Here is a 288,358-nt window from a genome sequence, read left to right on the forward strand (position 1 = left end):
TTAAATTAAATAAAAATGTTATTACAGCATGTTAATTTGCATGCCCCACACTCAAACCCTACCTGAGGATGCATGTCAAACATTATTCTTATTCATTGTGTGCCGAGAAAGGCTGATGTTTATATGGGTTTTATTTAATTAATATTTCAACTTAGTTTTGAGAGTTTCTGCATTGGAGCAAGAATGAAAGTTTGTATCCAGCTTTACCTAATTTAGCAACAGCGCTAATGCCGAAGTCAAAATTGCTTAGCTGAGCTTCTTAACCCAGAGGCAGTCGTTAACAGTTAATGGTGCATCTTATCTGTGATTAAAAATGCTTACATGCCACCTTGTTAGAACATATTTAAATTGTTCAATACTATCTCAGTTACATTTCGTGCCGTAGTCACAACTGAAATGTTTTTAATTTGCTTCTGTATTCTTAACATAGATGTCAAACCGGATGATTTTATGTAAAAAAACTAAACTAAGGTGCTCATCTGCCAGGACCCAGCTGAGGTGTCTGTAGTAACGGACGGCATCCTCTCCATTTATAAAACTTGTTTGTGCACTGATGATTGTAGCCGTGAAACTATAATCCATCCGCCCACTCACACTACAATGCCAAAAGTATTGGTCGTCTGCTTTTACACATACTTATGAACCTGAGGGGCATCCTGTTCTTGATTCATAGGGTAACTCCACAAGGTGGAGTTACCCTATGGAGTGTGTTATAACTTAACCTTTTGGCCATTCTTCCAGATGAATGACCAATTATGGAGACTGCAATTTTACCTTTAAGAGGTATTCTCACTGAAACTAACACAGCCCAACTGAAAGAGTTCAACACCATAACCCTCAACCAAACTTGACAATGCAGTCAAGTTCTGTTCTCTGCCCAAGCTAAACTCATCCCCTGGATTGGCTTATATAGTCATACTGACCACTCAGAGCACTTTACACTGAAGGGTTAAGTGCCTTGTCCAGGGGCACATTGCTACGTGGCAAGATGAAGCTGAAATCTAACTCACAACTTTCAAATTGCAAGACAAAGCTTTGTTCCACTGAGCCACAGTCTCCCATTCCATGAATCTTTTTATGCACTGTCAGGTCTGTAACTATGGCCTCTGCAGAAAGTTGCACACTGTGCAAGGTTATGACTGAGAACATGCCCCTGGAGGTGACTGTGAAATGATGATTATCGCAAAAGCTACGTAATTAACAGAAAACAAAAAACAACAAAATACAGCATCCATCTAGAAAATATCCTTTTTAATTACATGCTCTATATAGAAATTCAGTTTTAGTCAGATTAACCTCAGTCTAATTTAAACTGCAGTTGGTACTGACACTTGTCATATTTTTAAGATTAGTTCACTGATACCAGTGTAGTTTTTTCAGACACTGGATTTCATGGGAATACCACATACAAGGCATGTGAGGGCTCATTCAACCTCACCCCAGAGAACCAATGAGAGACCAGAATGCGTGAGCCTCCTCTTGCCACTAAACACTAACATATGGGCCTCGCATTTTGTCAGAAAATCAAGCTGTAACTCTGAACCTTTGTCCAATGATGGTTATTCTGTATCTCTCTGCAGACTAAATTAGATGATCATTTCTTAATGTATCATGTAAAAGACAGCATTTTGAAGCAAGACGAGCTTTTAGTACATGCTAAAAAAAACATAGATGGTCTTTAGATTGATATTATGGTTGATGTAACATTTCCTGTAAGCATCACAGTAAGAAGTGTTGCTCTTGGAGTGAAGAAGGAGACGGTAAAGTTCAATTAGACCTCTAATGTGCTGGCATGTTCCCCATGTAGTCATTGTATAACAGCAAACGTAGTTGTCTCTCCTCCACCAATACCAGCTCCTCATGGGTGGGAGTGGGTTAAAAAACCTCCTGCTCAGCTTTTAAATTCAGGCGTTTGCTGCAGGTCTCATTCTGGTAGCCGAGTCAGGTCAACGCAGACAAGATGGTGAGTTAGAATTCACTCAAAAACTTTACGGGTCTCATTTACTGTTTGTGATGGTTCACACTGAGACTTATGAGAAATATTTCTCTGTTTATTCTTGTGTTAGCTGTATTTCTTAAAAATGAACTATGTTTCTGTTTTTTACAACAGACGACGTACACAGACAGAGGCGAAAAGGTAAATAACTAGTTGATTTGTGTTGTATTGAACATATGTTTTTGATTTATACATCATTGCAAGGCTAAAACCAGGTTTTAATGTGTTTTCAATTTTATGATGTGCTTTTACTGGATTTATACATTAATAGATGTGTGTAATTTAGGGTGACAAAGACGTACCCCATGAGTAAAGCACCTTTTTCCGTGTCTTTCAGCATGAGCAGGGCAGGTTCATCTGCTTCGATCATCTAACCTTTTGGGTTGGAAATGCAAAGCAGGTAATTTAACACAAAAAGTTCAGATTTTTCTTACATACTAACCACAGTAAGTATACTTAGTAGTGGTATCAGTTCTTTTCAGTGGGGGAAAAACAGCTGGTTTATCACAAGACCAACATATACTAATTTTCCCCACTTGCAGGAGCTCTGTGGAAAAACTGCAAGAAATGCAGTCACCAGAAGATGGAGCAATAACACACAAATTAAAACTGCTTGTTTGCAATCAAGCCAGATTTTAGGCATTATGACAAGAAAGCGTTCAATAATTATTGTCTCCAACAGGCTGCATCGTATTACTGCAACAAGCTTGGATTTGAGCCGCTGGCTTACCGAGGCCTAGAAACAGGCAGTCGGGATGTAGTGTCCCATGCAGTAAAACAAGGGAAGGTAAGGACCATGCAGAACCTGGAGGAGCATCACACCTCCTCACTGAGAACAAAATCAGGATAGATACATCAAGCATGCAGCAAAGTAACCCAAGAGGTGAAGGAAATGAGAGGTTAAGAAATTCCTTTCAACATGTTCCTGTTTTCTATGTGTTTCACAGATCATTTATGTCTTCTCCTCTGCCCTCAGTCCCGGTAACAAAGGTAAATCCCTGATCACGAACAAGAATCATAATACCCTATAAGACGAATACTGTCCTTTTTCTCCTAGAAACCAAAAACTGTATCCAGTTCTCGTGATGGCGACGATTACGTTTCCATTAGATCAGATTTTAAAATCTTCACTATTTTAAGAAATGTTTCTGTTATCTTTTAGCAAATCTGTTATTCTATTAATCTTCAAACTGATCTCTGATTTCCGGTTTGGGCCATTTGGCAGCTTTTTCACATCTGGATTTACTTCAGACAGATCTGCTTTATTTTGTAATATACGGGGCCTGGACTTGTCAGATAAGGGATGGAGTTTGCTTGATTAAATGCAGATTTGTTAAAGCATAGTTTGTAAAGCATGACAATTTGTAAAATATTCCAAAGAAAATAGCAGTTTTAGAGCTCTGTTTAGCACCCACTTTAAGAACCATGGATCCTGTTCAACCTGCATTTAAAGTTGTATATGCTCTACAAAAATAGTGACATAACCTTTTTAATTTTTTTTAATGAGTGTGCATTTAATTACTGGGTCACAACCTATACCATAAGGATGGGTAAAATGTTAAAATAAGGTTATGATGTGACAAGCTGTAAAAACGACATCTTAAGACCTACTAGATGACGAAACAAATCTGACAAATTAAGCATTTTTAAAATCAGTTTTTTTCCCTATTTATTCATACCTGCAAAATCCTAAACAAATTATATGCATTTAAGAACTTTTCAAGACTGTGTACGAACCCTGAATATAAAGGCTGACCCTACATGGCTAATAAAAGTGTCTTTCCTCAGAGATGGGGGATCATCTGGTGAAACATGGGGATGGAGTGAAAGACATTGCATTTACAGTGGAGAATTGTGACTTCCTTGTTCAGGTAATGCAGCAGGTTTTATTAAACAGGGTTTTTCTTTAACCAAGTCTCCCTTTTAAGGTAAAGCTCGTTGCTTGTAATGAAATCGAACACCTCATACATACTGTTTTTACAGAAAGCCTGCGAGCGAGGGGCAATTATTATCAAAGAGGCCCACACTCTGGAGGACAAGAATGGGAAAGTCCGACTGGCTGTGCTTCAGACAGTACATTGAGCCTTATTTCAAACACAATATTTCAGTCATTACAATGGTTCCTGTAAGAAATAAATTATCTTTTCATTTTTGTACTGCAGTATGGTGACACCACCCATACATTTGTGGAGAGGACAGGGTACAAGGGCTTGTTTCTGCCTGGTTTCCATCCCCCTCAGTTCAAAGACCCTTTATTAGCCAAACTGTGAGTAAGAACCTTGAAATATAACACACACATCCCTGAATTGGAGCTAAGGATTGTGTTTCTGTTTTCTTGTTTTGCAGACCACCTGGACAACTGGACTTCATCGATCATGTTGTGGGAAACCAACCAGATGATGAGATGGTCCCAATTGTAGAATGGTAATGGTTCTATCATCATTTATCATAACTAATATTAAAACCATTCTCCTTGGTGGTGGTCTGCAGATCCACGTTGGGGGAGGGGACTATATGGAGAGGTTACAGGAAGTAGGACTCATATAACCCTCGTTTTCTGGCACAGCTCAGGGTGACTTTGCATTTTGAGGAGGGGCTTCAGTGATTCTTTACATATGGAACTTGTTTTCAGCCCCATTATTCTGAAAACGACATAAAAAGGCTGAAATGAGGTCGTTCTTGAAATGCGTGAGCTCATTGGCTAATCCAAGTTTTGCGAGCCTTCATTTTTTTGTATATCCCAGACACAAGTGGAAAACAGAAATTATGTATTTGAAATCATTTAACAAAATGCAAAAACACAGGAGGTAGAAGGGAAAGGCATCTGACTTTCTGTTGGGTTGGAGAGCTGGATTTGGGTATGAAGTTTGGATTTGCTCTTCTTTGGATCTCAGTCTCTGGTTGGTTCATGGTTTAACAGGTATCAGAGGAACCTTCTCTTTCACCGCTTTTGGTCGGTGGACGACAAACAGCTACAGACAGAATTTAGTGCCCTGCGCTCCATCGTAGTGGCGAACTATGAGGAGACTGTGAAGATGCCGATCAATGAGCCTGCCAAGGGGAAGAGAAAGTCTCAGATCCAGGCATGTGTACTGAAGTCTGGTATGATTAAAAACAAACCAACATGAATACACAGAGTTCTAACGATAAAGAATTGTTTCCTTACAGGAATATGTGGAGTACTATGGAGGTCCAGGTGTGCAGCATATCGCCATGAACACACCAGACATCATCACATCAGTACGACTCTGCAACTCTGAGTTTTGTGAAATCTATATTAGCCAGGAAACCTAATGAATAAATCCAATGCATCCCCTTGTGGCAGATTAGTAACCTGAAGGAGCGAGGCGTGGAATTCATGACAGTGCCAGACACTTACTACAACCAGCTGAGGGAGAAGCTGAAACAATCAACGGTCAAAATTGCTGAGAACCTGGATGTCCTGCAGGTCAGACCTACACCAGAACACAACTGGACGATTCGTGTCTGTGTCCATTTAATTTAACAGATAGATTTAACTTTTTGATCCTATTATTGACAGGAACTGAAGGTCTTGGTGGACTATGATGACAAAGGCTATTTGCTTCAGATCTTTACCAAGCCAATTCAGGACCGTCCCACGGTTTTCTTGGAGGTCATTCAGAGACACAATCACCAGGTGAGGATAGCCCTAGATCACGTATTAGTTAAACCTCATTACATGGTGTATTCAACTTAGGAAATGATATTTTGTCCATGTTACATTGTATTTACAGGGCTTTGGTGCAGGAAATTTCAAGTCTCTTTTTGAAGCTATTGAAGCAGATCAGCATGCTCGAGGAAATCTGACCGTCCTCACACCAAAGGGAGACACAAAGAACATTTGAATCCACCCATTTATTCTCTTTACAACTTTAAAAACTCAAGATTTATTCATTACAAATAGTACAATCTGCTCAGGTGATTTACTGCTTTCATTCTCTGATAATAGATTTACTTAGGAGCACTTAGGTACTTCTTTTTTTCCTTCTTACAATTAATGAGTGTCTTTTGGTTTTATTATACATTTTTGGTATAATTCAAATTCCCACTTGGCAAACCTCCCAAATTTGTATTAACTTTAAAAAGAAGAAGTTCAAGGTCCTAATGTGAATTTCTCTGCTATAAATTGTTTACAGGCTTGACTCAAGCCAAACACCATTAAAGCTCTCATAAATGAAAACATTGAACTATCATCTGGACTCTTAGGTTAAAAGACATTTTAATGTTATTAGTCTAAAATGTATTTCCAGGTCCATCCTGTTATAAATAAATACATTTAAAAAGATATTTGGTTCTTGATCCTAGTTTTTAAGGGATTATATGATGTATTGTACCAGATTTTACACGATACATTTTCTTTAGATGACCGTTTCCAAGCCTGCAGACAAATTCATGGTCCAAATATCCTTTCCCTTCTGAACCAATGAGAGAGCATTACAAGCCACTGAGGATTTTTGCATAGTAAGGAAAGTTAATTAAAGATCAGTTCAGGGATCCTCTGCAGCTGTCGGCTCCACACAGACAAGGAATCTTTGTTTCTTCAATGGGAAACTTGTAGTCATACGTAATTTCTTCATTGACGCTTATCGGCTGCCGTGAGTAAATCACGATCTTCTTCTGAGACTCCACTGTGATGATCTTTGCGTAACAGTTAGGCTGTAAGATAAAATGAAAATCAGTCAAAACAATTTTTTTTTGTAAAGGTATTTATTGCCCATTGTGTTCAGTATGAAACAGTTCCACAGTACTGCCAGTCTGTACTCACATTGCAGCTGTGGTTGATGAACCTAGCTAAGTTTCCACATTTAGTGGCATCAATGATGGTATCCTGATCAACACGAAATAAATAGCTGCTTCCGATGCCCTCCTCCTCATATCTCTGCTCCCTCATGTCTGCAATGACCTACAGACACAGAAAGTGTGTAATGAAAGAGTTGTTTGTCACTACTGCAGTACCCACGCTTCTGGAAAGCTACCTAAAACAACCAGAGGGTCCCTGAGGAACTACTTGGACAAACATTCAGTGGAACTGATTTATCCAAAGCACATTTGTGCCATTTGTTAGGAGTTGAATAGATCTCTGATTGTTTTTATGTTAACTTTACCTGTCTGATGAGCTGTCCAACATATTCAATCACCATCTCATCTGCTGCTATAGGCTCCAAGGCAAACAGGCCCCACTCATGGATCAGACTCCTACCGAAACGAATCCTCTTCTTACGAAACTAACAGGAGGAGATATGAAAAGATTTAGGCCACAGTAGTGCATACCACTTGCGTTTTGATCCGATTGCACTGCCATGTGCTTGCAAATATCTACATACGTTTCGGATGTAGTTACAAAGTAACAAAGACTCAGAATTTAGACAACAGTTAAATAAATAAGACAAAATTGCTCCTTAATATGATATGGAGTAATACTGTTTAATCTGAGAAAACTATTACCTACAAACATAAGAAACAGTCAGCAGTGTACCCTCCAACCCACTGTCTTGTTTATTTAATTGACCAAAATCTTTAGCAATAAAAATACTCTGTGCACATTTTATGCATGGCTAACTAACACACTAAAATACTTATTAACCACAAATCTAGAATGAAAGACATTTTCTACAGCTCAGAGCGGAGCTCTGTAGAACTTAGTTATTATAATGGAACCTAAATATGTTCAAATCTCTTTTTGCCCAAAAGATTTGATGCAAGTTCATTAAGTGCTTTCGTACTAGGGAACCGCTGTGGATACGTGTCTCAGTATGATGTAGACTAAAACACATTCACTAAAAGGGAGGTTGTGCGTCTGATTCACTGCACGCTTGTTACAGGACGCTGCAGCTGATTCTGTTCACATCAACAAGTTTTGGCCTCCAGAGCAAAATCACTAATAGAATAATAAGCCACTATCCACTAGAAAAATAGGGCTTAAACTTAAATTCTTGTTGTTCAACAAATTTATTTTTAACAAATCTTTGTGTACAAATTTTACATTTCTAATTCTGTCTCCTAATGATTTCATTGCCATAAATACACATTTCCATCATTCAAAGTTCATTACCTTAAGCTGGTTGAATTTAACTAGGTCACTATCACAGCTGAAAGTGGACAGCAGGCGGCGCTGTTCAGACCTGAAGTCGGATCCAGATCGCAGTGATGTGGGCTGCTGGACAGGGAGACATATGCCCTGTGAAGAAACACCTTGACATTTAAGGAAACCAATTCTACATTAAGATAAATGCATTTTACTGTCCTCCCCTCAGTACCTGAGGTGTCGTAGAGTGAAGATCAGCAGGCGGCTTTGTGTTGATGAGGTACTTTATCTTCTCCTTCTTGCTAATTTTGTAGAAACCTTCACTGCGAGCAGAGCCTGTCCAGTGGACTGGCTGCCACTGGGTTTCTTCACTGCTCTCTGTTGGGATCTTAGTCAGTAAACAGGAGTTAAGAAAGTGGAGCAAAGTTTGTGACACATTTATAAAGAACACAAAGAAACACTAACAGTATCAGACAATAACAGTATATACTACTATAAAGAGGTATTTATACTCCTTGGACAATTTTTTTACCTTCCATTCAAAAAACGTTATTGTATTATATTTGACTGGGATGTGAGATTAATGCAAATTAGTGAACAATTGTAAAGTGTAAAAACAAAACAATGATGGTTATCCACATAAAAAAAAAAACAATATAAAAATGCACCGTGAATTTATATTCGGCCGCCTGCGTCAATCTTTAAACCACCTTTTGCTGCAGTTACAGCTGCAGATTCTTAACGGTGCGTCTCCAGGTTTGCACATAAGGAGATCATTTTTTTAGCCCATTTTTCTTTGCAAACGTGCTGAAGCTCAGTCAGACTGAATGCACGGCATCTGTGAGCTTCAATTTCTAATTCTTATTACATATTCTCTGGACTTTGACTAGGCCATTCTAACACATGAATATACCTCAAGGTTCAAGGTTACTTTGTTTGTACCAGTAGGTATATTTGTTTTGCAAGGTGCAAAATACAAGGGCTGTGACTGTGAATGTTGTTGTCCTGTTAGATTGCCTTCCAGCCAAGTCTCAAGTCTTTTGCAGTCTCTAAAGTGTTTTTATCCCCGGTCTGTTCTGTATTTAATTTTCGTTAACCCATGTGTTTGCTGTGGGCCCTACATGACCTGTAGAAAACTTTAAGCAGCACTTCTTAAAGCTTTGGCTTTCTTCTTGTCACTCTTCAATAAAGACCAGATCTGTGGAGTGTACAACTAATGGGTGTCCTGTCAACAGCTTCTCCCATCTGAGCTGAAGATTCATGCAGCTCCTCCAGAGTTAACATGTGCTTCTTGGCTGCTTCTCTAATTAATGCTCTCCTTGCCTGGTCTGTCAATTTAGGTCACATCTATTCTCTCCATTTTCAAATGAGGGATTGATCAGTGGTCCGTAAGCCATTGGTTTGTGGTTGCAGCATAAGACAATTCGAAAAAATTCAAAAGTGTAAATACGTTTTACTAAATTACTTTGGTTAACTTAATAAATAAAATTTGTATAATTTAATAATTTAATTGATGTAAATAATTCAAACACATTTGAAAATACATGAATTAACTCAATGAATCTCTATAACGCATGCATGATCCAGCAGAGAATAAAAAGGATATGAGGATGAGGTATCCAGAAAGTGTCACTGGGCCACCAGGCAACGTTGTTCTGCTCTAGCAGCCTTTCATAAGTACTCTGCAGATGTCTGGCATCTTCTTCATCCAAACCTTCCTTCCAGATGTTATGAAGGATATTATACTCCTCACATGATGAACGCCTCCTGAGAAGATGATGCTGAAAGGAGCACGACCAATTTATTCCTTTAATCAATCTTTGACGAAGGGATGCCCTCTTTCTCCGCTTCAGCCTCCTCCACAGTTTTTGCCTCGATAAGGGTTTCTCCTCATTATAAAGTCTGGGCATATTCTCCAGTCCCTGCAAGGGTTTCATTCTCACACCTGAACTTAAGCTTATGATGTTTCCATCAGCGGAGTCAAATGAAGATTCAAAAAGACTGCAAGGAAAGAATATTGGGAGGGGAGAAACACTAAGAGGGCTGTCATGTAAGAGAGGGAGTGAGGTGGGAATTTTTTTTGTTTTCCTCTTGTGGACTATGTCTCTTCGAGGTAAGAAAATGTCTCTTCCTGGAGTTTTTGGAGGTGAAATATATGGATTGCTCGACAGTGGTAGAACATCTGGGGGGCTGTGGAGAGGCGAAAACACTGTGCTGCCCTGGAAAGTTGCTGTCCTTTGGCCATTTGTTGCTATAATAGAGCTGTGAAGAGTCCATACACCAGTTTCGTCCCTTCCAGGAGTTTTAGGTTTCTCCTCGTACAATGGGTAGGAGGCAGGTGGGAAATCAGAGGTAGGTAGAAGAACATCACTGCTTGCTGGGGAGAGGGAAATTATTTCATTGGCTTCATCTGAATCTATATTAAACAGTTCAGCAATGATCCCCTTCCCTGGTGTGGCTGGTCTCTCCGCTTCATCCAGAGTTGGAGATGCTGGTTTGCTCTTTATGAGATTGTCCGTGTCACTGTCCACCAAGCTGCCAGTGGGCGTGAGGGGTCTCAGGTTGTCTATGTTCTCCACACACTCTGGGGTCCATTCGGGGCATCCCATACTGACACCAAGGCCTGACACCACTGATCAACAAGATAAAAAAACAGATTTACTTTTATATAAAGTTCTCTCGGAACACACACCTAAGAAACTCTAGTTACATGCATTAAGCTTTGAGAAAACAAAAACAGAAAATTTGAAAAATCCCTAAAAATGTACAAGAACATGGGTTAGGCATGATTAACTTGTCCTGATGAGAAAGAAATAAACAAGTCTACTACCATGGAAACACAACGAAAGAAATTACCCTCTAATTCTATCGGTGAAATGAGCTCTAAGTCTGGAGAGTCACAGTGTTGGAGCTCCACCATGGAGTCCACATCACTGTTCCCATGGAGGCAGGCTGGATAGTTCTCCCCTGTTTGAGCCCCATGACATGACTCTAACCCGTCAAGATCCAGCTGAGCTCCAGGTGTTAGAGGAGCTGTGGGGGTCACACTGAGCTCGAGTTCCATTAAGTCTTCATCAGAAGATATCACAACGCACTCTTCACTCCTGTCATCCGCATCCTCCTCCTCCATGTCCTCGTGTCGAGAACTGAGATCAGAAGATGAGTCATCAAAGCTCTCTGAGGGAAACGAGTCCCATGAGTAATTACTTTCTTCTGAGGCGATGCTCTCTGATAATCTCTCTGCAGCTAATAAAGATGAAAAAATATTTATTGACTAGTATGTGATATAGCAGACATTTTTTGTGATGGAACTGAATGACCTTTAAACATACCACTTTCAACCCACTGTTCCTCAGCACTAGTTTGACAGGCAATAGCATCTTCACCTTCAAATATTTCTTGTGCTGATGTCTTTTCTTCACATCGCTGATCAGCATCATCTCCATCATCTCTGTCAGACTAATTAGAGCATCCATTTTATGCCTCAGTTACATAAAACTCTAACTTGACAGTTTATGACAATATTATTAATATAAAACCAATGACATCATGCTGACATCCTTACTGGAGATGCACTGATCAAAGTTTTGAGGCTGATTTCTGATCTTCAGTATTTGTAAATCAGCTGATTTAATCTGATTTCCCTTTAAGAACTCTAACATGAGAAGAACTAATATTTTGAATATTCCTGCAGTGAGTGTTCATTCATTTATATTGGTAGATGAGACAATACCACGCTGTGTAACTGAGAAAGGAGATGAACTGCTAACTCGTAGCAATAATGTATGGTGCGTTTACCGATCAGAGGAAAATTTGTATTTTTGAGTTTCCGAGCAGCCAGGCACCAGTCACTGCTGATCAGGATGAAAATCAGCTGATACCCATCATTATTTCTCGGTGCATCTCCAATTATAATAAGAGCTCATGTTACTGCACTACAAAAATTACTTTACAAACATTTACCAAAATGTGAGAATCACCAAGAAGAGGCACAATAGCTTCTACTTGGTCTGACATGTGGTGCTTATTATTATGTGTGTGGTCTTCTTCCTCTTCATCATCACTGTCAAGCTGTGAGGGTCTAGCGTGTCTGCGTTTGGCTCTCTCTGCAGCAGATTTCTCCATATCATCCTCTTGCTGCAACTTTAAAGCTGAAAGGAAGATTTGAGGACATTTCTGTAAAAAGAAGAAATCTGGTTCCAACATGCCACAAATCTTAAAATAGAAAACCAAAACTTACCACAGCTTTCATGGGCAGAACTTGACTCGATTTCTATTTCCTCTGATCGTTTCCTTTTTACCTATATAAAAAGTGTGTTTTAATATCAATTCACTGTGCAGTGGGATACCTACAGGGGTTGGACAATGAAACTGAAACACCTGTCAATTTATTGTGGGAGGTTTCATGGCTAAATTGGACCAGCCTGGTAGCCAGTCTTCATTGATTGCACATTGCACCAGTAAGAGCAGAGTGTGAAGGTTCAATTAGCAGGGTAAGAGCACAGTTTTGCTCAAAATATTGAAATGCACACAACATTATGGGTGACATACCAGAGTTCAAAAGAGGACAAATTGTTGGTGCACGTCTTGCTGGCGCATCTGTGACCAAGACAGCAAGTCTTTGTGATGTATCAAGAGCCACGGTATGCAGGGTAATGTCAGCATACCACCAAGAAGGACGAAACACATCCAACAGGATTAATTGTGGACGCAAGATGAAGCTGTCTGAAAGTGATTTTCGGGTGCTAACCCGGATTGTATCCAAAAAACATAAAACCACGGCTGCCCAAGTCACGGCAGAATTAAATGTGCACCTCAACTCTCCTGTTTCCACCAGAACTGTCCATCAGGAGCTCCACAGGGTCAATATACACGGCCGGGCTGCTATAGCCAAACCTTTGGTCACTCATGCCAATGCCAAACGTCGGTTTCAATGGTGCGAGGAGCGCAAATCTTGGGCTGTGGACAATGTGAAACATGTATTGTTCTCTGATGAGTCCACCTTTACTGTTTTCCCCACATCTGGGAGAGTTACGGTGTGGAGAAGCCCTAAAGAAGCGTACCACCCAGACTGTTGCATGCCCAGAGTGAAGGATGGGGGTAGATCAGTGATGGTTTGGGCTGCCATATCATGGCATTCCCTTGGCCCAATACTTGTGCTAGATGGGCGCGTCACTGCCAAGGACTACCGAACCATTCTTGAGGACCATGTGCATCCAATGGTTCAAACTTTGTATCTTGAAGGCGGTGCCGTGTATCAGGATGACAACGCACCAATACACACAGCAAGACTGGTGAAAGATTGGTTTAATGAACATGAAAGTGAAGTTGAACATCTCCCATGGTCTGCACAGTCACCAGATCTAAATATTATTGAGCCACTTTGGTGTGTTTTGGAGGAGCGAGTCAGGAAACGTTTTCCTCCACCAGTATCACGTAGTGACCTGGCCACTATCCTGCAAGAAGAATGGCTTAAAATCCCTCTGACCACTGTGCGGGACTTGTATATGTCATTCCCAAGACGAATTCACACTGTATTAGCCGCAAAAGGAGGCCCTACACCATACTAATAAATTATTGTGGTCTAAAACCAGATGTTTCAGTTTCATTGTCCAACCCCTGTATGTGTCTATTTTAGAGGAATATTTTACCCTGAATGACGGCAGAGGAGGTTTTTTGGCCTTCTCACTAATATGGCTGAGGAGATTCATAAGTGTTCTTCTGTCCTCAGCAGCTGGTGCTCCACTTTTCACAGGAGACATTTGGACCTTGAACAAGTAAAGAACAACATGTACTGTAACACCATGTTGCAAAAATGTATTAGCTTGAAACACACAAAAAAAAAAACATGTATCCAAAACATTTCATCAGAGCATTAAACTAAAAATACGACAAACTAACCTTTTTCTTCTCTTGACTGTCCCACCAGTCCTCAAATGCCTTAAAAGCCACCCCTTCAATCGTTCTTCGCGTGATGTCTTTCCTAATGATGGATTTCAGCTCATCCATGAGAATTTCTAAAACCTTTTCCACAGTTACCTTGTAGCGGTTTTCCTGTGCAGGAGTGTAGTTTGGTGGTGGCACAAAGGGGTTAAAAGAGGGAAAAGGCAGGGCGAGCCAGGGTGGTCGAGGGAATGGGAAAGGTACACTCCCATGCCTTGGAGGGTCCCCTCTAAGTAAGGTTGCCGTGGACTGTAAAGGTACAGGGTATATGGGCAAAGGAGGTGGAACAGGTGGTGGCCGAGGTAGAGGTGGAGGAGGTACCAGAAAGGTTGGTGGGGGAGGAATGGAAAGAGGAGGTGGAATAGGGGGAGGTGGGATGGGGATACCCCGAGGTGGCATCCAGCCCGGAGGTGGGATGGGGATTGTGCCATTCGGTAAGCGAGGAGGGACAGGAGGAATAGGTGGAGGAAAGGGGGGAATAGGGAATGAGGCTTGTGAAGGATGTGAATATCTGACTGTAACTGGAAGAGGAGCTACGGGGACACTGGGTACAGTGGGATTAGCGGTAGAAGAGGCAGATGGAGATTTAGGGAGTGATGATGTGTCATTTACTGGTGGTAGAGATCCAGGGTGGCTTGTATGTGAGTGCTCTATATCCGTATCTACAGAACAATGTCCCTGAATAACACAAACAAAAAGAACACGTAACATAAATAATCTACATGCAAACGAAATAGACAGTTATTTTAGTATCTACATGATACGGTGCCTTGCAAAAGCTTTCATCAGCGTTGAACTTTGTTTTATCACAGTACAATTATAAGGTTCAAAGTATTTTGTTAAGACCAAGATGAAGTAGCACAACAGTAAAACACAGGAAAAAGAATACGTCGTTAATAAATAAAACCTAAGAGGTGTACATTTGTGTTCAGCCCCTGTTGTTCAGATACTCCTAAAATCAAATGCAATAAGTTGCATTTAGGAGCAATCGTGTCTAGCTGTGTGTAATTAAATCTCAGTATAAGCACAGCTGCTCTGTGAAGGCCTCAGAGGTTTGTTAGAGAACATCAGTGAACAAACAGCATCATGTTGACCAAGGAACACAGCAGACAGGTCAGGGTGAGAGTTGTGGTGAAGTTTCAAGCAGGGTTAGGTTATAAAACAACATCCCTAGCCTTGGAGATCTCACCAAGCACTGGCCTTTATGAAAGAAGGTCAAGAAGAAACCCATTGCTGATAGAAAGCCATGAGAAGTCCTTTTTGAACTTTGCCAAAAGGCAAATAACATTTGCCTTATTTGCTAAGCAGTCAGCTGCAGGCTCTACATGAGCAGAGAGCCTCATTAACCCTCTATCCAATCAAACTTTCATAAAGACACAGCAAACATCTGGAAGAAGGTGCATTGGTCAGATGACACCAATTGAACTGTTTGGTTTACATTGCAAAATGATATGTGTATCCGAAAAATAACAATAAACATCGCAGACACACCATGCATATAATAAAACATGGTACTGACAGCATCATGCTGTGGGGATGCTTTTATTTTGCACCGGTCAGATCTCGGAAAAAAAAAGTTAGAGGCCGCTCACCTACGAGCAGAACAAAAACCATAAACATACAGCCAGAGCTCCAACAGTATGACCTAGAATCTGTTCAACCCTATTACTGTCACCAGACCTAAATTCAATAGAGAATACGTGGCAAAGCTTAATGTGACAGATCTTAAGTTTTCTAGTAAAGCAGAATGGGCATGACTTTGAGTTTCTGGGTGTTTAAAGCTGGTAGAGACATACCCTAAAAGACTTGCAGACATAACTGCAGTAGAAGGGGGTTCTATATAGGACTCTCTCAGGAGCCTGAATCCAGTTGCATGCCACACTTTCCAGATTTTTCTTTGTAAAAACAAAAAAAGATGCAAAACATCTATACTTTTTCTTTCAGCTCACAATTATCCACTACTTTGTGTTGGTCTATCACATAAATAAATAAAAATACGTTGACTTGTGCGATTCGAACTAGAGACGAACCAATCAGGCCTTTTTTAGCCGATCACGATTTCCAGTTTATGTTGAGGTCTTCCCTGACATTTGTGATTTTGACAGATTAAACATTTTTATTCTGAATTTTATTCTCAATGTATTATGAATTATAACATAAAGTATAATAAAAGAGTTCTGCACTTTTGTTTTGATAGAGGATATAGATTTAGATCCAGCAGAAAGATGAATTACAAGATTAGCCCCATTAAGGCAGCAAAGCATATTAAACTCATAAAATCACAATAAATATGTATTTAAGTTTAGGGTTGTAAAAATCCAAAATGTGAACCAGTTTAAAGAGTATAACAACTGTTGCAAGGCATTGTATTTGGAACGCGCATGCAGAAAAATTGATAAATTACCTTTGAGGATGAAATCCATGGAACTATGTCAGTATGTTCCTCGTGTGTAACATGAACTCTGCTTTCAGAATGGTCAAACTCAGAAGGTGTGGGAGACTGGGAGTTTGCTTCGAGAAATAAAGCAGCTCGGTAAGTTTCATCCTCTTCATTTTCAGCGAGCATTGATGGACTGAACTTCCTTGCCCCGTGGCAGGGGCGGTGGTGGCTGCTGGTCAAGGATTTACTAAGTGATGGGGAGCCGAAAGGTGAATCATCTAAGAAAGGACACTTGGGAGTGCAACAAGGTGAAGAAGGGCTGTCTGGAAAGTGTCCGTCAGCCGTTGGAGTTTTTCCATCAAAATATAAACTGTCAGAAATGTGACTGTTTATCAGCAAACTTTCGATGCGGGAGTCTAAACTCTCCACCTCTGGCGGCTGCTCATTGTGAGGGAAGTTTACCATAGTTTGACAGTCAGCTGTGAAATTAATGCTCTGGGTGCTGGCAGGTTTAGAGTTGTGAGGTGAGGTCACAGAAGAAGAGTTACCTATGTGTTCAGACTCCTGCAAGGGGGAGGCAGGACTACAGAGGGGCTCCTTGTAGGCAAAGCACCTCTCATTGTGACTCCACACCGCGAGCTGCTGGTTATCAGACTGCTTCTGATTCGAAGGGGATTTTAGAGGGAGCAGCTGGCAATTCTTCAAAATTAGACTGACATTTGAAGCCGGGTGAGATCCCCTGTGATGCCTCGCAGGTTCGTAACGACAAAGCGCTCGTCTTAAATGTTTGTGAAGACTAGAGCTGGAAGGCTCCCCCTGGAGGACAGGAGTCGCCTGAAGGCTGGAGTAGCAGGAGTCCTGGGAGAGAGGAGTCGCAGACAAGCAGGGAGTTCGGGGGGTTCCCTGAGATTGTGGTGTTAGGCCAAAGCTGGAAGGAGTGTCCTGCCATATGCTGGAGTAGGCCGTGTCCAGGGAGAGGGGTGTAGCAATGCTGGCAGGGCTGGAGGCAGTTCCTGACTGCTGAGTGGCTCTGCTGGTCTATAACAGATGGAGAGATGAGGAAAACAACGTGAAACCAAAACATTATTTTACATCTGGTTTCTACATTTTTGGTATCCGTGTTCAAAGCATCACCAGCAGCTTACCACCAGGGTGTCCACTAAGCTCGGAAGAGTGCGCTCACTGCTACCCACAGGTAACGTCCAGGGAGTATACAGGCCGTTAAACAGCAGCTGGAGATATCTGGTCCTTTTCTCACCTGAGGAGATTATCTTACGATTAGTCGGTTAATCAGTCAAAGACAAATACATCTACCTAAACGTATGAGAAACAAAATCCACTTTTACCTTTAGGATCAATTTCCACATGTATAATATTTCCCATCACAGATGTCTCATGAAGGTGCTGCACAGCGTTCTTTGCAGCTCTCACCGTGTCAAAGATGACCTTTGCAACTCCCAGATGCTTCTTGTTCTTCAGATTGTAAAATATTTCCACTTCTTCAACTTTACCATATTTTTGGCACATATTTGAGAGAAATGTTTCCCTCACGTTATCATTTAACCTGCAAAATGTCACTTCTTTGGGAGGAACTGGCCCAACGTACCACTCATCAATCTGGAGGGACACACATAACCCTTTATTTATCTATTTATTTAAACCACTGTACCACTCATCTAAGCACTTGAATGGACCAATTTTCATAATCATCTTAAGGCAACAGTTATCTATATCTGCTGTACACCTCTTTCCACTGCACTTTTTCCTTCCACTCGACATTTCCCAAAAACGTTTGCATGCAGCACTCTCCGAACAACCAGCTTCTTTACTAATGACCTTTGGTTGCTTACACTCCTTGTGGAGAGTGTCAGTGACTGCCAGCTGGACAACTGCCAAGTCAGGAGTGCAACATAACATTTCTATGATAAAAAAACTTTTTTTTTTTTTTTTTTTTTTATTGATCTCACAATTTTCTGGGAAACTGAATTTGAGCATTTCTTTAGCTGTAAGCTATAACCATCAAAATGAACAGAAATAAATGCTTGAAATATATCCCTCTGTTAAATAACTCAATATAAGTTTCACTGTTTTAAACAAAATTACTGAAATAAATAAGCTTTTGATGATGTTTTAAGTCATTGATATCCGTCTGTATGTATGGCTACATATTTGTTAGTTACAATATGCAAAGTACCTTAAATTTAGGAGCCAACAGATCAGTTTTGTTGTATTTACTCCACAGGCGGCAGACTCTGGGATCTCTGACTGTGTCCACAGGAAAAAGACCTAAATCCTCAACCTGCCGGAACAAAGCCCCTTTTTATTATAGTGGAATATAAACCTACGGGTTATTATAGAAACGCCACTGTTTCGGGCATGACATGGAAGCAAGAACATAATATTAATACTCACTGGTATGTTAAAATATTGTCCATCAAAGCGGCACACTTTGTATAGTCCTTTAGTTAATGCAGGGTCAATGATCAACTTGCAACTCTTCCAGTGCTGAGGGGGTGTCTTTGTATCTTGGTTTTCGCTTTCCATTACATTAGTCAAACCCTGCAAGAACGTCAACATAAAGGCCATATGGCGTCATTTGGCACACGGTGTAAGCTAGCAGAAACGAGTCCTCCAGCAGAGGTTAACACACCCCAACAGGTGATGGAGAGCATCACCTGTGTTCTTATCTGAAAGATAACAGGCTGTAAAGCGAAACATACCCAAATGTATGTCTAACAAAACACTTCTTATCTCGCTTACCTGTACCGAAGTTTTGTCTTTTGAAGAGGCAACATTGTTGCAAAGCTGTTGAGATTGTTCAGTGTTTTCACAGGTCGTCGCTGTGGTAGGATAATGGATTCATCCGCCAGGAGGCAGAGACGAATGAAACGTAGATCCTTGGGCGGAGCGGAAGAACACCGAAGAGTCACCTGGAAAGTGCAACTGGGGAAATATCTTTCCACAATTAAACACGTTTTTTCAGCTTCTTACTAGACTGAATAAGATGCACTTAAACATTATAATACGGAATTTATTGTTAGGTGTATAAAATGTCATTATAGTATAGAATACATATATGACAAATATTGTAGACATAAAAAAAAATATATGTAAAGACTGTAATAAGCTTCATAAACGACTTGCAGTCGTAGCCTGTAGTAAGTTTTTTTTCACAGCAGAATTTACATGTTTTTTACTTGTATTGTTTTTTTTAATATTATCTGTTTTATTTATTCTTCCTTTACATCATTATCTTTTGAGATCTTTGTCTCGTGTCCTGCAAAATCTGACAGTCAGCAGAAGCTACTGCGTTCAATATTCACTCTGACCAAAGAAATGGTCATATAGTCAACACCGAAAATAAGACATAAACAAGTTTTACATTGAGTATGGGCATTGTGTTGTCCAGATTCCCAAGTAAAGTCCCAACACACATCATGAGACTTTTATCTATCTTAAATCATTTCTTTTAACCTAGATGTTACTTCTTTAGTAATTCAAGTTAAGGGTTATTTTCTAGACTGACTTAGTAGTCACTGTATCCTATTTTTTAGTAGGAAAACCTAACCCATTGCGCTGGGTCAGATTTATTATCTGACTCTGCTGTGTTAAATTAACCCAGACCTAGATCAGTCCATATCTGACCCAGAAATGGGTCATCAAAATAACCTTAATTGGGGTTTTTTTAACCCAGAGGTTAAAAAGAGAGCTGCGTCTCTGCATTTATGCTCTTTAAATATTGCAGCATTTCCTCATACACATTAGAACTATTTCTGTTTGTGCCTCTGAAAATGTTGATACATTCAGTTGTGGTGGGTGTGCTAAAAGAGCATCTGTGGCCATCATTGTTGATAAAACCAGGAAAAGCATCATGATAAAGAAACTGTTCACTGAAACACAACAAATGCATTTTTGGTTACTGAAATTTTTTTTTTTAAATATTCAATCAAAGAAAGTATTTGCCAAAAAAACAGGTAGAAAGATTAACGCAGAGATAGTTTGTGGGCCTTTGTTGTGATGCATGTTCAAGGTTTAGCAAAAACTTGATTTAAACCCCACCCCCATGTCCACACATTTCCTGTGGTTTATCCGATCATGACCAAACTTCAGCTTCAGCTACCCTCATGCAATGCAGAGGAAAACAATGTAACACTATAGTGTTACATTGTTTTCCTCTGCATTTTTAGACCTGCAGTTGAAAATCTCATGAATGCATAAATAAATATCTTTTATTCACAAACTGGAAACATGAAAAGGTTGCTAGAAACATGTGGAGGCAGAACTGGAAATGCTGCATTTATTGAACTGTATCCTTAAGCTGTACTTTCAAACATACAGTGGTAGTAACTCAATTTAATAAATAAGCACAAAACTTTATCAAAGTAACAGATCCTAAAGCTTGCATTGTTGTTTTTCTAAAAAAAATGTATAATGGAACAATGCCTTCTGATTTGATCACTTTTTATGAGCTCAGAAGTAATTACCTTGCAACCAGACAATTGGTAAGACTGGTCTTTTCCAGGCAGTTGCTGCTGTTTGACTAAATGACAAAGTGATAATTAAATCTGATCAGGAATATTTGACACCATAATGACCAGCAAGACAATCGCCTAGCTCTGTACAAACTATAGGCAGGCTGTCAGCAATGCATACATAACTGATACTATAATATTCAAATTACAGCATAACTTTGAAATCAACAGAAAAGTGTGACAACATTCCAAGAAACTATTAAAAGTGCAACAGTAACTCTTTGTAATGATAATATCTCATGCAGCTTTGTTACAGAGAGACAACAATGGTCTCAGCCAAGTTGAAGGACTCGTCGATGTGCCGTGGGACATGAATAGCACAAACTACATTCTAAACAAAAAAGCTATCTGCAACATAATGTGAAACAATACTTCAGCTTGTAATCTACTACATTAAATGTGCAAAACAGTCAAACTTGCACAGAACACTTTTAAAAATGTAATGCTATGCAAACGTAGTTCAAAAATGCTTTTTCCAAAGCCAGTCACCAGCTCTGGATTTACAGTATTTGATTAAAAAAACAGTATGGAACTGAGAAAATGAAGAAAAATGAGGTTTGATACGTTTATACCTAATTCTTAATTAAATACTCCTGAGAAAAAAACACTTTTTTCCACAATAACGTATTTATTTCCCTCTATGTTTAACAGTTAGTGATATTAAACTTATTTAAAGTTTAGTATTAGAGATGCATCAATCAATAGGTCAGAATTAGCTGATTTGACCTTGATCGAATGATTGTTGATTGGCAGGTCAAGGGTTTCTTACTTTGATGCACTCTTTTTGAACATTATCGGAAATCAGTATGGTCCAGAGAAGGCATCTCTATTTAACGCTGCCTTGAACTAGAAATACTGAAGAACCTTTCTATGTACTTTTTTAGTATACTGTTGAATGTCTTTCCTCAAATAGGATCTTTGGTAATTTCAGGATACTATACTATGAAAAAAGCTAAATGTAAATTCCAGAGAATAATCCTGATAACTTTTTGTCTTGCTGAAACAAATCTGATAATAAAGCATTCAGAAACTAAGTCATGTTGAAATATGCTTGGGGGAAAAGATACATGCTACAAGTGAATGCTGCAATATCGGCATATCTAAGAAGAAAACAGCACTTGGTGCTTTAACAGAGGTATAAATTGGGTACTGAAGTCTGCAACCAGCCTGACGTACTGAATTTGAGTGAAATATTGATGCGCCTTATCCTAGTTTTCATCTCAGAACTGGCATTTTTTGAATCTTTTCAAAAAAGGTCACGCTCTACGCCATAATCCTCATGCCCACCCTCTTACTCACAGATTACGCAGTTTTATCTTGTAAGGGTGTTGGCAACTAAAAACAAATTAATTCCCTGCAATATAAAAGTAAAGCAAATTCTTTAAGCATGCAATATAAAGCAAAGGGCTGTGACATGCATTGCTCAGCACATGGTACTCATACTTTTAAACTCATTAGAACACAGTCTACAAACATAAAAATAAAGCTTTTATAAGGGAATTCCACATGAAACCGATGCTAAATGGGTTAAGGTTAGGGGAAATGTCCAGCTGCCTTCAGCTCGTCATTCTCAGGCCTGTGATTCAGCAGTTTCTGGAGCTGAATAACCTGGTCCAGCTCTCGGATCTGCCGGTCCGTTTTGTGGCTGACAAGTGTGCGGTAGAAGTGGACGGCAAAGATGATGAAAACCAGTCCGAACGGCACCATTATGCAGGTGGACGCGATGGCCGCTGCCTCGCCGGAGCTGATGGTGCCGTTGTTTTTCGCTGTGGTACTTTTGAGTGGCAGGAACTTCACCCAGCACAGGAGCATGACCTCAGTGAGAAAGAGGAGGGTGCCGATGACCGTGGAAAAGGCCCAGGCCAGCTCTATGTGGCGATGCATGCGCTCATGGGGAGACTCGTTCACTGAGTTGAGGTTGTGAACGTTGCTGACAGCCTCCAGATTCGGGAGGATGCAGGTGCTGATCATGAGGGCAAACAAATGCACGGCAACTAGAACCGTGGTGCAGGCGCTGAAGGCAATGAGCAGTCCAGGAGGATAGTCATAATCCCGCTCCAGCTGTACCTCCACCATGGCAACCTGGGAGAGAACATCAGAAGAACTTAACATTTTGAGCAACAAGAATAAAGAAAGTTTTTTCTTTTTTTTTTATGCTGCCATCTTGAAATTGTGAGATGATTATTTTGATTACATGAGAGAAAAGATTTTTCTTGGAACAATGTTAAAGTATTTCAGTATTATCTTACTAATTCTCCCTTTTTGTTTCCTAAGATGTGGTATCACAAGAAAAACATCATAAACGAAATAAAAGACAGTTCTTTAATCAGGAGATGATTTTCAATTTCAAGATTGACTATTAGACAGGATTTACTTAGGTTTGTTTCCTATAGTTAAAACTGAAAGGAAATTTTCATTTTTTTCCTGTGGATATGCTATGTTAAACTTGAATTTACATAAATGGAATCAGATTAATAATCTATATAATAATCTATCAACTTGTTTCTAAAGAACACGTTTGTTTCTGTCCCAGTGAGTGTTCTTTGTTGCAAATTTTAAGAAACTAGGATATTCTGAATGTAGATTCCCTCTAATAATCGAATTAATTACACTTAATCAAGTAATCTATTAATTATTAACCACAATAAAATGTTATGAAGTAAAACAAACAAGATAAAACAAGGATTACACAAACTCTACCATACTTCTTCAGGCAAGAAGGGAACATTTTTAAAATAAGAAATTCTCACAATACTTTTTAAACTGATTCAAAGTCTAACATTTACAAAAATTATTTCCTGGTCTCTCTTTTGAGTTTAAAGACGAGGTTTTTGGGGTCTGAAGTTCTGAGTTCAAATACCTACCATTAATTTGAGTGAATAACATTTGGGAAGAGAAAGAAAAAGAAAGGAGCTCAAAGTTTTGGAAGAAATTCCCTTAAGGACACTGAACATGTCCTAGTCGTGGAGGACAAACAAAAACTTTGCAGTAAAACCAAAAAAAAGAGTACAACGCAACAAAACTTTAACTCAATTGGGTTATTAAATAGTATCCAAAGCTTTAAGTACCATCATCTAAGAATGGGATGAATATGGCTCAACTTACCAAGCCATAACCTCCGATCAAACCCGACTGGCCAGGCAAGGAGAACATTAATCAGAGAAGGAACCAAGAGGCCCAGCTCAGGAGGAGCTGCAGAGATCCATAGCTCAGCTGGGAAAATCTGACAACAGTACAGCTATTAGTTTTGGACCCCACAAATCTGGCCTCTATCAAGAGTGGCAGCAAGAAAACCATTGTTAAAAGAAAGCCATAAAAAGCTTGGTAGGGGTTTACCTCCAGCTATGTAGGGAACTCCGTGAACATGGAAGAAGGAGCTCTGGTCCAATGAGACCTACATTAAACCATCTGGACTGCCAGGAAAAACTGTGACAAAGTACAATCTGCATATCACCATAAAATATGCCCATCATGAAATGCATAATGCTGTGAGATGCTTTTACTCAGCATGAAGGTTCACCTTTTAGCACGATAACAACCCTAAACATACAGCTAAAGCTACAAGTGTTGGAATGGCCTGGTCAACATCAAAACCTAAAGGTAGCAGAGAACACTGTATGTGGCCAGACTGGAAAACTAATATAAACAGACTCTCTTTGTCCAATCTGACTGATGAGTCTCTAGCTGTGCATGGCTGGTAAAGACATAGAGCAAAGCCTACAGCTTCGAATGCAGCAAAAAGTATTCACACCAAGACGGCTAAATCACACTTTGACATTTTTATTCGTAAAAAATAAAAAGAGAAAGAAAATCACTTATTTTTTCTTCACAATTACATGTTACTTTGTGTTAATCTATCAAATAAAATACTTTAACATTTGTGGCTGCACTGTCACCAAACGTGATTGAATACTTTTGCAAGGCACTGATAATGTTTGTTCTCATATTTGAGCTGATAATATTGGTATGTATCCATAAAATGTTTTTGTTCCTCAGTTTTTGTAGCAAGGTCTGAACAAATACACCTGAAGAGTTACTTTCTCTTCATCACACTTTCGTTAGATGACATCAATTTTCTACACATTTTCATTCCACCTCAGCTGTAGTTGGTATGCCGGAAACAAAGTAAGCAAATATTTATGGCACCTTCCAAAGTATTAATACCCAATTTGGGTTTTAGTCTCGACTTTGACTGGGTCAATCTGACACATTAACAAGCTCTGATCTGAACCATATGTATCTCCATTCATCTTCTCACCGACCCTGTCCAGCTCCCTTGCCCCTGCTGAGGAAAAACTGTGGCACAGCATTATGCTGCCACCATCGTGTTTCTCCATGGGGATACTGTTTGGGGTGATGTGCAATGTTATTTTTCCCATAGTATTTTGTACATAGACCAGAAAGCCAAATCTTTGTATCGTCCTAACAGAGCACCTTCTTCCACGTTTTCTACATCCCCTAAAAGGCTTGTGTCAAACAGATGAACGCTCACCTGGGGAGAGATTCTGCTGCAGGTTTCTTCCTGTTAAAAGGAAGTTTTCCTTTGCACTGTCGCCATATGCATGCACAGTATGACTGATTGCTGCGAAGACAATGAATCGATGCAGTCTGTTGGGCTTCTGTCGACAAATCATTTTATCAATTGGCATAATACACTGAATTTTACTGCATTTTATTACAACTGCAATGGCTTTCTGATAGAATTAGGTAGAAACTATTTGACTGGATTGATTTGTGTATTTCTGCACAAATATTGGTTCCGTTTGTCTTGTAAAGGACCTTGAGATTACCTCCGTAGTAAAATGGCACTATATAAACTGAACTGAACTGTCAACAAATTCTTCCACATGAGCTGTGGGTCTCTGCAGCTCCTCCAGAGTTACCATGAGACTTGGCTGCTTCTCCGATAATTGCCCGGCCTGTCAATTCAGATGGACGTCCCTTTCTTGTTATTTTTGCAGCTTTGATATACCCTTTCCATTTTCAAATAATAGACTGAACATTGCTCTGCAGCAAAGGCTGGCACAGTATTTTATAACCAAACCCTGCTTTAAACTTCTCTAGAACTTTATCTGTGCTGTGTTCCTTTGTCTTCTGATACGATTTGTTCACTATTGTTCTCTAACAAATATCTGAGGCCTTCACAGAGCAGCTGGATTTATACTGATATTAAATTACACACAAATAGATTTACTGATTAAGTAAAGTTGGCATCATCGTTTATTTAGGGGTATCAGATTAAATTAAGCTGAACACATATGCAAGCCATAGTTTTTGTTTCTGCAAAACAAACCGCACTATTGCTTATGCACAACTTTATGTCTGTGTTGCGCATTAAATCCCAATAAACACAATAAATGTTGAGGCTGTAACAAGATAAAATGTTGAAAAGTTGAGGGGGCGTGAATACTTTTGCATCAGGCAGCCTGTCGGCCAAAGGAGCGATCGACCGTCACAGCCGCTGCAAACAAAAATCTGCGTCACACACACACACACACACACACACACACACACCCACAATCCGCGCGTTCGTGTCTACGACCTGTGAAGTTAAATCTTGGAGAAAAAAAAAAAAAAACATTTACTCACCATTGCGAAACCCGACAGGAGAGCCGAAGTGCGGCTGGTGGCTTTGAGCTTTGCTCGGCTCAAGTACAACTTTCTCCAGGACAGCGCCTGCATGGAGTGCTCGTTCAGGCTCATTCTTACAGGATAGACCGAAAAGTTTTCCTTAACAGGCGGAAATTTTCGGCAACACGCTTATTGTCGACGCAGGAACCCTGGCTCCAGTCGGATACTAAAAATAAGACTTCTCTTAAGCACTTCTGAAAATCTGTCAAAAACTTCTCCGCAACAGCTGACTGTTAACACAGAAGGGAACTCAAGATACCCACAATCCAACGCTCCTGGCATCCGCTGCAACTGTCAGGTCTGCTCCCTCCCCTCCGCTTCCCCTTCTCTCAGTGCGCTACCAGTGGGTCATCACTTATAAACAAGACTAGATCTTCATGGCAACTGTTTAACATTTGGAGGATGCCCCCTACCAGCGACATTTATTCTTGTGTCATACCTAATGGAAAATGTTAGGGGGAAAAATCATAAGCAATCACACAACTCTGCATTCACACTATAAATAGAACTTTATCAAGTGAGCAATCTGTGGTAACTCCTGGTTTTCTCTCTGTCATTGAGAGAGAGGTTCATTCAGTAAGCCACAACTGTTTTAACTCTAAGAAGAAATGTATGCCTGAGGAAATATACAGGTACAAATATCCTGAAAAAGTTTAATATTTTTTGTCACTCGTTTCAGAAAATGAAATTCATATATTATATAGATTCAGTGTGAAATATTTCAAGCCTTTATTTTTTGTAGTTTTTGATGATTATGTTTTACAGATATTGAAAACCCAAAATTAAGTGTTTAAAAATTAGGTATTTGATAAGATCAATAAAAAACTTTATTTTAAACAGAAGTTCTAGGCTTCTGAAAAGTATGTTCATTTTTATGCACTCAATGTTTTGTTGGTGGTGGCGGCAGGTGCCAAGCCCTGCTGGAAAGTCAGCATCTCATAGAGCCTGTTAGCAGAAAGAAGAATCAAGAGCTCTAAAGTTTTCTGGTAGACAACTGCATTGACAGTATACTTCAGAAAACACAGTGGTCCAACACCAGCAGATGACATGGCACCCAAATCATCACAGACTGTGGAAACTTCAATCTGAACTTCAAGCAACGTGGATTCTGGGCATCTCCACTCTTCCTCCAGACCCTGGGACCTTCATTTCCAAATGAATTTCAAACTTTAATTTGTAAAAATGACTTTGGACCACTGAGCTACAGTCCTGGTTTATTTTCTTAATGCAGTGACTCCAGCCTCAGTCCACTCCTTGTGAAGCTCCCCAAATTTTTGAATGGATTTTGTCTAACAATATGCTGCTGTCATCCCTGGTGAACCCTTTCCTAACACACTTTTTCCTTCCACTCAACTTTCTGTGAATATGCTTAGATTTAGCACGCTGTGAACAACCCACTTCTTCAGCAAGGACCTTTTGTGGCTTACTTTCCTTGTGGAGGGTCTCAATTACTGTCTTCTGGACAGTAATATCTTCTTTTTCATAATATTTTAATTTTCTGAGGCACTGAATTTTGGGGTTTCATTATCTGTGAGTCATACTCATCAAAATTACAAGAAACAAAATCCTGAAGTATTTCACTCTATGTGTAATGAATATATATGTATATATATATATATATATGTTTTTTTTTTTTTTTCATTGTATTCTAATTTTTTTAGATGTACCTTAACCAGTCAACCGATGACATGGCAGCAGCTCAATGCAATTAGTATCCAGATATGGAACGACAACTTGCTGCCTTCAAACGATGCATTATAATAGGAAAGAAAGGTGACTTAGGTAAGCTTGAATGTTGCATGATTGTTTGTGCCAGACAGGCTCATCTGAGTATTTCAGAAACTGCTGATCTGCTGGGATTCTCACACACAATTATCTCCGTGGTTTAGGAATAATGGTCCGAAAAAGAGGAAATATCCTGTGAGCAGCAGTTGTGTTGGAGAAAATGCCTTGTTGATTTCAGAGGTCAGATGGACGTACTGGATGGAGATTATGCGAGGGCAACAGCAGCTCAAATAACTGCTTGTTATTACCAATGTATGTCTGTCTTGTATCACTGGTTTAGGCTGGTGGTGGCAAAGTAATGCTGTGGGAGATATATTTTCCGCACACTCTGGGCCCCTTACTACCAGCTGAGCATTGTTTAACCACTACAGCCTGAGTATTTCCACTGGCCATGTCCTTTCCTGTATGACCTCAGTGTACCGATCTTCTGATGGCTGGTTCCATCACGTTAATGCACCATGTCACTAAGCTCAAAACATCTCAAATTGATTTGTTGACAGAAACAATGAGTAAACTGTATTGCGATGGACTCAACAGTCACCACATCTAGAGCACCTTGGGATGGGTGGAGCAGAAGATTCTCATCATAGTTGTATAGTTGACAAATCTGCATTAACTGTGATGATATCATGCCAATATGGACCTAAATGTCTGTGGGGTTGTGTAAGAACCTTAGTTCAATCTTTGGCACAAAGAATTAAAGTACCAACTTGGTACTAGTAGGTATACTTGCATTATAAGTGGCTGGTGAGTATACGGTTCTGTGTTAAATATACAGGTGTTTGAATGTATAACATATGTTTCAGGATACTGCGTCCCACTACTGTGCACAAATGACTTGTAGTGTATGTTCATAAAAATCTTTAAGAACAAAAGTATTCATTTTGAATGCACAACTAATTCTGTGCAGCACCCCCACTGATTGGTACCGCAGGGGATTAGTTGTGCATCGAAGTGCATGAGAAGCTGAGAAGTTGTGCTCATTAAAGGTTATTTATGAACATGTAGAAGCAAAAACAAAATCAGAGGCACCTCCTAATATTGAGGAAGAGTGTATAATGCAATCTTAAACACTGGGTGGTGCCAGAGAAAAGCTTTCTGAAGCCCAACATTTCACTTCCCTGCACAATAGTCAATTGTCATTATATTTATATAATATAGATAAATACTGAGTGAGCCACTGGTACCAACCTGGTTGTACTGTTGCTGTACTCACAGGAAGCTTCATTGTACTTGAATACCTGATTATAAATGTATTTGTAAGTGATTGCACACATCAAAGCTAACCAAATCTATTTATTTTCATTTCATTCTATATAGCATAAACAAAAAACTTAATGTATCTGTGATCTAATACATATTACTGTTAAATAAAAAGATAATAAAACACAACTAGACAAAAACACACACCAGATAAAACAAATGCAATAATGTTATTACAGAATTCAGAATGTTAACAGCTTGAGAAAGCTGTGTAGCAGTTCTGCTTCTGATGTGGTGGTACTTTTTACCTGATGGCAGAAATTCATAAAGTTCATGGAGACGTTGTGAGAAGAAGAAAAATACATTTATTTATAGGTATCAACCAAATAGGAGCACAGCATTGTTCAATGAGACAAACAGTTATTGTCAGTCTAAGATTTATTCATCATTATCAAATGTGTTAATGCTTTTTAAAAATTCAAGTGAGGAGGAAAAGGTTTTAGGGGACTTCATCCCAGCTGTTACTATGGTCTCTCTTCTGGCAGGGCTGCCAGTGAGGAACATTACAGAGGAATAATATAATTATAACAGTTTTTTTCTCCTCTGGGTTAACTTTATGCTTCAATGTTCACAGAAAGTGCAAAACAAAAATAGTTATTTTTTATGTATAAAAAGATTGATTCTCCTTCTAGTTGAACAATCTCTTGCATTTCTCATCAGCCCTATCAGCAACTTTGGTTAAACTAAAAGATTTAAAAAAATTATCGCTCAGTTTAAGAAAATAATATAACTAAACAAAGATGGGGGATATGCTTCCAAACGATCTTTAAATGTTACGTTTCAAAAAGGCCAAGAGTCTTTTAGTAAAATTGTGAAGGTTAAAATATTTGGTCAGATAAACAAAGGCGGAAATTTGTTACAGAGCGTTCTCTTGTGTCTGACTCTCTTTACTTCCTGGAACAACCATGCTGCATTCACGTTACGTGCCGTTTCTAAGCGTTCTGTATTAAAGTTGATGCGCTGATTATATTATAAATTCCTTTACTAAATTTACACACATTTATGGTTAGTGCTGTACTTGCTCATTGTGGTCTCCTTTCACCCATAAATGTTTTATCCTGGACTCTGTGTTTAAAGGCACAGTGCAAAATTTTTACATGCTTTTTTTAAAAGGTTGAAAGTATATGATAAATGTTTCAAAACTGATTCTTGCATCCGATGTTGACCTTCTTAAAATTAACTTTTATCTCGATTTATATTAAAAGAAAGACCCCACGGTTGCTTCATGGGTCATCTTCAGCAAATGTGTTCAGGTTTTGTATTTCTAGTCGCAACTTTTATGGAACGTGTTTGTTTTTCTTGTGTTATTTGAACTGAAGCTTCAAGGTGAAGTGGGCTATTCAAAAATGTCAGTCACCTTTTCTTTTTTCCCCCACATTTGTTTCCATTAACCCTTATGCCGCTAGGGCCACATGATGATAGGTAAACACGAAATTGAAATACTGTATTTCAATATTGCAATTGGGATTTAAAAGAACCCACATTTTTATTAAACTTTCTCTTTCTTTTATGTCATCAAGATAACCTAACCTCTCTTATGAAGCTTTGGCATTCTGGTCATAGTCACTTGATCTATATCAGTAACCTACATATAACGTTCAACATACAAGGTAGTAAATGAACATGAACCACTGCATTTGTCAGCAGAAGCATATTAAACCGTCATGGTGGCCCCCATGTTCACTTGATCAGTATATCTCATGGCTGTTTCTCCTTTTATTTGTACATCTTATTATTATTATTAATATTAATATTATCATTCGAGCATTTTCTACTGCAGGTCAGATATGAACTTCTTATACACTTTTACGTTAACCTCACTTAGAAAATTCAGAGCTATCCCTTTAAGCGACCAGGAAGCTGGTATTTCCTGTGGCGTCTGAAGGCAACGCGGTGAGCATAGTTTGGCAGCTGCTGGACCGTGTTGCTGTGTGGGAGGGGGATGAGCTGAGCTGAGTTGGAGGCTCGTTCAGCCATGTTAGTTTCCTTCTGCGGTTCACATACGATGAGAGGAGCGTCATGGCCTTGTCAATGAGCGGAGACGATGAAGAATATGAGTCAGAGTCCGAGCAGGTACTAGCCGCTACTCTTCGTCATATTGAACGTGTTAGTGTCCTTGTAAAATGTAACGAAACGGCGGGAGAAAGAATGGCGGTTAGGGTTTTGTGTTGCTTAAGGTTAACGATAACCTCGCTCCTCTGTGTTTTTGAGTCAGGTTCAGTCAAACATTAAAAAGGTGTGCTGTAAAAAAAAAATACTCACCTGTAATACTGGACATAAAGCTAAATGTTCTATAAACATATAAACATGTTTATTAGGTGTTATACACTAACTGTCCAAGACACACCGTGTTCTCCCGTTTTTTTTTTGTGTGTTTTTTTTTTATGTTAGCTACAACTGACCCATTTTGAGCTGCCCATTAATACGGCGCAGCTTCGGTCCAATCATGATTTATATCATTTCCTGTGAGCAGGAACCTCCACCGGCCGCTAGTTCTGCTTTAAGGTCGTTCATCTTAAGCCTTTTCTAAGCTCTTATTTCCTCCTGAACAGCAACCTGCCACGTTGAAGATGCTTTCTTTCTTTTGATTCATTTCCTCACTCTTCCAAAAACTTGTCCCACCACTCTGCGCCTTTAAGAAGGCTTTAGGCGAAATGTTGTTGAAGCAGGGACCGGGGAGGGGGATGGGGCGAGGGAACAATGAAGTGGCTTTACTTCTGGTGCTTAGTGGACCACTACTCCCCAAACTGGGGGTCCGGTTGTGCTGATCTTAACAGTTGACTCGTTTTGAGGCAAAGGGAAACAGAGTGCAGGAACATGCTTGGTGCAGTTCATGAGGAACATTAAAAGTGCTGATGTAAGATCCACATCACAGTGCTTGCACAATATTTGCACCCGCAACAAAGTTCCATTATCAGTTAATCAAAGATGATATTTTCAAGTCTTTCCACTCTTGACACGTGGTCGTCGACAACAGCACTCACTTGTTGTTATGAGGCCTTACTTCAGCAGATGATGAGCTTTGTGACCTTCTCCTACTAAAGTCCAGACCGAAGCTGAGTCAGACGACTGTGCTCCGCATAGTAAGCTGTGTTTTTATCCAAATTCCTGTCATATTACTGCAGAGTTACAGTCAGCACAGATCAGCTGATGCAGAGGTTGCTTTAGGGGTCATCTTCAGCAAATGTGTTCACTCTTCTTTTTTTTTTTTTTTCTAGTCACAACTTTGTTTTTGTTCTATTGAAAGCGAAGGTGGACTGTTCAAGAATATCGGTGATCTTGTCTCACATTTGTTTCCATTTACCGTTAAAACTAGGGACACGTGATGCTAGGAAACAGCAAAATTGTTATGTCATTCGATATTGCAATTATGATATTAGGATGTGAGCGATTAACCCCCATTTTCCTTTACTCTTCCCTTTCAATTTCGTATTAAGTTTACCCCGCCTCTCATGAAACACCAGCGTCTTAGTCACTTAGATCTGTATCAGGTGTAGACATAAAACAGATGAGAACGAGTCAGATACATTATGATGTTAAGTATTGCGTCCTGGCTCTCTTTCTATGGCAGTATTGCAGGTTTGTCCACATAGACATGGGATCTTACTGCGGTTTCACATGCTCTTAATCGGTACACATTTCATTCTAAACATGCTTGTGCCCACTTCTTCTCCCACAGACGATCTAAAACCAACTACATTCTTATGTTTTAAAGAGTTAACTTGCACAAATGAGGATCACAACCAAAACTAAATGGATGTTCAAATCCTTCAGGGAATAATATATAATAAATATACATGAAATGTGAGCATTTTCAAGATTTGTTTTTCGTGTAAACAATGAAATGGGTGGTTGCATATTGATTATAAACACTGGAATGAAATGGTTTCTTCCACTGTATGGGATGGAAGTTAGCAGGGAGGAAATGGCACTGCATGGCTATGTTGAAAAAACACCAATAATCCTTGTATAAAAGCGGTAAACAGTTGTGATCACAGATATCAGGCAGAGGAGGTGGTGGCTCAGCTGAAACAGTTTGAAGGGATGTTGACAGTCACAACCATCCCTGGAGCAGCTCCTCATCCTCCAGTGTTTCCCTCCCACTTTTTCACAGGAGCTGGATTCATCAGCTCGAGTGTGTTTTGTCGAAATAATTTGCTAGCAAGAGTTGAGGCGAAGCTATCAGAGCGAAAGGAAGAACTTTCTAACCAAAGCACACGGTTCCTGTGCTTTATTAAATCATTCCTTCTGTTAGTCAGTCATCTGTCCTTCCCTCTTTCCTTCCTTTTGTCTCCTTGTATTTTTCCACATCCATATTTAAAGCCCAGCCACTGATGAAATATCTACCATAAACTCACAGTGGACGTTTGCGTTTAATACCTTTATGTGTTCTCTTTGAAATTACAGAGCGCTCTGGAAAAGTCTGGAATTTAGTCTGAAAGAATTTGAAGAAACTCTGGAATCTAAAGGATTATGGGGAGGAGATTAGTCATGTTACTATTAATGATTTACTTTAAATGTTTTCAGTTGGAGTCATCCAGGACAGGTTTCACCTTTCATTCTAGGTAAAGCTTTAGTCATAATTGTTGTTAACCCAGATTGCCCTGTTGTCTTCCTGTTGCACATTACCTGTTATACCTGTCTGCTGTGCACAAGCATTTTATTTTAGCAGTAACAAAATCTACCTGTTTGTTTGCTGAAGTATAACAAAGAAGTTGGCTGATGAGTGTTTGAAGAGCAACCAGCAGTAGTAAGTCAGCAGTGTGGGGGCTGTGCACCTGTTAAAAGTAACACTATAAGAATAAATCAGAAAGACATTCACAGCCTCAAAGGAAATCATAACCACCTCCAGTGAGCTTATTTTTATCCATCTGTCACACTCCCATATTTAAACATTTTCCACCAGCAAGGCGAACTGTTGCCAAGGTAACATCTCCTGCGAAGATGAAAGGGACTGAGATGCCTTCTTATTTTTGTTGAGTTTCATAGTTATACCATGGAAACGAGGAACAACTGATTCACTTCATTCAGTTAACTGGGAGCATGATGCAGATTCCAGCTGTAAATATGTTGGCATTCGGTTTCCTGTATGATTCTCTGTGTTAGCATGCTTTCCTCCTTCTTTAACAATGAAAACACATCTAAAGCTTGCTTTGTTTAAATTCAGTTTAAAAAATGTTCATACTTTCTTTCTGTTGTAAATGTAAGTCTTACATTTACATCACAATGTCTTAAAATGTTTTTAAAAAGTCAGAAATTGACCTCACTGAGATTATAGCATCTCGGTGTATCCATCAAAACACGTGTTTCCATCTAAACCCCATTTAAAGAAGTTGATGATAGAGCACACTGTCTAGCTTTGATGCATTTAATGAATAGGGAAAAAGTCCAATTCCTTTGACGTGCAGATACAGGTCATACCTTTGGTTTATATTTGTTCAGAAGCAGAAGACAAAACATCCTGTCGAGCTAAAAGAAACAAGAGAGGAATCAATAAATCACGTGCCTGTCCAACATCAGCAGGTCCCAATAATATATGCACACTCAGCATTTTACTTCTGAGCATTTCTCAAAGGACAACGTTGTTGTTTGAACATAGGAAATCTTTTATCAACTCTTGACCTGTGTTTTAATAGTTTAATTACCCACTGTAACTGTTTGTCTTCCAGCAGCGAGCAGTTAACCGGCCAAAGCCAAAGATGGGGACAACGTCGGCCGTCAAGCTGCCGTCCAACCGCAGCGCGTCGGGAGCCAGACGCAGGAGGACGCGCTGTCGGAAGTGTGAAGCGTGTCTCCGCACAGAATGTGGAGAGTGTCACTTTTGTAAGGACATGAAGAAGTTTGGAGGGCCAGGGCGCATGAAGCAGTCCTGCATCATGAGGCAGTGCATTGCGGTGAGTCAGTATTGACAGGATTGGAGAACGTGTTAGCCATTCACAAGCTAGCAAAATACAGCATGACTTGTTTGTTTCTGGAGTAATTGGACTGAGGTATGATTTAGCCTGTTCTCTGTCATCTGTTTCTCTCCTGAGGGAGTAAACGCATCTTGATTTTCGAGCACGGTTAAATCCTGCTTCTCTTGTTTGTCTTGATCCCTGCAGCCTGTCCTGCCCCACACAGCTGTGTGTGTCGTGTGTAAAGAAGCGGGGAAGGAGGACACGCTTGAGGATGAAGAAGAGAAGTTTAACTTCATGCTAATGGAGTGCTCCATCTGCAATGAGATTGTCCACCCGAACTGCCTGAAGGTATGCAGAGCAGGAGCGGAAACAACGCCGCCTTAGCCGCACCGTTCAGTGGTGACCCATTTCATTAGAGCAATATCCCAGGAATGCCACGCCATTATGACATTAAAGGCTTGACTCAGCCCCTTAATCTGGAATCTGGAGTAAATTTGATGAGGAAATTGTTGTTGTTTTTTTTTTTTTATGTAACCCGCCACTCTTACTTCTATGGTTCTGAGGTTAGCTTTAGCCTGACAGTTATGTTTTTAGGGGTTGACTTGCAGTGTTTAAGCTGTGTAAAAAAGACTCAAAGTGAAATTGTTTGGAAGTAGACTTCCAAGGAACAAGAACCCTGTTTGTCAAGTCAGAACCATGTATGATCAGACCCATTTTTAAGGCTGTGCTGCTTCTTTAGCTGACAACAACAAAGAACCAGAATGGCAGCTGTTCTGTTTTGTGTATTAAATGACCACAGTTAACTAAACGCTTTAATAAAAACGCCTGTGTGCTTGCACTCTATACTTGAAGAGTAAGTTCCTCTTGGCATTCAAAAGCCACTTCCTCTTCATACAACTAGATGTTGTGGAGATCTGGATGGACAACCTGTCCTGTTGCCAGACTATTTCTTGGAAACAGAAACAAAAATTCCTGTTTACAGTTTGCCAGTAGCGGCGGGAGGTGTGTGCTAGAAAGATGAGGCCTAGAAAGTTTGTGTGGTTAAAAACATACACTGCATATCAGTTTGAACATGTCTTCACCTCCTGGATACAGGGTGGTGGCAGCATCATGCTGAGGCAGTAACAGGGAAGCTGGTCAGCATTGATGGGAAGATGAATGGAGCACATTTGTGGACAATTGTGGATGAAAACCTGTTTAAGTTGCACAAATCTGGAGACTGGGACTCGCCTTCCAGCAGGACGTCGCAACACTTACAGCTAGAGCTACAGTGGTGTGGTTTGGGTTAAAGCATCGTGTGTTTAGAACAGGCTGTTTAATATCCAGGCCTCACTCCTTGATTCAGTAAAAAGTAAACTAGATGGTGTTGTGATTAAGTTAAATACCCATTTCTGCTATTCGACTTGTTTTGGGTTCAGTTTGTTTTGACTCGTTTGCTTTTATGCTGTAAAAAGACACTACCACATTAATTATTATTTTACACAAAGTAATTCAATGCATTCTTTCTTGCAAAAAAAGAAAACAACTTGACTGAGGGTTGTGGATTACAGCCAAGCAGAGAAATTAAACGGTCATTACTTCCCTGTTTTTATTTTTTATAATTCAGGTTGAACTGCAATGACCGGCTTGACAAGCAACAGTCACTTTCACTTAAATTGTCCACATTCAACTCGCTACATGGAGGACTCTGTTAAGGCTTGTCTTGGTTGAAATCCTACTCCTTTTTCCCCGTTCTTCTGGCAGGTGAGCGACGCCTCCGGAGTGGTGAACGATGAACTGCCTAACTGTTGGGAATGTCCCAAATGCAACCACGCTGGCAAAAGTGGAAAAGTGAGTATAGTCATGCACAAGTCAAAGGCTTCACACTGAGTCTTTATCTTGCAAAGTTTTGATAATGTTTTGTGAAGTTACCTCACTGATATAGAGAAGAGCTGTTGCTGTTTTAATTGCTTCCTCTTTCACAGATACTTTCAGTATATGCGTTTTCTTATTAAGTGATGGTGATGATCTGCTGGCCACTTCCTGTTTATGCTGCTGTTTATGAAAGTCCTTCACATGACTGTGTCGGGCAGAAGCAGGAAACCCCTGACAATCTAAAGTTTTACCAAACCTTAAACCCACTTAGATCTCTAAATCAGATCTTCTAGTCACAATAGGCTAAAGGTATAAAGTCGTCTCCCCTGTTTTTGTCCCCTTTGGTATTGAAGCAAAAAAGGGGCCCCGGGTTCAAGTACGCCTCCAACCTCCCCGGCTCTTTGCTGAGGGAACAGAAGCCTGCGAAGGAAGAGGGGGACCTTTCTTCTGCGACGAAGAGGAAGCCAGAGCGAGATGAGACACCCAGGTACAGAACCGAGGAGGCTCTCCATCGACAGCCGCCACTGCTTTCCCCCAGCAGCCTGCCAAGGCCCAGACCCGAGGACAAGCTGAGGAAGAAGAGGAAGCTTTTCGATGATGATGAGGAAGAGGAACTCTGTGTGAGGAAGAAGGTTGGTATAACTGCCAGTGACTTGCAGTGCCTTTAGCTTTTCCACTACAGCTGCACAACACAGCGAATTACACAATATCACATCTGTAATGACTCCTCGAATGCGGCATTTTCTTGGGCATTTTTATTTCAAGTGCCATGGATCCATACTCTGCATGCCAATAATATATTTTCCTATTCAATTGGACTTTCACCATCCTGTATGCCCACACTTGACATATATTTCACTGAGTGTGACTCTTAAAGCTAAAAACCTATAAAGATAAGTGAGGGACAAATTGCTGGATTCAACAATAATGTCCCTATTGGAAGTTTCCTTCATATTTTCTGCACTTGTCACATTAAAAGCACAGACCTCAACATGTTTGGTTTGGAAATGATGTGACTGACCAAAAAAGGGGAAGAAAAACGATGTATGATTTAAAAAAAATAAAAATAGAATTTGAAAGTATTTGGGTTTTTTTTTTGCTTAAGAAAATTCAGGGCATCCAACTACTTTCAGAAGTCCTCTAATGGGTAAAGAGTCCAGATGTGTGTATTTTAATCTCCATATAAATCCAGCTGTTCTGTGAAGGTCTCGGAGGTTTGGTGGAGAACATTAGGTTTTAGAACAACAATGGGAAAGAGTACCCGAAAACCTACCAAGACATCGTCATCCACCTGAACTGACTAGTCGGATAAAGTAAGGGTTTATCAGAGAAGCATCCAAAAGGTATCTCTGGAGCAGGTGCAGCGACCCAGAACTCAGGTGGGAAAATCTGTCATAATGGCAACTGTTAGGTTCAAGACATTCTGCCTGCAGTTTGCCGCAAGCCATGTAGGGGACATAGCAAACATGTGGAAGAGAGTGCTCTGTTAAAAGGTTAAAAAGTGAACTTTGTGGTCCTCTTGGGGAAAAACAAACAGTGCACATCACCTTGTATCCACCACCATGGTACGGGATGCTTCTGTTCATTAGGGATAGGGAGCTGGGAACAGTTGATGGGAGGATAAATTTAGGTAAATGCAGAACAATACCTGTTAGAAGCTGCAAAAGACTCGAGACTGGAGTGGAGATTCACCTCCCAGCAGAACAACAAGCTTACACATGCGGTCAGATCCACAACTGAAGGACTTGCATTAAAGAATATTCATATTAGAATGGCCCAGTCAAAGTCCAGATCTCAGTTCAGTTGATAAACTGTAGCAAGACAAAGTTATCTGACTGAGGTTGAACAATTCTTCAAAGGAGCATGGGTAAAAATGTCAGTGTTTAGATGTGCCACGCTGGTAGAGAGATCCAAAGACTAGCAGCTGTGACAGCAGCAAAAGGTACTCTTATAAAGTATTTGTTCAGGAGAGCCAAATACAAATGCATACCACACATTGCAGATTTGTTTTTAATCTTTTGAACATATTTGAAAAGCGTATAGCATTTTCCTTCCCCCTTCATAACTGTGCACTACTTTATGTTGGTCTTTCACATAAAATCCCAGGAAAAGATGAGAAAATTTGAGGTAATGGAGCAAAATGTTCAAGTCCAGCGGGTATGATTTCTCATGCATGACAGTATTATTGTGTAAACAAAGAGTTTGGCATAACCAAGTGACTAAGTCATTCTTGCTAAATCTCTCTTCTGCAGGAGAAGTCGGATGACCCATATTTTTCTAAACTTCTTTCCCAAGTCAAGACAGAAAAGGAGGAGGAAGATGATGAAGATGAGGAAGGAGGAAGAGAGTCTCATTTCCGGAGTGGCGTGGACAGGAAAGGTCGCTTTGGAGAGCCTGAAGAGGAAGGGGATTATAGGGACTCAAGGAACGACTCTTTGAATTCTTCCATTAAAACACCACTTGGAGACAGCGACCACTCTCTCTGCAGCTCTCCGCAGGCCGGCCCCAGCAGCGAGGGCGGAAGTGAGACGCAGGAAAAAGGGCCCCGTCCAAAGGCTCGCCGTAAGAGGCGTTTGCCCAACAGAGAGCTGAGCCGAGAACTCAGCAAAGCACTGAACCAGGAAATCCAGAAGACTGAGGACTGCCTGGCCAATGAGAACAGGCAACCACTAAAGGTGGAACCAGAGACGGAGAACGAGGAACCAAAGAAGCTGTTCCGCAATGGTAATGAACTTGGCGACCAGAGGTCTCACCTTAGGACCAAAGAGATGAACGGGAACACCTGGGACCTGCGCCACTTTTACCCAAGTCAGATCACTCCTCTGGGCTTCAACCGGAGCACCCCGACTACACGGCCAGTTCCCCCGCGCTCCCCGCCCAAGTGTGTCCAAATGGAACGGCACGTAATTCGACCGCCTCCGATCAGCCCGCCCCCTGACAGACTGCCCCTGAAAGACGGGAAAGCACACATCCTGCAGCGCGAGGTCTGGATGAAGATATTTGGCTATCTCTCTCACCAGGAGCTGTGTGTCTGCATGAGAATCTGCAAGACGTGGAACCGATGGTAAATGCACACTATGCAAACAAAACGCTGACACACAGATCAAGCTTCAACTAGCTCAAGCTGATTTCAGGTTTTTAGGTTTAATCTGCTGATTCTGGGTTTTATTCAAAAGGCTAAAACCCAAACAAAACTCATTGGTTTCGATTCAGGTTTGAAAAGTAACGGAACTGAACACGAAAAGGAAAAAATGCTGTTTACTTGATAGGAGTGCAAGATTATCCTCATCTATGCATCAAAGCATCTTTTTAAACTTTTAACTGTTTTTAAATATAACTTTTATTATTAATTTTTCATCACTGGCCAATTATTGACTCCAGGTCACTTATACCATAATTTGTCCCTTCCTAGCACCACTACCTGAAAACAGTTTTGTCCTCAGATCCTTCCCATTTGCCATATTTATCAGGCATTGCACTTGTACTTGCTTATGTATAGAACAACAGTGGTGCACTATGGGTGATGTAGAGGTATAGTAAAATAATGTTAAAACATTTTCCATTTATTTGAAAGTTGAAATTTAGTGGTTTTTATTGTAAATGTGAAGATTTGGACAAGTCGAAGAAAACCATGATGTATTGCATGCTGGGTATAAATGTCCATTATGCGCTTATGAAATGTCTCTGAGGTGGGTACAAAATATTCTGCAGCAGATGGCACCATCCAGATGGCAAAACAGCAAAAGTACGTAAAGGTTAATTCAATTCACTTCAATTCAATTCAAAAATACTTTATTAATCCCAAAGAGAAATTAAATGTTGTTATAGCTCATATTATGAAGGTTTCCCCAAAGAGCCGTTGTAGATGCTGATGTCTATGGGCAAGAAGGATCTCCTGTAGCGCTCTGTCTTACAGCAGATCTGAAGAAGCCTCTGACTGAAGACACTCAGTTGTTGTAGGACAGTCTGATGAAGAGGATGCTCAGGGTTCTCCATAATGTTCTTCATTTTATGAAGAATCCTTCTTTCCACAATGATCTCCAGAGGTTCCAGAGGAGTCCCCAGAACAGAGCCAGCCTTCTTTATCAGCTTGTTGAGCTTTTTTAAGTCCCTGGCTCTGATGCTGCTTCCCCAGTAGATGATGGCAGAGGAGATCACACTTTCCACAACAGACTTATAGAAGATATGCAGCATCTTGCTGCAAACACCGAAGGATCTAAGCTTCCTCAAGAAGTACAGTCTGCTCTGTCCCTTCTTGTAGATGGCTTCACAGTTGCATCTCCACTCTAGTCTGTTGTCCAGGTGAACACCGAGGTATTTATACTCCTCCACCACCTCCACTTCTTCTCCCATGATGGAAATAGTTTTTGACTTATTCCTGTTTCTCTTAAAATCTACAATCATCTCCTTTGTTTTAGTCACGTTCAAAATGAGATGATTGTTTCCACACCATGCCACAAAGCGGTCCACCACCTTCCTGTACTCAGCTTCTTGACCATCTCTGATCCACCCCACGACTGCAGAATCATCCGAGTATTTCTGCAGATGACAGGAGTCTGTCTTGTACTGGAAGTCTGAGGTGTACAGAGTGAAGAGGAATGGTGAGAGTACAGTCCCCTGTGGTGCTCCTGTGCTGCTGACTACCTGGTTAGACTCACAACCCTTCAGTCTCACAAACTGTGGTCTGTTTGTCAGGTAGTCTTTGATCCAGGAGATTGTTGAGGCCTCCACCTGAGTCTTCTGGAGTTTCTGACAAAGCAAATCAGGTTGGATTGTATTAAATGCACTGGAGAAATCAAAGAACATGATCCTCACAGTGCTGCTGGCTTTGTCCAGATGACAGTGGGTTTGTTGAAGCAGGTGTATGATGGCATCTTCAACTCCAACTCCATAGCGATAAGCAAACTGAAGGGGGTCCTGATAGTTTATTGTTTGCTTACTCAGGTGGGCCAACAGGAGTCTCTCTAGGACCTTCATGATGTGAGATGTCAGGGCAACAGGTCTATAGTCATTGAGGACTAATGGGTGAGTTTTCTTTGGTACCGGAATAAGACAGGAGGTCTTCCACAACACCGGAACCTTCTTCTGGGCCAGGCTAAGGTTGAAGAGGTGCTGCAGAATCCCACAGAGCTGCTCTGCACAGGCCTTCAGGACTCTAGGGCTGACATGATCTGGACCTGCAGCCTTATTCCTATTCAGTCTCTCCAGTTGTCTCTTCACCTGACTTCTTGAGGCACACTGGTGGAAGGGGGAAGCAAAGGAAGCATCAGCATCTTCTGATATGGTTGATGGCAAACATGTAGAAGCAGAAGGGTCCATGGCTGAGGTTGAAGATAAAAAATGTGAGGTGTTACTGGACAGCTGTGGGTCAAAGGAAGATGGAATGTCTGTTTGGCTGTGAGCAGGAGAGGAGGATGCGAAGCTTGTTTCTGAACTGAACCTATTGAAGAATGTGTTCAGTTCATTGGCTCTGTCCAGACGTCCATCGGTCTGATCTTCCTTCTGCTTGAAGCCGGTGATCTTCTTCATCCCTGTCCACACATCTCTGATATTGTTTTGCTGGCGCTTGCTCTCCAGCTTCTTCTTGTACACCTCCTTGCTGTCTCTTATCTTGACTTTAAGTTGCTTCTGTATAATCCTCAATAATTCTCTGTCTCCCTCTCTGAAGGCTCTTTTTTTCTTGTTAAGCAGGTCCTTCAGGTCACTGGTGATCCAAGGTTTGTTACTGGGGAAGCATCTCACGGTTCTGGTGGGGATGATGTTATCCACACAGACGTTTATATAGTCGGTTACACACTCATTCATGGCATTGATGTCCTCTCCATGTGGCTGGCACAGTGCGTCCCAGTCTGTAGCCTCAAAGCAACCTTGCAGAGCTTCTTCAGCTTCCTGTGACCATTTTCTCACAGTCCTCTTTATTACAGGTTGCCTCTGAACAAGGGGCTTATATTTCGCGCAGAGAAAAACAAGATTGTGATCTGATTTGCCTAGAGGAGGTTGTGCTGTAGAGATGTATGAGTCCTTGACATTTGCATAAAATAAATCCAATGTTTTGTTTTATCTGGTAGAGCAGCTGACAAATTGTTGAAACGTTGGAAGTGTAGCAGAGACTGAAGCATGGTTAAAATCACCAGAAATTGCCACAAAAGCATTGGGGTTTTGTGTCTGTAGCTTAGCAACAACTGAGCTGATGGGATCACATGCAGCGTCGGCAACAGCGGAAGGTGGAATGTAAACTGTTGCCAAAATAACACTGGTGAACTCTCTGGGTAAATAATATGGACGAAAACTTACTGCCAACAGTTCAATATCTGGACTGCAGAGATGACACTTCACAGTAACATGTCCTGGATTACACCATCTGTTGTTCACAAATACTGCCAGTCCACCTCCTTTACATTTGCCGCTCCTCTTTAAATCTCTGTCTGCTCGTATGGTTAAAAAGCCCGGCAAAGACGCTGGAGTCGGGGATATGATCCTGCAGCCATGTCTCAGTAAAACACATGATACTGCATGCCCGGTACTCTGGCTGGGTCCTTTGTAGGGCTTGAAGTTCATCCAACTTGTTTCCCAACGATTTCACATTGCCCATCATAATCGATGGAAGAGATGGTTTGAACTTCCTCCTTCTCTCTCTTCTCTTAGTTCCTGCTCTGCATCCACGGCGTCTCCTTTTCAACTCATCAGGGATTTGGGGTTGTAGTTGAAGTATTATTTGAGCTTTTGAGATTAAGAGGTAAATTGACCTCCTGGGCGTAACCTGTGGGTTGCCGGTTCGACCCCCCGCCATGTCTGTCTCAGTCATTGTGTCCTTGGCCACGACACTTCACCCGCCTTGCCTGCTGATGGTGGTCAGAGGGCTCGGTGGCGGCTGTGTATGGCAGTCTCACCTCTGTCAGTCTTCCCCAGGGCAGCTGTGGCTACAATATAGCTCACACCTGTCAGTGTGTGACTGTGTATGAATGGATGTATGACTGAATGTATTGTGAAGCGCTTTGGGGTCTCTGGGGACTTGATAAAACGCTATACAAGTACAGGCCATTTACCAACATGTTACATGTATTTATGCTCAGTAAGCACTGTACAGGTTGTAATCTTTGATTTCTGAATGTCTGAGGCTGATTTTTATTTCTTTACTTTTCCTGTAATCAGGTGTTGCGACAAGAGACTTTGGACAAACATAGATCTGAATCGCTGCACCTCCATCACCCCGCTTATGCTGAGTGGGATCATCCGCAGGCAGCCAGTCTCCTTGGACCTCAGCTGGACCAACATCTCCAAAAAACAGTTGAGCTGGCTCATTAATAGATTACCAGGTACTTGGATATGACTTATTCTCATGATGTAGAGAAGTAAAGGTGTTTTTATTTTATTTCTTGGTTGACTTGATTGTTGTGCATCAGTGATGGACAATGCGGCTATAACTTTCAGGTCTGCGAGTGTTAAAGCTGTCGGGTTGTTCCTGGGCTGCTGTCTCTGCACTGTGCACCTCCAGCTGCCCCCTGCTGCGCACTCTGGATGTCCAGTGGGTGGAGGGACTCAAAGATGCACAGATGAGGGACCTCCTCTCACCGCCCACTGACAATAGACCAGGCAAGACTTTAGAACAACGCGGCGACTCTGGTTAAAATTCAGAAAAGTGTCAATTAAAATTGTCCCAACTCAATAGGCAGGGTTGGCAATAGTGATTATAGAAAGTTCTGGGTGTACTTACTTTGAATGAGGAGAAGGTTAAAAGTAATTGCACACTAAGTTAACTGAATCTAAGGTGCTACATTTGTTTGAAATGTGATTAATGGAGGTTTTAGTTTTAAGCAGAAGTAAGCTTTCTTTTAAACTAGGCTTAAATGTATCTTGATTACATTTCTCACTGCTGTTCTCCTCTTAGCATCCAACGTAAAGTAATAAATGCTGCGCCAACAGGTCAGCTGGATAATCGCTGCAAGCTGCGGAACGTTGAGGACCTGCGGCTGGCAGGGCTGGACATCACCGACGCGTCCTTGCGTCTCATCAGTCGACAGATGCCTCTGCTGTCCAAGCTAGACCTGAGTTACTGCAACCATATCAACGACCAGTCTGTGAACCTGCTCACTGCAGCAGGAACTACGACCAGAGACTCCCTCACAGATATCAACCTATCAGGTGAGACCTGCAGCTTTGATACAGATGACTGCATGGTTTCATTTTTTTTTTTTTTATACACCATCAGCTGTTATTTAACCTCCATTTTAATGTTACCAGAATAATGTTTCATCTGAGTAAAAAAAAAAGTCTAAATATCTGATTGAAAGGAAACTTTGAATTGTTTTTTTTGTTTTTTTTACTTAATAAAGATTAAATCCAACATGCTGAACATCTGAACACTTTAATCTTTGCAGCATTTAGCAAACATAGAAAACTGGTGCAGCTGTAATCAGACTCTTCAGGTTCAGGGCAGCTCTGCTCTGCTATAGTAGCATAGAATCTGTCAAATAAATTCCTACAGTCGCCCTGATTAAAAGTAGCCACCAGTGGAAAGACGGCCGTATTTTAGCTCTTTTATTTGCAGGAAGTTGCAAAATTAAAATCATTTTCTTCAGTTTCATGTGATCCGAAAAGAGGGAACCCAAACCCGGGTGCCTGCACTGTGGCTTTTCTGCAAACAGGTTTTTCAGCAGTATTTGTTTTTTTAAGCTGAAAACGTACAAAAGTATGCTTCTCTGGGGGGTTATTAGATAAAAAGTAGGATTACTGGGCTGTGGTAGAGCTTGCGACCAATATACGAAGGCTTTTAGTCCTAGATGCAGATGTCCCTGGTTCAGGTCCCGACCACACTGACCTGTGCTGTATCACCCCACTTCCTGTCTGCCTACTTTCAAATGACAAAAATAATAAAGTCCACTAGTGCTACCAATGAGAATCTTTAAAAAATAGAAAAATTGCATTACTGTATGAGCTACCTATTCTGAGGTGGCCAAAAGGTAGAAACTTTGTAATGAACACAAAATTAAAACAAAAATAGACATTTTAGTAAACTTCAAATTCCAGGCAGACATTGAAAGCAGGACATCAAAATCTGCTGAAAAGAGCTTCAATTAGGCCTAACAATTCAATTAAGCGGTGGGATGTACTCCCTTCATCTGAATAGTTGCTACATTTGTGAAACTGCTCTGTACCCCGGATGTTTTTTCGGAGAACAAATAATCAGATTCTCTTCATGTTCAAACGCAGTTGAAACCAGGCTGCCTGCATGGTAACAGTTCAAATGAATGGAGTGATTTACTTGCCTTTAGAGGCAACAACATTATAAATGAATAGTGGATGTTTTTTTGTTTTTTTTTAGGACTCTGATAAACTGCTGCATTGCTAAATGCTTTGCTCATTTTAGCATTTGCAGGATTTTCATTTAAACTTAAAATAGGAAAAACAATGTCATTTGAAAGGCTTAAAATCCTCCATGATCCAGGATGTCTGAAAAAGTCTGGAGATTAGTTAAATTAAAAGAAGGAAAACCTCCATCTCCTGTCTCACTTTCTAAAAGTTGTATCTTTTTGTCCATCCATGTTTTAGCTGTTTGTTTCTTTGCAGGCCTTTGTATTTAAACCCCGACCGCTAGACATCTATCAGGAACTCCTGGATTTATGCCCTTGATCAATGCAAAACTGAAAGCTGTTCTCTCCCCCTCTCTTCTAGTTTGTAACAGAGTCACAGATCATTCACTGAACTATTTCAAGCGCTGTGGCAGCATCTGTCAGATCGACCTTCGCTTCTGCAAGCAGGTGACCAAGACGGCCTGCGAGCACTTCATTGCAGAGATGTCTGTGAGCGTCCCATTCAAACTGAAAGAGGACAAGCTGCTGCAGAAGATAAGCTAGTTTTTAACGGGACAAAACCAACCTTTTCAGACTGTTTTTGCACTTAAACTTCACGTCCGGTGATAAGTCTCTGAATCACTGTTGTCGTGGAATAAAACGAAAGGGGAAATTTCTGGAGGGAATTCTGCGCGAGGTGAAATTCACTGGACGGAAAAAGATTGCATGTATTTCTTTTTATATTTTTACTTTCATAAACGTGGTTGTATTAGTTATTTTATTGGTTTTGTTTCATTTAGAACATATTTTTGTACAAGAAAATTTGAAAGTTTTTTTGTTTTTTTGTTTCTGGAGCTGAATATCATAGGCTCTTTTGTCATGTTAAACAAAACAACTTACCTTCCTTTTTACCTGTGTGCCAAAATCTCTGTTTGACATTGACGCTTCAGTATACAGATAAGAAAAAGAAAACATGTATGTGCTGTGATTTAATTACCATTAGCTACTTGAAATTGGTGAATTTCAGTGAAAGCGATAAATTTATAAATTTGTTACACCCTCATGTTTTACGCAAACATTAACTGTAGAGGGGTTGGTTTGGACGTTTTCAATAATATTTCAATATTAACTTATTGATTTATATTTTTATTACAGTTTGTATTTATTTGTTTTGGTTTCTTTTTCCAGTGACTTGACATAGGTGTCTTAAATGGTTGGTTCAAATGATGCGCGTGAATAATTTATCAGGGTGGCTGGAGCTTGCCTCAGCCGCCCAGTTTGTGTGTTTTGGTGTCCAAAAGTCAGTTACAGCAAATCTAACAATGACTTGAAAGCAGGCAACCTCACACAAATAGATAGGCAACTAATTATGACCTCTGCAAGTATTTGCATACATTTGAAAATATACTTCATACAGTAGGTGTTGTATTTTTGGGTGTCGTGCTGTAAATTTATCGCCTCAGGTGAATGTGATTATGTTTATACATGTAAATCAACAAAGAAGTGCTCATTTGCATTAAAATAACTAAATTTGTACTGTCAGTGAGACTTTTGTTTTTGCTATTTTTTTTTTTGACTGCTTGATGAATGGCTTAAACACCGGTCTCGAGCTTTTCTGTCCTGTATAGACACTACTCACAAACGTTATAGGGGTATTTTGGGTGAAATTTCAGGATGAACTGAAAATGACGTTTAACCTTTACAGGTGAACTTAATGTGACCTCTAAACTTTTGAATGCACATGTCCAACTGTTCAATCTTTCAGTTTTTGACCTATACGTTTCCTGGTTCAATCCCTTCTCTCATCATGCTCTTCACATTTTGACATCATGAGACCAAGACAACAGCGTCATCAGCAGGTCGCAACAGAGATGGAGGCTGGAAGAGTCACAAAGGCATACAGGTGCTGGTCATAAAATTAGAATATCATGAAAAAATTGATTTATTTCAGTAACTCCAATCAAAAAGTGAAACTTGAATATTCATTACACACAGACTGAAATGTTTATTTCTTTTAATTTTTATGATTATAACTGACAACTATTGAAAACCCCAAATTCAGTATCTCAGAAAATTAGATACAATATTGAAGACACCTGGTGCCACTAATCAGCTAATTAACTCAAAACACCTGCAAAGGTCTTTAAATGGTCTCTCAGTCCAGTTCTGTAGGCGACACAATCATGGGGAAGACTGCTGACTTGACAGTTGTTCAAAAGACGACCATTGACACCTTGCAGAAGGAGGGCAAGACACAAAAGGTGATTGCTAAAGAGGCTGGATGCTCACAGAGCTCTGTGTCCAAGCACATTAATAGAGAGGCGAAGGGAAGGAAAATATGTGGTAGAAAAAAAGCATACAATAGAGATAACCACACCCTGGAGAGGATTGTGAAACAAAACCCAGTCAAAAATGTGGGGGAGATCTACAAAGAGTGGACAGCAGCTGGAGTCAGGGCTTCCAGAACCACCACACACAGACGTATGGAAGACATGGGTTTCAGCTGTCGCATTCCTTGTGTCAAGCCGCTCTACAGCAAGAGACGGCGTCTTGCCTGGGCTAAAGACAAAAAGGACTGGGATGCTGAGTGGTCCAAAGTTATGTTCTCTGATGAAAGTAAATGTTGCTTTTCCTTTGGAAATCAAGGCCTCAGAGTCTGGAGGAAGAGAGGAGAGGCACAGAATCCATGTTGCTTGAGGTCCAGTGTAAAGTTTCCACCGTCAGTGATGGTGCCATGTTTCATTACTTTTAGATTAAGAGACATTTTTCTCTGTGCCATGTCATCTGCTGGTGTTGGTCCACTGTGTTTTCTGAGGTCCAAGGTCAAAGCAGCCGTCTACCAGGAAGCTTTAGAGCGCTTCCTGCTGCTGACCAACTTTATGGAGATGCAGATTTCATTTTCCAACAGGACGTGGCACCTGTACACAGTGCCAAAGCTACCAGTACCTGGTTTACGGACCATGGTGTCCCTGTTCTTAATTGGCCAGAAAACTTACCTCAACTTGACCCCATAGAAAATCTAAGGAGTATTGTGAAGAGGAAGATGCAATACGCCAGACCCAACATTTCAGAAGAGCTGAAGGCCACTATCAGAGCAACCTGGGCTCTCATAACACCTGAGCAGTGCCACAGACTGAGCGACTCCATGCCACGCCGTATTGCTGCAGTAATCCAGGCAAGGAGCCCCAACCAAGCACTGAGTGCTGTACATGCTCATACTTTTCATGTTCATACTCTTCAGTTGGCCAACATTTCTAAAAATCCTGTTTTTGTATTAGTCTTAAGTAATATTCTAATTTTCTGAGATACTGAATTAGGTTTTTTTTTATTAGTTGTATATAATAGTTGTCAGTCATAATCATCAAAATTAAAAGAAATACACATTTGAAATATATTGGTCCATGTGTAATGAATGAATATAATATACAAGTTTCACTTTTTGAATGGAATTACAGAAGTACATTTTTTCGTGATATTCTAATTTTATGACCAGCATCTGTAAAAGTGAACGTCCTCTGGCCACATCCCACACTGATGACTGCTTCATTGTGCCCTGTGGAATCGATGAGGAATCCCACTCAACTCCAGGAACATTTTAGGGAGGTGAGAGGCACCCAAGTGTCACCTCTGATGGGACCACAGCTGCCTCATACCAGCAACCTTAAGGATTAATATTATCATTTTTCTTCTAGCTCAGGATGAATTCCTTACCACAGAGGACTTAATGAGCTAATTACCTCTATTAGAAAGATTGGATTAGAACCAGCTCTTACCAGTAAACTCCCAAGGATTATTAATATCATTTGATTTGATTTTCTGTATCATTGTAATGTTTTTCCTCATATACAGGTCCTTCTCAAAATATTAGCATATTGTGATAAAGTTCATTATTTTCCATAATGTCATGATGAAAATTTAACATTCATATATTTTAGATTCATTGCACACTAACTAAAATATTTCAGGTCTTTCATTGTCTTAATACAGATGATTTTGGCATACAGCTCATGAAAACCCAAAATTCCTATCTCACAAAATTAGCATATCATTAAAAGGGTCTCTAAACGAGCTATGAACCTAATCATCTGAATCAATGAGTTAACTCTAAACACCTGCAAAAGATTCCTGAGGCCTTTAAAACTCCCAGCCTGGTTCATCACTCAAAACCCCAATCATGGGTAAGACTGCCGACCTGACTGCTGTCCAGAAGGCCACTATTGACACCCTCAAGCAAGAGGGTAAGACACAGAAAGAAATTTCTGAACGAATAGGCTGTTCCCAGAGTGCTTTATCAAGGCACCTCAGTGGGAAGTCTGTGGGAAGGAAAAAGAGTGGCAGAAAACGCTGCACAACGAGAAGAGGTGACCGGACCCTGAGGAAGATTGTGGAGAAGGGCCGATTCCAGACCTTGGGGGACCTGCGGAAGCAGTGGACTGAGTCTGGAGTAGAAACATCCAGAGCCACCGTGCACAGGTGTGTGCAGGAAATGGGCTACAGGTGCCGCATTCCCCAGGTCAAACCACTTTTGAACCAGAAACAGCGGCAGAAGCGCCTGACCTGGGCTACAGAGAAGCAGCACTGGACTGTTGCTCAGTGGTCCAAAGGACTTTTTTCGGATGAAAGCAAATTCTGCATGTCATTCGGAAATCAAGGTGCCAGAGTCTGGAGGTAGACTGGGGAGAAGGAAATGCCAGAAGTCCAGTGTCAAGTACCCACAGTCAGTGATGGTCTGGGGTGCCGTGTCAGCTGCTGGTGTTGGTCCACTGTGTTTTATCAAGGGCAGGGTCAATGCAGCTAGCTATCAGGAGAATTTGGAGCACTTCATGCTTCCATCTGCTGAAAAGCTTTATGGAGATGAAGATTTCATTTTTCAGCACGACCTGGCACCTGCTCACAGTGCCAAAACCACTGGTAAATGGTTTACTGACCATGGTATCACTGTGCTCAATTGGCCTGTCAACTCTCCTGACCTGAACCCCATAGAGAATCTGTGGGATATTGTGAAGAGAACGTTGAGAGACTCAAGACCCAACACTCTGGATGAGCTAAAGGCCGCTATCGAAGCATCCTGGGCCTCCATAAGACCTCAGCAGTGCCACAGGCTGATTGCCTCCATGCCACGCCGCATTGAAGCAGTCATTTCTGCCAAAGGATTCCCGACCAAGTACTGAGTGCATAACTGTACATAATTATTTGAAGGTTGACGTTTTTTGTATTAAAAACACTTTTCTTTTATTGGTCGGATGAAATATGCTAATTTTGTGAGATAGGAATTTTGGGTTTTCATGAGCTGTATGTCAAAATCATCCATATTAAGACAATAAAAGACCTGAAATATTTCAGTTAGTGTGCAATGAATCTAAAATATATGAATGTTAAATTTTCATCATTACATTATGGAAAATAATGAACTTTATCACAATATGCTAATATTTTGAGAAGGACCTGTACAGCTTTGATTGCCTTGTTGCTGAAAAGCCCTATATAAATAAACGTGACTTGATTTAACTCAGATAATTCAAAACTGTTCACATCAGCAAGGTCTGTGCTAGACGGGCCTCCAAAGGCACCTCACCGCACCATCCTGCTTGGGCCGGGGGAGCATTTAGCTGGATGAGGGAACAGTGGGCCTCAGTGCTGTTCTCTGATGAAAGTCGATTTACTTTGAGCAGAAATGATGGCCGCCAACGACGCTGAAAATGTGAAGGAGAGCGCTGTGCATCAGCCACTGCTGTCATCAGATGAGCCTTTGGTGGTGTGTCTAATAAACACAGAACTGCTATAAATTGTTTTAAGGAATTTACCATTAAATGCTTCCACCTATATGCCCTACTTTTATTATATGCCACTGTAGCTTTTTACATTTTCCATAAACGTCACCTGAAAGCCAAAAACCCCTAACCTTTTAGGACCATTATAATTTGGAGCTGCATGTTTACTGCAGGCATACATGTACTGCAGCTATGAACCATGGTCACCAAAAGCAGAAGTTGTATGTCTACAGCAGCTATTTCTCAACCTCTGCTATAAATATTTGTTACTTCAAAAGCTTCATTATAATTATCTAGGAGTTATCATCCTGTGTTGCCAAATGTTACCATTTTATATACTTTCAGTGAACCTAGTTTGATAATCGGCCTTCTGTTACCACTTACTCTGGTTTATAAGGTTATTTATGTCAAACAACTGGAAGATGAACAAGATACAATACTGATCACTAACATGACTGCTATATTAAGTGTGGGCTTTTATTTATTTCAGGACTTTTTTTCTGCTGTGGAATAATTTGACATTTATTGTGAATATTCTCTTATCCCCACAGGCTCAGATATATTTAAAAAAATCAAACTAATATTTGGTAAAAATGTCCCTTGGTGCAGTTTTGGATCAGTCAGGTGAGTGAAGCAAACCAAGCAGGAAAGATATCGGAGAGGGCCTTAGGCGACAAGGTCTCGTCTTGTGAGATTATTTAAAACCTGAACTCCAATAATTCTCAATAAGTCTCACCATTGAGAAAAGAAAACAAGCTAGCAGACAGTAATTAATCGTTCAGCAAAATGACTGAATAATTAACTGCAAGTTAATTAGTTGCTGTGACCTAAAGTTCAAACCTTAAACCTAACTATAGCAATGGGATGTGAAACCTTGACAGCTGCACAGAACAAAACGTCTCTTAATGAAACAACACTATAGTAAGCTATTAAGACACTACTTCTCCATTTTAGACAATTTCTTGCTCTGTAAATGCTTACAGTGCTAAGATTTTTGTTTCAGAAAAAAAAAACAAGTTTATTGCAGATAGTACAGGTGTTCTGTGGGTCACGCAGGACAATAAAAAAATAGACATTAAATAAAATCTTTAATTTTGCATAATATAAATTTCAACATCTGCAAATACAAAGACAATTGTACACGATTATATGTTCCGTAAAAGAAAAGTGCAATTTGCTCTGCTGCTTTTTGTGATGGCAGAGGCATCTGTACTGCGACAGCAGCCGGTGTGCTTTTATAAACGGGGGGAGAAACAGAGAGAACGATGCTGTCAAGCTTCTTGGTCTGCTGTGGTGCAAGGGGACTAGCGAGCTCAAGCAAGTGAACACATTTCAACACGTTTCAAGGAACTTGACAGAAAATAATCCTTGAAAAAAACATAAAACTTTTTTGCAGTTTGGTACCACACAATTTAAATCAAATGGAAAAATAGAGCTACACACTTCTTATATGTGCTGATATATGTACAGTAAGTTATATCAATACTTTCACGTCACTTAGCTTTTAATAACCTCATACTAACATCGATGAATAACAGGTTTGAACAACGAAACAAACAACCAAAAAACGTAAGACATTTCATTCCAACAACCTAATGGAAATGTAAGTTTCACATCCAAAGCTTTGCTAGAGAACCAGGAACATGACTTGGATGAGTTAGCACCAGTTTAGTTTGAGTCTCCTGTTCAGTGCCGAGACATGACAGAAGTTAGCTATTGCTGTGATTCGACTTTGCATTAAAAACAACATGTATTTTGACAAAGTAAATCAATAAAATTATTTATGCATCAACCTTACAGTATCTGAAATTCAGTCCCCCACCCCCTGCAAATATTTGATTAAATGTTTTCATGAGACAACACTGAAGGTATGATACCTTGTCACAATGTAAAGTAGTCAGCGTACAGCATGTATAACAGTGTAAATTTGCTCTCCCCTCAAAACAACAAACAGCAATTAATGTTAAAACCACTGGCAGCAAAGGTAAGTACCACCCCCCCTGCATCTCAGACTGCACAAGATTACTCTGATGTGGTTGTCAATGCTGCTCATGATAACTTGAATGTTGTTATTCAAAGACAAAATGACATAACAGAATTTATTGGCTCCTAGGAAACGTTGTCTTTGTTACCTGCTACAGACATTTCTGTATTTGATGGCAACCCATTGGAATATCAGTCTTTAATCCATTTGATAAATAAGACAAAACATGATCGGGACAGACTCTACTATCTTGCGCAGTTCACATCTGGTTTGCCAAGAGATTTGCTTCGCAGCTCTTTACATATGGAAGGGAGTAAAGGCGCACTTTGGGAATGAAAATTCAAGTTTCTGGAGCTTACCTAGAAAAAGCCTTGAACTGGACAGCAATTAAAGCTGAAGATGGGAAAATGCTGTATGCATATGCAATTTATTTGAAAGGATGTTGTAATGCAATGCAAGATTTACAGTATTTAGAGGAACTTGAGATCCCATCAAACCTTACAAACCCTGGGAAAGATGGGGGACCACATCTTATGAGGTGCAACAGAAAACGGGTAGGAGGATCAGATTTAAGCACCTTGTCGATTTTGTGGAAAACCATGTTAAACAGACAAGGTCTTGCCTAATAACGGTGAAAGAACGCACACTGCACCTTAAAAAAAAGTTTAGGAAGGATTGGATGTATGCAGAGGAATACACCTCCTTCATGGAGGGCATTTTCAGAAAGGGCCATGCAGAAAAGGTTCCATCTCAGCAGCCTTGCAGAGAGGATGAACGGGTCTGGTACAGTCCGCATCATGGTGTCTACCATAAGCAGAAACTCAAACAGAGTGGTGTTTGACTGTTCATCCTCAATTCAAGGAACATCTCTGAACAAGGACCCTCTCCAAGGTCCAGACTTAAACACCATTATAGGTGTACAGCAAAGGTTTTGCCAAGAACTGATTGCCTTTATGGCAGACATTGTTTTATCAAGTACATGATTACGCTGATGAAGTTATTAAAAGCATCAAAAGTAACTTTTGTGTGGAGGAGTGCCTCCGTTCGGCAGCAACAGTGAACCAAGCCATGAAGCTCGTCAGAGATCTCACTGAAACTTGCATTCAGGGAGGTTTCACATTCACAAAATGGGTCAGCAATAGCCGTGACGTCCTGGCAAGCACTACTGAGCACCACAGAACAGGAGCATTTATGGTCTGGATCAAGAAAATTGAAAGAGCAAATAGCAATTGAACCTGCACTTGGAATACCTCGGTGTTCACCTGGACAACAGACTGGAGATGCAACTGTGAAGCCATCTACAAGAAGGGACAGAGCAGACTGTACTTCTTGAGGAAGCTTAGGTCCTTTGGTGTTTGCAGCAAGATGCTGCATATCTTCTATAAGTCTGTTGTGGAAAGTGTGATCTCTTCTACCATCATCTGCTGGGGAAGCAGCATCAGAGCCAAGGACTTAAAAAAGCTCAACAAGCTGATAAAGAAGGCTGGCTCTGTTCTGGGGACTCCTCTGGAGATCATTGTGGAAAGACAGATTCTTCATAAAATGAAGAACATTATGGAGAACCCTGAGCATCCTCTTCATGAGACTGTCCTACAACAACAGAGTGTCTTCAGTCAGAGGCTTCTTCAGATCTGCTGTAAGACGGAGCGCTACAGGAGATCCTTCCTGCCCACAGCCATCAGCATCTACAACGGCTCTTTGAGGAAACCTTCATAATATGAGCTATAACATTTAATTTCCCTTTGGGATTAATAAAGTATTTTTGAATTAAATTTTGAATTGAATCCACTGGGATACCCACAGTGATACCTTCATCTTTAAAGCAACCATCAGGAGCCTGCCTGCTACCAGAAGAGGTATACCCCTCAGTGAGTTCAGTTCCTGATCCATTAGGTTTTCTCTCTCCTTTCATCCTAAAGGCCAAACAGTTAGTCCAAAAGCTCTGAAAATCCAGGTATGGTTGAGATCAAGTTATTCTACAGTCATTTGCAAGGCCTTGGCCTTAGATCAGGACATTAAATCAGTTAATTGAGGTTCAGGTGGCAAGATGTAAAAGCCTGAAAAACTTGATCCACTTGATACTAATGAGATGCATCACTTTTGTAATGCAAGTGAGTCAGGCTATGGTACAGAAAGCTACCTCAAATTATCAGATCATCAAGGCAAAATCCATATCTGCTTCATATTTAGGAAAGCCAGAGTATCACCACTAAAGCAGATCACCATACCCAGTCTTGAACTCACTGCAGCACCATTGGCTGCTAAGGAAGGAGCTGCATCTGCCTCTCACAGATTCTACTTTCTGGACATATTGTACCTGTGTTGAAATACATTCACAATCAAACAAACAAAAAAATTCACACATTTGTATCCAACAGTTGCAGTTATCCATGACCTCTCTCTCACAAGCCAGTGAAGACGCATAAATTCATCACGAGGGCTGTATGTGGAATCTCTCTTAAGATCAAGATGGTTGAGAGGTCCTGAATATCTGGGCAGAGAAAAGGACCAGTTTGAAGCTCACAAAGTCTAGAAGAAATATCAGCAAATGACCCTGATGTGAGAAAGGAGATGACAGTTAACAGTGTGAAGATTAAGGAGCAACATCCAACATGCATGGTAATTAAATATCACCCATCATCAACCAGACACCTCCTCCTCAGAAAGTACTCTTGACATTCTTTTTTTTGGATCTAACTATATGATGCAAGAGTAGCCATGACACCAAGGTTATTTGGTTCAGATGGTGTCAAGCATGTGTGGCAGCAACCAGGTGAGGAGTAAGACAAGTGAGTCTTAGCCTCCAGTCAAGCTTGGTGGTGAGAGTGTCATGGTTTCAGGCTGCATGAGAGCTGCTGGCCGTGGGGAGCTACAGTTCACCGAGGGAACCCTGAATGCAAACATGTACTGTGACATACTGAAGCAGAGCATGATCCCCTCAGCGAAAGCTGAGCCACAGGGCAGTATTCCAACATGATAACGACCCCAAACACACCTCCAAGACGACCACTGCCTGGTTAAAGAAACTGAGGGTAAAGATGCTGGACTGGCCAAGCATGTCTTCAGACCTAAATTATATTGAGCATCTGTGGGACATCCTCAAATGGAAGGTGGAGGAGCACAAGGTCGATAACATCCACAAGCTCCGTAATGTTGACATAGAGGAGTGAAAAAGGATTTCAGTGGCAACCTGTGAAGCTCGAGTGATCTCCAAGTAAGTTAAGGCAGTGCTGGAAAATAATATTGACACTTTGGGCACAATTTGGGCATTTTCACTTAGAGGTGTACTCACTTTTGTTGCCAGCTGTTTAGACTTCAATGTCTGTGTCGAGTTATTGTGAGGAGACAGCAAATTTACGTCAATAAACAAGCTGTACACTGACTGTGTTGTAAAGAGTCATATCTTCACGTTTTGTCCCATGACAAAAATACAATAAAATATTTACAAAAATGCGAGCGGCATAACTGACTTCTGTGAGAGACTGTAAAATACATAATCACAACCAGTTGCAAGTGAGATAACTGCCGGGAATCTGCTCTTCTGAGGACTGTGCAGCACTACATTTAAACAGCTCAACGTTTTCTAATTGGCGTCTCATCAAGCATTCAGGAAGAGGCGTCCATTACCTAAGCCACTAACCGCCTTGAGGTGCAGTAGGTTGTGAGTGGTGCTGCATTAACAGAGTATGAACAAAGTGCTTTCTGATCCAAAATGCTAACACGTCAACACAGTGTCATCCCACAGCGAAGGGAAGAAAATGAGAAAGTAGCAAGAGAGTGACTGCCTTGTTTGGCACCTACTTTTTACATATCTACTGAGATTCAGCGCAAGTCTTTACTAAGATATGTATTTATTTGTAGCAGTAGGTAAAAAAGAAGTAGATCCACCGACATAAGGATGGTGTGTACGCATCTGGGTGTGCCCGACATTCTTTGCTCTAAAATAATGTAGAAAACCGAAACAAGCGTTTAAGAAAAGAAATCCGCGCACTTAAAGAAATGTCTCAAAGAAAAGTACAGTCCTCATCTGTCCCACCTGTTTTGAAATTCTTAAAAAGAAACCATCATATTTCTGTGTGCAAATGGTATGAAGATTCAGGAAATACAAACATCTGAAAACGAGGTTTGTAGGATTTAAACTTTATGAGCTGCATCTCTGAGTTCAGGGTAGAATTCCCTGATTCAGGACAGGTGGTGCTGCAGCCGTGCGTCAGCATTTAAAAACGTGCACAGCCCTCACCACGTACTGCCTGCATATTGGACACTGGTTCATTCTCTTGCCGCAGTTGGTGCAGGTGACCAGGTGACCGCACTCCAACAGAACGCAGTCGATCACTGCGTCCATGCAGATCCTGCAGAGATTGTCGTCCTGAAGCGTTAGGGGACACCTCGCGCCATCTGCAAGGTGAAGAAGAAGAAGGGGAAATGTGAGGAAGATGCCAGGAGAAAAAAAAAAAACATGCTGCCAACAAATAAAACACATTAGGCAATGAAGTACCCCAAAACCTAAAGATAACATCTCATCCTGAGAACTGCACTTCAGTGCCCTACAAAAGTACTTATTCCCCTTGGAGTTTTACACATTTTGCTACAATGCAACCAGAAACCCATGACGGTCTGCGTCGAGGACTAAGGCCCCCGCATCACGGGTCGCCCACTTTACCCCCGCCGCGCCCACTGAACTTCATTTTAACTGCATTAAAAAAGATTTTTTTTTAAATTGTGTTTGTTCGATAGTTTTTTTTATGTTGTAACAATGGTTCTTAGTACTACCTCTCAGACTGTTGGAATGCCTGTTTATTTCCTCTTAAACTGAGCCACATATGAAAGAAAAATACATCTGTGGGTTCAGCAGTAGAGTCTAATACTTTTGTGGGGCCCACAAAGAACTTTCCAGATCCTCTCTGCCAAACAGCTTATTCTGCTATTGACTCTTGGTTGGTGTAATTTATTCGATTGGGTCATTGAAGTTTGAAGAAACAAGACAGATTAAATTAAATTAAACAATTTATTCATTTAACAAACAGGGGCATCAGTGGTATGTGAGAGAACCGTACGCAGCAACAACAGCCTGGCACCTCTTCCTCATATTGGTCATCTGCTTGTTCACACACTGTTGTGGGATCCTATTCTTCAACCAGCATTTACTGCAAGTCAGCCAATGTGGTTCGTGCCCAGGCTGATTCAACAAGTGCTCAGTGAGGTTGAGATCAGGACTGCGGGCAAGCCATACTTCCAAATTCCAGATTTTGGAGGTAGATCAGGCCCAGGCTGCAGATGGCGAACATTGACATCTTCGGAGGTCGCAGTTTGGTCCCAAAGAGTGGTGGTATGAGATTGCAACTGGCTGCAGGATCTCTTGACATTTTCTCCAATGGTAATGGAGATGTCACCCCACACCATCACACTGCCTCCACCAAAAGCTGTTCGGCACAGAGGATTTGGAAGGTTAATCCAGACGCAAATGCATTCTCCTTACAAATCAACAGGCTTCTCAACTAGCCAAGAATTACTGTTACAACAAAGAAATGATCAAATACAGATTTCTTTATATTTTTGCTAAATATGTATAACCGCATATGGACAGGACCCATTTAAAAAGTACCTTCAGGTTGCATTTGTTTAAGCTGTGTTAAAATATAAAACTGTTTTCAATAGTTTTTAAACAAAGAGCCGTGATCAGCCCCCTTTACTCCAAACCTTTTAAATCAAATCCAATGCAACGATGGTTCTGTGAAGGTCTCAGGTTTGTTAGAAAGAAGGAGTGAACAAACAGGATCATGAAGACAAACATTTAGACAATGGTATTGTAATGTACTGTTTTATTTCCACTTCACAATTATGCACTATTTTGTGTTGGTTTAATAAAATCTTAAAATACACATCTACGTTTGGCCTTGTAACGCGGAGAAACACTGAAAAGTCTAGCACTATGACCACTTTTTCAAGCCACTGCACTTGTTTATAAATCTGTGTAAGGTTATGCTGAAATCTGCTAAATAATTGCAGTTATGGCTGCACATCAAGTCAACATTTTGTTTTTTTATTGAAAATTGGGATGGACCGATTGCAGTTTTCTGGCCGATCACCAATCTTTAAAAAGCCTGACCTGCCGATTCAGATTTTGGCCAATACCAATTTTTTTTTTTATAACCGACGCTGTCAGGTGTTATTAAGGTCACAATACACCTTCAAAGTTCCAATCTTATTTTATTCAAAAACATTCAACAATACCCATGAAACAATATAAAGTTGTTTTAACAGCATTTGAGGCAGTGCTCTCAAATATAAATGTTTAAAGCATTGCACTTCCTTTAGTCTTTTATTTTTCACATTTTAAAAAGAAACTAAACTGGCACAATAGATTAAACAAGTAGATAAGATCGGTTTCACGTGTAAGTATCTGCCGATCACCAATCTCCCAAAATCAAGGCAATCAGGGCCGATCGATCGGTGCACCCCTAATTGAAAACATGCTGCTTAGAGAGAGTAAACATCTCATAATTATGATGTTTTAAACAAATCAACACAAACCATGACTGAGGAAACCTGATTGCAAAGTTTAACACAAAATCAAAATACCTGAATATGTGTTGAATGAATATTTACTTTCACCCGTAGTAAAACCGTAAACTGAGTAAATGCCATTTGACAGGACCACGGCACAAGGATTTCATAGAAGCATGGATGGATGGCAGATGAAAAACAGCTTCACAATGAATACATATTTGGCGAGTATGTGGTTTTGCTCATACGATGGGAGAGGAGAGGCATGGGTAGAACATCTGACCACGGTAATAATCTATAACCTTACCTCTGATGGCACCATTGCAGATAGGAGAGGGGAAGGTCATCACTTTATAGTGGGAGGAGTACAGTAAGCATGAGATAGTTTATCATGATTTCAAACAAAGTTATACGTATAATCATTTATGTTATCTGAGTAACATCTAACAAATTAATATAACGACCTACAAGACATACAGGTCCTTCTCAAAATATTAGCATATTGTGATAAAGTTCATTATTTTCCATAATGTCATGATGAAAATTTAACATTCATATATTTTAGATTCATTGCACACTAACTGAAATATTTCAGGTCTTTTATTGTCTTAATATGGATGATTTTGGCATACAGCTCATGAAAACCCAAAATTACTATCTCACAGAATTAGCATATTTCATCCGACCAATAAAAGAAAAGTGTTTTTAATACAAAAAACGTCAACCTTCAAATAATCATGTACAGTTATGCATTCAATACTTGGTCGGAAATCCTTTTGCAGAAATGACTGCTTCAATGCGGCGTGGCATGGAGGCAATCAGCCTGTGGCACTGCTGAGGTCTTATGGAGGCCCAGGATGCTTCGATAGCAGCCTTTAGCTCATCCAGAGTGTTGGGTCTTGAGTCTCTCAACGTTCTCTTCACAATATCCCACAGATTCTCTATGGGGTTCAGGTCAGGAGAGTTGGCAGGCCAATTGAGCACAGTGATACCATGGTCAGTAAACCATTTACAAGTGGTTTTGGCACTGTGAGCAGGTGCCAGGTCGTGCTGAAAAATGAAATCTTCATCTCCATAAAGCTTTTCAGCAGATGGAAGCATGAAGTGCTCCAAAATCTCCTGATAGCTAGCTGCATTGACCCTGCCCTTGATAAAACACAGTGGACCAACACCAGCTGCTGACACGGCACCCCAGACCATCACTGACTGTGGGTACTTGACACTGGACTTCTGGCATTTTGGCATTTCCTTCTCCCCAGTCTTCCTCCAGACTCTGGCACCTTGATTTCTGAATGACATGCAGAATTTGCTTTGATCCGAAAAAAGTACTTTGGGCCACTGAGCAACAGTCCAGTGCTGCTTCTCTGTAGCCCAGGTCAGGCGCTTCTGCCGCTGTTTCTGGTTCAAAAGTGGCTTGACCTGGGGAATGCGGCACCTGTAGCCCATTTCCTGCACACGCCTGTGCACGGTGGCTCTGGATGTTTCTACTCCAGACTCAGTCCACTGCTTCCGCAGGTCCCCCAAGGTCTGGAATCGGCCCTTCTCCACAATCTTCCTCAGGGTCCGGTCACCTCTTCTCGTTGTGCAGCGTTTTCTGCCACACTTTTTCCTTCCCACAGACTTCCCACTGAGGTGTCTTGATACAGCACTCTGGGAACAGCCTATTCGTTCAGAAATGTCTTTCTGTGTCTTACCCTCTTGCTTGAGGGTGTCAATAGTGGCCTTCTGGACAGCAGTCAGGTCGGCAGTCTTACCCATGATTGGGGTTTTGAGTGATGAACCAGGCTGGGAGTTTTAAAGGCCTCAGGAATCTTTTGCAGGTGTTTAGAGTTAACTCGTTGATTCAGATGATTAGGTTCATAGCTCGTTTAGAGACCCTTTTAATGATATGCTAATTTTGTGAGATAGGAATTTTGGGTTTTCATGAGCTGTATGCCAAAATCATCCGTATTAAGACAATAAAAGACCTGAAATATTTCAGTTATTGTGCAATGAATCTAAAATATATGAATGTTAAATTTTCATCATGACATTATGGAAAATAATGAACTTTATCACAATATGCTAATTTTTTGAGAAGGACCTGTAATGTCAGAAGAAGAAGAGATTTCAAGTTTCTGTGGTGAAAAACAGGGTCGTCCCGGGCAGTTCTGATATCTGGACACGAATGAAGGGCAGCTTATAAACTTGCATTTTACACTCCGAAAAATAATCCCCCAGCAATAGCAACCAACTGCTGACGGGAATATTAACCACAGTTTATACTGAGGTGCCATGGTGGCACATAAAATAAATACGTTACTCAATATTTACTGCAATAAACATTTTATAATTGTCAAATCTCTCAATTTTAGTTATTTACATGTATAAACAAAAAAAAACTATCAGCTTGAAATTTTTGAATTATTTACATTTTAAAATCAAATATGATGTAATATCTTAAGCTGTTCCTGTGGGGCATCAAATAAAGCCTGACATCTGATTGGTTAACTTGCACAGCAAGTCGACTTCACACCAATCTGCTTCACTAGAGCAGAACAGTCTAGAAAATTAATTCATGACCTGCTGTAAATTATGTTTTTAAATAGTGACATTATTGTGTATAAATTATTGGATGTTCTATTAATTAATTTCCAACCTCGTTATTTTCATGATCAGTTTTTGTAATCATCTAATTTAGGGATATGATCTAACACTCCTCTGGTCTGAAGTGAACTTGCTGTGTCGCTCGACCAATCAGACCTTAGGGTCCATTACTGTAATAACTATGAAATATCTGAAGAAATACTGAATATTTTATGCTGGTTTTGTCTTCATTTCATCACTGATAAACTGGTCTTTAAATAACAGCTAATCTACTTTAGTACCAAGCTTATTTAAAACATAAAAACTAAAAATGCTTTTTTAATGAATTGAATGTCACTTTCTGGCCTTAATATGTTGAATATGTTATTTTTATGTGAAAGTAAATATGGACAGCTTTGTTGCCAATAACAAAAGAGTAAATGACCTACATGATTTTGTGTTCTTCTCCTTCTCTCTGTACAGTCTGCTGACACGCTCCACAAGCTCCCACTTTTCACAGCAGCCGGAATAGTTGACAAAATTCCTCGCCAGGATCTCCTTCAGCTGCCTGACGGACAGGCCCTTAATGTCCCTCACACTAGAGATGTCAGAGAGGGATGCTCTGGCTCCATGCTGTGTCTGTGGACTCATCTGAAAGAAGACAGAAGCCAGAGCTAAATTCTGCGTTTTGTACACAAAAATGTCCTCTTTTTTCTTTTAATTCAGCAATGTTTCAATTTATAATAAAAATCTATGAAGGTCTAAAATCGTCTTTCATACTATAACAAGCATTATGCAGAAAAACTTAAACATGAATGAAAGATCGGAGGATATGGATCACCTGAGGAGTTTGTTCACTGGAGTCCAAGTTAAGGAGAGACACTGGTGTGATGTCATCTGAATCCTGCAGGAAAACAATGGTTTGTAAGGAATGTGCCAGATTATAGTAGATTAGGATTAGACTCTCTTTAGCCAGGGAACTACAGTGCATTGTACTTTCCGTTCACAGACAAGATTACTACTCCATAAGCAGGCCATGTACAAGTATTTATAGTGGATCCTGACAGCTCAGAAGTAAGCTTTGTTTCGCCTTGCCTGTAAAGCCGTGTCAAATCAATCTGTAAAACTCACTGACAGCACAACTGTACATGACAGGACCTGCCGTGTAAGAGCCAGCCACTGCTAGTTCTGTGCCCCATTACCTATTAACTACAACTACCTGATGCAATGTTGCTCCTTACCTGGCTGACGTCAGGGCTTTCGCTCCAGCTGTGGGATTCCTCCTGAGAGGCAGCAGACAGCTCAGAGGCAGGATCTGTGCTGGAAGGGGTTGGTGTGCGATGGGTATGTGAGAGGAGGCTGGCTGTGTTAGGGTCCTCCACCTCTTCCTCGTCATCCTCCTCCTCTTCATCCTGCTCCTCTTCATCCTCCTCCTCCTCCTCCATGCCCCGATGACAAAGGACCAAATCAACCAGGTCCCCCTTTTCCCTGCAGGTGTCAGTGGAGATGTTGCGCAGCATCAAATATTGACGCAGCTCCCTCACCCGTAGACGCATGAGCCGTGGTCGATGGAAGGCTGTGGCCTTCAGCAAGTGGCAGGTGGCACAAATGCGTAGGTTCTCTTGAACCACGGAGCACAGAGAGCAGAAGCTCTTCTTGCAGTCACAGCAAATGTACTACAATGAAAGAAAACACCAATCTAAGCTGATAGAGAAGACATTTGCACAAAGCCTCTGCCCGTTAATGCTGCATGCATCTGTAACATTCATTGTCCAATGGGAGAGACTGTACATTAATACAAAGCAAAACATCAAACTGGAAAAAAAGGACATCTGAACCAATGGATCATTTCTGACCCGCTTAATCTGTTCATCATCCAGCATATAGTCAGTACCTGCAAAAGCATTCACACCCTTCGAAGCTTCATCACATTTATTGCCACCTTTATCGGGGGTTTATGTGATAACCACATAGCATATGGAGTTAAATTTGTCTCAATATTATTCAATCAAACAAAAAACTAATCTCAATCAAAAAAACAATATTCAATAAAAAAAAACTAATCTCGATCAAAAAATATTAAGTTGTGATCAAAACTTTCAGAGTTTTTTCTCACAAAGAGAAAAAAGTTATTTGCAAAACATAAACTTTTATTTGCGCATGTCAAAAATCTTTGGTTACGAGTCTCGCTTTTTTGGTTTTGACGCTTTCTGTTTTTGGTTGAACTCAACGAATTTTGAGTTGTGGAAACATGAACATCCTGGGCGGGGCCTAAAGACGAACGATGTAAGACGTTTCCCTATTGGTTATCGCTGACTAAAGTAGCAGAATCTGATCCCCCGCATCTCTGAACTTCTGCTCGAACTGCAGGGCTTGCAGCTAATCTTGACGCTAATCTTTAAGAGAGAGCTGGTGTCGGCTGGCGTGACCACGTATTTCTGACTTTCGGCTCACTTAACCGCAGTTTTCTTCTGTACAGTTGATGTCTCCTCACTGAAGCGACGCTGCAAGCCCTGCAGTTCGAGCAGAAGTTCAGAGATGCGGGGGATCAGATTCTGCTACTTTAGTCAGCGATAACCAATAGGGAAACGTCTTACATCGTTCGTCTTTAGGCCCCGCCCAGGATGTTCATGTTCCCAGAACTCAAAATTCGTTGAGTTCAACCAAAAACAGAAAGCGTCAAAACCAAAAAAGCGAGACTTGTAACCAAAGATTTTTGACACGCGCAAATAAAAGTTTATGTTTTGCAAATAACTTTTTTCTCTTTGTGAGAAAAAACTCTGAAAGTTTTGATCACAACTTAATATTTTTTGATTGAGATTAGTTTTTTTTGATTGAATATTATTTTTTTGATTGAGATTAGTTTTTTGTTTGATTGAATAATATTGAGACAAATTTAACTCCATAATAGCAGTGCCTAATTGCTAAAGAAGAATTTTGAAGACAATCATCCCCACAACATAATACTGCCACCACCATGTTTAACAGTGGGGAGGGTGAGTTCAAGGCAATGCCTCAGGGTGATGTGAACACATGATGCTTAAATATTAAACACGCCATGTCCCCTTGAAATTTTGACGTGACAAACTGTGGTAAAGTTTAAGGGGTATGAATATTTTATCATGGGACTGTAAAAAGTACTTACTTTGAAGTGACAAGTCTTAAATAGTAATAAATGCAGAAGAAAATCTGAGCTAGATGGTGGGTGAGCAAAGGGGAGGCATGAATCAGAATGACAGCCACACAATAACATAAGCATTACATCAAATTGTTGTATTTGCTCAAAATGGACAAAAAAAAAAAATCGTTTTTTTCTAGAAACGTCCCCACAACTGCGTTCCAGAGTGGGCCATTAGAAAGGCAAAGGAACACATCACTCTGCAGGACACGTATGCAAACGTCTGCAACTGTCGTTTTTCATGACAGGTTTTAAGCAAACGTTTGAGATAAACTAACAGATTGAAATATCCCGGTTACTGTGTAAAAATCTCTTAATAAATAAAATACATGCATTTTATGGGTGAGTGACATGGATGGCGAAATGAGGAACACACAGGAGAATCATGGAGGGACAATCACAGCATTAAAGAAATTGTGACCACAGCCAAGACAGAAAATGAGTGTTAGATGAATATAGCAGGGTCAGTGTGAGACTGCCAGAGTATTAAGTCTAATTCTTCCCATCTCAAAATCTCTTACATAACCCATTACAGTTTTAACCTCTTTTACTTTTAGTCCAACACAACTCGTGCATGGTAAACAATTAGGAAATCAAAGTGTTCAATTTTCAATGCGGATGCCACCCAAAATAATGACCTGCTGTGCATGTTTAGGATTTTCCCAACACACTTGACTGGTGAAACATTTAACACAAGGCTGCAAGACATAGATAAAAAAAAAATTGTTTTGTTTAACAATGCAATGATATTGAGTGCGATTAATTCAAATTTTCCTTATTCTCCTTTTTTCCACCCTTCATCCCATTGATCCCACCACGCTGAGCTTCATTATCTCAGTCACTTGTAACTATATCAGATGTAAGCAGAGTTTGAATGCATTGCATCTAAAATACTGACCATCAAATACTGCATCGAAGTAGTCCTGTGCGACTGCAGTTTTGACTAGTGATGTGACGTTCACGAACAAATCGATTCTTTGAACAGCTCCTTATCTTGAACGACAGGATTTGAGTCTTAGTTAGTGAGAGCCGTTCATTGTTTACTACTACTTTGCTTGCTTAGAATGCAACGTTTCCAATTTAATTCAATTTTAAATTACGTTATATTACTTAGGTAATTAAATACAAAAACCGAAACGGTGGTATGAGCATCCTACTCATTAAAAAGAGCTCTTTATTTGTTGTTGCAGGCTCCAGTTTTGAGATTCACGCTGATAATTTAAAGTGAACAACCAAGAATATTACTTTTTCTTTCTTGGAGCTTTTTGCTGAAGTTTGTGTGGTTTTTTTCCCCTCTGAAGACAAGCAGATTAACAATAATAAGAAGAAACCATATAGTATGTTGGTTAATATTTTTTAAGAACCTATATTTGAAAAACTTCTACTGATATGATAAAAGGCCACCAGTTTAATTAGCCCACGCCAGGTTCTGATTCCATCCGAAATGGGAAATAATTTACATATTAAATTTGAGATTTAACTATAATGTTTATTTTGTATAAGAATGTAAGATGGTTGTATTTTTGTTTAAAGGCAGAATATTATCTTCAGCTGTTTTAAAGTGGTAATAATATTTTCTAGAGTAAAGAGCTTGACCCGAGTACTTTAACTGGCATTCATTCTAACCACTAAAAGGATCAAATATGATTTTTTAATGTTTAATAGCAATATCTAAAAAGACAGTTTTGTCTGTAATTCTGTATCACAACATTTTAAAGATTTCAATGTAGATTGAGGAAAACAGACTAGCCCAGAGTTTTGAAATCTTGTAGCTGTCTTAATTTATATCTACACCTATGATCTCAGTATTGTTTGAAGGTTCGTTTATTGCCATCGTATGCTTGACAAACAACTAATAAGATCATTTTGTGAACGTACTCAGAAAACATAACTGAAAAACCCGCTCTTCAGTGACCAGCTTTCTTTTGTATGATTTCCATAAATTTAGTTTCATATAATGCAACTTCGATGTGGAAAAAATCTCTACACTCTTTCCTTAACACCAACTCAGGAGACCTACCTTCCTCCTGAAGACTGAGAAGACCTGTCCACAACATTTGCAAACAAGGCTGGGGGTTCTTGAGTTGTTGGGCGGGTACGTGGAATATCCTGCACTAGGGGCGAACCTGAAGGGCCCGGCACCGGCACCAAACCCTGGCTGCTGGCCTCGGACGGCCCCGGTACCCATGACTTCATTCAGCAGACCACAGCATGAAGCCCACACTGACGAAGCTCCAGCCTTAAACACGACAACATACTTTTACTTCCACGGTGTCACTTTATGTCAACTTTCAAGGTGTTCTTCGTAAATGTGAGCAACGCTGTTAGCAAGGAGCGGCTGCTGCACTAACATGTTTTCTAAGCAATGCAAGCATAAAACAAGTCTTTATATTGCTTAGGAGAAAAAAAAAAAAAAAAAAACATTCTTACATAGATACACAAATAGTGACAAGCTGACATATTAAAACTCTAACGCCACAAAGCTAGCTTACATAAAAGCTTACTACAATATTACAACGGAATAACAAAACAATTTAACTGAGGGGGAAAAAAATCACCAGCAACAAGTCCCAACAAAAGCGATTCATTTTAAAGGCTAACGCTGGCCGAAGATTTCCGCCGGAGCAACCGTTAGTCAGCGTTAGCTAGCTGCTGCTATGGACATCAAAAACATTTATAAAATGCACCTTCATTGTAGCTCCGGCGCGGCTACCGAGACAGACTCAATCCCAGGTGTATTCATTGCGAATTTAGCCAAATAACCCAGGATCTAATGATAAGGAGAGAATCCACTATGTATACTAACTTACTAATGCTATGCTGCTGCTGCTTTATTGGCGACTATTAAATCAACTCAGAGGTCCATTAGCGCCACAACTTGGACTAGAGGAAAACTACATTCTCTCAACTAAATGATTAGTTTCTCAAAAACAGCTAATAATCTCAGATTTTCAAGCCCAAATGCAATCTCAGTTAAATATTAAGATGATCAAGAACCACCATTTTACAGACTTACGTAGTAGAGGACCCTCAAATACTTCTGGCAATCTTCTGACATTGTATGAATGATAGAGTAGGGCTTGATTAGGCATCACATTATTGCTCCGAACGGGAAATGAACATATTTTAAGTTTAATTCGCAGCAAGATCTCTAAAGGTAGAAATTTCAAGTTGGAAAGACCAAAAAAAAAAAAAACAAAAAAAAATTGTCACATTGATATAAAAAATGACATTTGAAAGAAAATGGTTTCTTTGCACTTCTGTTTGCATCTCATTAACCGTTTTTTATGCACACAACAAAATCACTTCTCCAGGAGATTTGTATGAACAGATTTGTTGGAGAGGTGGCCCAGAGCGTTTGCGTTCATATTCTCTGGTTCAAAACAGAGACTACCACTCTGGGTCTCTCCGAGCACGACCCTTGGCCCCAGAATGCTCCCTGGGTGCGAGACAGTAGCAGCCCACTGCTCCCTTAGGGATGGGTTAAATGCAGAGGACCTAATTGTGTTGGAATGTACAGTTGCAATGACAAATAAAAGTAATTATTATAATTTACACTAGGTAAAGACATGGCATCATGTAGAGCTTCCAAAAAAAAAAAAAAAAAAAAAAAAAAAAAAAAAAAAAAAAGAAAATTCAAAAACAGTGGCTGGACAAATTCATTCCGTTCCCAAATAAAGTAAAATGATATTTGGGTTTGTCACCCTAGTAAATAGACTTCAACAATGTACAATGGCTTTCATTTTACTTAAAAAAACATTTATTTTTATTTACATTTGAACAAAAAAAAATGTAATGTCCCAAATTATTAATGCCCTTCTCAATAATCTGTGAAAAAGCCTTTATTGGCAGTACAGCAACCAAACAATTCTTATAATTGCTGACCAGGAACATTTCTTTGCCATCACCTTTTTAGCTTCTTCCACAGATTCTCTAAGAATTGATCACTATAGCTGTGTATTTAGGTCACGGTCATGCTGATACACCTCATGTTGCCCAAGATCAGGTATGGAATGTATTTTTTTAATACCACTGAACTGTGCCCATTGTAACTTGTTGACCTTTGGAAATGACCTCGTAGCCCTTTGGCGAGCTGTGAGCAGCCACACTACGTAGCCGTAGGTCCTGACTGAGCTCTTTTGGTTTCGCCCAACCAAAACCACAGCAGAGACCTGCTGTTTTTAACATAATGTATTGAGTAGATGAAAACAGCTGTTGCAAATGAATCTGGGTAATTAGGCTACTTTAGAAAAACTCGGGCTATGCGAAATGGTGTAGATCTTTAAATCTCTCCACACACTCACTCATTCCAATGTGTTATTCGTGGCTTCATGCAACATCTGGCTTTTAAAAGGTGGGCCCCCGTTTTTGTTCAGGGTGTTCTTTAACCCAAAGACTTATTTGTCACAGTTTCAATTGATTAACATAACTCAGAAAAATAATTAAAAACAGAATTTCACTAACAACTGAAGCCAAATCACGTGTCATTTTAACAATAAACTCAATATGGCCCGACCGAAAACTAATAACATATCAAACCTTATGTGCACACGGAACGTGACCTATAAAGCAAGTATTTTAACATGTGCAATAGTGCAAAAAATTCACTACTGTACTGATTTTTCAAAATGGCAACAAGAGATAAACAAACATGTTTAACAAAACTGTCCCTTGGCCTTAAAGTCACAAAAATAAATAACTGGCAAAGTTTACAGTACATTGACTGAAACTGGGACCACTTTTCTCATTTCATAACTGTGAACAGGCTTTAAACCTGTCAATGTGTTTCACTGCCCTCCTTCATGCCCCACGTCTTTCTTTCAGGGGTGTGAGATCAATGTTGGCCACATTCAGCTCTTTTTGATCTTATGTCTATGAAAAAATTGAAAATATTGTCTCTCGTGGCACAGCAACGCCCCTGTAATCTTTCTCATAGCAGTCCAGCCTGTGAATCCTTCTGTTGAAGCTTGAGAATCAGTTCAAGCAGGTTCATCTGCATCGTCAGCTCCTGTAGTTACATGTAATTGGTTGAAAAAACGGTTAAAGAGGAAAGAAATCTGCATCTGATGGATGTTTGACTCCATCAAAAAGTTATCTGTTTCCCACTGTAGCCTAAACTAGAAAAAACTAAATATATTGAATGGACATGCAAGAAAATTAACCTGAGGATTAGTGGTGATGTAAAACCCAGGAACTCCTGCCTTCTCCAAGGTGTTCTGCTGGTCAGTCACTTTTTGATCCATTTCTGCTACAATCTTCTTATCCATCATCTTTTGCTCCTCACGAACTCGAACTTCCAAAGCCTGAAACACATGAACAATGCATATTGCCCCTTTTCCACTGGCTCGTTCTAGCCAGCACGATTATAGAACGCATATAGCCTCCACTCGGCTTCGCTCTACTCAGTATGGTAACTGTTGTGTTTCCACTAACCCATAAACGGCTGGAGCTACCGCTGCTGATGGCTGAAGCACCGCCTCCAGCCGTCAGTGCAGTGCGCTGTGCTGCTATTACCGTTACTGTGTTACATTGTCACATTAAAACTAATCTGCGTGAAATGCTAAAAAATAAAAAGGAAATAAAAACATAAACTTAATACTAATGATGTTTGTATTATTGTATATGCGAGAATGTCTTATATATGTTTGTTCATGCATAAAATGATCCACTGGAATAATTATCTGGACCACAGTCCAGCCAGAACTTAGAAAAGAGAGTAGAGATGCTGCTGTCTGGACTATGCTTCAAAGTTTGCCTGAAGAAGCTACAATTTTGGGTTTTATGAGTGTTGTGATTATGAATCTGAAAATATTATTTAATATTTTAATATTTATGAAATAATATTTTGGTCTGTTAAGGGTTGTCTTGTTAATACCAGCCCAGTAAGGCGATGGTATTAGGACAAAATAGAAAGGTGTGAGACGAGCTCTGACATTATTGAACAGCAAAACTCTGCACACATGGAATAAATTCACACAATTTCTTAAAATACAAGAATTTATTAACAAAAATAAGTCAACTCAAAGTCAAACATATTTCAATCAACAAACCCTTTACTTTGCTAAAACAATCCAACTAAACTACCAAGCAGAATTAAAGAATAATGAAGACTAACTGGTTATGTACAATATAAACAAGTTGGTTAAAGATTATTGGAAATCATGACCAAAAAGAGTGATGCAACATTACCATTTAATATTTATGTTTGAGAACCAAGGATTATCTTGAAGAATCTGGAAATGAAGTTAAGTTAGTCTTGGAACCAACTTAAGCAATAATCAGCAAACGTTTAGACAACCATTCACAATGCAAGATCAGATAAAATATTATTTTAATAAAATGTTTTAAATAATGATCTGCTGAATGAAACCAACCTTCTGGATGACTAATTCTCAATGGTGTCTCATTAAGCTGACTTTATTTATTAAAATAATATTTAAAGAAATATTATTAAGGGAATATTTTGGAAAAGAGCCTTGTAGACCGCGTCTCTGCAGGGAACTCTCTGGAACAGTTTGCTTCTGCAGGCCTCAGAGAGGAGGTAAAGCAATGCTTTTACCTTAATTTCCCCTTTTTATGAATGAATACTGGATTCTTTCAACAGTAATTCATCAGTACTTAACTTGTGCATATGATCAATGATCTTATGACACCCTTGGATCCAGTTTGAAGAGTTTATGTCTGTTTGCCAGCAAAGAGGCATTAGCGCTGTGCCTCCCCTGTCCCGGTCGTCACCGTCATGGAAGAGATCGGACCATTGGAAAGGTGGGGGTTTTATGCGGGCAGTGGCATCATGGGAAGTCCGCTGTTACCCCCTTTCCCCTTCTGAAGTTGTGCTGGAAGTCGGTTAAATGCAATTTATTTTGAAAGTTCCAGAAAAGTCAGTACCGGAGTTTTAATGTTGAAATCCATGGCTGTGGTCCCAACATGAGGAAGTTTTTGTCTCAGCCATGACAATAACGAGGACAAGGACTTTAAAGCGTAAAACCGCAGACTTCAGCTCGGGGTGAAGTTAGTTTTAGGTTGTGCTCCACAGATTCAGTGGACTTGTCCTCCCGTTAGATCCAATGTAGACAGTTTGATTACAGGCAGCTGCTCTCTGCCTGCTCCCTCCTCCGGCAGACAGTGGTTCGCCTAAGGACCGTCAATAAATTTCCCAACCAAACACGACGTTTCATGGTGGTATTGTTTAGTGTGTTTTGGGGGACATGTTTTTGCGACTGAAGAGCCGATTTTATGTGTGATCAGCTGATTTAGGAGGTTATTAAATACAGCGCCCTGCTTGCGTGTAAGTCAGAAAGCAATGTGTCCTTTTTCTTTTCCCTTAGGCTGGAGGCATGGTTTAGGATTTGCAAATAGTAAAATTCTAATTTGGTATGACCCACTCTGGCGATTGGGATCCTTAATATTATTGTAGTTGATCTTTTATTAACTTTTCCATGCACTAACTCGGCAGAAACCTTCTTATTTCTCCTCCTCCCATGGCCAATCAGTGAACAGCAGTCTGTTCACACATGTAGTCCCTACTCAGCCCCGGTCGTACCTGCTCAGGAACAGGGACCAAAAAAAGTAGGTACCGTACGGAAAAAACTGTAATGGAAACGCTCGCAAAGCGGGCCCAGTGGAGTCAATTAAGGCCAAATCGAGCCAGTGGAAAAGGGTTCTATGGCAGTCTATCCCTCTGAGTAAACATACTAATTAGGATTTTTTATTTTTAGATATTTTTTCGGCACTAGTGGCCTTTATTTATTTATTTTTTGACAGTAGGCAGACAGGAAAGAGGGGTAGAGAGAGGGGGAGACATTCGGCAAATGTCATCCGCTCCGGCACTTGAACCCGGGACGGCTGCTTTGAGGACTGTAGCCTCTGCACAGGGTCGCGCGCTTAACCCCTACACCATCAGCGCCACGCCCACTAATCGGGATTTTACTTCTTACCTCAACCTCAGTTTGCTGGGTTGACTTGAGAAGTGCAAGGTTGTGCGACTTGCATGACTGTAATGCCTCCTTGTGTTTTCGGATCAGATCTTGTTTGAGTGCTAAAAAAAATTAAAACGAGAGAACAACAGTTAATTTGTAAGTTGCAGTCTGATTTCTATGCAAGCAAAAAACTTTTATGAAAATCTGTCTGTTTTTGGATACGATTGGCACACACCTTGATGTTCACAGTGCAGCTTCAGCCTTTGGTTGTACAGATTTTTTTCTGTCAGATGCTGAATATCAAGGAGGCCCTGCACAATCTCATATACTGTCCCATCAATGAGGGTTAAAGCTAGATCGCTGAGCGTGTTGTAGGTCAAGCGCTGCTGGAAGGAGCTGATCATGGAAAAATAAAAGAGCAAAACTCATAATTAGTGTCCAGTTATAAATCATGTTTAGAGCTTCAAGAAATTAACCTGTCGTATTTATTTCTATTAACAAGCAGGATTTCACAAACTACAACATTTTGTGAAAAGCGTTCTGGAAAAACCAGACAGATAGTTTTGCTTTGATGACATCACAAGAGGCACAAGACTGTGGAACACCTTACCTCTATATGTCTGCACTGCTCAGAGCGTAGAATAATTTAAATTTCTGTTAAAAAGTACTAGTAAACATCATGGCAGACAGGTTTTGACAGATTTTATTCTAGATTTTTTAAGCTTTCAGGTTGTACAGGTTCAACTATGACTTTGAATCAGACATCGCCCAAGCCAGTATGGACACTGCCGTAGAGGGTGAACCTGAAGGAAATAGTGGCGAGCACAACTTTAACTGGAACAAATCTCTTTATATAATAACCATTTGAATTTTTCCATCAGTGCCACCAGTATTTTTCAAAATAGCAAATAAAACAGCAATAAGTTGATGGAAAAGCAATACATGATCACATGTAAATGCGTTATTTAAGACTTACTAAGGAACATCTGAATGTACTTATGGTTTGGGGTCCAAAATTAAGAGAAAGAATTTTAAAGCTTTTAAGACTCCAACTCTGGTGATGCAATTGTTCTGCAAGAAAAAAAAAGGTGTTTCCAAACAAATCTTGGTTCTTTTGAGGAATCTCTTCAACATGATTTATGGTTAACAAAATACACAACCAGGAGGTTGTTCCTTTGTTACGAGTTTTTAAAATTTGTTGGAGGTGCAAACAGCAACCTAATAGTAACTCAGCTGCAGCTAACTAATTTGCACAGCTTTCTTTCACACAAATTCTTCATGTTGTGATATCATTCCTTGTACTGCTGCATGTAGAATGTGATGTTAATGTATTTTGATTCATTATCAGTTTTTCTGACCCAGAATGAAAAGTGTTGCTGCAGCTGTACAGAATACAAGCAAACACCTTTAAAGGGGAAATTTTATGAAAACATCCAAATGGCGTAAAAATAAAGAAAAATATATATGGTAATAACCAGAAGACCTCTGATCATCTGCCTTACGTGATGTCACCAGAGGCATGTGCACGTGGGTGATTGTTTTTGGTAGATTTGATCTAGCTCAACAAAGTAGTACAACAAATAGAAAATGTATCATGGCATGTTCATGTGAAAAGCTATACAAGTACCTTTAAACAGTACCATAACTGGGACTGAAAGTACGCCGCAGTGGAGATCAGATGTCCTGAGAGTAACCATACCTTGGTAAGTCTTTGACTAATGTTTGCAGTTCAGATAGCAGGTAGTAATGTCGTTCCTGTAGTTTTGTTGGATCACTGTCGGTGACTCCGGGATAAACATCCATGTCTTTAATTGAAAATTTGATAACTGTTAGATACGTTGGTCAAAACAGATAGCGAAGGCTACCAAGTTCCGCTAGCCTCATTTTACTGCGTTGATGTCTAAAACTTTAAGATAAAACATCGCCAAGGTAATTTACAACAACATAGACATAAACTATGCGCCTTTTGCGTCACGAAAACAAAACTAATGCTATAAATTAGTTAGAAATACCGCGACAGACAGGTTGTTTTAACTGTACTCGTTTGTATTCGCTCTGTTTAACGTAAAAGGACCCAAAACATAGCGGGCTGTAAACCTGCCCGTCTGTTTTTCTGAGATTTTTCTTCTTCTATGTTTTTTTTTTTTTTTCGGTGCTTCGCAATCAGCGAATACGTGTATTACCGCCTCCTACTGGAATGGGTGTGGCTGTAGATAAAAATAAATTCTGATCTATAAACCTAACAAAACGTCTTTAAAAATATTTAATAAATGAACAATGCATTGTTATGAGGCATTTCCAATCATATCTTTTGAGGTAATATCGATTTTTTTTCCAACTGTCGCTATGCTATTTGTTACATTCCAGTCATATGGCTTGAATTGCTTCTGGTCATTTGCAATATGAGCAACGATGTTTGCTTTTTTTGCATATAAAGGGTATTCTTCATCGTATGCCCTAGTCTTACTCAGGTTATGACAGTGTCCTCTGCATGACACTTCTCATCCCGTTTTGGACTTTTACCAACATAATTGTATTATTATAAATGTGATATATTCAGCCTCAGGATCTCGTCACTCACTTCAGCCTCTTCGTTGACGCTCTCACTTGAGCGCACCCGGTCCCCTTAATCACGCAGCAGTCCAGCTTTTCGAAACCCGTTGGTGATTTTCCATGTTGATGAGGGTGAATATAAATGACTGATTTACAATGCCGGTAATTGAATTGTGAAAGTGCTCTTGATTGGACCTCTGTGAACTACTCATCAATTTCATTGGTTTACTGTTACCAGGTACAATGTTTTTGGCGGCATGAAAAAAAACAAACATGCATTAGCCGCACTGTTGTATAGGGCGCAGTGTTCAAAGTGTGGGAAAAAAGTAGCGGCTTATAATCCAAAATTTACGGTATATCTTTCTTTCTTTCTTTTTTTTTTTTTTTTTTGTAGGACGCTAAAACTGGGATGCACGGTTGCACCCAGTCTTGTTGCCTTGCAGCAAGAAGGTCCTGGGTTCGACTCCCGGCCTGGGGTCTTTCTGCATGGAGTTTGCATGTTCTCCCCCTGCATGCGTGGGTTCTCTTCGGGTACTACGGTAGAGATAGTCACCAGCCCCTCCGCGATCCTGTATGGAGGAAACGTATTTAGAAAAGGAATGGATGGACTTTGAAACTCATAACTATGACTTTGAAAGTCAATGTTTTGCCTTTAAAGGTAGAAATTCTAATGTGTGTCCCATAATTGTGGCTGTTGTAAGCTGTTATTAGAATATGTGACCATACTTAAAGAAAATGTTTAATAACGACCGAAACTATTTTTGGTGACCTTTCTGACATTTCAGAGTCCCGCCTCTCCTGTCATTGGTAAATAAAGTTTTTTTTAATACACTGTGGGATAGAAGAAGTCAGTCATATGAAAAGGTTTTCTAAGTATACATACTGTTTCCTTAAGATGTCACATTTTCTGACAACAGCTATCAGAATTTGTATTTCAATCTAGCTTCCTCTTGAGTCACCACATCTGCAGCAGCACCTATTACAGACTTCCATACTCTTCCACTTTTGGCACTCAATATATATGGTCGACAGATGGCGCTTTATGTCAAAAAACAGGAGCCTCAAATGAATGATCAGAATCTATTCCGGCTATAATATAGATGCTCCTACAAAAAGTCTGAATAAAGCTTTAATTTTATTCAGATAACATTAACGACTTTGTGACTAAAGGGGAAAAGAAGAACCACACCTTGTGGTTTGGTAAACACCCGTTTATTTTAATTCAATTTTTTATTTAGAATACTGCATTTAAACCCCATTGAAGGGGTTTCTGACTGGCCCGATGCTCACATTGTTTACTCCATAGACTGAATTGTTTGGTGTATAACCAGGGACTGTAAAACTGATCGTATCATGCTTTGATTACATGGGGCTCGCGGCTTTAACCCGCTCCACTGAGTCGACTGTGATGCGCGTCTGGGTCGCGCGCTGCTGGTGGGCAGAGCGCCGTCACGAGCTGAAGGTGTCATGAAACGCAGAAAACTCACTTGCAGAAAGAAAGAGGGTTATTTATGCCAGCTCGCATGGCAACATAAGAGATACTCGCTGGACAAATAAATTTTCGGAGTGAACATGGCCAAAAACACATCTCTGTATTTTCGGATCGTCGAGGGCAGGAGCCTCCCGGCCAAAGACGTGTAAGTCATTTCTGAATGGCATATTCTTTTGTGTTGCAGTCTTACCTGATATTATAACCTGCGTCTAATATCTGGCTTCCAAAGAACTCTAGTTTGGTTTTCACACCACGTGGGAAAACCTGGTGTACCTGCTCATATTAGGCTGAGCATTATTAAAAACAATAAGAGAATATATTTTAATCAATTACGATGTGCTTATCCTGCCATATTGTTTTCTAATCTTTAGATCTGGGACGAGTGATCCTTACTGCATTGTTAAAGTTGACAATGAGGTTGTGGCCAGGTGAGTTCTGTCTGTTTCAATCAACATTTACATAATGTTTCTGTGAGAAAAATACATTTTCTGCTTTACACAGAGCAACAATCTAGTCAAAATGTTCAGTTATGAAATCATGTTTTACAGAATATATTCTAGATAGGCTCTGGTAATATGAAACCCATGTGGAAGGTGTATTCAAAAGCCCACAGCATGGCCCATTCAACACAGCTAGAGAACCTGATACTGGTCTGGCCTTTAAACACTCTTAGGTAACCATGGTGAACATACATCAATTATTGCAGGGGGCACCTAGAAGAAAAGAGAATACTGATAGAAAAATACACTTGTTCACACGGGTCTTTGAGGCTGATTGTTAACAAACACTTTGGCTCTCGAAAAAAAAAAAAAAATGGCAAGAATCAGCAAGAAAATTGGAAGATTGACTGTTGTTCCATCTGGAGTGTTGATAATTGCTCAGTGTTTCACTGCAGGCGCTCACACTATTTATCCTTCACTTACTGTGTTACTGGGCAGTTGACCCTTGAGTGTGATGTTCATGGATGATGAGCCTGTTAGATTGTGCTAGGAAATAATGGGTACACAACACTCTTACTATACTCATTATGACACAGTGTGAGGATTTTTTTTCAGGATGTCATTTCTGTTAACGTTTTGTATTAATTGTTTTTTATTTATAAGACTTCAGACTTTTTAAAGTGTTTTGAATGTTCCATTCAATTCAGTTTATGTATACAACGCCATTTCACAAAACGTCATCTCAAGGCACTTTACAAAGCCAATTCAGTCCAATCATACAGATTCCAAGTCAATCACATACATTCCAATTGATCGTAGTTATCAAACAATGCAGTCAAATTCAGTTTATTATTCAAAGGGGTTAAAAAGGAAATCCAGCAGTTTGCATCAAGTCAGTGACTAGCACCATTCACTCCTCCTGGATGAGCCCGTAGTGACAGTGGAGAGCTGCTTGCATTGTGTCGCTGACTTTCAGTAATCCATCATACTGAGCATACATATATCAGCAATAGAAAGGACAGCTACCCTTTAACAGGAAGAAACCTACAACAGAACCAAAACCGGATTGAGAGTGAGCAACCAGCTTCCATGACCAACTGGGGTTTTTAGAAGACAGAGCATATACACAAATGAACACAGAATCGCTGATCCAGGAGTACTTTCTTTGTGAATGAAATGTTAAACATATTGTAGCTCCTTTAGTGGCTTCATCTAGGAGAGACACGCAGATAAGCTCTGAGCAAGTTTTCAAGTCTGGAGTATGAAATAGAGCATATACAGGTCCTTCTCAAAATATTAGCATATTGTGATAAAGTTCATTATTTTCCATAATGTCATGATGAAAATTTAACATTCATATATTTTAGATTCATTGCACACTAACTGAAATATTTCAGGTCTTTTATTGTCTTAATACGGATGATTTTGGCATACAGCTCATGAAAACCCAAAATTCCTATCTCACAAAATTAGCATATTTCATCCGACCAATAAAAGAAAAGTGTTTTTAATACAAACAACGTCAACCTTCAAATAATCATGTACAGTTATGCACTCAATACTTGGTCGGGAATCCTTTTGCAGAAATGACTGCTTCAATGCGGCGTGGCATGGAGGCAATCAGCCTGTGGCACTGCTGAGGTCTTATGGAGGCCCAGGATGCTTCGATAGCAGCCTTTAGCTCATCCAGAGTGTTGGGTCTTGAGTCTCTCAACGTTCTCTTCACAATATCCCACAGATTCTCTATGGGGTTCAGGTCAGGAGAGTTGGCAGGCCAATTGAGCACAGTGATACCATGGTCAGTAAACCATTTACCAGTGGTTTTGGCACTGTGAGCAGGTGCCAGGTCGTGCTGAAAAACGAAATCTTCATCTCCATAAAGCTTTTCAGCAGATGGAAGCATGAAGTGCTCCAAAATCTCCTGATAGCTAGCTGCATTGACCCTGCCCTTGATAAAACACAGTGGACCAACACCAGCAGCTGACACGGCACCCCAGACCATCACTGACTGTGGGTACTTGACACTGGACTTCTGGCATTTTGGCATTTCCTTCTCCCCAGTCTTCTTCCAGACTCTGGCACCTTGGTTTCCGAATGACATGCAGAATTTTCTTTCATCCGAAAAAAGTACTTTGGACCACTGAGCAACAGTCCAGTGCTGCTTCTCTGTAGCCCAGGTCTGGGGAATGCGGCACCTGTAGCCCATTTCCTGCACACGCCTGTGCACGGTGGCTCTGGATGTTTCTACTCCAGACTCAGTCCACTGCTTCCGCAGGTCCCCCAAGGTCTGGAATCGGCCCTTCTCCACAATCTTCCTCAGTGTCTGGTCATCTCTTCTTTTTGTGCAGCGTTTTCTGCCACACTTTTTCCTTCCCACAGACTTCCCACTGAGGTGCCTTGATACAGCACTCTGGGAACAGCCTATTCGTTGAGAAATGTCTTTCTGTGTCTTACCCTCTTGCTTGAGGGTGTCAATAGTGGCCTTCTGGACAGCAGTCAGGTCGGCAGTCTTACCCATGATTGGGGTTTTGAGTGATGAACCAGGCTGGGAGTTTTAAAGGCCTCAGGAATCTTTTGCAGGTGTTTAGAGTTAACTCGTTGATTCAGATGATTAGGTTCATAGCTCGTTTAGAGACCCTTTTAATGATATGCTAATTTTATGAGATAGGAATTTTGGGTTTTCATGAGCTGTATGCCAAAATCATCCGTATTAAGACAATAAAAGACCTGAAATATTTCAGTTAGTGTGCAATAAATCTAAAATATATGAATGTTAAATTTTCATTATGACATTATGGAAAATAATGAACTTTATCACAATATGCTAATTTTTTGAGAAGGACCTGTACAGTTAGTCGGAAAAAGCTAGGCCAATATGTATATTAGGAGAGAAACAGGGTTAAACACTTAAAGTCAGGGCCAAGTGTTGGCTGTAGATGTAGAACATTAAGTTGTTGGCCGCAGTATCTCACCAATGACCCCCCTTCAGGAAGTTGTCACGGCTAAGGGCCAGGCCAGGTGTAGCTTCTAGGAATATAAATAAATAGAAAGGGAACCATAAAGATGAAAATTAAAACAACAGCAAATAAATCAAAGTTGGAGAGTAGTAGGAAAATGTAGCAGTGAGGAAAAGTGGTTACTATGTCCTTCAGCAGCCTGGGCCTATATCAGTGCAAATATTAAGATAGCTCAGGATAACGTAAGGCACTCTAACTATAAGCTTTATCAAAAAGGAAAGTTTTAAGCCTCGCCTTAAAAGTAGACAGGGTGTCTGCCTCACGGACTAAAACCGGGAGCTGGTTCCACAGAAGAGGAGCCTGATAACTAAAGGATCTGCCTCCCATTCTACTTCTAGAGACTCTAGGAACCACCAGTAAACCTGCAGTCTGAGAACAAAGTGTCCTGTTAGGAACATATGGACCAATCAGATCTCAGATGTATGATGGAGCTAGATGGAGCTAGATCATTAAGGGCTTTATATGTGAGGAGGATAATTTTAAATTCTATTCTTGATTTAACAGGAGCCAATGAAGCGAAGCTAAAATAGGATAAATATTATCTCTCTTTTTAATTTTCATCAGAACTCTTGCTGCAGCATTTTGAATCAGCTGAAGGCTTTTAAATGCATTTTGTGGACATCCTGATAGTAAAGAATTACAACAGTCCAGCCTTGAAGTAACACAGGCATGGACTAGTTTTTTATCATCACTCCTGGATAGGATATTTCTAATTTTGGCAGTATTCCGGAGGTGAAAAAAGGAAATCCTTGAAACCTGTTTAATATCATTTAAATGACATGTACTGGTCAAAAATAGCATCTTTGGGTTTTTCTGTCTTCGAGACATGGATATAGTGTATCTAATTGGTTTGATTAATAGATAAATACAGCTGAGTATCATCACCACAGCAGTGGAAATATACCAGTACTTTTACAAGTGCCGTTTCATTGCTATGATGAGCGTTAAAATCCCGACTGAAATTTTTCGAACAGGTCATTACCGTGTAAATGCTCACACACATGATTAGCAGCTATTTTCTCTAGTATTTTTGGTAAGAACAGAAGATTGGATATAGGTCTGTAATTTATTAATCTTGATCAAGAGAAGGTTTCTTAATTAAAGTTTTAATTACATCATCCTTAAAAGCCTGTGGTCTGTTTACTAAGGATAGATTAATCATATCTAAAATAGGGGCGGTAATCAAAGGGAACACTTCCTTAAATAATTCAGTATGAGTTAAGTCTAACATACAAGTTGACGTTGACGGTTTAGATTAACCTAATGTTTAGCTAACATCTATCTTCATCCCTGGGAGAGCTTCATCTTAGATTAAGTCTATTTAATCAGCCTCACCTCTGGTGCCTGTGCCCACCTCTGAATGTTAACCTGTTAAGCCCGACGAACCCGCCGGGTTCCGGCCAGGGGGCTGGGCAGTGTGCGGCAATGATTGGCGGTATGGCTTCGCTTGTGTGGAGAGGCTGGCCAGCCTGCTCAGTGCAAAGGGGTATGCCATGTGGCACTGTGTGCGGCCGACATGCAGGGGTGCTTCTGGAGTTGATGTGTGGGGTTGGCAGGGTGCCCGTTCTTTGGCGCACTGTGGTGGCCTTCCTCCGATGCTTCCTCCTGCGGCTCTGGCCCCCGGCCTGGCGCCGGGCTGTGGTTGCAGTCGGGTTGGTGGGATGGCGGAGCGTGTCATGTACCTGCACTGGGGCGAGTGGTGGGTTGTGCTTGGGCTGGGGCGGTTGTTTACTTTATTTTTATTTTTGTTTGTTTCTCTCTCATGGACGGTCAGGCTGGGGCTGCTGCCCTTGGCCGCGTGGTTTGGCTGGCTTGGCGGTGTGCAGCTCTGCTGGCTGTTGTGTCCAGGGGAAAGGTCAGGGCGGCGGGCTGGTGGGTAGCTTGCAGCGTGTGGGGTGGGGGTTGCGTCCACTTTTTGAACGTGGGATCACCTGCATCTAGATAGGCTGTGCAGTGATGGTGGAGCTGAGCTAGTTGGTGTTTCTCCCTGGGTTGTCGTTGCAGTGGTGGTGATGTAGTGTGTTTGTGTGGTTGTGGGGGCATGGTAGGGGCCCTGGTACAATTCAGTGCAGAGAACTTTAGTTCTCTTGTTATTTCATTGAGGAAATCTGTGTTTCCTTGAGGTCTCTGTTCTGTTTGCTTCATGTTATTGTTTCTGAGTTTCCCTATAACTGGCTGGTTGGTACTTTGATTCATTAACCTGTTCTGTTTTCAGTTTGGGCACTTTCCTGTTTTCTGTGTCTTTGTTTCCCATGATTCCAGTGTATTAATTCTGTTTATCAATCAGTTTCCCTCAGCCTTCATGCGTCTCACACCTGAATTGCATCAGATAACGCCCACATGGTTCCTATTCTACAACAACTCCTTCCTGTACAGACACTCTTTAGTCTTTTACATGCAAAATGGTATGTTTGGTGAACACACTAACCCCACAGTGAAATATAGTGGATACTTTACTTCAGCAGTGACAAGGAACGTAGTCAGAGTTGATTGGAAGATGGGTAGAGCTAAACACAGAGCACATCTGGAAGAAAACATGTTAGAGGCTGCATTCACTTGGGACTGAAATAGAGGTTCACTTTTCATGGAATGGTTTAGATCAAATGTCAATATGCTTTCGTCTAAACTATTCTATTGTAGCTTTGTCGGTATGTTTAGGCTCATTCTCCTGCTGGAAGGTGAACGTCCATCCCATTGTCAAGTATTTTACTGCCTCCAATCAATCTGTCTTCAAACTTGATGTCATCAGATGCAGTCCATCCAATCTGACTGAGCTTGAGTTTTTTTAATAAAGAATGGGCAAAGATTTCAGTCTCTGGATGTGCAAAGCAAAGAAAAGTGGCTGTAATTCTGGTGGAAGGTTGTTCTACAAAGTATAAAGGGGTTGAATATACAAATCTTTATTTGTAAAAAACATTGAAAGCTATGTTTTATTTTCCTGCCACTTTAAAATTTTGCTTTACTTTGTGCTGGTCTATCATATGAAATCCCACCAAAATACGTTGAAGCTTGTGGTTTAGACATGCAAATTTTGAGGTGTGAATAGTTTTACAAAGCAATCTAGACATTAGAGTTGCAGCTTTCAGGCATTAATGTAAAAATTTACTGTGTGAATTTTCAGCAGATGTGCTCAACCTCTTTTCCCAGGACCGCAACAGTCTGGAAGAATCTTAATCCTTTCTGGGGTGAAGAGTACACGTTGCACCTCCCGATGGGGTTTCATTCGCTGTCGTTCCTTGTGATGGACGAAGACACGATTGGGTAACATGACTGTCCGAAGCAGTTTTAGTATTACTTCATTCTTACCCGTTCTAAAATCGGGCAGGCTGTCATTTGATTTACTGTACTCATTGTTTAACTTAGCCCATGAACTGAACTGCAAGTTCAGCTGAACTGTTTTGGGAAAAAAAAAAAAGTCAGCCAAGTTTTGAATAAACAAACATCATCAGGCTGATGGTTGTCCAGATCAAGTTGCTATTTTTTATTTTGGACTATTAGGACTGTAATCTTTTCACTTTGCAGCTGCATCAAAGTGTAAATACATTTTATCTGATATTTACCTTTTTTATTCTACTCTGCAGACACGACGATGTTATTGGAAAGATTACGCTGAGCAAAGAAGCGATTGGGTCTCAGGTTAAAGGTATGGCTGATAACAAAATAAGCTCCAGTCTGTAATCGGCTGAGAACATGGCTAGAGGTCAAAAGTTAAACATACATGGATTTCCCAAGAAACTAATGATTCAAATATCTGTTTTTAGTCTGGGAATGTTTAGTAGTGTCCTCTCACATGTTTGATTTGATTTATTTGTGTTGATTAATCATTTTTTCAAAATATTTGCTTTTTACAAAGTCACTGGGATTTCTTTTTTGTGATGGTGCTCCTGCTGCTCATCTGTGTAAACCCTGGATTATTCATTGTGCATCATAAACCAGGAAGGCAGCCAATGTATTTCAAACATCCTTACAACATAAAACGCCTGGTTCCCTCACAGAAAAGCTTCCCAGTGTTTACCCAGGGACAACTGTTGTATCTTCTGCAATGTCTTGGCCAAACATATGGCATATAAAACACAAAACTCTTTGATAGTGCAGTATTTTCACTGTAATGCTGGAGGAGTTTATCATGTTATGTTTGCTGCAAACAGATATGGTGCTGGTGAGAGCCACCTGGCATGGCCTTTATTCCAGTGATTCATTGCTACATGACGGTAGTGAGTCACTGACTCCCTCACAGGATTTTTCTCACAGCCTGGCCTTGATTAGATCGTTTTTCTTCATGTGAATAACTGAACTACAATCTAAACACAACCACATAAGTTACACAATGTTTAGACTGCATTCAGCTCTGTATCTGCGTGTGCTGTTTTATATTTGTTTTCATCTTTGTTTCCCCACACGCACCAATCAGGTATAACATTGTGACTACTGACAGGTGAGCGAGTGACCATATTATCCTCAGAGATGATGGGATAGAAGCAAGAAAATAGGGCAAATGTTGAGATTCAAGTGAGTTTGACAAAGGCCAAGTTGGGATGGCTACCTATTCTTATGTATAGCACTACTTGTTTATACACAAGGTGCTTTACAGGATAATAATGGAACAAAGGTAAAGATGTTAAAGACAAATAATGCATAAAAAGTAAAAAAATATTGTAAAATGTAAGTCTTGATGACTAGGTAAGGGCATCTACAAAACTGCAGCTTTTCTTGAATGTTCCCATTCTGCAGTGGTCAGTATCTTTTTCAGTTGTTCATGTGGTGGTGAACAAACACAGTGTATTGACTTTACTGATGCTTGATATGTAGCTAAGGTCAGATTGCTGAAGAAGTTAATGTTGGATCTGAGAGAAAGATCTCAGAATATACAGTGCATCGTAGCTGGTTGTATATGTGACAACATAGACCAATCAGTGCCCATACTGGCTCCTGTCCACCACAGAAAGTTCCAACAATGGGCACGTGAGTATCAGAACTGAAAACATGGCACTTGAAGGAGATGTTCTGGTCTGATGAATCACGTTTTCTTAGACGTGGAAGGCCAGGCCATGGCAGCAGGATGCACTATGGAAAGAAAGCAAGCCGATGCAGGGTGTGTGATGGTTTGGGCCTCTTTCTGTTTGGAAACCTTAAGTACTACCATCCATGTCGATGTCACTTTGACACATACCACCTAGCACAGCACTGATGGAGATCATCTTTATGTTCTTGGATTTCTCTGGCCTCTTTCAGCAGGATAATGGATGCTTTTACAAAACTAAAAAGATTCAGGAATGGTTTAAGGAGCCCCCACAAAACTGAGATGTTCCCTTGGCCTCCATGTTCTTCAGATCTGAATCCAATCAAGCATCCAGTGGATGTGGTGGACAAACAAATCCAGTCTAGGGAGGTTTTAGGTTTTATCACAATAACTTCACAACACACCTTCAGAAACCTTCAAAATGTGTTTGAAGCATAGACATTCATAGTGAACTCATTAGCTAAAATATTTCATTATGCATATGGATAGTTTTCAACACTTTACTAAGCCCCTTGTTCTCATCAGGTCAGTGTTAACTGGACACTTTACTGGGCATCTGACCTACTTGTGATGAAAAAGTTCAAAGGTCTAGAGTTGATGCTGTCCATAAGATCACTGTTGGACTAAGAATTACCGTATATAAAGTTGAAATGAAGGAATGCACAGTTGAACATTGCTTTACCAAAAGCGCTGACAGAATGTAGAAGACAACAAAAAGAAAATGTAAATAATCCCAAACAGGCAATAATATTTATCTTAGAGTGGAAGAAAATCATTTGAGATTAACCTGAATTGGCGGTCTGAGGTCATATGGTTTGACAGATTTACCTCTTTCACGACCCAAAAGAACCTACTCCAAATATCAAGGAGTGTCAGATATTTTCTGGGAAAATCATCCATTAACTGCTGTGTCAGATTATTGTCCACTTAGGCCCAACCATGGGAGGTTCAACCTCCTTGTCCTCATCCTTCTCTCCCTCTATCCAGATTTCCTCTTTAATAAAGGCGTTAACACCCACAGCTTGCTTTCCATTCATTGCTGAATGGATATCGCTGTGAGACATTTTTGACACTATTCTGCTACGTCAACAAGACATGTAGTGTGGCTTAGGGATGCACAATATATTTGTCATTATCTCAGTCTCGCTGTTTGCAGTATCAATGCCACAAATAACTGCTTGGAATGTAATAAATATGTATATATTATATAAGTATCATTGACTCTGGCTCTTTATGCCAGTACTGTATTTGGTGATGCTCATTGCTGAATGCAGGTGAAGATGTTTTAAGAGGGCATTAAGATGTTTTGGTTATTTAGAAACTACAACTATGTTGTTTAATTGCCAAAACAACACAACCAAACTTTTTCAATAAAAACATGTTCATAGGATAGAAATAATGTACTGGCTTTTTTCCAGTAGCTGGATGGGCTACTCACTATCTGGGGTCTATGTTGATGAACTCATAGCAGACAGACATTACCACCGTTTAGTCAAGTATTTGTTTTAATATATTGCAAGTCAAATAGTTATGACGACATTCATGAACACTATGGCATATTGCAGTCCTAGTATGACATTTTAATATGTGCAGTGTAAGAGGAGTTACTGTTAGGATTTTACTAAACTCAGTTCGAACAATGTGACATGTGGAAACTATGTAGGATTTCTGAAATCACACAGTGTGCACTAGGCTTTGGAAAGAAGACCTAAATGAATAGTTAGCAGGCAGAAAATAGACGGGAAAAATAGAAATCTGTCATCAAAAGCAAACCCTTTGGCACTACCATGGCAGGAAAAACACAACTTTTTAAGATAGGGTACAAAATTGAGCAAATGCAGACAATGACTGGATGGATTCATTCAACAGGAACCAAACAATGTTGTAAAATGAGCACTTGAAAACAAGACTGGCATGAGTAAACATAACTTTTAACAGGTCTGGTTAGCAGAGAATAAGGAAAAGTGCGATGACAACAAGGAAAGCAGTGACAGGGGGATCGCCCAAACAACATAGAACAAAACTTAATCTTTACAAAAGTAAAGACCACAAAAAACCAAGACTAACCTTACAAAACCAGTCGATCAGAACAGAAACATAACTTAACAATCCACAGATCAATGCATGGAATATTTACACATGAGCATTTATTGACTTTTTATAGCAATGATTAAACTCCATTAATGGGTAATGTGTAATGATTATTTGGATTAACACAGACAGAGTAGTTTCTGGTTTTAAATTAAATCTCCCAAACTGAGAGTGCACTGTAACACTGATTTTCCTCAGGTCAGAATGCAACTGTTTGTTTCCACAGTGAAACACAGGGCTCTGTTTGACAGGTTATTTTATCTCTTGGTCAGGCTGATGGGCCAGATAAGACTTTGTGGGAAAACATGTAAAACAAGTTCTGGAACAAGAATTTTAAAAGGATGAAACTTGTATCTGAAATAAATAGGAATGACAGAGATGCTGCAAAACTAAATGGATTGTAGTTTTATGATCTGACTGGTTAATAACACAACATCTCTGGGAAGCAAATCAAAAAAGGAATATTCTCAAATCAGTAATCTGAGTAATGTCACTTCCTCATATCTAACATATTTGACCTGTTTAGGACAATATCTGATGGGGAATAAATTTAGCATCCAGACTTTAGGCCCTCAGAATCCTTGTCATACGTTTTGTTCAACATGGAAACAAGGATTGACTTTGTGAGAAAAAAAAAATGCACCATACTGTATACTGGATTTGCAATGAATTTGTTAAAGTAAAAGCTGAACATGTATGCACTTAAGACACATAGACTGTATTGAATGCAAAATAGTGTTGCACTAATTCCTATTATTGGAACATATAATGTGTGAATCTTGTTCAGTACCTTGCAAAAGTGTTCAAACCCCTTAAACGTTTTGCATTTTCTCACATTATACTGCAAACCTCAGTGTACATTAACAGGGTTTTATGTGATAGATCACAACAAAGCAGCGCATAATTTTGAATTACATTGTGCATTTGTACTCAGCATGCTTTACACTGATACCACCAAATAAAATTCAGCCCAACCAACTACCATCAGATGTTTCCAAACAGAGTTCACCTGTGCGTAACATAATCTCAATAAATATGCAGCTGTTCTGTGGAAGAATCTGTCGCCAGGACAAAAAATTTGGCCCTTATGGAGGAGTGTCAAGAATAAAGCCATTGCTGAACGAAAGTCATAAGAAGTCCTGTTTGTAGTTTGATGAAAGCCATGTAGGGGACACAGCAAACAGATGGAAAAAGGTGCAGAGTTCAGATGAGACCACAGCAGAATTGCTTTGGCCTACCTGCAAAACACTATCTGTGGCAGAAAGTGTATACCCTCAAGACACCATCCCCACTGTAAAGCATGGTGATGGCAGTATCATGCTGTGGGAATACCTCTTCAGCAAGTAGAGGGACACTTGAGCTATTTTACTGAAGAATGGGCAAACATTACTGTCTAGATGTGAAAAGCTTGCAGAGACTTGACTTAAAAAAAAAAGAAAAAAGAAGAAGAATAAAATAAAAATTATTTATAAAAAACATTTAATGTTTTTTCTTAAATTTACCAATATTTACAAATTGACAAATTGTGTTGGTCAAGCATATAAAATCCCAGTGTGGTTGTAACATGACTATCAGTGTTCAAAGGGTATTCATACTTTTGAATGGCATTGTAAGAACAAAATTTGTACAACTGCTGACAGGCCTTGCAGTATTTCTTTGTGTGGTCTTCTCAGGGCTTGATAGTTGGATGAACTTGACGAGGGTTGACCCTGATGAAGAAGTTCAAGGAGAGATCCACCTGAGTCTGGAGCTCCTCAAAGACACAAAGAAGAATAGCCTGCGGTGCCAGGTCATTGAAGCCAGGTAGAATGAAACACTATTCACTGCAAGGATGGCCCAAACATTTTAGGAGCTAACTTGTAAGCAGAAGAGAAGAAATACTTTGGAATATTATCTTCAACAAATTTGAGTTTCTAGGGCAAAGTGTCCTGCTACACTATAACTATTTCTGCGATTAAACCTTCTCACCATCACTTTGCAGGCTTCCACACTGCTTTCCAAGTCACACTGTCACCATCACCCCACTCACTGCCCCATCTGTGTCGCAATCTCTCAGGCACTAATGAGTCTGTCAATCAGGATTTGACACAGGGTTTTCATCTAAGATAGATAGCTTTTATTTTAGTCTGAAAGAATAATGCCAGAAGTTATTGTTTTGCCAAATAAACTAACATGATATGTAAAAAAACGTTTGAGAGTTTTGGTCTGCTGATACCCACAGGGACTTGGCTCCGAGAGACATTTCTGGAACATCTGATCCTTTTGGAAGAGTTATTTTCAACAACCACAGTGCGGAGACCTCGGTGAGCTTTATCACCTTTCATCTATTGCATACAATAGATTCACAGAGCCTAAAGGTTGTTTTACTTTTGTAAATAGTGATTATCCAAGCTGTGCACTTTTATAATCACCATGTCATAAGCAGCTTAGACAGTAAGGCAGGTGCAGAAAAAAGAATTATTTTGATTTTTAATTTAATTTAATTTAATTTGTATATATGCTTCAATTCAATATTTGGGGTTTTAATATTTAATTTCAAATTTTCTTTTTCCAGGATAAATGGTCATATAACATAAATCTTCAATGATTTTGAACGCAAAAGTTTGAGTTTATCACAGATTTCCTCTTATTCACGTGTGATCAAAATGATAAAAACTGGCTCAAAATTACATCCCCTTAACAAGTACACTGCTCAAAAAAATAAAGGGAACACTTAAACAACACAATATAACTCCAAGTAAATCAAACTTCTGTGAAATCAAACCGTCCACTTAGGAAGCAACACTGATTGACAATCAATTTCACATGTTGTTGTACAAATGGAACAGACAACAGGGGGAAATCTTTGGCGATCAGCAAGACACACTCAATAAAGGAGTGGTTCTGCAGGTGGGGACCACAGACCACTTCTCAGTACCTATGTTTTCTGGCTGATGTTTTGGTCACTTTTGAATGTTGGTGGTGCTTTCACACTCGTGGTAGCATGAGACGGACTCTACAACCCACACAAGTGGCTCAGGTAATGCAGCTCATCCAGGATAGCACATCAATGCGAGCTGTGGCAAGAAGGTTTGCTGTTTCTGTCAGCGTGGTGTCCAGAGTCTGGAGGCGCTACCAGGAGACAGTACACCAGGAGACGTGGAGGAGGCTGTAGGAGGGCAACAACCCAGCAGCAGGACCGCTTCCTCTGCCTTTGTGCAAGGAGGAACAGGAGGAGCTCTGACAGAGACCTGCAAAATGACCTCCAGCAGACCACAAATGTACATGTGTCTGCACAAACGGTTAGAAAGCGACTCCATGAGGATGGTATGAGGGCCCGACGTCCACAAATGGGGGTTGTGCTCACAGCCCAACACCGTGCAGGACGCTTGGCATTTGCCAGAGAACACCAGGATTGGCAAATTCGCCACTGGTGCCCTGTGGTCTTCACAGATGAAAGCAGGTTCACACTGAGCACATGTGACAGACGTGACAGAGTCTGGAGACACCGTGGAGAGCGATCTGCTGCCAGCAACATCCTTCAGCATGACCGGTTTGGCAGTGGGTCAGTAATGGTGTGGGATGACATTTCTTTGGAGGGCTGCACGACCCTCCGTGTGCTCGCCAGAGGTAGCCTGACTGCCATTAGGTACCGAGATGAGATCCTCAGACCCCTTGTGAGACCATATGCTGGTGCTGTTGGCCCTGGGTTCCTCCTAATGCAGGACAATGCTAGACCTCATGTGGCTGGAGTGTGTCAGCAGTTCCTGCAAGATGAAGACATTGAAGCTATGGACTGGCCCGCCCGTTCCCCAGACCTGAATCCGATTCTGGGACATCATGTCTCGCTCCATCCACCAACGTCACGTTGCACCACAGACTGTCCAGGAGTTGACGGATGCTTTAGTCCAGGTCTGGGAGGAGATCCCTCAGAAGACCATCCGCCGTCTCATCAGGAACATGCCCAGGTGTTGTAGGGAGATCATACAGACACGTGGAGGTCACACACAATACTGGGCCTCATTTTGACTTGTTTTAAGGACATTACATAAAAGTTGGATCAGCCTGTAGTGTGTTTTTCCACTTTAATTTTGTGTGTGACTCCAAATCCAGGCCTCCATTGGTTAATACATTTGATTTCCATTGATGATTTTTGTGTGATTTTGTTGTCAGCACATTCAACTTTGTACAGAACAAAGTATTCAATGAGAATATTTCATTCATTCAGATTTAGGATGTGTTATTTGAGTGTTCCCTTTATTTTGTGAGCAGTGTATGTTTAAAGTCTCCTTACAGATTTTTCCATAATTGCTCCTTTTTCACTCTTAAATGTTTTAGAATACACCTTTGAATGGCTAAAAAATTTGAATGTTTTGGAGTGTCCTAGTCAAAGTCTGGACTTAATTCAGATTGAAATGATGTGGCATGATTAAACAGGCCATTCATGCTCTTAAACCCTACAATGTGACCCTATTATCTGCAAAATAAGGTTATCATTAAAAGCCCCCCAAAAATGTGTTATGGATGTCCAAAATTCTCAGTTTCCGACTTTAACTGTAGGTGAAACCAGGGGTTCCTACTAGGTTCATTTGAAAGCATCTAGAATTTGATTTTTAGTGTTTTCTTTTATTGGATAAGTATGGAAAAGATAAAATGAAACGTGGAAATGTTGTCCTTCCTTCCTTCCTTTCTTCCTTCATTCCTTCCTTCCTTCCTTTCGATCCTTTGTCTTACAGACTTAAAAAGCAGAAATAGCTGTAAAGTTAGAATTAAAGTTACAAGAAAAAACTGCACATTTTTTGGGCAGATTCATATTGTGTGCTGAAAATAAAGAAGACTTTGCTGATACGACAAATATGTTGGACTTTGTATTTTTTTATTATGTACTTTCTGAGATACATGATTTTCATGTTGGGATTTCTTACCATTTTTCAATTCCTGGTTGCAGATTATCAAGAAGACCCGTTTCCCTCATTGGAGAGAAACCTTAGAGCTGGAGCTGGACGCAGAGGAGCTGAGTGATGAGGGGACTGTGATTGTGGAGGTCTGGGACTGGGACATGGTGGGCAAAAATGACTTTCTTGGAAAGGTCAGGATCTCTTGAAATTCATGTCATGATTGCTATAAAATACTGCGTGTTACAGAATAATCACTGCTGAACCTTGTGACATTTTAAAGTATTACAACCACAGATCTCTGTGTTGTATTTGAATATTGTGTCTTAGACCAACAGAAATAGTGCATAGATAGATAGATAGATAGATAGATAGATAGATAGATAGATAGATAGATAGATAGATAGATAGATAGATAGATAGATAGATAGATAGATAGATAGATAGATAGATAGATAGATAGATAGATAGATAGATAGATAGATAGATAGATAGATAGATAGATAGATAGATAGATAGATAGATAGATAGATAGATAGATAGATAGATAGATAGATAGATAGATAGATAGATAGATAGATAGATAGATAGATAGATAGATAGATAGATAGATAGATAGATAGATTATTTAATTAACAAAACTTGCGGAAAATGTTTATAGAATAGATAAAGTTGCTATTATAAAAGCTGTTTTCAGTACTTTGTGCCATTTTGCCTGAAGAGCATGCTTGGAATCGTTTCTTGGTAACAGGTTCTTTGAATTTTGGTGTTTTCTATAAATACGCTGAAGGTAAGACGGTTTCTGTGCATTGTCTAGTTCATCTTCATCACTTCATCTTCAACATTTAAAGCACTCTACCAGCAAAATGTGCACTTGGGAACAAAGTGAGGCTAACTGTGTTGTCATGATTTGGTAATGCAGGAAAGTGCCTTAAGTTTCCAGCAGGTAGAGTACCATTGTCTTAGGTCACAAGTAGATGCTGTGGTGCACTATGGGAAATCTATTGTGATTGATATGAGTGCTATGTAACATACTTGTGGGCAAATAATAATAATAGAAATATGCGTTTATCTTGCTGGTCGTTTGTGTTTGGCAGGCTTTGAGCTTGACATGTCTATTGTAACAGGTTGTCTTCCAATATAGCCCTCTTAGCTTCCTCCAACTTCCCATTGACTCTGACAAACGTCTGTGTCCTTGTTCAGGAAAAGCATCTCTACAGCATGATGCTGCTACTTCCATGTTTCACCCATGAGAAGGTTCTTGCAAACTGGGACTTTAACAATTGCTTTCTGCTTGCCACTCTTCTATTAGGATCAGATTTATGGAGTGCACAACTTCATAATTGCCATGTCTTCAGATTCCTCCAGATTTTGATCTCTGTAGCTGTTTCATAGTTACTATGAGCCTCTGGGTTACTTCTTTGATTAATTATCTCCTTGCCCAACCTGTCAGTTTCGGAGGATGACCATGTCTTGTTAGGTTTGCAGCTGTACCGTGCTCCTTCCTTTTCCTGATGATGAATTGAACAGTGCTCCGTAATATGTTCAACGTTTGGGATATTCTCTTATAGCCCATTTCTGCTTGAAACTCTTCACAACCTTCTTATTCAATACTTTGTGAAGTTTGTTGCATTTTTATTATAACCGAATCCAAATACATTGCCGATTTTTAGATTTAAAAGCCATGTATGTCTTTCCTCTCACTTATAACCATTATGCACTACTGTTGGTCTATCACAAAAGGCCACACTGAAGATAGCCTTTGTATCATATTTTAGAAATGTCTCAACCCAAAGCTACAATCTGTGTTCTTGGCTGATGTTGCATCCTTGTATATTCTCTCTCTCCCCAGGTGGAAATCCCTTTTGCTTGTATGCACAAGACACCTCTGTTAGAGGGCTGGTTTCGTTTGCTGCCCCTGGGAAACAATGAGGCTGATGCTGGGTGAGGATTGTGGGTGTGCTTGTTTGTGCAAAGTGGCCATTCTTTGTACCCCTCAAAAATATTTTGCTTTTGAGTTTTTGTTTTCTATAAATGCACAGAAAGACAGGTAGTTGCTCGCCTCCATGGTCTTTCATGCATTTAAATGAAGAGTCAGAGGTGGAGGGCCAAGTCTCTGACAGCATCTGTTTCTTGGGATAATTTTAGAACAAAGGGCAGAATGAAATGCAAAAGAGATGTCATATTAAGTGAATTTCACAGGCTTTATAGAGACCATCTCACAGTACAGTTATGATAAATAGGAAAATGCATTTGTTATGTATTATAATATATAAAATATCTTGAAGGGACTCACAGTAGTTTGAGGTTAGTGCAACCAGTTTCTGAGATGATCCTTTTATTGTTTCCAGTGGCAAGCTGGGAGCGCTGCGCCTGAAGATCCGTCTGGTTGAGGACCGGATCTTGCCGTCCATGTACTACCAGCCACTTATTGAACTTCTGGTTGAGTCGGTAATCTCCCCCGCAGAGGTCAGCATCGCAGTTCGTCCTCACCACGGATAGTCATTCGCTCACTCCCATCTTGACCAAAGAGACTGCTTCATACATTGCATTTCTTCCCTCGATCTGTTTTCCCAAGGTGCTTTGTCTCTCAATGTGTGATGAGGGTCCTCCTTTCAACAGGTGGAGGACAGCAGTTCCCTTACCATGCTGGAGGAGGTGACCACAGTGGAGAGCAGGCAAGATGTTGCGATGACTTTGGTAAAGATCTACCTGGGACAAGGCCTGGTTGTGCCGTTTCTCGATTACCTTAATACCAGAGAAGTCAACCACACAAGTAAGGACAAACAAGTTCAAGTATTTTAGTCTCTCATAGCCACTGTAACATCTTTAGAAAATAAAATATGCAAACATTATTAATTGGTTTTATGCTATAGTTCTGCACCTTACTTGTAATTTTATGCAAAAGTAGTTGTAAGTCTTGTTTTTACTCTTGCTTTATGGTTGAACTGTATTTTATGTTCGAACATAAACATGTTACATTTACATGTTTAAACTCTAAACACAAACTGTGCTGGCCACATTTATTAGTTCCCCTGGTAAAGGTGAGTAAAGAGCCTTCAGATACATTCATCTTTCATTGCAGTAGCACAATCTCAAACAAAAAACTTGAAAAATCCAACCCTTAATTTAAAAAAACACGATGAAAATAACCGTTTTTAATAAAATCACCAGTGGAAAAACTTTTGGAACCTCTAAGACTTTAAATATATGTATATAAAGCATTTTTCTTAACCTGTTTAACCCAGTCAGTGTTCTTAGGAATTTTTTGTTAGTAATCCATGACTTTCTATTTACCATCAGTGCTAATAAACAAGCTCAGCACTGTATCTAAACTGTACGTGTTCAAATGAATGTAGTGAATGTATTAGTTTATTAGTCACAGACTGAAACATGCCAGTTTATTGTGTTGTGCTGTAAAGCATTCACACAATAACTTCCACATACTTTCAGCTAGAAACTCCATTTGAAGTTTAAACAAGTTACAAGACATTAAGCTATCTTTAAATGATTCAGCTTTTTGATATCTCTTATGGTTTTTCTAAAATCACGATTTAAGTGTTATGCAACTTTTCACAAGATTTCAATTTTACAATGTAATCCAATGACGGAATTCTCCAACTGTCACAGTGAACACTCTAGGACCTCTCAGTTTTTGAACCTTGACTGCGTTTTCACAAACAAATTGCTGTGGTTCTTGCAATTTTTACTTTACAGAATTAATTTATGGATCAAAATAAAGCTCTGCCTTTCTGCTTTCAGGAAATATAAGTGTCATTGCCGTAGGTTTTACGGTTTTCTTTAAAACACTCCCTGAGCGCAGGCATGTCACACCTCCTGACCCATTGGGATCAATACAAAATCTAAGAAAAGGGAGGACTGCGACTTTCAGTGAAAAGGGTCGTTTTCCAATTGCCCAATCTCTTAAATGGTAGTATGTAGAGACATGAGCCTTGTCAGTTTTTTGCTTCAATGGGTCCTCTCACTGACAGTGAAGGGATTATTTTGATACTTTTTACCAATTTCCCGTGAGAGGTTTGTTTCAGAGTAAAAAATCCGCCTTCACTTAGGTTAAAAATATTCAAAATAATCCACTTTTTTACAGGGTAACACCTTCTACACAGATTTTTGTAGAAACTTGAAAAGTCTTATGATTGTTCAGCAAAACATGCGGATTCATACAGTATATGAATAAAATCAATAGCCCTTATAGTTTCCGAGTTTTTCAAAGTTGTTTGAGAGCACTTTCAGGCATTTTTATCTTTTTCTCCATTTCTCCCTTTCTTTTCGCCTATTGTTGTGCCTTTAATAATATATTGTCAACAAAAAAAGATTGACATTATTGTTCCCCCGTCCGTTCTGAAAAAAACGGTCAAAGAATGGCGTCAATAGCCCTTACGGTTTGCAAGATATTAGGAGTAGTTCAGGAGCATGCTACTCCATGTTAAAAAAGCCGGCCAGTTAGAGAGCAAAGTGATGTCCTTCATTAGAAAAATAGCAGGTGTCAAATTTCACACTTGATGCTGATTGGCTAATCCATTGCTAGCAAAACCTGGCAAAAAGCTCCATCAGTACCAGGAAAGAATCTCCATCAAAACCTTGTACAATTCTTCATCAGAACCAAGTACAAACCTTTATCAGAAGCAGGTACAAACCTGTATCAGAACCAGGTCCAAACTCTACCAGAGCCAAGGAGAAACATCCATCAGAACCAGATACAGATCTCCATCAAAACCAGATCCAAGTTCCGTCAGAACCAGGAAGAAACCTCTATCAGAACCAGAATGAAACCACTACTCTGTGACTTATGATGATAAGACCGTCTTCAGAGGTCTCAGTGGAGCATCAAATCAGCGACCATTTGATTCCGGCTACTTAAACAGCTTCTACTGAGGTTCCAACAGCTGAACAAGAGTGAATTATTTTAAAGGACAATTTCATAGACTTTTGAATATAGGTTGTAGTAAGCATTAGCAGTTTAGCTAATTTTAGCTTATACATTTCTTTTTGCATACTAGATGGGGTAAATTATTGTCTGCCTTCAGTGATAGCCAATATGCTAATTTTAGCTTCTCTTTCTCCTCTCTTCTCTCTTAGCTGAAGAACACTTTTGCCTTTTTTTTAAGGAAATTTCTTGTTTGTTTTTGTGTTTCTTGAGCGTATTTGTTGTTAGTTTATTCTTTTTCTGAATTTACTGCCATTTTTATATATTTTAGCACAGACTTCAGCTTCTTAGGCTATATTTCTGCTTTAGTCTGCTTTTTCATCTCCTCTATGGGCAGCTCTTTCCTGCTTTTTTAAAGTTTTTGTCAGTTTTTGCATTTCAACAACTGTTTCAACAAGTAGTTTTGAGGTAACTTCACCTTGTTATGCTGTTTTATAGCTAATAGTCTTCTTGCTTAAACAGATCAGATGACAGTTTTTCTTTGCTAATGTTTCTACTATTTCTACTAATGTATCAGATTTCAGCTGATATTCTGCTGTCAACCTTAGCCTCTTTCTGCCAGCTTTCAACCAAAGTTTTGCATTTCTGTTTTCTTCTAATTCATTACATTTCATCAGATTTTCTGCAGTCAACTCCCGCTTGTTTCTGCCAGCTTTCAGCAACAAAATTCCGCTTACAGCATTCACACTGCATTTTTCTAGGAAATGCAAATGTTTCTAGTTGTTATTGCTTTTCACTCCTGAGACTCTCTAAAGGCTGTTGCTGTTTAAGTCACAATTGACATCAAGGTCTGTGAACACCACAGTTGTTGTCTGCGTGTGGGCGGTAAAAGCCCACCAGCACTATTTTTACCACCCTGATGGCAATTGTTTACACACCCAATAGTCTTTTCATGGCTTGTTCGAGGTCTGGATTAGTCATGTTTTTGCCTCCGCACTGTGAACCCCAGAGATAATTCACGCAGAATTGTGTTCTGGATTTCAAGCTCAGTCGGTGTAGTTCGAGATAGTAAGTATAGTACCTAAGTTTCCATAGCAACTGGGCATGATCCAGTTGGTAACTGCTTCATCAGGAATAGATGCTGCAAACAGGGAGACATTAAAATTGGGAGCATAGGGCAAGGTGAGGAAAGCATATTGTACATCCTCTGTGTGGGAATGAAACCAGTCCTGCCATCTCTGTAGGTTCAAATGTTTCACCTGACAACCCAGTCCAGTCACCATGGACATTTTTACTACCACCACTTAAAGGGATTTACAGTGATGAGGCAGCAAAGTCAGGCTGCTCTCTTTTGTGACACTGTGCTGTTTCATTTGTGAACCACATCACGCCTTGGCCGATAAACGTGTAAAGAAAATATAGAAACTCTGTGTGATTTGCTTTCAGGTTGATATAATCTTTCACTTTCTAAGGTTTTGTTAAAGCCTATTTATGTGCCTTTTGAAGGATTATGTAGTTTTCTTCAGTAAGACTAATTGTGGGCCATAAATGCAACATTGAAGACCTGCTTTATTTTTCTAATAGATGAAACTAATAAGTGTTTTTAACACACTGGTGAAAAATATTTTTAGTTTGCAAAAAAAAAATGAAATGCAATATGAAAAAATATGAGCAATGAAGAAGAAAAATCTAATCTCTTTTATCATTGGTTCTTTAGATTCAAAGCAGCACCATAACTAATAAATCAACATAATGTATTTGCTTCAATTGTGACCGTTCCTTTCTGTTTTGTTTTTAAAGCTGATCCAAACACCTTATTTCGCTCCAACTCACTTGCCTCCAAAGCCATGGAACAGTTCATGAAGGTGTGCTAAACTATGTTATTTTATTTATGCAAGAGTAAGTGTTTGTGTTTTCTAAAAGCATGTTTTGTCTTTTGTTTATGACCAACCCACTTTTTTTTACTGTTTGCAGTTTTTTAGATTTTTTTCACATTTTTTGTGGTTACAACCTACAAAATTATGTCTTCACCTTAAATACAAAACCCTCACTGTAAAACCTAGTGATGGCAGCATTATGCTGTGGAAAGGCTTTTCTTTAGCAGGGACAGGGAAGCTGGATATAGCTGATGAGCGGATGGAGATTCTCCTTCCAGTGGGCCAGTGACCTTTAACATACAGCCAGAGCTGCAATGGGATCAAAATTGCTCTTAATTTTTCTGATGATCTCCATCCAAATCTGACAGAGCTTGAATATTTTTACAAAGAGTTTGGACAAATATTCCAGTCTTTTGATGTGGCACACACATACTCTAAAAGACTTGGAGCTGTAACTGTGGTTCTGCAAAGAATTGACTCAGGAGGGCTCAATACAAATGCATGCCACAGTTTTCAGATATTTATTTGAAAAAAACAAAAACAAACATACATTTTTTATTACTATACACAACTTTGTGTTGGTCTATCACATAAATTCCCACTAAAATATGTTGAAGTTTTATTCTTGTATCGGGTCCAAATTAGAAAAAGTCAAGGGGCTTTAATGCTATTGCAGGGCACTGTACTATAAATGCACATCTAATGCATCTTACTGTATGCTGTTAGGTTTCTGCACTTTGAAGTGTTTGGAGAACTTACATATTTTAAAACCAAACCATGTTCCATTGATGTAAATGAGGTGCCCTGAGTTAATGATATTGTCTTGCTGCCAGGCTGTTGGCATGCTGTATCTGCATGAAGTGTTGAAACCCATCATCAATCGCATCTTTGATGAGAGGAAGTACATTGAGCTGGACCCATGTAAGATTGACCTGAACCGCACAAGGTAAAACAGACCTACTATAAAACATTATGCTGGATCACACTGTTAATGCAAAAATCAGATGCTGACCCAATAAAATCATCTAGGACAGGTCCAGAGGGGGTAAACATATGTTTAAAAAAGAATTTTAAATTGCAGATTTATCTGTGTAGCTCTAATTGAAAATTTGGTACAAGAGATTAAGAATAAGAAATATTTGCGAAAAATAAATAACATAATGAAAGAAGTTTAAAAATTGGGAGGGTTTGTTGCTTGGCAACAGCCATGAGACCCCTGAGATGTCTCTTTATTTATGACATGGAGAGAGAGAGAGAGAGAGAGAGAGAGGATGTAATATGCTCTGCATCTGCACTTGATATATCCTATCCTATAGTCTATCCTAATCTTTTTTTTTCCCCCTTTCCCTGCTACTAAATAAATCCCTTTTGACATTTTCAGTGTTCCTCTCTCCAATCTCTAAAATATTTGCATCTTACATTTATTGAAATCATCCAGAGCAGGGAGGTCATCACTGTGTGTACAGAGTGGATAAAAGGTTTTTAGTCCTGTCGTGTTATGTTGTGTTCTATGGTCAAGGAAATCAAAGCACAAAATGATTCTGGCTGTTTACTGGGTTACCAAATCTGTCTTTGTGTCTGAAGACGGATTTCTTTTAAGAGTGGAGTGTCGGAAGCAGAGGTACGAGACTATAGCGTGGAGATGCTGCAGAGCTATTTAACCAGCATCATCGAATCTATCGTCAACTCTGTCGATCATTGTCCCTCGGTCATGAGAGTGGCGTTCAAGCAGTTGCACAAGAGAGTGGAGGAACAGTTCACAGAGCCTGAGAATGAGGTCAGTGTAGAGCAAAGCACCAAAAAGCTGGGAAAGATCCTCTGGGAAATCAAATTCAGTTGACAAAATGTTCCTAAAAACTGACTTTAATGTTACCAGGATGTAAAATACCTTGCCATCAGCGGGTTCTTCTTCCTGCGTTTCTTTGCTCCTGCCATCCTGACACCTAAGCTGTTCCAGCTGAGAGACCAGCATGCTGACACACGTACAAGCCGAACGTTGTTACTACTCGCCAAGGTATGACTCCAAGCACTGACATATGGACAGACATGAAACATTTTTACTATCCAGACATCACACTTAAACAAGTACTAAACATACACACACTGTGAAGTGTTGGGTATCCTTTATGTCTGCATAGAGGAGAAGCACGAAGCTAATGATCAAGAATGATATATTACACAGGTCCTTCTCAAAATATTAGCATATTGTGATAAAGTTAATTATTTTCCATAATGTCATGATGGAAATTTAACATTCATATGTTTTAGATTCATTGCACACTAACTGAAATATTTCAGGTCTTTTATTGTCTTAATACGGATGATTTTGGCATACAGCTCATGAAAACCCAAAATTCCTATCTCACAAAATTAGCATATCATTAAAAGGGTCTCTAAACGAGCTATGAACCTAATCATCTGAATCAACGAGTTAACTCTAAACACCTGCAAAAGATTCCTGAGGCCTTTAAAACTCCCAGCCTGGTTCATCTCTCAAAACCCCAATCATGGGTAAGACAGCCGACCTGACTGCTGTCCAGAAGGCCACTATTGACACCCTCAAGCAAGAGGGTAAGACACGGAAAGAAATTTCTGAACGAATAGGCTGTTCCCAGAGTGCTGTATCAAGGCACCTCAGTGGGAAGTCTGTGGGAAGGAAAAAGTGTGGCAGAAAACGCTGCACAACGAGAAGAGGTGACCGAACCCTGAGGAAGATTGTGGAGAAGGGCCGATTCCAGACCTTGGGGGACCTGCGGAAGCAGTGGACTGAGTCTGGAGTAGAAACATCCAGAGCCACCGTGCACAGGCGTGTGCAGGAAATGGGCTACAGGTGCCGCATTCCCCAGGTCAAGCCACTTTTGAACCAGAAACAGCGGCAGAAGCACCTGACCTGGGCTACAGAGAAGCAGCACTGGACTGTTGCTCAGTGGTCCAAAGTACTTTTTTCGGATGAAAGCAAATTCTGCATGTCATTCGGAAATCAAGGTGCCAGAGTCTGGAGGAAGACTGGGGAGAAGGAAATGCTAAAATGCCAGAAGTCCAGTGTCAAGTACCCACAGTCAGTGATGGTCTGGGGTGCCGTGTCAGCTGCTGGTGTTGGTCCACTGTGTTTTATCAAGGGCAGGGTCAATGCAGCTAGCTATCAGGAGATTTTGGAGCACTTCATGCTTCCATCTGCTGAAAAGCTTTATGGAGATGAAGATTTCATTTTTCAGCACGACCTGGCATCTGCTCACAGTGCCAAAACCACTGGTAAATGGTTTACTGACCATGGTATCACTGTGCTCAATTGGCCTGCCAACTCTCCTGACCTGAACCCCATAGAGAATCTGTGGGATATTGTGAAGAGAACGTTGAGAGACTCAAGACCCAACACTCTGGATGAGCTAAAGGCCGCTATCGAAGCATCCTGGGCCTCCATAAGACCTCAGCAGTGCCACAGGCTGATTGCCTCCATGCCACGCCGCACTGAAGCAGTCATTTCTGCAAAAGGATTCCCGACCAAGTATTGAGTGCATAACTGTACATGATTATTTGAAGGTTGACGTTTTTTGTATTAAAAACACTTTTCTTTTATTGGTCGGATGAAATATGCTAATTTTGTAAGATAGGAATTTTGGGTTTTCATGAGCTGTATGCCACAATCATCTGTATTAAGACAATAAAAGACCTGAAATATTTCAGTTAGTGTGCAATGAATCTAAAATATATGAATGTTAAATTTCCATCATGACATTATGGAAAATAATGAACTTTATCACAATATGCTAATATTTTGAGAAGGACCTGTATTGATAAATATTCCAACCATGTGATCATTGTTAAGATTTAATATGTCTCAGCTTTTCTAATTCACACTTCTAAGCTTAGGGACACAAGATCAAATCATGTTTACAGTACTTTAGAAAACTATTTATATCCCTCAAACATTTTCATCATCTTCAAAACCACAAACATAAACTAGCATATCAACTATAAAGTGGAAGAAAAAGGATATATAGTAGTCTTTTTTCTTTTTTTTTTACAAAGAACAATCTGAAAAGTTTACTGACATCCCTAAATAACAAAATCATTAAACATTAACCCAGGCTTTAATCATCTTACATAGCTCTTTTAAGTCCATCATCTAAAAATGAAAAGAGTATGGCACAACCACAAACCTACCAATTAAGACTGCACCATCCTGACCATACCGTCTGCAATGTGAAAGTGGTGGCAGCTTGTGGTGATGCTTTTCTTCAGCAGGACAGCAAATCTGATCAGACTGGATGGAGCTAAAGCAGAACAAACCTGGAAGAAAAAACCATTACAGGCTCTCCATCCAATCTGATTGAGTTTGAGCTGTTTTGAAAGAAGAATGAGCAGAAAACTTCAGTTTCTAGATGTGCAAAGCTGCAAGAGACACACATGAGCGTTTGCAGCTGTAACTGCAGCGAGAAGCGGTTTCAAAAATGACAGATTCAGGGTACTAAATACAAAGACAATTTACACTTTTGAGATTTTTAGCAATACGGGATATTTAAACTATACATTTAAAACACAAACTGCTGTTTCAGCAATGATGCAGTGAGCAGTGAGTTTTACTTTTTCATAAAGTTAAAAAAATACAGCATCATATCATGCTTCATAAATAGATTTTAACAGACCAACAGCGCTGTGACACAGAGCTAACCACACCTTTAAATGAAAAAGACCCACCAGTGTTGCCTGAATCAACACCCACCATATCTTTAAAAATAGGGACCACATGTCATGATCACTCGTTAGTTGTGGAAACCGCATATCCTCTCCTACAAGTGGCTTTGCAGTTGCTGTCCATGGTGCTGAAATGCTGTTGCCATGAGCTTGCTACAGAGACGGCAAGAGCTATTTTTACCTCTAGATATGCAGCAAACAGCTTGCGGTTCAAAGGCAAGCATCAGAGAGGGCCTTAGAAAGGGGCTTCCTTCTTGCCCCGGGCCAGGTGTAGGCCAGACAAAGGGCCTCACAGCACGCTTGGCCTCAGGGACCCTTTTGATCTTTGACTTTTAGACCTGCTGTCAGCGGGCGGATTTCTGATGTGATGAAAGATGTCAGTAGAGAGCACATATCGTGTGTTTATGGTCCCCAGGCATTGCAGAGTGTGGGCAACCTGGGCCTTCAGCTGGGTCATGGGAAGGAGCAGTGGATGGCACCTCTTCATCCCATCATCCTCCACAGTGTGGCCTCTGTCAAGGACTTCCTGGATAAGCTGATCGACATAGATCATGACATCGGTAAGGCAGACAACACTGAGTGCACCACTAAACCCGTAATCAACCAGCAGCAAGCCAGCTGTCAGAGGGGCTGCTAGCATCTGATATGAGGACTATACTGTTGCCCTGTAGTGAAATATTCATAACTAGCTGGAAGTCTGGAAAAAGGGATAATATTTGTACACACAACACTGGAAACCCAACACGTCTTGGCTGATTTCAGCCATGTGTTAGTGAGGTTAAACACTCCCCCCACCCCGTCCCTTTGTGAAATATAATTTTTCACACACCCCTTCTTTTCTCTCCGATGCCATTTTGACATTTATTGCTCTTTTGGTGGAGATTTTTAGATTATACAAAGCAGAACACTCGTTATTCCTGTTATGTGGTTGTCTTTTGGTAGATACAGGTATGCTCTAAGAATGGCTCACAAAATAAATGTTAACTGTCACCAAACAATTAGATCTTATCTGTTTAATGACATAGCACCACCTTGTGCCTGTCAGGCTGAACATGGTGTTTTCCTTTTCTTGCTGCAGTGTCTGCGGTGCCTCAGGGGGCAGTGTTCATGCCTTCAGTGACAGTGAAGGAGGGATACCTCCACAAACACAAAGCAGAGGGACCACAGCTGCTGTCCCGCTTTGCTTTCAAGAAACGCTATTTCTGGTTGACTAGCGAGACCTTGTCCTATGCCAAGACCTCTGATTGGCAGGTTGGTATATTCTAACATACAGTGCCTTGCAAAAGTATTTCCCTCAAACTTTTATCCACTTTGTCATGCTAAAACCACAAACGTCACTGCATTAGGACAAAGTAGAGCATAATTGTAAAATGGAAGGAAACATGATGCTTAGATTTCAAATTTTTTATAAAAATCTGAAAAATCTGGTGTGGATTTGTACTCAGGCCTCTTTAATCTTATACCTCTAAATACAATCTAGTGCAATCAACCGTCTGGTCTGTGTTTGTTCATCAGAGAATATTAGTGAACAAACAGCATTATGAAGACCAAGCAACAAGACAGGTCAGGGATAAAGTTGTGTAGAAGGTTAAAGCAAGGCTAGGTTATAAAACTCATATTATTGAATATTGTTTAGTCCATTATCCGAAAATGGAAAAAGTATGCTTCAACTGTAAACTTACCAAGACTTGGCCATCCACCTAGAATCACAGGCTGGGCCATGAGAGCATAAATCAGGGAAGCAGCCAAGAGGCTATTGCTAACCCTGGAAGAGCAGCTCTAAAAACAACTGCCAAGAGGAAGCCATTGTTAAGAAAATGCATAAGTACCACAAACCACGTAGAGGACAAAGCAAACATGTGGAAGGAGGTGCTCGGGACAGATGAGACAAAGACTGCATTAAATGCAAATCTATGTTTGATGGAAGACTAACACTAGATAACCATGAACACACTATCCCAACACAGAAACATGGTGGTGGCAGCATCATGCTATGGGTGTGCATTTTTTCAGCAGGGACAGGAAAGTTGGTCAGAATTGATGAGAAGTTGCTGAATACAAGACAATCTTAGAAGAAAACCTGTTAGAGGCTGCAAAAGACTGGAGACTGCGATTAACCTTAGCTGGACAATGACCCTGAACATGGAGCCGATGAAATGAATCAGATGAAAGCACATTCATGCATTAGAATGGCCCAGTCAAAGTTCAAACCTCATCATGGACAATCTCCATCCTATACCACTGAGACTGAGCTATTCTGCAGGGAAGCATTGGACAAATTTTTTATCTCTAGATGCACAGAGCTGGTGAAGACATACCCCAAAAGACTTGCAGCTGTAACTGTAGGGAAAAGGTGGTTCTACAAAGTATTGACTCAGGGGAGCTGAATACAAGTACACGCCGTATTTGTAAAAAAACTGTGTATATGAATATATAAAGAAATAAAATTCCAATAAAATGCATAAAAGATACAAATAGAGTCAGGTTGAAGGGCTATGAATATTGTTGCAAAACTGTACAGTTTGTAGATCAGGCATGTGTGTTGCTGGTTGCTTTGAATCAACCATAGCCTGTTGTTTTTTATTGTTTCGTGTTGAAGGGTTAATTAACAGCAGGTGGAATACAGAATTACCAATAGAATAATAACTTTTATTCATCTGCCAGGTCAAAGACATGTGAAACTGAGTAATCAATTTTAGAAGCTGGATTGTCATGAATTACCTACAGGTTGTAGCTTTGAACAGAGATTTTTCAATACGGAGGAAATGAGAAAATGAGGAAACCTTTTAGTCCCCCCCATCATGTTTTGATTTTTTTGTGAGATCATCATTACAGCTATTACCATGCAGAGTCTAGCCTTGTAATAATGATAGCCCCTTATTTATTATCCAGAGGCTATAAGAACGAAAGAGAGAAACATGGCTGTGAACAACCCAGACTAGCCCCTTAAAAAGCTCTCTCTTTGAGCCAGTCCCTGCTTTGTGTGACCAGAATAAAAGGTGAGGGTTAATTGAAGGCTCTGGATATTCATGCTAACATTGCAAATCAGATCGCAGACAATGTCCTGGCCCCTTTCCTCCATGGTTGGAGCACTCCATTCTCAGTGAAGCGAGCTCCCATTGGAAATGGCTGATTTACACTTTAAAGTAGCCTGCGCTGCCACACTGATCTTATCTTCTCATCCTTTCTCTGTGCTTTTCTGCCCCTAAAAAAAATCTACTTTATTAATTCATTTTTGATCACATGCCAGCTTTATTTCAAGTAAACCAAAAATTTAACTCACCTTGGGAAAAAGAGTGATACATCATTATTAGCATGTGCTAATTGTTGGAGCGGTTTGTGGCTGAACTGTTGCAGGTGCGCTCCTCAATACCAATTCAGCGTGTGTGTGCCGTGGAGAGGGTGGATGAGAATGCCTTTCAGCAGCAGAATGTAATGCAGGTCATTACACAGGACAACGATGGAAAGCTGAACACGATGTACATCCAGTGCAAGGTACGTTAGTGTCTGTACCAGCCAGTCACCATCTAATTCATTACCCTTTATCTTGCTTCTAACCTCACCGACCCCTTTATTAGTTACACTTCAACATGTTCTCACCTCCTAAAGTCCTGATCACAGTCATGTTCTAAAACAGAAATAAATTAGTTTTTTCTCTTTGTCTACAACTGAGTGAGGTTTTTGTCTTAGCAGAATGTCAATGAGCTGAACCAGTGGCTGTCTGCAATAAGAAAAGCCAGCATCTACAATGAGCGCATGCTACCTTCTTTTCACCTGGGCATTCATCGCAGCGGCAAGTGGACCTGCTGCCTTCAGGCAGGCCGTGCTGGTGAATCCCGCCGTTTGAACTCTTAGATTCAAGATTCTAAGAGGACTCAGGATAGGATTGTCCACCCACTTCTTTGAATGATTTTAGATATGGTGCTTGGCATTACAACCACCTCAATGTCTTTATTTCAACTTTATGAGCCACGTTAAGTTGCACATTATTATGAGGTGGATGAAAAATGACAGTTTCTTTTTACAAATAAAAAATTCAAAGCTTGAAATACGGTTCTATAACCTAAACCCTGCTTTTGAACTTGTGCAGTTTATTTGCGACTGTTCTCTAACAAACCTTCACAGAACAGCTGTATTTATGCTTAGAATAAATCACACAGAGCTGGATTCTTTTTATTTCTGAAGGCATTTATTTATCTAGGGGTATCAAAGAAAATGATTCTGAATACAAATGGAGGTCAAACATTTTATTTGTAAAAACAATAATAAAAATATATTTTCCTTTAGCTTCACCATGATAGACTACTTTGTGTTGATCTTTTACATAAAATCTCAATAACATCTATGTATGTTTGTGGTTGTAAAATGTTGAAAAGTTCAAGGAGTATGAATACTGTGCAAAGCTCTGAATCACTCATTACCGGCTGACACCGTAAAGAGTTCTGTCTGCAAATAGCTCAAAAATACAAAAATACAATCCATTCTCACTAACTTGATGCTGACCTCAGAGAGTAGGTGAGCTTAGGTGAACCATATTTAATACGTCTGTCACTTCAGTTTATAGCTCTGGTGTTTTTTGCTGCTTCATTCTTGAGTTATCTCTGGCAGCAATAGTGTCGTACAATCCATTACACTGAGCCTGTTGGCTCTGCTTAAATATGTTCAGATTTATTAAGTGGCATTTCCCTGTGCTGTACAAAATTAAAGGGGTATTGTTGGTGTTTACACTATGATTTGTGCCTGGATGGGATGTTAGTTGTCATGTGGAGCACTACTCTTTAATAAAAGGCTGCGTTCAGTTACAGGCTGCAGCAGAACACACTCGGCTGTGACTCTGGGCGACTGGAGCGACCCGCTGGATCCCGACGTGGAGACTCAGATGATATACAAGCAACTTCTCCAAGGCAGAGACAAACTCAGGTCAGTATCTGCATTTCATCAGCCTGGATGCAGCTCATTTACCGGTCACTAGAGGTCTATGTTGCACACACACAGGATTGCAATGCTCTGCTGCTGCTGCTGCTGCTGATATTCAGCTGTGCAGGGAGCCATAAATCTTATCTGTCACTACATGAAAAGGCTGAAGAGTTTCCAGAGGCAAAGGTGAAATAATATGACGAAATTGTAACTGATGCTGCAGGAAAAAATACCTGGAGATGGAAGACGCGGATCAGACATCAACCAATAAGGAAAAGAGGATAAACCCTGATATTCAACCAGGTGAGACTTTCATTATAGAAGGACCATTAATGTTCAATGTATTTTGATGGTTTTTATTGACACTGTTAGGAATATGCATTTCAACGCCATGATTGCTTTGTATTTCTTAGAAATAAATGAAAAAGGAAGGCTTATTTCGCGAATTCTGTTTCCTAGATGGGGCCGAATGCAACACTCAGCCGATAAAGCCTAGCACGAGTGTCGCTGCTCGGCTGCTGGTGGTGATAGAGGATCTGGAACAAGCTCACGCCACCTTCCAACTGAGAGAAAAAGAGGATGCCACCAGAGTCATTCTGAATCCCTAGGCTGCACACGGCCTCTGATCTATTAATGCCTGGAAAGAGGGGTGGGTGTGCGGAAACGCTGGAGGAAGAAGAGAAAGAGGAGGGGGACCAGTAAGAGGCAGCAATAGCTACACACTCTCCTGATTGTCACAGAGGAGAAACTGTGGCCTTCTCTAGCTTTTGGTGCCAGCTGTAATGAGCAGCGGACACTATGGCACTTTTTAATCTTTTTCTGTACTTTCTGAATGCCACCAACAAGGAAGGTGACGATGCATGATAATAAACAGGAAGGGGACCTTGCCGTCTGATCTGATGTGATATTTTTTCTGTAGATAACGAGCAGTCTGTTGCATGGCTTGCATCCACTTGTGAAATGTGAAAAACCTTTATATTTCAAGATATTGTACAGGACTTCAAACATTTTTATGCAAAAGGCTCATTGATGTGTAATGTACAGTACCTAAATGTAAGGTGATTTGATACTTGTGATTTATGACTCGTGTTTTGTTACCCTGATTAAGGGAGTTTATTGCCAATCCCGCTTTGTGGCAGTAATTTAACATCACAGGTCATTCCATAATGATATTATGTTAAATTGAAGCTCAGCGTAACACTGCCTGTATTGTGAGCAAAATTAGTATTGCTTACACGCTGCTTTTTTCCCTTTATACAAAACAACGAGCTTTTATTTGGTGCTGCAGCCATTTGATCATATAAATTGAGCTCTGATGTAATTTGTTTTGCATTTTTTAATTTATGTCCTTACATGTGATATTGCCATTCTAAAATTGGAATGGGTAATATGTACTTCACTTACAAGTGTCGGGCTATGTTTTAGATGCCAAATTAGTTTTGACAAACCTAAGCAAGCTGACTTTTAAGTACAGATATTGTTGAATTTATTTTCACTAATGTTAAATTATTTTCATTCCAAGCATTCATACCCTCATACAATTCGTACGCTAGTGGTTGTACCAAGACAAAATGTGGGGAAAAAACGTTTTCCCTCATTACAACCACAGACCTTAAAGTGTTTTATTGGGATTTTATTTGGTTGACCAACACAAAGTGGTGCATAATCGTAATGTGGAAGGAAAAGGAAATGTTTTTACAAAGAAATCTCTATAAAGTGTGTCCTCAGGTCACATCAAGGGGAGAGCATTTGTGAACATCAAGTTTAAAATCTTGTCTAAGATTCTCAGTTGGATTTAGTTCTGGACTTTGACTGGGCCATTTGATTACATAATTATCCTTTAATCTAAGCCACTCCCTTGTAGCTCTGGCTGTATGTTTAGGGCTGTTGTCCAGCCAGAAAATGACCCTCGACCCATATCAAAGCTTTTGCCAGCTTACACAGATTTCCTTCCACAATAGTCCAGGATTCAGCTTCATCCATCTTCCCATACTCTCTGAGAATCTTTTCTGTCACTAGTGAAGAAGAGCATCCCCCACAGCATAATGCTGCCACCACCATGTTTTAGCATAGGTGTGGTGTTTGTTTTAATCCAGCCCTCACATTTTGCATCTAGGTCAGCATATAAAAAATTGGACCGGCCCGGCCTGTTCGTTTAGACAGCCATGTCTTGGTAGGTTAGCAGATGTGCCATACTCTTTCCATTTTCTTCCTCTAACAAACCTTTAAGGTCTTCAAAGAACAGCTGGATTTATACCAAGAATAAATTACAATTGGTTGCGCTGGACTTAATTTAGGGTTATCAAAGTAAAACTGGCTGAAGACAAAAGACTCACTTATAAGATTTTGAAAAAAAAGAATTAAACTGCATTTTTTTATGTTTGAGTTCCTAGTTTTGAGCTACTTTGTGGTCAGGTTTCAATTGACAAGTTTGTGGTTGTACTGTGACAAAATGTGGAAAGTTCAAGGATATAAATACTCTTGCAAGACATCATAAGAACACATCCTGCATTGAACGTTATAATAACTGTGGACCTAAAAAGATCAGAAAAGTAGAAATTGTCACATTTTATGATTTCAAAATTTGATTTCTTATATATATTTGCATGTTAACACAGAATACAGGAGGATTCAACAAGTTTTGACAATTTGCATATATTTTCTGAAGACTCTACACTAAACAAGCCATAGTTTAAAAAAAGTTAAACTTATCTGAGATCTTTCAATGTCTGATTGCCCAAACCTTCGTGATTCTTAGTTCTTCCCAGGACTGAAGTGTTGAATATAAAATAAGAGATAACACTAACGTGATGTCTTTTGAAGATCAGTTGATTGTGTCTATCCTCAACAAATAAAAGTAACAGAACTTTTTACCTGCAGTTTTTTATTTTATCCTGAATTGAGTGAATTTGCTGCTTTTGAAAATTAAATGTATTTATTTTCCAAGTGATGAGTTTTTCTCAGATCCAGAATACACTTTATTGAAAAGACAAAACACATAGCTTCAAATCTTTTTGAAACACACAATAATGGTTTGTTTTTTAAGTGTGGGGATGCCTGTATTATTAATGACTTCACCCATTGTACTACAGAAAGAAATAAAATGGCCGTGTTAATTTGTCGACAGGCTTGTGTTCTAATTAAGTGCAACCACATTTATCCATACATGAATTAACAAATTATGTGACTGTGCTGCTGATACCATATTGCACTCAGAGCTTTATAGGTTCCACACATCTCCATCGGTCAAATGAATCATTTAATCAAAACCATAAACCGGGAAGGGAGCTGCTGGGTCTGTGCTAATGAAAGCTGGTGTCGAATGGGGGGATTGAATGAATGAATCCAGAAACCAGCAGATCCCAGAGCTCACTTTTATTTCCAGCAACCACAGCCCCGACAGTCAGAGCAAAAAAAATGACCATAAAGTAGATTTACTACCACTGAGAGGCGTTTCTGCGACTCCCTCGAAGCTCATTTCAATCCATGGAACAAAGAGCAGAGCAGAGAGCTGTCTGTGGAGCAGGCCAAGTAAAAGCACATCACATCTCTGAGTGGTAATTCAGAATGGAAAAAAAAATACGAGTCAGAGTCAGGGTGCGGAAATCCCCCAGAGCCCCCAAGGGCACATTTATTTATTTTTTTCCACAAGGAACACACAAACATGCAACAAGGTCATCACAATTCAATAAAGACTGATTGATTAAGAAGCCCTTTATAGTTTAATCAGTGTCTCTCAATAGCTTGCATTTTGTTAATGTCACACTGCTTAAGGTTAAATCAAATCACAGTAAATGATCATTTAAAATATTTATTAAAATGGGCACCTAAATGTATGAAAACATTCTAATGTATTGTGTTTGTAGAGTGTGGGAGAGAAAATCATTGTTGCCTCAAACAGGTGCATCTCAATAAATTAGAATATCATCAAAATGTTATTTTGTAATTCAATTAAAAAGTAAAATCCATATTAGACTGTGTTGTATAGAAAATGTTATGTTATGGCCTGTACAATCATAAGGAAAACTGTTGACAGTTTTCCAGCAGACAGTCATTGTCAGGCATCCCAAGGAAGGGAAGTCACAAAAGTTTACTGTTCAGAGGGTGCTGTATCCAAGCCTAATAATGGAAAGTTGAGTGGAAGAAAAGGGTGTGGTGGAAAAGGGGGACATGCAACTAGGATAATTGCTATAGAAGCCACGTGTTAACAGAGCACAGTATGCAAGCATGTTAATGTATGATTGGGTGAAAGGAAAAAATGTAAAAGAAAAAGGTGCATAAGCAACAGAGATCATTGCTCAAGAAGCTGCTTGTTCACAAAGTGCTGCATGCAAGTGTTTTAATTGAACATTGTGTGGTGGGATAAAGTGGGATAATGGCAAACAGCTTCTTTAGCAATGACTTTTTGTGGTGAGCATCAAAGACTACCGGTTGGACAACCGTTAAATCAGCAGTCTGCTCCATGATTGAGTAGGCCACAATATGGTTCTAACATTTCTGTATTAGATATTATTTTCTAATTTGGTCTTCTGCAATATTCACATTTTCTGAGAAACTGAAATTTAGTTTTTCGTTAGTTTTAAGTTAAATTAATAAAAATTAAGAAAAATATATACACTTGAAATATATCAGAATGTGCATTATGAATCTATATTTATGTTTCACTTGGTGAATAACTGAAATAAATTCACTTTAGATGATATTTTTATTTATATAGATGTGCCTGTAAATCACCAATAGAGGCTATAAGATCTTTCTAACTAACCAAAGAAATTAGTAAATCACCAGAAAAAGAAAATTGCATGGTATGTTTTTCAAAAGACACTATGATGTTTTGATACACAGAGAGCTATGCATTGTCAATACTCTTACAGTTTGGTTGACATGCACCTCTAGGAGAATATTACTGCATCTTGAAAGGACATGAACCTAATCTTTGTCTACTAGACACCTATCTGCCACACACACACACTCACAAGCACACACACACTCACAAGCACACACACACACACACACTCACAAGCACACACACGCACACAGACATAGACAGAAAAAACTATATCCACAGTTTGAAGCAGACACTACAAGAGAGTATAGCTGTAAATATATTATGACAAATAGATTTGATCACTTACTCCACTTCAAATGGAAAGGTATGAAATGAATAAACAAAATGAAGCTGTAATGTGACATACGATTTCTTTCAGAGACAATCATTAAAAAATACATAAAAATATATATGTTTTCAAATACATAGCATATTAACATCTTCAGGCCTCCTTTGCTCATTAACCAGGAGGTAGGCAAACTATAAAGAAAAACATCCACTGTCGTATTACCCAGAAATCTGCCTTCCTGCTACACACAAGCCAAGTGCTAGAGCTTAAAAATAGGAAATTGCATAAAAGCCTTCTCTCTCTTCTTTATTCAGGCAGATACTTTTCTGTGTGTCACTGAAACTTCATCCAACATTGAAAAAAGGAAATGAAAATCCCTGATTGAAAGCTTTCTCTCCTGCTGTCCCATTTTCAGAAAAGGGTGTCAGCAAGGTGTGAAGGAGGAACCCTGGAATGGGCCGAATGGTGATTGTTTTTAACACCTGGGTCAAACATTACATTTTAATGGTTTGGAAGTTTGCTTTAGCACATTCTGTTTACAAGAAAGATGGAAATTTAAGTTTAAACAGATAACACCAAATATTACCTGACAACTGGGTGAAATATTGGCTGAAAAAATATATTTTTCAAACCATTGAAAGCTGATGTTTTTGGCTGTGGGGACAGTCGAAACAGCTTATAACATACAGACTCCTTTTAGTTCACATTTAATATGAAGGTTTAGAGATATTCTGCCAGTTTCCCATAACTCACCACATTTTACACTGAACATTATTCTGTTTGATCCATCATATCATTTTTACCATTTTTAGGTTTTGCACAATGACCAAGAAAAGGAAACTTGCACCTTTCCCAAATGTTTTGCATCAAGCAGTCAAAAACTGACCTTAGGTATGCTGTTTTGATGAAGTTGCAACTCTGCACAACCTTGCGTGGATTTTGTTCGAAATTTGTGCCACTACAGGACCGTACCCACTTATTGGCACACCTGGTAAAGATGTGTGAAGTTAATCTTTTATGGAGAATTTTCAGCATAATCTCATACTGAAAATAAAAAGAGAAAATCAACCTTTAATTTGTGTAAATTTATATAGATGGAAACAAAAATTCTAAGAAATTATTGTTTATAACAAAGGCACCTGTGCCACACCTGCTTGCACCCCTGCTGCTGATACTTTGCGTAATACCCTTTTGCCAACAGAACTGCCCCTAGTCATGTTCTAAGGACAAGGATCACTGGCCCTCTTTGCAGTCTCCCTACTTCACAGGTGTCCAACTCCGGTCCTCCAGGGCCAGTGTCCTGCAACGTTTAGATGTGTCTCTTTGTCAACACACCTGAAAATAATTATTAGGTCAGTAGCATGACTCTGTAGAATCTGGGTAAATGAGGAGGTAATTCAGTCCTTTGGTTCAGTTCTGTTGGACTTAGGACACATCAAAAAGATCCAGGACAGCGGGCCTCGAAGACTGGAGTTTGACACCCCTGCTATAGATCATTCAAGATCCTGGATTTCTTCTAAAGCTCTCTTGAGTTCTCCTCACAAGTTTTCTATATGATTTAGATCCATGAACTGACATGGCCATGGAAGAAAAAACTATTCGTGGATCATAATCGAAATGATCCAAAGGTGACCCATTTTTAGTTTTTAAGCAGAGTAATTTAGGTTTTTATTTAAAATGTCCTGGTATTTCAAAAAGTGATGATGCACACTAACAATAATCATCTTTATTGGTTATTGTACATGTACATTACAACAAAATTTGTCCTCTGCACTTAACCCAACCCTTACAGGGAGCAGTGGGCTGCCATTGTGCGGCGCCCAGGGAGCATTCTGGGGCTAAAGGTCTTGCTCAGGGAGCCAGAGTGGCAATCTGTGGGATACAAACCTGGCCCCATGTGTCCCCTCCGGAACACAAATCTCCTGCTCTAACCACTAGGCCACGACTGTGTTAATGTGCAGCCTGCAATTTTGTAAAAAAAATAAATAGAAAACACTTCACAGAAAATTTCACTTTTTTAAAAAATTTTTTTTTTACTTTTTTTGGGTGGAACTATGCAACTGCAGTAAAAGAAGAATTCATTTTCAAAGCTTTTCATCACATCTTTACCCAGGGTACCAAAAAGTGGGGAGGGAGATGATTTTCCCATTTCATTTAAAATATAAATGAACTTCTTAGAAAATCAGCATGTTTTAGTTTCATTATTTGATACTTTGGAAATATTACTGCTTCCATGCTTCCATACCTCTTTGTTTTTATGGTCTTTCATTGGGTTTACTGAACCTTCCAGGTCTAATGTTTCGGTTTACTAAAAAAAATCCTGACATACAGTACAGACCAAATGTTTGGACACACCTTCTCATTCAAAGAGTTTTCTTTATTTTCATGACTATGAATAATGTAGCTTCACAATGAAGGCATCAAAACTATGAATTAACACATGTGGAATGATATACTGAACAAAAAAGTGTGAAACAACTGAAAATATGTCTTATGTTCTAGGTTCTTCAAAGTAGCCACCTTTTGCTTTGATTACTGCTCCGCACACTCTTGGCATTCTGTTGATGAGCTTCAAGAGGTAGTCACCTGAAATGGTTTTCACTTCACAGGTGTGCCCTGTCAGGTTCAATAAGTGGGATTTCAAGCCTCATAAATGGGGTTGGGAGCCTCAGTTGTGTTGTGCAGGAGGTGGATACAGTACACAGAAATCGCAGGTTAACAGCAGCTCAGATTAGAGAACAGGTCAATGCCACACAGAGTTCTAGCAGCAGACACATCTCTAGAACAACTGTTAAGAGGAGACTGTGTGAATCAGGCCTTCATGGTAAAATAGCTGCTAGGAAACCACTGCTGAGGACAGGCAACAAGCAGAAGAGACTTGTTTGGGCTAAAGAACACAAGGAATGGACATTAGACCAGTGGAAATCTGTGCTTTGGCCTGATGAGTCAAAGTTTGAGATCTTTGGTTCCAACCACCGTGTTTTTGTGCGGCGCAGAAGAGGTGAACGGATGGACTCTTCATGCCTGGTTCCCACCGTGAAGCATGGAGGAGGAGGTGTGATGGTGTGGGGGTGCTTTGCTGGCGACACTGTTGGGGATTTATTCAAAATTGAAGACATACTGAACCAACATGGCTACCACAGCATCTTGCAGCAGCATGCTATTCCATCCGGTTTGCGTTTAGTTGGACCATCATTTATTTTTCAACAGGACAATGACCCCAAACACACCTCCAGGCTGTGTAAGGGCTATTTGACCAAGAAGGAGAGTGATGGGGTGCTGCGCCAGATGACCTGGCCTCTACAGTCACCGGACCTGAACTTAATTGAGATGGTTTGGGGTGAGCTGGACCGCAGAGTAAAGGCAAAAGGGCCAACAAGTGCTAAGCATCTCTGGGAACTCCTTCAAGACTGTTGGAAAACCACTTCAGGTGACTTCCTCTTGAAGCTCATCAACAGAATACCAAGAGTGTGTGGAGCAGTAATCAAAGCAAAAGGTGGCTACTTTGAAGAACCTAGAATATAAGACATATTTTCAGTTGTTTCACACTTTTTGTTCAGTATATAATTCCACATGTGTTAATTCATAGTTTTGATGCCTTCAATGTGAAGCTACAATATTCATAGTCATGAAAATGAAGAAAACTCTTTGAATGAGAAGGTGTGTCCAAACCTTTGGTCTGTACTGTATGTATATACCTGCAGGTTAACCCAGGCATTTTTCCCCTTCAAACTTCACAGAACGGATCTCAAGTTCTGGACAGGTAAAAGAACATCAGAGAGTGGTGGGAAAAAAACACATCTTCATGCTGCTAATGTAACCCTCATCAATAATAAAAGTCAATTTATTGACTTTACTGGTGTCCAACAGGCAATCTGCAACACAGATTCTACATTAAGGTAACGACAGCTGCTTTCTAACACTACTTGTAATATACAATGCTTATGACAAGTCATACATGTTTCAGTCCCTGACAAACTGACAAATGTTTTGCCAGAATCCATTTTGACATGTGCCTGAATATAAACATGTGGGACAATCTTTTGTTTTTATATATAGAAGAGTATAAAAATAAACTAAGCTTACGCCACCGACTCAAACTGAGCTTTAAGTTAAAGGTATATCACATCTGCAATTATATATCATACATATACATATTTTTTTTTAAAGCATTGCAAGCCAGTTTATAAACATCAACTTAAAGGACAATTTTTGACATCTTCTAAAATAAAATAAAATAAAATAAAGACTGATTCAACAAACAAAAGGTTGCCTCAAGATGCTATGGAAGACTATGATTCAGCCCACAGCTGGTTGCACCCCAATAAAACGTTTTACCAGCAGCCAAACTCATTAAAATTGATCAGATACTTTCAGGAGAATTATCCACCAATAGGCTGCAAAGAAACAGCAGACGGACCTTAAGAATTGTAGGCTCAAGGACATTAAATCTGAGTTAACTCTTGAGTATGCAAGACAAAATACCTTCTCTGCCAATATACAAGATAAAATTTTGCACCCCTCTTTAAACAAAGAACTCAACAGCCGACAAGAAGCTAGGTCGAAGCCATATGTCAAGATCAGCCAAAACAACTCTGCAAGAGCTCACTCAGGAAATGAAATGTTTCACTGCTCGCTATACAGGCTGTTGAGCTCAGTATGCCGTGCAACAGCAAGCAGGGCTCACAAGAGCAGGAGCGCTGCCCAATGATGGAGCTCCGAAAGGAAAATCATTGGTGTCTGAGAGAGGAACGTCCATCTGGGCACTCAGCTTTTCCACTCAAGGACTTAAACCAGCACTGCAATGCCGCACAGCAGGCGACTGCGCACTTGCTCCTCCCATGATGGATTGGAACAACAGCTGGGGAAGTTTCAACAATTGGGAATAATAAAGCAGGCTTTCCATTCACAGAGGTCAGCCTCATCGACATGCCAATGAAACAAATGAGTTTAACCTTCGAGTAAATTCTGCTGCACAACCTCGGCATGTCAGCTCACAACACCATGTTAGATGCTGTTAACAGACCCCCCTAACAGTCTGTATCAACTATCTGTCTACACAGGTAACCATTCAAAATATACTTTTGAGTCTTTTGCTTTTGGAAATATAAACATTTTGCAAGACACTTACTAGTTAACAAATATAAATGAAAGTTAAAAATGCCAGCATAACCTTAAATAGTATCCCCAAAGCTGAGATCTTTACCTTAGAAATTGCCCAGCCAGTTCGAAAAACAGTACTGAATAAGTATTTGCACCCCTTGATCTTTTTCACAGGTTGTCACATTACAACCACAAACATGTGTTTTACTTAGATTTCTTTAGTGCAGATGAACTAAAAGTATCACAAATATGTGAAGTAGTAGGAACATTCTAAATGATTTTCAAATGTTTTTGCACTTGAAAATGTAAAAATGAGCTGTGCTTTTGTAATCAGCCCCTTTGATACCTCTAAATAAAACACATTGTAACCAACTGTCTTCACAGATAATCTAAATAGTAAATGAAGTCCGCCTGGGTTCAGTTTAATCTTACTGTAAATCCAGCTATTCTGTGAAGGCATCTGAGGTTTGAAACAGAACATTAGTGAACAAAGATCATTAAGAAGACCAATGAACACAGCAGACAGGTCAGGGAGAAAGATGTGGAGAAGTTTAAAGCAGGGTTAGATTATAAAACAATATCCTTTGGCATGGAGCACTGTTCAATCTGCCATCCTTGTCATGAGTGGAAACCCACCTAGACCTGACCCTTCACCTAAACTAACGGGCTGGGCAAGGATGGGCAAAGCTTAAATCAGTCAAAGAGCCAAGAGGGCTATGGTAACTCTGGACGACCTGCAGAGATCCACTGTTCAGGAGAAAGAATATGTTGACGCAACAACTATAAGTCACTCTACTGATCGGGTCTTTGACAGGGAAATAAGCAATGACACAGCAACCATTAAAGAAGGAGCTCTAGTCTAACCAGACTAAAATTAAACTTTTTGGCTTACAGTAGATGCAAAACTATGTGTGGCAGAAAACTAACACTGCCCATCATCCTGAACATACCATCCCCAAAGTGAAACAAGGTGGTGGCAGCATCATGCTTTGGGAATGGATGTATTTTTAATGTGTTGGATTAGTCCGGTCAAAGTTCAAAACTAAATCCAATGGAGAATGAAAATTCATGTTCATTTATGCTGTGCAACCAATTCCTCTGATCTCTAGATGTGTAAAGCAGGTAGAGATATACCCCATAACACTTGCTGCATTTACAGAAAAAGGAGGTTATTTGTAAAAGATTTTGAAAACCATGTGGAATACCAGAATTTTCCCATTAACGTAACTACGCAGTATTTTGCGTGAGTCTATCACACAAAACCCGATAGAATACACTTAGGTTTGGGGTTATAATGTGACAGGGGGTGTGAATACTTTTGCAAGGCGCTGTACTTGTAACAGGGCAAATGTTAATTGTAAAATCAAAAGGGCAAAGCAGAAGAAAATTCTAATAACTTTTATAGTTAAAATTCGCTCCCAAAATTCCCCTTGTTATTTCAGGCAACAACTGATCCGGTGTCTCCTTGCCCTGCTGTAGTTTTTTGCTCAATATTCATTATGCAGCGTTAGTCGGAGTCATGCATTCAAGAGCTTAGCCTTTCAAATATGTCTGATATAGACCCTGACCATTCAACTCTTAACTGTAGAGCGTTTAGAGGTTTTAAGTTCAAAAGGAGTTACATAGAAATTGCAGCTTCCAACATGAATATAAAATCATTCTTACATCCTCATCCCCATGAGAGGGAGCTCATCCTGGACTCAATATCCTGAAGGCATGGTTCAAGAAACAGCTGGGTGGAGATCAAACATAAATCTGAACCATTGGTTTCTGCTTCTATTGCTCTCATTCAGCCACTTCTGAATAACGTTTCAGGTTGTAAGCTGTTAAGGAGTTGTCAAACGTATGCTGGCCGATCATGCACTGTCCCTGTTTTCTGAAGAATGCTGGACTGTGTTGCTGGCCGTCAGTCCTTCAGATTGTCCTCTCCAACACCCTGGGCTGACAGCTCTGTCAAGACATTGTCCAAGTAGTTGGGGTCAGGGTAGCCGTGGCCTGTCAGGTTGGAGCCAAACTCTGTCTTGTGGTGAATCTCGTTCCACACGACCGTGTCTGACTCTCCTGTGGTGCTAGATGTGCCAATAGTGAAGATGAGGCGGCGGTCCCAAGCCATAATGAGCAGCTTTAGTACCTGGAGATTCAGAAAAGAGACGAAGAGTTCTATAAATCCTACCTTGGACATAAAGGTTAAGAACAAATTATGTATAGTATTAGAGATGAATCGAGAAATCCTTCAGTGACTCGAATCAGATGGCTTTATACTCTCCCTGCGCCAACTGCCGATCGACCACTCAGGAACAAAATATCTGACCTTTTTTTCTCCAATGGGTGAATGCATTACATTTATATGCAACAACAGTGCATAGATTGAAAGTAGTTACAAAGAAAAAGGCCCAAAGTCAGGGGAAGAACAAAATTAGTAAGAAGCTTCTCTGAAGAAAAGCATATTTCCACAGAAGTATGTTGGCTGTTCATTCAAGGCACTACAACACAGAGCTAGACTTTGGCGGTTGTGGGTAATTCTTTTTCCTTCACTATGTCATATTTTTCCAATTTGTATGTTTCATACCTTTTTAGGTATGAAAAAGAGATGTCTGCCTCTGGAGATTCATTCAGGTTACTAAAACAAAGAGCTAAACGTCAGTAGATTACAGCAAGCCGAGCATGTTAAAGCAAGGTTGATGTGTTTTATCCTTTTAAAGAGTCCAACCTTGTCTGTCAGTGGACATACTGGATTTGGAAATGTTGGCAATTTCTTAGAAATCTGTTTTAGTTATCTTCGAACTTTCCAGGGAACACACAGGGACTGCTGTTAGTAATGCTCACTGTGCTAATGGTGCTAATCAATAGGAAAGAACATTTAATATGCCAACTCTGTAATCATGCCATCTCTGTTTTCAAATAATGTTTGAATTCTGTTTAACTGCAGAGCTGTATTGGCACATCAGTGATTTTACAAAACCTTTGATTGAAAATTGGCCACAAAAAATGTGTGCTGGGTGCATTTCTGTACAGCGTGTTTGCTTTCTGGGACTGAAGCTCACCCTCCTGCCTTTCTCGTTGTCAGGGAGGTAGCAGTGTCGAGGGAATCCTCTCGCACTGAACTTCTTGCCAGGGTTGGGGTGCTCATTGGTCTGCCGAAAATGTGAAGAACAAAAAACAAATTTTTACACACTCTCCTCAGATCAAATACTGCTTAACTGTGTTGAAAATTTCCACACACCCACAGGACAAGCTTTATTATTGGCATTGCTTAAAAGGCCTTTTGAGAGAGATGATATAGTAAAAATGCTTAAATATATTTAATAAGCCTGTTTCAGAAAGGCTATTTCAAGGCCCCCCACGTGGAAATAAAATTGTGACATCAGATTGATAAAGGCAGAAATATACAATTCTATAATCCAAACACGTTTCCTAAAACCTGGTTATATCTATATTTAGAGAATGATAATTATCTTCCTTATTACTTCCTTAACATTTCATTCTGCTTTTATTACAGTACAGACATAACAATAACAGAATGACTTAATATTATTGTCATGTTGTTCTCAAGTTTGAAATCTACTAAAAACTAACAGGATCTGCAGATAGCAGAGTGAGAAATGAGAGGGCACGAAGAAAATCAGCAGACCTTCAGTATCGTCCCTGCTAATGATGAATTGTGCTGCTTTGCTGACCAGAGTGGTCATGACCTCAAGTATTCTGACGCTGGGGACACTAAGGCTTCTCTGCTGGTGGAAGAAAAAGGTCAATTTATTGTCTCCATTAATGCTAATCTCAGCAGTCTGGATAAAATACGCAGCACTCTTGTTTTCGGCTTAGACTGGGACTGTACATGGCAAAAGAAAAACCAAACCCTCCGTCCAAGAAAATTGTTTCTCCCATGCTCCAACACTTCACCTTTCTGCACAAATACCCGTCTGGCAAAATTAAGCGGATAAGCGGTTGTAAAGAGCCCACAGATTAAGAAGGGGATAGACAGTAGATTGATGCACAGAGACAGCTGTGATGGATTTGATGAAATGAGACGGATCTCACCTGGATCCCGGCGGGGATGTCATACACGATGCGGATGGTTTTGCAGTCTGAGTAGCCAGGTAGAGAGTGGGGGATGACGTGGTACTCCATCTTCCCAGGGGGCTGGGTGCCTGTTTTCTCCCCATAGATGGTTTTACATGTTGCACACTGTAGGCTGCCGTCCTGATGCAAAGAAAACAGGTTTATGGTAATTACACAGTCACACGATAATGACTGCTACCAGTGCGTCAGTTAAAGGTTTTAACTAAGAATACATTTAACAGTCTAAACAAACTTACTAAGATTTCTGATGGAAAGAAAATGCAATTTATGATAAAAACCATAGTCATAAATTTAAAGCTAGAGAAAATCAATAACTTTGTATTTAAAGTGAATCAACTCAGTTTGTTTAGTGTGAGAGAGGTTGACATGGCAACATACACCGGGCATGGGCCAGTTTTCTCCATTTGCTTCCTCTCCCCCACCTGTTGCAGCACACTGGGTGAAAAAAAGAGTACTAAATCTTCAACAAATAAACAATAAGCTTGTTTAAGATCTTTTAGCCTACTTTCATGTTGTCATCTGTTCAAGGGTTTTATTGATTCTAGAGGTCTGACAGTTTTCAACCAGGGGTTGCTTGTCAAATTAAACAAAAACAAAATTAATCACAGTTACTTCATGATTTAACAAGATGGGCAATTTCTTTTTTTTAAAGTTTTGTGTAGTTTTTTCTTCTTAATAAATCAATGTATCATTTAAAAACACTTTTTGTAAAATTTCCTGGGTCATATTTGTCTAAAGATGCTCTAAAGAAGCACATTTGAAACTGCCTGTCATTTACCGATGTTCAGGGTTTTGTGTTGTAATATGTACCTTATAATAAACCCAGTATGATAAAATTGTCCAGGATGATGATGTGGTTTTTTACATACCAAATCCAATAAAAAGACAACTGAAGTATAGTTTTATTTTAAAGTCTGAACCTCAGGGGCACTCTTATGTAAATACCATCATGGAGTCATCTTTTAAAAGAGGTGAAATAAAATAATAGACATTTAAGACTGCTCTGATGATAGTGCAAGTATCGTGGCATGATAATCTACCACTGTCATGAGAACTAGTCAAGCTGTAAGATATCGCAAGGTTTATTTGAGCCTGGAGCGACATCATAACAGCGTCTGGCTCAAAAGCTTTTACCCACCTTATTGCCATTGTTGTACATGGCCACCAGGCACAGCAGATGGTACATGTGACCACATTTGCCAAGTTTTCCCACCAGCTCTGGCTTGATGCCTTTGTGCTGCAGGACGCCTTCATAGCCTGACGACATCACCAGCCTTTCCATGCAGATGGTACAGTCCTGGAACAACCAATCAGAGATACTTCTGCTGCCATGACTGTGTGTGTATAGCTCTTTCACACCCAGTTAGGATGCTGAATAGTGACAGATTGCATCTGTTGGTGGATACAAAACTTTTTCCTCCTGTATTTGTCCTTACCTCATCTGGCACCACTTTAATCTTCTCTGTGTATCTTCGGACAACGTCTTCTGGGTTTTTTCCTTGTTATGAAATCAAACAGAAAGAGGTTATCATCCAAGAAACCTGAATACCTTAAATATGGTGTCATAAACTCACACCGAAAATCAGAATCAGAATCAGCTTTATTGCCAGGTTCGTACATACAAACAAGGATTTTGACTCGGGTACACTTTGCTCCCCGGGTTTTTTTTTGTTTAATGCGTTATAAGATATGTTTATGCATATATCTTTATGTCCTTAAATATACATATATACAAAGGTGGATTTGCAACTTCAGTATGATGTTGTTTGGTACTTTATTAAATGTTCATCAGAGAAACAGCCTGGGGGAAGCAACTGTCTCTGTGGCGGCTGGTTTTAGCAAACATTGCTCTGTAGCGGTGGCCTGAAGGTTGTGTGGGGTCTGCAAAGATTTTAGCAGCTCTTTTCTTGACCCTAGACCTGTATAAGTCCTGGATGGAGGGAAGGTCAGCCCTGATTATTCTCTCTGCAGACCTGATTATTCATTGCAGTCTGGACCTGTCCTGTTTTGTGGATGAGCCAAACCACACTGAGATGGATGAAGACAGTACAGATTGAATGATGGCAGTGTAGAAGATGACCAGCAGCTCCTGTGGAAGGTTGAACTTCTTGAGTTGCCTCAGGAAGTACAGTCTCTGCTGGGCCTTCTTTCAAACAGTGTCTATGTGTGAAGACTATCTCAGGTCCTCAGAGATGGTGGTTCCTAAGAACCTGAAGTGGTCCACAGCCGACACGGTGTTGTTGAGGATGGTGAGGGGGGTCTATGGGGGTGATGTTCTCCGAATGTCCACCACCATTTCCACAGTCTTGAGTGGGTTGAGTTCAAGGACATGTCTGCTGAGGTGCAGTCATTTGTGTACAGGAAGAAGAGGAGTGGGGATAGAACACACCCCTGGGGGGCACCAGTACTTATTGATCTGGTGCGGGAGAAGATGCTCCCCAGTCTCACCTGCTGCTGTCAGTCTGTCAGGAAGCTGTTGATCCACTGACAGGTGGAGGCTGGGACGTTGAACTGGGTGAGCTTCTGGTGGAGGATGTCTGGTATGATGGTGTTGAAGGCCGAGCTGAAGTCTACAAACAGGATCCTGGCGTACGTCCCTGGACGGTCGAGGTGTTGCAGGATGAAGTGTAGACCTAAGTTAACAGCATCATCTGCCGACCTGTTTGCTTGGTAAGCAAACTGCAGGGGGTCCAGCAGGGGGCCTGTGATGTCTTTCAGGTGCTTCAACACCAGCCGCTCAAAGGATTTCATGACCACAGACGTCAGGGCTACGGGCCTGTAGTCATTTAATCCTAGGATGGTGGGTTTCTTGGGCACCGGGATGATGGTGGATCGTTTGAAGCAGGAGGGGACCTCCCATTTCTCCAGTGACTTGTTGAAGATCCGGGTGAAGATCGGAGCGAGTTGATTTGCACAGGCTTTCAAGCATGATGGGGTGATGTTATCAGGTCCTCCAGCTTTCTTTGTTTTCATGCGCTGAAAGGCCCTATTTACATCTTCCTCAGAGATCTTTAGTGCAGGCAGAGGATCTGATAGTGGGGGGTTGGTTGCTTTATGGGAAGAATTTGTTCCTGAATGGGATGTGGAGGAGATGGTTTGAGGAGTGAATGGCTTCTTGTCATGTCTGCAGTAGAAGCCATTCAGACGGTTCGCCAGGCGAGGATTCTGTTCAGGATGGGTGGGGGTGCTCCTATAGGCCCTCAGGTTTCTCAGACCAGTCCATACAGCCGAGGTATCACCAGTAGAAAGGCTGTTCTTCAGCTTCTCACTGTAGCTTCTCTTGGCTACTTTGATCTCCTTTGTTAGTTTGTTCCTGGCCTGCCTGTACCGCGCCCAACCTCCACAGCTGTGAGCTTCTTCATTATCCCTGCGCAGGTTCCTGAGATGTGGAGTAAACCATGGCTTGTTATTAAATGTAAAAAAAAAAGTAAAAAAAAATTGTAAGTGTAAAAAAAAAAAAAATCCAACCTTTTACTCCAGAACAATAATTTAACAGGGGACTAAAACTCTTGTTGGGAAATATACACTATATTGTGGAGAAATTGAATGGCCTGCTCAGATTCTTGACCTCAATCTTCTTGAACACATTTGGGATGAATTAGAGTGGAGGCTGAAATTCTGGTTTTCTCATCTATGAACACACTCCTAAATCTTGTGGAAGATGTTTACAGAATAGTTCAAGTTGCTGCTGGGAATGGTGAGTACATGGAGAAACTGGATTTTATAGATTAAGAATAGGATGTCATCAAAGTTCATTTACATGTAAAAGTAGACAGACAAATACTTTTGGCAATACAATATATATATATATTTATATATATATATCCACACACACACTGTATTGCCAAAAGTATTTGTATACACACACACACACACACACACACACACACACACACACACACACACACACACACACACACACACACACACACACACACACACACACACACACACACCAGTCATTGAGGGCATGAAAAGGTATGTTTCAAATGTTTCCATTCAAATATGCAGAGCGTGAATGCTGGACACTTGACACATAGTATCCTACCAAATATTCTGTTCAAGCAGTCCTTTTTGGGTGTGATATTGCATACACTAACACTCGATAACAGTTGCAACTCATAAAATAGATATATTTACTAAATTAAATAGTTTTGTTGCTCATATTTGGTATGACAGTGATTTGCATGTTTTTTGTTATTAATTTTCCAATTACCTATAATGTTGTCATACTTGTATTAATTCAAAATATTGTTATTTGGTTGGACGCTTTAAATAAGCTCCTTGAAATTTCTGCCTCTCTCTCTGCAACATGCTAATTGTTTCTAACTACCTGTTTGTGTATTTTATGGTGCTAAATTAACTAAACTTTGTACATCCCTTCTAAATCTCTCTCAATCTTACAGAGTCTTAGGTTCTCTTTTATCTTCTATGCTCATCAGCTCTTCTGACAGGTTTTCTATAAGACTCAGGTCTGAGGTGCTCATGGGACAAAGTTGATTTTGTGTTTGATGAACCATTTCTGTTAATGAAGCACTAAGTATTAAATAATTTTCCTGCTGAAAGACTCAACGCCGACCCATTTTCATTATGCATTTATTATGCCATGCACTCTAGCCAGGCTCCTGTGGTTTTTGGAAAAGAAACATGCTCACACCATCACAGATTCTTCAACATACTTAACCATGGAGTGCTTTTCCCCATATTTATCCTTTGTTTCAAGCCAAACCCTCCTGGGACTGCCAAAAAAACTCAATGTTCTTACTAACCAAAGCATATGGTTCCAGTTAAACTCCCAACAGTGTTTAGCAGTCAATGTTTACTTTTTTGAAGTTTGGACGAAAAAGGCTTTGACATCACTCCCAGGTAAGTGGGCTGTTAAAGAGACTTGGTGTCTTGGTGCTCTCAAACATTGAAATTCTCAATTTACCTACCTCACTTTCCTGCTTGCTGTCAATGGTGACAATATAAATATGGGTCCTCATCTGGGCTACAGGTCAGTGGGCTACATGAAATGGTCCTCTGTGTCATGTCATGTTTATACCCTCAGGGAAACAGCAAGTCATTAATTATGAATTAAACATGTCTAGCAACTGTGATCACCCTAAAATATATATCTTTAAAAATGCTTTAGTTTAATCCACTTACCAATAATTTTTCAACGAGGGATTTTGATAAAAATGATTTCTTAACATAGGTTTTTATCCCCAATGTATAAATGTAAAGTTGTATTTTTATAAAGTTTTCAGTGTGAGATTATCACACTGTGATAGAACATGAATTTATTTTAAGACGCTTTTGCTTCTTCAAAACCATAATAATAAATGTGTGACAATGAGATTTTTTTCCCCCAGACATTTTTATAAGAAAAGATGCATGTGTGCTTTGCCCGTATATTGTACATGCATATGATGTTGAAGAGGAGGTCACCTTTGAACCAGCACATAACAAACAGCCATTCCCCACACTCTGATAATCCCTGTGTGCAACCAGGCTACCATGGCTGGGAGCGCACACACAGCTTACACCCCTAATACGCTTATGGGCCACCTCTTTCCCCCATGAGCCTTTGTTTGTTCATTTGAGGCACAGCCAGCGAGCAAAAGCAGAGGCAGCAGTTGAAAGAGACAGAAAAGCTACGATACAGAGGGAGCAAAGAGGAAGGAGAGAGAACAGGAAAGATATAGTTGCATGAATAAAGGATATTACACAATTGGGAGGGCTTAATTAGTCAGATCAGAAACCTCCCAGACATTTTTGTATTCTATGCAATAAGCAGAGTGAGAATAGAAAAGCTCATCTTCAGGCTGCTCACTGCCACACCGTTTGACTAGGTTTTTATCCTACAACTACAGTCAGGGTCAGAAATAAAACAAAAAAACTAAAATTTGCCTTCCATCCCATTTCTCCATCTACATCCTAACAAATGACTTTTACCAAGTCTATAATTTTTCATATTATTATCAGAGGAAACTTACTTTAAAAGGTGGCAAAATGTCTAAGTAATAAATAGGGATTAAAATGAAATGATTACTTTTTACCTTAACATTGGGATAGATTAGGCTTCATTAGATCTACAAGACACGCTAGATTTTGTGTTGCACAGAACCTTTCTCAGAGGTTTTCTTTGTAACACATTAGAAGGGGCATTCATTACTGACTGAGACTTTACAGGTGGATAAGCCCTCTGTCTAAAGAAGGTTAGCTTAAAGCATTGAGATGAACTGAGGAGAGTTGGTTGGCATGAGCAAATGTACGCAGCTGAAGTAAAAAAACTACTTCCAGCTCAGAAAATCGGTCAACTCTTTATATTCAGTAAGGAAATTAAGATGGAAATTAACATTCTTTTTGTTACTGCAGGTATTTTGACTCAATTATTCACAGCACGAGGGGCGTGGGTGTAATTAAAGGCAATAACGATTGCTGAGTTCTGCTGATAGCCTGAGGAAACATTGACAATAAATCAGCAGGCACCGGAGCAGGTTATTCCCTTAAGGGAGACATCGCTTATTAATACATCTGTGCATTTCCTGCTACATTATGCCAAGTTATCTGCCTGTGAAAATGCTCTATACTATGCAGCTCCTATTTATCTGATAACTAACCTGGCACCTAAATCCTATTATAGCTTCTTTTTTAGCATTGACTCTTGTCTGACCTAAAATCTGTCTGTAGCTGCCGGTACAGGATGTAGTTTGTGCTTCAGCCACAAACACACAGCTTGAAAATTGGCAGGATGCATTCTTGTGTTACAGCGATCTTGCAAATCTGGCAAGAGTCCAACTGCCTTACAAGGTTATGTAATGGATTTCTAGACTGAAGAAAGAATCTTGTTATTACATGATTTGTTTGTTTGTTTGTTATTGGAATACTCCTGCTATTAGATTATATTGTGATACAACTGAAATCTCTAGGATCTACATGATTACTTCAAGTAACTTGTGTTTTTACTTGGTTTTCTATAACAGTGTCTTGGGCATAATATTAAACCCTTATATCCCCATCACACGATTGCGTATCTGCCTTGCTTTTCAATAGTGTGCAAAGATACACTGCTTTGAGTAAACAACTCCATATTACAACACTGGTATTGAAGCATATGAAAATAAATCTCAAGCCATGCCTAACTACTATACAAATGAAGGCATGCATAGCCCCCAAATGGTCAAAGAGACCGCTGAACCTTCAACCAGGCAATTTACAGGTATGAAAAAAACCCGGTAACACTAAAGCTGGCATTACGGCAAAGGTAACTTCCTTTTGTCATGATGCAGAACCGGAGTGGACATTTTACACACTTTATCTCAATACAGTGAAACTCTTAAAACAGGCAGGGATCAGACACACACGTACTAGACAGATACAACCGGACTTAAGACATGTCAACATATTCAGCAGAATAAAAAAAAGTATAACAACAGCTAACGTTACTTTTCATGGAAGTCTAGCACATGATATACATCCATTTGGCAGGTGTCACTGTGTGTGGAAGATTCACAAACCAAACTAACTGGGTGTGAAAATTTTGTTTACTGTTGTTAATGCTTGTTACCTGCGTACCAGCAGATTAGCATGTTATATTGTTTGCAAATTGATGTGCTTATGTATCATCACTTTTTCTAAGTAAGTAAAGTAGCTTATGACTTATGAATAATACAATCTAGAACTTCACGATTGGCAGTTTGTTTGGGTGAAACTGTTATGTTTACGTTAGGCATACAAATAACTCTTACAAAACTGGCACAATGTAGAACTAATTGGCTTCAATTGAGTCTTTGAACTCAATGTTTGATTTCCACTGCCTTCTATGTCCTATATCCGAGTATAGAGTCTAAAATGAGAAATTATGTGGTAGGCCAGTCAAATGTTTAGTTTATGACAGGCACACACGGTCAATGAGATAAGTAGGGTATCAATGATGTACCAGTAAAATGCAGTGATTAATTTTAGAGCAGTGATTGACTTTAGACAATAAATTTTGAGTATTCATATCAGCCAGATGTATCTACACACATGCATAAGGCATTTGCTGTCCTGACATAAGGGGTGAGCATTTTGCCTGATTGCAGCTGAGAGGGACTGACACATGAGGACTGGGCCTCCTGGAAATGCTTTGGTGGGGCCCATGGCATCACATGGTGCTCATCGAGGAGAGAAACTATATGGGATTTTACTATAAAGTCTCCAAAATTATACCAGCATAAGTCACTGGATCTGTCGCTAGATGGTTAGTCGAAAAAGAGTCACAAGACGGATCTAAATACTTGCTAAATTAAATGTGTTAAGTTGGAAGGATTTAGTCCATTTAGCATTTGAAAGTGCATGAAAAGATAGCAAATGTAAAGTTTTTAATATAATTTAGATTTGCTGAGTTAATCACAGCTTGCTATTTTTTTTTTTAAGATATGTTTTTCAGCACTAGAGGCCTTTATTTATTTATTTTTTTGACAGTAGGCCGACAGGAAAGAGGGGTAGAGAGAGGGGAAGACATTTGGCAAATATCGCCGGGTCCGGGACTCAAACCCTGGACAGCCACTTTGAGGACTATAGCCTCTGCATATGGTCGCGCGCTTTCGCCCCTACACCATCAGCGCCACGCCCACAGCTTGCTATTTTTAAGAGTAAATTCAAGGAACTAATTCATCTCGATGTTTTATCTGTTCTTGAATGATTTTTTTAATTACTTTATTACAAAGCACTTTGGCTGTCTGGTTGGCTGTTTTAAAGGGCTATATAAATAAATCAATTAAATTAAATCAAAACAAGCTTATAAAACCATTGAATGCAATTCATCAGCTTTAGCATTTTTGGTGAAATGATAAAGAGCTGCCCAGTGGTGCAATTGTTAGAACTGTTGCATGGCAGCAAAAATTATTTTCAAATCTTAGATGGATGGATATTGATGATAAAGCAATAGCTTAGACTAACAACATTAGTCCACACTGGCAAAATGTCCCTAGTGTTTTGTTTCATGGAGGTCAAGTACTAAGCTTTATGCGTGTGTTTGTGTTAAAGACAAGGTGTGACCACATTATCTCCCTACAGTAAAGTGTATAAATACAGTAAAGTGAATCTTAAAAGGCCAACAGAGAGGACAAAGGCGGCACAGTAATGGATATCTGACAGTCACCCCAATCAATGTCTCCTGTGGTCCAACCTGATCCACAGGGAGGCCTACATTCATCAACCAGCAATTGACTCAAGGCCAGAGTGATCAACCTAAACAACATACAGTATAAATAAAAAACCCACACCTATTAAAATGAGGCCAAGATATAGAATTTCCAATCTTTTTCTGCCTTTAATGAGTAATATATTCTCTATAAATTATCTGAAAAACAAACAGATCTTTTGGGGAGAGATCTCGAAAATCAAACAGTTACAATAACGTGGTTGCATAGGTGTGCACACCCGTAAACTAATACTATTTTGATTCAATTTCTGCATCCAGTCTGCTATTGTAGGAGTCTATCAGCACCTCACACCTCGACTTGATAAATATCTCCCACTCTATCAGATTGTAACGGCATCTGTTGTCAAAAGGCTTTAGCTAGGCTATTCTAAAACCTTAATTATCTCCTGATGAAACCATTATTGTAACAATCCTGACAAATGCTTGGACTCACGGAGACGTTGAAACCTAAAGTCCACATCCTCTTCTTCCCCATCTTCCTAGCAGATATGGCACCACAGTTTTGGTAAAAACTGCCTGGTATTTAGAACTGTCATTGATTATATACAACTTGACAAAAGGTCTAGTCACATCTGAAGAAAAGTGATGCCAGAGAATAATACTGCTACCACCATGTTGTACTGTGAGTCTTTTACTGTGGGTGTAATGGTGCCGTTTGTTTACGTTAGACCCTGGCACATTTTTTAGGAGATTTTAAACAGGCCTGGATGTTTTCTTTGGAAGAATGGCTTTAATCCAGACAAATGGAAAATAACGGGAAAGTTGTAACATGTAGCATATAATAAGGACCCACCTGAAAATCCTGCAGCTCTTGCAATGTTGCAAAAGCCCAGTTTATGTAATGTTACCGATCTTTTTAACTGTGCCAATGTATATATGTAGTGCTATAGGTCATTTGTTACCTTCTCCTGACTAATACCTTTGTACAGTAAGATTTTTTTGATCCTTTGTAACATCTCTGCAGACTATGACTTTAACTAAAGGATGTAAATGACCAAAGGTTAAGAAAATCTGACATGTACCGCTAAATTATATTTCAGGTTATTCAGATCCTCTATAACTGACAATAGTAGATGCTCGAATCGAATCCAAAGGTGGTTCAACAAAGAACAGGTTTTAGTTATTTGCCTATTCAAAGCCAGATTTTTACTGCTTTTTATATTTTTAACATTTCCCCCTCTAAAGAAGTATTTATTTTTCAGGTTAATAATAGAGGATACATGTCACATTAAGGGTGGAAAACGTTTTTTGTTTTTTTTTATCAGGCTGTCATTGTTTTCCTTCAGCAAAACCTGGCATTTTAACTCTGGTATGTAGAAGAGTAGTAATAATATCTGCTGTCTACACTTTCAAAGGATGTTCAGAGCAACAAGCTCAAACTTAATTTACCTTAATTAAACAAAGCTGCATGCTCCTTATCAAATGTGCAATTACATCTCAGTGGATTAGTTTGAAATATAACCCATCATTTCATGTCATTAGCTTTTAAAAAGGTCCAGAAACAGCAAACCTTGATGATAATAAATTACTGTAAACCACACAGAGCCTGCATGAAAACTTTCAACAGTTTATTTGAGACTGTGGGGTGAAATGTAAACAACAGACTCACTGACAGCTGATATAAAAACACTGTGCAAAACTTGGCAGGACACTCTCAACTGAGTGTCAGGAGTTGGTCTACTCTTTTTCCAGAGTGCTGGATATTCATGCAAACATTTCTTGCAGTGGTGCAACCTTAAATCGTTTGCTTTTATGAGACTTTTTCCTTCTAACTATCTCAGACTCACCTCTCTTCAGGTGCTTCTTTTTGGTTTTGCGCCGCATGCCATTGATCCCTGTCACAGGTTTCATGTCGCTCTTGTTGATGGGTGGTGGATGCAGTATAGGCTTTGGAGCTCGAGTCAGACAAACCGGCAGACCTGCAGCGCACATCAGGATACCTGTCATACCTGATACATATGTACACACGTAAACACAAAGAAGAGTGGAAAAAGAACAGCAATAGTCAATCTCTTCCTTTGGTATGAGTAACTATAGATGAAAGGTTTGGTTAAAAAGAGACATGTTTATGAAAATGCCTTTTCTAGGTTGTTATGAAACATGTTATAAGGGTGGTGATTTCTAACCTGCTAGTGCTGGGTGCACAGGTCCAGAACCGGTCAGATTTTTCACTGGTAAAGCAGGAACACTGTAGGAAAGAAAAACATAAAAAGTGAGAAAAAAAACCTAACAACCTGCGGACAGTAAATGGCCGAAAAGGTGTACTGCTGCTTGTAATCTGAAAAAAAAAAAAAAAAAAAACTAAACAGAAAGTAGCCCACTGTTCTTCTCTGCATCCCACTATAAATACCGAAGTTGAAATGTCATGCACTTCAACAGACACTGCTGCATTGAGGTTGAGACAGCTTGACTCATGTACAAAGCACTGCAGCAAAGCATGATTCAGTGCGACATTTGGAGAGCTTGGACTTTGTGGCGAACTCAGACGACAGTTCACTTGCACACATTTCAAACTCTGCGGAGCAGAGAGGACAAAGGCTGGCGGTGTATTATAGCACAGAATTCAGTGACTCTTTTCAAGGGACCAAAACCTCAATTCAAACAGCAGCACCCTACAGAGCAGAGCTCAGGAACTACAATCACCTCTTCTAATACAGAACATGATTCTGTGCAGCTGATGCCAAAGCTTGAAAACATAATTTTCTTGGAAGTTTTAAAGCCTTTGGCTAGATTAGGAACCTTGTATTAAATCACATCAAACAGAATAAAAGTCTTACAGCTTGTGATTTAGATGTAAACCGTGGGGCAAACCACCCACAACAAAAAGTTCACTTTTCACAGTCCCACTTTAAACTGACCAGAATCAGTCGATTTTTAGCTTGACCCCTCAGTGGCTATTTAGTAACTGGAAAATCCAATCTTTGAATGATTAGCGAATGCACCACTCCAAAACACTAACAGGTTCTGATATAAATAACACTCTAAAGTGAGAAAGTTGGTACTGATGAAAGACCTTCAGCAACAGCTCTTGCTTTATAATTATACTGGAGAAGAAAAATACCTCAGTTACCCTGGTAAGCAATTTTTGATTAGTAATATCCTGCCTGATACTGTCGATATCATTATGCACCAAACTGGAGCTCTGTTAAACCAACCATGTAACCGTATCAGCTATACAATAAAATTCTTAATGTGTGATTAGCTACAGAGACTGTGCATGGGAATCACACATGCTGTCCCACCAGTGACAGTTACATCATCAAGAAGGGATATAGCCGAGCTATTTGTCTCAAAATACAGTTTTAACTTCTTAAAAATTATTTCTTTAGCTGTACAGTCTGGCAGAGGACACTGAGTAACACTGTCTGTCATTTCTTAAAACAAGAAAAATCTGCTCTGATCAATATTAGATCAGTCTCCATACAAATTTACTGACAGTGATATGATTTCACTTTTTTCCTTAGATTGAGATTTCTTAAAGATTAGAAAGTAGAACAATTTATTTTACAATTCCTGAAAGGTTTTCAGTAAACATGGCATTGTTTCTAGAAAGGTCTTCATCCACATTGAAACACAAAAAACTAGACAAAATGACAGAGTAATTATGCCAGGCCTGTATGACATCGTATAAAACAGAAACACACCGAACCAGAGAAGGCTGCATCAAGTATGTGCTTGGGGTTTGAGGGGTTAGTTAAGATTTTCTTTGAATTTGGGTTCTGTGAAGTTATTATCTGTAGTGATTCATTTTCCTGCAGTATAATTATCTCATTTAACATTTACTGAAAAAATAAATAAATCCTCAGTGAGGTGAAAGCAAACATTTGGCTGATCGCAGGTCCATCTGGATAGATTTTAAAACTGTTTCAAACACCTGGGAAGCACAGAAACATACTATCTTTGTTGCTGTTGCACGACTAACAGTGTGATACAAAATCAAAGCAGTTTGCTTCATTCCTGGTTAGTCAAGTAGATTTGTTAGACTGATACAGCGCAACCACTGGAACGTCAGATAGAAAGACAGATGTTGTTTGGCTAAACAAAATAGCACCAAATGTAAGAACAGACTCGTGTGAAATTGTATTTTGTTAATATCCCACTATGTCCCACCAATGTGAACATTTTCAGTATGGAGTGTTTTAAAAAGCAACTAAAACCCTTAAAAAGTAGGAACTAACCCTTTCAATTGGAGGAAGGGCTATAATATTACCGTTTTCAAGAATTCTCATCGTGGTTATCTACACGAAAACACTACTTACACAAAGGTTGTGTTTTCGGGTAGATATCTGGAACCTGTTTAAAAAACAATATTGTTTCAAAACTCCAAAATGCTGCTTCTATGTTGTCACAAAGCTTAAACAGAAAAAAATAACAGTTTCATGTGAAACTAGCTTTTCTATTTAACACCATTTCTGTGTAGAGTGCATTCCTCTTGTTCCTTTGTTGGAACATAAGCAAACATAAGGCTTATGGTACCACTATACATGATATTATTATGCATACCATTTTTGTGTTAAACTAAATATGCAGTGTAGTTATTGACAGCAACACTGGCCACCCTTTTTGAGCAAACATTCCTGTTTTGAAGGCACTCCAAATTTTTTTCTTGATTCAGGACAGTATTTATCCAACTAACTACAGTCTGCCTATAAAGGGGTATCAGAGGCTATGGATGCTTACGTTTAAACACAAAGAAGTGTATGTGCTTTGTTCACAAAACTTTACTTGTAAGGCAAATGTCACATCTAGTAAGGGAATAAGGGACAGATGAGGCAAAGAAGGGTGCACAATAATGTCTGTTCCACTGGGCCCACATTGACCTGACCTCTTGTTCTTGTGGGCTGGACAGATGGTCATGATGCTCATTTATCTGTTCTCAGTTAATCTTAAATCCTCATGTTTATTAACTGTTGCACATAGGCCTTTGAAGTTTGCTACTGTTTCACTATTGCCTCGTTGAGGTCGTTGGCCCTCCTGTTCTCCAGAACAGCACAAATCCATCATCAGCTGTGCGCTTTGATACAAGTGAAAGCCTTTGTTTCTGTGCCAAGGGATACCCTTCAGCAAAATCAATGCAACAACAAAAGCAGGACCTTAGGTTGCATGAGAACCTCAAGTGTCACATCAAGACTCAAATGCACTGTCTCTCACCTCAGTTTAGTAGGAATTCTCCAAATCATAACAAAAGCAGAATGCATTGGTTCGGATTTGCAGAATTTATTATCACAACTGCAAATTTCAATCTATTTTATTTGGATTTTAAGTGAGGGTTGGGATTTGGTGTTAATTGTGAAGTGGAAGGAAAATAATCCATAGTTTTCAAAATTCTGTACAAATAAAAATCTAACAAGCATGCAGTGCATGTCTTTTTTAGCTGTCTTTTAATCTGATACCACTGAATAACATCAATTGCCTATTTAGGAGCAGCGCTGGTGGTGTAGGGGATTAAGTGCGAGACCCATATACAGAGGCCATATTCCTTGATGCGGTTGTCCTGGGTTCGAGGCCCAGCCCCGGTGACATTTGCAGCATGTCTTCCCTTCTCTCTCTGCCCCCATTTAAAAAAAAATAAGGTCATTAGTTCTGCAAAAAACTCACCTATTTAGTTTTCTGTGAAGGCGTCAGAGGCTAGTTAGAGAACATTAAAGAACAGTATCATGAAGACCAAAGAACACAGGAGACCCATCAGGGAATAAAGTTGTAAAGAAATTTGAAGTAGGGTTAGGTTATGAAATAAGATCCCAAGCTATGATCATCTCAAAGAGCTCTGTTTATTCAGTCATCTGAAAATGGGAAAAGAATAATACAACAGCAAATTTATCAAGACATGCTTGCCCACCTAATCTGACAAGTACAATGTTAATTAGGGAAGCAGCCAATAAGCCCATGGTAACTCTGGATGGGCCGGTCCTTATGGATGAGCGGCAAGAAAGTAATTGATGATAGAAAAACATCCGCAGTCTTGTTTGAAGTGTGCTACAAGACATTTAGGAAAAACATCAAATACTGTATGTAGAACAAAGTGATACAGTCAGACAAGGCCGGCCGTAAAACTGACATGACGCTATATATCAAGGACAACCAACACTGCACATCACCCTGTGCTCACTCATGCTTTCCCCAGAAGGAACAGGTAAACTGGTCCCAGTTGATGGGAAGATGTATGGAGCTAAATCATGGCACTCCTACATGGAAACCCTTTAGAGGCTGCAAAAGACTTGAGGCTGGAGATTTGTATATTCATGTTTTAGACTGACCTAGTCAAAGTCCACACCTTAATCCATTAGATAATCTCCAACAACAGTTCAAAATTAAATATATGTGCAGACCACAGAATGTTTGTTACCATAGATAGTTTTACTTCCACTTCACAATTATGCACAACTTTTTGTTGGTTTATCACATAAAATCTTAATTAATTAAAGAAAGAAATAATAGATGTTGAAGTTATAATGTGACAAAATGGGAAAATGTTCAAGGGGTGAGAAAACCTTTGAACAGAATCGCTTTGAGACTGTCTGAAACAACAGTTAGATATTTCAGACCTTAAACCGCAACAGATGAATTAATGCGAGCACTCAAATCCTACAGTCTGCTCTCGGAGAAAACAACTAAAACAAAATATAAGGTCGATACTTTACAACACGCAGCTGCCCTTCACTCAATAAAAGTATCAGCTTGATTGAGAGCTTAGTCAGTGATTGTTTTCATTACTGTGGAAAATATGCAGGGTAAAGGAACGCTAGCTTAGCTGTACATTTCAAAAGGTAAGGTCGATGATGCAAAGCATCAAATAAACAAAAACAAATAGTGCTGCCCAGTGGGAAATTTAAATAGAAACCAAATGAAGACACATGAAGACAGCATGCCTCTGTTTATGTGTGCATGTATAATTTATGGTGTCCACAGAGCGCCGTGATCAAACAGATAATTTACATCAGGGGAAGGACTGGGACACAACCCCATAGGAGCCTTTAGCAGCATGTGCTGCACATACATTTTGTTCCAGCTGTAAGCAAAGAGTGCAGAACATTTATCAAGCATTGGAAACAAAGCTCCAAATTTAATAGAAGTACTGTTTTATGTTGTGACTTTTCAGTTCTGGTGAAGATAATTCTCATCATATTAAATGTATTGATAAAACAACTACTGATTAGTTGTATCAGCTAAAGATGGGAAGAAGTAAGTACTTATCCAGATTATTTCTTAGCTCGACAAATATTTATTGTGAACTGGTAGACACGTTCCCATCCATTATCAGATATTGTACACTTCATATTTGAGATAATCTAGAAAGTCACATCTTAAATCAACCAACCAGCCAGCAGCAGCAGCCATCCTCTATCACTCTGCTCCTTTCTCCCCACCTGCTTACTTTATATATAGAAGTATCCACTTCTTGAAGCAGTGACCCTATCCATCATGGCTGCACCTCAAGCCATCTCCTCTGACAGTGATGACAGTGCCTGGAGCTGCGTGACCTCCAGGGTTTAACTGTAAAGTTTTTCTATTTACCCATTTTTTCCCTTTAAAATAACTGATAAAATATGGCGGAAATCAAGCAGCAGTGGAACTTTTTTACCCATCTTTTGCATGCGCAGATGTACAAAGTGGATTGCAGGCAGACGCAAAAATGCCCCATGAAGTCTAAATTATGTCATTTGTAGAGAACATTTGCACCCGTTTGTTAGCCAGGCATAAGTTGTTCTTACTTCAAACACAGCAGATACATACGCAAGTGATAAAAGAGACAGAGAAAAATATGTCCTCACGGAAAGCTCCAGGTCCTGATAAGGTCAACGCACTTCTCAAAACTGCAAAAGGTTCTGACGTTATCACCAAATAATCTGGTCTGAAAGAAATGACGAGTTTTTTTAATGTGCAGCTGCTTATTGTAATTAAAACAAAGTAGTCTATACAAGCATGGACTGTTATGATCCGAGAAAGATTCCTGGAATTAGGAAACACTGGGATTTCCCCACCATGACAGCATCCTGCTTTTTTTACCTACAGGATGAAAAAATGTTTCCTAAGCTGCAATGTGTAATAAGGGCAGGCCGTATTTACAGTCAATGCATTGGAGTTCTCTCTAAACGAGGCTAAGCACCATCTTTTGGAATGTTCTAAAGGTATTTCCAACACAGTTTAGACAATTTATGTAATTAGAGAAGTAGGTTTGCAAAATATCAAGCTAATGACACAGGAAGAGGGGATGAACATCTACTTTGTCATCTCTCACCTGTTTTTTCTAAAGCACCTTCTTCTTCTCCAATGTCAAAATCATAACCCAATTTTAGGAAATGGGAAATATTTTAGGTAATCAGTTTGTTTTAAATAGCACTGGTCTTTAAGAATCTAATGCTACATACTGTATATGAATGTGGGTGAAATTTCCTTTCAATTACCTTTAATGCATGCACAATGCCTCAGTCAATTCTGGGCAGACCTCGTCGATGCTTAGAGACGTATATGCTTGGTAGAGCTATTCAAGTTGCAAACCTTCCTTTGTAAACTTCCATTTCTAAATATCAAGAAGTGTGTGGATCACATTTCTTAAGTTTAGAAATGATTAATAACTTTGAACTTTCTGCTCGTTTGTTCAGTTAAACAGCTTCCAGCATCATCAGCAGATAAGATATTAACGTGGGTGGTGAGGAAACATTATGCCAATTAGCTACTACACTAACAGAGAAGGTAATTTAAAAAACATGAAACAGCAAGAAACTTTAATGTTCTTCCGACATTAAAAATGGCTTGTTTAATATGCAGAAATGGTGCCTTTCCCCAGTTATGGTTGTTGCCTCTCTTTACCAAACTTGTATTGATTTTGAAACATGCAGGAATAAAATGCATCAATGTTTCATTTGAGAGGGCCCTTGCTTATAGAAGATGGGTAAAAATAAAAGCTTTAAATTCTTTGAACAAGCAAATGAACCAAGGTTCATTCAGCCAGGACCTTCCTAAATCTCACAAGATGGTTAGAAATGTGCTGCAATCCCACACCTTATGATCAAAAGGCTGTGTTTGTCTTCACTCAGATGTGAGATCTCGTAACACATCATCAGTGTGAACAGGAACATAACTTTAGTGTTTCCTCTGTGATTTTGCTGCTGTGGCACTTCAGTTTCACCAAGAGCATTTAGCAAACCACATAAAACATTGTCACCATTGCATTTCTTTTATGCTGCTAAAACAACTTTTGCTTTTCCTTCTGACTTGTGTTCACCTCTAAGTTTTTCTATTACTGCATTTTACAGCATCAGAAAATATTGTGCCAAACCTTACACTGGATCGTATTTTTAAGGCTTCCTGTTCTCGTTTTTACTGAAAACAAACACATTCAATGGACAAAGTAAACAGCTTCATTGCTGATGCTGTAATGCCACATTAATTATGGTCTCTGGCAGGTTGGGGCATTTAGGTTGGTTTCTCTCCCCTGCTCAGTGCTGTTCTTTCACTCCTGAGGGAATCTTCAGCTTTCTTTTCGGGCCTAATCGAATTTCATCCTTCATTAGACAAACTGCATTAAGCCCGATATAAAAAAATGCTGACAAAGTACTAAAATCCACTCATCTGCTTATCATGCACTATAAAATATGAAAAGAAATTACTGAGCACTTATTAAATACAGTATTGATGCAGGCAGCAGCAGGTAGACACAAACCCCTTTTTCTGCAACAGTTGTGCAAGGGTGCATGTCACAGTGCAACTGAAATGGTATGAATAACAGCAACACTGACACCAGCAATTTCACAATTGCATCAGTTAGGCCCATATAAGCTCTCATGATTTATTTATTTGCTACAATATTAATTTTCATGCTAGTAGGAAGCATCAGAACAAAGTGGCGAGCCAGCTCTATTGAGAATAATGATCTATTCACTCCACATGTTTGCAGACCCACCAATCAGCTCCTAGACTAGCATTCCTACCTCAAGGGCCTCCTAAACACAGCAAACCTTTTCAATGTAGAAGTAAACTGTTATCTTTTTGTTTTACAGTTTTTTACTCATTAAACTGAAGGTAATCCGCAACACAGTCACTAACTCTGTAAACAGGAAGTGGTTTGCCCTCAGTGAAAAGTAAAAAAATAACAACAACAAAAAAGACAAACACACAGATCGTGTGTACTGGCTTGTCTGTTCATCCCACCACAAAGTTTGTCTTTTAAACTTACAAATAAATCCTTACTATAATGGTCATTTCATTGCAAGATACACATGTTTGAGATTGGGAAGGTTCTACAGCGCTTTGAACAACAATTTGCTCAGAAACACATTTCTTCTGTTTTTGCTTTGAATATTGCATGAATATTTCAGATCATCAAATAAATCTCAATATCAGAAATAGATAACCAGAGGAAATAGTTCATTTATTAAGGAAAAAACAAACACACCTATGCCTGATTGCTGCCTGACCTGGAGAATTAAAAAGAACCTGTCAGACAACATTAAGTAGGCTAAAAGACATTAAAAAGCAATACACCATGATCTGATTAAAGAAATGTAACAGCATATAAGAATAAAAGTCACTGACACTTATCAGTCTAGAAAATGTCACAGACTATTTCTAAAGGCTTTGGGATGCAAAGGAACCACAGTAAGAGCCAAAATCTACAGATAATGGAGAAAACATGGAACAGTGATGTACCTTACCAGGAATGGCAGACCTACCAACATTAGACCAAGCATCGATGACTCATTCAAGGTCTTTAACAAACCAAAAACAGCAACTAAAGCATACTTGCTTTAGTTAAGGTCGGTGATTAAACAGTAAGAAAGATACTGGGCAAGAACAACATCAAGGGGTGGATTCCACGGCAAACACCACAAAGGCCCATCTCACATTTACCAAAAAAAACTCGTTATGATCCCTTAGACTTTTACAAAAATTTTCGGTGGGCTTAAATGATCAAAGTTAAACTTTCCGGAAGGTGTGTCGGTTACATTTGGTGTTAAACTAATACGGCATTTCAGAGAAACAATATCATATTTACAGTCAAACAAAGGGCTGGTTGTATGATAGCCTATGTCCACCTTGCTGCTTCATGACCTGGATGATTTGCTATAATTGATGGCACCATAAATTCTGCTCAGTACCAGATAATCCTGAAGGAGAATGCCTGGCCATCAGTTCATGACCTTAAGCAGAAGAACGCAGGTTATGGAGCAGGACAATGATCCAAGTTCACTGCTGAATGGCTCAAAAATGCCTATATGAAGGTTCATTGTGGCCTAGTCAAAGTCGAGACTTAAATCCAATTGAGATGTTATGGCACAACCTTAAACAGGTCGTTCATGTAAAAAACCCACAAAGAATAGTGGGCCAAGATCCCCCTATTTCTTTGACAAAATTGGAAATTGGTATCAGCGAGGGAAAGCTTGACGAGTGCAGGTTTAAAAAAAAAAAAAAAAACTCAAAAAAATTTAAAGTTTGTTCAATGTCTTTGTACATTTGTGCATCTGATTAGCTTTACAAAAATATTTCTTTAGATTTGGAAACAGATCATATGCCAGAAACAACAAGCTAAATACTTATGAAATTAAGAATTAAGAAGCAGTTCTGATTCCAGTGTAAACAGATGTCTAAGCCGCCACTACTGAAACATACAGGTGGTGAGACGTGGGCTGTCCGGTTTTAACATAAACTGTTGTGTTGACACAAACCAGCAGATGGTGCCACCTCTAATATTTGTGCATGTTAGACTGCTGCTTACAACGCCCAACCCCCACACTCTTTACAGCCTACGACCACTTGTTTTATGACACACAGAATAAAGATCAATACATCAGCTGCGGCTGCCACTAAGAAAGATGCACATGCCACACCAACATTAATGACTCTGTGTTATCTTACAACAAAAATACACAAACAACATATAAGGTTATTGTAGCATTTTGTAATAATTCAGAGAATAAACCTGTGATCAAGAGAAGCCCAGCAGCGTTTTGCATATAAAGCAGCAAGTTCAAATTATATAAACAAACCACAGTGTGCCAAATACCTTTCCTGCACCAAATAACAGTTACATTAGGGCGTGGGTGTGTGAAAACAAATCTGATGTGTTACGTTCTGCGTGGGTTCCTCTGTTATCTGTGTGTAGCACACACTTGTGGGAACGTGCGTTGGGAGTTTGTGTTTCAGCCTATGCCTGTGTGTGACTGCAAGCTCTCATGTCCTGTTGTGCATATGTTAACCACACTCATCCTGTACATCGAGCCACTCGCCTGGGAACCGATCTGCTCTGCCTCACGCTCAACACCACCCCCACCCCCCATCTGTCTTCCTCTCTCTACTGCTCTGGGTCTCACTGTTTCAGTGTCGCGGGGTGAAAAATTCACATTTTACCTACAACTTTGCACGACTGAGCTTTGACTAAGTTCTGAAAGTAGAGAAGAGATGTCTCTGAATGGGGTGAGCCCTGGGTGCTTTAGTGACCCGAGTCAGGCTGCAGAAAGTGAAAACATTTCCACAATAGTGACTTATATAATAGTGAATAGGACATTATTCACGCAAGCACTTAGTGTGTGTCTCCCCAAAAGCACGGAGAATTAAATGGAATCACACTAGGGCAGGAGAGGGTTTATTATCCCGGATATGGATCCATAAGGGTCCAAATTGTGCTTCATAGCCGGCACCACAATGTGAGTGTCATTTCACATGCAATAACCAGAACAAGACAGTTCAGTTTCAGACAAATGACAACCCAAAATACCATTTTTCAGAACATTTGAAAATCACACTTAAAGAAAGTGTGCCGTCCTATAGTGTAATGTCCAATAAAAAAAAAGGATTTCTGAAACGCAAATGCTATGTTATGACCTACACAACACTGCTGACTGGACACATCTCTAGCAGACAATTACTGACCTCCCCACAAGAAGGTTAAACCATGACAGGTCATTGCTAAAGAGTGCTCTATCCAAACATATTTATGGAAAATTGAGTGGAGGGAAAAGAGTGATAGATGAGGTGCACAAGCAACAGAGAAACCTGCAGACTTGACAGGAATGTGAAGCAAAGCCCATTCAGGGGTCAGAGCCACCAAGTCTAATCATCTTGATATAATTTGACATCTTATATATCACATATTAGTTCAGGTAATAAACTACTTACAATGCCATGAAAAAAACTTAACACAATATATTCATGACAACTCTCAATCTCCTGATCGACCCTTTTTCCTTATTAATAGTATTATATAAGGGTTAACTTTAAAATATATATATATAGTAATAATAATAATACATTTCTGATTGAGAGCTTTCATATCTACCACTCAACAAATTATTTTATGCAAAACAAAACAGATAAACTTCATACACTTATTAAAAATAAAGCAAATAAACAAATAGATTTTGTGATGTCAAGACATGTCTAGCTACATTTTAAATACAGATTTTTGTATATTATTACTAAAATTTGGTATTTAAGTACTAAAAATAAATAAACAGAAATGATTGTAACTAAAAACAATTCATCAAAATCATTTCAAGGTAAACTGTATTGTCTCTTTTAATCAGAAAAAATTGTTTCTAACTTTAGTTTTCTCACTTTCCAAGGCAAAACTGCTGCTCGCAATATAGGAGACGCTTGTGTATCATTTCTATCGGGCAACCAAGACAAAGGAGCTTCTACTTTTTTATGTTTTGGTTCATTGTAGCCCTGAGATTGACTGGCGACCTGTCCAGGGTGTACAGACCGCTGGAGATAGGAACCAACTCCCCTGAGATCCACTATGGAAAAAGTAGGTATAGAAAATGGATGGATGGATCATTGTAACGAAAGAAAATAGAAACAGGATCAGGGACAAGCAATTTTCTTGGTTCTTTTTCTCTGAACCGCACTGAGGTCTACACCATGCTGGCGTTCTGATTTTTCCTTGATGCATTATTCATTCTTCCCTACTGGGGCTCTGCCTTCATGGCAAACAGGCTTCCAAAGCTACACCAGTGCCCTCTCAAACTTTACCCATCAGATCAGTCCACGTACATGACTCACAAACGATGCACAGTCAAACAAAAATGCTGTTAAAAACACATTCTACATTTTTCCCCCCACATGCAGTGTCAGACTCCTAAGCTTCCAAGCGACTTAACAACCAGAGCGCACCCTGATAGCAACAAATTAGTTCAAAGCAGAATGATCCAGAAAAGCTGCAGTATTTCACGCCTACTGGGGCCAACATAAGCTCATTATGGAGCAGAAACACACACACACAGAAGGAGAGGAAGGACTATGGCATGCAGAAAACAAGGCTAAGCTGAAGTTTTTTTATTCCTCTGCAGATCCATTGATCAGCATGTAAAAGAGAGCAGTCATAAATCAGCAGAGTAGGAAGAGAAGAGAGTGAGAAAACAAGTACAGAAAATCTGACACATTCAGCGTAAAGCTTTGCAAGGCAAACATGCTGTTTGTTTTTTTTATATCCAATCAATGTCTAAGTTTCACTAAGGTTCAGCTGAATCTACGCTTTATGCTGAGGCAGTAACATAAAGACTGCAGTGGACTTCAGAGAATCTGAAGGAAGAAACAAGCAAACATCATTACCCTGGTGGGATGGCTCCTCGGGTGGTCCCCATGGAAATGCGCTGGGTGCCTGGCCGGTTCAGATTGTTCTGTCCATTGATAGTGAGCGCGTGGTGACCGTGGGAGGATGAAAGCGATGGCATCACAGGGGAACAGGGGAAGTTGGCAGAAGACAGCTGCGACTGCACCTGTTCAGCTTTAGGCTGTCCACCTCCCACACTTATGTTATTATGGTTTGCGGCGGAAGAGCCGGACGTTGGAGACCACAGGGAGGTTCCAGCAAAGGTGTTGCTCTGCCGCACTCCACCAAGGGTTCCTGTGGTGCCCGAGTTGCCAGCCATTCCCCCGTAGACCTTGCGCCGCTGAGAGGCCAGAATGGCATTAGAGGCAGCTCTTGTGCTGTTCACCAGGATGCATTGCTGGCATGAGCAGGGCTGGCCAGAGCTAGTGCCCACGGGCCACGACTGGGACTTTGGAATAGAGCCCATGATGAGTGGGTATGCTAGGTCCATGCGTCTCCGAAGGCGGCGCTTGCGTTGACTCTGACGGTTGGTCTGGGACATGCTGTTGAAGTCGATGAGGTAGCAGAAGCCAAGAGAGGTCAGGTCCAGCCACGGGTGCTGCTTCTCGTAGGCATTCTGGATGGTCACACAAATCTCCATGTCATATGGCGTCCATGAGCCGTTGTCGTTCTCCCACTCCCACACCACACCTTTCCCAGGGGCTGATGATGGCTCGTAGAAGTTCCTCTGCACTGGCCTCATGGTGCCTACAAGGAAAAAACAGGGAGAAGTACAACCTGAAAATGACTTCTTGACATGAATGTTCTCTAAACATTTAGATCTACCCAGGAATATTAGAATGATGCAACTTTTGTTTTACCATGAGTCATGTCTCAAAACTCCTATATGTTGCATTCTGTCATTTCTTACTGACTCATTAAGTAGCTAACATCAGCTTGCTTAGATCTACCTGATAAATTCAGAATAATTATTAAATGTGCAGTATGATATTATTACAGTTTAATTAAAAAATATTTTTAGATTATTTTACCAGCAGCAGGATGAAATTCCGTCATTATGTTTGTTTTTTGCTTATTTCTGCCTTTTCTGTAAATACGATAATAAAATGAAGTTATGGTATTTTTACTCAGGGTTATTATATTGTAGAAAACCCATACGAACCCATACCCAGTACAGCCATATCCTTGACGCCAAATATTTTGTAGTTTCAGGCACAGTACATAAAATATCCAGTGTTCAGAAGACATGACACACTGATGGAAATGAGGGCCAACATTTTCCGACTATTGATACAAAAAAGTCTTCACCCTCATAAAGCTGCCACTTCATATAAAAGTGCATACTTGGCCTTTGAGAAAAACAAACATCATATCCACAATCCCTTACTCTATAAGTTTGCACCCTTTTCAGTATGACAACAGGGTGGAGGGGGACTTTGAGACGAGACGGCTTTGTACCCAGGTGCCCCCTCCAATGCGCACTCAGCTACCACTTCCATTATAACACAATTACCATAGTCCCATGGGAAATTAGGACACCTCAGCCTATCCATCTCCACACCACACATCAGCAAAGGTATCCAGGCGCTCCTGCAGAAAGCGTCACCCCTTTCCTCCCCCAGCTAATTTAATGGCTAAATGAACACTCCCTTGCCAGGGAGAGCCGCGGCAATAATGGAGGTTCGGGAGTGTGTGGGGAGAATGGCTAGGCGTGGGATTAACATAGGTTGAGGAGGCCCTCTGGGCAATGGTAACCCCCTCATTGGGCAGCTTGCTGCCAAAGCAAGGGAATAAACTGCATCAGCAGAAACAGTGACTCTGACCTTGATTGTGTCCTGCAGTCTGCTGCTAAAAGACCTGGTTTGGTGGCTAATTTCATTCTGAGCTGTGTACTCACAGATGACTTGTCAGCCAGCTGCCTGTTTCTCTCACATCTTCACCCAGCCAGCCATGCACAAATCTCTCAACAGGCTGCACCAATGCTTGATCATGGCGGTTTAATTTCTTTGTTTTTCATGTTCCTGTTCCTCACTGTGGGTTTTTTATGGATGTATTACATGCAACGCACCAATTATGATTGGCAAAAGTCAACATCTAAATAGGTGTTGTACAAATTTAATAAATAATGGAACATGTACTGGTGCTTTACCTTCTACTAATTAAAACAGAAGCAAAGAGCTTTTCCTTTGCTGACAAAATACAGTTCTCCTCATCAGCATAAATATGCTAAGATTTGTAAAAGCTAGAAGTGGGAAACAGGTTTGAATTTATTGTGGACTGCCTCTAATCCAAACATGGTCAAAGCTATACATACCCAGAAATATAAATTTGGCTGGATATTTGACCACTGTTCTTAGTGAAGTTGGTAGAGCCCATTTTAATTAGTTGGTTTCCTGACACAGACCAGCTTTTCACAATAAGTAATCATTTTTCAATATGGTTGAGGTCAGAACCATTCCAGAACCTTAATCCTAAATAAGATAGCGGAATGATCCTGACCTGTGCAGTGACTTTATGCCTACTTTATCCACTCTGAAATCATTTTTGTTATGTGTTTGTGAACATTATCATGTTGAAAAACCCACTTGTGTCCAGGTTTCAACAGTCTAGCTGTTGGTTTAAGATGAAGTTAGAAAATGTGGGGGTAGCCCTCTGTTATCATTATTCCATCCACTTGGTGTTTGTGGATTTGAAAACATCAAATCCACAAAGGGCCTAGGCCTGAAGCCTAGGACCGAGCAAATTATTAAATTAATCATATAATTCTGGCTTCAATGATCACAAAAGTAACGTTATAAATAAAAATAAAAAAATAAAAATAACTATGCTTTTTATACTATTATTTCAGTATATTATGCTTTACATGTCTTCTCTTGCTTTGTAATGTCTGACGTTCATTTCCAGCTCTTTTGCAGCCTGACACCACACCCTCAGGTCAACGTTGTTTTGGAAAGTCAACAGAAGATGGCAGAAAGAGGAGAGCGACAGCAGCCTCACCCTGTTTGGTACAAAAGATGTTATCAGGTAATATTCCGTGTTTACTATTTTCTATGTTCCACAGATGCATTGTCTTTCCAAACTTAATAATAATAATAATCCTGATTCCAATATTTACCAAAATTCTTGTGACCATCATTTTTTTTTTAGAATTGAACAGCCACATTCAAGCCAACTGAAGAATTGTGAGCCACAAGTTAAGACATTATTATGCCAGAAGATTGTTGATGGCCAGAAATACTGTGTTTATTTTTTGAGCCTGTGTAGATTAAAGAAAGTCCACAGTAAAATCAAACTTGAGGACCAATTCCTGTTTTAAAACATGCTACATGTTGTTTTTTTCAAGCCAACCTCAACAAACAAAAAACTGTTTCATTAAAAAAATCATTAAAAGCCCAAGATTAACATGACATTAATGCTAACAATGGGTGGATGTAAACTTCTGACAGGAACTTTTTGATTAAAATGTTAATCATACACATTTCAGACGTTCAGAAGTTTTTGAAGGAACAGCTTGTTTAGTTACAGCAATGAAAAGCTCTTCATGTGATGGTGAAGACACCATCCTGCTGAGTGGCTGACCTGATGACTCGTCAACATCAGCAATAAAACAATATGGCTGATAGAGAAAAATGGATTACATTTTAATAATAATTTTCCTTTACACACTTATGAGTCATTCACAAACTCAGAGTTAACAGAGTTAATAGTTTTATCGTAGTTCATTGCTCTAGGACAGTGGTGTCCAAACGTTTTGCCACAGGGGCCAATCTTGTCCATTTTAAAGTCCTTGTGGGACACAACTTTTTTTTATCTGCTCAGCAAAACATTAAACACGCAATAATTTAATAGAACAAAAGTCCAAATTTTTTTTTTTGGGTCTAGAAAAATGTTTTTACTATCAACAAGAAAGGAATATGAGATGTCGTTTTGCAGTTTGTTGTAACGGTTTCCAGGACATTACTATGTAAAAAACACATGGTTCATAACAGACAAAAACTTTGTGTTGTACTGAACTATTTCCATTTTAAGAAGATATACAAAAATCTGTGAAAATCCCGGCCTAAAAAAAGTTAGAAAAATAATTCATTTGAATCAAATGCCTGTGCTGGAGGGCCATATTTAAACCATTCTTAAATTGAGACGGAGGGAGGGGGCACACAAAATCTTTTCAAAGGCTGCAAATGGTCCCGGGCCACACGTTGGACACCCCTGGTCTAGGACATCCAGTTTCCTTCTGTGTGATGCTCTGTGTGCAGAGTCTAACTAAAAAATTCTCCAACCTCTGTTATACCATCAGAAAAGGCAAACTGCAAGAAAGCTTCTCTCTTTGTGTTAGAGAACTGCCAAATAATGATTGATATTAATTATACAGATTATTCAAAGGTCTTACATAATGATTTTGACAAATGATGAGAGGAAAACGTCTGGCTTCACACAGTTTAGCAGCCCTTTAGAAGCCCAAAATGTGATGCATAAAAAATTGTTTAGAAAATATCACTCATGTTACAGGTATTTATTAACAAATTATATAAAGTTGCATACACACTGCACATCTGGTAGAACCTATATTGTAAGCCTCTTGGTGGTGGAGTGATATGCTGACAGAGAACGATCGACTTACATCTCTAAGTCTGAAAACAGGCTTAAAGAAAGCAGTGTTTGCTTCTGAGCACATCCTTTAAACAGTAAATGCATGTATTTGTTTTGGAGACAGACATATCCTCATAGTACTTTCTGACTGTTAGCCATACTGGTTAAACACACCTACCAGTTGTGCAAACACGCCAGAGCTTAATTGAAAATTCACAAATCAGGTATAAAAATTATTAAAAGGTGAGCAGGTGAGTTCACCTGTTTTCAATAAAAAATACAAAGAGGTCAGAAGAAAAGAAAGAATGAAAGATGAGAGTGGGTGTCAACAAAGAAGGGCTATGGGTGGGTGATTCATTTTCTCCAATGTTGTTTAGCTTCTGTTATGCAGCACCAAAATTGTTTTTGTTGCAACCTTTTAAATTAGAATCAAAACAGAAATATTTATTAAATGTCAACTACTGTATATTTGACTTTAGTGGGCATAAACTGAATAGAATCTGTTAAGAAGGAATCTTCTCTGGTCTAAATGCTTTAAGGGCTATGATTTTACATTGGAAAACTGTGATAAAATTGTGATCAAGATTTCACAAAAAAGATATTTGTGCCATAATCACCCATCCCTTGGTAGAAGTAGAAAGAAAGAACATAGATAAACAGGACGACCAACTTTATGATATGAAATCTGCTGAGGGATCCTGGACTGAGACCAATCTCAGCACATATACAGATGAGTCACTCATTTTGACATTCAATCAAGAACACAAATAAACCGGTTTCTGCCTCTTGTACTGTAATCAGCAACTTTCTACATCAGCACTTTCACCTGTGACATTTTATAGACGACTTTCTCGGTCTACATGGGACAGAGGCCCGGAAATACCAAGGTGAGCGGTTCTAAACATGTTTTATTACTTATTCCAATTTATCTAAACAGGGACAAGCAATAAAACAAGGTTACATTTGAAAGAATGTCTACAGGCCCGCCTTATGAGGGGTCAAAGTAACAAAAATGAACTTGAAATGAATTGAAGGTGTAAAATACTGATCATGGTCAAATTGAGTGCTGTAAAAACCAACATGTGATTAATATCGCCTCTGTGAAAATTAGAGTCCTTGAATTTGGAGGTCATTAAAATGATGATATGGTTAATATTAATGTTATAAATATTAAGATTATCAAATTTAATGTCGCCTGTTTTTATTCACAGCCTTGATTTCAGCGCATTCATTTTTACAGCTTCGGTGTTATCATTCATCGCGCTTGTAGTCCATAGCCATTCGCATACATTTTTAATAATAGGGCTGTGATATCGTTGGCCACGGGGTGGAGCCTCTGGGAGTCACATGCGAAGAGCTTCCAGGTTGATCACTGGCTCTCTTCAACACGATGAGCCGGAAATCAGGCGCCTTCTCCGGAAGAGGGAGGGGAAAAATTGCTCGGTCGGCTGACAGCTGCTGGAGCTAGTCTGCGCCGAGAAACGCCGAACCTCTTTTTAAGTGGAATCATAATAAATTGAGTAGATATTTGAGTTCAACATTCTCGCCTAAAAAACATCTTAGAAGTTTATTTGGGGTCACAGAAAGCGTATTATTTATATTTTCTATTCACAATTTTTGTCACCATTGTACGGTGGCCGGGGGGTGCAAAGCACTTTTACAAGTACCGAAACAAATTTACATTTCAGAAAACAAATTTACATTTCAGAAAACAAATTTACATTTCAGAAAACAATTTAACAAGATGCGAAACAAATTTACGTTTCAGAAAACACATTTACATTTCAGAAAACAAATTTACATTTCAGAAAACAAATATACATTTCAGAAAACAAATTTATATTTCAGAAAACACTTTTACATTTCAGAAAACAAATTTACATTTCAGAAAACAATTTAACAAGATGCGAAACAAATTTACATTTCAGAACACAAATTTACATTTCAGAAAACAATTTAACAAGATGCGAAACAAATTTAAATTTCAGAAAACAAATTTAAATTTCAGAAAACAAATTTACATTTCAGAAAACACTTTTAGATTTCAGAAAATCAACCGGAAAGGGAATGTACCAACGCCGAGGCTGACCCGGAAGTCAGCCTCAGGGCTGCATCCTTCGAAGGCCGTATTTGTAGGCCGATTACGTTACAGCGCGGCGACGAAGGCTGTCCCAATTCATGAATCATTCCGAGCAAATGCTGCCGACAAATGTGTCCTTATTTTGCCCGATTTGAAGGATGCGTTGTGAGTATCCTTCGCGGCCCATCATTTCCCATCATTCATTGCGGGTCGAAGCGGATTGGTCAAGCAGGGGAAGCCATGGCGGACCATAGCAGCAAACACTGTGAGTAAATTGTGGAAAATTACACTTTCTGTGACACAAATTAAGTTCTACAATGTTTTTAGTGCGGGAATATAACTATGTAGACGTGAAATATCGGCTTGATTTATCTAGACATCGCTTAATTTCAAATGTGCTCCGACGTGTTCGGAGTTTTCCGTTCCCGGCGTAGTAACCGGCTCGCCTCGCCAGCCCTACCGGCGGTGAGGTGAGCTAGCCCGGTAGAGATCTGACCGGACTATCGGCACTAAGCTCCCGCTGGCAGTCATCACAGTGAACGTTTAACACAAGTGATTTCTAACAGTTTATGTTATTATTTTAATTGTTACTGAAAATCGATTTAATATTTCAGGTGATATTAAGATTAACCAGAATAAATGGTCAGTTTTATGTAATCCAACTGTATCGCTGGAGAGTGTGATTGAGAATAAATAAGCTTTACAATATGAATTTTTAATGAAGAAATGTGTTATATGTTTTAAAAGTTTAAAAGCAGCGAATGAAAACAGACAACTTTAAATTCGATAACCTTAATATTTATAACATTAACATTTACAATGTTATCATTTTAATAACATCCAAATTCACAAATGCTAATTTTCACAGAGACGAAATTAATCACGTTGGTTTCTATGGCACTCAATTTTACCATGTTCAGTATTTTACACCTTCAATTTATTTCAAGTTCATTTTTGTTACTTTGACCACTCATACTTCTGAGCTCAGTTCCTGGTTAGGCTTTTAGAAGTTAACCTTTAAAACATTTTAGTACCTACTATGAAGAAAAAAAAAAGGTTAAAAGGGATTCAGGTGTAATACCAGAGGCTAAAGAGATTAAGGTTATCTGAACACTGTCTGCTATGATGAAGATTTTTCCATTAAAGAATATTGTGTAGAAATGTTTTTATTTTGCTAAGTATCTGGGGTGTTCTGCTAAATGGATGGTTCTGCTAATTATGTGGAAAACAGTCTCTTTTCAAAATTGTTCCAAAGAAATTGTAAAATTGTAAAACAAGTAACACTGAATACAACATGTATAAGTTAGCGATAATCCGCAGTGAGGTAAATTGCCTATTACCCTGTCTGCACGGAGCTACATCTTATCGAGTCTACAACAGCATCTTTAATCCTTCCTCTGGGTAAACAATGATACATGAAGACACACTGCTAACTTGATTGTAGTCTGGAATTAGAAGATTTTCAGTCCTGACGAGTGCCCATTAGAAACTTAACACTCTATTCTGTGTCTGATTAGTGAAGCCTCCTTTGAGGCATGCTGCTACCAAGCGTAGCTGACTGGTAACAGTGAGGAGTTTAAAAATGTAGAGGAGATGTAAGAAGATATAGCAGTACTTTTTCAGCAGATAACAGGAAGGCTGAACTGAATACAGCATATGTGCTCTGTTTTATACTTTGAAGCTGTAACAGCCTTTATCTGTCATGAGACATGGTGGATATGGAAATTTTAGCAGTCTTGCAAAATCTCAAATTTAAGGGTCTGCAATCTATAGAGAATATGCACAAAGACTAAGGGCCTGATCTTTAAAGGATCACTAAATAAGGAGCGCTAAATTGCTTGTACATAAAAAGAATTGCACGTGCAATAAGTTGCGTGTGATTTTCAAAGATTGCATGTGCAGTGAATAACAGGTGCAAAAGAGATGCAGACCGCCCTTTTAAATGAGGAAACTGCGTGTGCTACTGGCTGGCTGCTACTGTCCCCAGCGGAACAAGAAGAAAAGCAAACAAAAGTTGTATTGCTTGAAACATGCAGGGGCTGTCGCGCTGCATCATTATAAATGATCCAGCTGCCGATTTTGTTCTTCTGTTCTGATCCAACTCAGATTGTGCAGCAATGACACAATGTTACTGTGAATAATGTAATGTGTTTTGTTTAGTGCCAGGGTAAAGCACACATTGTGTTTCTCACCACATGGAAAAGTTGCTTTAAAACTGTGATTTTTCACCTGCTAAAAAGTGATTTTAGCATCCAGTTTGCAAATGAAGGATTTAATCCGCTTTATAATGATATTATTTATTTCCTATTATCAACATCACGGCACAGTGGGTCCTTTGCATGATGTGCAATTACAGTTACTGGCAGATGATCAGTTATGTGCCCACTTCGCCATGATCAGGTTTGTGCTTCAGCAGCAGATGATCTCAATGACAGTGGCGGTGCGCTGGAATGATCCAGATGCAAGAAGAAAAGTGCTGTAAGGTGTTTCTTATCATAGGAGATATCTCATGGCTTTTGTTTATGATTGGCTCCAAATCAGAGTTAGATAATCTCACATAAAATCCTCCATTCTCATCTGTTTTTATTATTTTTGTTTTTGACAACCCAAACCTGTGGAGAAATGTACAGAAAATTCTCTCTCTCTCCGTTATCTGTCATTCTATCTATGCCTCCTTCTCGCCACAGTGACAGCGCATTTTTGCATCCCAGTTAGTACCTGCATTTCAAACGTGCTAAATCTAGACGCAAAAACAGCACCTGCAATCCATTTCAGGTTAGGTAAACCGCATTGCGGGTAGTAAGGGATTATATCTGCATATCCCCCTCCCATAAATTTGTGCATTTGGGTCTTTATCATATGTTTTGCATATTTTTGAAGGCAAACATGCTTAAAATGTTACGCCTGCTGAATTTACACACGCAATCTGATTAGCACCCAGTTTGCAGATCAGCTTTGCGGACGTAAACAGGTTTGCGTGTGGTTTTGTCCACGCAAACCTTTTGAAGATTAGGCCCTAAAGGGCTGGTGGTACAAATATAACCGGCTGCCATAACTCCTAAACTGACAGCTAAGATCTAATGAGGCAGAAATATTTGTCATTATGTTTGCTTTCTACTATAGGAACTGTCAGCTGCTGAACGCGGTTTGTTATAAGGAGAGACCAGAGGCCACAACACAGCAGTCCCAGGGCCATATGTGGAATGTTTTATCCAAACAGTCATTCTGAATCTTCTGCCACCTATTATATCCTGTAATTTACTGTTGTATAAACACTACACTTCCCCCCATCCTACCAAAAAAGTCTGGCCTAAGCTGCTGATGTTCTCTCCATGACCCTTCCTGTGGCCACTTCCTGTCTGACCTTCTGTGCCTCAGCAGCCATCTTTCCTGCCTCACTTATCTCCCTCACTCCCACGATGTCCTCGAGCTGTCCTTTTTCCCAACACCAGCACAGTCTCCTCCAGATGAAGGATAGCTGTGTGATGTATTGCTACAATCAAACTTCGCCATGGGACTCTCACCCACTGTCACACAGCACCAGGTGGGTTTAGGGTGGCCTCAATTGGCTTTTCACATCTTAGCTGGAGCAGAAAAAGAGATGCCATTCGAGTTCTCATCTTTAATAGCTTTGTTTTTGTTTGCAAGTGAGGGAATCAGTCTTTGAAAGGGAAGGAGATGCATCATTATGTTGCAACATCCTTGACTTCCCTTAGAGGTATACTGCAGGGCAAGTAAACAGATTGCGAAAAAGATAGATTATAGATAATAATACTGGATGCTTTACAATGAATGTACAATTACTGCTCATTCTGAACAAAAAAAAAATATGCAGCATAGCTTAAGGGGGTAATTTTCTCAAACTCTAAAGCTCTTTTTTCAGGGTTATTCCACATTTTTCATGTCAAAATCTGACTTTGAAAGACTGAAATTTCCAGCCTTGTCTATTACTTTTTTTACACATTTTTTAACAACTACGTATAACGATGACAATGACAAAAGTTTACTATGATTTTTGTGGTAGATGTTTCTACAGGTGTCAGGGTTTTATGTACAGAAGAAACAGCTATGGATGGATGGATGGATGGACGGAAAACATTTACATTATAGGAATACAATCCCATTTACAATTACATTTTCTTTTTCCACACTTATCCAGAACAGAAAAATCATAACAAAAGAATGTTGATGATTGAATTTTGTTTTTCAAAAGGATGTAAAAAAACAGGGTTCCTAGAAAAAAAGATTGTCTGTCTATAATCTTACATCAGTTTACACTGAATTTATTTGTAAATTTACTTATTAAATCTTATCAAAGCCACTGAAGTCATTACATTTAATTAACAGAGAATAATGCATAAATGTTCCACTGAGGTTAGGTCTTGCATTTAGTGCGACTGTACCGCTGTCACCTAAGAAAATTATTAAAAGCCATCTTTCTGAAACTATCAATGACTTGATCAGTTACTACAGGTACCAGAACACCTATGGCAAAATGCAACATCTTGTCACAGAGAGGCAAGATGTTGCTGTCACGCAAACCGCAGAGAGAAGAACGAGCAAGACGGGGGTGGGTGTGTGTTCACATGTGAACCACCGCACAATTCCTTTCCCTGAATACAGCACCAGCTGAGTCTGCCTCCTGTATTCATCATCTGCTGCTGACGCCAGCTTTCCCCTCTCAACTCTCTTCTGGATCCTGACCAAGGCTGTCACACTGAGCCATTCCTCACATTTTCCACTCTGTCACTCACTGGACCCAAATCCCGCTCTCACCCATACAACGCTCAGCTTTTGGACAGAGATGAGACATCTGTGTCACTGAAAAACATTACCTTGTATTCATTGCTCTGGGTTGCCCTACTGCTGCTGTGCTTGGATCAATCTCTTTCATAAATCCTTATAATTAACAAACCTCTCCCACTTCCCCTGGGGCTCCCGTTGATTGTATTAAAACATTCTGCTGCATTTGCCATTGAACTATAAGGGGAGGGTTAGTAACTGGTTCAGCATCATATGTCTCAAAAGTGTCAGTCAGTAATTTTCTACCGCTTATTCCATAGTGGGTCGCGGGGAAGCTGGTGCCTATCTTCAGCAGTCTATGGGCGAGAGGCGGGGTACACCCTGGACAGGTCGCTAGTCCATCGCAGGGCAACACACAAAAAACCATGCACACACTCATTCATACACTTAAGGCCAATTTAGAGTGACCAGTTAACCTAACAGGCATGTCTTTGGACTGTGGGAGGAAGCCGGACTACCGGGTGAGAACCCACGCATGCACGGGGAGAACATGCAAACTCTATGCAGAAAGACCCCCAGCCGGGATTTGAACCCAGGACCTTCTTGCTGCAAAGCAACCATCGCCGCCACCGTGCAGCCCTGTCATTACATAAAAATTTGTTTACTTTATTATACAGTATCTAGAAAACTCCTTTTAATTTAACAAACTGACATGTGTAAGCTTTCCAGAATTCGTTGCATTCAGGTGTTTCAGTCACTTAAAAGGCCACAGGTGTTTAAAATCCAGCACCTACAGTAAGTGCGCAGACTGCTTCTATAATAGTCGATCTCAGGAACTGAGTAAATTCCTGAGTAAAACTGTGGTAAGATGCTGGCTTTGCAATAAGTCCATTTGTAAAATTGCCGCTATTAAACATTCTATGGTTAGCTATTAGTAACAAAGCAAAAGCAGTTGTGAACAACAGTAGCTTATCCATGGAAATCACAGGGTGGGGTCAGTGAATTCTGAGGTTCAGTGTGCAAATCACCTACTACCTCCACAGTCAACAGGTACAGAGATCAACTTTGAGTACCTTTCAGATTACCTCGAGAACAATGTCGAGAGCTTTATGGAATGGGTTTCAAAGGCAGAGCAGCTGTGTCCAAGCCTAAACCCACCAAAGCGTTAGATGCAGTGGTATAAAGCACACAACCTCTGGACTTTAGTGCAGTGGAGACATCTTCTCTGGAGAGACAAATCATTTTTCAATGTCTGGCAAGTCTGGGTGTCTTGGGTTACTTTGAGAACAGTACATGCCTGACTGCATTATGCCCAGTGTAAAGTCTGGGGGAGAGGGTATTATGATCTGGGATTGTTTTACAGAGGATGTTTTTGCCCACTTAGTTTGTGAAAGTAACACTTATTAATGCAGCATACAAAGTCATTTTGGGCAATTTCTTGTTCTCTACTTTGTGGGAACAGCTTAAAAATGGCCTTTATCCTGTTCCAACGTCACCGCACCCCAGGACGCAAAGCAAGATCTATTAGAACATGAATGAGTGAGGTTGGTGGAGATGAACTTGACCTTTACCTGAAAGGGCACCTTTGAGATGAATTAGAGCACAGACTGTCAGCCACGGCATCTCATCTAACATCACTGTATGAGCTCATAAATGCGTTCCTAAAAGAATGGTCAAATTCCTATAAACACACCCGCAGACCTTGTGGAAAAACTTCACAAAAGAGGTGAAGCTGTTGTAACTCTAGTTTATCTGCAAGCAGCGGGCTTTTCCTAATAGGCCATGTGCTAACTTCTTAGAAAATGACCTACCAGACCATCTTCTAAACTAGCACCACAATAACAACACATTATTGACCTAAATATTTAACAGAACACTTGTAATTGTTGATTGTTATAATGAAGAGTCACAATCATTGACAACTTACATTAAAAACAAACTGTGTAAATAATTCTACAACCCTACTTTATTTTAATTTTTAATATTCAACCAACAACAGAGAAGGTGTCTAACTTTAAATTTATGAGCTTCGGACAAGTCATAAGGCCCTGACATCAACTGCATGTATCTCTGGGTCCAACTCTGTCCTGAAGTTCCCACAGGACTGAGGCACTTAACAACTTGGGTCTCCAGCTTGGCAACATCTCATCAGACCTTTGCTTTACATAAAAAGATCAGACAGTGACAACTAAAAAGAAAAAATACTTTGAAGGGGTCTTAATGACTCTGAGAAACCTTGAGGCTTAAAGAAGGAACAGACAGTAGATGGGGTAAAGATGCCTGACATGCCAGTGCTGGTGGGAATTGGGAAAGAAAACAGCAAACAAACAAGACACTGTACCAGAGTAAACATATGAATGTCTTAATTTCCGGAGATTGCTGATAGATAAAAATTGTTTTGTACAAAGCTCCACACTACTCCACCCCTTTTGTTCAAAGATGTACTCCTTTGAGATCTGTAAATGTGAATTTCAACACATTTGATCCTCTATAACGTGTAAGAACATGTTAATGCTTTGAGTCTAAGAGTTTACAATAGAACACACAGAGGACCATTCTTACATGCTAACATTTTCTTTGCAGTTTGGCTATAGATTATTGGAAACAAGTCATAGGTTAAAATGGAAAAATGAAAAGGCCACCACACGGATGATAGGAAAGCTAAAGTGATTTCACATCCAGCTAGCTGGGAACAACTGAGTCATAAATTAGGTCACACATTCTATAAAAACTGGCAGCTCACAATTTCTAACGTCTGCTTAAAAAGTTCAATGAAAAGACAGGTTTCATTTTTAAGACATCAAACCTAAGCTCATCATGAGTTATTATGAGCTCTTCTCTTTCTTAAAATTTAGTGAACTAAATAAAAGCTATGAACAATTTTTATAAGCTGTTCGTGGCAAAGCAAAAAACAGAAAAGAATTCCAACTTTAAAGTTCTAGACGAAGATGGCAGTGTTGGATAATCCTCTGTTAGTACTATTATATAACAGAACCCTGCAATTCTGAAACACTCAATGAAAGATGTATTTTTAAAACTAAGCACCCAAAAGCAATTTGTGCAATGAATGCTTTCTGGAACTTGGTATTCAGTTAAAAGCATACTCTCAATTACTGACAACCCCCCCTAAATGTCCCCTTTAGGTATTAGCACTAAAACCTAAATTCTCCCAACTGTGCTGTTTCAATGCTTTGCTGAGGAGTACCTCAGGCACACTGGCAACCACTCAATGGCTCAGTACTGGCAACCACTAGGAGCTTCTTGTACCATAACATATGTGCCCCAAAAGATTTTTCTGACACCGTTGAAGGTCAAGGAAAGTTAACTTTTGACCCAGAAACTATTATTGCTCCGGAGCTAACAAGGAAGCCTGTTTATAGTGCTTTTATAAAGAATAACACAAACAAGAACATTATTGTCAAGTGGAAGGACAATGAAACTTGGTAATAAAAGCTGAAAAGTATGGCCTGCATTTGTATTCTGCCTCCTTTGTATAACAACCTTGCTCTGCAATTACCGCTGCAAATCTTTTGAGGAGCATCTCTACCTGCTTTGTACATCCAGAAACTTGAAAGTTTGCCCATCTTTCAGACTGGATGGCAAGCATCTGAAAACATCCTTTTTTCAAATCTTTTTTAAGTCTGAACTTTGACTGGGCCAGTCTATCACATGAATAAGCTTTGATCTCAACCATTCCATTGTAGCTCTGGCTGTATGTGTAGGGTCCCTGAAATCCTGGAAGGTGAACCTTTGGCACCAGTCTAAAGCCTTTTGCCGCTTCGAACAGGGTTTTTTTCAAATAATTTTTTGCTTGCACTTAGCTCCCTTGTCCTATCAACTCTGACCAGCTTCCCTGTTCATGCTGAAACATTACCTCAGCATGATTCTACCACCACCATGTTTCACTGTGGGAATGGTTTGTTGAAGGTGAACTTTCGTTTTCCAGCACACTTAGCTTTTTTCACTTAAACCAAAGCACTTTTTCTTTCAAATATAGCTAACTATTTTCAACTCTTCCATGAAGGCCAGTTTTTTGGTGTGCTCAATCCTCAGATTCTCCTGCCTGAGCTGTGAATCTCTGCAGCTATTCCAGAGTTAGTGTGATTCTCCTAGCTGCTTCTATGGGTAATTATCTCCTCACCTCTCAGGTTAGGTTGGATGACCATGAGTTGGTAGGTTTGGGGTCCTACCATACTATTTCCATTTTTAGATGATAAACTGAACAGTGTCAGATGTTCCAAGCTTGACATTTCGCTTTCCACTTCAATCCTGTTTTAAACTTCCTAACAACTTTCTCCCTGATATGGCTGCTTTGTTCCTTGGCCTTCATGATGTCTTTTGTTCACTAATGTTCTCTAACAAACCTCTAAGGCTTTTACAAAGCCACTGCATTTATAATGATATAAAATTATACAAAGGTGGACTCCATCTACTAGGTAAATTATGAGGGTTACTGTTTTTTTTACTCGCACTGGGTTTTATTTAGGGTTATGAGAGGGGGCCCAAATACAATGCCAACCAAACCTTTCAGATTTTTATTTGTCAAAGTATTTAAAATCAGGTATAACTTCCTTGAACTTCCCAGTTATGTGCTACTTTGTGTTGGTTGATCACCAGTATCTTCAGTAACAAAGTAACAGTTTGCTACACTGCCTATTTTAAACATTGAAACAAATATTATTTATGGCAAACTTTTAGTGGCTAATCAATTGTTATTTTGAGCATAGGAATGTGCCTTGAATTTTCTAAACTGATCTGGACAAAAATGTGACGGAAGGACAATATATCCAGAAAGTTCAACGTTAAACTCAGCTAGAAAAGCTTCAGCCACTGCAACCCTGAACCAAATAAAATGGGTGTAAAATGTTGGTGCAAAATAAAAAAAAAACTTGAACTATTATAAAGGTTGATAATATTAGTATTTTTCTTCATATAAATACCAAAGTCAAGCTAAATATGTTAATACATTCTTCTGCATCGAGGACATGAAATAATAACAGCACGTTTGATGTTTTCACATAGATCCCTGGGGCACACGAAGACTTTCATCTCTGGAAATGCAGACCTTCACAAACAGTAAACCTAAGTTGGCCATTAGTGATGACAGAGAGAATTTCCTTTGGTTATAAATGCCTCAAACTGTCAAAAACAACATGATATTACCTGAATATGATAAAAGAGGAATTTATTTTATTGAAGTGCATGAACGGCAGAGGCTTTAGAAGTGAAATTTCTCTCCCGTTTTGAAAAACTATTGTCATACCTGCACATCAAAGTCCCAAAGATATGTAAAAGCATTATCTGCTCATTAAGCAATATGTAGACATCAGAGAACATCATCATTAGCATGATTGGCTGGTATTATGCTGCTTTAACAGCAGTGGATATTAACTTTTCAGTTCTTCAGCTCCTCTTTTAAAAAGCCACTGAAGCTGTTTTTGTGTCCTGATTCATTGCTTTTATTTTCCCAGGATGCACCTCTTCATAAGGGGCTATAGTCATGAATGGTGACTTGGATGGTGCATCCTGATCTCTTTGTCTGCAAAAGTGATGGATGAACTAAAGCGTGTGCAGATGAGGGAAAAAGAGGGGGTGGGGGGCTGAGGGAGAGAATACTGAAATGGAATAAGGACAGAAAACAGTAAAAAAAGGTGGAAGGCATCTGATGAAAGAAGCTTATCAGCCGACAAAAAAAAGAAGCTAGGGGTGTGGTATGGGGTAGCAACTTCTTAAAAAGAAAATGCTGCAATAAAAACTTGCAAGTGACACAAATTGGTGAAGAAAAGCAAAGCGGCTCCCACTGCAACCATCCTCTTCCTCAGCCCCTCCAGCTCTCCTACACCCTGGCAAGGGGAGCTGGCCAGTTTCTGCGTGCTTGTGCAGCGTTTGCACTTACTGAGGTTACACAAAAAGACAGAGTGGATAAAAAAAAAGTTTTGAAAATTAAGTTAGAGGCCTGTCCACCTGCCAGCTCCTGCACTGCAGCTGCAGCAGACCCTGAGACAACCTTTATGATGTAGCATTGTGCTCGCCTCAACTGAGGACTTTTTGACTCACTTTTGGTGACTAACCGAAGGCTTGAGCAAACATGAGAAGTGTTACATTGAAGTGGCCGAATTTTGACACAAAACTGCTTCCCTTTTACACCACTTCAACTGGGTCACATCCAGCGGAAACCTCGTTAGCGCTGTCAAGTTCTGGGGACAAATAAAGCAGGAGGCACAACTCCGGGCAAATCTGCAGCCTTAGCTTCACATGTCATGGAAACAGGGGGGAGCTGACAGGGCTCCAGTAAATAAGATTTCTTGTTAGCAGTAGAGGACATTTAATAAGAAAAGCAAAATCCAGCTCTGTTAATTTTTCAGGCAGACAGTTGACGTAGCTTACATAATGGAAAACCTGAAAACACAAAGGCAGTGAGGACATAGGGGTTTTAGAGGAACTGTCTTTTGAAAATAGTCCTTTTACCTGCTTACCTTCTGTATTAATAATCATTCGCAGCCAACCCCCTCAGAAGCGTTCTTGTGCCTCAGCAACAACTAAATCTTTCATCCGGGCATCAATGTGGACACAATGAAGCCAAGTATTAATGGACAACAGATTGAATAAAAACATGACAGGAGAATGCAGCCAGATTCTTGCGAGAGAGAGATTAACACAATCAGGAGAAACTGCACTAATCTGAGCCTGTTTTCAGCTCAATATTTTTTTTTAAAGCGCCAGCTTTCTCCAAATAGATTTAACGATGATAGTTTACAGCTAGCAGACCTGAGCTGATAAAGCAATTTAAAGATGAAATTTTAGTATTTATGTGGGTAAAAAAGCTAGAGACAGCCATATTCACTGGAGTCTAGGGGTGCAAGGAAATCTTGTGGCAGGAGATCTCTGATGTTAAAATAAAAAAAGGAAGTCTGTCTTGTAAGTAAGACGTGAAGGATATGCTACTTAGGGTTGAAGGGGATCAAATAAATTTTTTGATACATTGGAATGCAAAGGTTGACAATTCTGAATCAATTCACAAACGTTAAAACCTGATTAGGAAGGCAAAAGAGAGAACTTGGAAGAGAGGACGTGCACCACCCAGACAGTTTAGGTGTATGCAAAGTCAAAAGGGTACAGAGGCAGCACCCTGTGCAGTAGATTAAAGGAAAAAAACTAAGCTGAAATATTTTTAAAACACCACAAACATGAGGAGCCACATTTTACTGTTCCACCTAGAGGCGTATGTAAAACAGCTGATTGTAACCTACCACCATCAACCACAGGAACATCGACCAAGTGATGTCACAGCTCCAAGCTATCTCTAAAAATGTGAAGTTAAATAAAAAGTTAATTGCAAGATGACAACCAAAGCTTTCAAGCTATGAAACGCTCAGGCAAACGCCAGACTACATGGAGACCAAAACAAAACCACTACATCTCTAGATCATTTGAAACACAGACTGAGATTTAAGAAACCTTTATTCTGTTTGTAAAAATTCAAAAAGCGAGTTTTTTAAATTATCTTTTGACAGCAGAACCACCTTAGGATGAGAAAAGCATAAAATAATATATGGACCAGTTAAACTTGAACATGAGTGGGTTGAAATGAATAACCTATAACCTTGAATACTAAACTTGTAATATTTTGGTTAAAATAAATAGTTTAATTTTAACTTCTGCTTTGCGATAAAATAAGATTTTTTTAAAAATCACATCATAATGTCTGAACTGTTCAGTTTGCCCCTTCGCCATGTCCTACCTTTTGGCAGTCATTTCATTCCTGCTTTGACAACCAAGTAAGTTTTATATTCTGCTATTGGTTTTTCTTGAAAGAAGATGTGATTATTTGACTCCAATAGGAGTCCCTATTGGAGTCAGATTGGAGTCAGGCCCCCCTGCTGGATCTCTTGCAGTCTGCCTACCGGGCAAACAGGTCTCAGATGATGCAGTCAATTTGGGACTACACTTCATCCTGCAACACCTCGACCACCCAGGGACGTACACAGGATCCTGTTTGTGGACTTCAACTCGACCTTCAACACAATCAACCCAGATTTCACAGTGATGAGTCTGCATACACTGGTGTGGCCAGAACCGCCTGGAACTTAACCCATTCAAGACTGTGGAGATGACAGTGGACATTCGGAGAACACCACCCCTACATACCCCCCTCACCATCCTCAACAACACTGTATCTACTATGGACCACGTCCGGTTTCTAAGAACCACCATTTCTCAAAACCTGAGATGGTCCTCACACATGAACAATGTTGGCAAGAAGGTCTGCAGAGAGAATCATCAGGGTTGACCTTCCTTCTATCCAGGACTTATACAGGTCTAGGGTCAGGTAAAAGACAGTTAAAATCTCTGCAGACCACCCTGCACACAAACTGTTTAGGCTTTTACCTTCTGAAACCAGCCACCGCAGAGACAGTTTCTTCCCCCAGGCGGATTCTCTGATGATCACTTGACAGTCCAGAACAACACCATGCATACTTGGACTGATCCCACATTATATTTTATTGTAAAGTCAATTGTGTATATATGTACATTTAAAATATATTTCTTATTTCTATTAATAAAATGTCATGGTTTGCGAGATATAGGACCCCAGAATGCAGACGAGCAGGCAGCGTGATGGTAAGTGCAAAAGGTTTAATAACAGAAACTCACTCCCTACAGGAGGCAGGAACAAAACAACAAATGGGCAGGCGAGACAGGCATGGCATGATCAAAAAACAAGACATGATCAGAGAAAAATGTTTCCGCAATGAATGACAGAACAGGTGTGTATATATGGAGTGAAAACCAGGTGGAGCAAGGAGACAGATTAACTTGGAGCAGGTGAACCGAATAAACTTAATTGACAGACAGAACAAAAACGTGGCTGCGGCAAAAACTTAGACTCTAATATACAAACAAAACCAAACTTGACAAAAACATGAACAAGATTAAAACATGACCAGAAAAATGATAAACAGAAGCATGATTCAAAACCTTAACTATGAAAAACATAAGAAAAAAACCCGAAACCAAAAACCAAACAACCCCAAATGATAACATAAAAAAAATAATAAAAGTTTTCACCGAGAGCAAAGTGTTCCGGAGTCAAATTTCTTAATATGGAAGTCCTAATTATGGCATTATTTTATTTCAATCAGGTGTACAAGTAATGAGATTTTATTAGAATCAACTGGCCAAAGTGGATATTAGAATCAAATTAAATGGGAATGGAGTGTAATAAAAGGTTTGCATATAACAGATTTCAACTGAATTCAGTTAGCTGATATTTGAGCATTTTATAACCATTTATTTCTCTAATGCTCAACCACAACAGGAAGTAAACTCATATGCCATGGTTTAAGTATGTAAATATGTAATTCCTTGTCAAGAAGGCGATTGACCCCGAGCTGTCTAAATGCTAACCTTAGCTGGGACTAGCGTGCACTAACTACAGTAGTAGGCATGGTTCGGGTACCAGTATGAAGATTAACATTTTCCAAAGTTACAGTTTCAAAACAGCTAAAATTTTCATCGTACTCGTCGTCTTCCGCTTTATCCGGGACCGGGTCGCGGGGGCCGGATAAAGCAGACTCAGCAGAGACTCAGCAGAGACGCCCAGACGTCCCTCTCCCCAGACACCTCCTCCAGCTCCTCCGGGGGGAGCCCAACGCGTTCCCAGGCCAGCCGAGAGACATAGTCCCTCCAGCGTGTCCTGGGCCGTCCCCTGGGTCTCCTCCCGGTGGGACGTGCATGGAACACCTCCCGAGGAAGGCGTCCAGGAGGCATCCGGTATAGATGCCCCAGCCACCTCAAATGGCTCCTCTCGATGTGGAGGAGCAGCGGCTCTACTCCGAGCCCCTCCCAGATGGCCGAGCTCCTCACCCTATCTCTAAGTGAGTGCCCGGCCACCCTACGGAGGAAGCTCATTTCCGCCGCTTGCATCCGGGATCTCGTTCTTTCGGTCATGACCCAAAGTTCATGGCCATAGGTGAGGGTAGGAACGTAGACCAACCGGTAAATCAAGAGCTTCGCTTTTCGGCTCAGCTCTCTCTTCACCACAATGGACCGGCACAGCCCCCCCATTACTGTGGCAGCCACACCGATCCGTCTGTCGATCTCCCGCTCCATTCTTCCCTCACTCGTGAACAAGACCCCGAGATACTTAAACTCCTCCACTTGAGGCAGGAACTCCCCTCCAACCTGAAGAGGACAAGCCAATTTTCCATCATACCATTTCTAGTTTCAGGTTCTTTTAAATGAGATGCAGGAGAAAGTGATTGGAGTTTTCTCTAGCTGTATGGAGCACAGAGTATAGCAGCACTGCCCCTTTCCCACCTGTTACTATGCACTGCCAGTAAGCTGGCTAAAAGAAAGCTCAGATTCTTTACCCTTGCTTAAAAGAATGACACATTTGACTGTGTTGAAATGTTTCTGGTTGCAAACAACACAGATACTAACGGTCAGGAAACTAAAAGAGCATCACCCATCACTAATGAAAATAATGCGGCTTTAAAACTGCAGTTTAAAAGCGCTGTGCAACATGACTGTTCAGCAGTCGAATGCAGGCTCTACCCAGGCGTATGTTATACACATTATAAATTTCAATTTAAAACTTTTGAGTAAATTCAGAGAAACCATGGTATTTTTAATCAGGGTTAAAATGCTGTGTGAATCTCATAAGCCCAAGCCTACTACTTGGAAAGAAAAAGGCTAAGATGAGGCAGAAGATGTGCAGGATATAGTGTACTGCAGCACTTCAAGTCCATGATAATGTATGATGGGATTTATTTTTCTTAGAACACTGAATTCTATGAATATTTCATTCAGATGAGTGGTTTCTTCTATATTTGTAGGAACTATATTTTCTTTATCTGGTATATGTATCTGGCGGAGTGATACATTGAGAAAAAGGATGTTCATTGGTTCAGTGTACGTACAGGGGTTTTTCCTAGCTGATGGGGAAGAACAGAAAAAAGGCCAGCTGTTACTTTAGCTCTGAGTTGTCCCTGTGCTATATCTCACCCACAACCCACAGAGGTAACACTAAGGAAAACAAACTAGGGATCCAATATCACAATATTTACAATATTTACATAGCCTTACAATAAGTAAGGCTACGTCTGATGTGTTTCAGCTCAAGTATGTCTTTTAAATATTGCTATATCATAATAATGTGATTACATTCTGATCGATTGAGATTTCAAAGCCTCTATTTAGATAAATCTCAGCTCTAGTGCAGATAAGAATCTGATGCATTCTATTACATGACATACAGCCATCTGACCTCACATTGCCAATAGCAAAGCTCATCCCTCCATTTAGCAGCAGAAAGTGACGCACGCACCTTTTACTCACCACACCTTAACACAGCGCAGTATTCCACAGCGACACCTCAATATTTCATGCCAGGCGTCACACCATGACACTAGACTCTATCGTCTGCTCAGCTGGAACCTGACTGATGGGCCAGATCGCACGAGTAAAAAGGTCACGTTGTTCTCCATCAAATGACCTCTAACACAGGACGCAAGCAACACTAACTAACTCTGTCAAGGACAATTTGACACAAAATGAGGTTCTAAAAAAAGAGAGAGAACATTTCCACATTAAAACCACTTCATCTTTTTCGACGTCACAAGTTTCTGACTCACTGCCTTATTCACACAACCACATACAGGTCTAACGGATGGCCTACTCAACACTCTGCTCACAAAATATGTTAAGTGGGTGGTCCCCCCCTCCCCCCCAAACAACAATAATTTCTAAGAAATCACAAAATAACGCTTGGACTACTGAAGGCGAGTCTGACTCATCCAGATGAACAACACGCAGTTTGCTGAGATGGGCTTTTATAATCCACTTCGTGGCTGTCAGACGCGGTCAGGCCTTATCAGAGGAAACGTCTGGCCACATTAACACAAACTGTCCCTGTGCCAGACGACAGTGGTCAGCTCTGATCAGCAGTAAAGTGGAGATGGTGTGAGAGCGTTGAGAGGGTGTCAAAGGACTTTAAGTGCCCAAAGTGGTGATGGACTTAACAATTTCACCTAAACTGTGCTGCAATTTCTCAAGAATTGTTTTTATTTAAAAATCAGGCCCAGTACCTTTCCCCCATAAACTCACGTTTCTATACTGTTCAAACTTAAGGAGACATGCTTTTTTTCGTTCGGTTTTATCTGCTCCTCTTAAATGCTCTGTTATTTTTACAGTTATATTTCTGTTGCACAATTTTTCTAAATGTATTCTGTCAATGTATTGGGAAGAGTGTGTTTTAATAAGAGGCTGGATGTAGTTGAGGTCAAATCTTTGCCATTTTAGGGCTAAAGGCATTAATCAGGCTGACCGTGGCTCCTACGGGTTGTGTCTCTGACTTAGGAGCTTCGACACATGCAGAGCGGCTTATTTTAGGTTTCCATGATTCAGAAGTCATCGATTGCAATGAGGTGGCAGAGGAGGAAAAGAAAGCCACTAAAATATTAACAATGTGGGTTAAAACTGAGCCCTAAAGATGGATTTCTTCTTGTTGTGTGGATATCACAAGAAAGTTTTTTCGGGGCTGCATCACTTCAAGGAAAATATTTCATGCCCTCAGGGTCTTAACAGCTGGAAGAAATATGCATAATTCAAAAGGAACTATGATTCATAAATAATTTATGAAATTCTAAGAAGGCGTTATTACTCTAGAGTAGATAAGGGTCAACTCATTTAATTTGTATTAAACACAAAAGTGCGGTAGAAAAGCAGGACCTAAAAATAAATTTCTTCATCATCTAGCTGTTGGATTAGAGGGTGCAACAGAAAAAATACAAACTCTGCAGCTCCCAGTAGAAGGACACTTAGTGCCAACTGTAAAGCATAGTGAAGTCACTTTATTTATACAGCTTAAACCTCTGGGATGCAGAACCTATTTCCTTCCTGAATGGTATGATGAGTTGGAGGTTCCCATGCTGCTTATACTTGAACTGTTGGAGCAGATGAACATGGTACCTACCGAGACATTGAGCTCAAGGATGATCTAGACCCATGGAGGTCCACGATTCTCTTCCTTATATCTTGGCAGATTTTTCCACAATGTCACTCAAATACATCTCAGTGTGTATTCAATTATGTCAAATTGTGTGAAATAATTATAATCAAAAGCTTACAAAGTCATATACATCAACTATTTACAAGCACAGTAATCTCAGTGTTGGTAAAAATTTGGTTTTGAAAAAAGTAATTGAACAATCCTAAAATCTTGCAATTATCTGGGCCCGTATTCACAAAGAATCCTAAGACTAAAAGTTGCTCCTAATGATGTCATTCTAAGAAAAATCTTTCTCGAATTCTAAGATTTTTCTTAAAATTTTACCTCTGTAAGATAAAAGTTATTCACATAGCATCTTAGGTTTTAAGAGAGCTCCAAAAGTGAGGAGACGTTAAGAGCAGTGAGGAGGGCTTTTAGTAACCTTAACAATGTCTTAAGCAGGGAAGGTGATGGAAGGTGAGATACTCTCCAAACAATGAACAGTGAATTAATAAAACGCTACCGGCTCGAAAGCGCAGAGATCCAACCCCTTAATAGTCGAGTAAATGAGCACATAAACCTCTATAACAATCAAACATTTATTAATCTAGAATGAAGATTAACCATCATCCCCCTAGAGGGAAATTAAATAGTTTCAGCTGCAGCACAGATTAAAGGTACCTCTAGTAAGATAATATTAGGAAGGATAAAAAAACAATAGAAACAATAATTAATTACCATTAATAAAAGGTTAACAAAATTATTTCCAGACTGTAAAATGCTTTCAAAAAATTATTTGGGAAAAAATTTAAAAAACTATAAATATATATACATAAACACAAACTCTAGACAACAGTAAAAGGAAGGAAGGAAGACGTAAATGAGGTGAATAAGTATTTGCTGTATTGTACATGATGTCAGCATCCTAAGTCTAAATGGTCATCTACAACGCTCCTCCGTCTGTGGAGAAGTTCTCTGGTGTGCTGCTATCTCCACTCCAGCTTCTGAATGCAGCAGGAACCAGAGCTGCTCACATTCCAGCCTGGTGCTAAAAGGAGAGCGAACGATGCCTTGATCTGCTCGGGAATTCCTGTTTGTTCGCACCGTGATCCCAGGACCAAATCTACCTTTCAACACTCTTCAGACTGCTCCTCTGTTCGGTTTTCTCCAGCCTTTTTTTTCCCCTCCATTTTGCTTTGGTCATTCTACCAAACTAAACCTCATAACCCAATATGGACATCACAGTAAAATACTGAATTTTAATATTAATATAAAATTTATTAATATGAAATAGATCCAGTATGAAAACTACCAGCATGGTGAGTAAACATAATAATAGGCCAATCAAAATAATAACGAGCATGTAAATAAGCTACGTTCAGACATGTTGGTGCTGTGTGACAATTAATTAAATCTTGATTTACACATTTCTCCTCCAGTTTCAGTTCTATCAGTGGTTAATGTCTCTCCCTTGATTACTAGGAGCACATTTTGTTTTTGTTTGTTTTTGCAACAACTAATCACAGCTCTTAGAAGTCAGCGTCACACCTGGCAACATGGTCAACCACACCTCCTCACCAAGATAGAAAGTTCTGTCCTCTCCTCGCTCAGTTGCTCTTAGCAGCGACCTGAATCATTCGCGAGGCGACATGGGGGATTTTTTTTTTTTCTTCGTGTCCCCACGCATTACTTTTGCGTTACCACGCAATACTTTTGTGTTCCCCCGTAAAAGTTGTTAATCACCTTGAGAAAGCTGGGCATTTTGGAACAGCAGCACACATGACAAAATGCTCACAAAACAAACAGCACTGATAAGGCATCGGTATGGTTTATTTGTCATATGCAGGTTAACACACAGTCAACAATGCAATAATATGCTTGGCATAAGAAGAACCGTTCAACTTACTATAAAAAAAAAGCACTAATGGTGTGCAATAAAAAAGCACACATCGTGCAGCAGCAATAAGCTAAGTGTCACAAATGTGGTTTAGTGCAGTATTATTGTCCAGAGTTCAATAGTCTGACAGCTTGTGGATGATAAGTATCTTTAAGTCTGATTGAATATCCTTTTATTTAAGGCAGATTTGAAAATAAATCTCAATAAATCTCAAAAAAGGGATTGTGAGAGAACGCAAAGGCTATTGCGTGAGAACGCAAAAAGTATTGCATGGAAACGCAAAAGTATTGCATGGAAACGCAAAAGTATTGCGTATGGACGCAAAAAGTATTGCGTGGAGACGCAAAAGAAAGAAATTCCACCATGTCCCCTCGTGGGCTCCGTACTCTTAAGCAAGGAGTCCTTTGCAAAACATTTTAGGCTAAGATAGGAGCTCTCTAAGAGGACTCTGAATATGGGCAATAATTTGTACTATAAATAGCATAAAAACAATCCAACCACAAAGTCATTGCACCAAAGTGCTTCACACAAATTCAAGACTAAGGATTAATTCATATATAACACATAACAAAATTTACCTAAAAACATTCTTAGGAAAAGCAGCAGCATCTAACAAGCTGAAGTAAAGCTGCACTGAGAAATCGGCTGATTTGCAGCCAGTGTCGCTGACTGGTGACTGGTCAATACAAATAAAAATAAATAATTTTGATTATTTTCCAGTATAGTAAATACACCATACTAAGCACCAACAGAGGGCAATACTTTCTGCAGATAACAGGAAGGCTCTCTTCTTTTACTTTTTAACCAATGTGAATAATGAACTGAATCCGACTGCACTGTTTCATAGTTAGGATTCATTGGAATGTATGTACCCGACTTGAAGTCTGTATGATTCGTTTGAATTGACTTTGTAAAGTGCCTTGAGATGACATGTTGTTAATTGACGCTATATAAATAAACTGAACTTAACTGAATTAACTTATTTTGGAACATGGTGGTGTTAAAATGTTGGCAGCTTTTAGAAATTTGCTAATTAAGTCAAGGATAAACCATGCTAACTCCAGAAATCATGCCAACTGCTAATATCAGATGCTAAAGCCAGTTTAAAATGTTAACTCTTGCTTTATAAAAGCAGGAAAATCCTGTATTATAAAACTGCTCTGATCCTAACACATATAAATAATGTCCCCTGACCGCAGGAAGGCTAGAACAAATATTTTGTAATGTGGTTCTCATGTTATATTACATTATAGATTTGAATAAAAATTATATTAAGCTAAATCAGCATCAGATGGTCAAGATTTCACAAAAATCTGGGATTGGATAAATATGATATGTCCATGTGTGTGAGGTCTGATATGTGCATCTCTCAGATGGAGCATCTATTGTTGACTTTTATAGATTCAGTTTTAAATTTAACATCTGTATTAATTTTACATAACTGGATTTTCAAACTTCAATCTGGATGACATTTGTGTTTATTTTTTTATTTTTACATTTTGATAACTCATAGCTTGATGTGTGACATTTGTAAATGATTCCCTATAATAACATTTTCAATCAAGGTTAAAAGTTGTCGGGCCTTTAAATTTGACCAGTAATAAACCTCCTGCAATGCCTGTGAACATGTGCAGATGATCAGTAAGACAAAGCAAAGAGATGAGCAGAAAGACTCAATCACTACATTTATTGCATTTTTAACCACAATGTGCTAAATACTAATGCTGTTTTGGCTTTCACATTAAAACAAACCAATGTCACAAAAGCCTGATGGGCTCAGACATGAATCAACACTTGAAAGGCAATGTTCACCATCTTTCACGACAAATGTCTCTCTGACTGAAATGGAATGATGCAAAGCACATAACAGACTGGAAGCAAATGGCATGAAACCTTGATGCACTGTTGGTATAAGCCCTGAATACATTTTTCAGACAAACAATTGTATATGAGCAGCTCCTCCAAGAAGGACAAGTGGATGCAGGCTGCCAGCACCACCTGGCACTCTTCCTCACCTCACAATCTACTGCAGGATGCTCCTCCTGCCGGCTAGTCACTGGGTTTGGCCTCATACCAAGAACCGTGATTTAGAAGTACTTACAGGTGACAAAGAAAAGAGGAGAGGCGGGTGGGAACACCTCACATTGATATTCCAGCAAGTGCTCAGGCAACACACAATCAAAATAAGTGATATTTCTTGTAGGGCGTTAGCCATGATTTGCCACACATATTCTTCCTGTTTTTGTCATCACTCCTAGCAGCTTTTGACCTTGCTGTGAGAGAAAAAGACAACTGCAAACTTCTTGGAGCCGGCAGTGAGGATTTAAGAGCATCTGAAAACTGGTGCAGCTGAAGCTTAGGGTGGTCTTGGAACATTTTTAGGAAAACCTTGTTCATGTATGTACAGTACAGACCAAAGGTTTGGACACACCTTCTCATTCAAAGAGTTTTCTTTATTTTCATGACTATGAATATTGTAGCTTCACACTGAAGGCATCAAAACTATGAATTAACACATGTGGAATTATATACTGAACAAAAAAGTGTGAAACAACTGAAAATATGTCTTATATTCTAGGTTCTTCAAAGTAGCCACCTTTTGCTTTGATTACTGCTCTGCACACTCTTGGCATTCTGTTGATGAGCTTCAAGAGGTAGTCACCTGAAATGATTTTCCAACAGTCTTGAAGGAGTTCCCAGAGATGCTTAGCACTTGTTCGCCCTTTTGCCTTCACTCTGCGGTCCATCTCACCCCAAACCATCTCGATTAAGTTCAGGTCCGGTGACTGTTGAGGCCAGGTCATCTGGCGCAGCAACCCATCACTCTCCTTCTTGGTCAAATAGACCTTACACAGCTTGGAGGTGTGTTTGGGGTCATTGTCTTGTTGAAAAATAAATGATGGTCCAACTAAACGCAAACCGGATGGAATAGCATGCCGCTGCAAGATGCTGTGGTAGCCATGCTGGTTCAGTATGCCTTCAATTTTGAATAAATCCCCAACAGTGTCACCAGCAAAGCACCCCCACACCATCACACCTCCTCCTCCATGCTTCACGGTGGGAACCAGGCATGTAGAGTCCATCCGTTCACCTCTTCTGCGCCGCACAAAGACACGGTGGTTGGAACCAAAGATCTCAAACTTGGACTCATCAGACCAAAGCACATATTTCCACTGGTCTAATGTCCATTCCTTGTGTTCTTAGCCCAAACAAGTCTCTTCTGCTTGTTGCCTGTCCTCAGCAGTGGTTTCCTAGCAGCTATTTTACCATGAAGGCCTGATTCACACAGTCTCCTCTTAACAGTTGTTCTAGAGATGTGTCTGCTGCTAGAACTCTGTGTGGCATTGACCTGTTCTCTAATCTGAGCTGCTGTTAACCTGCGATTTCTGAGGCTGGTGACTCGGATGAACTTATCGTCCGCAGCAGAGGTGACTCTTGGTCTTCCTTTCTTGGGGCGGTCCTCATGTGAGCCAGTTTCTTTGTAGCGCTTGATGGTTCTTGCAACTGCACTTGGGGACACTTTCAAAGTTTTCCCAATTGTTCGGACTGACTGACCTTCATTTCTTAAAGTAATGATGGCCACTCGTTTTTCTTTACTTAGCTGCTTTTTTCTTGCCATAATACAAATTCTAACAGTCTATTCAGTAGGACTATCAGCTGTGTACTGTATCCACCTCCTGCACAACACAACTGATGGTCCCAACCCCATTTATGAGGCTTGAAATCCCACTTATTAAACCTGACAGGGCACACCTGTGAAGTGAAAACCATTTCAGGTGACTACCTCTTGAAGCTCATCAACAGAATGCCAAGAGTGTGCGGAGCAGTAATCAAAGCAAAAGGTGGCTACTTTGAAGAACCTAGAATATAAGACATATTTTCAGTTGTTTCACACTTTTTTGTTCAGTATATAATTCCACATGTGTTAATTCATAGTTTTGATGCCTTCAGTGTGAAGCTACAATATTCATAGTCATGAAAATAAGGAAAACTCTTTGAATGAGAAGGTGTGTCCAAACTTTTGGTCTGTACTGTATATAAAATAATTTAATTAAAACCTTATTAAACAAAAAATAAAAATAAACTAAGAAAACAAAACAAGCTCGACGAGTTCGGCTATCCAGGAGGAGCTCAGAGTAGGGCTGCTGCTCCTCCACATTGAGAGGAGTAATATGAGGTGGCTCGGGCATCTGTTTCGGACGCCTCCTGGATGCCTCCCTCTGGAGGAGTTCCAGGCACGTCCCATTGGGAGGAGGCCCAGGGAACAGCCCAGGACACACTGGACGGACTATGTCTCTCGGCTGGCCTAGGAACGCCTTGGCCTCCCCCCTTAGGAGCTGGAGGAGGTGTCTGGGGAGAGGGGGGTCTGGGCTCTACTAAGTCGGCTGCAACCTGATCCCGGATAAAGCAGAAGGCGACAAATATGAGTAATAAGAGTAAATAAATTACTTGAAAATTCTCTCATTTAAAAAAATATATACTCATATTTGTCTTCGTGAGACACAAATGCCTAAATTTCATTATTCGTGTCTTGAGTAAAAAACATCTGTTGTATGAGTGTGTTTCATCCTTAAGTGTTATTGTAAGGTCAATGCTATTTTTGCATATTTATTATTTCAGCCCAAACTATGATTCACTATTTACCATTATTCATTCAGATGGGTTTATGTTCACCATATTTAATCACGTTATGCAAATGCTGCTCTGACCTGTGTGGGATACTCTTTAGAGGAGTGATTTTCGTGAGTGTGAGGTTACTTTAAGACAGAGGCTCAACGCACATTTGTTCAACAAGGAATCAGCCAATAAACGGAAACAGGAGATGGGGGAGAGTTTACCCAGACAATGCTTTGATAATGCCTTTGATAATCCTTGCTTTCTGGAAGCAGCAGTCTGAGCCAGACTCCAAGCTCTGATCTGAGCGACCTCCCAGACAAGCCTGATAAGGAAAGTGGCACAAAGCGCCGCTTTAAAGTTGCTTCCTTGATGAAAAAGTAAGATATCCACTTTACAAGTTAAAAGTGGCAACTTGCTGGATTAGAGCTCTGGAGTTCGAACGTGATGTGAAGAGACAATCCTACAACCAAAGCCAAATGCTGCCAGGGCCTGCCTGGAGCTGCAGAGACTATTCTCATCACAGTAATGCAATAAAGTGTTGCGAAAAGGTATTTGCTACCTTACTGATTTCTACTGATTTGCTTTTTCGTAACATGTTTCAGAACAAATTTTAGCATCATAGCTTTCTTGTTGATGCATTTTTTATGTAATGATTTCATTTACTAAGGGAAAAAAGCTATGCCCTGTTTATGGTCATACCTGACTCTTCTTTGTTTTGTTTTATTAGCCATTCATGGGTTAAGGTCACAAACTGGTCAGATGATGTTCTTCAGGATTTCTGAGAGAACCAAATTCATGTTTCCATTTATTATAACCAGTGATAGCAGTAGCCACAGACCATCACACTAATGCTACCATGTTTGCTTGTGAGTATGATTTTCTTTTTCTGAAATGCTGTGTGAGTTTTATGCCAGAAGGAAACAAACAGCTTGCAAAAATTTCCACTTCACCTCAAACATCCCACAGAATATTTTTGCTTTTTGGCAAACGTGAGATGGACTATTGTGTTCTTTAGCTCAGCAGTGGTTTTTCGCCTTGAAACTCTGAGCTTAACTGAGGCAAGTGTGGTCTGCTGGGCTTTAGATGTTTTCTGGGAACTTTTGTCTCCTGAATGAGTCATCAAAGCAACCTTGGAGTAAAATTGATAAGGCGGCCACTCTTGGGAAGGGTTACCACTTTTCCATCTTTTCTTCATTTTCGGATAGGATCTTTCACTGTGGTTCACTGTAATCCCAAATCCTTAGAAAATGGCTTTGTTAACCTTTACAGACTAATAGATGCTAGGTACTTAGTTTCAGTTTTTTGATTTGTTGCTTTAAAGATCCTTTAGCCTACTTCATGTTGTCATAAAGGTTCTATTCAAGTGACTGACGGATTGTACAGGTCTGGTAGTATTCAAGCCTGATTGAGGCTAGTGAAATTAAACTCGGCTTTCCAAAAAAATTGGGTTAATTCACAATTTTAAATGCCGTTTACATTTTTTCTCCATTGAGCCATGTTTGGATAGCTTTTTTGTCTTAATAAATACAATCATCTTTTAAAAACAGGCTTTTGCATTTACTTAAGTTGCCTTTATCTGATATCAAAATTTAAACATTAGTAAAAAGTGTGAAAAAAAGCAAAAAGAAGAAAATACTTTTTTATAGCAGTGTACTTGTACCTAAAACAACATTCACTGATTCTATTTCCTTTATTAGATTTATAGCCTTTTAATAATACAAAGGTATATTTTTGACTTTTGGACTATTGTATAAATGATTAAAGTACTTTCAAATGTCCCGCACTGATTATTCCTAAAAAGTAAGCAACGGTCAGGAATTCAGGTCAAAACAACAATAAATTTTGTGTTGCAGGTTTGAGACAGCTTTACTCTCCTCAGTTAAAATACAGTAAAATGGTTGCCTTTAATACACAGATACTCGAGGTACCAGTTTATTTCAGAGTCCTTTGAAGCATTGTGCCGGTGTTTGCGGCAGCCATCAGCCTCCTGCCGTTTACACTCCCCTAAGGATATGTTTAATCAGATAGCCAGCAACAAATATCAATAAATATGACTTGATTAAAATGAAATTAAATAGTATACCATTAAGGCTTGAGTGGATGTTTACAGCAACAATGCTAAAGCTCTCTCCCGTGATTCATTCCCTTCCTCCAATCTGTCACTTCACATCAGGAAACCGTTCCACCTCTCCCTGTGGTCCTCCTCACTCCTCACCTCTCCGGGTTCCTCCCTCCATCTCCGTTTCCTGCAGACATCCAAGTGGATTTCAGCCAGCTGCTTGGGGCCATAATGAACCTCTGAGAAGAGTGACACCTCAGCACCACCCTGGCTGAGAGGCCCTTTAATTCTGTTCACTGATGGTCTTATTGAACAGCGGACAAATAGTTCAAAAAGCAAAAGTAAAAATCTAGCAACAATTTTTGGGGTAGTCGCAAACATCTTTAATTAGCATTTATCGTTATCACAGGGTTACTAATTGTAATGGAGCTGTTTTCACTGTAACCATAAACATTATGAAAATGGCCCAACCATAGGGTGTATTCACACCAGGAAAGTCCTGTGGTCCGCTTGTTTGGTCCGGACCAAAAGCGAACTTTATTTTTTTCATTTGGTGCGGTTTGCTTTCACATTGTACTTATTGCAGGTGAACTATTACTTGTAAACAAAGCCAAGCGGGTGGCGATCATTGTTCCCATTGGACAGAAATGACGGGGGTGGGACAGAGCACAGACCCGGAAATTATGGGAATGCGTGCTGAACGCCGACGTTCTCTACGTAACTTGTCCCACAACAAACAAGTAGCGTTGCTAAGCAACACACAGCTTATCAGGTATGATTACCTTACAACACACACCTTTGCTACCGGCAACGGTGGCTTTTTAAGTCCAAAGAGACGTACGCTGTTTGTAGTTGGTTCGGATCGGGGCCGGTTTGTATTCAGACCATAAGCGAACCGCACCAGAGTCCGTTTGGAAGCGGACCGAGACCACATCAAAAAGTGGGTCTCGGTCCGGTTGTTTGGTCCGGACCAGGGTTCGCTTGAGTGTTTTCACACCTGCACAAAAGATCCGGACCAAGGGGGGAAACGAACTCTGGTCCGTTTAAAGTGGACCAAAAGTGGCAAGTGTGAATGCGCCCATAATCTCCTGATATTTGAAAAGAGTTCATGATGCCTTGGAAAGAGAAGCAGGCCACAGCAAATCCTCCACCATATATACAGTAAATGTCGGCATGAGTTACTTTTTCCACATATTCAACCTTTGTTTCATGCCAAACCCACCAGGAGAATTTGTTGCCGAAAAGATTTATCTTAGTCTCATCAATCAATCATCCGGTCTTTATTTACAGACCACTTTTCACATACAATCAGGGCAACAAAAATGGTTTGAGTAAGTTAAAATGTAAGATACAATAAACAAAAATAAAACAATAAAAAAGTAACTGAAGAGAAACGAAAAAATGCACAGAAATGTGTAGTAAACAGAAGTGATATTGGTTTGAAGGACTAAAGAAACAATTGTGCTAATGATGAAACGGGGATATAAAAGCTCTAAGAATGGATGCTAAGAGCCTGATAATGCTGCTAAAACTAAAATCATGAATAATAAAAAGACTGGTTTCTCTGGCTGGTAATCGACATGTCAATGCATCAAAACTACGAACTTCCACCATTTTCAGTGTATAAACACACCAGCCAACACTATATGCCCTAATACACTTGTTTTAGTTTAGTAAAAATCAGATAAAGGTTACTGACGTGTTTTTATGAACACATGGGGAAAACCCTGTAATTCATTAATTGTCTGTTGGATTCAAAATTACTATCAAAGAAAATGCAGCACATGTTTTCTCCTTTGTGTCTTATAGTGCTTAGAAACAAAAAAAAATTACTAGTCAAACTTGGAGTCGACAGGTCCTCAAAGAAGCCCAGAAAATTATATTGGCCAGAAAAAACCTGATCGATGCTTCCTATATTTACACCCCAGGGAACGTTCCTGACATAATGACATAATTCACAATAATTAGAAGCTCCTAAACACAAATTAAACATTACCAATAAATGTAAGCGACTGTGTCTCCATCGCCTCAGATACATTGTGATGCTTTTTTTTTCTTGCTTGAATATGAATGCTTTTTTTCTGCTTTTTCAGAGCAGTGTATCGAACACATTTTTCTATTACAGCGATGCTGATGCAAACATTTGGCAGGGAACTATTTGAAAGCAACGGCAAACAAGCCACAATCACACCTAACGACAAATGGCTGTCTATTTCTAGCAGGCCTCCTTACATCTCTGCACACAAGTGTAGACTTTAAAGTCTATAGGCTCTGCTCTGGGCTCAGCTTCACCTTCTTCTGATGCAGATGGGATTTCACAGTCAGAGCTGGCGTACATGCCACCTGAACTTTCTCACGTACATAACAGGAATCCTTTTCACAGCTTCCTCCCACAGACCACCGAAACTGTTCCCACACATACTCCATACTGAACAACAAAGGAGAAAATAAAAGAGCACATTCACAGCTCTTCAACAATGTGCAGCCTTTTCAGTGCACAGGTAGCAATGAATCCCCAACCAACACGTAACCCCTAATGAGGTCTTTGTCTTCTGCTGTTTTCGCTCTGTAATTAGCCAGAGAAATCCAGAGAGAGCAGTTAGTCATTGGAAATGAGGCAGAGGAGAGGAGGCTCTCAAGCATCTGCAACCAAAACAAACAAAGCTTTGGTGTGGCAGCACCGCTGCTGATAGAGGTTTATCTCTGTAGACTCAGATGGGCCTTCTTGCACCAATGAGCACCGTGCAACTGGAGAGGCCTAACCTACCCTCCAAAGAGATGCACCACCGATGTCAAGATACAGCACCTTGCATAAACATGATCAGATTTTCTCATGTCACCAAAAACTTCACTGTATTTCATTGTGATTTTAATCAGCACAAAGTAGCACATCGCTGTAAAGTGGAAAGATTACATTACTTGTTTTTTATACATTTTTATAAAAAGATATCTATAAAGTGCGGTGTGCATTTGTACTTCTTGAGCTACAGGCAAAACGCTGTTTCATAGAAAACTCTTAACACATGATGCCCATGGTAAAATATGGTGGTGGCAGCATTGTGCTGTGGCGATTCATTTTTTCTGATAGGAACACTAGTCCCAGTTGATAGAAAGATGGATGGATCAAAACAGAGGAAAATCCTGGGAAAAAAAAAAAAACTTGTTAGGCCAACAGCACAACGACCCTCAACATCCAGTCAAAATCCAGACCTAAATCCATTTGGTAACCTGTGGCAAGACTGGAAAATTGCTGTTCAGTAAGACTCCTCATCTGATCTGACTGAGCTTGAGCTATTTGGCAAAGAAAAAAGGGCTACAATTTCAATCTCTTGATGTCTAAAGCAGAGACATACAAAATACTTGCAGCTGTACTTAAACTGAACGGTGGTTCTAGAATGTACTGACTCAGAAATTATTACAAAGGCCTGTCACACCTTTTGGATTTTTAAATGTAAAAAAACGCATAGAATTTTCTTTTAACTTTATAAGTATACACTTCTTTTGGTCCCTAAAACTACATTTAACTCTGGGGTTGTTATGTGACAAAATGTGAACAAAGTCTACAAAGCAGAAATAATTTTCCAAGGCACTGTACATTTTGTTCAATGAGTTTTATTCCATAGTTTAATGGAAAATAACATTTCAGTCTCTCTATGATCTGCAAATATTAAAGTTGAACGCTAACTCATGGGGCCGCCACCCAAGCAAATAATCAGGATGTAAATTCAATTTGCTGATGTCGGTGGTAAAGATCATCCACGGTTGATGTGCTGCGTTTTAATTCCTGCTTCCCACAAAATTTCTCTTTCAGCCAAAAAGGTCACAACAAGCCAGAACAATACACACAAATGCAGATGAGCTGATCTATGCCTCCTCGCCTTCATAAAAATGGAAAATATTGAAGATGTGAGTGCTTAAAAGCCAGGCAGCAGAATCAGTCCGGACAGCATAACGTCCATCCAATAGGCCAGGAGTGTTGGTGTATGACAGAACGAACCTGTTTGTTTCACCATGGGAGCAGCTTAGTGAAAGGGCATCTGTCCAAAGCAGTGTTCAGATTTTTAGACGTGCATCTGGGGAGGAGACCAGACCGATCCTGATTGGCCAGCCGCCAGTTGTCGCCTTGCCTTCACACACAGGCTGGCCTCACCGAAAGCTCCTGCACCACGATTTATCCGCTTCAACTGAACTGGAATGCAAATTAAATACACGTGTTTCGACTGCTAACCTTAGAGAGGGACCCTGCTGCATCATCTGTGGTGCCTATGTCATCGTCATGATGCTCTGATTACAGGGAGCGAGTTATAAATTAAACCTGCCATCTCATTAGTCGGAGTAAGTCTGTCTGGGTGGTGCCCATAGGAGATCCTCCCAAACCAACAGGACCGCAGGATACAGCGCACTGGGACAGGACACAGACACTGCAGGGAACGCCACCACACACACACACACACACAGCATTCTCTGTTATACTTATATATGGAGGGCAACATCTCCTCTACAAGCCCCTGCTAAAACTGGCCTCAGAGGATGATATCACCAACTCCACTAGCGCTGGGCTTTCCCCACAGGGATGCTCTTTAAGCCTACAACCAATCAAGAGGCTCCACATACAGCAGACGTCAAAGTAAAACTGATGTTTTGCAATCTGTTGCAAGAAGCCATTTGAGTACATTGCATTCAACCCCAGGTTTAACTAGCTCACAAGCTTCATTGTAACAAAGGTGATGTCCTGGCTGGAGGTTGTGCACATTTAGGAACAGTGGGTGAAAGTTCAGAAGATGGCTTATTGTCAGGATGCACTGTGGCAGGTTTATCCCAGATGGAGGTGAATGCAGTACGCCGAACGGCACCAAGAGAAGAGATAAACGTCAGGCCTAGCTCTTGCTCTGTGGTAATGGCTGACAAAGTGTTTACTGGCTCATGTCACAGCCAGTGAAAGTCAGACACATTTGATGCTCTGCATTATGCTCTGTTAGAGAGGAGCAAACCAACACAAAGGATCAGAAACTAAGCCTGACATCTTCTTACAGTACTCCAGGTTTCAACACATGTGAAAAACACCATCTGCACTCACATTCAGTTTTTTTTTTTAAATGGAACTGAAAAAACTGTTATTTACTATGAATCCCTGGTCCGTCCATAATTAAGTCCACAAAATGCACATTGTCTTAAAAATGTTTTCATACCCTTTCAGTGAAAGTGGAATTTTATATGCTAGATGAACAAAGTAGGGCATAACTGTGACATGGAAGAAAAACAGTAGTGTTTTTTTTAAATCTTTTACTAATGAAGATCTTAAAAGAGATAGTTGGTATTAGTATCCAGCCCCTTTGAGTAAATACGGTATTAAACATTTCACTGCAATTAAAGCTCAGTCTGATTGGATAGAGAGCTTCTGCTGTCCTGCTTAAAGGTGAACCTCCATCCAAATTTTTTATCACAGCTTCTAACCGGTTTTCCTCTAGGGTTGCCCTGTATAGCACCATCCAACTACGTCACCAACTCAGGCTAGCTACCGTGTCCCTGCTGAAGAAAAGCATCCCCACAAAATGATGTTGCCATCACAACGTTTAATGCTGGAGATGGGTCGATTAGGGTGACGTGGACTGTTAGTTTTGGTCTGCATATATTTCTTTTGCCTGTAAGCCAAAGGGTCTCTCATCTGACCAAAGTACCTTCTTCCACATGTTTGCTTCATTGATTTCAACAATGATTTTCTTTCCACTATTTTCTTAAACGCCATATTTGTGGGGTGTGCAGCTAATAACTGTCCCCTCAAAAGTTTCTTCCACGTGAGCTGCAGCTCCTTCAGAGTTACATGGGCCTCTTAGCTGCTTATTTACATAATACTCTTTTCCCGGCTTCTGAGTTTTGGTGGACAGCCACATCTTGGTAGCTTTGCTGTTCTGCCGTATTTTTTGTTTTGTTTTTCATTTTCAGATAATGGGAATCAAATTTTGTTGAGCTGTATCACTGTAAAGAGGTTCTGAATACAAATTCACATCAGATTTTAGTTTAATGGGTATGAATACTTTTGCAAGGTACCATATAAGCTTCAGCAATGGCATAATGTTATTATTTTTACAAACCCTGGCACAACAGAACAATATCTACTCATAAAGTTAAACCAGAGCAAAAATAATCAGCATATTTTCAATGTTTGCTTAAAAAAATAGGCAGTTACCAGCCACAGAGATCGTAGTAAAACCTCAGATGGATCTAATTCAATAAAGCAAAGCCATTCCTGAATTAGAGCCGTGCTTCTGTTGTGTCTGTATTCTAATATAATAATGCACTCACAAATTAACCACAGCAAACTCATTAAGGTGACACAGTGCAGTTCCATGCACTGCGGGGTCACCTTCTGCACATCCCATGTGTACGTCTCTGAGTCATGTGACGCTTTCATGTTACATAATGTCTACAAAAAACAGAAGAAAACCAAGAACCCACAGCCTCTGACTGACAAGTGTGAAATGTGTTTTGATGGAGGTTTTTTTGCAGATGCAACTTCTGCACCCAATAGAGCTTCAAAGATAAACATTTATTTCATGGCTAATAGATTTCTAGCTGATAAGAACATAGTTCTGGAAAAATGTATGTTAATTTTAATTATAATTTATGTTAAAATTAAAAAACAATAGTAAGGATTACTCAACTGAAGTTCTAATCTAACCCATTTCTGGATTTTTGAAGTGAGTTCCGGTTAAAAGCTTGTAATCAGTTATTATCTTCTCTGCAATAGCTAACTCTCTTTATATCTTTGTGTATAAAACCAGACAAACATGGGAAATGGAGGAAGGAGACGGAGTACCACTAATGATCTTTCTGTGTGAAACACATACTGAGAATGGATCATGTCAGAGTAACAACTTATAAAAATCCACACAAAGAATTCACTCACAGCGCTACAATATGTTTGCTTTTGTCTTTACTTTTATATCAGATATTTATTGTAACTGGAAATGTTGTACATGTTCCATTTTTCAGTATGTCTCCCACCAGAAGATCATCAGAGCCGCACTTCCTCCTTCGTCCATTTCCTGCGTAAATAACCATTAGCTTTCTCATAAATGACCACACAATGCAAATCTGACTAAATAGCGGTCGTGGTTATCATGTTTTTGTCAGAATGAATCAGTCCCCCAGTAAAGACATTGTCAGCCTGTGTTGTTTCACAACTTCCAAAAAACAAAACCCAAAACATTTTCATCTTTTCAGCTTATGGTCATTTTCAAAAAGAATGTAGCACTACCAGTGTCCTTTAGGACTTTAACAAGTGTAATACTTTTCTTTGCAATGAGAATGGACAGAAATACACTAACTGAACTTAGTCAGGGGATGAAGTGCTAGCTCCTGCTGACCTTAGTCAAGGTCAAGGCATTCAAGCTGCTGAATGAAGGTGAGCTGAGATGAAAACATCAAAACTACACTTTATATTCTTAGTGCTTTGTATTCTGTTTGCTACAGTTTGCCTCAGTTCTGCAGCTTATTTACAGCACCCCCAAGCAAACAAAAGACACAAAAGATTCCTATAGCAGCCATATCAAAGCTGGTGCTTTTGTATATAGTCCCATTGGACCTGGCAGCAGTATCAGTTTAGACAGGTAAATATTACATATTGATACATTTCAGCCTAGGAGAGGACCAGTTGCAGCTATTGAGGTATACTGAATACTAACAAAACAGCTGAAATGTTCACCACAGCATTTCTGCAATTTAAAGTCAGTGACGTAAGAAAAAGGGTTGGAGTGACCAAAGTTTTGTGTGGAGCATAGAGCAATAAGGTGCTGCACAGTGCCGAACAGCTGGCTGAAAGAAGCCTGCTATGTTTGTGTTGTAGAAACTAAAAGAATGCCACCCATCATTCTTATTAAAGTTATGATGTTTTAAAAGTAAAGTTGACATGGTGTTTTAAATAAAAGTAACTACATTTTGTGATACACTTTTGTTTTAAATCTTTGTGTTAATAATGTGATGGTGTGGTATTTTTACTCAAGGTTGCCATCTCAGTCTCATACTGGCCCACGGCTATTTCAGACATGAACTACCCTTACAGTGCTGCAAAAAAGTATTTGCCTCTGTATACATTTTCTCTGTTTTTGCTATAAAGAACAAGATAGAGACAGGACAAAAATGGAGAGTTCCATGGTAAAAATGACTAAAAAAAGATGACTCACATTTACCTAAAAACATCTCGATGATCTCCAAGACTTTTCATATGGATTGACCAGAACAAAAGTTGAACTTTTTTGAAAGGTGTGTGTTCTGTTACATGTAGCGTAAAGCAAACATACCTTTTTAATAACTTAACCTCATACTGACATGGTGGTGGTAGTGTGATGATCTGGGGCTGCTTTGCTGGTTCTGGGCTTCACCATAACAGAGACATTAATTCTGCTCTCTACTACCAAAAAATCCTGAAAGATAATGTCCGGCCACCGTTTTGTGACCTTAAGCTCAAACACAAGTTGGTGATGCAGTAGTAAATAGATCCAAAGGGCATCAGCAAGTCCATCTCTGATTGGCCCAAAAAAGCTAAAAAAAATTTTTGGAGAAGTCTAGTCAAAGTCCAGACTTAAATCCTATTGAGATGCTGTGACATAACCTTAAAGAGGGTGCTCCTGCTCTAAATCTCTCCAATGTAGGTGAATTATAACAAATCTGCAAAAACGTTAGTGTTTCCCCCCTGATTCATGTATTTACTCAGATTATGTTTGTCTGGGTTACAAAAAAGCAAAATAGAAGAAATCTGTAAGGAGCCAATCCATTTCCACAGCACTGTACTGTTTACCGCTTATGTCATCTGTACTCTCCTTGAAAGCAACAGCCTTAGTCATCTCTGCCCACAAACAGGATGATTTCACACCTCTTACCTGTGTCCTGTCGAAACTGATGCATAGACTGCAGGTCAATGATGTAAGGGGAGAGCTGGGCATCCACCTGTCCCAGAACCACACTTCCACGGGCATCCCCCTTCAGTACATTTTCAATGTGGTGGCACACCGCTGCACTGTATGGCCTCCAGCGCCCATGCTCATTTAGCCACTCCCAGACCACTACCCTGGCCAGGTTCTGAGGTGGGTACCCCACCCTGTTCATGGGCACCAGCAGCCCCGATCCCGGGCGAGCCATTCCTCTTGGTGTGTGTCTGTGTTTGAGCTGCTGGCTGCGTCCCGTGCTAGAACACCACTGCGACCAGTCAGCTCACACACAGGAACATCTTCTTGGACCAGGCCTCAAAGAGAAAATAGCTTAAATCAGCAGTTAGTGTGATAGTCCTCAGCTATCTCATGCTGCTTTCAGGCAATCAGCTTAAATGAGGTCATCTTCTGTAGGTATCTTTCTGACAGGTGCCACTGTGATGAACCAATGTCAGCCTCTATCTTGTCCTGTTTGAAGTGGCAGATGATGATGGTGATGATGTAGGAGCCCCCACACAGCTAACCACAGGAGAGCTACAGCAGGTAGACAGAAGACATTCAGTAAACAAAAGACAAGGAGCAATCATAGACTAAAAAACAGCAGCAGTTTCAGCTACAGTCTCTGTAGAAATGGGCACAAATCTAATGTGCTCTAGATGCTGCAACCCTGTTCTTGTTGGCTATTATGATTTCTTACTAAATCTATGAAAACTGTGCGAGTCTGTGAGCTGTTTCAGCAGCAGCAAAATAACTGCCATTAGATGTGTAGATGGGCAGTGTGCGAACACAGCAAAACAGAGCCGGTTTATCAGATCATCTAGACGATATCTTACAGTCTTGATGATCTGATTTATGAAAATGCTTCAAAGGAGATGTTACAGTTACATACCTGTAGGCAGCAGCAGCTGTGGTGCCACAGATCTGTCAGGTAAGAAGCTGCATGTTGCAGGAAAAGGATGAAAATGTGAGGGGGCTAAAAAAAAAAACCCAATGTGCAAACCCTCCGACACACACCTGCCTTTTCACAGCCGTATCCTTACACTTAAAGCTCAAAATTGTCCTGCAAACTGAGGCTGAGGCTCCCGACTTTGTTACGAAAGAGCGAGCTGTGGCTGTGCAGACGTGCAGAGGCTCCCAGATCGCAGCAGCTTGTTGGTGCGCTGGCGCTGCTGTGTGCTGACTGAATGCATGCCCCAGTTGCGCGGTTTTGCAGAGCGAGAGGTGCTGAGAGAAGCCGCTCCGCCGGTGAAGAGGAAGGCTCCTTTCTCTGTGCGACACCAACAATCAGACGCTTCTAACGCAAAGACGCGATCCCACGCTGGTCCAGTGGGAGCTGCCGTACACACCTGTATGCACACACAGAAAATGTAGCCTATTTGTCAATTAGACAGTAAACACAAAAAGTTAGAACTTCCGGTATTCGGTTTCAAAATAAATTGTTTACTATTAAAGGAAGACATTTACAATAAGCTGGAGAAATGGGTCACAAAGCAGCGCGGAAGCGTCACAACCGTGATGTATTATACTGGGATTTTATGTGATGGACTAACACAAGGAATATGATATATGGCAAGCAACGTTTTTTTTTTTTTTGGAAATGAGAAAATGTGCTGTGCATTATATAGGGTCCTCAGTCCCCGGAGTTAACCCTTTCCAGAACCACTTTTCGTTGCAATTACAGTTGCAAGTCTTCTGGGTACGTCTCTGCCACCTTTGCACATCTAGAAACTGAACGTTTTGCCCACCCTTATTTGACTGACAAGACAAAAAGCCCCGCACCATGATGCTGCCACCATGTGTTATAATCGGTATGTTGTAGTTTCTCCACACAAGGTGTTTTGCACGTAGGCCATTAAGTTGCATTTCCGTCCACATGTTGGTTGTGTCTCCCTTCGGTTGTGCCAAACTGGAAACTTGACTTCCTCTGGCTTTTCTTTGAACAATGGTTTTTTTTCTTGTCACTCTTCCATAGTGACAGATTTGTGCAGTGCGCTACTATTGTCCTATCAAGAAATTCTCCCACCTGAGCTATAGATCCCTACAGCTCCTCCATAGGTTATGGGCCTCTTTTCTGCTTCCATTATTAATGCTGATCAGTCCTGTCAGTTCAGGCAAATGGTTGCACCGGGTGTTATTTAGAGGGATCATATTAACAGTGGCTGAACATTTGTGTTTGTTATAATTTTATTTAAGTTGTAAAGAAATCACATAGATAGATAAATAAATAAATGAATAAAGTGTTAGCAATGTATTTAGCAGTTATAATACTTGAACTGTATTAGGTTTTCTTTATAGACAGTAAAATCTTATTGGTTAACCTTTGCATCAACTCGACTGCTTACCAATCTACTTTTTGTTAAATGGAAGATTAAATCAATTTAAGTTATGCTGAAGCACAGAACGTTTTGACTCAGGTTTCTTTGTTTGTTTAACTGTTTTGTGTATTGTAGTGTTACACTTTTGGCCCTCCATACTTACTGGCTGTAGCATTATTTGATTTTATGACAACCCTTTGCCAAAAAGAGTCTTCAAATGAAACTTCCTTCTTGTTCTGACACTACTTATATAAACCAAAACTTACATGTTTCTGATAGAAGGTACATATATATTTTTTTTAATTAATAACTGAAATGAATGGTGATGTTTAACCAGTTTTATGTTGTTGACTTTTTTATTTAATACAACTATGTAAAAAGAAATAATCTGATCTTTAGGTGAAATGTAAATGTACATTTGACTTCAGGTCAGATCCTGATATCACTGCCAGGCGAACAGTGTATCTGCATGACAAGCCATTTTAATGCTGATAACTGAGTGCTTTCAATAACATGGGAGGTTTAGAATAAAAAGAAGGAATTGTTTCATTTGTTTACATGATTATTGTGATAAAAAGTACAGCTGAATACATAATTTGATGGAAAACCAGGATCATATTTGATGGACAACATAATGAAACATCAACATTGAGTCATTATTCAGGTGAACTTTGTGTCATGAAGACAGTTTTTTTCATCTTAAATGGTAAATGGACTGAACTGCTATAGCGCCTTTCCAGCCATACTGACCACTCAAAGCGCTTTACATTAGAGCCACATTCACCCAAACACACTCACTAACGCTCACACATTCATACACAGATACGCAGATCGGTAGGCAATTTTGAGGTTAAGTGCCTTGCTTACTGAGCCACAGTCGCTTCAAGGACAATTGCAGGCAAACCAAACTGTTACGATGCATCCCAATGCATTACATAGCCACTATAACTATCTCCTCAAGCAGACAAAGAATTTGGTTTTTCTTTGTATGTGCATATGCAAAACACAGCTAAACTGCATAAATAAAACAGCAGAGTCCTAAAAATGTTTAAACCACAGTATCCTATACTGCTAGGTGTAGCTTCCCTCAAAATCCTAGCAGAGCTATGTTGATGCCTACTGGATTATTTTTGTTTAAATATCTTTTGTTAAACCTGTGTTGACAAGAACCAAGTTGTTCTCTTCGGTTATGCATATAAAAAAAATAACTATTTAAATTGAGGCACATATATTTGACTCCACTTTGTTATTTTTAAAAGATTATTAAAAGATTATCATAATAATTATACCGTCATATCGTTGATGTTTATTAAGATGAATGTGTTTAAACACAAAGTAATGGTTCAGCATTTAATGTGTCACAAGTGCCTTTTGACTGTTCTTATGTGCATGGAATTAAATCTTATTTTATTTTATGGTTAAAGAAGATTTCTCCTTAATTAAAACTAACCTGCCTAGTTGTAAAAGGTACTGGCTACTTAATCTGAAGAGAGCACATGTGTGTTGCTTAGTTACATCGAGAGATCGATGTGATGAAAACACTTTTTTTTTTTTTTTCTCCCCTGATACCAAAACTAACTTTTTGTAAACAGCGCCATCTAGTGGAATGTTGGTGTTAGCGAACTGAGCACAAAAGTACGTCATTTTATGAGATTTGAAGAAATGTTCATCTTGTCTTACATGTTCATCTGAAGTTGTAGTTAATTTTCACTGTAGACTTTTGAAAATTAACACTTTATACTGACAATGCAGCAGAACATAAATAAAAGTCTGAACACAGTTTGTTCTAAAAAGAAGGTTTGGTGTTGTCCAATGCATAAAAAAGCTTTATTTGCAATATTCTTTATACTTTCAGTCCAATAGGTTTCAGCTCCGAGGAGAGTCCTTAGCACAGAACCAGCCGTCTTTACCTATTTCTTCATGTTGAGACATTTGAACAAATATCACTATAGAGAACATGACAGACAGGAATCTAAATAAATGCTTCCACAAAGTAATTGCAGCATTGCTAAAGAAACAGCATTTGCAATGTACTATTTAAAATACACCATTAGTTCAAAATGAAATTTTACAAATCCTGCCTGTTGCATTAACAACGCAACTTGTTGTAACTGTCTCTCTCTTACCATTGCAGTCATTGGTGGGCTGGTACCTATTTAAAAACTGACAGCCTCCTTAGGTTAAATGCACTAATGTTATCTCTTTAATTCCACTTGTTATAATGAGGTTTTTTTTTCTTTTTTACACAGAACGTAGATTTATGTATTTTCCAATGTTTAACTTATTGTTGTAAAATGTTCTGTTTTTATCCTTGGCAGACCTGTCACCATGCAAATCTGTACTCATAGATTTGACAGCTTTTGAACCTTTGTTTCTAAGTCAAGAGACATTAAATTTATTACAGTGCATGGGAAGAGTGAAAAAAAGTTATTAACATTTCCTCTGCATCAAATTAAAATGCCTGTATTTTAAATGCATTCAGGAGCAGCTGGAAATGCCAACAGCACCAAACTGAACTTCAGTTTCAGCCAAAGTTTGAACAACACCCAAATAGAAGCACACCTTTACCTGATCTTTGAAAGTCCGGAGGAGCAGCTTCAATTATAATCTAGGTAGTGTCCGAAATCAGACACGTGTAACCTGTGACAAACCTAAATGCATTGTCTTAAGGGTCACGTTAGGTCTTTCTGATATTGTCTGCAGTGTTGTCTTTCACCGCTGGCTGTCAGTTGATGGATTAACAAACAGACTGTACCAAAAAAAGAATCAGTCATGTTATGAGATAAATAACATGACTGATTGTACGAGGAAGGCTGCAGGGTGGCAAAGCACTTGGCTTGCAGTAAGGACTGGGGTTGGAATCCCGATCTGGGGTCTGCATAGAGTTTGCATGACCATCCAAGTGGGCGCCCCCTGGTTCTCCTCCTCTCACAATCTAAAAGCATGCATGTTAGGTTAATTGGTATTTCTAAATTGCTCTTAGGTGTGAGTGTGTGCAATGCATAGGTGGATTGTCCTGTTTATCTCTGTGTTTACCTGTGAAGGCCTAGCATCCTGTCCAGGGTTTACCATGCCTCTTACCCAGTGACCCTCCTGAGGACCCTGCACAGATAAGTGGGTATAGACAATGGATGGATGTACAAGAAAACTATAAACTAATAGGGGATAACCTGGTACACATTGCCTGATGCCATCTCGCAGAGCCAGACACCACATCATTTGCATGTTTAAGTGGATGGTTTATGAAAATTAGACACACAAGGTCATTGTAAAGGGAAAGTCAGCAACTCTAAAATCAAATCCAGTTTGTACTGATATTTAATGATGGTGCTGGACCAGTGTTTAGATGCCTTTGTTTGGTCAGTGTGAATGTACTACATGTGAGAAATGATGCATAACAGGAAAAGTAGGAAAGTCATTTTATTAAAATACCATAATTAATATTAATTAGTATTAATAACAATATACAATGACTAATTTGTTTTATGTAAACCAAATTCCTGCATGTAGGCTTGTGCCTTGACTACTGCTTCTGTTTTTTTACTTTCTGTGTTTGTCCTCTCAACTTCCAATCTGTGAAGACCGAGGACTTGAATTAGATATCAACTGGATCTGTTTGTCTGTAAAGTGCCTTGAGATGGTATTTGTTGTAAATTTGCTCTGTACAGACAAAACGAATAGAAATGAATTATTACTCTTCATTGTCAATCCTACCTGTTAGACTGATGACCAAAAGCAAATTAAAACCAAAGCATTTTTACAATTAAATCATATTTGTTCAGACCTAAATCCATTTGAGAATCTGCTGCAAGACTAGAAAAATGAATCATAATCATAATCCATCCATCCATCCGCTTTCACAGCAACAGCACCTCCTTGTGGTAGAATAAGATAATTAGATCAAATAATTATCTGAATTTTAATTCACATTTTACTATCATTTGAAATAATATTAAATGAATACAAGTGCAGAAAAATATTTATACATTTACATAAATACTATATTAAACACACAAAAGCAAAACTGGAAACTTTGTTCAAATAATTTCTTAATTTAAAATTCGAACTCACAAAATGTATTGTAGTTACAAAACTGTTATTAGGTAAATATTTTCTTTGCAAACACGCTAACATACGTATTCTGAAATCCTGTCTCATAAAGCAACCCTTTCCATTCAATAACTTGAATGGAACCTAAATCAATCATTTAAGTTAAATTCAAGTTATTGACTACTGCATTCAGAAGACAGATGTGAATTATTCAAATTTATTTATACAAATATACAGAAGAATATACTGTACAGGATCACAGTCTTTTGGACATTTGAACAGTGTTACTAGATGTCTATGCCATTCTTGAAAACATTCCTATAAATTAAATAATTCACTTGAGATGGAATTACACTACATGATACATCAATCATTTGTAGAGAACAAAGTGAAAAGGTTTTAGGCACATTTTTAACAAATTGGTGAAAAAAATCCCCAGCAGGAAGCAGTCTGCAAGGTCACAGTTTGTTAGGATGGCAGGGGGTTCATAGAATAACATATATGAAGAGAGCCATAATGGCAGCGCTGATGAGCCCAGAGATAGGAACTGTAACAAACCAGGCGATAAAGATATTCCTGAACAGACGCCAGTCAACTGATTTCCTGGAGCGCAGCCATCCTACAGCCACCACAGATCCCACCTGTGGGCACGGAAGAGTTATTGGAAGTATGTACAGCGCCTTGCCATTTGAACTTTTCACTTGTGTCACCAAAAAACCACAAATTTCAATATACATTTTTGATGTGATGGAGCAACAAAATGTAGTGCATAATTATAAAGAGGAAGGGCAATAACCCATGTGTTTTAAAGTTTATTTTTGGCTCCAGTGGCCTTTATTATTTTTTCAGAGCATTGTTTGACAGGGAGTAGGCAGGAAATGGTGTGGAAAGAGTGGGGTACGGGAGTGCAGAGGGCATCAACAGGCCAGGATTTGATCCCAAGACAGCCTGCGTCGAGGACTGAGGCCTCCATACATGGGCCGCGCGCTGAGGTACCTACGCCACCAGCCGGTGTGATAGATTTTTTTACAAACAGAAATTTGAATCCCCCTGCAGCCCTTTTTAATCTAAAACCCCAAAATAAAATCCAGTTCATTCAACTGCCTTTAGAAGTCAACTAATTAGCAAAGACACCAACTCTAGGACATAACATGGTGTTGGCACTATCGTATGTTTGGGGATTATCAAGGACTGCGAAGCTTGTCAGAGTTGATGGGAAGATGGATGAAGATAAATATATTTTCAGAATAATCCTGGCAGAAAATCTAAAGCTTCAAACTGGGACTGAGCAAGACAGATGCAAAACACACAGCCAGAGTTACAATGGAATGGTTTAAATCAAAGCATACTCATGTGTTAAAATAGCCCAATCAAAGTCCAGAGCTACATTTAATTTAGAATCTGTGGAAAGACAGAAAATTTGCTATTTACAGATGCTCTTCATCTTACCACACTGAGCTTTATTTTGCAAAAAACGGGGAAAAACTTTTCAGTCTTTAAATGTGCAAAACTGGTACAGACATACCCCAAAAGACTTGCAGCTCTAATCAGAGGCTGCTTTTGATATGGGAGATATTGCTGTAGGCCCAGTGCAGTATCACCTGTTGGGTGTCAATATGACTAAAAAACATGTCATTTGTCCAATTGCACCACAGAAAAAGTTTTATTTTGCTTATTAGCATCCAGCAAGTGGGTAGTACTGGCTGTACTTGCAACAAAAGTAATTCTGCAAAAAACTGACTCGGGGAGGCCAGATTCATTTGCACGCCACACTATTTAGAGTATTTGTTTTAAAAAATATATAATTTTGCTTCCTTTATGTTGGTCTACAACATAAAATCCCAATAAAATTGATTAAAGTTTGTGGTTGTAACATGAAAAATGTGAAAAGGTTCAAGGCATATGAATAAGTTTGTAAGGCACAGTTGTAAATTTGACATATATATCACTTTCATAACATGAACAAAACTATATCTGTTATGAAGTGTCAGAGATATTAGCTTTATTACCTTGCAATGTGTCGTGCTGATAGGAAGACCAACATTAGATGCCACGACAACTGTGACAGCTGAAGCCAGCTCAATGCTAAATCCACTGCAGAGAAAGGAGAAGTTCATCTTTTACCACCTGATAAATCATCACTCCTGTTGAGAAGGGGTATAGCTACGAGGCATACCTTGAGGGTGTAATGGGTGTCAGGTCTTTACCCATGGTCTGGATCACCCTCCTTCCCCAAACCCAGAGTCCAGCACAGATTCCAACTCCACCATATAGGAGCAACCAGATGGGCGTAGGAGCGTTCGACACCACAGACCCACTCTCATAGAGAAGCCAAAGGGCCACCAGTGGGCCAATAGCATTGCTAGAGATAGAAATGGAATGCAAGTCATGAAAAAGATCATACATCGGTAAAGTGGAAAAAAGACCCTTGCTTACCTGACGTCATTTCCCCCATGAGCAAAAGAGCCAAAGCACGCGGTGAGTATCTGCAAAAATTGGAAAAGCAAAGACACTGCAGGTTGGTCAATCTCCAGCTTGTCCTCCTCCACGACAACGTTTTCATCGGCTTCCTGAGTCACGCTTCCATCCAGGACAGAACTACCACTAGTCATAGCTGAGTTGTAGCTGCTGTGACTGTCCACCCGAGGTCTCCTCTGAAAGCCAGTGTCCACATCCTTGTATTTAGGATCGCCTTGGATACCATATATAGCCATAGTGTAGGATGTGTAGCTGTTGTTCCTCCTCAGGGGCCGCTCCTCCGTGTCACTGTCACCAATGCAGTCCCCAACCTTGGCCTTGTGGAGCTTATGCAGCAGGTCCTTGTAAAGGCCAGAGTCCTTGTGGATCGTATGTGAGCATCCACTGTGAGGATCAGTGATCGTCATGTGGCCAACAGAGCCATTCAGACCTGTGAGAAAAGCTCACTTTTAACATGGTTTAGGTAGCTCAGTCAAAGCTACCTGTGGTGTTATTATATATTCATAACTATGACAATGGAGTGAAACATTTAACATTTCCAGCAACAGATATAGAATTTCTCACCATTAGAGATGTCAAGATCTTTAGCTTCTATGTCGTTGTTTAGATCAGCCTCCTCTGAGCCTCCAAGTTTAAAGGCCACCTTCTGACTTTCTGCTGGAGAGTTCTGCAGATGCAGGTCAGATGGACTTTGGGGGTGCTCTGCTGGAGGTTTGCTGGAGTTCTTCTCCATCAATGGAGTCTCAAAGGGAGCAGGAGCTGTTTCCCCTGAGATATGAGACACTAGAAAGTCAAACAACTTGCTGTCTTGCAGAGAGTCACAGTAGGGCATCATTTACTGTTTAATGTATTGCTGGTGCATCTTTGGTGATAGAGTATGCCATTCAACATGAAGCAAATGCAGTTTAAAAGCCAAATAAACTAATTTATACCCTTATAAATCATACCACTAATGATTTATAGGATTTTATGTGATAGACCAACACAAAGTAGTGCATAATTGCGTTATTGCAGAAAATACAGCAGTACAGAATTTTGAGGTATTTCTCCACCATCTTTGCAAAGAGACTGAAGTTTTTCCTAAATTTCCTTTGCAAAATAACTCAAGTACGTAAAAATTAAGGAGGAGCAGTTACTGGAATACATGACAGTAGAATAAATTAATGCAAGGATCATGGATCAGGCAAAGATCTCCAGAACTAACACAGAGAAAATAAGAAAAGAGTACAAACTAGAAACCAAACATCACCTAATATAAAAATACTAACCATGAGAAGACAAAGAAATTAAGAAACAGGAATAACAGGGAAACAGGAAGTAAAGAGAGTGGAGTGCACTAAGACAGATCACCAAAATATTTGACAGTGTTTAGGGTGATGTCCAGTATTTTACACCAAACATAGCAATGTTCTGTTTTAGTTTCATATGACCGAAGCACCTTCTTTTCCTTTCACTTCTTTGTTTTGTTGTAATTTGTGTTGATGCATCAACAAATCGGCAATAAAACACATTGAGGTTTGTGGTTGCAATATAGCAAAATGTGAAAGAGTTGAGTGGGCATGATTACTTTTGTGAGGCAGTGTAGTTTCTAATCAGTGTTTTAGTAGTTTCTGCCTCCAAAACTGTCCCATTTACTCACGTTCAATTTTCTTCTTTAGGCGTGGACAGACAACAAACCAAACAACCAGAGCGGTAATGATGGCACAGCCCAAAGAAAGGCACAGCGTACCCCACCACGGCACTCTGTCGAAGCCGAGCACTACAAGCAAAAGAAAAGGGACATGCTAGGAAAGGATGTATCAGAAAAAAAAGACACACAAACAGAACAGTGTTCAATTTACTGAAAGGTCAGAGAAAACTGTTTAGCATTTACACACCAAACATTTACTGAAATAATATTTCCTTAGCAGCAGGACAGCAGGTGTCATGTAATCTGCCCCTTCCTGTGTAACCATGTCGACAACTGTCAGCATGTCTCTCTGTTTTAGGACAACCATATCAGTGAAAATGCACACCCCTCTAATCAGATACTGAGGAAGAGGCCGGTGTTGCAACATAGAGATAAAAACTCATTTGCTGCCACTTTAATAATTTCATTTCTCCTCGAATATTTTAACTGAAAAGCCAATGGGCTGTACCTTTGCCATTTGAAAGTGGATTAAAATTACCATAATATTTTTTGCTTGTGGGCAACTGGATCAAAACTCCAATTAAACTCAACAAACAGTATGGGTGTAACCTATCTCCAACTTCCACGCAAAGATGGACTGGCCTCAAACACCGTTAACCGCAGGCGTGCAGGCAGATAATCTAATTTTTAGTTCAAAAACACTAAACAGAGCTAATGGATTTCCATAAAATTTTCAAAAGATAACTGAGATCAGCTTGTACACAGCATGAATGTGAAAAAATGCACAGTAATTTTGCACAGCGAGACTATTTGGACGTTCTTTTCCTGACCCACCCACAGCAATGTGCAGCCTTCATTTGAGCCCACTTTGAAAGTTCAATCCTGCTACAATGGAATAAAAAAATCCATTTAATATGGAATATATTTTATTCTATTTAGTTTAATTTAATAATATTAGCTAAGAATTATGTTAATAATCGAATAAATTCTCATTCCTTGGATCCTACTTTTCAACCACGCTTGACATTTTCTCTTTCACATCTTGTTCCAGTGATTTTTTTAAGATGTTCTGGTTTGGTGTGTCAGTGTGATACTCACGTGGAGCTCCTGTAAACATGATGGAGAAGAGGTTGATGCCCATAGTGATGGCATAGAAGACAGGCAGAGCTCTCAGTCCGTTTGGTACAGGGTTAGACTGCGAGAAAGAGACTTTTCTGGGTTGTGTGCCACTTTAAAACTTGTTAAGTGTCTCAACAAGAAATGGGTATGAAAACGTTTAGCAAATTCAGGTTGGGGAAGTAAACATCCAGGTGTACCCATCCTTTAAATCTTGCCTTTTAGATTAAAGTTTGCTCTGATTAGGCAGACATCTAAGAGCCTTATAGATTATGTATTTCAGCCACGGCAAGATAGCCGACAGGCGTTTCCTCACAATCATGCAAACAAGTGAGATAAAACTGCTAAAGCCTCTAGACCCAGATACCACTGGTGGAGAATACTCCACGTTTAATCTGAAGCAGGCAACGGTAAACCGAGAACAAAGGGCTACTTCTTTACCTCTAAAGTTGGATCTAGATCTGGTAAGGACCTCAAACCCAACTTGACCTTATTCCAAAACCAGCAGGATGTGCTGCTTGCTGGGCTCAGTATGCTAACTGCTAACTGCTATTAGCAATACAAGCTAATAACACTACATTCCTTAGTGTTTTATGCATTCCAACAATAAAGCACCATGTTTACAACAGACGTTGTGGTGTACCGTGTGTGTACTATTTAATGAGATACAAAGTATAAGAAGTACAAATAAACAACATTACTGCAGTTTTCATTAGGTTTCAAGCTTTAAGACGACCGTTTCGAATTTTGAGGTCGGGGTTGGCAAGAAACCTTTCAACTTCTGACTTAAGTAGACCATATTATTTATTTTTCCAATGTGAAAATGTGAAATGTGGTACCCTTTAATAAAACATACAGGGTCAACGCATGGGAACAGTTGTTGTCTCTGTATATCCTTATGAAAAAAATTAAACATCTTGTTGTATTAATGTTTCTAAATCTCTGTCATTATGGTGATACTTAGTAGCCTTAATATTTATTGAGGCTGTACTTTCAACAACAATAATGTAAATAATAATAAATGTATCAGCCACATGAGTCATTCATGACTAAACAAGAACTTTAAATATGATTTCACTGGGGTATCATTTCACAATCTAATCATACAACTGTTTGTTTAAACTACTTACCTTGTTCAGGATGAATATGCGGACGGAATAAAAGAGAATTCCCGACATGATTCCCGACAGAATAGGCGACAGGAACCAGGATGCCACTTGAAATAGAACATTACATATACAATTTATTTACCAACTTGTCCCTGAACTTGTTTTTTATAGATTCTTCTTCATTTTTGTTTAAATGCCTGGGAAAAAGAAAGAATATTCACCAATGCGTAGTAGTTCCATCCATTTGACCCCTTGGTGGCCTCTCGCTACCATTGAAAAGCCAATTGTGGCTCCAACAATGCAGTGGGTTCCAGAGATGGGGAGCTTCAGGAATGATGCAGCCAGCTGCCACACAGCAGAGCCTATAGTACAAAAACCACAGGTTTAAACAATTGTTTATGGTCTAAACATTCTCACTTTAAAAACAAAAATACAAATCTGTGTGAAAGCTCACCACACATGGCACTGATCGATCCTGCCATGAGGACATGTTCTGAGCCATTGTACATCTGTACGTCGATGATCCCCTGACGGATGGTCTCGCTGACCTTTGCCCCCAACAGCACTGAGCCCACCGTCTCAAAGATGGTGGCCAGGATGCAGGCCTGCCGCAAGGTGACCACTCCGGAGCCTACCGCCGTACCAAAGGAGTTTGCGACGTCATTGGCTCCCACAGAGAATGCCAGGATGAAGGCGATGATGAATCCGACCACCAAGAGCCAAAGGTAGTCCGACATGTCTGATTGGGAGGCCAGAGCTGCAGCGGTGGCAGCAGCCAGTGTTGCTAATGTAGTTGTATCCATCAGTACTTTTAATGTTATTCTACTTTAAAAAAAAAAAAACACACACACACACTAATTTGTTGTTTGATAGCAACTTCTGAGGTAGTATGTAGTAATAAATAATATTTAAACCACCATGGTTAAGAACAAACAAACCTATTAGTTGAACTGATTTAATCTATTGCTAGCTGGGTATGCAGGGTTTCTCTGTGAGGCTCATCATGAAATGACCCTGTATAGAAACGGGAGAAGAGTTCATTGTGATCCTCAGATGATTCCCGCTGTAAAACACAAAAATACATGAGTTAGTGGACACCATCCTGTAGACAAGCAAACACTAGACTGAGTTACACATTGACAAGCAACCCGACAAAAAATAGGTGGCACGCATCATTTAGCTTGACATGCAGGATTTACTCAATTATGGCGGGGGAAGTTATTTCTGCCAGTAAAACAAACACAACTTGTTTGACTGGTGGCCTGAAGTTAACCAGAAAGTGTCTTTCAGGGTAATAGCTAATCAGTGTATTTAAGCCTTTAAAGCAGGCATCATGTTATTCCCATGATAAAAAAACGGAAGAACCTTTTAGATGATTTAAGAAGGCAAAGAAGCCATGTTGCCCATCTCTAAAACTGCCACCGAGTGTTACTATTAAACATTAAACTGGTTCATTGACAGATGTAGTCGTTTTGAATCCGATGAAAAACTAACAAATTTTCCATTAGATTGGATTCCTGTTTAAATGCATCAAAGTACAGGTCCTTCTCAAAATATTAGCATATTGTGATAAAGTTAATTATTTTCCATAATGTCATGATGAAAATTTAACATACATATATTTTAGATTCATTGCACACTAACTGAAATATTTCAGGTCTTTTATTGTCTTAATACGGATGATTTTGGCATACAGCTCATGAAAACCCAAAATTCCTATCTCACAAAATTAGCATATCATTAAAAGGGTCTCTAAACGAGCTATGAACCTAATCATCTGAATCAACGAGTTAACTCTAAACACCTGCAAAAGATTCCTGAGGCCTTTAAAACTCCCAGCCTGGTTCATCACTCAAAACCCCAATCATGGGTAAGACTGCCGACCTGACTGCTGTCCAGAAGGCCACTATTGACACCCTCAAGCAAGAGGGTAAGACACAGAAAGAAATTTCTGAACGAATAGGCTGTTTCCAGAGTGCTGTATCAAGGCACCTCAGTGGGAAGTCTGTGGGAAGGAAAAAGTGTGGCAGAAAACGCTGCACAACGAGAAGAGGTGACCGGACCCTGAGGAAGATTGTGGAGAAGGGCCGATTCCAGACCTTGGGGGACCTGCGGAAGCAGTGGACTGAGTCTGGAGTAGAAACATCCAGAGCCACCGTGCACAGGCGTGAGCAGGAAATGGGCTACAGGTGCTGCATTCCCCAGGTCAAGCCACTTTTGAACCAGAAACAGCGGCAGAAGCGCCTGACCTGGGCTATAGAGAAGCAGCACTGGACTGTTGCTCAGTGGTCCAAAGTACTTTTTTCGGATGAAAGCAAATTCTGCATGTCATTCGGAAATCAAGGTGCCAGAGTCTGGAGGAAGACTGGGGAGAAGGAAATGCCAAAATGCCAGAAGTCCAGTGTCAAGTACCCACAGTCAGTGATGGTCTGGGGTGCCGTGTCAGCTGCTGGTGTTGGTCCACTGTGTTTTATCAAGGGCAGGGTCAATGCAGCTAGCTATCAGGAGATTTTGGAGCACTTCATGCTTCCATCTGCTGAAAAGCTTTATGGAGATGAAGATTTCATTTTTCAGCACGACCTGGCACCTGCTCACAGTGCCAAAACCACTGGTAAATGGTTTACTGACCATGGTATCACTGAGCTCAATTGGCCTGCCAACTCTCCTGACCTGAACCCCATAGAGAATCTGTGGGATATTGTGAAGAGAACGTTGAGAGACTCAAGACCCAACACTCTGGATGAGCTAAAGGCTGCTATCGAAGCATCCTGGGCCTCCATAAGACCTCAGCAGTGCCACAGGCTGATTGCCTCCATGCCACGCCGCATTGAAGCAGTCATTTCTGCCAAAGGATTCCCGACCAAGTATTGAGTGCATAACTGTACATGATTATTTGAAGGTTGACATTTTTTGTATTAAAAACACTTTTCTTTTATTGGTCGGATGAAATATGCTAATTTTGTGAGATAGGAATTTTGGGTTTTCAAGAGCTGTATGCCAAAATCATCCGTATTAAGACAATAAAAGACCTGAAATATTTCAGTTAGTGTGCAATGAATCTAAAATATATGAATGTTAAATTTTCATCATGACATTATGGAAAATAATGAACTTTATCACAATATGCTAATATTTTGAGAAGGACCTGTATGTATCACTAATGTTCATTTGATCTTCATTAAACTCAAAAAAGTGCATTATAGTACATGCTGTTGATATGTTTATAGATAGAAAATAATGGGATCTCTTGGTTTTGATGCATTTAATGAAAATAATTCATTTGATTTTGATCCATGTTTAATATCTCACATGCTGATTAGTGACCACATTTGATTAAAAAAAAAAGAGCAAAATCAGATCTCTGACCTGACTGGCGCATTTCTGTGTTAATATAACAGGCTCTAAGAAAACTAAGATGTCCTCACAGCCAACAAAATAGGAAAAGAATAGATAAATTAATGTAAAAACTAAATATTCATGGTTTGTGTAATAATAAAAGAAGACTTCATGTCCAAGTTAACTCAAACACAGCTGCCATACATTGTAAAAAGTTCTGCTTTATTATGTAATAGAATAGGCATCACTAGACCTATTTACTAGGGCCCCTGTCCCAAGATATATCGTGTGTGCCCCACTAAAACAAACAAAAAAAAATATAAAGATCCACTTAAAATTAAAGGATAGTTGGACTGCTTAGAAGTTACACACAAAGGAACAAGCAAAGGTCACAGGACAGTTTCTGCAGATGAAATTGTATTGTGAAGGTAGTTACATAAAAAAAATAAAAAAAAATATTTACTTAACAAATTCAGCAGGAAAGAAGGAAACAAAGCTTTTTTGTTGTTGTTAACTTGTATGTATTTTATATGTCGACTAGTTTTTTATGCGTCTAAAGAACACAGATTGCAAAGCTACACTTATACATCAAACGTTTGCATACTGTACATGTATTTGTTCATGGTGTTATATCTAGCATTGGGAATTACACAAACCCTTAGACTCTGAAATCCATGTTTCATATGAAATTCAGATTAAGGCAAAAAACGTATATGAAAACACCTTTTTTAAATAAAGAAATAAAGCACCTAATACTTTAGAATAATTGTCCTTTTAAATAAGAGATCTCAGCAGTTTTGACCCAACTTACATCAGGTGGTATGTTAATCTCCTTAGTTGACCTTACATAATTCAAAGTGACCAGGGCCCCGTCTCAGGAGGTGTGGTTAACAAACTCAGAGTAGGAAGCACATACCCTGAGTAGACCTACTCCACACTAACATAACCAGGACTTTCGGTTTCAGAACATGGCGTAACACTTGGGTTACTCAACTCTGAGTCAAGAGGGCACAAATCACCATGGCAACGTGGAGAAATAACTCTTGAAGTGCTTACTTCTCGCCGATGGAATTATAAATATTGATGACGGCATTTGGAGAACATTGGCACATATTTAAGAAAACAAGCAACGCTTTTGCTGCTGCAAAATAGCAAGAGTTAGCGTGGCAGAGGCCAAGTCAATGTGTGAGAATTAAAGCTGTATCCACGACACTACGCCTATTCAACGTCCACTAAAAAATAAACATAAAGTCTGTGTGTATTTGCAATAAATGCTTGTCTATAGGTGCAACCCAGCAGGCACATAAAGGATGTGGCAACAAATCAATATGAAATATAAAAACTGTTAAATTTAGGTAAGGTCCATGTATAAGCAATTATTATATTTAACATTTACCAACTGAATTACACAGCATTCACTGGCTATATTCAACATATGCAATTAATGATGCGTAAGAAGTTAAAGGTTGACTTAATATGAAAACAGAGTTGACATGCAACTGAAAATGAGATATTTTTCCTCCCTAAAGCTCCCTATGAAACAGCAGTACAAGGTGTAGAGTATTACACAGACCCGGGCCACTTGGCTTCCACATTGCTGATTCTGTCACTGCATAACATATGATCTTCACAGTACAAAACTACAATTAGCTGCTATGTCAACTACATATTGAACAAGTGTATTTAATACAATATAGAACAGAAAATTCTTTATTGTCCCACAATGGGGAAATTCAGCTGTGTCAGCAACAAAGCATAAGGCAATGAAAGCATCCAGGTTCGTACATCACTAAAACCATAGAGGTTACCGGACTAAATGCTATAGGAAGCAGTCAGAAAAAACAATCAGGCTGTATAGCAAAGGAGAATAAAACCCAGGATAAATTAAATTATTTTTTGAACATACAGTGTGCACAAAAGGCCTACTCAGATTAATTAAATTAGAGGTGCAGCATAGTCAGGTGACATTGATGGTGACATAATCAATATAAAAACTGTGCAACATAATATAAAACAAATAAAACATATTTTCCTTTATTTAGCGAAGGAGCAGTGAATGTAACTGTCATGTATACAGCCAATTAGCCTGGAAACCCAGAAATATATGATTAGATAATGCTTGATTAACAAAATGTGATACAGACTAAATCATGGCTTTCACTGATACCTGCAGTTCTTTGGAATTTTTCTTTTATCAGTCTTGTAGGTCTGTGACAAGGGAACACCACAAAACTGTACAGCGGGGATGCCCACACTTGTTCAGATTGCAAAGCTACTTATAAATGTCCAAGTAAGATCTACCGTCCGATGGTGGGAGGAGGCGGCTCCTGTCTAAAAGCTCCGTTTTAAAATTACTTTTAACTACACCTATATGAAGGTAGATTTGTCTCAATATTATTAAATCAAACAAAAAACTAATCTCAGTAAAAAAATATTAAGTTGTGATCAAAACTTTCAGAGTTGTAACGATTTTTTTTTTTTTAAATGGAATATTTTATTTTTGGGAGAAAAATCAATTGTTTGAAAAAACGTTTTTTGATTAAATGACTAATTTTTTCTCATGAAGAGAAAAAAGTTATTTGCAAAACATAAACTTTTATTTGCGCATGTCAAAAATCTTTGGTTACGACTCCCGCTCTTTTGGTTTTGACTATGGGGTAAGAACGCTGTCAAAAACAACGTGTATGTAAAGACGGAAATGTGTGCATATTAGTCAAAAGTTGTGCATAAGTAAAATCCAAAAGACGTATTGTATATTTTCTCCATAAGAATACAAAATAAGATGTTACAGCTTCAAGAAATTACAAACACAAAGTTCAAGTTTACAGTTGTGGTTTATTCTTTATGAATACAATATGCTATAACAGTTTGTGAATACGATTTATTTTCTTTGAGAATACGAATTTACATCAACAACTTGGTGTCTCGTGATCTCAGGCTTGGAATATAGTGGGTGGAGTTATACAAAGATGTACAGTAAGTGGCAGTGTGCACCTCTGAATTTGTTGCGAACCGCCAACAGAAGAAGAGAAGAAGAAGCACTAGCGCGAAAAGAACCGTGGCCCTGTAGACATCTGTAAGCAGCTGAGGAGATGAAGAAGAGCTGTAGTTGTACCTTCTTCAACAGGCGAGGGGCGTTTCTGGTCCAGGAGAGGTCAGAGGAGATCTGGATGATCTTGCACTTTAAGCTGTCCAGACCACTTCCCAGGATCTCATCGACCTCACCAAAAAGAAGCGTTTGTGGTACTTTGTTGGGGTAGTTGTGTATTTCTCCAGAAATCTACAGTGAAATTATGAAATACTAATTCTGGTTATAATATAGATGACCCTCTAATATAATCTGAAGAGATTGTGTTGTCACCTCTCATGGTTTTGGAGAAATAAATTCCTGAAAGTGGGACAAATGCATATATTGGTTGAGCATTTTGAGGTATTTTGACAAGATATTTCTCCAAAACTGTACAGTAAAATATAAAATATTTATTATTTTACATAAAACATGAATGTGAAAGTTGTAAAAATGTAATTAATATAAATGTTCTGTAGGTTACTTTTCTGTTTTCCTCTTATTTTCTCAACCGTTGCCAGGATCGGCGTCCTTTCTGCTCCATTACCGTAATGCACCTTGTATGCGCGACGCTAATCTTTAAGAGAGAGCTGGTGTCGGCTGGCAGGACAACATATTTCTGACTGTCGGCTCACCTAACCACAGTTTTCTTCTGTACAAGTCTTGCAGTTCGAGCGGCCGCTTTAGTCAGCGCTAACCAATAGGGAAACGTCTTATATCGTTCGTCTTTAGGCCCCGCCCAGGATGTTCATGTTTCCAGAACTCACAATTCGTTGAGTTCAACCAAAAACATGCGCAAATAAAAGTTTATGTTTTGCAAATAACTTCTTTCTCTTCGTGAGAAAAAATGAGTCATTTTAATCAAAAAAAGTTTTTTCACACAATTTATTTTTCTCCCCAAAATAAAATATTCCATAAAAAAAAAAAAAATTGTTACAACTCTGAAAGTTTTGATCACAACTTCATATTTTTTGATTGAGATTAGTTTGTTTTTGTATTGAATATTCCAAAAGGTTTGACCACAATTTATTTTTTTGATTGAGATTAGTTTTTTTTTTTTTTTTTGATTGAATAATATTGAGACAAATTTACCTCCATACACCTAAGCTATTTGTACATAATGCTACAGTCCGTGTCGGGGCTCGAACCCCGGCACCCTGCCTGACAGATAGACAGATAGGGACAGAACCACGGATGAAAAGCATCCAGTTAATGTTTGTGATCAACATGATGGGTAGTTCAGGTGCAACGGTAACATTCATGACAGCATGACGTACAGTGGCTTTTCAATGACTTTCTGCGTCACCTGTTATACAAAGGCTACGTTGGCATAAAAACGAAGTTGTGTCATTGAAATCAACTTTTGAGTATGACGAAAAACAGTAACGCTCGAAAATATGTTTATGCGGAAAATAATAAGACGTCTTATTGCGGTCTAACCAAGCCCTCCTGACGGAGATTTCTGAGGAGTAGTGGCGCTCCAACGTTTCCAGGCTGCTGCAGAAAGACCGCAACAATTCTGACACTGTCCTTGTTCCAGGTCTCAAATAAAACGTAAATTAAACCCAGAGTCAGTTCAGAAAATCCTGCAGCCGAGCAGGGTTGGTTCACCAAGTAAGCTGCAGGGTTAAACTGACTCAGGGTAACGGCTTCTGGCTTTCTGAAACCGAAAACTCGGGGTATGCACATACTTAGCCCAGAACTTACTCTGAGTTTTCACTGACCCTGCTTTCTGAAACGGGCCCCAGATAAGAAGGGAAACCGCACGGTAAAGTGAAAAAAGCGAGACTTACGTGTGAGACGTAAAGTTGTCCTCGGAGTGCTGGTGTCGCTCCGCTCTCAGAATGCTTTTGTCAGCCGGCAGCAGAACCAACAGCTGGAGGATGACCGCGCAGGGTGAGGGGTGGTGGGGCCAATGCGGCGGCCTGCAGTCTTGGTGGGGCTCCTGCTGGAAGCTGCTTTATATGCGGAGCCGAGCAGCGGGAGACCCGCCTTTTCACTCTGGTCATGGGACAGCAGCGGTACAGGAGCTAATGTTTAGCGTGTTTGTTGACAGGGTGCAGAATAATTACAGCTGTCCGCTGATTATGTCTTATCCTCAAATTATGTTGTACTTTTACAGCCGGGAAAATATGGTATAAACTATTGTTTTGGTTCATGTTGTCAATTTTTCAAATTAGCTCGTACTGTTCTAAGTATAATTTTACTTTTACACAACCATTGTAATAAACTACAACTTCAAAACATTTGAACCCAGTAGACTTGACTTTGGGGGCACCTGCTGGCCCCCAACCCTAAAAAAAATCCTGATTGGAACTCATCAGCTCATCAGCATCTGACGCACTAGAAATGTCAATTTTTGCATATTCTCCTAAGTTTTATGTATGACATATAAAATTATTCACCGACATTAATTATTAAATTACTATTAGTAAATAAATAACGAGGGTCATTTCTCTGACTTATTCATTTGGTGTGGCAGTCATACAGCAATTTAATGCAGACTTAGCAGGGCTGGGAAGGAGAGGCCAGTTTCATCAGCCATGCTTACAAGCATACACAGATAACTGTCAATTATCTGTTGATTAATTTACGTTTGTAGAGGGATGGAAATGTGACCCGAGCACAGACACTTCCAAAATGAGTAGTGAGTGATGAACTTCCTGTCAAGATACTCAGAGGGTTAGGTCATGTTTTTCAGCATGTTCCTTAATATGTTCTATAGGTCTTGCCTTAAATATTCTGTTATTTTGGACACTTGGGTTTGCCATATAATTCATTTCCTTGTGCTAATTATTCTTAGGTGTATTTCTTTAGTTAATTCTTTGTTTTTCTTGTGATCCTTCTACATTCAGATTGTTTCCTGTTAGATCTCTGTTTGGGATTCTAACTAGGATTTCTTGTTCAGTTCCATTCATGTTATTTGTCTTATTTGTATTCTGTCTCAGATACTTCACATTTCCTCTGATTGCTCTGCCTCTCTTTGGCTCTGCTGCAATTAATTCCCTGTGATTAGTTCTTTGGGTCATTTCTCTACCCTTACTTCAGCATATACAGGTCCTTCTCAAAATATTAGCATATTGTGATAAAGTTCATTATTTTCCATAATGTAATGATGAAAATTTAACATTCATATATTTTAGATTTATTGCACACTAACTGAAATATTTCAGGTCTTTTATTGTCTTAATACGGATGATTGTGGCATACAGCTCATGAAAACCCGAAATTCCTATCTCACAAAATTAGCATATTTCATCCGACCAATAAAAGAAAAGTGTTTTTAATACAAAAAACGTCAACCTTCAAATAATCATGTACAGTTATGCACTCAATACTTGGTCGGGAATCCTTTTGCAGAAATGACTGCTTCAATGCGGCGTGGCATGGAGGCAATCAGCCTGTGGCACTGCTGAGGTCTTATGGAGGCCCAGGATGCTTCGATAGCGGCCTTTAGCTCATCCAGAGTGTTGGGTCTTGAGTCTCTCAACGTTCTCTTCACAATATCCCACAGATTCTCTATGGGGTTCAGGTCAGGAGAGTTGGCAGGCCAATTGAGCACAGTGATACCATGGTCAGTAAACCATTTACCAGTGGTTTTGGCACTGTGAGCAGGTGCCAGGTCGTGCTGAAAAATGAAATCTTCATCTCCATAAAGCTTTTCAGCAGATGGAAGCATGAAGTGCTCCAAAATCTCCTGATAGCTAGCTGCATTGACCCTGCCCTTGATAAAACACAGTGGACCAACACCAGCAGCTGACACGGCACCCCAGACCATCACTGACTGTGGGTACTTGACACTGGACTTCTGGCATTTTGGCATTTCCTTCTCCCCAGTCTTCCTCCAGACTCTGGCACCTTAATTTCCGAATGACATGCAGAATTTGCTTTCATCCGAAAAAAGTACTTTGGACCACTGAGCAACAGTCCAGTGCTGCTTCTCTGTAGCCCAGGTCAGGCGCTTCTGCTGCTGTTTCTGGTTCAAAAGTGGCTTGACCTGGGGAATGCGGCACCTGTAGCCCATTTCCTGCACACGCCTGTGCACGGTGGCTCTGGATGTTTCTACTCCAGACTCAGTCCACTGCTTCCGCAAGTCCCCCAAGGTCTGGAATCGGCCCTTCTCCACAATCTTCCTCAGGGTCCGGTCACCTCTTCTCGTTGTGCAGCGTTTTCTGCCACACTTTTTCCTTCCCACAGACTTCCCACTGAGGTGCCTTGATACAGCACTCTGGGAACAGCCTATTCGTTCAGAAATTTCTTTCTGTGTCTTACCCTCTTGCTTGAGGGTGTCAATAGTGGCCTTCTGGACAGCAGTCAGTTCGGCAGTCTTACCCATGATTGGGGTTTTGAGTGATGAACCAGGCTGGGAGTTTTAAAGGCCTCAGGAATCTTTTGCAGGTGTTTTAGAGTTAACTCGTTGATTCAGATGATTAGGTTCATAGCTCGTTTAGAGACCCTTTTAATGATATGCTAATTTTGTGAGATAGGAATTTTGGGTTTTCATGAGCTGTATGCCAAAATCATCCGTATTAAGACAATAAAAGACCTGAAATATTTCAGTTAGTGTGCAATGAATCTAAAATATATGAATGTTAAATTTTCATCATGACATTATGGAAAATAATTAACTTTATCACAATATGCTAATATTTTGAGAAGGACCTGTATACTAAACTGGTTCTCTTTGTTTCTCACTGGTTCCTTCTGATTTCTTCCATTTTGTCAATTTTTTTCTACTCCATGCTCGTTTTATCCAGTTGCTCCTGCTAGTTCTGTCTGAGTTCTGTAAGTTCTTTTCATTTGTGGTGTTTTCTATTAAAATTTCCTACTTTTAGTTTGCTCTGCATTGGAGTCATTTACCACCCAAACATGACACCAACATCAAATCAAGACTGTTGACATAGCTGTTAAACTAAATATTTACAGCGTTGATTACTCTTCGGGGTCCCCTGATCGCCAGGAGACCTTAAGAAGCAGGAGCCGCAAAGGTGCAGCGGCTCTCATATTATAAACAATACCATCTCGATAAATGCTTAAGTTTTTTAGATACCACCATACATACAATGATTTTAAAACAGTAACACAACATAATTTTAAATCTTTAACTTTGCTTTTTAAAAAGAGAAAACAGAATATAATAAATACTGTTGCTGTACGCTGGATCTGTAGGCTCTCCTGAAAGATGTGGTTTAATTGTGCATTGAACTTTTAATTAGAAACAAAAGCTTTCAGTTTACAAGTTGACAAAAATAGTCAGGGAGTCACCAGAAGTTGACCTTCTAAGTGAGAAGGTTAGAGGTTCCTCACCAATCCTAACTTTGAAATCCAATATGGCTGCTCCATGTTTCAAACATAGTTATAGCTGCTGTAAAAAACTGCTTATTTGCCCACAGTTTGTATCTTGGTAAATCTTTATCTCACTTAGTGCTGGTCAGCCTCTGTTGGTGAACATGTTCCTTAAATTGAAATACACATTGTGAGTCCAGTGGTCCATCTCATTGATTTAGACATTCATCAGAAATGTCAATGCTTCTGAATAAAAATGGGTAAAAAAGGCTTGCTGGGTGCGATGCTCTGGACCGCTGGCCACTGACCTGGTGGAGCCAGGTGGGGACTGTTCAATAGAAAACAGATCCAGGTTCCATCTTCAGAGCTAAATACCACCATCCATTGCTCTTGGTTTATTGTTGTCCTCTTCAGTTTATACTGGGGGTTCTCTGAAAATTCTGCACTGCTCTTCTCTTTTTTCAAGTTTCGGTTTAAAGGAAACATCATTGTGCTTAAACAACTCCTCTTCCTGGAAGTTATTTAGCACAGCATTTACCTTGTATACAGTTTAAAACTAAAATTCCTCCTGAGCAACACTAAAGACAACCCAAATACCATCAGTTTTAATTGTACCAACTCTGTGAACCATGTGTTTATGGGATTAAATTTGTCTTCTATTCTGTTTACGGTAATTACAGTTTCAGTAAACGTCAGGCTTCATGTCTCTGTTGAGAGAACTTAGCCAACAACGAAGCAGAGAAAGACTTTAAACCCATCTATCTTATTTGTTCAGAAACTCAGTATTACTATGAAATTCACCATAAATCATCTGAGAAATCAAACCCAAGAATGCATTTGACACCAGAATCCTGACAGTCACCATATCAGCAACATGCTGGACTTTGAGTCAAAATGAAAACCCTTATTAACTCAGCAGGTTTTATAGAGGACATAACTGTAGTTACTTTAGGTTCAATTCTATTAGCAGTAAAAGGCATAATTAAGTATGGCTGTTGGTTTAGGTGTGCCGTCCTAATGTTATTGCTGGCTCCCAGCTGGCCAGCACTTTGAACATTTTCTAACTGATGTTGCTTATAACATGTTTTCATCCCAAATAACCAACACTTGGTTTCTGGAATAAATACTAAGCGCAATAATTTTATCAGAAAAACCCCCTAAAAGTATAATAAAATATTAGCTCAGCAGCTGTGAAGCAACAGTTACAGACAGACTTATTAATTAATCTGTTACTCAAGTCACTTTTTCTGAGAAGAGATGAGTTTAACGTCAGCAGTGCTGACTGCAGTCTAAAATGCTCCGATGCCTCTGAATATGCTGATCACTTCCTCCTTTGTTACTCATTTATGTCGTGGTTGGTGAGGTCTGTTCGTGTGACATGTACAGAAGTGCCCGCTATGTGGAATATTTTCACCCTTGTGAAGCATATGAACATGACACCTGCACTGAAAAACAGAAAAAGAAACAAAAGGTATGATTTACAAACATCAAGGTAAAACAAAAGCTTTTATGTAAACCAACACATATTGTTATTACACATACAGGGCCTTTTTAGAAGTATTAGTACTCTTTAAAAGTTTTTCCCATTTTTTATTGGAATTTTAAATATTAGATTAACAAAGTCACACTTAACTGGGAAGAAAAGGATACATGATGTCTTTTAAATAAAAATATAAAAAGTGTGGCAGGCATCTGTGTGTAATTTAATCTCAGTATAACTTTAGCGGTTCTCTCCAGGCCATAGAGGTTTGTTAGAGAACAATAGTGAACAATCAGCTTGATTACGACCAAGTAACACATCAAACAGATGGGATGAAATTATCAGAAGATTTAAAAAAGGGTTAGCTTATAAAACCATATCCAAGCTTCAAAGGTTTCACAAAGCATAGGAGGTGGCCTGAGTAGATGAGAAGCGCTGCCAAGAGATGGTTTGCCCCACAAATTTGTTGCCCCACATAAATAGTCTCCCTGAGCAGTCAGTTTGTTTTAATTTAAATTAGGACTGTTCGCATTAATTAACATATTAGCTTTAAGCATCAATGTAAATATGCCAGTAATTAGCACAATAGCCAGTTTTCATCAGCTGTCCTAAGGCAGGTAGGGACAATAAACATTAAATAAAACAACATACAGAAAACGCAAATGACACATACAGACGAGATGCTAATAACATGAATTTACATTAAACTCAGATTAACAGGCCCAGGGAAACAGACAATCTGCCTGTGAACACGTATCTGGTTAGTTTTCAACCAACGTTTCAAAGAGTTTTTAAAGTTGGAGTAAGTGCCACAGTTCCTGACATGAGCTGGTAGTGTGTTTCATAACTGCATACCTCTGATGGATGCCACCATCTGGCCAAATGTAATCCTGCGCCGTTGTATGTTTTCTCTGGTCAATGCTCTAGTGTTTATTCTATCATTTATTTTTTTACTTATAAAATCCATTAAAAGAGGAGGAGCAAGTCTATTTAATAATTTAAAAACAAGGCAATCACCCATGAATATCCGATGGCTGTCAAAGTCCAGGATGTTGTGGTGACTTGGGATGTTACAATAGTGATCATGTAAAATTATTTGTGTATTATCGTGTTTTCTTAAAGAGAGACTTTAAGGGTTTCAGAGTGACCTCTGAAGTGTGAAACCATGTAACATGACATGATATGACTGCATATCATGGCATGCATTTAAGCCTGTGCTGCTTCTGAAATCAGAAACGGTCTTATTTATATGTTGGTAAGTTTTACAAATTAAACTTAATTGTATGTGAAATTCTCTTTATGTGATTCTTAAAATTTTAATTGGAATCAAAAACTACTCCAAGATATTTTATCTTCATTATATTTTTTATGCATGGGTTTAAAAGATGAAAGGACATTGTTCAATGAGTTGTAATGTTTATTTCTATGTGCTTTCTCTTTTTTTGCTTTCACATACTTTACATTTTACAAGAACTAAAAAAAGCCTGTTTTAAAATATTAAATCATAATTTCTGGTATATAGGTTCTTGACAATGTGAATATTCAGACTATAGGGTTATTAAAGCAAATCCTCAGGAGATGGACGATTTTAATAATTTAGTTTTATGAATTCGACCTTAATTTCAAGACTTAGGAAAGTACCCAAGAAAAAGGCTTTTGGTTTTGGTGTGCCAGCTGAAGATTATTATTGGCCCCCATCTGGTCCTTACATGCTGAGACCACCATGTTTTGGCTCAGCAGGACACTGACCCACAACATACAGGCAGAGCAACAATGGCATGGTTTTGATTGAAGGATATTCATGTGTTATTTATGGCGCAGGCAAAATCCAGACCAAAATACATTCAAACACTTTAGGTGAGACTTGAAAATTTCTGTTCACAGATGCCCTCCATTCAACCTGGCTGGGTTTTGAGCTATTTTGCAAACAAGGATTGGTGAAAATTTTAATCTCTAAATTTCCAAAGCTAGTAGAGCTATACTTCATAAAGACAAAGAACTGAGGATAACAACAAATGGATGACACACTGCTAAAATGTTTTATTTCTAATACTTTTAAAAACAATACATGATTTTCTTTCCAATTAAGCACAACCTGCTGATAGATTGTCTCACACTAAATAGCCCAAAAAAAGCACATTCAAGTTTGCAGCTGTGACGTAATGAGAGCTCAAGAAGTAAGAACCCTTTTGCAAGGCACAACTGCAAAGTGCAACAGATCAGCAAAAGGTGACAACTTTTATCAGCTATGGATTTTGTCAGGAGGGCAAATATCCATGGCCAGTTTTTAAAAATTTAGTAAGAAGGATTAACTTTTATTTACACCTGGAGTCAATTAAATAATAACTCAAGCTGCTTAGGTGTCAGCTTTTCTTTGAAATGAGGAAGGAATCAGCAGGTGAAAATTGAATAAAGTAAATAAAAATATGTAAAGTCTCAGCTACAAGCTCACTGCTATGAGGCAATGTTGTCTAGTGCACCACAGGCAACAGTTTCCTATCACAATCCCTGCTCTGGTAAAAACTCAGAATTATGAAAAGCATAAATATCCCAGACAACTTTCTCTAAATATTTAAACACCAAGCTTCACAAGATCTTCTATTTACCATCATCATAGCACATTTTTGTTCTCATGAGATCAATGTGCTACTGTTTAGTATTTACAAAAAGATTACTGATTTGTTAACAACGATTTATCAAAAAAAAATTCTGAAATTTTCCCAGAATGGTGTGGGCAATTTTTCTTATGGTAATAGATTTTTAATTACAGTTTGCATGTGTTAAATGCTGTTTTCTGTCATTTAAGAAGGATTATGAAGGATTGCAACAACAGTGACTGCACCCTCACTCAACAATGTGCATTTGTTTTGCAGCTGCATGAGAAGTGTTTTTCTTCACATTCTCATCGCAAGTTGCTCTTTTCAGCTCAGAAACTGTTTAACAAGGTGACAACCTACTGTGCTTCACTGATCTCATAGTTACACTTGCAGGTTTTTAGAAAATGTAGCATTGCCATACAAATTTTGGGTGGAAAAACACAAATTGTTAGGCCATCTGCACATTTCTTCAGATTTATTTTCTCTTGTATTTTAGTGCCAAAAACACGTATGTCTCAACAGCCGTTTTCTAAGGGAACTGATCAAAGCTGTTTGTTTTGTTGTTCATTGTGTGCCATGAGTCATTGGCAATATTGGCTGTTTAAGCTCTACCTGAGTGCCTCTAGGTGGCATCAAAGCCCCTATTCAGGTTACACTGGATGAATATGTTGAAATACCAGTTTGTGACTCATTGAGGCAAAGTAATCACCCAAGGTTTGGTCAAACTTTGCTCCCATATGTGTGAACTTGCTTTAGGCTCTGTTTGGTGTAAATGTTGATGGGGTTTGGTTTGATTTAGAAAGGTTTAAACCAACAAATAAAAGTGCTTATTCCTTTTTTAACAGATAAGATGTTAAGAATATTCTTGCCTCAGCTATACTCAGTTGTAGTTTTTTTTCCCCAAGATGTTCAAATTACCAGAACCTTCAAAGTAATTCTTTAAAAAATGTAATTTCAGTCACAGAGCCTTCAGGATTTTTTACTTAAAGTCTCCAATCGTTTTCAAAATTAGACAAGCTAGGACATGCAAATAAGGAACAGCAGAGCATGACTGGTTCTCATGCTCAGGCCTATCAGCCCAACCCTTTATTCCCCTCCTACCCTTTTTCTATCCCTTGCCAAACAGGATCTGTAAGATCTGACAGAGTCATTTTCTCAGGACACAGGAATGTCAGAGCGCCTGCTGGGACATGCTCCCTACATTCTCCCAAACTTACTGGAAAAAGGGTCCAGAATGAGTTGCTCATGCAGCCATTACATTTCAGAGTTGGGCAACAATGCTTATTGTTGGATACCGTCTTCAGGCCAGGTGTGTTGTAGATGCACAATGACTCACTGATGAAATTAGATAGTCTGGATCACTCTGATCTTGTTTTAAAAGATGCCCACCATCTTCCTCTTCCTTTAAGACATGTCATCCATACAAAAAAAGAAACACAAAAATGTATTCTTTGTTCATTTTATTTTTTATAAAAGTATTTCTAAAACTCTGACTTACAAGCAAAATAGTACACAGCAGAGAGACAAGTCATTCAGACTATAAAGAACCCAAGTGTTTCAGAATATAAATACATGTCAGTTTATGGCATTCAGGCAGTCTGCTAGGAATGGCAGGAATGTAAAGAAATGTAAAGGATTATTTGGCTGATTTATCAATCATCCCATTCACCATCTACAGTATCTCAAGTATCAGATGCTAGGCAGAGGGTAGAAATGTAACAAAACAAGGTTCTCCCGCTCAATGCTACATTTGTCTGCATCATTGTCAATCGGGTTTGTATGTGTTGAAGTCCATGATGACTGCTTTCCTGTATCATCTGTTTGCTTGATTTATACACTAGCGCTGGCTTCCTTGTTGCATGGAAGGGGAAACTGTTTGCGCTGAAATGTTAAAAAAAAAGTTCAGTTTTCCAGAACGGATCAGGAGCCGTTTCCTTTTTAGTTAAGGGGCCAGTGGCTGGAAATCAGTGATGACTCTTTGTGGGACTGATTGGGGCTGTGGTTGTAGGTGGGAGAGTGAGTGACGCTGGGACTGCTGGGAGGTGTGGAAGAACAGGATGAGGATTTGGATTTGATCTGCAGCCACTTGTCCTCTCCTAGTGCCTTGGCAAAGTGGTCATCCACGGACACACTGATGGAGAGCTCCTTGGCGCGGGATTGCGGGTAGTTGACCCCCAGGCTTCTCTGGAAATGCTCCTCAAGGACGTGATCATAGTTGGAATCTGCTGGAAAATGAAAGGATGCATGTTAAATACACACCTCTGTGACTCAGAGAGTCTGCTCAAGAGTGAGTGATTATTCAGTCTATGATTCGACTGTGACTAGTTGGGAGTGACAGTCTGGAGAGTGTGAGAGACTGACCTGAGGAGTGGCTTCGGTGGACCTCAGGTCTACAGGAAGGTTTTTTTACTGAGGACACACAGGTGATCACAGATGGACGGATCTACAGAAAACGAAAAAAGGAAAAAGTTGGTCAATCATTACACATAGTGTTCTTTCAATCTTGAACCTTTACTATTGCAGCCTGAACCTGAGCATGCACTCTGTTAAGATTACAGCAAGAGAAATGTAGGCAGTTTAACTTGGAATCAACGTAAAAGTGATTAAACTGGTTGGGTTTGCTCCTGAAAGTCAGCTCATTTCCATTGTGATGGCATAAACAGCTCAGAAGAAAGCAGTTTGTTGGGTCTTGTTGATGGCATTCCTCCCTCCATTGCTTACATTTTCTTGCCGAATCCGGCTGGATTGCATTGCTCAGGCAAGCTTAGGCCTGTGTACACTCCTGCTTAATAAATTCACTGACTAAAGAGTGGAGATGTACGCCTGCTGTGGGTTAGTCTCAAGCTCTACTCAGACTACAAAGGGACATCAGAACTACCACGTTTCCAAAATGTTGACTGCCTAAACTTCCTTTATCTCTAAGAATCTTGCCTGTTGAAGATACATGCAGCCCTTGTTTAGAACAACTGAAATACCTGGATCTGAGTGGCGGCTGAACCTGTAATCTTTTCCTCTGAGTTTTGAGGCTCTTTCCTCGGTTTTTTGATGAGTGCCAGGGGTTCGTCACTGACTGGTGTGTAGTACACGTAGGAGGGCAAAGGGCTGGTAGGGCTCGGTGTTGGGCTCTGGGGGGATGATGGACTCTGCTGGTTACTGAGGGCTGCATGCACCGGACCAGATGTCTGGGCCATCTTGCTCCTGCTTATTGCCCGCTCTCGCCTAAAACATATATATAGACATCAGAAAGGGCTTCATCTTTTTAAGAAAACTTGCATTTATGTGAGCACAAATAAAAAGTTTTTCCAACCTTTCCTCCAAAGTCAGGCCTCTCTCGTAATTGCGCTTGCGTTTGATCGGAAACACAGCCGGGGCCCGAGCTCGGTCGTTGGTCATATTTCTGTACCGGTCTTCACCTCTGAGATGAGACTGACCTATAAATCAAGGCGATCAGTTAGACTATCAGAAAGATTTATGCAACATGATGATAGTATCCTGTTTTACTACGGGACAATCATACATCTTCCATCCAAAGTGACCTGTCAAAATTGTATTCAGTTGGAAGTTGTTAAGCACTTATGGATGAGTAATAGTTGTTTTCATCCCATGACATCAACCTGCATGACTGCTAGTCGTGGGAAATTTATTTTTTTTCACCGTTAATTGTAAGCTCCGTTAAGTGGTAGAACTCGATCTACCTGATCAGTTAGGCTTACAACACTTCACAGCTGATTCAATACTAACGGTAAATGTTGTTTTTCTACAATGTTGGCATCCAGCCCGATCACACACTCCCAGGAATATGATCAACACAATTTTTTTTCTTTTGGATTAGAGAGGCAAACATCTGAACGGTTTTAACTACCATTTGTGCGGCGCCCACTTGTGAATGAGGGCCATCATCGTGATCACACACACACACACACAAACACACACGTCTTGTTAAGTTTGAAACTACACAAGTTAAAGCACACGAGAGGTAGGCACTGATGAGCTGAATACAAGGGCTGCAGAGGAGATTCAGACTACCAGTTAAAACCTCTTGATTTTCCCAGATCTCTTACGGTTTCTTCAAATTTCAAAGAGAGCACAATAGAGACATGTTGAACCAAATCAACGTACAGTCAAAGGCTCTGAGATGGGATGTAACGCATATAGCCAAAACACCACCACTGCTTGAAAATGTGATTACACTGCGCCCCATTGTTAGACTGTATGCTCACTCAACACTTGCAAATCCACATTCACTGGATGACTGGAGGATTCCTCCATTTGCAAGGCAACAATAACCGCAGCAGTCTGGCTGAAATGAAACAATAGGGGATTTTCTGTTTTGCAGTGCAAGGCAAGAAAGGAAGAGTTCAGTCTCACTGCTTAAACATCTCAGTTTGCATTACCTTTTGCATAAACACTCCATCACTTGCGTGCTACTCCGCCACAGTGTGCATTGTGGAGGGGTAGCAGGTATAACCACACCTATGCGGATTTTCTAATGCCTCGGGCATGGATATTTCTTCCCTATTAGCTCTGAGGTTGTGCCGCATGACCATCTGTTTTGCTAAATGTAATCAGGTATTGCTGAAATCTGAAAGTGGCACACGCTTTACGAAACCACCACTGACATTTTAAAAGGAAGGTATTAAGTGGTGTTACTCTTTTTATGTTGAAAAGACTTCCTGTGAAAAAAAGGTACTAATCAAAGAATATTAATATTTAAGATGTATTAAATTACATACTTTTATATTCAATTTGTTTACATTTAACGTAAATACTGTATTTACGTTAACAACACTGACAGAACAAAGGTACACGGCAGTGTAACAAAAGCAGACATGACTGTCACATTATGACATTGATATTGATATATATTACTGAAATGTATAGCTGTTTATGTAAATTGTATCGATGATGACAATACATTGATTTTCTTACCAAAAAGCAAGACAAAGAAAAAAAGCGAAAGCGTATTCCAAGCTCACCTTCTAAAATGTAGACTTTGAAGCCACTGCTCATCCGGGTAATGTACTGGAAGTTAGCCACAGCCATGGCTCCTCGACTTTGTCTGAGTGGAGACAAACGCTTGCTGGAACAATCTGAAACTCAGCGATAGATTCTTTTGGAAAGGTTATGAGATTCTGGCTCTGCGCTCATGCAGGTAAAGTGTCAGGTGAGCGCGAACCGCCTCAACCTGTGACTAATGCCTGCGCTCAGATTGGCTGCTCCCTGGACCAATGAGGACGCCGTATTCATTCACCCAGTGTTTTTAGGCGCAAGGTTCTCACAGGTAAACTTGTTCTAAAAGTGGAAAGTTGAGTTGTTAAATGTCACAGGGCTGTACTGCTCCGTAAGATCAGAAAGGCTTTTACATTTTCCATTGTAAAGACAGAGATTTCCATTCCAAAATACAAAAAAAGCTAAGATGTTTAAACTTGCATGTTTTTAAGTGTTTTCAAGATTTCCTAAAGGGTGATTCTTTAGGTGAAGTTTGTTTTTGGTTTTCCCTCAGTGGAATCAGCACCTTGCCCACTCTTCTCCGACCCTCCCTCTTGCTCCCCTTGAAATAAAATCTCACCAAACAGCATTTTTCTGAGTGCTTAGCCCACCGTGGCTCCAGTCATTCCTCTGACCTGCCCAAACACGCTCGCAGCTGTACTCTGAGCCCGCCTCACCTCTAATCCAAGGGTTTTTGTTAACAGCCAGACAAAGACTCCTAAGTTCCGAAAATACAGCAGGCACAAGAACAATCTTATCTGTAGACACTATGATTTTTCTTGTACAAGAAACAAATAACCCTCACTGTGTGCTACTGTGAGACAGCAACCATTTAACCATACGGGGGAATACTTGCCTAAGATTTGATATGGCATAGCACTGCTGCTGCAAAGGTTTTGCTGAAAAAGTATCAATGAATAATATGCTGGGTCTAATTTCAGCACAACAGTGCCCCCTTCTGTCATGCACTGCAGAAACAATATTTTCAACAATGTATGTCAATAATCAGGGATGAAACACTGCTGTTTTAAGGTACACGTTTAAAGACTTTGGCACAGTGACAAATGTTTTGCAGTGTTAACATTTTACAATGTGAGGAATTTACTTTGGATTATGGAAAACTGTTTCTATTTCATCCCTACTGACTCCCAGAGGCGGTGCTTCAAGCACTGAATGATCTTGTGCATGCAGAGGTCAAGTACTAATGATCACAAAGTCACCCGTGACCTACCGGTGAGCCTCATGAGTCTTTATAGTTACATGACACTGGGAGCTCAAGCACTTTTTTTCTTCTCGTGCGCAGGTTTATTGAGTGCTTTTGTAACTCTTGTGTACACCACTGCTCTTCTTATTTCTTGCTTGCTAGCCTCTTGACTTTTTTGTGGTCAGAGCTGCAGGTGGATCTCGCCCTCCAGGGGCTATGCAAGCTGTTTTCTTTAGTTCTGACGCCGGCCCCCTCTGACAGGATCACACACAATGCATTATGATAGTAGCCCCAAGAGGACATTTTAATATAAAGCAATATGCTTTCATTCTTGCTGCTCTATGTTCTAATTTTATTTTTCAGGTCCGACTGTGAATATGGAGAGATATAATTATTTCTTTCACTGTTTTATGTTGTTATTAGTGTGCTCATCATTTGACAGCATCCATTTATTTTTCATTAAATTCAATAAATATTAAAAAAATAAACAAAACCTTTTGTTGCCAGTGACTGCTTTCACTTTAGGATGACAGTAGAACACATCCAGATGTTACTCACCAAATTTCACCAACATCTGATGTGGAATTTAAAAATCAAAGCCCTTTAAAATCTCTGTTCTTATTCACATTTTACTCGGCAGCCCTTAGAAATATTAATATTACTGGTCACATCACATTTATTAATGCATTGTAATCTAAAAGGAATTAACAAACCCTCTTTTTAGTTTACCAACAGAAAGTAGTTAGAGATATGCATTTTTCAATTGGACTACTTTTAGGTTACAGTCAGACTGGGAAATAAACATATGGACCTTTCTTTTTTGTGTCTATATAATATTTACACTTCGTTAAAATACATGGCCCTTACATCGTGGTATTCAGCATAGCGCATCAGTTTAGTGGACCACCATTTTCGGAAAGGTCCTAAAAATAGCTACTTCCCGAGTCACAGTTAGATCAGCACTTGGAGCTTTGTCCTTCAGTCATCAAGGATGTCAAATAAACAGGGAGGGTAGTCCGGGCTTGGTGAGCTAGAAGATGGCTGTAAATGCTTACGACGTTTTAGGTAAAAATGGCCCACAGTGACTTGACTCTGTAAAGGTATTCTTAGGAGTATACAAGAAAAAGTGAGGGCTTCAAGATGCCAAGCGGGAAGAAAAGCAAGAAATTGATGCAACACTAATTTCACAGGGAGAAGAAGACGAATACACCTCGCCAGCTAGCAGTGCTATAGAAGGCAATGAGAAGATGGTAGAAGCTTTTGGAAATTGAACAGTCACTACTAGCCTGGACCTCATACTCAGGGAATTATGGGAGTTCAGAAAAGATAACTATTCAGATGAACAGAATCAGAGGGAAAATAAGTAAAACTATCAAGAAAACTGGGAGAGGCTGAAGAAAGAATCATGGACGCTGAAACTCAAAAACAAACTAATGAGGAAGCAGTAAAGGAGATGCTTAAATTGCAAATAGAGATGGATGGTAAGCTGACACACCAGGAGGGACAATCCAAAAGAGAAAATATTAGAATATATGGTGTCAAGGAAGGATTGGAAGATGAGTTTCCATCAATGGTGACTTTTGTAGAGAGCTGTTGCGAGAGAGACTGAAGTTGTCAGATACTGCAGAGCTGCGGGTGGAGGGAGCACATCGCGCTCTGGTGCCGAGACCTCCACCAGATGTAGGACCATAGTCCATAGTCGTAAAAATGGCCAACTTCAGATTAAAAGATGGAATACTGAAAGTAGCCTGGCAGAAACGAGGATTTGAATACCTGGGAAACAATGAACCTGAATCATGATAATGCACCAGAGATATTAAGGCGGGGGACAGAATATGCAGAGGTAAAATCTGTGTTGAAAAAGAAAAGAATTTGGTTCAAAACTCAATTTCCAACAAAAATGAAAGTTTTCTTTCCAGAAGGAAAGCTGCTCTATGAATTGGTGGTATCAGAACAATGTCTGATCAAAACCCATGGATCATCAGAAGCCCGGAATCCCTGCTGGAGCGGATCCGACAATTATCATGGTGCACAGAGAGAAGGGTGAAGGTCTGCGGAAACAAGAATCAAGCATGGGACTACAAAGAAAAACTGCAAGTATTCAGACGCCAAGAGCAGGAAAAACAGCAGAACACTTAGAACCTAGTGGGAAAATGGACTAAGGGTGAGTTCAGAGTAGATGATAGAGATTAAAAATAGATTTCCACATTTTGAAATAAGTACAAGGAAAGGCAATAAACATTGAAAGAGGGAAAGTCAGACGCTTTACTTAGGCCGCTAAAAGAAAGGACGTTGATTGATGGGTGAGGAAGGCCCTTTCCAACCAGTAGGTTAGAGAGGCCCCCTTCCGAAGTCTCCCCAACATCAGGGCTTCTATAGCGTCACATTAGAGACCCCACTGTTGGAAGTCATCACTGTTATTATTGTTGTGTTTAATTTTATTCTTCCTGTTGTTTTAAAAAAAAAACTGGTTGGTTATATAGTTGAGTTTCATGAGTTCCTGCGTTGTTTTTTTTACTTATGTTCAAGGAGTGTAGTGAATGCTTTTGGTGCTGCTACTTCAAAACTTATACAGTCAAGGTATGGTAGTGGTGAGATAGAATTTATTTCATTTAATGTAAATGGTCTGTTGAACCTAATAAAACACTGTAAAATCCTAACAAAAATTAAAAAGAAAAAGCCCATATTGTGTACATGCAGGAAACGCATCTAAACTACAAAGAACATGAGAAATGAAAAAGAATAGGGTTTGCAGAAGGATCTTCGTCTTATAAATCTGGACCAAGGAGAGTAGTCCATTTCCCATCAAAAAAATTACAATATGAAAAAACATTTGAGATAAAAGATAAGGATGAGCAATTTATTTTAATAAGAGGAAACATTGAGGGAAATACAATCACACTGCTAGATATTTATCCACCACCTGGTAGCAATATACACTTCTTTAAGAAAATGATTGATATGATGGTATAAGAGACGGTAGGGGTTCTAATCTGCGGAGACCTAAACATACACTTACAGCCAGAAATACATATTTGAAATGGAGAAACAAACTATAAAAACATCACAGTCAGGTCAGGTCAAGTCAATTTCATTTATATAGCGCTTTTCAGCAACAAGGCACTCAAGGCGCTGTACATAAGGAAAAACATTACAATGATACAGAAAATCAAACAACAGAGGTAATAAAAAAATAAAATAAAAATAAAATAAAGAGAATAGAATGATTGATAAGAAAATGAAAGGAAAATTGGACTGAAAACGTAACTAATAATGTTTAGATGGTACAGTCAAAGGCCACTCTAATCAAATAGGTTTTTAATCTTGATTTAAAGCAACTTAGGGTTTCGGCACTTTTACAGTTTTCTGGCAGTTTATTCCAGATTAGTGGAGCATAAGAACTAAAAGCTGCTTCTCCATGTTTGGTTCTGGTTCTGGTTCTGCAGAGTAGATTTGAGCCAGAAGACCTGAGAGGTCTGGGTGGTTGATACACTGACAACAAGTCTGTAATGTATTTTGGTGCTAAGCCATTCAGTGATTTATAGACTAACAGAAGTATTTTAAAGTCTATTCTCTGAGCTACAGGGAGCCAGTGTAGGGACTTTAGAACCGGGGTGATCTGCTCCACTTTCTTAGTTCTAGTGAGGACGCGGGCAGCAGCGTTCTGGATCAACTGCAGCTGTCTGATCGACTTTTTAGGCAGACCTGTGAAGACACCGTTGTAGTAATCAATTCTACTAAAGATGAACGCATGAATTAGTTTTTCAAGGTCCTGCTGAGACATTAGTCCTTTAATCCTGGAGATGTTCTTTAGGTGATAGAAGGTCAACCTAGTTACTACCTTTATGTGCCTCTGAAGGTTCAGGTCTGAGTCCATTACTACGCCCAGGTTTCAAGCCTGACTGGTGGTTTCTAGCTGTATTAAGTGAAGCTGTGTGCTAACTTTTAAACGCTCTTCCTTTGGTCCAAAGATTATTACTTTAGTTTTGTTTTGATTCAGCTGAAGAAAATTTTGGCCCATCCAAGCATTGATTTTTTCTAAGCATTTACTCAGCGCTTGAATGGGTTCATAGTCACCTGGTGACATCGTAACATATAGCTGTGTGTCATCTGCATAGTTATGATAACTTACGTTGTTGTTTATTAAAATCTGAATTAGGGGGAGCATGTAGATATTGAATAGGAGGGGCCCTAAGATGGATTCTTGGGGAACGCCACATGTGATTTTTGTGCTCTCTGATGTAAAGTTACCTACTGACACAAAAAAGTCCCTGTCCTTCAAGTAGGATTTAAACCAATCGAGTGCTGTACCAGAAAGGCCGACCCAGTTTTCCAGGCGCTCTAATAAAATGGAGTGATCAACAGTGTCGAATGCTGCACTAAGGTCCAATAATACCAGCACTGTGGTTCTTCCACAGTCTGCATTTATACGGATATCATTGAACACCTTGACAAGAGCAGTCTCTGTACTGTGGTGAGCAGGAAGCCTGACTGGAAGACATTGAAGCGGTTGGTCGTTGTTAAGAAGTTGTTTAACTGCTGAAACACAGCTTTTTCAATAATCTCACTGATGAAGGGGAGGTTTGATATAGGCCTGTAGTTCTGCAGTAGCAGCTTGTCCAAGTTGCTCTTTTTCAATAGAGGTTTGATAATTGCTGTTTTCAGGGCCTGGAGGAAAACACCTGACAAAAGGGATGTGTTTATTATTTGAGTTAAATCAGATGTTATTACGGGCAAAGCTTTCTTAAGGAAAGCTGTGGGTAAAACATCGAGACAACAGGAAGAAGAGCTTAGCTGCTGTACGATTTCTTCTAAGTTTTTCTAGTTTATTTGGTGAAATTGGGAAATTTTGTCAAAATCAGTTCTAGTTGGAGACATCATTGGTACTGGAGTTGATGTGGATGTGCTGACTGCCCCTCTGATCTTTTGGGTTTTTTCAGTAAAGAATTTAGCAAATTCATTGCAGGCCCTGGTAGAGTGGAGTTCAGATGCTACAGTTACAGGAGGGTTTGTTAACCTGTCGACCGTGGCAAATAATGCACGAGCATTGTTAATGTTTTTGCTGATGATCTCAGAAAAGAAAGATTCCCTTGCATTTTTCAGTTGTAGGTTATATCTGTATAGTCTCTCTTTATAGATAATATAGTGAACCTGGAGTCCAGTCTTTCGCCACCTGCGTTCAGCTTTTCAACACTCCTTTTTTTTCACTTCTGACTGGTGGAGCACTTCTACACGGAGACATTTTCTTCCCAGAAATGACTTTCACTTTAATTGGAGAAATTGAATCAATGATGTCCGAGATTTTAGAATGAAAGTTATCTACCAGCTCATCTACAGTGTTACAGGGCAAAGTGGAGGTAGAAGAGTAACTCTGGTTAAAGGTTTCAGCAGCACTGTCCTTAAAGATGCGTTTTCTTATCATGTCTCTTTGGCAAACTGAGTCATTTCAGATGATGCTTTCAAAAATAACAGAAAAATGGTCAGATAGGGCAACATCAGTTACAGACACCTTGGAAATGTTTAGACCCTTAGTGATGATCAAGTCCAAAATATGTCCCTGTTTGTGTTATGATTTGGGGTCGTTTGGTTTCTGTGTTTTTCTTATATGTTTCTCACAGTTTTTGAATCATGCTTCTGTTTATTATTTTCCTGGTCATGCTTTAGTTTTTGTCTTCTTGTTCATGTTTTGTCAAGTTTGGTTTTTGGATCCTCTTATGCTTTAGTTTCATGTTTTTCTAGTTTCTGTTAGTTTGTATTCAAGAGTCTCTGTTTTGCTCCAGTCATGTTTTGTTCTCTCCTGTCTGTTAATTAACTTTATTCGGTTCACCTGCTTCAAGCTAATCTATCTCCTTGCTTCACCTGGTTCACGTGCCATATATACACCTCCGTTCTGTTTATTCCTGGCAGAAACATTTTCTGGATCATGCTCATGTCTTGTTGTCTTTATTATGCTCATGTCTTGTTTTTTGGATCATGCCTTGCCTGCTTATCTCACCTGCCTGTTTATTGTTTTGGTTCCTGCCTTCTCCTGTGAGTGAGTTTTTGTTTTTTGTTCATTAAACCTTTTCACTTACCGTCATGCTGCCTGCTTGTTTCCATTCTGGGGTGCTACGCTGCACAAATCCTAACGGTTTGTGCATTTGTTGTTTAACAGGTTGAGTCAAACCACAATTTCCAAGAGTGTCACATAGATCTATTGCACTTCGGTCTTCAGGATTGTCCATGTGAATGTTGAAGTCTTCCACAATAATTAAACAGTAATAATCAACACATATCACAGATAAAAGCTCATTAAAATCACTGATAAACTTTGTTTTGGACTTAGGAGGCCTGTAAATATTCAAGAACATGGTTCGGACCGGGCTCTTTACCTGGACAGCCAAATATTCAAAAGAGTCAAATTTGCCCAGAAATACTTTTTTTACACTCTAATACATCTTTAAACACTGATTAAGAAAATGAGGACATTAATGGAAGAAGAAAATATAGGTGTAAAGTAAGTGAAATTCAGAAAGCCTTTGAAGCATTCTATACCAACCTATACTCAAAAGAAGCAGGGGCAGCATAACCGAAATACATGGTTTCCTAGACAGTTTAAAGTTACAGTGGTAAACGAAAGGCATAACAAAAATAATGACTGAGGACATAACAGAACAGGAAATAAAAATAGCAACAAAAAAAAAAAACATTCATCATATCTATTCCAAAAGAAAATAAATACAAATTAGAATGGGAATCATACAGACCAACATCAGTTTTTGATTACATGTTGTATGGTTCCATACTGGCTAAGCGATTAGACAAGTTTTTCTAAAGTTGTTCTTATTTAATACATAATGAAGACAGGCTTTATACCAAAGCAACAAACACAAGATAACATAGGACGGACGCACATACAACTAATCATGTTCAAAAAAGCAAAATAGCAGCAATGGTAATTAGTACAGATGCTGAAAAGACATTGAATTCTGTGAATTGGAGCTTTCTTCATAGAGTCCTACATAGATTTGGCCTAGATGAAACAATGAGGTTCTCTACAATAAAGTCAATAAATACAAGTAGTTTTACCCTAAGAAGAGGTACTAGACAGGGATGTGCGTGTTCGCCGTTATCATTTGCATTGTACTTGGAACCTTTTGCACAATACATAAGACAAAACAAAGAAATAAAAGGTTTTAATATCCAGGTGAAGGAGCACAAAATAGCTGGCTATGCAGACAGTATTTTATATATTATTTTTCTGGAACAACCAATTAACTCACTACCTGTACTAATGCGATTGAGTACTTTGGTCACTTATCAGAATACAAAATTAAATCAGCAAAATGCAACTATTATAATGTAAGTACAATCCGCCACAAGAAATTAAGAATGAGTACCATTTAGAATGGCAAGCAGAAAATATAAAATATTTGAGAGTTACAATACCGAAGGATTTTACAAAATTATTAGAGCACAGCTACTCACAGAAAATTGAAGGAGATATAGCAAGGTGGAACCCAATTATGTAAATTTCAATGCAAGAATAGAATCAATCAAGATGACTATACTTCCCAAATTTTTATATTTATTTATATATTAAAACACTGCCAGCAGAAATCAGTCAGAAACAATTTAATGAGTAGGACAAAATGTTGTCCAGATATGACAAGTAGCTAAAAGAAAAGGAGGATGGGGCCTTCCCTCACCAGGAGAATATTTATGGCAGCACAACAAAGGGCTATGATATGCTGGTATAACCCATCATATGAAGCACAATGGAAACATTGAAGAGAGTTCGACCCATCCCCATATAAGCAATTATGGCAGACAGTAAACTACTGGACCACATAAAAACAATAGAAAAATCATGGATCAAACTGACCCTTAAAATCCGGGAAACAGTAATAACAGAATACAAACTACAAGAAGTGGTTTGCATATGATACGCAACTGTTAGGCTTGTTTGCAGGGGCTTATATTTCAAACAAAGACAGGAGTGTTATCTCAAAACTATATAAAGGGCTTAAAACATGGAAACACACACAGCTGTATAAGTTAGAATAAAATGGGAAAGGGAGGGAGGAATATACTTAACAGAGGAAGAATGGGAAACCATATGGACATGTAGTAGCTCACATAGTTGGAGGGAATTTGGGTGGAAAAGTATAATCAGATATTTCATTACCCCCTACCGAAAATCTCACTATAAGGGCAATTCATCAGCTTGTTGGAGAAGCATGTTTTATCCATTTGAGCTATATGTTAAATTGTCTCTTCAACTTTGTGGAAATGAATCCCTTTCCAAGAAGAGTGTGTTCGATATGTTTAAACATTGGAACACCCGTTTTCTTTTTTAATCTGAGTTGATAGTCTTTAAGTACCAAATCAACTATGGCATCAAAGGAAATTGCTTATAGAATCTGAATGTCAAGGCAAGTTTTACTTTGTTTATTTAGCTTCTTTTCTACACAATAACAGAGTTTGCTGCCTTTGAAGAATGCAGGAAAAAGGTCATGTTCATGCGCAATAAGGGGGTCAACAAAGTTAGATTAATAGATTTATAATCAAGAATTAGATTATGACCATTTTACATAAGTTATTCTGTAATAGACAATATCCAACGGCTACATTTTTGCATTTTGTTTTACTAAGAACAGCATTTTGTCTTGTGAAGTTGTGGTCTTTAATAGCAGTATTTCCTAACTTTATAAAAACAATAACCTGTACTGTTCTGACACACCTCACTACTATTCACTTTCCTATAGAGTTTTCAAGTTTCAGCTTTTTGGGGTGAGTTCTCTACTTTCTAATTACTCTTAACTAATGTTAAATCATTTTAAGAATGCCGAGTCATTTCTTAAAATGAACAGTGTTATTTTTCCATTCAACAGAACAAAAAATAAATAAATACTGGCACAGGATATTGTATCAGAGGCAGAGGATCAACTGAAGAATGGTGAAAAGTATGATGATAACGTCTTCTCAGATAAATGTTTTTGGTCAAAGATGTACGCTGCAATGAACATCCCAAATACTTCAAGTAATTGCTACAGACGTCTGAAATTTTACTGCTTAGATAAGGTAAGTATGCATCTTTTTAGAGCTTGCATCCCTTTATTCGTTTAGAAACAATGTTACTTGTGTTTCCTGTGTGTTTAACAGCAACAATTACAATCAGAGTACAGTGGGGGAAGAGTCATTTATTACAGTGTTTGTCAATACATTTTTATGACATCAGCTGTATTAAATAGGCATTGCATTTGTTAAACTTATCTGTCAAAGTAAGTATCTGTTCTGTTTAACTTCTCTCCAAGTTAATGTCATCTGATTAGACGATGGTGTCTGATAGTTTCAGTGAGACATGTAAGTGTTAATGGTTACGCAATTAAATATCTAATGTCTGAGATAAAAATTCCTGCACCCCTCCTTGCTGTCTTTTTTGTTGAATTTAAGTTGCTTCATCAAATCCCTGTCTCCCTTCCTGAAGGCCCTTTTTTGTTTAGCAGTTCCCTGATCCAGGGTTTGTTGTTGTGAAAGTGTCTCACTGTTCTGGTGGGGATTAAAGTCAGTCACACACTCAGTCATGTCACGCTCCATGTGGCTGGCCCAGCAAATCACTGTCTGCTGCATCCAAACCACCTTGCATGGCTTCTTCAGCTGGGCAACCGTGTGACTATCTTCTCACAGTTATTGTAGGTTATCTCAGAAAAAAGGGCTTATATTGTGAGCAGAGAAAAAGCAAGATTGTGATCTGATCTGCAAAGCTGAGGTCTTGCTTTAGAGATGAAGTCCTTGACATTTGTGTAAAACAAGTCCAGAGTTTTGTTTTCTCTTGTACGGCAGCTGACTCACTGGTAAAATGTTGGACGTGTAACTGATAGAGGCGGTATTAAAATCCCTAGTTATTGTCACAAATGCATTGGGGTGTTGTGTCTGTAGCTTAGCAACAACTGAGCTGATGGCATCACAAGCAGTGTCAGCAGCAGTAGATGGTGGAATGCAGGCTTTTGTCAAGATAACACTGGGGATTTCTTTGGGTAAATAATATGGACAAAAAGGTTATGCAAACAGTTTAATTTTGGGGTTGCAGAGACGAAACTTCAAAGTAACATATCCAGGCTGACACCATTTGTTTTTCAGAAGCTCTACCAATCCACCTCCCTTAAACCTCTGTCTGCGTTTATGGTCAGAAAGCCCAGCAGAGAAGTCGGAGATATGATCCTTCAGCCATGTTTCAGTGAAACACGTAATTCAATTCAAAGATACTTTATTGATCCCCGAGGGGAAATTAGAATTCCAGTACAACCCATCCAAACATACATCATGACACAAGACAAGGGGGGGACGGGTCACCAAGGCTTTGCTGCCCACTCACAGGCGCTGCCCTTGTTAGATGAGAAAAGAGGCCACATTAGGAAAGTAGAGGAAAAAAAAAATCATATTTCACACTTTATCCTTAGCAGGAAACAGTTTGAGATTGCAAAAAAACCTCAGCACAAAGAAGCAACAAGTTTACAAAACAACATCATGCTGGGAACGGTGAAGGTGGTGTGAGGGGTGCATATGTTTATCTTGAGCATGTGTGTGTGTGCAAGTGAGTGTGTGCACGTAAGTGTAATACTGCATTCTCTATATTCTGTCTGGGTCCTTGCTACTAGGGCTTCAAGTTCATCCAACTTGTTCGCTAAAGATCTCACATTGACAAAAATGATTGATGTAAGAGATGGTTTGAATTTCCTCTTTCTCTCTCTTCCTTTTGCTTCTCCTCTGTGCCTCATTTGGAACTCATCTGGGACTAGGGGCTGCAGTTGAAGTATTCAGCTGTTGTTATGTTAAATAGATGGCCTCAGTTGTAAAAACAAAAACAGGTTGACACGGTTATGCATCATGATGATTGCCCCAAAATATAAAAAGATGTCAGCAAAAGCCTTCCAGCCAGCATTCAATACCAGAGGGGAAATTCCTCTGAAAAAGAAATGCTGATCAACAGAAGGAGGATCTGAAGTTCCTTTAAAATAATATGTCAGAGTCAAACTAACAGAGCTACTGCAGCATGCAGTCACCTAGAGCAGCACAATTCCAGAATTTCTAAACCTACGTGTGTGACCTTCAGAGAGGATGAATCTGGTTCAGAGTACATAGCAGCTCATTCAACCTTGATTGTCACACAACGATGTAAGACACAGGTGTCTGTGTCACTGGGTCGGTCAAGAGGCAGAAGCAAGGTCGTGTCCAGGAAGCAGAAGCCAGTGAGGTATCCGATGTGGGCAAGGCAGAGCAGGAAAATCCATGAGGCAAAAACGAGATCAGATCAGGCAGGCAGACAAGGAAGGAACGCTGGACACTACTCACACAAAGGCTTTCAAAAATCTGGTGCTGTCTGTCTTCTTCTTCTTCTTCTTCTGTGTTATTTTTTGGCAGTTGGCAAATAACTTGAAGATGTGCATTACCGCCACCGACTGGTATGGAGTGTGGTTCTTCATGGTTTTAAATCTTATTTACTATTACAACAATCAAATTCTATCTATTAATTTAGTGCTTTTGAAAAATCTAATTATAATTTGAATATGTTTGCTACCTAAACTTCTTTGCAAAGTATCTCTCAATATAAAATTTTCTTTAATACCTACACATTATCTCCTTAAAATTGTTCTTTCTTGTTCATATTTCTGACACTTCAGTATTACATGTTCTATTGTTTCCTCCTCTCCACAATAATCACATTTTCCTGTATTATGTTTCTTTATCTTGAACAATGTAGAATTAAGTCCTGTATGTCCTAGTCTTAATCTTGTAATTAATCTTTCCTCTTTTCTACTCCTTCTTCCTGTTCTTACTTCTCCTACTATCTTGTTGATTCTGTAAAACCATCTTCCTTTCTTTTCTTCATCCCACCTTTTTTGCCACTCTTTCCTGATTCTCTGTTTAATTATATTTCTTGCCTCTGACCTACTAATATTTATTATAAAGCTAATGTTGTTTTGTGTTGCCTTCTTTGCCATCCTGTCCGCCTTCTCATTCCCTCCAACTCCTACATGTGCTGGTACCCATAAAAACACTAATATTAATCCCATTCTTTGTATTCTAAATAAAGTATGTTTTATTTCCAACAAAATGTCTGGTCTACCCTCTGAGTGATTATGTTTTAAACTTAATAATGCTGAACTTGAATCTGAACAAACGATTGTTTTTAATGGTTTTATATCTTCCACCCACTGTACTGCTAACAATATGGCTAATAATTCTCCTGAATATACTGATAATCCATCTGTAATTCTTTTTCCTACTTTTATTTTAAATTCTGGTATTACAAATGCTACTCCTATTTTTTCATCTGTTTTTGATGCATCTGTGTAAATCTGGACATAATGATAGTAATTGTTTATATATTCCTGTATTATACTTGAATCTAATCTACATGGTGCTGTCTGTCTGTAGGTGTCCTGCTTATTAGGCCAGATGCGCAGGTGAAGCGAATGAGGTCTGATTGGGAGCAGACTGAGAAGGAGCAGGTGAATGCAATCACCAGGGCCAGAGCAGCAGACAGAGAAGACACACACAGACAGCCCAGAATCATGACAATTCCTATATTCTTTCAGACAGCACACACACACACACACTGCCTGTCTAACCCCTGGATCCTTTAGCCTAAATCTGCCAATCCGTGCATAACGTTGTTTCTACCCTGGATTAAGATTCAAGCTTCTTCCTCTGATCCTGCTGCCCTTGTCTAATCTCACTATTCTGACCCAGTTTCTGTCCCCTGAACACCACAACCTGCTTAGTCACCGAGCTCACAAACTTATGAACCTGTGTGACGCATTCCGGCTGTTGCCCTGCCATAACCCTCAGGAGCCGAAATTCAGTTTACCGGTTCCTTCATGGATTCTGAAAAGAGGTTCCTGAGTCTGCCGCTGGTGGTTTCCTACCGAACCTTATCCAGAGCAGTTCATTGTGGAGGTCGACAGCTCTAACAATGGGGTAGGCATTATTCTTAGTCAGAGATCTACTGATAGTCGTGTTCACCCTTTGTGATTTCTTCTCAAAGACTCTTTCCACGGCCGAACGTAACTATGACGTTGAAGATTGAGAACTTCTCGCAGTCAAGCTTGCCTTGAAGGAGTTGAGACACTGGCTAGAGGGGGCTAAGGAGCCATTCATTGTTTGGACGGATCATAAAAACGTAGAGTACCTTAAGTCTGCTAAAAGACTCAACCCCCGACAAGCCAGGTGGGCACTGTTTTTTGGATGTTTTAACTTCTCTTTGTCTTACAGACCTGGGACCCAGAACGTTAAGCCCGATGCTCTCTCCAGAATCTGTGAAAAGTCTGACGTCAAGACTAGTGGTGTAGAGGATTTTATCCTTCCGGAAGCCTTAAGACTTTCCTTCACCCTGCCTGACCTTGAGAAAGAGATCTGGGACACCACCCATGATTCTCCGCCGCTGTACTTGTGTCCTGAAGATCATTTGTTCTTGCCGGACCGTCTTGTCCAGAAGGTACTCATGTTCTGCCATAAATCCCAACTGTATTGTCACCCTGGAATCAATAAAACTCTACAGGTGGTCCAGTCTCAGTTTTGGAGGTGTTGTGACTATGAATCTGAATATATTATTTAATATTAATACCTTAATATTTTATCAAATAATATTTTGGTCTGTTAAGGGCTGTCCTGTGAATACCAGCCCAATAAGGCAGTGGTATCAGGACAAAATCGAAAAGGGTGAGCTAAGCTCTGATATTATTGAACAGCATAAACTCTGCACATATATGGAATGAATTCACACAATTTCTTAAAATACAAGAATTTATTAACAAAAATAAGTCAACTCAAAGTCAAACATATTTCAAACAACAAACTCTTTACTATGCTAAAACAATCCAACTAAACTACCAAGCAGAATTAAAGAATAATGAAGACTAATGGACTATGTACAATATAAACAAGTTGATTAAAGATGATTGAAAACCATGACCAAAATAGTGATGCAACATTACCATACAATGTTTATGTTTGAGAACCAAGGATTATCTTAAAGAATCTGGAAATGAAGTGAAGTTAGTCTTGGAACCAACTTAAGCAATAATCAGCAAACGTTTAGACAACCACTAACAATGCAAGATCAGATAAAATATTATTTTATTAAAATAATGTTAAAATAATTGTAAAATAATGATCTGCTGAATAAAACCAACCTTCTGGATGACTAATTCTCAATGGTGTCTCATTAGCTGCCTTTATTTATTAAAATAATATTTAAAGAAATATTATTAAGGAAATAGAAAAATATTTAAGGCAATATTTTGGAAAAGTACCAAATCTTTCTGGAGAAATGGCCTTACGTATGCAAGCACTTGTCCTAAGCCTGTTAGCAGTGAAAGCTAACAAAGAAGCTGATAGCTTAGCACCAGAATCAAACACACACATTTAAAATACCGTTAATAAAAGGGTTAAAATGCATAAGCGCGGGCGGTGCATTATGCACACACAACTGAGCATATGTGCTGCAGATAGCCTGCTAGCACTAAGATAGCAGAGTTTCACAAACAAAACCAAACTTCTTAAAATGAAAAACTTTTAGATTATTTCATTCTAAATACTTCTATCTCTCTGCCCAAAACCCCTAAACTCTCATGAACCGTGCTGAGGGAAAGTTGTCCGTGCGACGACGTAGTTTGAAGAAACTTTGTGAACACCACGGTGATGCGGTGCCATTGTCCTCCTTTCAGACTGGGAAACCGCTTCACTCGGCGTCGTAGAGACAAGGTCTCTGCAGGGAATTCTCTGGAAACAGTTTGCTTTCTGTAGATCTCAGAGAGAAAGTCAAGCAACGCTTGTACCTTAATCACCCCGTTCATGAATGAATCTACCGGATACACAAACAGTAATTCATTCGTACTTAACTCAGTACATATGATCGATGATCGTATGACACCCTTGGATCCAGTTGAAGAGTTATGTCTGTTTGCCAGCAAAGAGACATTTGCACGTGTCCCTCCTGTCCGGGTCGTCACCGGTGTGGAAGAGATCGAACCATTGGAGAGGTGGGGGTTTAATACGGCCAGTGGCATCATGGGAAGTCCGCTGTTACCACCCCCCCCCCGGCTGTGTCGCAAATAGGTTAAATGCAATCTACCAACTTTCAAAGTGTCTTCCTTTTGTAGTATGACCCTGTGAAAGTCCAGACCTAAACCGATTTGAGGCAAGAGTTGAAAATGGCTGTTTATAGACAAATCCAACGACATTGGCAAAGACGATTGGCTCAAAACATCCGCCTCCGGGTGTTTGAAAAATGTCAATGTTTATAAATACTCCTACGAGGTACCTTTGTTTGTAAAATCTGTAAATAAATATACTTACTGAACTCCGGCTGTTATTTCCTCCTCATGTCTTTGAAACAGAAAAACCTGGAAAACATGCAAAAGCAAAGTGAAATCAATAACAATAGAGCTGACATATTTTAGTTGCTTTCACATATTTGATGTGATGTCAAATTGATGTTCCTAAGTGCAAGCCAAAGGGAAATGTTATCTCCATGTTATGGTAATGTTCTGACATCTACAGCTTTTTCTTATCTAGGTCAGCTGGCAGGCTGGTGACAGGGACTGCTGCAAATCTGATGGATTACGGAGGCCTCGGGGAAACGAAGCAGATCCCAGGTTCCACATAATGCCTGCCTACCAATAGCACTGATAAGAAATGCAGCCAAGAGGCCCATGGTGACTCTGGATGAACTGCAGAGATCCACAGCTCAGGTGGGGGAATCTGTCCACAGGACAACTATTGGTCGTGCACTGCACAACTGTGATCTTTTTGGAAAAGTGGCAAGAAGAAAGCCATTGTTAAAAGTCAAGTGAAGTGAAGTCAAGTTTATTTATATAGCGCTTTTCAGCAACAAGGCACTCAAAGCGCTGTACACGAGGAAAAACATTACAATGATACAGCAAACACAGAAAAACAAATCAAATGACATTAATAATCCTTGGGAGTTTACTGGTAAGAGCTGGTTCTAATCCAATCTTTCTAATAGAGCTAATTAGCTAATTAAGTCCTCTGTGGTAAGGAATTCATCCTGTGCTAGAAGGAAAATGATAATATTAATCCTTGAGGTCGCTGGTATGAGCTGTGGTCCCATCATTCAAATAGTAACAGTAATGGGCACTCACTGAAGTCTGGGTAGAGATGCTGGGTCACTAGTAGGTCCAAACCTTTTAAATACTAATAATGTTTGGCCTTCACTGGCATGAAATTGTTTTAATACAATCCTTCTACAATCTAAAAGTCTCTGATCATTGGTGTATATACTAATAATAATTGGCTTTTGCTGGTAATCCTTCTGAGAAATCTGAAAATCTATGGAAAGTAATGAAATCACAAATTTGTTGATGGTCTTAAAGCAACTTATAAGTTGTAATGTTTACCATGATGGATTACCCCAAACAGGAGACCTGAGGAAAAAAGGAAATCACTTTTTACTGACTGGGACAGTCACACAGTATCAGTATTGGATCATCAGGCAAATCCCTAAATTAAAGATTTAAAAAATTTGATCAAATTAGTCCTGTAAATAGACCACTGGATCTTTTCAAGGCATGGACCTGACTTGAGTCTAAAACCCAGTAAACAGGAGTTCACCTGGCAGCAGTCTCTCCATCTGAATAATATGACATGGCTGGGCAGAAGAGAAAAAAAGGGCAGAAAATTATGCTTTATGGGTGAACCAAGTAAAGGCTGTTAAAATTTTAAACTCATAACAAACACAAAAAAACTTGTTCTCAGAGAGGCAGGTGGATGAATAGTTTTTTAATGGTGAATAGATTTAAAGTCCAATGAGCCCGAATGAACGTGTGTTATATACAAAGTATCGAAAGATAGAGAGATCAGAAAGACAACAGCAAACAAAAATATCATAGTACTAATTCAACATGGCATTCATAAGGTGGCAAAGAAAAATCTGTTGAATATTTGACACGCATGAGTAGATCTTTAACCAGGCTAAGAACAAATAATTACGCCCCTAATTCAGGATTCTGGTTACTTTAATAACTGAATCAGCTTCTTAAGTAATTAATGATGTCAGATCAATTCCTGGTGGTGGTTGGTGTTTCACACTTCAAATTATTAACAATCAGACAAAGCTCTGCCTTCAGGACTTGACAGGGAGTATCCCATTTAATTCAATGTAAATTTTAAATTCTAAGATCGGTTTTATGCAAATTTGCGCTTCCTTTGACTAATTTTTAAGGATTTCTTTTTAACTGTCATGTAAGCAGACAAACCAAATCGGAGCATGTTTGTACAAATTAATTGTGCCGTTATCTTATTGATTCAGAATTTTTCTCTTATATCAGGACAAGTGGGTTATTGTACATTTAGATAGAAAAGCTCTATGAGGATAACCCATTCCTGTCAAAACTGTGGTTTAGGAGTTGCTTATCGCTTCAAAGGTTTCAGGTATTTCTTTTAAATGATTGGTTTTTCATTCGTAACTGTACACGTCCACAAGAGGGCACTGTTGATACATCACACATTTCATTACAAATTCAAAAATTGAAGCAGAGATTACTGCTTGATATTTACCTTTGTTACATTCTTGACGGCGCACACAGGCAAAGAGCTGTCTTTGATCAAATGATATTAGATATTGTTTAAGAGAATTGTGAAGATTAACGAGAAGAGGCATCATTTAATTTAGAAATACATGTAGTTTAAAGTTGAAAAGCCAGCATTCCCAATGGTATGTGAATGCAGGGTAGCCGAACAACTATCATCTATTTGATAAAGCTGATTTTTGAAGCAGCTTATTTTTCTATTTTCAGAGGATGAATTACTTCAAAACAGTGCAAAAATAATTTGTCTGTCCTTTTTTTGCAGAAGAACGTTTACTGTTAAGAAAAAACTTACATGAATTTCTTATGAATTGAATTGAATTACTAATGGATTTGTTCGATTTTTATTTTTATTTACTGGAAAGGTTATTTCTTCCTGCAAACTCTTTATCAGTGCTTCAGTTCTTGGTGACTTTCGAGAGAAAAATCAACCAGTTAATTCACTGGAAAGGTTGTACAGCACCAACATGCAGCTAATCCAACAATTGAATATTTTTAAAGACGTTTTATAAACAAATGTGTAAAATGTCAGATTTACTGATGAAAATGATGTGGACCCTAATCTCGACTCCTTTGACCAGGACCAGTATGTTTGCCTCCTAAATAAGCAGATTGATCAGGAAATCGTTTTTACGTGGACAACTGACCATAAGGGTCCAGAAAGTAAGAGCAAAGGTAAGTAATTATTTTTATGTTTCGCTCAAATATCGTATTAGATGTATTCATCTGTTTTAATCCCCTTAAAACTTGTTTACATCCGTAGATCTCTATCTTTCTGGGGAGTTCATAACTCCAGACTTGCTGCCACAGTTGAATGGACATTCACCTCCTCTGAAAGCCAAACTGTCCAGACTTAAGATGCTTCCTGTGGCTGACCCGCTGCTGAATTCAACAGGAATCGCCATCTCCAAGGACTCAATGTTCAGGTGCTTTTCTGATCCAAATCTTAGCTACCACTTGAAATCTGCTCCAGAAGGAATTCTCTAAAGTTCCATGTTACCAGAGAAATGTTTTATCACAGCTGCTTCAGGCAATGTGCATCCTACCAGAAACCTCCAGACGTCGACACCATCTGTGGTAACATACGTGGAGATGTTCAGGAGGACATTGTTAAACAGCCACTCTTAGAGACAACGGTACAGTGCCTTGCAAAAGTATCAACACCCCTTGACCTTTCTAACATAAACTATGAGTAATGATAAGTTTTGTTTAGGGCTTAATATAGGCTAAATTAATTTAATACACAAGTTTGTGTGATTATAAATCCTATCTAGAATTTTAATGCTGCTGGGTATAGTAGTCAGTTGCTGGTTTTTGCAAACAGCGCTCTGTAGTGCTGACTTGAAGGTAAAAGTCAGAAAAGACCATTTGTGTCCAGGATGTGTGGGGTCGGCAGAGATGTTAGCTGCCCTTTTCCTGACCCTAGACCTGTACAAATCCTGGATGGAGGGAAGTTCGGCCCTGATGATGCTCTCTGAAGACCTAATTGTTTGTTGCCATTGGACCTGTCATTTGTGGATGAGCCAAACAACACAGTGATGGATGAACACAGGACAGAATGACTAATGGCAGTGTGTGGGGAAAAAAATGTGGGTTTGCCCCGAGATAAAACAGACATTCCTCTGGATCTAACATAGCGTTTTCCCACTGAAAGAACTCTCCTTCCTGTACCGGTTCGAGTGGACCAGTTTTGTGAACCAAGCATGACTCATGAACAGTGGGCGTTATACAGCGCGGGTGGGGGAGTGGGGGGGGCTTGGTAGTGAGACAGCGGAGCTTGTTGAGCTGCGTGCAGCGTTGCTTCTGATGCCAATGTTTTCATTTGAATATGTTCAGCATCCCTGAGTGTAATGGAAGCGAGTAGCCATACAATGTGTGTTTAGTGTGTTTTTGCAAACATAAATTATGTTTATACGGTACGGTCTTCGCTGCTGTTGCTGCCGGGGTTTTGGGTTGTGTTTTGTGTATATTTTGCTTGCAACATTGAGTTCAGTTTCCCAGATGGTGCTGAAGTTCTCAGGTGCGCTGGGGGACAGGTGCGTCTTATTCCAAGTAGGGGTCTCTGCAGACGAAGTGGGCGTTTCCCAATCAGGGCATTTCTCAACGACCAATCCTGATTGGACGAATGAAATCAAGCGCAAATCAAGCGCAGCACATAATTTGACGAGCATTACTATGGGCGTAACTTAACCTTAACATATTATTGGACGAGCCTTTGTGGGCGTAACTCAACCACAACATATGATTGGACGATAACAGGAAGTGATTTCTTTCAATTTATGTTTGCCACTGGAGTTTATTTTCTACTTATAATCTTCGATAATCCCCTTTTTTATATCGAATCTGTTTGAATAAAATAAAATAAGAAAATAAACAAAAAGGTCTCTCTTCGGACTTGTTCTATTTTTTCCTAATTTCAGTAGTTTATTCTCTGGCATCGGACTTTTATTTATTTGTTTATTTTCATAAATGTGATCTTTTAATAATCAACGGTATTGATTTTTCAGAGATTTTGTGAGGGCTAAGAGTACATATTGGGACAAAATGATTGATACCCTGCTATTATTTTCTAAAAGAATATCTGTTTTGGGTATGAAAATAATGTTATAATCATAATGAAGACATAAAAATATATAATTTCAAAAATAATAATTGTAATGAGAGTAGCATGGAGACAAAGGATGGTACCGATGGCATCATATTTTCTTGTTCAACCTTTTGAAGCAGTCACCTCTGACAAGTGATTACTGTCATTTTCAATTGAAATTCAAAAATACTTTATTAATCCCAAAGGGTAATTAAATGTTGTTGTAGCTCTTATGATGCAGGCTTCTTCAAAGAGCCGTTGTAGATGCTGATGGCTGTGGGCAGGAAGGATCTCCTGTAGCGCTCCGTCTTACAGCAGATCTGAAGAAGCCTCTGACAAACATGAGATTTCAGCAGCTGGAGCAGGTATTTTGGCTCACATCTCATTAGTAAACTGCTCCGGCTTTCTCAGGTTTGACAGGTCACTTCTTCCCACTCCATGTTTCAGCTAAAACACGAGAGTAAGTTTAGTTTGAGCTTTTTGTTCTGGGTCATTATCTTGTGGAGGACTTATGACCTTTGACTGAGACCAGGCAGCACACTTCGCTTTATATGCCATGATCTTTTATTGCACCCTTCACAGGTTCAAGTCAGCCTGTGCCAGATACATCCTACAAACCTATAACAGAAGTGACTCTTCTCATGTTCAACAACATATCCGTTCTTCCTTGGTAAGCTTTATTTGAACAAAGAGCTGGTGTAACTTGCCAGAAGATCCAGTGTTGTCTCACTTGTCCATATGATGATGTCTCAGCTCAGGAACTGCACCATCAGCATGAATATGAATGAAAAAGCCTCCCCACCTAACTACACACACAACCCTGACTTTAACATTAGTCTACGATCTAATGCAAGCAGGAAGTGAATCAGTCTACATTTGCTTACACAGTTTTTTGCTGTCAGTGCTATTTTTTCTTTCATTAACATAAAACTATTTACTGCAGAAAAATGCATTCCTATGAACCTCTTATAAATTTTGATTACTGTGCATAAACTATGTAAAAAACTTAATGTGAATCTGTTTTGTTCATTAATGAAAAATGCTTTTCACACACATGCACTTACTTCATAATGTATTTAGCTTTATGTCAGGGTAAAGGCAGATTATCTTTCAGATATATCTTCTAACATTAATAATGACCGTGCAGAACTGCCTCTTAATGTGCCAAAAATAAACGTAGTGATAAAGCCATTTGCTCTACACTGAAAAACTGTAGTATATTATACACAAAGTCTAGAAATCATCACATTTCGACTCACTGACAGCTAACATCAAAGGCAGCAATAAGAGACAACATGAGGTTAAAGATGTTCTTTATTTTACATCAAAAAAATGTGCAGGCATCACTTGGCGGTGGTGTACTTCTTAAGTATTGAACTTTTGAAGACATTTTGTCCCACATATCTTAAAAGTCTTCATAGCATCTATTATAAAATAAAAATTTAAAAAAACACACACACACAACAACATAGTATCATTAGGGTGTTAGTTCATGTGATGGAGGAAATTACAGGAGGAATCTGGGAAACTAACCCTGCATCCATGGCGCAGAAGTGGCTGCAGTACCCCGGAGTACAGGGTTCCGAATAAAAGCCTCTCAGCTGTCCTCGTTTCCCATTGCCCCAGTAACCTGCACCATAACCTTTCAATGTGCTTCCACAACTTAAGCAGTTTGATGTGAGGTACGGCTTCTGGTTCTCAGCCTGAAATTCTTTAGAGAATTTCTTCCCGTCAACGACACCTTCAGTTGTAAAAAGAAATTATTAAAATCACCAAACACAACATTTAAGTAGCACTTGCATAAGGACAAGGCATTTCCCTTTCCCAATGTATTCAACATGCAGTGCAAAAGTCCTTTGTGACAGAAGATTTCAATTAACGCCTGATGTTTAAAATGTAACTATAAATGAAGTAATTTGTGGATCCATGTAAAAAAGTTTAGCTTTTTAAGGTGCAGCTAAGGCCAATGACTCATTTATTGTTTTATTATGTCTACAAAACCTCTGAAGTTAAAATCAATTAAAATTAAAATCAAAATCAACACTACACACATATCCAAAATATATAACTAAATTTACAAAACTATGTTTAGTTAATACAAGAAATATATATATTCAGTATTAATCCATCCGCAAAACGCAACAGATCAGCCAAATTCATGTAGCTAAGCTACGTTATGCTACAAAACGTTCAACACATAGGTGTATTTTTGCTATGGTGACATGCTAGTAATATACCTCAACACAATACATTAGACGTTTATGGTCCATGTCTCTCCAATGTGTTAATTATTTAAGCATAAATAACTTTGAAACTAGCATAACTAGTCTTTTTATTTAATTTTTTTCACTCTTCGACCTCACTATTTCAGTCTTGCTACAATCACATTTGAAACCTAAGTATGATAGATCACCTTTGTCACTTACATTTTAAACCTGTACTTTTGACCTGTACTTTTTTACCTACAAATTTGTACATGTAGGCTTCATAATACAAACTGACAACATTAAAAATATAATTTCGAAAATTAACTTAATGACTGATAATTGCTTTACCTTCTTTCTGCGCTTCTCCGTACAACTTCATACAGGTTAGCTCTGTACATATACCTCCGTGAAAAACAGAGGACATAAAGCCAACCAATCACTGTTTGTGATCACGGAACGCCTACTGGTTGAGAAACCCCCACTTCGGTTGAGAAACGCCCACTTTTAGTCTGCACAGACCCCTGTCTCTCTTATTCTGCTGATTGCATGAGGAGTATTTAAGCAGGAGGCTGCCAGCACTTTGACGCGAGAGTATTTGCCTACAGTGGTAACTAACTCAGCCACTTCTAGTCTAAGCTTCGGTTTTGTGCTCTAAGTAACTTTGTTTATGGTCCTTCGCAGGCTGATCCCTGATTCTTAGATTTATCTCGATGAACACAGATTTCAGTCTCAGAAGTTCTGTGGGTTAAGACTTCCTACGTTTTTGAGGACTTCGTTTTCTGAACTACTGACTTCAACTGGATTTCGCTCTGGCTGGCAGCCTTCCTGATTCCTCCGTTTCTTGGATCAAGATATTAAGCGTACCCTGTCCATCCTCCAACATAACCATCTGCATCTTGGATAACTACATGGCTTTTCCAGACTCCCTCAAACAGCACCAGAGGAAACATCAGAACGAACTCTAAACCGAGATCCCGAATCCCGAATCCCTCAACCCCTGGCGACCTGATTGCATCTACTTAGTAAAGCCGTTCACTTATTCAACTTAGTTATTTATCATTAGTTCTGCCTCATTTTAGTTCCTTGTCTCACCAGTTCTCTTCCCCTTCCTTCCATACAGTTGGAGATTCACTCGTTCATGTTCCTGATTACTTGTTGCACAATAAAACATTATTTTACTGATTGAAGTACTTTGAAGTTTGTAGCTGTAATGTGACAATATGTGAGAAGACTTACGGAGTGTGAATACCTTTGCAAAGAAGGGTAATAACTCATAAATCCCCCTAATAATAATAATAATATTTATAGCATTACAAAGACTTACTAAAAACCATAATGGTCTATGTTGTTTCAAACTGAGCAAGATGAGGGCCTTGAGAAACAGAAAGAAATAAAATACATGCTGCTACTATAAGAAGCATTACTTTGTTTCTTTCACTTTCTATCAAGTTGAACCAGTGTGTGCGACAGCTATTGCATGCTGGTGTTTGAGCAGCATATCAGCCCTGACTTTCCTTGGAGCCATTTCTCTCTCCTGGTGCAGTTTGACCATCCAGGCCAGTCCCCCTGGTTCTCGATCTGCAGTGAGAGAAGCATCTGTCACCTCTCCTTCATCACCAGCCTCTCAGACGCTGGTCTGCTGCTTATCCACCTGTTCACTGTCATTTATGGATGTTTTCCTTTTTTCTAAATTTATTTTTCTTCCCATAAAGACTTAGGGTGTATCCACACTTGCCACTTTTGGTCCGCTTTAAACGGACCAGAGTTCATTCCCCCCTTGTGTTGGAATAATTGTATATAGATTTATCTTACATTTCCTCTGCTATTTGACCTGCATAAACTCATATTGTATGTGTAAGTAAACATGTGATGAGTTGTTTGCAGGCAAGGAGGAAAGGTGGAATCGGGATGATGTAGTCACAGTTGAGGACATCACAAAGATAAAGGCTGATTGTGCTGAACAAAAAGCGCACATACCTTAAGATTATGGAGACAATGCAAGCGTGTTAGTACAAGATAATGGTGTACATGATCTATGTCACGTTGCTACTGTTTGTTCCCCACCCTTTAGAGCAGCAATGTTTATGTAACTAGGGACCACCCAAAAGATAATAAAAAGAGGTGTTGGAGAGATGTGTTTTCAGAGTGGTAGGAGATTAGTAACTGAAAGCACATCTCTGTCCGTTCTCCTCGCAGCAAGTAAGAAACTAATTATCTTGTCTTTCTCTTCTTTTTGTGATATTATAGGTATTTTAGGTTGATTAAACCTGACATTTTTGGTCCTTCGAGCCAGATTCCAATACGCCTGAGGATTCCAGCGGGTTGGTGGAATCCAGTAAAGACCGTGCGCACGGCAGGCTTCATCTGGGAGACTTAGACCCTTTCCGGGACTGGACCTCGGCCCGCCCGCTGGGGTCTGACGGCTGAAGGAACTCTGAGAGAGAGGAGAAGACAAAGTGGTGAGTTGAGTTTGGATTAAAAAGTGTGACAAATGACTGGGGGTCATTGCGTGAAAGAAAACCCTGTGAATCCTAGGCCCTAACAGGTAAAAGTAGGACGGCGGAGTCCTGGAAAAGTATTAAGAAGTAATACTGAAAATTCCGTGGTTAAAGGACGGCGGAGTCCTGATAAGTATTTAAACAAAACATACTAAGAAAATCCTGCGTTTAAAAAAAATAATAAAAAATGTGTGAATGTGAGAAATGAATGGAGGATTTAAACCACTAGGTTTTGCCTCATACCAAATCAGTGGGATTGTAAGTGACTAACTTTTGTGGCAAGAATTCTCCACTCGAAAGAGTTGAAGTGAGAATTAACACAAAAGGAGATTTTTCCTGTCACCCTACTGAGCAGAATAATCCAGCATTTAGAATACCCTAGGTATTTATATACTGGACCAAATTTTTCAAAAATGGGAAAAGGGGCAAGTAAAATAAATTAAAAGATGAATTACAATGTAAAGATTGGAAATTCATAGAAGCACAGGATCCAAACAAATAAAAATATTTAGATAAATGGATAACCACATATAATTATGATGGTCGATTAAACTCTCAAACATTTGTTAATCTACAGGATGCATTAATTAAAAGTACAAAAATGTGATTCAAGAAAAATGGAAAAAGAAGGTTATGAGGATGTATATTATAAAGGAGGGAGTGGAGAATAAGGACAAACTAGAGAAAACAAAGCTAAGAGGGACAAGAAATGTAAAGGGGACTAAAAGTGAGTAATAAATAACTAAAAGAGGAAAACTAATGATGAGAGGAGTAACAGAAAAGAAACTAATAAATAGGAGAGTGCAAAGGAATCAATACAAAACATGAACATAAAACGAGAGTAAAGCTAAGGAACCAGATGACTATAATATAATGAAACCATACTAAGTACACAAATAGGAAAGAAACACCAAGGGAACTAGGGGCGAGAGGAGAATACACTGGGAGGCAAAAGGACACCAGAACAGTCAGAAAACAGAAAGCCATAACCATGAATACAAAACCACAAACAAAATCCAAAATGTCACTTCCTGACAGTGTTGTTAGTCACCAACGGACTTCTTTATCCTCCTCTGCTGCTGCAAACACTTGAATCAGAGTGAGCCTTACATTCACATACAGTGGAATTCCTAATTTTAGATGATGCCCTTCCTGCCTGACCTTAGTGCCGTGAATGTTGCAATAATTTATAGTTTGGACCAAGTGGCATATTCTAAGGAAAGACACTGACTCACAGGTTTTTCCTAATAACTTGATCAGCATTTTAAATGTAAATAGAGATGTGGAAATAAAGTGTTATTGTCTCAGTGTTACTTAGCAGCAATAAATATGTTTAACAGTGCATTTAACACCTACAGATTCATAACGGGATCTATTCAAAAACAACACAAACAAAACCCATCTATGTATTTTAGATCTTAGATGCCCTTGTGCATTCTGGTTGGACGTTTGGGGCTTTTATAACCATAGAAGAAGTTTATTTGTTAAACACATTTCAGCAAAATTATTGGCATTTATAAGCTGTACTTATAGTTCAAGGTTCCTTCTGGTCCCTTTGTTACTCTGGAACATACATATCTTTGAAGTGTCTGACTTTAATTTATTTATTTATTGACACATACACTACCGGTCTATAGCTTTATATACACTTTCTCATTTAATGGTTTTCTTTATGTTTATCACTATTTACATTGTACAAAAGCATTAAAAACCAGTGAATGAACACATGTGGAATTATGTAGCAAATGAAAAATTGAAGAACTTTAAATATGCTTTATATTTTAGATTCCTTAAAGTAGCCACCCTTTGCTGTGCTGACTGAAATATTAACCTTTGACCGTCTCTCAATGCACCTCTGGGAAGTTCTTTCAAGACTCTTTGGAAAATCATTTCAGGTGACCACCTCATCATGCTCATGGAGAGAATACCAAGAGAGCAAAGCAGTCATCAAAGCAAAGGGTGGATATTGTGAATAACAGATATAAAAATGTTTAGAGTTATTTCACATGGTTTGTTTACTGCATAATTCCATGTGTGCTCATTTATAGTTTTGTTGCCTTTGGTAACAATCTACAATGTAAATAGTCATGAAAATAAAGAGACACATTAAGTGAGAAAGTGTATCTAAAACCTTAAATCACTAGTGTAATTTTCCAACTTAGTTTTTTTAACAAGACTAAACATCTGACATAAAACAATATAGAGCAAATAATCAGCTGATATGCACATTTACAAAAGTGTTCAAACCCCTCAAACATTTCCATATTTATAAAACAAAAGCAGTGTTTGAAGGAATTTACTGTACATGCTGTACAGTAATACATTTAATGTCTTCAGCAGTATTCGGACTAAGGGTTGCTAAAAAGCCAGTTAAGTAAGCTCTGCCCGCAAGAGTTTTCCACCTTAAACACCATTATGTTCATTATTATTCATTTGATCCAGTGTCAGCTGTTTAAGTGAGGTTTTATGTTTGTGTAGAAGCAGGATGAACTGGGTTGAGATGGAGCCAGTGAGGGTATTGGTAATGAGGCTGAGTGCTTCCTCTCTGCAATACAGCTGCTGTTGGTTCATCCTGCACTGCCCTGATGGCCAAGGTGGAGGGTCAGAGTCCACACAAACTTCATTACGCTGATAAACAAGACTGTGTAAAAATCTCCCAGTTTGTTGGATTTTCCTTCCAACGAACAGACCTTCTTGTAGTTTTGTAAAGTGGCTTTTTCAGTAGTTCTCCAGGCTTTCTGCAGATCTTTGGCTGGTTGTTCACTGAACATTTTCAGAGGAATATATTTTTGTCTGTCAAGCTAATATACTCTGACCTATGAATCAGTTAGACATGAACAGACTCCTATGCTCTCAGGAGTAACCAATATAGGGACAACTTGTAAAAACTAATTTTAGTTAAATTTTTGACAATGTTACTGGCAGCTGGTCAGAATTTTTTTTTTTTACATTTGTTTAAATGAATTATGAAAAATACCCAGGAAAACAGTTAGACACATAAAAAGCATTTTACCACTAAAAGGTGATTCCCAGAGAGCTATGAACTGAAAACGTTAATATAGAAATTGATTAACCACAGGAGCACCTCTTAGGCCCTGTGTCAGGTCTGCTGTTTTTTAACCTGCTCTAATTTTTTTTTAAGCCCAGGAATTTCTTTGTTTGTCCTCCACATGTACACGTTTGGATTTTATTAAGCATACACTTTACAACATGCTGTCATGGTCTGAAAAAAGCACCTAAAGTCTAAAGAATAAAGTCAAAAGCCCTTCAGAAAGTATGGAGATAATAATCAAGACAACCCTAAAGAATTAAAACTAATTTGAAAAACAATCTAAGAAATTAGGAGTGGATTAAAAATGTTGCACAGTAATGTTAGAAACCTGTACAAATTCAACATACAAAAGGATTACCTTCAAGGTTTGTCTGTGTGTGCGTTTGGAAGTGCAGATTTTCAAGCAAAGCCTTCAACAACTTGGTGTTGGTTTATTCATCTCTGGTTCTGTTTGGCATGAAGTCAGAAAAACTGGATGTGAATGTAGAAGCACAAATGTTTCACATGTTCTGCCCACAGTAGCTCACAACATTTAATAAACTAAATTATGGTAAGGGCTCGATGTACAGTCATATTCAATAAATTAAAATCTGGTTCCGTTTGTCACAATGACAAACTTTAAACAGATGCTAAACATACTTTTCATTAGGCCAACATGTCTGTTAAAAATATGTTTTTTACTGGTCTGGTGTATAATTCTAATCTTAAATGTTGTGTTTTCGTTAGCTGTAAGCAGAAAATCACCATGATTAACAGAAATAAAAGCTTAAAAATATCAGTCTGTTTAATTGATCTATATAATGCTTCACTTAGTAAACTGATTTACAGAAATAAATGAACTTTTAGGTAATATTAAAATGTATTTAATATGACTGTATATCTTAATGACTCATCATTAAAACATTATTAATAGCAAACAAAGTGAAAGTGACAGTTATTGTTCAGGTATAGGAATTGTGTTTTACTTGTTGTCTTTTATACCAACCTATGTTCAACTCTGTAGGATCTCTGCTCCTCCCCTTCTGGTTGGTTCTGGCAGCTCATTGTCTGCAGCTGCAACGCATTCTCCTAATGAGCTCATGGGCTTCTTAAGGTAGCTGCTGATAGTAGAGGGAGAGGACGCGGAAGAGGTAAAGCAGAAGAAGGAAAAATGTTAGACAGCCAAAGGAGTAAAAGAGAGCTGGAAGAAAACAGTTCTGAAGAAGAGAAAGTAGCTAGGAGGAAAATCGGAAGGGAAGAATGTAAAATAATATTAAAGATAAAATATGAAGAAGAAAAAGAGAACCTGAGTCCTATTTCACTATCTAGAGAAATAAAAAAAAAGATAGGAGATGTTGAAATGGTGAAGGTCTTGAGAGATGGAAATATACTGGTGGTGTGTAAAACTGAAGAACAAAGAAGAAAGGCTTTACAAGTTGAAAACATTTGCAAGAAAACGGTGACAGAGAGGAAGATTATAGGCGAAGATAAAATCATTCGGGGGGTATTTTATGGCATTCCTCTGGAGGAAGATATAGACAAGTAAAAAAAAAAAGGATTGTCGGTGCAAAGATAAAAAATCTCAAAAGACTGACAAAAAATGTAAATGGAGAAAGAGTAGGAAGCCTGTCAATTTTAATAGACTTTGAAGAAAAGGTGTTGCCACAAAATGTTAAAATAGGATATCTGAGTTTTTCTGTGAGGCCTTTCATTCCTCCACCACTAAGATGTTTTAAATGTCAGAGATATGGTCATATAGCAGCTGTCTGCAAAGGAAAACAAAGATGTCCAAAGTGTGGAGAAGATCACAGAATTGAAGATTGTGGGGAAGAAGTGCAGGAAAAATGTTGCAATTGTGGAGGGCAACATAGAGTTACATTCGGGGGATGTGAGGTAAGGAAGAAGGCAAAATAAATCCAACAAATTAAAATGACTAAAAACATAAGCTATGCTGAAGCAGTCAAAAATGTACAGAAAGAAAGATCAAGGGATGAAGGTCAAATTAAGATTCAAGATTATCAACAAAGAAAAGTAGAATCAGAGGAAAATGTTACAATGTCTGTGGAAAAACTGATATTATTTATAGCTTATGTCATTAACTGCACTGAACAGGCTAAACACAAAACAGAAAACATTAAAATAATAGTCAGAGGAGCAGAAAAGTTCTTAGGGTTTAAAGAAGGATCTTGGGAAAACATTAATAAAAAGTTGGAAACAGATGGAAGGCAAGGAGGAACCCCAGCTGATAGAAACATATAATAATATTACAGTGAAATGCAAGAAGTTTAATCGCTAATGGACAGGAATTTAAAGGGTATATAGATGGAATTGATGAAAAACCAGAAATTATATGTATACAGGAGACGTGGTTAAAGCCAAACCTAGATTTTGTGTTTAAAGGGTATAATTGTATCAGAAGGGATAGACTAGAAGGAAGTGGAGGAGGATGTGAAATATTTATAAAAGAAGGGATACAATATCAGATATTAGGAAAAGGTAAAAATTTAGAATACATAGTAGTTGAAATTTACAATAAAAAAGAAAAATGTAAGATAATAAATTTTTATAATCCATGTAAAATATTATCATTTGAGTTGATGGATGAATTAATGGGGTATTTAGAAGGAAAAGTAATCTGGTGTGGAGATTTTAATGCTAGCAGCACATTATGGGGAAAATGTAATGATAAAAATGGACAAGTTATTGAAGAAATAATGGAAATAAAAAATTTGGTATGTATAAATGATGGAAGAGGAACAAGAATTAATGTAAAAACAGGTACAGAGTCTGTGATTGATTTAACAATAGTATCAAATTGTTTAGCCAATAACTGTGAGTGGGACATTGACAAAGATACAACAGTAGGTAGTGATCATTACCCCATTAAAATCATAACAGGAATATTAATAAATAACAGGAATACAGGATTATATAAAAGATGGAACTTTAATAAGGCTGATTGGGAAAAATTTAAATATTTAAGTCAAAAGAAATTGGAAGAAATAGATAAGTCAATTGATATAAATAGTTTAAATATAAATATCTGTAAAAAAATCTTACAGGCTGCAGAAGAATCAATAAAAAAAGGAGGAAGAAAGAACGATAAAAAAATTGTGCCATGGTGGACAAAAGATTGTAGTGAAGTAATAAAATTAAGAAATAAAGCATTTAAAATGTTAAAAAGTAACCCAATTTATCAGAATCTAATTGAGTACAAAAGAAAGCAAGCAAAGGTAAGAAAGATCATTAAGAATGCAAAAAGAGAATATTGGAGAAACGTTTGTAATACCGTGGAGAGAGAAACAAAAATTGATCAAATTTGGAAAACGATTAAAAGAATGAAGGGTATTAGAAAAGAATATGGATATCATATATGAAAAATAAATAATACAACTATAACGGAAGATAAAGAAAAAGCAGAAATATTAGCTAAAACATTTAGTAAAATTCATAGTTCAAATAATATTAGTGAAGAGGGGAAGAAAGGTAGAGAAATCACAAAGATGAAATATAAAGAATTAATGCAAAATAATGTAGATACAAATGAACCATTTACACAAGGAGAATTGAACTTTGTAACCAGGAAAACAAAAAATACATCACCTGGAAAAGATCAAATGTACTATACGATGATAGAACATCTTAATGACAAAGCAAAAGACAAAATATTAGAATTATACAATAAAATCTGGGAGGAGGGAGAGCTGCCACAGAGCTGGAAGGAAGCAATAATTATTCCAATAGCCAAACCAGGAAAAGATAACACAAAACCAGAAAATTATAGACCGATCGCATTAACATCAAATATTTGTAAAATAATGGAAAAAATGATTAATAATAGATTCACATATTATTTAAATATTAATGGGTATATATCTAGAAATCAAAATGGGTTTAGAAAAGGGAGAAGCACAAATGACTCTGCATTATATTTAGAATATGAAATAAGGAGAGCACAAATAAACAAAGAAAATGTAGTAGCTGTATTTTTCGACATAGAAAAAGCTTATGACATGATGTGGGTTGAAGGATTATTAATTAAATTAAATAAAATGGGTATTACTGGAAAAATGTTTAACTGGATTAAAGATTTTTTATCAAATAGAACAATACAAGTAAGAATTGGTCAAGAATTGTCAGATAAATATATAATAGATAATGGTACTCCTCAAGGAAGTATTATAAGTCCGTTATTGTTTTCTATAATGATAAATGATGTATTTAAAAATATTGGTAAGGAAGTCGGTTGCTCACTATTTGCAGATGATGGAGCTATATGGAAAAGGGGTCGTAATATCAAACTTATTGAAAAGAAAATACAGGATGAGATTATTAGAATAGAACAATGGGCAAATCAATGGGGATTTAAGTTCTCAGTGGAAAAAACAAAAGTAATGGTGTTTACACAGAAAAGGAAAAGAGAAAATATAAAACTAAAATTATACAATCAAGTTTTAGAACAAGTAAAAAATATAAAATTTTTAGGTATATGGTTTGATCAAAAAATAATATGGAAAGTACATATAGAAAAAATCATAGATAAATGCAAAGAAATATTAAACATTATGAGATGTATGGCTGGTGTTGATAGGGGAGCAGATCGAACATCATTAAAAGGAATTTATATAGGATTAATTAGATCAAATATTGATTATGGAAGTATAATTTATGGATCAGCAGCAAACACACATCTTATAAAATTAGACAATATACAACATCAAGCTTTAAGAATTTGTACAGGAGCAATCAGAACCAGTCCAATAGCAGAACTCCAGGTAGAGATGGGAGAGATGCCATTAGATATAAGAAGGAAACAGTTAGCAATAAATTACTGGATAAACTTACAAAGCAATAATCCAGATCATCCCACACGTGATATTTTAAAACCATGCTGGGAAAAAGAAAAAAAAACAAGTTAAGAGTTTTGGTTGGATTATCAATAATATAGCAGAAGAATTTCAAATATAGGAAAAAGAAACCAGTTCAATGTTGCCTTTGCCAGTAGTGCCACCGTGGCTATTACCAGAAGCAGTGGTGGATATGGCGTTGATGGAAAAGAAAAAGGATACGAAATGTAGATTAGATTCAAGTATAATACAAGAATATATAAACAATTACTATCATTATGTCCAGATTTACACAGACGCATCAAAAACAGATGGAAAAATAGGAGTAGCATTTGTAATACCAGAATTTAAAATAAAAGTAGGAAGGAGAATTACAAATGGATTATCGATATATCCAGGAGAATTATTAGCCATATTGTTAGCAGTGCAGTGGGTGGAGGATATAAAACCATTAAAAACAATCATTTGTTCAGACTCAAGTTTAGCATTATTAAGTTTAAAACAATCATTCAGTGGGTAGACCAGACATTTTGTTGGAAATAAAACATACTTTATTTAGAATACAAAGAATGGGATTAATATTAGTGTTTTTATGGTTACCAGCACATGTTGGAGGGAATGAGAAGGCAGACAGGATGGCAAAGAAGGCAACACAAAACAACATTAGCTTTATAATAAATATTAGTAGGTCAAAGGCGAGAAATATCATTAAACAGAGAATCAAGAAAGAGTGGCAAAAAAGGTGGGATGAAGAAAAGAAAGGAAGATGGTTTTACAGAATCAACAAGATAGTAGGAGAAGTAAGAACAGGAAGAAGGAGTAGAAAAGAGGAAAGATTAATTACAAGATTAAGACTAGGACATACAGGACTTAATTCTACATTGTTCAAGATGAAGAAACATATTACAGGAAAATGTGATTATTGTGGAGAGGAGGAAACAATAGAACATGTAATATTGAAGTGTCAGAAATATGAACAAGAAAGAACAATTTTAAGGAGAGAATTTGTAGGTATTAAAGAGAATTTTATTTTGAGAGATACTTTGCAAAGAAGTTTAGGTAGCAAACATATTCAAATTATAATTAGATTTTTCAAGAGCACTAAATTAATAAATAGAATTTGATTGTTGTAATAGTAAATAAGATTTAAAACCATGAAGAACCACACTCCATACCAGTCGGTGGCGGTAATGCACATCTTCAAGTTATTTGCCAACTGCCAAAAATAATACAAGAAGAAGAAGAAGACCTTTGCTGGAACATAACCTCAGTTATGTGGACTCCTGTCTGTCTGCCTATCCGTCTGCCTGCCTGTCTGCCTGTCGACCTGCCTATCTGCCTACCTGCCTGCCAACATCTGGTAATACTCCCTCCTAAGGACTGCACTGTAAATATTCTCATCACCAGTACTCTCTCTCTCTCTCTCCTTGGATTCCTGGGTTTACCTCCTCCTCCTCTGGCTTCTGGACATCTCCAACTCAAGATTCCTTAAACAAAGTCTACAGTAGAATAAACCTCATTTACCGTCTTATCCTGTGTGCTGAGTCTGTTTCATCCTCTGGTTTTGTTCTACTTCGACTATCTAAGCAATTCATGATAAACTCAGCTGCACCAGTGGTTACCAGTTAGTTTCTCCTCTGGTTTTCAGGTGCTGATTGTGTCAGAAATGTTGGAAATGGCCCAGTTTATTGGATTTGCTTCAGCACCCTGATGTCCAGAGACAGGGATCCTCTGACCTACCTCAACAGAGATTGGCTGATTGTGAGCCCGTCTCAGGTGAAATTAATCTTTGGTCTGCTGTAGTTTGTAGTTTCACTTTGTTTTTCTTAAAATACTGCTTTGGTGTTTTTATTATGTGTCTAATGTTTAAATCTTAGTCTCTGCTCCCCTGCTTCAGATACATAAATGATTAAACATTGGGAATACCTTCAAAAATTTAAATATTCATATTGGCTAATTGCAATTGTTCTCCATTTTCCTTAACTCATCAAAAAGCATCAAGTCATCACATATTATTCACCTGAGCAATGTTTTTGACTATTTATCTTAAAGGTTTTAACAACTGTTTTTCATATGTGTGTCTTTGGACACTTAAAGTCAAATATACAAAAGTTGAAACCTAAGAGAAAAATCATCTGACTTCTGTCAAAAACCCTCATAACCAGAGTTTATATTCCATTAAATCATCAAGTGTTTAATTGATTTCTTGTACAACTCTCTTACAGGATTTCTTTTATCATTTGCCCTGGATTTGAAGTGCCTTGAGACAACATGTTGTGAATTGGCGCTATATAAATAAAACTGAATTGAATTGATTTAATTTACCCAGTTGAATTTTCTTATTGAATAACTGGGGTAATAACAATAGTACAACAACGTCTGAGCCGTTCAGCAGCAGCCCCAACTGTAACTTCCTATGTCGAGCTATAAACCCAGATGACCTGTTCCCCAATGGAGACTCAGGCTCTTCAGACTTCAAATTTGACCTGAATGGTTCTTTTGGGAGCCCAATTATTGACCTCCAGAAAAACTGGTCCAGAACAGATTCCTGGAAGCAGGAGGATAAGTTTCCTTCGTGGAGTGGCAGAGATGGTACAACAGGGAGAGTTGTTTAAAGAGTGAATGATGTCTGGACGCTGAGAGACTCTCCAGATGAGTACAGCTCATACCTACACACAGCCGACAGCACAGTGATACTGGACTCTACGTTCAGTTACAGCCCCGTCCTGCAGCAGCCAGTCAACAGTCACACATCCTCCCATCCTGTGAGCTACAACGACCTCCAGCATCCTTAGAGCTGTACATCAACAGTTGTAGCCCACCCACAGACATCATGTGGGATCGTATTTATGACTGTATCACCGGTACTGGAGGGACGGGAGCAGGTTCATCTTATGGACCCAGGTTTTGGAGAGGTAAGGAGCAGAAGAGGAGCAGAGATGCAGTTGGTCTGATTGCATCAGGTCAGAGCAGCTCACAGTGTTTTTCTGTTACTTAGAATGTGATTTTAACACAGCGTTGTTGTTTTGCAGTGCTAACACCAATGAAGAGGGGGCGGCTGAGCTTTGAGAGGGTACCCAGCAGAAAAGATGGACAGACGAGGCTTAAACTGTTTTAATGACTTTATGGAAAAAAGGTTTTTGTTCAGGAAACATTTCATCATCTATTAACAGCGTATTAATGTTGCCAGTGTTACCGTGTTCCATATTTAAGAGTTTGATCTTTTCGTGTTTCCTCTTTTAAAAATGTAATGAAACTGAGTGGATTCAGTTAGCTGTAATATAAAACGGCTAGCTGATATATGATTGTAATTTAAAGACTTTTCCAGAACGGGTCTCATGCTTTAGGATTTAATAAACTGAGACCTATCTTTTCAGTCTCCTTGTAACTCCTTCTGTTAATCTGGGATAAATTCGCAATGGATTAGAATAAATCCTCCTATTGAGTAACAGCTAACCTTGATTGCCATATAAAGGTTACATTAAAATAGTTAAAGGACTTATCAAATGAATTATTGGTTAATATAAAACTTTTAGTTGGCTACTAGTTAATTTCTTTTTAGCATACTCAGTAGTAAGAAAAGAAATGATTTATGGGTTGAGGACTGGGATTGTTTTTTTTTTCATCTCTACTGATAAAGTCTCTCATTTTAGCAGCTCCATTGGTGGGGCTTCTTTTTTATATATAATTTAGTGAAGCAATCCTCTTATCATGGTCTCTCAGCATGTGAAGAGAGTGCTTATCTTCACGAGCCAGCAGACTGAAGCCAGTTCCCCCAGGAATGATTCCCAGACAAAGACAACCCTGGGGACATCGACTCCAAGCCTCCCTGACTCCGGCCAGCCACCGACGAGCCACCATCAATAACCTGACGGTGTCTTTTCTCTGCTTGGCGCTCTGAGCGGCAGCGGTCAAACAAAGAGAGAGGAATGGGTTGTTTTTATTACTTGCTCTGGAACAAAAGAGGCTGGTAGGGTGGTCAACGGAGTCTCTATTTGAGGGTGAGGTAAACAGCGACCTAATGGTGCAGTAATGGTTCCTGAACATATTTGAGCGCTGGACTGAATGGGGCAGCAGAGATAATGTGGGAATTAACAGGCTGTTTAAACCAAAGCATCTTTTAGACTGGGTTTTAGTCGGGCTTCAGCTGTAAAGGTCACACTGCTGTTATCTCTCATCGCAGGCTACAATTAAACTGTCACCTGTGTGTGTTTCCAGGAATAAGATCCACGATTCAGGTTACAGATCAGAATCGGATGAGCAAACTGTTTTGGTACAGAAACTTATAAATCCCTGGAACACATCAAAACCTACAACCTTTTAAAAACCTAAGTTGATAAATGTAGAAAAATAGATTTAAGATTAACATGATGTTGCAGCAGATATTGTTTTGAACAATTTTGCTGCATTTTTATAATTTATTACAATTTTCATATGTGGTAAGTTTATGTTTTTAATCTTAAACATTTGGTCAGTTTGACCTAACTGGAAGTTTATCAAGAATTGATGGGATGATTTATCCATTAAGTACTGGATAAAGTGAACTCTGAGTCCTCAAAATAGAGGTAACAAATATTTTTTTACTAACTTGTAATATTTCAGATATTTCCTGAATGAATAACCTAAAAATGAAAAACATTGTCTCTCAGTAACATTAATGCCTGAGATCACTGGTGCTCGTCCAGTCCTCGAGGGCTATCATCCTGCTACCTTTAGATGCATCCCTTCCTCAACAAGCCTGATGAGGGAATTCAGCCACAATGCATACATGTGAAGTAAAAGGAAAATGATACATGGTTTTTAAATTGTGCGGTTGGCATTTTTATCCAGTCCCTTTTACTCTGATACCCCAAAATAAATAATTCCCAGTCCAACTCACTGCTTTAAGAAGTTGCCTAATTATTAAATAGAGTCCACCTGTGTTTAATCAAGCCATCAGCAGTTTGTCATAGGTTATTGGTGAACAGTGTGTACACAGTAAAATCCTCAGTGTCAAATAAGCAGTGTCAGAGCATGTTAACTACATAAGAGTCAATTCAACAACAGTGAGTGTAAAATGTCTCCTTATGTTCTGCAGTGTTGGTGTAAATATTCAGAGTTAAAATAGGTTTTGTAAAAATAACTCTTTACATTGTAATTTATCAAGTGTCAAAGAAAATGCACTCTGTCGGAGTTAATACAACACCATAATTCAGTGTTAATGGAAATTCTTCAAACTGAGTGTTAAAAAGTACTCCGAAAAGCTTCGTGCCAGACTGACCAGAATTTTCTCAGTGCCATTTTCAACTTCTCCACCTTGCTGAAAAGTGTTGGTAAGTTTTTCTCAATTTTCAATTATTTTCCAAATTTTCACAGTCCTTATAGCATATCTATTTTTGTTTTAATAAGCATGATGTTTTCTACAAATAATAATAAAAAAAAAATCAAATGGGAATTTCGAGCTAAATAAACAAATGTAAATTATTATTTTGATCTTTAACCTAACAGTCTAAAATAAAACCTATAATCGATATACCACAACAAACAAGGCAAAGATGAAACCTTATACAAAAAAATATATGGTTTTTACATACATTGTTGAGTGAATTACCCATACCAAATTACCAGCGGATTGCAACACTCTTTCCTGCTTATGACAGGTGTACGCAGAAATATGACTGATGATTGGATATATGAAGAACACAACGTCTTGCACAACCCTCACGACTAGAATCTCTGTTTAGGTAGACAATTAATAAAAATATAGCATAAGGAATCTATCAGAACCTAACGGTGTAATGTGTATTATAAAAATAATTATACAATGAGAAAGATAAATGTATCATGACCAAACACTGGATGTTTAAAGTAAAAAGTTTTTTAAATCAGTTTTACAACTACAATTATAGGCTATCTTAATTTTGGTCTCCATATGTATGAATTATTATATGACTGGTTATTTGGACACTTTACATAATACGCCTTGTCTCTTAGCACTGTGCTTTATAGCTTTTCATGAAAGAAATCATAATGTATTGCGTGATATAAATACCAATCTTGTGTTATTTTTACTATGCGGTTCAGAAAATGATGCGTTTAGCAGTGACAGGGCAGAAAATGTTGGGTAATTACGGTAACCTAACCAGATATTATTTTTCCTAAATTACTTTAAAGGAACCGCCAATCATGTAGTTGCTTATTGCTTGAGGATTATTTCACGTTCGTTGAAAAATGTCCGTAGAAATAAGCTTAACTTTTATAAAATACACTTAAAAGGTGAAATAATGAAGATTTAATTAAGTAACACCAACGATACTGCTGTTTCAGAGGAACCGCGTTGCGCTCAGCTCCCGCCGAAGGAGTTTCCCCCCAAGGCAAATTAAAAACGTAACCCGGGGTTTGCGCATTACAACTTGGTTTGGAGCTCCAGCCAGGTGCATGTAGTCAATCCCCCAAATCAGTCCCCAAGTATTTTATAGTTTCCTATCAATGTTAAGAAGCGTGGTGACCAGTTAATGCAACATTATGTCTAAAATGCAATTTTTATTTAATGCTAAATAGGATAACACTTTGCAGGTTTAAGCTAGCTAACAACTCCTTACATACATTCATGAAAAGCACATTTTTTTTCTCACAGAAACAAGTTCCTTCTGAACACCATGTTATTTTATTATGTTGCTTTAACGGAACAGAAGTATGTGAAGATCAGTGAACCAAGCCTGGAAGATTTCTTGAATGCTGGTAAGCCGTGATTATGAATGAAAGACTGTTCAACATTTTGGTTGAAGATGTTTAAATGTATGCCAGTCTTGCTCTTTACAGTCTGCATCTTGAGTGAACCCAAGTAGAAGTGAGCAATACATTTATCTGTATAAACACAGAGAGCCTTTTTCCATATTTCTGTACAAAAACTGTTTTATAATAAAAATTGAAATGGGTTAAGTTGAATGTTGATTCTCAACTAACCATTCTGGGTTATATTCACCACTGTCTTGTTTTGTTAACTGATAGTGCCAATACTAAATTTGAAATATTTCAGTGATAATTTAAATGTGTTGTTTTCTCCCTAGCTTTCATGAAGTTCTCCATTCCACTTGTCGTTGAGGGCATCACAGTGTTTGATGACACAGGAACTGAGGTGGATGCAGAAATATTTGAGGAACCAGTACTGGCATATTGACCATCACATTTGGCAATGGTAAGCTTGATTTTTCTTGATTCCAAGTTCCTTCTGAATGTTGCATTTTGACTATTACCAAAGCACTATGAAACTTTGGGCTGTTTTCAGGGGTCAACACCAACTCACCGGACTCTGGAAACATCATTTTCTTCCACCTCAGTGTATCAAACTGCAACACATTCAGCACCAGAATTTTCACGTTGTGACTCTGATGATACAGTCATCCTTTATCTTGCACCTTGCAGCTCTGTTAATCCCATTCACAATGAGAATGACAGTCCTCCCAGTAAACAGCAGAAAATAAAATGGATGGATACAACTTCAAAAGAGGTCTCTTTTTTTCTGCCATGATGATAAAATGGTGAAAAATAATATAATTTCGTGTCATCCTTAATATGTCTGTCAATAGTTGGTTGAATCAGCACTGATCAAGAAACCAGGTCATATGGAGCACAAGATTCCTCTCTTTTCATTGTTCCATATTGTCATTTAATGCAGCCTTGATCAGTCATTTTAGTAATTTAGTCATTAGATTTAAAGATTTTAATTACTGTTGTCAAAATTGAAGATGGAGTTTTTCAAATGTAACATGGCAACAACCTAAGAGGCAATATAGGTCACAGCAAGATAACCAATTAATGTACCTACTTTACATTAATTTTATTTTTAAAACCTTGCGATCTTTGAAATTTTATTTGGTGTTAGTCACTTTTTGTGGTTATCTTCTCAAGATGATCTTGCACCTTAATGTATTTCACTTCTGAAAGTTAGATTTGTAAAATGTGTTAATTCCAAAAGATTGGTGGTTGCATTTGATTATTGAATGTTTGACTTCAAAGGACTATCTGTTATCTGAAAGAATACAAGAATTGCATACTTTGTTAAAAATGCAACCAATGTTGTCAAGTTCTTCAAAGTAATAAAGTTGTATAGCTAAAAATGCTGAAGCCTAAGTGCAGTGTATTTTTGGCGAGGAAGATAATGTTTTGTTTTTTTTGTCCTATATTTTTGCAAATGTTTGGCAGTATATTGGTAAGAAATATTAATAGGTTTATAATAAAACCATATATAATTGAGTAATTTTTTTGACACTGGATTAGTTACAGACTAACATTGTTTTGAGTAAAATTTAATTAACTAGTGTTATATAGATTTTACACTTGAGAATAAAAAATGTAGATTATTTAGAATACTTAAAAAGTAGCAGTGTCATATTTAACTAACACTATGAGTGTTGTTTATCTTACAGAGTAAAAGTATATTAACAATTGTGAGTGTTAAATGATTTTTACTCTATAACTCAATTTAACTCTAATCAGTGTAAAATCAACTCTGAAAACATAACACTGAGAGGAGTGTAACTTTAACACTGTACAGGGCAGGACCATATGTTCACCGGCTCAGGGTTGAAATTCACTCTAAGTGTTAAATTAACACTGCTCATTTTACTGTGTAGCTACATTGCAAACCTACATGGCCATGTACTTAAACTGACAGGACAGGCAAAGAGAACATCACTCAGATGAGGCCAAGACTCCTATGGTAACTCTGGAGGAGCTGCAGAGATCTAAAGTGGGAGATTCTCCTGAAAAGACAGCATTTAGTTGTGGAGTGTACAAACCTGGCCTTTACTGGAGAGTGGCAGGAAGTCATTGTAGAAATACAGTCATAAAAGGTCCCATTAAATGCTCCCCACGGGACATATAGGGGATACTGCAAAAATGTGGAAGAATGTGCTCTGGTTGGATAAGATAAAAATTTTAACCTATTGGCCAACATACAAAAAGTTAGGTGTGGTGGAAAACTAACACTGTACATCATTCTGAGCACACCAACCCCACTTCGTGGTGGTTGCATCATGCATCATGGCAATACATTTCTTCAGTAAAGACAGGGAAGCCAGATAAAACTAAATACAGGACAATCCTGGGAGAAAATCTGTTAAATCTCCACAAGACTTGAGATTTGTGTGGAAGTTCACCCTCCAGCAGGATAATGACTACAAACATACAGCCAAAATTTAGAATGGCCCAGTCAAAGCCCAGACCTAAATCCAAATAGGAATCTGTGGAAAGACTTGAAAACTGAGGTTAACAGATACTCTCCATTCACCCTGGATTAGCTTGAGCTTTTTTTTATGCATTGGAGAACATTTCAGTCTCTATATGTGCAAAGCTGGTAGAGAAAAACCTTAAAGACATGCAGCAGAAATGAGGTTCTACAAAGTGTTGGCTCACAGGACATGAAAACAAATGCATGTCACAGTCTGGAGATTTTAATTTGTAAAAAAAGAGGAGGATTGTTTTCTTTCACTTTAAAATTATACACCACTTTGTGTGGTGGTCTATAATATCAAAATTCCTCCAAAATACATTGAAGATTGTGGTTGTAACGTGAAAAATCTTAATCTGTCATACTGCAGTATAGTGTTTAGTCATAAAAAATGTAATAATAATGTTATTAATGAATTGAATGTATATTTAAATTACAAAGATGCCTTTAAAAGGCTTTGGTTGGGGACAGCCTCACCAAACTCTCTGCATCACATAACTGCAAGTGCGTCAGCAGACCTAGAGTGGAGGCGGACAGCGGCAGAGAGCAGAGGGGCCCGACTCGCAGGTGCAGACTCTTGGACGTGCAGCAGGGCCCATGAATGGCCGATTCAGAGAAATGAGCCCCGATCTCCAGGCCCTGGGCTAATCCCGGCACCTAATCGGATTATGCTAATTCCTACTCCACACACACGGTTTTCTGGAAGGCTGCATCTTTGAAACAACACTTGAAGGGTGTAAAAAGAACAGTGACAATTGGTCAAACTGGACTTGTTATTTTATCTGAACGGAGGTTGAAAGTGGAAGGTGGGAGACGGAGGGGGCAAAGGAGTGAGGAGTGGCTGCTGAGATGGGAGTCAGACTCTGTGGCCTCCATATTTCCTCTGTAATTTATGTGTGGCCCCTTGGAATCGCTCAACAAGATTACCATAGTCATAACAAAACACATATTGTTCGACTGTCAATCTGCATGTGGTATTTTTACCTTTTGTGGGCCAATCAGTCTGAATTTAAAAGTTGAGCTGCAGGTCTTTTCCCTTGGTCCCGGGGATGGTGGGCTGTCCATGCCTAATGTCAGAGCAGCAGAAAGGAATAAGTGTCCATAACAGTAAGAGAACGGTCTGGACGTCTCAGTTTCACATCAATAGGAAATTATGACCTTCAGTGGGATCATTCAGGGATTAAATGAGCAGTAGATCATGCAAGCAGCACAAACAATCCCCTAAAAGGCTTTTGAGTCATAAAGCTGTAAAAAAAGACTCACTTTGAATTATTTGCAAAGTTGAACACAGGAAAACATTTAAGACCATCTACAGTCATGACCTCTGAGGAGCAAAACCAATAATTCACATCCATTTATTTGAAATAACAGAAAGGAGGGGGGTGCACTTTGCAACAATCACAATGGACACACAGGCTCCACGACACCACACGTCACACAATGGAGCTGCCCTGCTATAAAACGCGGGATGCAAACACGCAGCAGTCTCACCCCTGCTCTCTGCCTCTGCTCCCCACATCCCTCCCTGCCCGTCTCTACTTCCCTCTTGCTCCACTGCATCCGGACGGGGATGAGGAGACTGAACACCGATTCAGCCTAAGGACTCCCAGACGTCGATGACCTGTGGGCGAAAGCTGTGCCACTGAGATTTCTGCACATTGCTACACTAACAGGTCAGACATTGGTTATTTTGTCCAACGGGTTCTCCAGCAGCTAGTGATGTCGGTGAAAAATTATTAATAAGTGCATGGAAAGGACTGAGGGAATATGTTCCCCTTGTTTATAGCTGTCATTTATGAACAGTAGTGGAGGAACAAATTTGTTCTGTCTGCTGAAAACTAACAACTTAACATTTTATATTTATCATCACAAAGTGAACATGAATAAATAATTTATATTGCAGCTCTAAATATATCAGATTATAGGAGTCCCAAATTATTGAATAATTATGATTATGTCTATAAAACCTTACACACAGACAATCCGTGACATTTTAAAAAGATGCTATTTTTCAAGAGAAGGATAGTAAATATGCCCTTTTCAAATTTAATTCAGTTTATTTATAACTAAGATTAAACTAGAATGTTTCTAACTGAGATTGAATCTGTCGATATATGTAGATAAATTTGATTATTTTCTTCTGCATAAAAATCAGATCAGTTTTCCTTGTAAAGTGCCTTGAGATGACATTTACGTAGACTACATAAATAGAGTTGAATTTAAATTGAATTGAATTTATTCATTTAGATCTGCAGCAAACTTGATCTCAAGGCATTTTACATAAAAACTGGCATAATTCATTTTCTAATGATACAGAAATACAGAATAAATCTAATTCATACCAACACAATCCAATCCTATAGGACAGAATGTAGTCAGGAACATACATGCCAGCCTGATACTAAATACATCAAAACACAGGCTAATTCAGCCTGTAATGCCAATAAAAATACTTAATATATGTATCCAAAATACCCAAGAAAACCTAAGAATAAACAGTACAGACTTAGTAAGTTTGTTTAATCAGCTCTCAGACTCACTAATCATTACCTTTCTGTTACTGCTCTCAGCATCATGACCAGGAAGGTGTTCACCAACACGAGGGAGCGCTGGCGCCAACACAACGTCAACACAGCCTTTGCAGAGCTCCGCAAGCTTATCCCCACCCATCCTCCGGAGAAGAAGCTGAGCAAGAACGAAATCCTGCGCCTGGCCATGCGCTACATCAACTTCCTGGTGCAGCTGCTGGAGAGCCAGAGCGGTCAGCCGGCCAGCCACTCCTCCACAGCTCTGCTCACCTTCCTGAGAGGGAACATGGAGCGGCTACACTCGCCTCCCCATCCCTGGACCACAACCAGCGACACAGAGGCTCCGTCGCCCGGATCCAGCTGTGACAGCTCTGAGGCCTGGTAGAGCCTCATCCTGAGACGATGAGAAGAGCATGGGAAGACTTTGTATGCCCTTTTTATGAGGGAATAAGAACCGATTATGTTTTGGACCCCCAACATGGCTGACAAGAAGGGTCCCTCCAGCAGAGTGGTAATTTATAAGATATGATTTCCAGGTAAAAAAAAAAAATAATTTGTGTTCTGCATGGAAGTGTACCACATCCTCTTCATGTCTCCATGTTCACATTCCTTGTTGCTGGAACTGATTTCAGTTTGCAGGAGGCGGCATCGATGAGGAAAATGGAAGAATGGAGGAGTATGGATTTTCTAATTCTGACTTAAATACTGAACCGATAATGGCCCGACCAGTTCTCCACACTGCAAATGTCTGAAAATAGTCAAGAGCACTTTTCATTTTTTATAGTCAACAAGCTGTTTGTTTTTCCTCTAAAAACCACAGAATCTGATCTTTTTCTCAATTACCAAGGTTATGTAACTTCAGAGGAACCAGGTTTCCTGTTTTGGTTCCTCTTTTTCAATGTTTGGCAGCCAATTTCTAATGTTTGGATAAAACTGACAATCTGCTTTCAGTAATTACTCGCGAATATCTTCTTTGAAAGGAATTTGCTTTTGTTTTATTTTTTTGTAAAATACGCATGTGATATGGCCAAAGATACTGAACTGATTGTCAGCTGTGATGAGTGTGTTAATTATCAATCTTATGTCTTTGCTAATTTATTTTGCATTGTTTGTGAACACATAGTATCTTATTTACTTTAACTATTTATTTAATAAAGGATTTGTTAATTATGCCGTTTTTTGCATTTTGTCGGAATATTTACACAGAAACACGATAACTGAGTTTCTGCGTTGTTTTTATTACAAACACTTTTCCAGACTATCCATTTCAGGTATTTCCCTGCATCTCTTAATGACATTTTGGACATTCAAGTTCAAAGTTTCACCTTAACCCTCTGTTAATATCAATAGGTCCCACAAAAATGAAACAATGAAATGCTGAAAACTGCTTCCAATGTTGGAAGTATGGTTCAGGGCCATTTTACTGCTTCTGGATCTAGAGTAGGCACTCCTAAATTAAATACAGATTCTTCACTTTGATACCTTAATTTTATTGGTAAAACTTGACAAAAATAGCAGTTTTTTGTTTTTTTTTGGCATTTTACAACCAGTTGAAGGACCACAGATGCAGTTTTACCTGAATGATGTGTACAGACGGGTAGTAAAATGGCCTTTTTTTGATTTTTGTGTGTGTCCATTCAGTCACTAATTAAAAGAAAAAACAAAAAGCAATGGGTAAAATGTAAAAACCAAGGTGTGATTCAGCAAATTAATGACAAAGCATGTCAAATAATAAATCAATGTGAAACTGACTGCATTTATTGAGCAGTATTAGATATTTGTATTTTATTGGAAGAAAGAAATAAATCAGGAAACTCAAACATTTTTCTCTATTAATTTATTTTCCAAACTTATCTTGACCTGGAAAACTAAAGGCAATGTCCAGATTTCCTAGGTTATTTCCTTATTGAAGGAAAAAAAACAAGGAGCCAAATGTTGGCTGGGGTTGTTACTTTAAAGTGTCAGTAAATATCAATAAATCTGGAAATGTGATTGAATGCATTTATTGTGTTCTTCACAACCTACTGTAAGTGATGTACTGAAGCAGCTAATTTAAAAATGTGTTAGCTTTATTATAGAACAGTACTTGTGTTTGTGGGGCTCTGGCCATATGCAGCGATAGATGTATCACCAAAAAGACTGTGATGAATACTTTTTATCCTCGCTTTTATCCTTAAAAAAAACAAAATAACACAAAGTAAGTCTCATGACAAAATCTTAAGTAACTGCAGAATTTAAGACTCCAGCTTATTTGCAGAGTTCACTTTGCCTTTAAAAGTAGACTTATATTTGTTATTTTTCACCTAAAAACATCCAGCATTTCTTTGCAGGAAACAAACCCCTCAACATCTCCGTATCTGTTATTGGACGAAATGGAAAAGATTTGAAGGGTGTCCAACACGCAAACTTCTTTGATACGGCTCCAAGAACATTCAAGAAAACAGAAAATCATTAATATCCATGAAAAAATACGTTACAATTCTTTCTAACATAAAAATTAACCATTACATAAACAAATCCCACTATACCTTCACACTGACTGAAAACTCAAGCAAAGAGCAGAACTGCTGCTTCTTTGTGCCAACAAAGCTCAGAGATGTTTGTTTCTCTGCACCCCTGTGATGACCATGTGGAGACAAAGCTGACCTCTGCTCTTTGTCCGCTGACCAGAGGCCTAAGAGAGGAGCGGCTCGATGTGCCCGCTTAACTTGCAACCCTTGAGGTCAGAGGTTGCTCTGAAGTCAAATGGTGTCCAGTTGATCAATGTGCAGACAACACTGTTAGAGGGAAACACTGAGTGTGAATGAAGGAATTACTGGGATCCACTTCAACACAGCATCGATGAATGATTCTGTTCAGTTTGAATGGCCAAAATAACAGACTTAATTATAAATAGGATTGCAGCTGTATATTTTAAAATAAAAGTCTGATATAAATGCACTTCTGTAGAGAACAATAAACCTGAAAAGAAATGACGACGCTCAACTGGATGGATGAATGGATGGATGGATGGATGGATGGATGGATGGATGGATGGATGGATGGATGGATGGATGGATGGATGGATGGATGGATGGATGGATTCAAGAACATTTAATCAACAATGAGAAGGTAAATCTGGGAATACCAATATTTTTTCCATATTCTGTTTTCTTCTTCCAGACTTGATAAATCAAAATCCAGACTTTTCCAGGAGTCCTTCATAGAAGATTCAAAATATGTTTGCAATAATACAAAAAACAAACAACAGCTAACACTGAAACAACATTTGTAGTTATTTGAGTGTATCTAATCTCTCTTTCTGAAACTTTGTTTGCCGACTTTACGGCTGAGCTAATGACAGTTGTGTTCACAGTGGTCTTCTGCCCGGAGTTTATTTAAACTGTGGTCGGACATTCAAATGCTTAAACGTCTACTGTGACCCTGTGTCCCATCTTTAGGCCAAAGATTGCTCTTAACTGAGCTGAAGAGTAAACACTGATCTGACTCAGGGTATTTAACTGGGGGTGTTAAACTCTAATTAAAGGCGTGTAAACAAAACTGAGCGCAGCTGGACCCAATGACTGGAGGTCTGTGGGAAATGACAGGTGACTCTTTGTAATCCAAAAATAAAATCATGCAACACAGAGAGACTGATGATTACAGTACAGCAGCTGTCAGACTGCACACAGAATGAATCTGGGAGTCCTTTGCTTTGTGTGTGATTTCACAGTAGGATGAGTTACTTCATAGTAAAGTGTAAAACAAATACCAGGAAGAACCGGTTAACATCTTCACTTCCTGGTAATGTGACGTACAAATGTCTTTGTAAGCGGAGTGCTTTCCTGAAAACAGCTATCCCTTGAGTGAATATCTTAAGTCTGAACTAGAGAGAAATGTTGTCATGGAAGGAAATTTACTTTATTTACAGTTACCACCAAATTGTGTCTGAACATTGCTGTTTTTCTGCAGAGTGAGGAAAACCTGCAGTATAAAAATAATAACAAATCTGCATGCCTCTCACTCCTTCCACTGAGTGCATTTTCCTGATTGACTATTCCATCCCAAGCATGTGGGTAATCGTCTATTGAGAGCACATTTCCTTATCAGCTTCTAGCACACTGTCTGAATCCCTTATCACAATGGAGCAGATCAGTGCAGCAGCCCCTCGCTCTCCCGGCTGAGGCGCTCCACAAAAAGAGAATTTCTAGAGTTGGGTGCCAGCCGATAGGCCCTGAGCTCTTTATTCCCTTAAAGCCAATTCACCCTTTTGCATGTTTAAATATCTCAACTCAACCCCTGCCCTTCCTCTCCCATCACAGCACTAGAGCCCCCCTCAGCCTGCTCCTCCTCTTCCTCCTTCTCTTGTGCTCCTTTACCCCTCAGTGGCTGCAGAGGTCCAAGCCTAAACTGCCACTGTAATCGACCTACGACGTGGAAGCAGAAGATGCAGGTGCAGGGCTGGATGGCTGCTGACAGGAGGGGAGTCCTCCATTGTTGTGCTGGACAGCACCCTCTCTCTTCTGGAGCACCCTCTGATGGAAGTGGGGGGTTCACATAGACAATCACGTATCCTAATCTGATTATGCAAATGTATACTTCAAAAGGCAACACTGTGTAACCCTCAGCAAGTGGTGGAAGATGGTGCAAGGAGGCAGAGGAAGCAGCAGGAATGTGGGACATAAATGCATGGTAAATTCCAATGAAAATTAAATTACAAGGAACCAAAAAAGCAGATTTAACTAAACAAAGATTTAGCTGTTTTGACCACAAGTGCGGCCTTCCATCAGGGTGAAGTCTAAGATTGAAAACAGACCACATTAGTTCTCTGAATGGACTCTGACTCGCTCAACAGGGATTTAATGCAGTATTCAAATTCCCATTGTTTTTCCACCCGCTCCTGAATCCAGCGTTAAAAGGGAATCTACAATGTTAATGAGGGGGACAAAGTGCGCAGCGTTTCGATGCTTAGATGCTCAAACAATTGAGGTGTGACATTTCCCAAAGAACACAGATTATTGAAAATTTATTTGACAACCCCCACCACAGTATTTATCTGAGAGATGGAGGTTCTGACCCCAGTTGTTTCTACAAATCAGCTGCTCGTGTCTGCCGGTATACACATCTCTAGCTGTAGAAAAAAAACAGCTTATCACAACTGTACTTATACAATTTCTCAGTTACTATAATGTTAAACATCAAAGTTGAGCACATTTATCTGCGCAGACCGACTGGCCCCCCCATCTTCCCTTAGGTCTTCAAAAAGTCTCGGGAGACGTGCAAGCTTGAAATGATTAACCATCATCCCAGTTCCCAAGAAATGCACTTTTAGAGGCTTAAATGACTACAGACCCGTCATTCAACGTCTGTGGTCATGAAATCCTCTGACTGCGACTGATGCTGAACCATCTGAAGGACATCACCTCCTGTTGTTTGCCTACTGGGCAGTATTCCTAGGTTGATGCAGTCAACACTTCATCCTGCACCAGAAAGGGAAGGGGTGTATTGAAAGGGATGTATTATTTATCTTACTCTATCACATTACACTATCACATAAATTACCAACAATATCCATCTGTGGTTTTAGTGTGACGAAATGTAAAAACGTTTAAGGGGTATGCTCACTTCCACAAGGTACTGTACTTGGGTTAAGCACTAAATTTGACCTGAAGATGAAATCTTAATAAAACAAGGAGAATGAAACCTGCAATAGTTACTCATCCAGAAGGAGCCTATTAATATAGAAGTTAATTAAATTTGTCCAACTTATGAAGAGGAATCTTGCTCACAAACATGGAAGGCAGAAGATACCGCCCCACTATTGTAGACCCCATACTTTTTAAGTCTAAACCCAAGACTTATTTATTATAATTCTTAGTAGTACAGTGATTCTCTGACACTTTGCACATGCTGTTTATGTGTCCTTCAGCCTCTCACATCGTTTTGTTTTTATATACTTTTAATGTATTTAATGTATTTTATCTTATTCTTTTTGTGTGTATGTGTTCTATTTCTGTTTTATTTTTGCTGTAAAGCAATTTGGTCATGTTTTAAATGTTGTAAAGTGCAATATATATATATATATATATATATATATATATATATATATATATATATATATATATATATATATATATATAAATAAATGATGATTGATTGATTGATCGATTGATTGATTGATCAGGACATTTAGAGGATTCTGAAGATAATATCGACTTTGGAAATTAGAATAACTCAGCTGACAAATAGGAAGTTGTAGCAAAACTGCCGTCTGATGAGCAGACCACTGTTTAGCATCAAAAATATTCCTCAGAATCACTGTGACAATCATTAAGTGGAATGCTTACTCATTTAACACCAACCTCCTTGTATGACATAATATTGAACAATCCCACAGATCTGAAATCCTCCTTATAAAGTTATACTTGATCACTGTTAAACCAGCAGCAAAAATCTGCCCGCAGCTGAAGTTTGAAGTCTGTTTCTTACAGCTGGAGCTGTTCTGAAACAAGAGTAATTATTTCTTTTACATCTTTTATACCACAATGGAGCTGCATCTCTCCATCTTTGTCCCACTGCTTCTTTCTGCAGCAAGTGGTGCGAATGGAGGGAAGATTCTGGTGTGGTACACTGATGGAAGCCACTGGATTAATATTCGACCGGTACTGGAGACGCTGATCGACAGAGGACACCAAGTGGTGGTTTTAGCCCCGAACACATCGATGTTCATGAACAGTAGTGAACCCTCTCGTTTGCACTACGAGCCATTTAACGTCTCCGTCTCAATGGAGACGAAACAGAAGCTTATTGAGGAGTTCCTTCACTTTTCCATGTACGAGGTGGGTCACATGCGCTACTTTCAGATTTACAACAGATTCAGCAATTTTATGAGGACCAACATGAATTATTTCCTCAAATTCTTGGACGGAGTGGTGAAATCAGAAACCCTGATGATGAAGTTGAAACAGGGAAACTACGACCTGCTTTTTGCTGATCCAATTTACCCCGGCAGTGACCTGACTGCGGATATTTTGGGGATCCCTCTCATCTTTTCTTTACGATTTTCCTTGGCTCATAACTGGGAGAGAATGTGTGGTCAGCTGCCTGCTCCACCTTCCTTTGTCCCCGGTGCTATGAGCAAACTCACAGACAAGATGAACTTTTCAGAGAGACTGTGGAACGTCCTCTTTTACGCTCTGCTGGATATCACATCACAACACTTTGTGTGGAAAGAATTGGATAAATATTACTCTGAAATCAAAGGTGAGCGAGTTAAAAATCCAAGAGAAATCATCACACAGTCACACAGTCTTTTTGGGGAGGGTGAAAATAATTCAAATTATTTTATGCTCCAGGAATCTTTACTGTTAAATAACATGTTGTCTGTATCAGGTACACCTGTCAGTGCCTGTAAAATGATGGGCAAGGTAGACATCTGGTTGATGAGAACTTATTGGGATTTTGATTTTCCTCGTCCGTTCCTTCCCAACTTCAAATTTGTTGGAGGGATCCACTGCAGACCAGCTAAACCTTTATCAAAGGTAGGGTTATAATCCATCATTTTAAACTTTATTAGATCACCTAAGGTTAAATTAAAATACTACTCCGTATTAGTGCTGATGTAAACACAAAGAAAAAGCCTGTGTAAAATATAAAAAAAATGTTGGCCGGTTCACTGACTGTACTATACTGTTTTGCAGGATATGGAAAGATTGGTCCAAAGCTCTGGACATGCTGGGATCGTGATCTTCTCTTTAGGATCTTGGTTGAAGAACCTGACCATAGAGAAAGCAAACATGATGGCCTCGGCCCTCGCGCAGATTCCACAAAAGGTCTGAAAATCTCCAAGTGCCAGCTCTGAGTAACTTCTGTACAGTTAAAATCATCCATTGAGGATTAGATTATCATGGACCTCCAGATATTTTATGACTTCATCTTCATCCCAACCTAACTCTCGATTTACATATAAAATCCCTGTTTCTTTCAATTAAGGATCACTATTAAACCTGTTCATTTTTAACTAGAAAATGAACACATCTGTCTAATCTCATCACCAAATATTTAGTGTCTCACTCTCTGTTCCCAAAAGCAAAATCTAGTATTTATTTCCTGCACATACCTGAGAAAAGATATCAAGTCACAAACTGGCCCTAAAGTTTGTGAAATGACCAGGCTTCACAGTTGTTTTTGGCTGAATTACTGGAGTCTTTTAAAAACAGTTAAAGACCTATCTGTTTAGTCGGGCATTGGTTTGAAGTTAATGTCTGTTCTTGTATTCTCTTTTATAAATTTTATTCCCATGACTTAAATTTTTATTTTAAGATTTTATCTTCTGCAGCCTTTTGTGACTATCTGTGATAAAAGTGCTTTATAGATCAATAACTAATTCATTCAGTTGTTTTAACTAGTTGATACATCAACTCACATCGGTTAAAAATATATTTTTTTAATGGTTGTAGGTGCTGTGGAGATACAGTGGAGAAAAACCCAAAAGTCTGGGTTCCAACACAAGAATTTATGACTGGATTCCACAAAATGACTTGCTGGGTAAGGACATTTAAGACAAAAACATTGCTGCAAATAACACCCAACCACAATACATGATAAGAAAAGCCCAGTGTCAATCAGTCTGCCATTTAAACTCCAACACTGAAGAGTTGTTTGCTTTTCAAATGTATTTAAAAATGGATTTTGTTTGGACTGTATTGTTTTTTTTTTTTTCTTCATAATTTACTGCATGGCTAAAGTACCGTAGTCTTACTACAATGTAAAGAGTTATTAAAATGACTTGTTTTTTTTAACTTTGCCTTACACTTATGTTATTCATTTATTAAAATTTACTATGACAATTACAAAAAAAGGTTCAATAACCTTGGTTTCTATCAGGTCACCCTAAAACTAAAGTTTTCATCACTCACGGTGGAACAAACGGGATCTATGAGGCCATCTACCACGGTGTTCCCATGGTGGGAATCCCCATGTTTGGTGACCAGCCAGACAACATGGTGCACATGGAGGCCAAAGGAGCTGCAGTTACTGTGAAGCTAAATACGATGACACCTGAGAGCCTCATAGATGCTGTCGATACTGTTATCAATGATGTATCGTAAGTTCTGCATTTTCTGCACCTATTTTTTAGGGTAATTTCAGCAATTGTAGTACACTTTTACACCACCAGATGGCACTGTTTCCTCAACACATGCCCCCAGCTGTGACACAGTTAAGTTAAATGTAAAAACAGGTTCCAATGTTTGTAATAATTATTTGTAAAAGGAAAAAAGCATTTTGTTTTATATCTATCCACAGCTACAAAGAAAACATGATGCGACTGTCCAGAATTCACCACGACAGACCCATGAGTCCCCAGGATGAGGCAGTTTTCTGGATCGAATTCACCATGAGAAACAAAGGAGCAAAGCACCTGAGGGTTCAGGCCCATGAACTCACCTGGTACCAGTATCACAGCCTCGATGTCCTAACCTTCCTCCTCACTGTAGTTCTGCTCCTCATCTTCATCCTCATTAAGACCTGCAGCTTCTGTTTTCAGAGATGTTGTGGCAGAAAAAAGACAAAGACAAAAGCTGAGTAAAACTTTTACAGATGTAAATTAATTATAGTGCATTACAAATTTAATACATACATGTGCATGTAGCGTTGTGGCATTTTTAAAGTATAAATATTTGCAATTACGAAACAAACAATAAATATTCTGCAATAAAGAAATACAACATTTCCTCAATTCTGACCAACTTTACAGGCCCTCCACTTCAAAAACATCCCCACAGCATGATACTGTCATCACCATGCTTCACTGTGGGAATGGCAGCAAATTGTGTTTGTGCCCAATCTAGCATTCTGCTTCATGGCAAATACTGTAGATGAAGATTTATTTTCATGAGGAAAGTACTTTCATACAGTCAGGGGAGTTATCACAGTGTAATGGTAAAACCTACAGCTTATTCCCCCCTTCTTGTCCTTTTGGTTTACTGCAATAGCTAAATGTCTATAATTTGCAATTTTTTGTTTACCAGCCTTATTTATATAATCAACTGTTGGTTGTAAATTACTTTTACAATTGCTTGCAAAACAGTGATACATTTTATGTGTTTGTAAGCTATGCCTGTGTTACATATTACATTTTGAGATGAAAATAAACTTTATAACAGTGTTGGATAATTAAAGCCAAGTGAAGTTGCATCGATTTTCTATACCGCTTCTTCCATACTGGGTCACGGAGGAGCTGGTGCCTATCTCCAGTAGTCTATGGAAGAGAGGCAGGTTACACCCTGGACAGGTCGCCAGTCCATCGCAGGGCAACACAGACATACACAAGACAAACAACCAAACACACACCCATTCACACCTAAGGACAATTTAGAGAGACCAGTAAACCTAACAGTCATGTTTTTGGACTGTGGGGGGAAGCCGGAGTACCCGGAGAGAACCCACGCATGCACAGGGAGAACAGGAAACTCCAAGCAGAAAGACCCCGGCCGGGAGTTGAATCGAGGACCTTCTTGCTGCAAGGTAACTTGCTGCTACTATATGCGCCACCGTGCAGCCTAGGTGAGTTGCAATTACTGGAATTTCAAACATAGGTGAAGTTTGCTTTTTTTTGCCATACTATGACTATTTTTAGCTTCAATATGTTTAATTTGTGGTTGAATCAATTCACTTAATCTTTGGACATGTTTGACTCTACTGCTTCACTACAGTCACTGAAGCACATAGCTTAACTGATTACAGCAAGAAACCACAGATCAGGTCTGAAATCTGGGTGTAGTGATGGACTCTGACTTGAACCTCCAAGAGGCACATAACAACAATCACTAAGTCAGCCTTCTGTCACCTGGAGGATCTCGAAAAACTCATCCATACGTTTATCTTTAGTTGCAATGATTACTGCAGCAGTGTCTTTAAGGGTGTGTCTAAAAAGTCAGATATCTGAAGCTGATCCAGAATGCTGCTGCCTGCATCCTCACTAAAACTAAGAAAGTAGAGTGCATCACCCCAGTTTTAAAGTTCTTACACTGGCTCGCTGTAACTTATAGAATAAACTTTAAAATACTTTGTTAGTTGTTGGGACCCAGCCATGAGTTGAAAACGTGGATGGAACGTAAACCGAACTGTACACAGACGCCGATATGAACCCCTCTGCCCCTTTAAAAATCACATAAACCTACTTCTAGCTCAGCCCAGGAAGAGGAGGAATTAGAGCAGGAATCCCTGAACAAAAACACGTTCCCCAAATCCGCTCCCACTCTATTCTGCTGCAGACCGCAACTTAAGGAGACTTACGTGTGTCAGCTGAAGGTCTGCACCCGCCGATCGAAAGGAACTACAAAGTTAAGTATAATCTGCTGCATCAAATAATCCAGCGCTCATATGAAAGGGGTTATTAAAACGTGGCTTGAACATTTCTGTGTGATGTCCACAGAAGCAACTGTAGAGTTTCAAGCAGAGACCTTGCTCTCAACAACATTAAGTGAAGTAGTTTTCCCCTTGCCTGAAAGAGAACAGCGCAAGAGACACCAGCATCGCACGCACTCTTGCGTGCACGTTCAGACAACGGGATCTACCCTCCCCACATTGCAGCTGTCAAAGCACAACCCCTACCCCACACCACAGCTCTGGAACAACAACAACCCATATAGGAGATGGACAGACTGGCAACGTTGAGGGAGATATGGGCGCGAAGCTGCCCTAACTTGGAGCAACAGGAGGCACTGTGGCAGGTGCTGTTGGAGTTCAAGGATATTTTCGCTCTGACTGAGAGTGAAGTAGACCACGAACCTAGTGCAGCATGACATCGACATTGGGGATGCACAGCCTAGTAAGTCCCAGCACCTCTGCCTCCAGCTGGCACAACAGGCCACTGCAGACAGTGCCATTGATGAAATGATGAGAACCGGCATCATTGAACCATCCGCAACCCCTAGGCCTCTGGGGTTGTGATGGATAAGAAGAAAAGGAGCCCCAAAATGCAGTTCTGTTTGGAGTTCAGACCACTGAACAGAGTGACCAAGAAAGACTCATACCTACTGCCCTGCATTGATGAGTCCTTGGATTTAGCTTCTGTCTCTTCCTGGTTCTCCTCTCTGGACCTGAAAAGTGGGTACTGGCAAGTGCCCTTAGATCCCGAGGCCTGACCAAAGATGGCTTTTATCACGGGCAGAGGTCTTTGGCAATTCCGACTTCTCTGCTTCGGACTCTGTAACACCTCAGCCACATTTGAGCTGCTAATGGAGAAGGTGCTGCCAGGGATTCCCCGGCAGGAATGCCAGGAGTACCTGGATGACATCCTGGTCCATGGGGGGGTCCATGGGGTCCTTGAGAACAACGCTACAGCAGATAGCAGGGCAGGACTGAATCTCCACCCTGACAAATGCAACTTCATGAGAAAGGAGCTGGAGTTCCTGGGGCACAAGATAGGAGATGATAGCATCCACATACTGGAGGAGAAGGTGAAAGCTTTAAAAGGACTGGCCTAACCCTAGCAACTTGAGAGAACTGAAGAGCTTTCTAGAACTTACATTCTACTACAGGTGATTTGTGCGTGGCTTCTCTTGCATTGCTGCAACCTTTCTTCGCCTGCCACTGAAAGACAGGGATTTTGTCTGGACCCGGGAGTCTAAGCAGGCTTTGATGGGCTAAAAAAGGCTTTGATAGAGTCTCAGGTCCTAGCTTCCCCAGACCCTGGCCTTCTATTCATATTGGATACGGATGCCAGTGATGTCAGCATGTTAAGCCAGGTGGGTCCAGAAGGGGAAAAAGTGGTGGCCTATAGCTTTTAACAAAGCTGAGCAACGCTATTGTGTGACGCACAGGGAGCTCCTGACCACTGTGAGAGCAGCAGGCCACTCACAGTTGTATTTATGTGGCCTACCCTTCACCGTGTGATCAGATCATGCAGCTCTCCAGTGGCTAATGTTCTTCAAAAAGCCAGAGGGGCAAATAGCATGTAGGGCTGGGGCCCGCCACAGGAACGCTGACGCTGACATTTCCCAGAAACACAGGCCACACTTGGCCACACCTTTACCTGACATCTATAGTTTCTTCTCCACCACTTTCATGGATTGAATTCTCTATACAAAACCTCTTAGATGTCAATGTAGATCACAGTGATTGGTGAAGTTTGCCTGCACTACTACTACTACTGCTACTAATAATAATAATAATAATAATACTTTATTTATAATGCACTTTAAAACAATCACAGCTGCAACAAAGTGCCTCACAGATAAATCAAATAAACATTTTAAACATAAACCAAGTTAAAAGGACAGGGTTAAAAACAACAACAGTAAGATCAAAACAATAGAAACAGAAGTAAAAGCAATAAAAACAAGACGTCTCATACTGCGCCAAAGGCCAAGTAATAAGAGTGCATTTTCAGATGAGTGACAGTGAGGGGGCATGTCTAATGTGCAATGGTCAATCATTCCATAGGGTGGGAGCAGCAACACCAAAGCCTCTGCTCCCTCTGAGTTTCCGTTTAGACCTCAGCACCTCCAGGAGCAGCTGATCAGCTGACCTGGGGCATCGAGGAGAAGAATATAGATTAAACAGCTCAGAGAGGTAAGACGGGGCAAGACCATGTAAACATTTAAAAACAAATAGAAGGATCTTAAAATTGACTCTAAAGTGTACAGGCAGCCAGTGCAGGGAAGGGGGTTATTTGCTCCCTTTTACCAACCTCAGTTAAAAGCCTCATTGTATCATTCTGGACCAACTGGAGATGTGTCAGGGAAGACTGGCTGTGTCCAGGGTAGAAAGTATTACAGTAATTGAGCTGTGATGAAATGATGGCATGAATTACTTTTTCAGAGTTTCGCTTTGAGAGAATTGGCTTTACATATGCCAGCTGCCTAAGATAATAAAATCTGGACTTGACCACAACTCAGGGATCTAATTTAAAAATCACTGTCCATTTTAAAACCAAGATTAGAAACCGTTTGCTTTAAATATGGCGCTCAGGAGCCCAAATCAAAAGAGGGACATTTACAAGAGCCACTTGGACCAAAAACCATCAGTTCTGTTTTTTTATCATTCAAATTTGGGGAATTTATGGCCAGTTTGATGGAGAGGGCTTCCTTCTCAATGGCATATATATATATATATATATATATATATATATATATATATATATATATATATATATATATATATATATATATATCCTTGTGTCGTTTTGTGTAATATTGGAAGAGGATTCCATGCTTCCTGAATATTGAACCCAAGGAAAGCAGGTACAGGGAAAATAACAGGGGACCAAGGATTGAACCCTGTGGGACTCCATAAGATAGCAGAGCAAAGGAGGATTCAGAATCTTAACACACACGGTTCTATCTGCCAGATAGGACCTAAACTATTTTAATGCAGCACCATAGATACATCACAAAGACTTGCTGTCTTGGTCACAGATGTGCCAGCAAGACGTGCACCAACAATATGTCCTCTTTCATACTCTGTAATGTCAAATCGACTTACAGGAACAGATGACACAATACATTAAAATAATACTAACACAAACTGTTAGAAATCACTCATGGTTAACGTTCACTGTGATGACAGCCAGCGGGAGCTCAGTGCCGACAGTCTGGTCAGATCTCTCCGGGTCTAGCTTGCTGGCGGAGGCAAGCGGGCAGTTACTATCGGATCGGAAAACTCCGAACATGTTGGAGCACGTTTGAAATTCAGCGATGTCTTGATAAATCAAGCAGATTTTTCACATCTACACAGTTATATTCCCGCACTAAAAACATTGTAAAAGTTCATTTGTGTCACAGAAAGTGTAATTTTTCACAGTTTACACACAGCTTTTGCCATTGTGGTCCGCCATGGCCGCCCCTGCTTGACCAATCTGCTTCGACCCGCAATGAATCATGGGAAAAGATGGACTGCGAAGGATACTCACAACGCATCCTTCAAATCGGGCAAAAGAGGACACATTTGTCGACCGCATTTGACAGACTTTCCGCGCGGCGCTGTGATGTAATCGGCCAACAAATATGGACTTGGAAGGATCCAGCCCCTGAATTGGGACACACCCTCGGCCTGCACATGGATCCTCCTCCTTCCTGTTTATTGACCAATGGTAGAGGAGCTGGAGAGAAGAAGGCAGCCCTCCTCATTTGCATAATTACGCAGAAATGCATACGGTAAAGGAAAAAGAGAGACGAGGAATTGTCAAAAGAAAAAAGGCATGTGTAAGGAAAAGGAAAAAGAAAATATATACATTTCTTGATGAAAACACATGTCTAAGGAAAAGGAAATAGAAAATATATATATGTCTGCTTTTATTTTTAATTTTGTCAGGATCGGTCCTCCATATCACAGTGCTTTAAACAGTGAGTTCAATAGCGAAGCAAAAATACTGGGCTTTGTCCCGCCCATCGGACGCTCAGCATCTCTGGGGGTCTATGGGGCAGTGGGCTTGCCTCGGCTAGCCCGGACCCTCAGCTTCTGCATGATGATTGGATGATCTGTCTGAGGCTGAATCCCTTTTTGATTGACAACAAAATGAGCGAATCAGCAATCTTGAAATTGAGCTTTCCCTCCTTGAAAGACCAGCATCATTGCATTAGAGTGCCAGATATAAAACTACTTGTGACCTTCTTTTGGGGCTCTTCGTCATCCTTCTACAAACAGCGACGGTCCGAGACAGGAGCCTCAGCGCTGATCTCTGTAAACATTCATCTGCCTTATTTAGATTAAATGTGCTGAAAGTTTGAAGCTGCCTGAGAGTGGTTTCTTTAAGAGAGAGTGTTATATAGAGTGTGATCGCTTCTGGGGACCATGGACCAGAGGGACTCCATCACGTCTGACCGTCAGCAGGGTGAGGTAGCTCAGACAATTCAATATTACTACTTTAATATGTTACAGCACAGAATAACCTCTGGACATCTGACTGCACTTCGTACACATTGCTGTCAGCTCTGTTATGCAACAGAGAGGAAAAATGCAATTACAGCCTACTTGATTATTGTCAAAATGCATAAATTGAAGAGTAAACAGTTTTCCTTTGAAGTTTAAACAAATATCACTAAGTTAATAGGACTCAGTTTATGTTTAGCATTTGCTTCCGTCTTCCATTTCCGTAGGGTTTACAACAAATCTTTATACTGCTTAAAGCCGAAGCATTTTACAGCTGTTATTTTCAGCTGGGCTGAGCTTCTATGATGGCTTTGATTCCATCACAGCCCGTTCAATTTCCTCTGCTTGCAGCGAGACTGCCATGTTGGCTTTTGACCTCTCTGTTGTCATTAACAGAAGGGGCGTGGTTAATTAGCAATTAGCATATCTTCTAAGGATTTAAATCTGAGATTTAAGTTTTAGATTTAAGATATAGATTTAATATATATATTTAGATTTAAAATTTAGAAATAAAATATATATTTAGATTTAAGATTTAGAAATAAGATATACCACTAAAAGATTCTGCGCCGTTACGCAGTACCGGGAAGAGGGAAGAACGGGTCTGCTATGAAGCAGTCATCCAGAACCAGTTACGGCTGCAACAATTCACGAGCACACAAAGAAGATCAGATCCGCTACCAATACAGTCTAAAACACAACTTAATCTGTTTATAAATATAGCTTTTTCCCCTCATTCCAAATTGTTTCTGAACTGTTCTGATATGCTGGAGCCTCAATGCCCTTGCTTTGCTTCTCTCCCCTCGGAGTTCGAGGCTTTTGTGAACGGCCATCGTTTAAAACATGCACCGCTACGTTTAATGTCTGTCTGCTCGCTGCTAAATACCCCAGTTAAAAGCAAAGGGAGAGAAACTAGTTGTGTTTCATGTCATTTTGCTGAATTACAACAACACAGTACAGTTTGAGTTTGGACTTTGCTGAGAGTGACAGATCTCGAGATATATATATATACATGCATGTGTATATATATATATATATATATATATATAAACATATATATATGTATACATATATACATATATATATATATATATATATATACATATACATATACATATCAGATGTAGATATAGATTTAACATATAAATATAGATATATTTATTATTAATATTCAGATATAGATTTAAGATTTATATTTAGCATTTCCCAATAAAAGCGAGAAAAATTCACTAAATGTGAAGAAAGTGCACTAAATAACAGAAATGTGACAGTGAAATATGTTTGTTGGATTTTTACATTCAACACCCCATACATAGGCAGCTTTGAAATGGGCCTAAAATTTTCCAAAGCAGCTTGGTTGAGGTCAGGCTTCTTCGGTAGAGGCAGCACCACAGCATGTTTAAAACTTACAGGAACAACGCCTCACAATAGGTTGCTGTTTATGATAGCAAGGTTTGCTTGCCCTATGCTGGGGAATACCTCCTTAAAAAAGCGAGGGAGGACAGAATCACAAGGAGAACCCGATGGTTTCATGTGACCGACTATATCATTTAAGGTGGTCAGAGTTACTGGTTCAAAAACAGCCAGACAAGAAGTCAAGGAGGAGGGATCATAAGCAGGGGCTGAGATGAGGGCTCTTGTGGTAAAAAAAATTGCAAAGGTTTACTAGGAAGATGCTTCCAGGCAGGTCTGTTGTGGGACCTTAAGAACAGAGTCATTAACTTTAAATTACGTAGTTGTTGTTGTCTTCTGCTTCATCTGGGACCACCTTCGTCCGCTGCCCGATCCTCTTTGCACCGGTCTTTCATGGTTCCCCCAGCAGGTGGTTGGCCCACTGGGGGATGGCCTTGCGTCTCTCATTCGGGCTTGGCACGGCCGGGTCCCATGAGGAGCAACCTGGCACTCTCCGACGAGTCCTGACCCCAGGCCTGGCCCCAGGGTGGGACCCTGGCTCCGCTGTCCAGGATGTTTAAGGATGTGGAGTGAAACCTGCAGTTTATCTTTTTTCCATCTTTGTTCAGCTCTGCGGCACTCCCGTCTGGCTGCCCAAGTGTTGCCATTAAACCAGGGCTCAGCTTTGGCTTTAGGCTGCCTGATTTTCATAGGGGCCACAGAGTCCAGAATAGTTTTGCAGGAAATGTCAAATCAGGAGCTTAGCAGCTCTGCATCTAATTCAGTGGGAAACTGATCAGCAGCGAGAGGTTTAAAAACTCTACAGCATCAAGCTGGAACGCAAGGTTTAACCCCAGCACGGGACAGACCCACATTAAATAAAACAGGCATATGGTCAGAGATAATATTATCACTGACTTCGAGGTCAGTTAGAGACAAGCCGAGAAAGGACAAGATCCAATGTGTGTCCATGTTAATGTGTGGGACCAGTCACCCACTGCACTAAGTTAAAAGAGTCAATGAGATGAAGAAAATCCTTCACCTGCTGCTTCTCTGGACAACATACATGAATATTAAAATCGCCGAGTATGGGGGCACGATCATAGTCAGTTATTATCCCTGGTAGGAAATCAGAAAAGTCACTTAGAAACTCCTTATTATATTTAGGAGGTCGGTAGATGATGGCACATAGAACCGGGTCCGATCAACTCACCTAAAATAAAGTCACTTCTAAGCTAGTGTTAGACTTATGATTATTGATTAATTAAACCTTATCAATAATTATAATTAAAAATCATAATTTGACAAAATTAATTTCTTAACCAAAATCCTCATTTATGAATCGAGACCAGAGATGTCTTCTGGTGTTGTAATTGTGGCTCAACGCCTTTGATAAATACAACCGTTAAATACTCAGTAATAATGAATAACTTTTACCGGAGATGTCACTGTTTAATCGACCGTTTCTGCCAAAACGTGTGGAACCTTTAACCTTATCTTGACTGATGAATCACTCTTGCACAAAATAATCCAGAAACGCCTTCTCTTTATCTATGTGAATATTTATTAAATCACAGCCTGATACAATCCGTTCTTCTGATTTA

General features: G+C 39.4%; 12 protein-coding genes and 5 long non-coding RNA genes across 37 annotated transcripts; 8 read left to right on the forward strand and 9 right to left on the reverse strand.

Moving 5' to 3' along the window:
* The first annotated feature begins 1,896 nt into the window (after nt 1-1,896).
* Nucleotides 1,897-6,302, forward strand: hpdb (4-hydroxyphenylpyruvate dioxygenase b). Its single transcript, XM_047382683.1, has 14 exons — nt 1,897-1,963; nt 2,111-2,137; nt 2,334-2,396; nt 2,679-2,783; nt 2,944-2,986; nt 3,785-3,867; nt 3,980-4,069; nt 4,159-4,262; nt 4,343-4,420; nt 4,917-5,079; nt 5,165-5,236; nt 5,322-5,444; nt 5,538-5,654; nt 5,752-6,302. The coding sequence occupies exons 1-14, from the start codon at nt 1,961-1,963 to the stop codon at nt 5,860-5,862; spliced, it is 1,182 nt and encodes a 393-aa protein (XP_047238639.1). The 5' UTR covers nt 1,897-1,960; the 3' UTR covers nt 5,863-6,302.
* LOC124878619 (histone-lysine N-methyltransferase SETD1B-A-like) lies at nt 5,858-19,267 on the reverse strand. 3 transcript variants are annotated; one of them, XM_047382682.1, is made up of 18 exons: nt 19,126-19,267; nt 18,778-18,924; nt 18,560-18,664; nt 17,712-17,982; nt 17,511-17,623; nt 16,390-17,403; nt 13,944-14,663; nt 13,694-13,810; nt 12,283-12,343; nt 12,006-12,193; nt 11,429-11,501; nt 10,899-11,288; nt 9,649-10,674; nt 8,275-8,438; nt 8,070-8,195; nt 7,123-7,242; nt 6,783-6,920; nt 5,858-6,673 (listed from the first exon to the last, which is right to left on the reverse strand). In XM_047382682.1, exons 2-18 carry the CDS (start codon nt 18,907-18,909, stop codon nt 6,500-6,502), a joined length of 4,932 nt encoding a protein of 1,643 aa, XP_047238638.1. In that variant the 5' UTR covers nt 18,910-18,924; nt 19,126-19,267; the 3' UTR covers nt 5,858-6,499. The 3 variants fall into 3 exon arrangements, with proteins under 3 accessions (XP_047238638.1, XP_047238637.1, XP_047238636.1); XM_047382681.1 differs by having other exon boundaries at nt 8,070-8,174; nt 11,375-11,501; XM_047382680.1 differs by having other exon boundaries at nt 11,375-11,501.
* Nucleotides 19,268-20,648: 1,381 nt separating this feature from the next.
* LOC124877192 (calcium release-activated calcium channel protein 1-like) lies at nt 20,649-26,794 on the reverse strand. The gene is made up of 2 exons (XM_047380249.1): nt 26,487-26,794; nt 20,649-22,979 (listed from the first exon to the last, which is right to left on the reverse strand). Exons 1-2 carry the CDS (start codon nt 26,598-26,600, stop codon nt 22,431-22,433), a joined length of 663 nt encoding a protein of 220 aa, XP_047236205.1. The 5' UTR covers nt 26,601-26,794; the 3' UTR covers nt 20,649-22,430.
* A 4,697-nt stretch (nt 26,795-31,491) lies between these two features.
* On the forward strand, nt 31,492-48,159 carry kdm2ba (lysine (K)-specific demethylase 2Ba). Of its 4 annotated transcripts, XM_047382306.1 has the most exons (11): nt 31,550-31,649; nt 34,104-34,141; nt 35,246-35,470; nt 35,678-35,821; nt 37,217-37,303; nt 37,672-37,959; nt 39,580-40,391; nt 44,480-44,643; nt 44,759-44,920; nt 45,251-45,469; nt 47,000-48,159. In XM_047382306.1, exons 3-11 carry the CDS (start codon nt 35,276-35,278, stop codon nt 47,179-47,181), a joined length of 2,253 nt encoding a protein of 750 aa, XP_047238262.1. In that variant the 5' UTR covers nt 31,550-31,649; nt 34,104-34,141; nt 35,246-35,275; the 3' UTR covers nt 47,182-48,159. The 4 variants fall into 4 exon arrangements, with proteins under 4 accessions (XP_047238261.1, XP_047238260.1, XP_047238259.1 ...); XM_047382305.1 differs by lacking the exon at nt 34,104-34,141 and having other exon boundaries at nt 31,492-31,649; nt 37,681-37,959; XM_047382304.1 differs by lacking the exon at nt 34,104-34,141 and having other exon boundaries at nt 31,492-31,649; nt 35,249-35,470.
* A 10,337-nt stretch (nt 48,160-58,496) lies between these two features.
* LOC124878343 (E3 ubiquitin-protein ligase RNF34-like) lies at nt 58,497-69,732 on the reverse strand. Of its 6 annotated transcripts, XM_047382233.1 has the most exons (7): nt 69,639-69,724; nt 68,643-68,861; nt 64,686-65,120; nt 64,286-64,348; nt 63,894-64,095; nt 61,187-61,228; nt 58,497-58,770 (listed from the first exon to the last, which is right to left on the reverse strand). In XM_047382233.1, the coding sequence occupies exons 1-7, from the start codon at nt 69,678-69,680 to the stop codon at nt 58,583-58,585; spliced, it is 1,191 nt and encodes a 396-aa protein (XP_047238189.1). In that variant the 5' UTR covers nt 69,681-69,724; the 3' UTR covers nt 58,497-58,582. The 6 variants fall into 6 exon arrangements, with proteins under 6 accessions (XP_047238189.1, XP_047238193.1, XP_047238187.1 ...); XM_047382237.1 differs by lacking the exon at nt 61,187-61,228 and having other exon boundaries at nt 69,639-69,718; XM_047382231.1 differs by lacking the exons at nt 58,497-58,770; nt 61,187-61,228 and adding an exon at nt 58,813-59,795 and having other exon boundaries at nt 69,639-69,732.
* A 627-nt stretch (nt 69,733-70,359) lies between these two features.
* On the reverse strand, nt 70,360-76,662 carry dgcr6 (DiGeorge syndrome critical region gene 6). The gene is made up of 5 exons (XM_047382238.1): nt 76,241-76,662; nt 74,777-74,937; nt 74,560-74,660; nt 71,785-71,925; nt 70,360-71,630 (listed from the first exon to the last, which is right to left on the reverse strand). Exons 1-5 carry the CDS (start codon nt 76,342-76,344, stop codon nt 71,553-71,555), a joined length of 585 nt encoding a protein of 194 aa, XP_047238194.1. The 5' UTR covers nt 76,345-76,662; the 3' UTR covers nt 70,360-71,552.
* Nucleotides 76,663-78,414: 1,752 nt separating this feature from the next.
* Nucleotides 78,415-117,535, forward strand: LOC124877734 (rasGAP-activating-like protein 1). 4 transcript variants are annotated; one of them, XM_047381176.1, is made up of 21 exons: nt 78,424-78,731; nt 78,958-79,014; nt 85,191-85,304; nt 85,625-85,686; nt 90,828-90,957; nt 91,376-91,457; nt 94,082-94,222; nt 95,881-95,972; nt 96,380-96,497; nt 96,651-96,804; nt 100,714-100,778; nt 101,624-101,736; nt 102,375-102,567; nt 102,667-102,804; nt 105,901-106,045; nt 106,564-106,736; nt 108,843-108,980; nt 109,176-109,314; nt 110,291-110,405; nt 110,626-110,705; nt 110,862-117,535. In XM_047381176.1, exons 1-21 carry the CDS (start codon nt 78,667-78,669, stop codon nt 111,008-111,010), a joined length of 2,463 nt encoding a protein of 820 aa, XP_047237132.1. In that variant the 5' UTR covers nt 78,424-78,666; the 3' UTR covers nt 111,011-117,535. The 4 variants fall into 4 exon arrangements, with proteins under 4 accessions (XP_047237133.1, XP_047237132.1, XP_047237130.1 ...); XM_047381174.1 differs by having other exon boundaries at nt 78,426-78,731; nt 110,285-110,405; XM_047381175.1 differs by having other exon boundaries at nt 78,431-78,731; nt 109,179-109,314; nt 110,285-110,405.
* A 1,801-nt stretch (nt 117,536-119,336) lies between these two features.
* On the reverse strand, nt 119,337-191,720 carry dtx1 (deltex 1, E3 ubiquitin ligase). 3 transcript variants are annotated; one of them, XM_047380187.1, is made up of 11 exons: nt 191,365-191,719; nt 191,240-191,286; nt 190,303-190,884; nt 148,446-149,193; nt 136,022-136,083; nt 135,683-135,844; nt 126,139-126,200; nt 125,841-125,999; nt 124,661-124,822; nt 123,667-123,756; nt 119,337-122,753 (listed from the first exon to the last, which is right to left on the reverse strand). In XM_047380187.1, the coding sequence occupies exons 3-11, from the start codon at nt 190,559-190,561 to the stop codon at nt 122,529-122,531; spliced, it is 1,929 nt and encodes a 642-aa protein (XP_047236143.1). In that variant the 5' UTR covers nt 190,562-190,884; nt 191,240-191,286; nt 191,365-191,719; the 3' UTR covers nt 119,337-122,528. The 3 variants fall into 3 exon arrangements, with proteins under 3 accessions (XP_047236143.1, XP_047236145.1, XP_047236142.1); XM_047380189.1 differs by having other exon boundaries at nt 135,683-135,814; nt 191,240-191,720; XM_047380186.1 differs by having other exon boundaries at nt 191,240-191,719.
* LOC124877156 lies at nt 147,533-151,776 on the forward strand. The gene is made up of 3 exons (XR_007040454.1): nt 147,533-147,642; nt 151,351-151,470; nt 151,594-151,776. It is a non-coding gene; the product is annotated as an uncharacterized LOC124877156 (long non-coding RNA).
* A 4,349-nt stretch (nt 191,721-196,069) lies between the features above and the next one.
* slc20a1a (solute carrier family 20 member 1a) lies at nt 196,070-211,411 on the reverse strand. Of its 3 annotated transcripts, none has more exons than XM_047380165.1 (12): nt 211,245-211,411; nt 203,987-204,111; nt 203,503-203,902; nt 203,270-203,410; nt 203,070-203,155; nt 201,922-202,018; nt 200,833-200,952; nt 199,758-199,961; nt 199,152-199,623; nt 198,892-199,077; nt 198,725-198,809; nt 196,070-197,356 (listed from the first exon to the last, which is right to left on the reverse strand). In XM_047380165.1, exons 3-12 carry the CDS (start codon nt 203,849-203,851, stop codon nt 197,201-197,203), a joined length of 1,896 nt encoding a protein of 631 aa, XP_047236121.1. In that variant the 5' UTR covers nt 203,852-203,902; nt 203,987-204,111; nt 211,245-211,411; the 3' UTR covers nt 196,070-197,200. The 3 variants fall into 3 exon arrangements, with proteins under 3 accessions (XP_047236121.1, XP_047236119.1, XP_047236120.1); XM_047380163.1 differs by having other exon boundaries at nt 203,503-203,870; nt 211,245-211,410; XM_047380164.1 differs by having other exon boundaries at nt 203,503-203,873; nt 211,245-211,410.
* Nucleotides 211,412-220,259: 8,848 nt separating this feature from the next.
* Nucleotides 220,260-223,966, reverse strand: vgll4l (vestigial like 4 like). Of its 2 annotated transcripts, none has more exons than XM_047381983.1 (5): nt 223,791-223,966; nt 222,122-222,245; nt 221,790-222,033; nt 221,176-221,257; nt 220,260-221,039 (listed from the first exon to the last, which is right to left on the reverse strand). In XM_047381983.1, exons 1-5 carry the CDS (start codon nt 223,855-223,857, stop codon nt 220,753-220,755), a joined length of 804 nt encoding a protein of 267 aa, XP_047237939.1. In that variant the 5' UTR covers nt 223,858-223,966; the 3' UTR covers nt 220,260-220,752. The 2 variants fall into 2 exon arrangements, with proteins under 2 accessions (XP_047237939.1, XP_047237940.1); XM_047381984.1 differs by having other exon boundaries at nt 220,260-221,036; nt 223,791-223,965.
* A 22,515-nt stretch (nt 223,967-246,481) lies between these two features.
* LOC124878262 lies at nt 246,482-253,983 on the reverse strand. 2 transcript variants are annotated; one of them, XR_007040689.1, is made up of 5 exons: nt 253,928-253,983; nt 253,301-253,389; nt 249,665-249,826; nt 246,719-248,970; nt 246,482-246,609 (listed from the first exon to the last, which is right to left on the reverse strand). It is a non-coding gene; the product is annotated as an uncharacterized LOC124878262 (long non-coding RNA). The 2 variants fall into 2 exon arrangements; XR_007040690.1 differs by lacking the exons at nt 253,301-253,389; nt 253,928-253,983 and adding an exon at nt 250,942-251,121.
* Nucleotides 253,984-259,395: 5,412 nt separating this feature from the next.
* Nucleotides 259,396-261,140, forward strand: LOC124878535. Its single transcript, XR_007040818.1, has 3 exons — nt 259,396-259,544; nt 259,994-260,683; nt 260,801-261,140. It is a non-coding gene; the product is annotated as an uncharacterized LOC124878535 (long non-coding RNA).
* Nucleotides 261,141-262,288: 1,148 nt separating this feature from the next.
* LOC124878437 lies at nt 262,289-265,869 on the forward strand. Of its 2 annotated transcripts, XR_007040771.1 has the most exons (5): nt 262,289-262,813; nt 262,915-263,080; nt 264,385-264,488; nt 264,818-264,945; nt 265,036-265,869. It is a non-coding gene; the product is annotated as an uncharacterized LOC124878437 (long non-coding RNA). The 2 variants fall into 2 exon arrangements; XR_007040770.1 differs by having other exon boundaries at nt 262,289-263,080.
* A 2,607-nt stretch (nt 265,870-268,476) lies between these two features.
* Nucleotides 268,477-270,677, forward strand: tal2 (T-cell acute lymphocytic leukemia 2). Its single transcript, XM_047380566.1, has 2 exons — nt 268,477-268,652; nt 269,550-270,677. The coding sequence occupies exon 2, from the start codon at nt 269,554-269,556 to the stop codon at nt 269,890-269,892; it is 339 nt and encodes a 112-aa protein (XP_047236522.1). The 5' UTR covers nt 268,477-268,652; nt 269,550-269,553; the 3' UTR covers nt 269,893-270,677.
* A 586-nt stretch (nt 270,678-271,263) lies between these two features.
* Nucleotides 271,264-279,023, reverse strand: LOC124877419. Its single transcript, XR_007040509.1, has 2 exons — nt 278,934-279,023; nt 271,264-272,284 (listed from the first exon to the last, which is right to left on the reverse strand). It is a non-coding gene; the product is annotated as an uncharacterized LOC124877419 (long non-coding RNA).
* On the forward strand, nt 275,933-279,636 carry LOC124877417 (UDP-glucuronosyltransferase 2A2-like). Its single transcript, XM_047380565.1, has 6 exons — nt 275,933-276,749; nt 276,879-277,027; nt 277,187-277,318; nt 277,946-278,033; nt 278,373-278,592; nt 278,793-279,636. The coding sequence occupies exons 1-6, from the start codon at nt 276,032-276,034 to the stop codon at nt 279,073-279,075; spliced, it is 1,590 nt and encodes a 529-aa protein (XP_047236521.1). The 5' UTR covers nt 275,933-276,031; the 3' UTR covers nt 279,076-279,636.
* Nucleotides 279,637-288,358: the final 8,722 nt, after the last annotated feature.

Source organism: Girardinichthys multiradiatus, chromosome 12 (assembly GCF_021462225.1).
Source record: "Girardinichthys multiradiatus isolate DD_20200921_A chromosome 12, DD_fGirMul_XY1, whole genome shotgun sequence".
In the NCBI taxonomy this organism is placed as follows: Eukaryota; Metazoa; Chordata; class Actinopteri; order Cyprinodontiformes; family Goodeidae; genus Girardinichthys; species Girardinichthys multiradiatus.

Bases quoted from the DNA above. Each gene is read 5' to 3' on its own strand.
- LOC124877192 (XM_047380249.1), bottom strand. From the start codon at position 26,600: ATGAGCCTGAACGAGCACTCCATGCAGGCGCTGTCCTGGAGAAAGTTG. The intron at 22,980-26,486 runs GTGAGTAAATGT...GTTCTCTCCCAG, and splicing joins TCCTGTCGGGTTTCGCAATG to GTTGCCATGGTGGAGGTACA.
- LOC124878343 (XM_047382231.1), bottom strand. From the start codon at position 69,680: ATGTCAGAAGATTGCCAGAAGTATTTGAGGGTCCTCTACTAC. The intron at 64,349-64,685 runs GTAAGGAGCAAC...GTTTTCCTGCAG, and splicing joins AAAGCCCTGACGTCAGCCAG to GATTCAGATGACATCACACC. The intron at 64,096-64,285 runs GTGATCCATATC...GTCTTCTTTCAG, and splicing joins CCAGTGAACAAACTCCTCAG to ATGAGTCCACAGACACAGCA.
- LOC124877734 (XM_047381174.1), top strand. From the start codon at position 78,667: ATGGCCAAAAACACATCTCTGTATTTTCGGATCGTCGAGGGCAGGAGC. The intron at 94,223-95,880 runs GTCAGGATCTCT...CTCTCTCCCCAG, and splicing joins AAAATGACTTTCTTGGAAAG to GTGGAAATCCCTTTTGCTTG. The intron at 101,737-102,374 runs GTAAAACAGACC...TTGTGTCTGAAG, and splicing joins ATTGACCTGAACCGCACAAG to ACGGATTTCTTTTAAGAGTG.
- vgll4l (XM_047381983.1), bottom strand. From the start codon at position 223,857: ATGGCTGTGGCTAACTTCCAGTACATTACCCGGATGAGCAGTGGCTTC. The intron at 221,258-221,789 runs GTATTTCAGTTG...CGTTTTCTGTAG, and splicing joins CAGCCGCCACTCAGATCCAG to ATCCGTCCATCTGTGATCAC. The intron at 221,040-221,175 runs GTCAGTCTCTCA...TTCATTTTCCAG, and splicing joins CCACCGAAGCCACTCCTCAG to CAGATTCCAACTATGATCAC.
- dgcr6 (XM_047382238.1), bottom strand. From the start codon at position 76,344: ATGGATGTTTATCCCGGAGTCACCGACAGTGATCCAACAAAACTACAG. The intron at 74,938-76,240 runs GTATGGTTACTC...TTCCATGATCAG, and splicing joins TTAGTCAAAGACTTACCAAG to CTCCTTCCAGCAGCGCTTGA. The intron at 74,661-74,776 runs GTGTGTGCCAAT...AATTTTTTTTAG, and splicing joins GCTGCACTGTGAACATCAAG to CACTCAAACAAGATCTGATC.
- kdm2ba (XM_047382303.1), top strand. From the start codon at position 31,596: ATGGCCTTGTCAATGAGCGGAGACGATGAAGAATATGAGTCAGAGTCC. The intron at 35,822-37,216 runs GTATGCAGAGCA...TTCTTCTGGCAG, and splicing joins TCCACCCGAACTGCCTGAAG to GTGAGCGACGCCTCCGGAGT. The intron at 44,921-45,250 runs GCAAGACTTTAG...CTGCGCCAACAG, and splicing joins GCCCACTGACAATAGACCAG to GTCAGCTGGATAATCGCTGC.
- slc20a1a (XM_047380165.1), bottom strand. From the start codon at position 203,851: ATGGATACAACTACATTAGCAACACTGGCTGCTGCCACCGCTGCAGCT. The intron at 199,962-200,832 runs GTGAGTAAATGG...CTCATATCTCAG, and splicing joins CCTAAAGAAGAAAATTGAAC to GGGAAACAGCTCCTGCTCCC. The intron at 198,810-198,891 runs GTATGCCTCGTA...CTTTCTCTGCAG, and splicing joins ACACCCATTACACCCTCAAG to TGGATTTAGCATTGAGCTGG.
- hpdb (XM_047382683.1), top strand. The intron at 5,080-5,164 runs GCATGTGTACTG...GTTTCCTTACAG, and splicing joins AGAGAAAGTCTCAGATCCAG to GAATATGTGGAGTACTATGG. The intron at 5,237-5,321 runs GTACGACTCTGC...CCCTTGTGGCAG, and splicing joins CACCAGACATCATCACATCA to ATTAGTAACCTGAAGGAGCG.
- tal2 (XM_047380566.1), top strand. From the start codon at position 269,554: ATGACCAGGAAGGTGTTCACCAACACGAGGGAGCGCTGGCGCCAACAC.
- dtx1 (XM_047380187.1), bottom strand. From the start codon at position 190,561: ATGGCTCGCCCGGGATCGGGGCTGCTGGTGCCCATGAACAGGGTGGGG. The intron at 136,084-148,445 runs GTAATGATGTTT...TCTTTCCTACAG, and splicing joins CGAGGAGCCATCCCACCAGG to TGTTCCTGCTTTACCAGTGA. The intron at 126,000-126,138 runs GTAAGGACAAAT...TGGTTGTTCCAG, and splicing joins TTAAAGTGGTGCCAGATGAG to GACTGTACCATCTGCATGGA.
- LOC124878619 (XM_047382680.1), bottom strand. From the start codon at position 18,909: ATGGAAAGCGAAAACCAAGATACAAAGACACCCCCTCAGCACTGGAAG. The intron at 17,624-17,711 runs GTAAAAGTGGAT...TAATCTCCTCAG, and splicing joins TGTGGAAATTGATCCTAAAG to GTGAGAAAAGGACCAGATAT. The intron at 14,664-16,389 runs GTAATTTATCAA...TGTGTTATTCAG, and splicing joins CATGGATTTCATCCTCAAAG to GGACATTGTTCTGTAGATAC.
- LOC124877417 (XM_047380565.1), top strand. From the start codon at position 276,032: ATGGAGCTGCATCTCTCCATCTTTGTCCCACTGCTTCTTTCTGCAGCA. The intron at 276,750-276,878 runs GTGAGCGAGTTA...TGTCTGTATCAG, and splicing joins ATATTACTCTGAAATCAAAG to GTACACCTGTCAGTGCCTGT. The intron at 277,319-277,945 runs GTCTGAAAATCT...TAATGGTTGTAG, and splicing joins TCGCGCAGATTCCACAAAAG to GTGCTGTGGAGATACAGTGG.